Source organism: Strix aluco, chromosome 1 (genome assembly GCF_031877795.1).
Source record: "Strix aluco isolate bStrAlu1 chromosome 1, bStrAlu1.hap1, whole genome shotgun sequence".
NCBI lineage: Eukaryota > Metazoa > Chordata > Aves > Strigiformes > Strigidae > Strix > Strix aluco.
Genome location: NC_133931.1, coordinates 13014514 through 13302871, shown reverse-complemented (window position 1 = coordinate 13302871; position 288358 = coordinate 13014514). Strand labels below are relative to the sequence as shown.

Genomic DNA, 288358 nt, shown 5'->3' with positions numbered 1-288358 from the left:
ATATCTTAAGTCTGGGCATCAAAATACTGGACTAACATCACTATGGGATTTCAGGAAAAAAATCAGATCCAAATCTATGGGAGGTAAGGATTACCTCAGGCCTGGAGGGAAGGGGAAAATTCTTTATCTTAATGACAAAATGCTCTTCTAATCAGTAATGTTTACATGATATTAAGCTTGGGATATTTTTACCGTCTTTTGGAACGTCACATACAAAAAAAATCCCACAGATTTAAGAAAAACAGAACATTAAAGGCTCATGAGTACCATCAGGTCTGACTGAGTCATCCAGGTAATTGATATTTATACCCTTTGTTAAGGCTGTTAGTAAGCGCTTTGGGCCAAGGCCTCCTTTACTGCAAATAGGAAAGCATTGCAGTGGTCCAAGATGTCCCTGACTAATACATACGTGCCAGATATGCCTCAGCCAAGCTTCTTGCATACATGACTATAACTTTACAGCTGACTTATCCATTCAAAAAAAAAGGAAAATCTCTTTTCATGAACACCACTGAATATTTTACTGTTGATTTCTAAAAGGAATAAGGTACATAAATGTCTGAGAAAAAATACAGCTTTGAGGCTTATGCCCTTCAATTTGGAGTGGAGCTGCTAAATTCATAATTGAGCAGTAATGGATGTTACCAACACACTTCTCTATTCAACTTCATCTTGCTGCAACCCAGGTATTTTCAAGCAGGTCTGGAATTTCACAAAGATTTCTGCAAGGGTGTGAAGCAGTCATTAATATTTAACAAATTGTAATGAGGGGGAGGTGCCTGCAGCCTGCTTCAGAAGAGCTTCTTGGCCAACAGGACAGAGTAAGGGATCCACTTCCAAAATGTGGCTTTGTCGGAACCATGATTGTTTACACACCTACTGCAGAATTTCTCTTAGGCACAAATTGTGCACAGGTTACACCTTTCTCCTTTGGCTCTGAAAGAACATAGTGTTGGTTAGTTATTCTTAACTTCTTATTAACTATTCTTTGTACTATATTCCTTATTCATCTAGGTCAAGGCAATCTTGGGTTAACAAGTTTATAATTAAAATGTAACATCAGTATACATAATTAACATCAACCCAAGCATCTGACCCGGCTTTGAATCCATGACTCTGGCTGACAGCCTTCAAAAGGATTATTCCCTTTTCTTCAGGAGATGTCTCTCTTTTTTTTTCTTTAAAGCTGGGTTTTAGCAGGGCAGTTTTCCAGTCTGTGTGGCTTCCCTTCCAGACCTTTTTCAAAACAGCCCTTTAGTCCCTTGATCTGTGGTTTCTTTCACATTCGAGACAAGTGCTGTTCTAAAACCCGCATGTTAGAATTTGGGATTAAAAATAGCCACTGCAGACTGGTTAGCATGAAGCAGCCATTCATAGTGCACAATAGCCACTGCCACAGTCTGCGCCAAGTTCTCAGCCTGAGCGGAGCAGCACAGCCCCACTGATGGGCACGGTGATGTGCCAGTGCCTTTCCCAGACAGTCTCAGTCCTTTTGTCTCTTCCCATCCGACAGCCTTGCAAAGCTTGCGGAGTATGTCTGCTCTTCCAGAGGAATGCCACAGCACTCTCAGAAACCTCACCGAGGCTTGTGTTCAATAACCGCTAGCAAATTTCTAGGTTAAGCTCCCCGAGCCAGCATCAAACACTGACTTACAACAGGCATAATCCGATACCACAGCGTATTTCATAAGATCCCTGTGAAGCTCTGCAACATACAATCACATATGAATAGTTCCAGCAAATTTAGAGAAACGTCTATAATTACTAAGAGCTAATATGTAAAAGAACAAAAGTTCTTCTTCCAGATTGGCCATAAATATTAGTTTGAGGCTGCAAAGCCTTTAACATACTTTAAACCCTTCTATTTTTCTCACAGGATTGTTTCAGAGTAACAGTTTTTCGATTTATGCCCCATACACATCCCACCTCGTTATTGCTATGCCTCATCTATATACTTCTTACCCCTTCCCCTGGCCAAGGGTCACTCCCTCCACCTCATTACCTCTCCTACCTTACATGCCTCTTCTCCCTAATTCAAAAATCATTAACTCTTCAGTATATCCCAGTCCCCCAATCTGACATTGTGTTGCTATGATTTGCAGAGTTTAAAACAGGCATATCACTCTGCCCAGTTACAATAAAATAATTTTAGAGTCATTTTACACATGAGCCAAAGCAATAGCAAAAAAGTCCAGTTGGGCTAAAAATTGAAGCTGGAAAAGCCACCAGTCCTTCAGCTGGTAGGGCTTTACTGCTGGCTTCAGTAACTGCAAGATCAAATCTCAGGTCCTAAACAGGTCCCTAATCCAGCTTTCCCATCAAAGCACAGCTATCCCTAATGCTAGGTCAGGTGTGCTACAACTTCAAAATCTCCAGAGATGATGGTTCCCTGGGTCCAGGCTCCACTGTTGCACTGCTCTCCTGATGAAGTTTTTGCTCATACCCAATCTGAACTTCTCTTAAGGCAGTTTTGGGCACTGCCCACCATTATTCCTTCTGCTGTATCAAGGAGCAGTTTGACTCTGTCATCACTGTAACTCCTCGTTGAGCAGCTGTGAGCTGCTAGCTGATCACCCTGAAGCTACCTCTTCACCACAGCAAACAAGCTCAGCTCTCACAGGTCACAGCCTCTCCTCAAAGCTTCTGACCACCTTGGGAGCTCTGCTCTAGAGCCTTTCTAGTTCATCCACATCCACATCCCTCTTGAACTGGGGAGCCCACAGCTGGGTATCCAGTGCTAAGCAAAGGGGAGCATAGATTCCACTTGATCTGCTGACCACATTATATCTGATGGAGCTCAGTGGGCAGTTTGTTTTGTTTCCTGTATAAGTGCATTTTTGGCTAATATATTCAGCCTACTGTCCATCAGAGCCCTGGGTCCTTTTTTGCAGGATGGCTTTTCAGCCAGTCAGCTGGTGCCAGCTGGTGCAGGGGATTATCCTGCTCCATATGCAGCGCCTTGAATCCCTCTGTTGACCTTTGTGAGGTTTCTGTCAAGTCAAACCTGAAATCCTTCATATGCCTTTAGAATCAAATCTTTTCCATTTAGCATATCAATCCCTCCCTCTAATTTAATGTTATCTCCATAATTTCTAAGAGTGCACTCCATCTCCTCATGCAGAGCTGAAAACATGACCAGTGTCGGGGTCATTATGAATCTGCAAGCTACCTGTGTCAGCCCCTTCTTATTCACCAAACGGAGTTTGAGCCTGGTGGTCCACATTATTTTTGATCCACCTAACAGTCCGTTTTTCCAGCTGGAAACAGGTAGACTCTGTTTTCCCTTAGCCTCGTTCTCTCTGCAGATCTTCTTCCAGGCAGAGCAAAAGAGGGTTTTTCAGTAATATGATGCTATGCATTTTAAACAAAATTGCTAGTTTCCATAATCCCAGAATTGAAGAATTTTAAAGATAAGAGCATGGTGAAAATTGATGCCTTTGTCACTACATTAAGTTGCATCCACTGAGGTCATCCTGGAAGCTTTTACTAAAGCTAGGAAACATCTTTTACATTTTACATAGAGGAGAGAGTTGGCAATGCAGAGACTAAGAAGAGCCAACCTCCTGGCCCCTCAAGCTACACAGCAACAGTTTCATATGGCTAGAAGCCATCAGGCACAAACCACCATACACAACCTCGCAGAAGCCAGACCTCTGGGAGGAGGTCATAGGCAGGAGGCACCAGGACCCTATTGGAGACCTACCACTCTGTTACAGAGCAGGACTGGCTTCCAGCTGGCTTCCAGGGGGAGCTGGCAGTGTCTCCCCTCAGTTAAGCAATTTTCTGATTCCGTTGTTGAAATCTTTGTCCCTCATTTTTAACTAATAGCTCTGTTCACTTAACTTCACTTTTACAATGGGATAATAAACTTCTGGGGGGAAAGCCATGCATTTCAGTCTCTACTACACTAAACATAAAAATAAAATAACAGTGCGTGACTATTCTTTAGTGGCTTTTAAATTCTCAGGAAATGAGCTCTCCATGAGCAGGTAAGGTGGGGGGTTTTGATGACAATTTTTGAATCAGAACACACAAGAGAAGAAAAGGGAAAGAGAGAAAAATATCCTTGTAATCTGTTCTCAAACAGATTGTCAAAATGTGCTCCTAGTGAAGCCAAGTATTTTAAAATTTAAATGACTGGGCACAAATCTGGTTCCAGTGTGAAATGACAGCATGCGAACCTCTGCGAGTTGAAACACTGCGGACAGTACAAGGAACACAGCCTCCGACCAGGTGAGAACAAGACTCATCAAGAGGATGAGTCTTTGTACCTTCTTCTGCTCACACAAACAAGCTTCCAAAAAGCAAGTTCCAAAAAGGCAGTTAGTCATAGAAAACATTGGTTGCCAAAGCAAGAAGATCAAATTCACGATATTTGTCTTTCCCTGTAGTGCCAAGAGACATTGACCCCATGCTATGAGAGTAAGGTGGCCTTGACAGATCATAGATGCTAAAAAGAATATATCAATATCCAGGTATTGTAAACGAATTGGCCAAGAAAAATATTTAAGGGCCTGGCTGCTAACCTTCCACGTGAAAAAGAGAAATTTCCCAGGGGCAACACTGCTTTGCACAGGACTTGTGGATCCTGCAAGTGACTTCACTGACCTGGAGGACTGGGGAATGAGGAACCCTCACCCTTCTGCAGTCAGTGGCTGAGCATCCCCTGAGCTCATGCAGACCAGGACTCCCAAAGGCAGTGATTGTGGAGGGGCACAGGACCATCACAGAGTGCCTCAAAGCATCTCTGAGCCCAATCCTGTGGCTCCCCAAGCAACCTCCACCCTGTGCTGGACACCCACAAGATCCACAGGCTTCACCTCATTGCAAAATAATATCTGAACCAGCAAATGGCACCACATTAGCTCATGACCTACAGGTTGCAGCTCAATCGAAGCTGTCTTTACTGGTCAGCATTGCAATGCACACGACTGTATACAGCCGCAGAAGCTCACTGCTATGAAATACTAAAACTGAGAAAACATTCACTGCATGATTTCTCCTCAGAAACTTACCTAGGTACAACTGAAATGCATTCAGGGCTTGGTCGCACACTGGTTTCTCAGTCCACCAGAAGTTACTGAGAGTTTTTTCTGAATAAAGCCTACAGGACAGTGTTTTAATTCGCACCCCCTCCTCCTCTGGTATGTTACTACTGTCTGTTTTTCTGCAACCACTCATTCATTTCATTTTCATTCATGCCCATCTGTGAGCACAAAGATGCAGAGAACAGTTCATGAGAAAACATGAATACTAAAATCAGACTCAATTCCTTCATTATGGCTTCAGAAGTGAAAAAGTAAAGACTCCCTTTGGGAAATTGTCATGGTGATTATTGTTATAATAAACTATTAAGTGATGGAATAGTTACTTGATACGTTTGGAGACAGAATCCGTCTGTCAGATTGCCTGCTAAAATAGAGGATTTTTTCAAATATTAATGTGTCTTCAAGGGCACTGAGTTTCTAACATCCCTGAGGTACAATAACCATGTGATTTATGGCAGCACAGAGCTGCTAGCAGGGTAGACTTTGTTGACATTTGAGATCAGCTGTACAAAGAAAGGTTCTTCTAACATAGATTGAAATTAGCGTTAAAAAGAGATGCCAAAACTGACATAATGTACAATTCTTACAATCCTACCTGGTCTTCCACTGTGTAAAAGGGACCTTAATGATTATGACAAAAATTCTCATGAAAGAAACAATTTGATTTGTTCTGTAAATCAACTCACTTGATTCATAATCCCTCAGATATCTCTCAGATGAGGGACCTCCCAGAGGCAGCGCTGTGCTTTTGTTTGCCATTTGAACTGACAGCCTGGCTGAGAATTAGTGTTAAAATGGTAACAAGAATATCTTATTTCCACTCTAATGGAAAAGCATTTCACCATGTGATAAGAATAAAATAATAGAAATATTATAGGCTTGCTAAACCTTCTGTAGAAAGGCCTACTTTTAAAAATTATTCTGTAATTCCCTTAAACCCTTCTGCAATCCTGTAGTAGAGATACACTTATCTTTTAATATTTCCAGGGATTGAAATTCTCCAGAAAAGAACCACAGTCTGTTACATTCAAATCAGCTTTCCTTTTTCCTCACACCACTGACTTGTGTTTGGACATCTCTCTGCTGTTTGCTGAAGAGAAGGGCTGCATGAGAACAACATAAAGCTGATGCATTTATTGGCACACTCAGCACAAAATGAAGAGCAGAGTTTACCCTCTCAATGTTGAGGCTCGTATGAAAAATTACTTTTTTCTTTTTCAATTAAAATAATTTGACATCAGTCATCCAGTGCCAAGTCTGATAATACAGAGCAGGAAATAGCCTTCTCCAGCTGCCACTGGCATGCCACAGCTCTGCCTAAGAGGTGGCCCAGTCACTGCTGGTTGTTTCTTGTAGGAAAGTGTCAGTCAGTACAAATGTCTGTAGGACTATGCAAGAAATTACTCAAGATCAAAAAAAAAAAATGTTTGCATATAATAAAATCATAGAATTGTTTGGATTGGAAGTGACCTTAAAGATCATCTAGTTCCAGCCCCTCTACCATGGGCAGATCCACTAGATCTTGATGCTCAAAGCCCCATCCAATCTGGCCTTGAATACTTCCAGGGAGGGGGCATCCACAGCTTCTCTGAGCAACCTCTTCCAGTGTCTCAACACTCCCACAGTATGGAATTTCTTCCTTATATCTAATCTAATCTTCCCTCTTTTAGTTTAAAACCTTTACCCGTCATCCTATCCCTACACTCCCTGATATGGAGTCCCTCCCCACCTGAAGTACTGGAAGGTTGCTATAAGGTCTCCCTGGAGCCTTCTCTTCTCCAGGCTGAACAACCCCAACTCTCTCAGCCTGTCCGCATAAGGGAGGTGCTCCAGCCCCTGATCATCTTGAAGGCTCTCCTCTGGACCCACTTGAGCAGGTCCATGTACTTCATACCACATCATCACAGCTGAACTAGATGTCCCAAAGTTGTCAAATAGCAATCATTTCTTCTTTCTGTTTCTATCAGTATTGAAGATAGACAGGTAATTGGCTTAAACTGCATGGAAAACATGGTGAGATCCACTAGAAAGAGAAGCAGCATGATTTCCCTTTAAGTGACAATTAGAAATGCATTAGATTCAGAACACTGCATCCAGTTAGTGCTGCCTCTGGGCTATCTGCAGCCAGCTTTCAATGTGTATTACCCATATTTTAGTGCATGACCTCCCACCAGCTGCCTTTCCAGAGCCTTTGGTTATCTCACACAAGAGGCACTTGAGACCACCACCTGTGGTGAGATAAAGTAAAGGTTACACTGATTTCAGTCTTACACTGCTGCCTGGAAATGCTGTAATCAGTGGAGTGGATTAAATCTACTCCAGGGAGTACAGAAGATGCTCCGGGGTTGCTTGTTCACCCTTCTCCTCTAGGTAGTTTGGCCAAATTCTTTATATAATTGCCTTATGTTTGCCTCTGATGGACACCTGGTTCTTGCCTCTGATGGACACCTGGCTCTTGCCAGCACCAAGTGAGCTCACCCATTCCGGGTGAAGGAGAGGCAGCAGGAGCACTCATGTTTCTGGAGAGCTGAATATCAGCCAGGTCTCATTTTAACCTGTAAGCATGAAAAACCACCTGCCTGAGTCTCACCTAAATTTTCCTTCCAACTATTTGTAAGTATTATTAATTATCTGGAGAGGTCAGTGTTGAAACAAGACTTTTTGAAAGCTACACTTTTTTAAAAAGTCAGGTTTTTGCTGTGTATTCATCAATAATACCTTCCCTACCTTGTTTTTTTACAGGGAGGATAATCACTCCATATTGTTTGAAGCTTTTCCTGGCTTTATGCTGCCGGGTGCTGCATCTTTCACAAGCAAGCAGATAGATCTATTGTTGTGAGCTGTGTCAACAGTTTGCAGAAACACTCGCTGCGTGGGCTGTTCACTATTATCTGGTTGCCACAGCAAAACCATGCAAAGGTCTTCCCAGAGGGAGCTCCAAAAATCATACTGTGTGCAGCATGATTTGGGGCTGTTGTTGTGGGTTTCTTAAAATTTTATAAGGGAACAAAACCACATTGTGAAACACAGAGCCTTTCTTACTGAACCCCAACAAAGCCTTGTTTTTGGAATTGCTCCCAAAACTATCTCATCAGGTCTAGAAAGTAAAAGAAACAACTGTTAAACATAACAACTCAGAACTGCATAGCACTGATCGCTTTTCTACAAGCTGTATTTTCCAAGCACGTCATGAAACTGCAGGTGGATGTGATGGGCTCTCAATGAACTGCTAATCTGGATGCCATTAGTACACTCCATTCTGGGAACCGCTCTCTGTTGTGAGCTCCATAAGGTGCCAGTACACCCAGGCATTCTGTATTCATACCATTCTTAGCCTTTCTATTACAATTGTCTGAAAAAAAATTGGGACAGAGGTAAAATAATCTTTCCTGACATAGAAAAATTACTGCAAATTCATCTGGGAGATAAAAATAAGTAAAAATTTATCTGAGAGACTCAGCAAAGCCTAACTTGCAGCAAAAGGGAAGAGAATGAATTTTCTGAATTTCAAATAATTTTGTGTGGAAACTCCTATTCCAACAGGAGTTTTTGAAGAATCACAGACAGATTATTAGGACAAAAAGATCAGGAAGAAAGCTTATACCACAGAGGTAAAGCTAAGAAATCTGAACTGCAAACAACAAACATTTTGCTTTTTTTTTTAAATGAGGGAACAATACACTAGTGCTTTCCCCAATTTCAAAAAATTTCGGTATTTCAGACAAATTTTTATTCTCTATTGTTACTGAGGAAAGAATCCTACAGCTACTTTACCATTCAGATAGACTAGCTAGGATTGAGTTACTCACATGATAGGACAAAATTGGATACTGAATCTGAACCTCATCTGATTTAAAAATGCACATCTACTCACACTTTTAGGTGAAAACCAAAATGAATTAAGAAAGTACTGACATGTCTCCAGAAGCAGAAGTTCTTCAGGCATCTGAAATGTTGCTCTGCAGATTTGCTACCTACTTAAACAAGATTCCCCATAATTTGTATTTTCCAGGAAGTGCTAATCTGTTTGTTACCTGTAGGAACATAACATATCACATCTTCTAAACACTTTGTATAGCCTTAACAAGTGGGACATTCCCTACTTAAATTTGTTCTACCCTTTCTGACTATGCTTACTGCAAATTTTGTGTTCATAATATCTAGGTCCCTTTCAAGCAGAGAAAAAAAAAATTTCCCCTCTTTGACTCCTGTGATGTGATTTGCTCATAGCTTTTCCTTCTCCACAAGGTTTAATATGGATTCCTCCCTTCTGAATTGATAAAACACAGCTGGTCATGCTGTCAAACTGCAAATATCAATGCATGCCAGCTAACGGGTGAACTTTAAACTGAAAGAGGAAGACGCCCAGAGAAATGCATTTCAAAATGTGAATTATACCTGGACATTCTCTTCATATTCTTGGTTCAGAACCTCGGCTTTTATGCTTTTGTTCATTCCTATTTCCAGTGATCATAAACACACACATAAATTCTGTCTTCATGCAGCATATAGAAATACATATGCTTACTATTTCCATTAATACTTTATCTCCTTTTGGGACTATTCTCTTGTGTCTGCTGTTCCTTTCCCCTTGTCATATGCTTTCTACCATGCATTTTCTCCCACATCTAAGGGAATTGTGTAACCTTTCCTACTGCTGCCCTGAATCTCTTCCATTCCCCCTTCTGTCCAGCCGTCCTGGCTCTGCTCTTTCATCAAGGCAGAATTTCTTTTCCCTCAAGCAAAATCACACTGTACCTGGCTCTTCTTTTGGAAATTTGTGTTTTTTCATCATTTGCTGTTGGCCAATGTTACCTCCAGGAAACCAGTCTTCCTAATGGCTGTCTTCTGCTCCCTCTTCAAACATGCTATCTCACAAGCAATCTGGAGACCCAGCAGCTACTGTTCTTTCCACTTTCATTTTGTACCATTTCTTCCTTCTTTTTTCTATGGGCTCCTGGTTTTTCTTCCTAACTCTCCCCTTAGATGTTCCCTGTATTCTCTTCTGTGGTTTCACTAGGACAAAAAAATGAGTTACATGCGTTCAGGGTGCATGTTACTGACTGCGAAGATGACGTTATTGACAAAATTAATTGCACTTTCAATGTCTCACCCAGCTTCAGAGGCCTAAAAGGTAGCTGCCTCTTCTAAGGTGAGATGAATCCCACCCTGGCTGTGACAAACCTATGCCAGTAAGAGGAAAATTGTTCACAGCATTATGTTCCTTCCTCTGTTGTACAGGATAGATATAACTCAGGTCACAAGGATTGTGTCATTTGAAGGTATATTAATGAACCTCTTCCAGAAACTCTTGAAAAAACTTCTATGATCCCTAGCAGCTCTTGGTACAACTCAGGAGGTGTAATTGCTTAATGGGCTGTCCATATTGTGAAATAAGCTCTGCAAACACAGAAGACTCTCACATCCCTCACCAGGCTATACTCCATGCACAAGATTCCCTGACTTTGCCTTTCTTGTGTATAAAAGGAAAACATACATTTGAAAAACCAACAAAACATAAAAACCTGCCAAATGAATTATAAAATTAAGTTACTCCCTTTCACATTCTTTTTCCACGAGGAGGAAAAGCTAGTAAAACAACACTGCCATGGATATGTAGCACCCATATTCACTCATGGTGAGGGCACTCTGTAAGAGGCAGAAGCAAAATTAAGAGTAATCCTATGTTGGCAGGGTGTGTACAAGATGACATTTAATGTCAATGCATAATTAATTGTGAGTAGAGATTTATTGCTGTTAATGATGACCAGCAGCATTGCACCATATTGTGTCTTTTATTTTTGGAAAAAGGAAACATTATCCATCATTCTTTCTTGTATCACACAGTTTCAGTTATTAAATACACAGTTTTCAACTAAATTAGGCATAACTGTTGACATTGGCTTCAGAAATACCTCAAACTTATGAGAAAAAAACAGGAATTAATTGTATTCATTATCATTCTGATTGACTTGGCAGCTTTCAGAGATATAAAAAATAGTAAGTGTGTAAAAGATGCGCTCATCTTTCCTTATGTTTGGATTTTCAACTGACAAATAGTCCTTAAGCCAATCCTTTGTTATTGCAGGTAGCAGTATCATATAAACCATTTCAGAAACTTTCAGCTACATCTTAAAATCATTCAGGTTTTTTATGTCTTTAAAACATTCAGCACCTCTTGGGGTTAGGAATTCATTCCTATTTTCCAGGAAAAAAGTATTCATATTCACTTGACCCCCATTTACATGCCTCTAACTTTAAGAGCTGCTTTTTTTTCCCCTCTCTTTTACATATTTATGGATTGTCCTCTCCCAAGCTTTCTGTGTTTTAGGCTAAGTAGAACAATTTCTTTTAGCCTCTTTGCATAAGATGTCCCTTTTCTTAATTATCTTTAGCAGTCCTCCTCTACAGCTCATCTCTGAATGTCCATGGCCAGAAAGTGAACATAGCATGACACCTAAAGGTCTCTCCAGCATCTTCTGCTGTGATTCTAAGAAGTCAGTTGGAAATATTTCCTTTTAGAACAGCTTTTTTTTTTTTTTAATCTAGCAGATTAGCAGTACTTGAGCATCCCATGATTGATACATGAACCCACACAAGCAACAAATTCCCAGTTTATTAGCAGAAGTTTTAATTAGTCTGCAAGTGCAGAGGTTTGCGTTTTGTCCAGTTGAGTGTCACTTCTTTTGTAACTCTAGTCTGCCAGGGCACCCAGATCTTACTGGAAGATAATGTCACGCCCTACAACACCAGCCATACCTCTCAGCTTCAAGTGACTACAAAATATCAGCAGTACATACTTTTCATCCTGTGGTCATTAGTATAAATACACTGCACAGTGTCACTGCTTAGACATTGCCCTTTCCATAAGTGCTCCCTCCTGCCTTGCCTGAGCAGGTGCTCACCCACCCTGGAAACCTTCTGTTCATCCCTAAATCCTGCAGCATGACTGAGTTTCCCATATGGTTCAGCAAGAAACCTGAAGTCCAGGACATACTACATTTCTTCTTTTTAAGATAGGAGCCTATTCATTTACAAGCCACTACACACATTTGCCAAACCAGTGCTGCATTTTCTCTCATCCTCAGTTTATTCGAGCTGTAGTGCATTAGTAGTAAAACTTGCCTTATTTTCTTTGCCATTGGCTGTTATGACTTTACCTCATAGTCAGTATCATAACTGTTATTGAAAAATGAATTGAAGTATTAATTTAATTTTGGTGTCACATTTTATTATCCTTAACCCATATAAAATTCTCACTGCATAGCAGAGTCATTTCTCTTCCTATATGACTCAAGAACTTTCTGTTATTTAATATCCTTTGCTAGGTCTATCTCAGTTTGACATTTGGCAATTTGCACTTCATTCCACCCATTTTGACCTCTATGACTGCTGGTGGCTCTTTTTCCACTCTTTGAAATATCTCTCTCTTCTAATCTCCTTCTTAAAGCAGTTATTTATCTTACTGGACCTGGAAAGTTTCTCTGTAGGATTTTCCTCATGGCTGGAATACAGAATTCTGTCACTTCAGCAGAGAAATTTCTGGCCACTCACACCCTGGAATACCTGGGCCCTGCTGTCATCAGTACCTCTTGTCCTCCAGCCTATACCAGACAAGTTAGCGTATCTCATAATGCTTAACACAATCCCTAGTAGTCTGCATCTCCTTAACACTGTTATAGTATCTACCCGTACCTGTTGTTATCTCTGATACCCTTCTCTCACCCTTGAGATCCAACACAGCATCGCTATCCCAGGAAGTTATTTTACAAAATGTTTGTGATCAGAAGTAATTGTATATTATTCTATCTTTACCTTTATTTCTGGTTTTGTTGAACACTTTGGTTTCTTTAATACCCAGCCAGGAATGCTCTTCCACTTTAAATATCTTGCTAGCAATAATTTCATCAAATACTCAAATATTGTGTCTTCAATATTAATATCATCTCTTTGGAGCTAGTTTCTTTATCAATTGCATAATTTTGTTCAGCTGACAACCTTCCTTCTGTTTCTGTATCCTTCTCAGGAAGAGACATTGAAATTACACAAGTGTTCCCTAATCTAGCTTTTTAGAATCGTGTCTGGCTCACTGGTAAAGGGAGGCCATGTCCTTGATACTCAGGTAGACTCACTCCTTTAGAAAAATCAAGGGATGCATCTCAGTAGCAGAACAGTCCCATAACAGTCATCTAAAGGTCTCATTACTTTGCTATGCATTTTCTCTTCTTCCCTGGGTCTTGGCAGAATTTTGGTGAAGAGTTGCCATTGCTTAAAGCTCCTCACCCAGCTGAGCATGGCATCTTACTTCCTCTCCAGCACAGCCTTGTTCTCCTTTCCCTCAGCAGGTCTTTTGTTTGCTTGTTCGTTTATTTATTTGGTTGGCTGGTTTTTTCTCTTGTCCCCACGGGAACGTTTTTAGACTTGCATCCACATGTCATAGATTCACTCCAGGCACATACACACCTCTGGATCTGCTAACAAGGTCATTGATTTTTTGCAGTGAGACTTTCCCATTCCCAAAGATTTCCCTCTTCCTTGTGTTAGCATAAATTTGCAGGATGGTTTGTTCTCCCCTCTGTGACCACACACCCTCTTTGTGCTAAGGAAAAGGAAGACTAGATTAGATAAAACAGTATACCTGAACCTGGAAATCTGCTTTGTGATCATAAACAGCCAAAAGAAGCATATACTAGAAAAGGGTCTTGGCTACTGATCATCCAATATCCAGGAGATTAGACTTGATACAACATCCATTTTACCTATTAGATTCCCATTGAAAAATTACCAATTACTGTTTTGGGGTAAGGTCAGTAAGAGATCCCTGTTAATCATAATTGACATTTAGGAACCCTAAAGACAAGCTCCCTCCAAAGGCAGCATTTATTCTTCATTTGCCTTCACTCAAGCTTAGTATTTGCCACAGGACATCCCTCTTCTGACACTTTTTTTTCCTATGTTGTCTATATTTTCTATATTGTCTCTGCTGTTGTTTCACTTCCTTTCCCTATAGCCTTTCATGTGCTACTATAGTCTGTGAAACTTAATAACATTTAACATTTCTATAATGCTCAACACACCTACGTACTGCATTCACATGTACATGAACAGAATCCTAACAGGAAACACAGACTTTATTTTAAATGACCATATGCCAGGCTTTGTCATCATTTTTTCATTCCATGACATCATCCAAAGAAATAATAAGATGGTATTTTAATTCTGTAGCAAAGCAAATATAAAACATGTTTATTTCTCTGGGAAAACTGAAAAATCTTGTCATTGCAGAACACAAGCCAAAACTGATATTAGAAATGCAATTTTTATAATATACCAACTACTCTTCTCAAAACAAGAAACCCTTCCAATACACGACCTGCCACCATATTTTTACAAAACTCTCAACAAAGCAGCCTGATTCCAGAGAACTCTTGATAAGAACAATGGTTTCATCTTTCAATCTCCCTATAGCTGCAACTGAGCAAATAAGGAATTACAAAAAAATAGGAAGACTTTTGAGAATTACATCACATTTTTAAAGAGAAATAAACTGGGTCATATTCCCTGGATAAATTAACATAGAATAAGAACCTGCCCTCCTTCTTTCATTTCTCTTCACTTGACATTTCTTCACGATGCTGATTTCACCATCTGGCTGTGGTTTTTTAATCATGTTTTATGTTTACTAAAAAACACAAAGTAAAAATGCACAGGGAATGGGAGACACCAGTATAAAGAACTCTGATGGATTTCTCAAGCATCTACACTTTACTTTCTCATTACCTCCTATGGTTTTTTCCCTGTAGGAAAGATTTCTTATCTATACTGTAATATTTTCTGTACCCACACAGCTAACCCAGAAGTTAGAAGCATCATTTTGAAGTGTGCCCATTCCTCCAGAAGCTGCCTGTGCCTCCAGGCACTGTGTTTTCTGCTGCAGGACTCCCTCCTACCTCTCACACAGATTTGCTCATGCAGGAGCGAACCCCTACACCAACTACATGCAAGCCCTGCCCTTTACATCCCAAAGGACATGTTTCTCTGGTCAAGAAGTAACAACTTCTCAGCCTGCCTGGTTCTTCCTCCTTCTTCCTTGTGTTCCTGTAGAGCAAAGGTAAGTGCCCTTCATCTCCTCCAAGCCTAGAAGCAAATTTAAGCAAGACCAGAAGGCAAATTTAAAGGAATTGCATGAAAGCAATGAAGTACAGCTACTTTGATTCCTCTGAAAAGAATGAAAATATTTATTAATGTATTATTCTTACCACTGGGATAACAGCTCCAAGAATGGATCTGGAAAACTGTCTGAAGCACTGAAAAAATAATCTTCAGACACTTCTCATGTCCTAACTCAGACCTGAGTAAGAGAGAAAGATCACATGGCTCCCTGTTCCTGGCTAGCTTCGCTCTGCATGAGCACCATGAGCTCAGTCAGTGATTCCCAAAGACTTTGGACTTCCAGATGGCTCAGAAAGACCAATGGCTATTTTTAGAATGGTCATGAAATCTGAGTAGAGCTCGGTCAAGACCTGGATGTTTAAGGAATTTAGCAGGACTTACCCCTTTAAAGGCAGCTATGACATCGGTGCAGGGGTTCACTCCTGTTAGATCCCTTGCTTCTGTATGCATGCTGCAACTGCTCTAACTGACAATACCAGCAGAAATAAAAGCAGCCACAGAATGTTCCCATTTCTGTAAGATCTGCTGGTTACAGCATCTTAAGAAATCAATGAAAAGATCTTAAAAAACATATATTGAGCATGCAAGTTTGAAAAAAAAATTTAAAAGGAGATGAGTAGAACAAGCATTTGGTACAGAGTGGATATCATCTGAGTAGCACAGGAGACTTGCTCCATATAACCATATATCTAATGACAGATAATGTAGACATAGACTGAGACATCTACCCTGACAAGATGCAACTTTGAAGGTGTCCTGGGATCACATAGGATAGACCTTCAACTGTTCAGCTCATCAAAGTGATGATTTAACTGGGTTAGTAACTACCTCTATGAGGAACAAAAGCAGATGATGGAAAGCTCTGCAGATGTTTAACAAAGTTCTAATAGCTCAAAGTCTACTAGACCAGTTAGAAAATAGGCACAGATTTTTTCACAAGAATGGTGAATAGCTACTGAAAAACTAAACCCAGAATTTACAGCTTTTTTTTCTGGGAACATTTCCACCATGAATTTTCTTTTCTAAGAGAAAGTTTCAGATGAGAATGAATTCAGGGAGGTCCTGTGACATGTGTTACATAGGACATTGGTCTACATTAGCACTCCTGTCCCTTCCAACCTTATAACCTATGAATCTCAAGGAAAAAAGTAAAAAGGAAAAAATAACTCTCAACAGTCACTCTGACTTTCTGATGAAAATCACTGTCAACATTTCCAAGCAAATAGAGCCAGTTGCTCTTTTCTGCCCTGGAAAAGCTCATAAAGCTGTTATTTGTGCAATGAATAGCCCTAGTGACCTGAAGCACTAAGCTGTTTCGTTTTGCTGCATGGAGGTCCAGTGGAGATATCAGCAGTAGGAATGCCCCTCTCTTACCAATGCCAGAGAAAATATTACAGAAAAAGCACTGAGCTCATAATTCTCCCAAGGCCCTGGTTAGCTTACATCATGGGTGCTGTGTATCAAGGTGACTACAGTGGAGACGTGATAAGGAAAAGATGAGGGAATGAACCTGATGACAAAACTCCAAAAGTCTGTCCCCTTCAGTTACCTTTTCTTCTCCTCCAAACTGTCTACTTACAAAAACTTTTATAATCTTCCCCCTTTTCAGTATTTCCTTTTTATCTGGGACACACTATGGAGAAATATTTGTTGATACTTTCTATAGATGGCTTTGTGGTGGCACTTTACTAATGACCAAAGTGGCAGGGCTGCAACTTAGATGACTTAGGAAATTACACACAAACACAAAAAAAAAAAAAAATAATAATAAATTAGGTTGTAAGGGACATCTGGAGATCATTTAGTCCAAACTCCTGCTCAAAACAGCTAACTTCAAATTTGTATTCAGAGCCCTCTCCAGTCAAGTTCTGAGTATCTCCAGAGAATGGAAAACCCACAGTCTCTCTAGGCAGCCTACCTCTTCCAAAGCCACCACATATTTGCAGTCACCTCTCCTTCAGGAGGTACACACTTCCATCTGACTTACCACTCCTTGAGAATCCGTGTTGGCTCAGCATCATGCTTGTGATCCTCATTAAAATAGCTCCTCAGTCCTTGACCGTTTGGCCCACACTGCTGTCTGAGTTACTGGAAATCAGGAAGAAAAGCTTTGGAAATCAGGCACACACTTTCTAGATATACCAAAACCCCCGTTAACTCTGTTCATAAAGCAATTGCGGCAGCTCATAAAGTATTGAGTAGATTTGGATTGTCTGCTGAGTGGGGCAAAACAAGTTTTTAGTTTGTACTGCAGTCAGATTGAGTTCTTTTCACCCTGATGAAAAGTTATTATGATAGTTACAGGAAAATGTACAGCGCTTGGGCGGCTGAAAGAAGGATATGGAAAACTGAGCAGAAAGCTGGAGCTCCGAAAGCAACAGAGATTTCCTGATTTCCTTGTTGGAACAGAGTTGGAATGAAGCAATTCTAGGCCAAAATTTTAGCATGAGCTTAGCATCAGACTCGTGACACTGGCATCGAACCTCCCAGCTGGAATATGCCTACCTATTAGACTGTGTAAAATGAAATAACATTATGGCCAGGATTTTAAATATAGACACTCAGCACAGAAGTCTGCCTTCAGATCTACGCATGTAGGTAAAACAGTCTCTTCTTCTTAAGAACTGAGCACTCAAAACCATCAAGCCCAAACACAGCTGCTGGGAGCCATTGAGCATTTTTTCATACCTATTTATTTATTAGCCTAAATAAAAATGTCAGAGCCTAATAATAATCTCCTGATTATGGAAACTCTTGGCTTATGCCTGTTTCATTTCATTTCTATCCCAACAAAGATATAAATCAGTCTGACAATTCAAGTCTTTCTGATTATTACAGAACTGGGAGACTATCCAATAACAAGGGAAAAGAGTTTGAAAGGCAACCCACACACAGGATCACATGTAGGAAACCCTTGTTAGCTCCAGAAGAGGTGAAGTCTGTGCACATTCAGGTAGGGGAAATACAGCAGTCTTTTAATTTTCAAAGTGCAGGCAGTGAGGAATGTGAGACCACTTCCAAACTTCCACAAAACTTTGAAAAACATTTTGTTTGTTTGCAGGAGTCAGCTGAAGTGCAACTGATGCTAAAGGGAACCAGCTTTAAAAATCAGTAACGGCTTGATGCCTTACTCATATGCAACAGAGCTTGAGCAGAGAATCAGATGAGAGAGCGAATGCCAACTGGAAGCAGGAACTCATCCAAAACATTGCTGGAATTCATCCTCTGATCATTACAGCTCCGGCACCTCCACTAAACTGCCAAGTGTTCATTGTCTGAAATGGCCCAGACTGCACATGTCATTAGATGATGTTGCTTTTATAATATCTTCTTGGAAAAATCCAAAGCTCTGTACCAGATGCAGGAAAATATTTATCCTATTATAGAAGAGAAGGTAGCATATAATACAAGGAGAGAAGAAAGTAAAGAAAGAGTTACTTGTTCTCCTTATTTTATCTTTCCATCACCATATCCTTTCTGGTATTTCTACACCTATTTTTAGTAATAATGGCCTTAAGGTACTTAATTTCACCTACTCATATTCACTGATGTGCTAAGGAGCTTACTGCTTGTATTTCCACCCTAAATCTCAGCTCCATGTCCTTTTCTTCTGCAACAGCTCTTCAGGCAGAAGCAGTATTTATTGTGGGTGCTCTGGGGCCCCCCAGTCCATACCTGTCACTTTGCTGCCCAGGTACTTCCAAGTAGAAAAGACCATAACTGAGATCTCCTTTGATCCAGATAAAATCTGGATCAAATCAGCTCATGGCTTCAGGAATTACACAGACAGACAGTGTAATTACACAGCCTTTTCCTCTTTGGAAACCAAGTTAACAACTTACATGGAAGACTTTAAAAAACAAAAATAACCTAAGATCTCAAAAAAAGCTTATAGGATAATCAGACAGCCTGTAGCTAATTCTCAAATGGTGTGTGGAAGAAGACAATGCAAGGATCTGACATAAAGGAAACTGCATGCTGGACCTACAAAGACTTAGGTGATTTAGGAAATTTTCTGTAAGGTGGGCCTGGTGTGAGGAGGTTTTGGGATGCTATACCCAAAAGTTGTTTATGCTTCATCCATAACAGTAATCCTCTGTGAAGAGAAATGTAGATCATACTGCTTTCAGGTGCCTACAAGGTACTGGTTAGAGGTAATCCTGCTTGAACGCTGAACTCCATAGAATAAATTACTGGCAGCGCTGTCCTAGTGGATGATACATTCACTCCATAAAGCCAGGTATATCTGACTGGGAGCATCTTACAGAGTTCCTCTTTCCCCATCCCTCCCATGTTTACAACCGTACACCCTTCAGCAAGATTTGGCACATGAAAGGCCCAAACTTAACTCAGAGCATCAAGCAGGGGCCAGAAGGAACAATTTTCTTCCCTTTACAGAGCTACCCAAACAGCAAGCAAAACCACCTGGCCCCGTTCCAGTTCCTGCTCTTGGACAGGTCTCCAGGCTCTCTTTTCCTACTTCTTTCATGTGCACACAGTAGCCAGAATTTGTCACCTTGCAGGCATGTAATAGTTACCCATTCTCACAACACCTTCCTATGAATGTTTTTTATTTGTCCTTCTGCAATCCAATAGATCTATAAAATATGGTTGAAACTGGGAGGTTCTTCAGAGGTTTGCTCTGAAAAATGAAGAAAAAAAAATAATAAAGCAATGAGTTATGGTTATTAAAATAAGATGTAGTACTGCCTTGCAGACAATCTCTGGCTTTGTTATTTCAGGCACTCAGCCAACAGAGAGGCAAAGCAATGAGCAAACCTGCAGAGTGCAAAGTCTAATTTGAAGTATAATTATCATCATTATATTGCAAGACCACGTTCCCTCACTGGGACCTGCATGAGAAGTTTCAGTCTGACTAACTTTTGGCAGCAGACTCAGAATGTAAGGATCTGCAAGACTCTTGCAAAAGTTACCAATTGCAAAAGAGACATGGCAGTAGGAGGAAGATTTCTGGGTTTCAAATAGTGTGTGGAGGACACTGAGGGCCACCCTGTCTCAAAGGAGTCATCAGCATGAAAAATGAGAGCTGTCATTAGAGCAAGGCAGGAGCAGAGTGTGTTTATGGAGATCACGATAGTCCATATCCCACCTCCAGGTGAGTCTGGCAAAATTCTTACTAACATCAGTGTAAACCTGCAGCCTCATCCTGCTAAACCTCCCTCTGCTTTTCTGTTTGTAAAGGGGAAGATCTTCAAAACCAGTTAATCACTTCTGTGAGGGGTTCTGACCGCAGGTTGGACAAGCAGTCATATGCCACCACCCTCCATCCTGGGCAACACCACACTGTCAGAGGACAATCCCCAGAGTGATACCCAAAACCAATGCCAAGCACATAGGCAGCTCCTTTAGGGCTAGGGGATATCTAGGCACATCAGAGGGCATCCTCAAAAGCCTGAACACTTAACAGTGTAGAGAGCTGCCTGAAGTTAGTTGATAGGAGCTATTAAGTGTAGGGCGATGCGTGAATCCCTCCCTCCCACCCTTGTGAGAAGCAGTTAGGGGTCTGAGTCCTTTATAAGACCTTAAGCACTGTGGGCCTGATTTCCAAAGCTGTGTTATAAGTAGAAGTCAGTTGTGGGGTACATTTGGAAATCCTGTCTGCTGTAGGCACTCTCTGTGTTTAAGAACACAGCCCTAAGTGACAGAGACACTTGCAGCCAGCATGTTTGCAGAGTGCACTGAGTCCTGTTGTCCACATCACAGGATTCATTTAATTTGTATTTACTACCCTCAAAATAGGAATAACAGCTCTTGTGCACAAAGGGCTCCTGACATTTAAAGTCTGACAAAAGTAATGCCCAAAGAAAACAAGAGGGCTACCACACAATTCAATGCAGTATAACTCTGTACTGAGAAACTAAGCAATTCGTCTGTATCAACAGCTGATAGGAAAAGAAGATAATGTTGGCCACAGGCATCTGAAGTTACCAGAACCTACAAGAAAAGAACAATAATGGTAATCATTAGCTGTTAGTAGTAATGAAGATAATAATAATTTTTAAAATATATCTTTTAAATTACAAGAGCCACAGCAAGAGTGCAGTAAAATTCACATTTAAAACTGATCAGAAAAGATTCATGTTTTAAATACAAGCACTTCAGCAAGCCTCGTCAGAGGTGCCATGCTGAATCCAGCTCAGACGCACAGAGGGGAAGTGCTCGGTGAGTGGGTCGCTTTGGGAAGGCTTGAGTTTTGTAGAAGTGTCCATGAGCTTTGACATATCCTTGACACATGTCTACACATCCTCAAAGCACCTGGGAAGAGACAAACATATGGCTCTGAAATCTCACCATGACCTCATTATCCAAGGGTCACTGACTGGGACGGCTCTAGCAGCTCCCGTCTACCTAGGGAGGTTTTAACCCATGACTGCTCACATGGTCCGAAATGTTGAAGACAAAGGATTCCTCTCAGGCATTTAATTGAAAGCAGTTGAAGGCAGAAGCTTTGAGATTTTTGCTTGTTCTGAATGAAGTAGTATGAATGGGTGAAGCCAAAAAATTTGTATTATAGGTGTTCCACCACGAATGGTGGGAGAGTAAAACTTGCTGCACCACTGCCTGAGCAGTGGGCCAGTGGGAATCATGCATTTCACTCCTTATGGCCATTTAATCTTTGGCCTTAAATCTCGCAAAGCCATCCACGACCAGTGACTAAGAGAGGACAGAGCAACATGCTGATAAGAAACCACAAAATGCAGCAGCTCCTGGGAAAACAGTGTGTTTTGTGAAGCAGACTGCCTTCCGAAGTTGAAGAGGCAATGATTCACCTTGGGGAGCCAACAGCCAATAAACAGCAGGCAGGGAGAGAGGACAGAACCCCCCCCCATGCCCAACACTTCTGCTGACAGCTGCTGGCAGATTTCTTGGAGACAGGGACAGAAATAGCTGGATCCAGCTGCAGCAAAAGCTGCAAGACACTGAGGTTCATGTTAGCATGTCAATACTGAGGCAGAGAGCATACCAGCACAGCAGGCCAAACCACAGCTGTCAAGGTGACATCTGGCAGTCCCTGGCAACCTGCTTTAATAGAGAAACCTGTAGAAAGTCTGTATGAAACAAAAACCAAACCAAAGCCAGGAGTTACACTAAATCACATACTCTCGTTTCCCTTGGGTGGTAAAGGCGAGTTCTCACCTTCCAGTGAGCAGCAGAGCAGCCCGCTGGCCAGCTCTCATTTCCAGCATCCCATGTTCACTTCTTCTTCCCCATGGCAGCTATAGTATTTGATTACTTGCAAAACTAATATTAGGAATATATAAAAATCCAGAGAAAAATCACTGCAATGGTCCTCTTTATGGGCTTATCTAGCCTATTAATTTCAGTAGTTTCTCTAAAACTGGGCTTTACAGAGTAAGTCTCCTCTTTTCGAGCACTTCCACATCTGCAATTTGCGTGATGTCTTGCACTTTGACATTGTTTTCCCCCGAAATTCCCCCCATCTGTAAACTGAATGAAGTTGGGATTCATGGCAAAGAAATGCCTGTGGGAGAGTGAGGTTGCTCCAGACCATGCAGAGAGGTGGCCCCTGGCAGTTCGGGTAGGACAGCAGTTGACAGGGAAGGTCCTCCTCTAAAGCATGGTTCAGCAGTGGGTCTGAGCAGTGGGAAGGTGTAGTAAGAAGGGTTTACACGGGATCGAAAAGAGTTTGGAAATTCATTAACTAAAAGTCCATAAGAGCTATTAGCAACAAATATGCACTTCTGGCTCACAGGCTGCTGGAGTCGAGGAGAGTGTTCTGGGGGGAATTTGATACGTACTTTTTCTCCTCTTACAATTTTTCCTACACATTTGTCTTGACTATTAGTTCAAATCAGATACTGCACTAAGTGAATGTTTGGTTTGACCTCTCAAAACCTGTCCTTTGGCTTTTATAGGTTCCTGGAGAAACAGAGCAAACAAGGTTCTGTTAACACAGCATTCAAACACTCACCTGCATAATTTCTCTTGTTGAGAAACCCTGAAGAACTGTTGTACAAACCAGCTAGTTTGTTTAGAAACAATGAAGATAACTCCACACAGCACTGTGCCAGGGCAGGCCCAAGGAAAGAGGCAGAAATACAGGATGAGAAGGCTCTTGTAGGTATTAGCTAGAAGAAGCTGTGCTCTTCCTGTGGTCATTTTTATTAGCTCTCCCGACATACAACAACTGCTACCAAAGCCATAATATTTACAAAACAGTCTCCTTTGAACAGATCAAGCATAATACTGATACTGCATTATGGTGTGTAGATTCACCTAAAAGAGGTTTCCCCATCATGCCAAAGTAGCTGCACATGACCTGAGGACAATAACTTGAGAAGTGTTTTAAATGAAAAACAAGGGGCAAAGAAAGAAAAAACCCTAAAGCTATCAGTGTACCTAACTATATTCTGCATAATTTTCTTCTGTGCTTCTAGAAGGAAGAGTATAATGCTGAAGGGAATGAAGAATATCACTGTTACCATATCCTGGGCTGACAGTGGTGTCAGCCCAAGCAAGAAGACATAGTTAAGGTCTTCCAGAAAATTGTCCATTACTTTGTGTCTGGCATACCCTACAAGTGAATTCCTCTCTAAAGTTACAAAGAATTTTGCTATTAACCTCAGGCACACCAAGGTTTCACCCAATATTTTGATTATGAAGCTCGCCTTTATTTCACTCTTCTGAATATAACATTACTTTATCTTGGCTTCTGGGCCCCACAAAATCCTGTTATAATTAATCTTACTTCTACGATAACTCTGGCTCAAAGGATGCTGTCATAATGACCATGAATATAATTGCCTCACCATGCTGCAAGCTGTAGTAAATCATCAGCCACCACAGAAAAGATCAAAGTAGGCTAATTAAACTCTATCCTTAGCTGTCCGCTGCAGACATTTCAAACTGCTTTGGCTCCCAGCTGGAAATCAGTGTTTCACAAGAGCTAAAGCAACTCTGAACAAAGACCAAGAAAAATATATACTTGTGCTTAAACAGATATTTATTCTGTCAAACTGTAATAAAATGTTGAAAAGACAACTGGTAGACAATGAATAATGCAGTCAAAAGCATCTATAAGAAACATCAGACTAGAGAGAAACAGGCAAGAATGTACATAAGATATTGAATGGTCTTTTGACTTTAGTCATGTAGAAGCAGCACACCTTAATTTTCTTAATTAGAAAACTATAAAAAGTAGAAGTGCTTGGCAAGCCTCTCTGGGTTATCCACAAATACCCTCATTTTCCAATGAAGGAATGATACTGTTCTCTAAGGGCATTTATTAACTTTAGGACAACTAGAATGATATTAAGGAGCTGATACTTGATACCCTCCACCTGGAGTTAGAAGTCAGATTAACTTGAAAGAAACCATCCCTCCCTCCCAAAGACCTCCTAAATCAACAAAAATTTGCAGCGTGACACATGAATCAAGAACAGGTAAATTCATATTTTTAACTAATTCATGAAGAGACTTGGATTTAAAAAGTGAATTATCTGAGTCACATCATAAAATTTATTTCATGTCAATGTAAAATATCTGATGTTTCTGAGAAATTAAGATCAGGCACTAAGATGCTCTTTGGGCTTTTCCGTGTTGAGCTGAAGCCTGGCTGGCCATCACAAATCACCGTAGGTTGGTCCTGACCTGTTTCCTACAAAGTATTTACGTTTCTGAGCGGTATCAGTGACTGATGAGATAAAGATGCCTTGACTGACTCACCAGAGTTCAGCATAAATCTCATAAGGCCTGTGGGGTTTCAAGAACTGTTGTTATTCTGCATTTCTTTATAGAAAAATGAAGGCAGTTCACTCTTTCAGTATTGCAGAAAGAATCATTGCTGAGGTGTGATTGAAGTAATCTTTACACAGGCTCCTGCTCAGCCTCAGAAAGGGCTGGGTTGCTTTCCCGGTTATTAAGACTGTAAGACAAGCCTCTGTTACAAATGATGTCCTGAAAATGGAGCTAGGGAAAAAAGGGAAAAATGCATACTTCTGAGTTAGCAATTAAAAAAATTATATACTTTGGTGAAGAGTAAAATATTTTGTTTACAAAATCAGCCTTGATGCAGCTGAGGCTCCGTGTCCTATGAATTTCTTTTAATACCACATTTTCCTACATGCACAACAGTCTTCATCGCTCACAGTTCCTTCCCTCTCCTCTTTAGATTCAGAGAGGCAATGCCTTAGAGGACTTTGACCTTGCAGGGAGTGATGAGGAAAGAGAGAGCCCAGCAGGGGAGATCAGCTCACAAAGAATGGAAAAACTACACATTTCAGCTACAAAATCTGACAAGGCATCAAAGCAGCATTTCTAAATCAATGTATTTCTGGGTCTGGAGATAATCCAAAATTTTTTTTTTCCAGGAAGTGGAATTTATGAAAGAAGTTGTATTTAGAGAACACAATATTAAAAAACTGTGTCAAAAATATTTCCATTTCAAAGAGGTTGGCAAAAAAATTTTTCCTGAGCTGCACCTAAAAATATTTAGCTGCCAAAAATTCAACATAAACCTCATCTTCTCTTCAGGGTATGTGTTTACTCTAAAAATTCTAAAGGAAGGATTCTTCTGTTTCATTTCATAAGACATCAGCAAAACCAATTTTTGGCAAGTGGATATATTTTTCATTTTACTTATGTCACCAAAAGATTGCTTTTTGTGTTGAAAGTCAGCAGGATCCAAAATATGCCAAGGACTTCTTTACACTACACTTCTGTTTCCATGCCATAGACAGAATCAGAAAACCCAGGGCAAAGTTACTGTCACCAGCTGATCTCAACTCTCTCAAAAATCCTTCCAAAGCTTCACCCTCATCCCTCTGAGTCATGTGTTTGCACAGGCTCTTGTGCAACAAGTACAACATCTGCACACAAAGTAGGGTGAAAAGGAAGAATCAGGCACATCGCATGCAGATGGGTTTTGTAGGTGATCTCTGGTCCCCAACATGGCAATCTATAACAGGAGAAGCAAAAGCAGACAAAAAGTTGTTACCATTGTAACTACAACTATTTCCCACAGCAGTAGGAAAATTAATGTCTAAAGGCAAGTAATAGGTTGGTATTCTTTTTTTTTGTTGTTGTGTGATTAAGCCCACATGAATATCTCAGTGTGGTTCAGCCCAATTACTATTTTATTTTTATTAGGAGAAATGAAATTAGAAAAGTGAGCTTTGGATCAAACTGAAGAGTATTGCTCAGTCCAAAATAGATCATTGTTTACCAGTAAGGTTATTTCACTCTTTTTATTAACCCTTTTCTATACATGTTTATTGAAAAATTGAAATGCTGCCTAAAAATTGCAAGTTCAAAAATTAGATTTTCAAAACATGGAAAGGAACCTTGTTGCCATTTTCCATGACCACTTTCTCTTGCCTCTCCCCACTTCTGACAGAAACTCTTTGCCATATTCAACCCACACTGTTGGCTACAGTCCCTGGGGTAGGGATTTCTCTGGCCAAACCACAGCCACCCCTGAGACAGACATCTGCAACTCAGTAAGTCTCAACCCAGCAGAAAAGTGTGCATATCACATCGTAGAAGCACCTATTTCTCCCACTGACTAAAAAGGCCATCTAAGCAACTAGCTCAGCTAGCTTCTCCAACATGTCAATGATACAAGTTAGGTAAGTTAAATACCACCCCTTTAAACTGCTCTTTCTGCAGAATTTGCTCTTCAGCAGCAACAGAAGTTACCCAGCTGCACTGCAGCACCTTTGAGAGGTGGCTGGCATGTAGTCTTTGTGGTCTGGGTTATTTCAGATTTTTTTTCCACTCTAACCAAATAGACCTCTTTAGTTCGGCTCTAGTTATTCCAGTTTTGGCTACGAAACAAGAGTGTCCCTTAAGTGGCTCTTTGCTCTTTACACAGCATTAGTAATAAGAGCTGTGTTTATTAACTATTTCAAAGAAATATTCAAGGCTAAGATACCCAAGACTGAGTACAATATACAGGACTGCTATGTAGGAAGCACTTTCCCAGTTATTAGTTCAACAAAAATAATTCCTTTGTAACTGATTAAAGCAACATCTAAATGTTTGTCCAAGTAGAGTAAACTCAGAGAGTATCCTAGGAGTAAAAAGAAAAAAAAAAAAAAAGCGGTGTCTATACTTTAGTATGTTCTGTCCATCCTTTCTCACCTTTCTGTCCTTGTGTCCCTGTCTCTAAATTTTCAGGATGACATGTACAGTTGGACCTGGGAGGGTGAGGAGGAGAGGAAGCAGAATCCAGAGCCAGGTGGAAATGGAGGAGTAATGTCTGGGGCCATACAGTATCAGAGTACAAGAAATGTCCTTCTGGGTCCAGTGCTTTGCTTGCAACAGCAGTAATAGAGGATGCTGTTAGGAAAAGCCCTGGCCACTTTCTGCAGGCCACTGTCCTTGTACTCTACCAGTGTCATTGGATTAGGGACAGTGAGATATACAACCCTGTCCATTCCTTGTAACATCTGTTTTGTCCATGAACTCATCTAAGCCTTTTTTGCACTCACAGACACTACATGCCCTCCAACAGCAACATGTTCCAGAGGTTCATTACCCACCATTTAAAAGTTGCTTCCTTATATTTGTTCTAAATGATAGATGAGATTCATAAGACACCAGAAACATTTCTTTCTCCCCACTGACTTGAAAGGGCACTTATGTGCATCATTCAGATGAATATGGAAAGTGAGTCAGTATCCATTTCTTTAAAGAGATTGCTTAACTAATAATTAAATAATTAATGATTAATTGATTAATGATTGCATATGATAACATTCTTAATTGTTTCTCTTTGATTACTAGCTATAATTAAAAAGCAAAGATTCCTACACATGTATGTATAGGCCTGCATAGGGAGACAGGGTTACATAGAGCTGAGCTGATACTTAGCTGGCTCTGGCAGAGTGGTTCTACTTTCCCAGCCTGACTGCAAACTCCTGCCTGTCCTCTGCCACGGTCCTTCCCTAGCACTGCTCCAACCACAGGGTACAGCCAGCCAGCTGGCTGATCAACCATACAGCTGTCTGGGTCCCCAGAGTTGTCTGTGCTGGGAGCAGTGGGAGCTCACCACCAGAGCGAGGGGAACGGAGTAGAGCTGCACCTCCCAGTAACATCTTGCCATGAGAATCAATTCATGACAACACAACACCCCCTCCCAGGACACTCCTAGGAGGCACTCCTGCAGCAGACCCAAAGTATCCAAAGCAACACATCTGGATTTTTAGAGATCCTGTAGTGTTCACAAGCACATGAACTGTGAGAGCAATAGGAACTGGTATAGGAAAGGAGATAAACAGGCTGCAGAAGAGTACTCTAGAGGAAGATTGACATAACTGGGATACAAGAGTGAAGCAATTAGACCACCACTTTTACACACAGTTTTGCTTCATCTAATTTGTTGGCTGCCTTTTATCCAAATGGATTGCAGTGAGAGCAGTTTGGAAGAGGACCAGGAGGCTCCTTTGGACTGCCAGGAAATGAACCTGGCATCCAATGTTCACTGCTACAAATATTTCTGCTCGTTGTCAGATTTACCTCCAAAGTATCCAGCTGTCAATTATGGTGAGTTTAATGAGCTACTTTCACTGCCCGGAGCCTTGTGTTATACTTTGCTATGAACTGCTGATACTTTACTATTTTATGATACATAAGGGAAGAAAAAAAGTAGTATTAGATAGGAAAGAAGTGCCACCCTAACTATGACTGTGTACCCTGCAAGCCCTGAGTCCCTGTGGTGTGTACTTGGTGCATGCCTTTGGAGAGCTGTTGTGTCCAAAGCAAAGGAGTTTCCCTGAAGCAGTGGAGACAAGGTACAGTCACATCTACATCAAACCATTACAGATGGCTCTTGTACAGTCACTGATTTTCTCTTCAGCTGCAGGGAGGATGCATCAGCAGTCATACCTGCAGAAATCCTTCACGAGGAGACAAATTTGAGCACTTCCATCTTCTCCCCCGCACCTCCTAATACATTGGGGATGATGATGTAAGTGGATAAAGGGCCTGTCTCACATGAGGTAAATGCACTCTTCAGAGTAGCTGTGGAGAGGGACTCACCTTCAGCCATGTCAGAGAGGAGCTTCTCTGAAGATATCGTTACCAGCTTTGATAACCTCTGATAACCAGAGGTCCAGGACATTCCCCTCTGAAGTGATGCATTCATCAGAAAAACACATGCTGCCTTTGTCTTTAACATATGAAGCATTTAGGACCCACAGCTTAACTCCTAGCTGGTGCTGTTCTGGGTCACTGTGTCTTAAATATTTATGGATCGTCTGCATTGCAGTACACAGGCTTCCCAGGGAAAACTAAAGGACAACTTCCTCTCAATTTTATTACTCCTTTGACACAGTAAACCTTCCATCCTCTATTTCTCTGTGACATGTTTCCTCAAAAGAAGGCTCATGGAGACTGTTCAAGTCTTTCATGCCGATTCCTGGTCCTGATCTTGCCAATTTTCTATACCTTCACTTTTAAACATGTGACTGACTTGTCCTACACATTTTCCCCCTTTGTGTTTCTACCAGAGCTTACACAAGATGTGTGTTACACCTCCTTCTTCCTGCAACATCAGGGTCATTCACAAAAATCAGGTGCAGCCATAAGAATCTCTGTGTCCAGAAGATTTTTGTATATGACACTTCAATCCAACCTAATCATTCCCATTTCACAGTCCACAAATCTCAGTTAACTTTTCAGAACTTCTTATAGAGGTTGCTAGCACTAACCATAGAGAGTGCATGGGTGACTGTGGTGGTTTAACCTGGGCTGGCTGCCAGGTCCCCACCCAGCCACTCTCTCACTCGCTCTCCTCAGCAGGGCAGGGGGAAATTTTAAGATTAAAAGCTCATGGGTTGAGATAAGGACAGAGAGATCACTTACCAGTTACTGTCACAGGACGAACAGATTCAGTCTGGGGAAAAATAGTTTAATTCATTGCCAGTTAAAAAAATAGAGTAGGATAGTGAGAAACAAAAGCAAAACTAAAAACACCTTTTCCCTCACTCCCCTCTTTCCAGGCTCAACTTCACTCCTTCATTCCCAACACTTCTGCTTTCTCCTAAAAATGGCTCTACCAGCAGTCTTAGAAAGCACTTGACTATATTTCAGTTATTGTTTTTTGCATTTCAAATCCATAAATCTCATGTATTCCACTTCAAGACAGTTCTTGACACTTTCACTCATGCTGAATAGTACTTTATCTCAGCTACATTAACGGGCCTGCTTGGATAAGCTTTTTATGAGTGATGAGAATAGTGAGAGGAGATGTTCTGACTTTTAAACTTAGGCTTCAAGTCAGCAAAAAGCAATAAATACAGGTTTGAACTGTCCCACTCTTCTCCCCACCTTAAATAAATAAAACTCCAGCAGAAAAAAACACCAGATTCCTATTTTAAAGAGGAGATTCCCTTTAACCTCTTAATGGACTGCATCCTGAGGTCTGTCAGTAGCATCACGCACACATCCCCATTATCCACCACAAAAGATCAAGCGGAGAACAGGGGAGAGAATTGATTTCCTGTCCACAGAGTGGCAGCTTCAGCATAAGTCAATGTTATCTGTAGCACCAAAGTGGATCAGGGCACTTTAGGATAAAGGCTTAATGCTTTATCTGCTCACATAAATACTTTCAGATAAAAGAAATTGAATTTAAATAACATTCCAGCTGTGATACCAACTGACAGAAGTCAGGGAATGCCCAAGATAAGACCACATCCTTTACCTTCTGCAAAAAAAAGGAAAAGAGAGAAAAGGCCCTGTTCAAGTTAAGACTGATACACCAGCTTCATCTGTGAGTTATTTACCACCTGTGAGCTTTGTGTCCAGATCCACATGAACATGTGAAGTTAGGAGGCAGAGTCACTGAGAGTCATGTTTCAACACGGTGGCATTTTGTTGAGCATCAGCTCTTCCTTCAAAGGCATTGATTTAGTTACCAGTTCAGCAAGATACCTGAGCAAGCCCTTCAGATACTCTGCTGTGTGCAGACTTTGTAAAACCATGCTCACCACCTCTAGGTTTTGATTAGAGGTCAGGGTCTTCTTCTTCTTCAGGTTTGCCCTTTCAGGTGCCTCTCTGGCAGCATGGTTGCATTTCTCTGCCCTCTGCCTGTTTCACTCAGTCATCTCTGTGTGGGTCCAGATCCTGTTGGCAAAATTCCCAGCTGGCTTTACTTCAGTTTTTTCTCTTAAAACGAAGGAATGGATCCTCAGTTCTTACCTCTGCATCATCTGGCAAATGTCAAATTGTCATTTGCTGAGAATTTGCGCAAGGAAGGATTTTATTAAGCTGAAATAAGAAAAAGGAAGAACACATCAATTTGTTCCCAAAACTTGCCATGGATGTTGGCTGAGTGTTGTGAAATTCTGCCAGTCTTGACCTCATAGAACAAGAAAGGAAAACTCAAAGGATGTAGCAGGTAGGAGTAATTTTAAAAGCATGAGGGTAGAGAGGAGTCTGCTTATTTGAATGTGCTTTTATGAACAACTACCAAGGATGCAGACAGCCAGAGGTAGGATGTATTACCTTATATAGTGCAGTACATACATTCCAAAATAATTCCGTACAAGTAGGGATATGACTTAGCTATGATCATAAGTAATTTTCAGTAGTTCCCATAGGTTGTCCCTGACAGCTCTATAGGCAAAGACTGATTCAGAAGAACATCTGAGCACATGCATAATTCTTAGCAGGTATCTGGTCCTGTTGAAATGTATATTACTAAATTGCTTTAATGAATTGGAACTTCAGTAGCTGTGTGAAATCAATGGGCAACACTCAACCACTGAGCGCTACAGCAAATATACTATGAGAGTACCCAGAGAGTTTCTCAGAGTTCTCTTATTCTTGAAAGGTAACATTAAAGGCATAAACTTTATCGCTGCAAGATAAATGCTGCATTTCTAAGACTACATCCTGATCCTGTCAAAGTCAACATGAAAAATGAGCACAGACAAAAATTAAAACAGAAGGAGGGACTTGATATAAATTGCAATTGTATAATATCTCAACTCGGTACTTAGTGACTCAAAGTTACCACTGCTTCACAACTTTAACAAAGGTTCCACTCAAATATTTTTAAATTAAAGCATTCATGTTTTTTTCCTTTTATCAATGAGAAAAAAATTAGGTCAAATCACAAAGATAACATTCCTTTTAAATGTTAATTTTTTCCTGGAACAAGAAAAACAGCAAACCCTTGCACAACAGACATATTATGGACAGTCCAGCTTTTTACAGTGCCTAGAACTCTAAGCCCATGACCTTCTAGAAGTCAGAAGATATGCCTGAAATATAAATTTTAAATACTAGAATAAATAATATCAATACACTTGACTGTTAAGGTGTCAGCTGACTACGGTATGTTGATAAATGGCTTTCAGCCACTTTGGTATAGACGAAAATAAGTAAACTCGAGTTCGGAAAGGGATTAGACAAATTTATAGAAAACAGGTCTGTAAAGTGCTACTAAAGGGACTAACCAGGATATTAAAAGGGCTGCACTTATACACTCTCCCAATAAACCCTCTTCTCTGCTGCTGCTGGAGATTAAATACTAGACTAGAATGACCATTGCTCTAAACAGTACAGTGTTTCTTATGTTATCATTTATAAATATTCAGGGTTAATTAAACCTAGCAAAACAATTCCATGTGGCCAAAACCTCTGTCTTCAAAAGTTTGCATATTCCCTGGTAAGGAAAGGCAGCAGCATGCACACCGCCACACTGGGATGTCTAAAATTTCAATCCATGTTTTGTAAACACTTAATATGTGGAGCCCTTCTGAATCTCCAGTGTTGATGCAGACCCTATCAAAGTTTTATGTACCTGTGCAGCTTTCTGGCACACATATACCTGTTTTGCTACGTCATCTTTTGCAAACCTCTCAGGACCAATCTACAGATTTCCAGGTGTCCATGTGCTTCAGTTTGAAAAATAGCATATCTTGGCAGAATGAATCTCAAAATCTGACCCTCTGGGCAGGTTGCACACCAGGAATCTGAATACAGTTACTTACTTGTGAGACAGCAATCCCATTATAGTAATCAATTCAGTTGCCTAAACATTGGATTTTACTGCCTTCAAAGATGCCCATACCTGGACCTGTAATGGCTTGGAGAGTCAACACAAAATTTATAGTAGACCCATAGCCACTTGGAGCAACAGATGGAGGCCAGACAAAGGCAGAATGCCTGAGGGCATCTCAAACAATGCCTAAAACAACTGAGCAACATCTCTGGTCAATTTAGAGAACAGTTTAGTTTATCATTACAGAAACAGCTACTGGCTAGATAGCTGAATCATGCACTAAAGTTTAATGTCAGAATTGAGTCAGTTGGTGATTCAGTTGCCTAAGCAATAAAGTGTGGTGCCATTGCAGTTGCCCCAGGGTGTCTTGAGACATCCACACAGGGTTGATGAGCAGATCTGTGCCTATCCATAATACCAATCATACACCAAGGGTACCATGGACATCTCAGGTACCATATGAAGAAGGAGTTGACTCCTGCCCCTAGTCTCCTATAACAGGAGTTGGACCTGTTTTTCGCTTACGAATATACACCAAAGTCTTCATACCTTCATGTTGAGTAGAAACCTGCCTAAGAGGTCCTTCTTTGGTGGTGAATGTCCATCCAAAGAAACACTGTAACCGTGAACCACAGGTCTTTGATAATGAGTTCACCTCTGATGTTCCTAAATGTAACCTGTGTCTGCACAACATATTTTAAACATGCTCATTACAGACAATAAAGCACTGCCTCCATCTCACAAAGGCACATTACATTGGCAGCGTCAAACAGTAAATGAGATAGGGCACTGGAAGAGGACTTTGGGAAGGAGAGAACACCTACATGGGAGCAGATTTTCCATGCACATAGAAGAGTGTATGCATATTTATCAATAGTGTCTAATCAGTTTGGTTGATTGCCCTGAGTTAGCATGCTGTGTCTTTATTTTTCAGTCTGTGTTGCCACTACAGCAGTAAGTTGCCACTGCACAGCAGTTCCTATTTCAAGTTAAACAGAATTTAATTACAGCCAAATATTTCAGGATAATTTCAGGAGAAGATTTGTGCTGAATTCTATCATAGGAGCTCAAGCTTAAATCCACAATATATAATCCAAGGCCCAGCCTTTACCATATGAAGTATCATTCAGAGTATGGTCAGTTTATCAAAGATTGTTGCTCTTCAGGTCCTTGTCCTTATCTGTTGACTCCATTGACTACGGCTGCATAGCTGAAGGCTCAGATGTCCTGATTTTCTTTTGCACTTCTCTGCTTCCTGATTATCTGCAGCAGCTGATGAGCTGCTTCTCCACAGAGAAGCAACTTAGCATACCAGAGCAGTAGTTTTTGTTTTGTGTCTGTTTTCAGCTGAAGAAATATTGCCTATGGAAAACAAAGGACAGTTTTCTATCAAAGAGGATGAACATTGCATACTATGTTCCAGCATCTTTAAAATAGGTCACAATTTCCAATGGTGGCCATCTCTCCTCCTTCATGGCATTGTTCCACGGGAAGAGAAACAGAGAGAAGACTGATCTTGCTAGGCTCCAAATGCAAGAGTGTTTGTAGAAAAGGAGCAGTTGCTTATTATGACCTTCGCAATCTGTCGGAGAAGAGCACATGGTCAGAACAAGAGAAGTCTAGCCAGGCAGTAAATATGGAGTGAAAAAATACATTAACACACTCACCTACCTCACACAGTGTCACATAAATCATGTGGAATACCGTTCTCTCTGGCTGAACTGTAACCGAGTGTGGTGAGTTTAGCTTTCTAGTCATTAAGACTGTTTGCATGTCTAAGAGTCTGTTAAGAGCTGAGATGTGAAGCTGACCTCTTTTCTATACAGATCTCTGCTGAGGGCAGCAACAGCCATATTTTTACTCAGTACTGGGCAGAGAGTTGAGACAAGACACACATAAATGCTGATCTATCATTTGCACATCATACGCTTTTTTCTAGATCGGTTTCTTCCTATGTGATAATTTATGCAGGTTGAAAATAAGTATTTATTCTTTCTGTATATGGAAACTCAGCATCAAGACTCTGCAAACACTGCTTCTTTCTGACCTTAGAAGGAAGTAAGAGCCAGTGCGCTTAAGAAAGTAAGAAAGGTTCCCTTGCTGGTGCTTGATAGTGACGGCAACCACCAAGAAACATTGTGTAGACTCAGATGTCTACTACGCAATTTCATGGCATTGTCTTCTGACTCACCTTCCGATTATGGCTCCAGCCAAAATCTTTATTTCATCCACAATTACAATTATTTTCTGTTTCAAATTCTGCTTCTTTTTTTTTTTTACTAAACAAGTCAGCCCTCCCCTTCATTCTTTCTTTGAACAGAGAAAAGGATGGTTGAAGCTCCCTTTTTCCTGACCTCTCTACTACAGCTATATACCCTCCCTGTAAAACACACCCTCTGGTGCATCAACAGACACTTCCCATCTTATGGAGGAAAGCACCCTTAAAAAATAAAATCAGAAAACTCTTCCTACTCCTGTCAATACATCATGAGATCACTCTCAAAAACATATCAATGATATATGTGGGCTTTACAAATGACAAGTAATGCCCTGGAGATTCTGCTTGTTCTAAGAACATTAAATTTCCTTCCACTGTGGCTAAATCCTGCTAAGTCACCAACACCATCTGCCACATACAGTTTTGCTTCTGACTTCTCAAAGGGGAAATTTTTCCCCCTTTGGAAAAAGTCACCTGGAATTAAATAAGTTCTTTATTATATTCAATGCAAGTATAAAAGCCAAAGAGAACAATAGAATTACAAGTAAGATAAGATTAAATTTGGTTTAGTGACCTGTTTCCCTAGGGTGAAGGGAAGTTGAGAGGAAAAGGAACTCTGACAATTTATTTTGGCTTACACCCTGCTATATACTCTGGGAGCCCATTTTTATACATAACCTGAATTTCTAGAGGGCTACAGAAGTGTGCCGTTAAGAACACAAAAGATACACTCAAGAATAAAATGCATAGGCTGCCGTTTCCCACTGAGAATCATGCAGACTCTGATTTCCACTATTCTGCATCTCCAACCTGCACGGACGCAATCCCTATATGCATTCCCAAAGCATAATCCTACTCATTTTACACATAAGTTATACTGGGGTGAGTTATTATTACACAAATGAATGAGGTTTCCAGGAATATGTCATTAAAAAATCATAGTAACTATATTATGGTACATGTATAATACCATGCTATTTACTGATAAACCATAATCCTCATTCTGAATAATTATGGTCTATCATATCAATAGAGCTTTAAAGCTCTGGCAACAGAGAGACCACAGCGGTTTCCCTGGAGCCAGTCTGTAGTACTGCAAAATACAACTGTTACACGGAGATAACTTCAGGCCAGATATTCATAATTACTTAAATATTTCTTTTAAAGGAAATCACTGAAAAAATATAGTAAGCACTCTTGTGAAAGAATAACTGCCATATTTTTATATAAACACATCAATGCATTAGTCTACCTCATGAAATAATGGGATTTCAGACTCATAAAATCCAAGGGATATCTTACTGTAATTTTTTTCATAGGTATCCAAATTATGCTTGAATGCAGTTTCCCTTGCAAGTCAAAAACTTGGGTGCCAATTTTGATGTTTGGCAAGATTTCATGGAACAGCTTTATGAAGAGTTTTAAGTGCTTGCTTACTCTAAAATGTGAGGGTAGCCTTATATTTGCAAGACAAAACTGCCCCAGAATGTAATTATTGTAAAAGTGAGTTTGGTAATTTACATGTCACCTATACTTTAAAAACACAAATCCACTGATTAAATCTGATGACTGATCACTCTACCCAGATGTTTGGGTCAGTAAAATCAAATTCTAAACTCCATAGATTTTTCTCATGGAAGTCATGACAGCAGTACCTCATTGCAACAATACAGGAAAGAGTAACCTACAACTTTTTACCTTGTGCACAGAGCTACACGTGTGTTAATATATGCAACCCTGAAGCCTGAGGGCTTAAATTCACCTTGACCTTTGATCCATCAGTAACAGAACACACAGAATCTAAGACTTCTTTTTCCCTAGGAAAGTCATTGTTTTTATACTTCGACTGCTTATTAACCAAAAGTTGTGTGCCACTCCATCCTAGCACTTCAAGATTGCTGTTATCTCCTTATGATTTGTCCATATTCCTGGTGACTACAGCCTTTGTGATTGTGCCAGGAGCATGTCTTGTGGTGAGGCACCCTGGCTAGGCTTTATTTTGCAGAGAAATTTATTTCCTTATTTTACAGCCTTCTTCATTTTACAAGCAGGGCATAGAACCCCGTGAAGATGAGATGGGCATCTTAGGAGGCCCTCCAAATGAGCTAAGTTTGCAAATAAATAAATCACCCTGGAGCTCAGAGTTTTGCTTTACAGATACAAGTGCACACACACATGCTCACAGTTCCTCCTTCCATCTTAAGGCTTTCTTTGTTCTCCATCATTTCTCAGTGGATGCAATATATCTATATGGTTCCTACCCAGGCTTTCCCCCCACTTAAATCACTGGAAGTTGTTTTCTCTTGACCCTTGGGAACCTCACAAAAAGTGATTCCTTCCTTTTTTCTTGGTAGGTTTAGTGGGGTTTTTTACTGTTCACAACCAAAGACAAGAGCATATGGTAACAAAACAGAAATCAAAGGAGGGCAACATTTGTCATTAAAAAATGCAGCCTTTACTGTCATTACAAAACAAAACCTGTCAGTATGCTCATACTCAACATCTTAGTTTAAGCCCATCTTCCTAAACGTGGTCTTTCCATGTCTACATACTTTACCTAGAAAAATGGCAATGACCTCCCAGGTTCCCCAAAGGAAAGCCCCATGCACAGGTAGTCATTTCTTTTCACATGGTCTGCACAGCTGAGGCACAGACAGGACTAAATCCATCACAGCCCCATCCCCTGGCTGATATATTGAACTTGTCGCTTCCCCAACATGACAGAGGTGCTGAAGCCCTAGCTAGAGCATGACTGTCCCAAGTAAGGATCTATAATATCCAAAAGGAAGGAAATACTGCTTAATTCTCATAATGCACTTGGTTCAGGGTGCTGAGGAATCCAGCAAGCACCAGGTTTAAATAAACCTGAACACTTTTTACGTGGTGCACAAGTACAATGTGGGATTCCTTCCAAAGAGCATTGTGGAGCTTAAAAGCGTTAACTGGCTCCTCAAAAGAAACCCTTCAAACTTCATGGAGCTATCCATGATGTTAAAAACCATCCTCTCTTGGATGTGGGAAGCCCCAAACTGCTGGCCGTGAGAATTGGGGAGGATAAACTATGGAAAGAATCACATAAAAGAGCAGTCAGGGACTTACTTTTCTCTAGTGCAGCAGCTGCTTCTGTCATCAAAGGGTGGTGGGAGATACATGCTCCACATTATTTTAAATCCTTTCACTGCCAGCAAAATCCTAAAACTTTACAGTCAAGTTATGGTTGGTAAGTAGAGGTAAAGTTTCAGTTACTTAGCCTTTAAGTCTTTTAACAGAATATATTCTACCTTGGTTGTGAAATCTCTAAAAACCAAATAATAATCTTCAACAGAACAATTTATTATATCAACAGCATTATAAGAAGTTTTTTAATATATGCATATGTTTTTCTTCCAAAGATTTTAGAAACAAAATGTTCCTTTTCTTAGCTATTTTACTAAAAGAGTAATAGCTAATATTTCATTATGTTTATTAGACTAATAACTTATAAAGACCTCCGAGGGAAAAAAATAACAACAATAAGAACAAAAAGCCTGCAAACTTTTTCATCAGGAATCCTTTTCTTCCTGATTGTGCTTCTTGGTCCAATAAAGATTTTCACACTGGCTAACTTACCATAATTCCTGTCTTCATTTTCATGCTTTGGTTTGTTTAGTTATCATGTGCTTCCCATTTTCTGAAATATGATTAATGAGTGAAAAGTATTGCTTTCATACTCCAGCATACATCATTTGAACCACAAAAATATAAAAATATCGCTGACCAAGATCTCAGACAGATTCTACAGCTAATCAGCCTCTCCCTGCCCTGGAGGTGGGCCCAAACCAAAATCACAGCTTCAGACAATATGAGACTTTTGGAAACTTGCAATGCAGAGTTAAACACCAGCATTTAAACTCACTTCTAATTATAACAACCTGGACTTATAATGCAAATGTAGTGTTTATCCTGCATCTATGCTGTGTAGAGTCAATGGCAAAAATTCTCACAGACTCCAGCAGGAGCCAGGATCATCTTCAGAGTGGAATCAACAGAAATAATTACACATTTGTGCCTATTTTTATTTAAGTGAAAACCTGGTCTCCTTTAAAAAAAAAAGATGTGAATATTTCGACCGGTCTTACCCCTCACCATGCTGGGAAAAAAAAAAAAAAAAAAAAAAAAGCATTGTAAATCCTTTATTTGTTTTATTGCAAGGTAAGAGATTTTTAATATATAGTCAGTCCTGTAGTTCTTAATCCACAAATAGTAGCAATGCTAATAACCTGTAGCTTCCTTTTACCTTATTACCCTTTTCCTTCTATATTTCAATTTCTGCATGAGGCTTATTTCACTTTTTCTGAGCCCTTGAAGATCCCTTGGCATTTGTTATCATTATATTTATGTATAGATGCTTAAAACACCCCATAACAAGCTGCATGGGTATAATTATGCTTATAGGAATACAGTCATCACCACATTGATTTTGTTAGTCTGCTGTAGCTACATGGCTGTAGGAAAAGCAGAAAGTCTTCTGTGTTCAGGTAAAGCTTCAGATGCACTTAGCTACCTCTCAGTGCCCACATTTATTTCAGTCCATATCCCAATGTCTGCAACATGTGTCAATTGATCCATTGAATTCCCGTTCTCTTTCCTGGCTCTCAGTCTTTATGTTATCCCCAAAATAAGTAGATTTTACCCATTCTTCTAAGAAGCCCATAGTGTATATGGAAAATATACATCATTTTCCAGTATGAAAATGTCCCAGCACACAAGCCAAGAAATGTACATCTTGAAAGCTTAAAGGATTAAATCTGTTTTGGCAGTCACTGTAAGTACAAAGGAATTCCACAAAATTTATAACCACAGTGAAGTTTAACAAGCTTTCAGGTTAATATCATGTTCCCTTCTTTCAGTTCAGACTGTGTGATCCTTTCAAGAGGGTTAAATGATTTGCAAAAATTCTGTAGAAAGATTAAGATTGTTCGTAAACCAAGTGATAAGCATTGCATTACTAACTGTCTGTAATGCATCTTTAGTGTTCTTAGGTCCACATGTGCCTTGTCACACTTCCAAAGGTACAGGCTTTGTAAAGCAACTAAACTGCTCCTTTACAGCAACAAATACACTGCATGGGAAGAAAAAGTCTAAATCCATGAACACTGAGTTTGTAGCTGCCTGCTGGAAACTGGGTTGGAGGCTTTGTAGAATATCGATGAAAAGTTTTTTGTACTTGAGATTTAAAAGCCTTCATGAAATTATATCAACTTTGCTAATAATTTTCACATTCTGGATGCTGAGGTCAGGGAGAATATATTTAACCTAAAATTCACATGTATGAGTTCTGTAAGAAATTGCAGAAGGAAGAGGAGGGCTTGCCTGCAAACGTCACATGGAAAGTAGGGAGAAATTAGTAGAATAGTAATGATATCTTATACTATATCAGAGCTTTACAGTCTTGAGTAAGGAAATAACATCATACCATTAGGGAAACTGGGTTCCATGAAGGTGGAACACCTCCTGACACCATGGTTTAAAACTCACCTCCTGCAAACCCACCATGCATCCAGTGTTATATCAGTAACAGTGTTGCAAGAGTTCAAAATCAAAGGCACTGTAAGTGAGAGAAGAATGAGACTTAGTGATGATCAGACCAAATTAGTGGCTGATATTCCATAGGGAAAATCCATTTTGGCATGTGTTATTGGAATAGGCAGTCATGTCAACAGCGGATTTGTGGCAAATTTTAAAGATATCTAATATACTTGCCAACTATTGCAGCACAGGGTTTTCCAGCTAATTTCATCAGTTTTTGGCAAAAACAGTTGTAAAAATTTCTCAATCATTATAACAGTTTCTTTCAACATTTTCTAATTTTCTTCATTGTGGAATATTGTTTTAATTCCAGTAATAGCCTAAAATTTTTTCACAAGTTTTTGATAAAAGGAAAAAAGAGAAGTAAAGCGTTTGCCATACTCCATATATATGTTTTTTTAAAAAACTGAAAGGATGTGGGCACATCAATGACAATAAAAAAAATAATTGCTTTTCATAATCACCAGTCATAATTCTGTTAGTCATACATCTCTGTCAATAGCGAGATTATCACTTAGGGACTTAGTTCAGCCAAACTTGGATGTTAATACCTAACCAGAAGTAGCATTATACACACAGTCAAGAAATTTGCTTTAATAGAAAAATATTTAGAAATTTAAATTAGGTTTAGGAAATAGAGTTCCTTCAATATTTGAAAATATTGATAGAATCATCTATTGATTTTAGCAAAAGTACAGTCAAACTTAATCAATACAGGTTGGAAATATTCTGTTCCTTCCAGGTATATCACATAGGAGGGGAAAAAAATTTTTTAAAAACCACATCAGGCATTGCTTCAAATTAGAAGGAAAAAGGGAAACACTGCAAAGTCAGGAAATTGTAAGCTTTCAAGTTGAAAGCACAGCTTTAAATTTGCCTCCTAGTGCCTACATCTCATAAAATAGCTTTTGTTTTTAGAACAGTCTAAGTTCAACTTCAACTCATGCAGGATAGAATTTCTTTAAGAACTTTGCATACTGCACTTCTGGCAGGAAAAAAGATGTTGGTATTACTATAATTTGTTAATTTTTTTTCAAAAACACTAACAGATAACAATAACTTCTAATTCAGCTTAAAAGGTCAGACCAGCTGATTTATAATTATTTTTTTGCAACTGTGTCAATCAATAATTTTCCCAGGGTGATGTAGATTGCTCTGTTGAAATCAATGGAATTGCTTATCATAAGCAAAGGCTCCTGTGTGTCACTTTCATGATGAGATTTGGCCAGGTTTTGTGAATAGCTTTAATATGACATTTCTGTGGGGAACAGACAAGAAAAATGTTATTTGAGCATGAAAGGAACACTTCAAAACGGCTGAATCAATTCATTCAAAAGCTCCAAAAAGCATACCATTTGGTGGGCCTTTGCTGTGTAACCCCACTGCGACATCACGAGAAAGGCATAAGCTACTCAGGGTAGAATATGGCCTTGCCAAGATCCCTGGAAGGGGATGAAACTGCATCTTACTTTCCTTGGTTGTCTTTCTGGGTGCCTGAACTTCTGGTAAAGAAGAACAGAAAGGGCAAGGAGTTTGGGGCACAACTATCAGCCCTCTATCTTTTCCCCCTTGGGACCTCAAAGCTGCACAGATATCCCTCGGTCTTAACGCTCCTTTCAGGCAATGTTTTCTTTTTAACCTACTCTTTTGCACCCACTAGTCTAATGCCTGTAATAAAACCTGCTCTTCTGCATCATGTGGCTTATACCCATCTGGGGGCAATGGGAGGGGAAATTTAGTCCTCAGCCATGTCTTCCCTCTTTTCTCTTTTTTTTCCAGGTCCTGCTTGTTAGCCCCATTGAGGTCCCCTGGCCCTGAGATGCCTCATTGCTCACATTTGTGATTTTGTGCAGCAGCTCTGGAGGCATGGAGGTTATCCAAAGGTTATCTGTGGGTGAAGGTTATTTGATGACTTCTTTTCAATTGTGATCCCTTTAGAAGAGGGTGGATTATCTGAGGGCTGGGTCATCTGCAGTGTCTGATCCACACCCTGCTGAAATTAAGGAGTTGTGATTTCCTATCTGACAGTAGCAGCTCTCCAAAATACTTTTATCTGCCTCCCTGTTAGTTCAGTTTTTAGTTCACACCAATGCTGCATCTTTGCTGCTTTTATAGTGACTCTCCAGGTCGGAAAACAGAGGAGGGGGAAATTAAAGCCATGAGTGTACAAGAGAGATGGGCGTAGGAAAAACATGGTCCCTGCTCCACCTGCTTCCTCTCTTCCTTTTCAGAGCTAATGAAATCACACCACCGGATAGTCAGAGCGATGGTGGAGCAAGCAGCAACCCCTTGGTAAAGTCATGCACACCCAACACAATGAGCTGTCATTAAATGGAGGCTTAAAAAACTATACTGAGCTATTTGACATCTGCCAAGAACTATGCGAGCAACCCCGGTCACAGTTTGAGAAACAGCAGCCTCCCTCTACCAGTGGCCTAATTTAGCCTCTGGCTACTTTTAAAGTCACAAGAGGAGAAGGAGGAGTCCCCTTCTTGGAGGGAAGTGCTGCAGATACTGTAACTAAACAGCCTCTAAAATAATGTTGTTTCTTCTTTCTTGTGATGTCCGGCTCAGATGCCTGGTTGAGTTCTCTTCCCTTCAGCTTAGATTTCTAAAGAAAACAGGACAGTTCTCTTTGAACCAAGGGGGTACAGTTGTCACTTAATCAGTACCACTGGAGAGAGGCATTTCAACCATAGTTTAGATGCATAAATAAATACAAAGAGAGGGACAAAGAGAAAAAATAACTATACTGGCTGGTTCTGCCTGTATCTAGTCTCATCCTTGCCGACTGCCTCCACCAGCCTAAGGACGGGGGTACTTCATGCAGGGCTGCTGTATGATCTCTCAGTGAGCTTTCTCATGAGCACATACACAGCACTTGTCAGCTGTCTGGCAAACCATTTGCAAAGGAGAGCTCTCCCTCCCTCCACGTGTGCGCTCCAGGGACCTCCTGCTGTGTTGGAGCAACCCATCACTGGTCACCTCTATGCATTGTCTGAAGGCCTCTCACCATCTGGACCACCTAGGAGAAAATGTTTTCTTAAAGAGGGGAAGATTAAGGAACAGGGATTTACACCTCAGTCCCCAAGGTAATTACCAGATGGCAAATGGCTTGTTTTCACTTGATGAATCAGAGCAACTGAATCAGGCCTACCAAAGCAGCTTGGATTTTGTTTCCAACCAACCTTTTTGCTTTACAAGCTGAAGAGTTTGTTTCCCACCCTTTAGATAATGATTTTAAGGTAAAGCTAACATTAAAGCAAAAGTCTGGCATTAGGTGGGTGGATTTCAGTGTGCCAGACCCCAGCCATACCATTTCTCACACTGTCTTAACTCTTTACTGACTGATGGTGGGTCTTGCCAAGAGCTCACGGCAATAGTTTACTCACCTGAGTAAGCAAAGCAAAATGAGGCCATCTCTCCCAGGGCTTCAGAAAGAGACTATAAACTTGAGGACTGTCATCAGTCTTTCACTTTAAACTCTCTACTATGGTAAGAAAGATGAAATTAAAGCAGTTGCCTTTTGAGGATTTAAATCTTTGCATTTTTTTCTTTTTCAAAAATGGCAGTAGAAAGAATTTGTAGAAAGTATTTGGAGTGACTACTAGCAATACAAAAAGTAACAGAATAAACATATTCAATGGAAATTTATAGTCAGTGCTTTGTTTTGTTTCCTTTAAAAACAGAGAGCAAGAGATTTAATTAAACCTAAAATGAATGCTCTATTTAAGGCCTTGTAAATATAGGCTCCCAGCCCTAAATTAAAGTAATATGACATTCAAATGTCATCTTCCAAAATGCTAAAGCCAACTAAACTACAAATTTAATGTCTAACTTGGCACTCATAATGTTCCTAAATCTTCCAGCTGACTTTCTATATGTTAGCTGGAATAAACAGCAGGGTTTGTTTGGTTTGTTGGGGTTTTTTTTCTTAATTTCTATTCAAAGGGGTTTCTGAAATGAATAACAAATGCAGGCAATCAGCAAAGGGAATGCCAAGTAGGATTGGGAACCTCTCTAGTTTCACTTTGCAGAGTTTCATTATAAGCTAGCTGTAGCAATTGCCACAGCAGTTTACCCAATTGTCTTACGGCCTTTTCTCATTCACTGTGCTGCCTCATAGCTATGGAAAAATAGGATTATATTAGAGGTTTCTTCCTTTACTCTGCCTTACAGGGCTCATTTTCTCTCTTTGATGTATTTTGTTTCTATCATCAGTTTAGATGTTTCTGTTTTAATTCCAAGATTTCAGATTCCCTACTTCCATGTGCTGGAAGGTTCCTATCATCCTATCTTCTCCCCTGGAAGCTTATGCCCTGCCCAAAACAAAAAAATACTTTATGCTGAATGAAAATACTATCTTTTCTTTAATACCCACTTCAAAGCACAGCTCTGCCTATGGAATGATTGTTAATCAACTGCAGTCTCTAAATCCAAAAACTAATTGAGAAAGACCTTTTCTATTCTGGCCTCAAAACAAGCTTTTATTTCCATTGTATGGTCTACAACCCCACAGCTGTTTGTAGCAGAATAGAAGGCATGGGTCACCTTTAACAAGAAAATGTCAGTGGTCTCTCATGCCAGATAGCATCCAGCAGACTTTAAGTCCTTTGCTTGTAAAAGGTTTAGGGTTAGGTGGACCAGCAAAAGGACCTGGTCCACCTAAACCTAAGCCATGCAAGACTACCTGGAAGAAATGATAATTCACTGTAACAGGTGACTCCCTGCTGGGGGAGGCAAAGGCACCCATCTGTTGACCTGAGAAGTCATCTAGAGAGGTTTGCTGCCTGCCAGGACCCAGGATCTTGGATGTTGTGGAGGCACTGCAGGAGCTTATCCAGCTCTCTGACTACTGGCCCCTGCTGTTATTACATGTGGGCACAAATGATACCGCCAGGGGAAACCTGAACAGTATCAAAACTGACTACAGAGCTCCAGAGGCAGTAATGAAGGGCATGGGGGCCCAGATGGTGCTCTTGTCAATCCTGTTGGTGAGGGACAAGAGTGTGAGGAGAAGGACTCTAATAGGACAAGTCAGTAACTGGCTGCAGTACTGGTATTGGTGGCAGGGGTTTGGGTTCTATGACCACAGCACCCTGTTTGCAGATCAGCATCTGCTTGGGAGATATGGGATCTCCCTCACTAAGCAGGGCAAAGCTATTTTCACCAACAGGATGTCTGACCTCATAAGGAGACCTTTAAACTAGAAATCATGGAGGAGGGAAAGAGTAACCAGCAGTCCTGTGAGGGAGTGACAGACAGGATCACAGAGCAAGGACATTGGGATGATGTGACAGGAAGGGATCACAAAATCAACAAAATGGGGCTTAAGCAGGGTGACCTGCAGCACTTGTGCATAAGCAATTAAGTGCCTACAATGCACCATTATAAAGAAATACCCCAAATCGTTTCCAGGAACTCAGCATGCTAGGGTGCCTCTCTAAAGTGTCTGCATGCTAATGCATGCAGTATGGGAAATAAATATAATGAGTTAGAGATCTGTGTGCAGATTGTAGGGCTACAATCTTGTTGGGAACAGAGATGTGGTGGGACAGCTACCATGACTGGAGTGTCACAATGTAGGGACACAGGTTCTTTAGGAAGGACAGGATGGGAAGATGAGGAGGGGGAGTTGCCCTTTATGTGAGAGAGAAGCTGGAGTGCGTGAAGCTCTGGCTGGGGATGGATGAGGAGCCAAGTGAGAGCTTTTGGGTGAGGATGAAAGAGGACAGGTAAAGGTGATATTATAAAGGGTGTCTGCTATAAGTCACCTGACCAGGAAGATCAAGCCCTCTACAGACAGATAGGAGCAGCCTCACATTCACAGACCCTGGTCCTCATGGTGTTCTTCAACTAACCCAATATCTGTTGGAGTCACACAGCAGGACATAAGCAATCCAGGAGGTTCCTGGAGCACATTGATAATAGCTTCCTCCTCTAAGTGATAGAGAAGCCAAAAAGGAGAGGTGCTCTACTGGACCTCATACTCACCAATGATGAGGAAGTAATTGGGAATGTGAAGGTCAAAGGCAGCTTTGGCTGCAGTTACCATGAGATGGTGGAGTTCAGGATCCTGAGGGCAGTAAGGAGGGTGACAAGCAAGTTCACAGCCCTGGATGTCAGAAGAGTAGATTTTGGCCTCTTCAAAGATGTGCTTGGAACAGTCCCATGGGATAAGGTCTTGGAGGGAAGAGGGGCCTTAGAAAGCTACTTAATATTCAAGAGTCACCTCCTCCAAGCTCAAGAGAGTTCCATCTCAAGGAGCCAGAAGTGAGGCAAAAATGCCAGAAGGCCTGCGAGGATGAACAAGGAGCTCCTGGCCAAACTCAAACACAAAAAGGACACATACAGAAGGTGGAAGCAAGGACAAGTAATACAAATAATACCAAAGGAATACTGAAAAATTGTCCAAGCATCCAGGGATGATGTCAGGAAAGCTAAAGCCCAAACGGAATTGAATATGATGAAGGTTGTTAAAGAAAACAAGAAGTTTATAGGTGACAAAGGAAGACCAGGGAAAACATAGACCCATTGCTCAATGAGACAGTGGGCCTGGTTACAGAGGACATGGAACAATTGGAAGTACTGAATGCCTTCTTTGCCTTAGTCTTTGCTAGCAAGAATCCCAGGTCCCAGAAACCAGGGGGAAAGGCTGGAGCGAGGATGTACCCTTGGTGGAAGAGGATGAGGCCAGGGAATACTTAAGCAAACCGGACATACACAACACCATGGGACCTGATAGGATGCACCCATGAGTGCTGAAGCAGGTGGCAGACATCATTGTGAGGTCACTCTCAATAATCTTTGATGGATCATGATGACTGGGAGTGCCTGAAGACTGAAGGAAAGCAAATGTCACTCTTATCTTCAAGAAGAGAAAGAAGGAGGATCCAGGGAACTGCATACCAGTCAGCCTCACCTCCGTACCTGGAAAGATGATGGAGTAACCATTTCCAGGCACATTAAGGACAAGAAAATCCTCAGGAATAGTCAGCATGGCTTCACCAAGGGGAAGTCATGCTTGACCAACTTGATAAACTTCTACAATGAAATGACCTGCCTGGTAGATGAGGGGAGAGTGGTGGATATTGTCTACTTGGACTTCAGTAAGGCCTTTGACACTGTCTCCCATAAGATCCTCATAGAGAAGCTGCTGATGTATGGGCTGGATAAGCAGACAGTGAGGTGGATTGAAAACCAGCTGAATGGCCAGGCCCAGAGTGGTGATCAGTGGTACAAAGTCTAGTTGGAGGCCACTAACTGGAGGTATACTCCAGGGATCAATACTGGGTCCAGTTCTGTTAAAAATCTTCATTAATGATCTGGATGATGGGGCAGAGTGTAGCTTAGCAAGTTCGCTGATCACACAAAACTGGGAGGAGTGGCTGATACACCAGAGGGTCATGCTGTCATCTGGAGGGACCTCAACAGGTCGGAGAAATGGGCTGACAGAAACCTCATGAAGATTCAAAGAAGTTCAAAGCTGTGCAACCCGAGGTACATTTTTATTAAACACTTTGGTATGGCCTTGACTCAGCTTTGTTGAAACAAATTCTTGAGCTGTGAGAGAGTAAGTGAAAGCCATGCAATATCAGTAGAAACAAAGATGAAAAAGAAATATTTGGGATTGTGACAGAAATTCAAGAGAAAATTGTCAGGGAAAAAAGATATAAAGCACTGAGAAAAAAATCAAAGAGTTGCATGATAAATAATGCCTGGATAACTGCAACCCAAGAGCTGGTATCAGGGCAGAGAGCTGGGCTCAGCAGAGCATGATACATTCCTCCTGTCCCTGATACCTCTCTGAGGATGAGACTTTAGAGGTGCTTGCCAGACTAGAAAGTTGGACTGACCACCTACCATTTAGGTGACCGAATTTACATGAGATTAATTTTACCATATATGCAGATATACTGGAAATTATAGGTCTAACTAGCATCTTTATTATGCTGTGCCTTTTTACACTTACTAATCAAATGTTGGATTGATGCAAATCAGCATAATTCTCATGTTCCATTTACACCTAAGAGACTAATGTAAAAAGGTATTATGACACAGTGATAGTTTAATCTTAATCATCACAATTTAAGTGGGCAGCACACTACTGATTACGTAGATCCGTTGATAAAACATAGATCATATTCTATTGTTGATGGAGTTCTGCTTTAGGTGCAAGTTTGATTGCACCAGGCTGCTCATCACATATGGGAATCTCTTGGCAATAGAACTATCTCCAGGTTTGTTTGATGAAAAATGTGATGTTCCTAGTTTCAGTTAGTACCACATTACACTGTGATTAAGGCAGTCAAAAAAGAGTCTAGCCCATGCTCCACAGATTGCAACTGTCTGCTTCTTAGGCAACAAAATCTACATCTATCCATGTTAAAACAATGGACAAGGGCCGTTTTCTGGCATTGCGTGCAGTAGCACAACACAGTTTGCATCCGTATGGCTACTCTATTTTTCCCTAAAACAAAAGAGATAAATTAATCCGAATTTCCTATTAGAAACAGTCCCTGACCTGTTCCTGAACCATGCCAGGGGTCTGTCTGGGAGAATATTAGCTGGCATGGGCCAACACCATGCCAACAAGCATGCCAGCAATTATACAATAGAGGTTATTGTAGGACAGCGCTCACCCTATGCTCCAGTCTTGTTTAGTTTAGTTACTAGTATAGACAAAGCCAAAATAGCCAGAATATAAGGCAATGATTTTCCCTGAAATCAAAAGCTGAAAAATTCAACTCAGCCTCTGTTTGTAGACCACATTATGTGCAGGATCTTTAACATTACCTAGCAACAGACACTAGAAAGTCTCGTTGAAACTTAGAAATAATAGGAGCAGCACGTGCTGGCAGGGAGAAAGTAGGCAATGAATGTCTCTCCATCCTGGTCCTACTTGCCCAGAGCTGCCTAGACCTGGAGCCCAGTGAAGAAGCAGCCCTCCATAGCATGAGCTCTGGACAGGCACACCAGGCTTATCAGCCACTGAAGAGCACCCTTGGGGTTCCTCAGAGCCCACACAAAAGAGTGATTTTTTTTTTTTTTTTTTTGCATTTTATCCTTGTCAAACAAACATGTCCTTGCATATGAGCCAATACTGTGTAGCCAAGATCCCCCACCCCCCCCACCCCCGTAGGACACTGCAGGGGGTGGATGATGTGGAAATGTGCCCAACACTTAATGATGCTAATGGGAAAGTCACAGTCAAAAAGTGCCAGTGGGACAGCACCACAGACAATAGAAAGCTCCTCAGTTAAACAGAAAAAGATATGACAAGACCTCATGCTTGGCAGCCGATGGGACAAAGTCAGGACCAGTAGATATGATGTTAATACACACAGTGATAGTATAAAGGACACGCAAGTCCTTCCCTTTGTTTCCATGCTTTTAAGGAGAAGGGTGGGATGAGAATATCTCATATACTTTTAATTGTTTCTATGCCTTTTATGCATGCCTGTTATTATGCATACATTATTTATTTAGGTATGAAAATTAACTCTCCCAAACTCACTGGACCAAGGGAGAAGACTGAAAGACACTGGACCCCTGAAGGCAGTATCTTCATTTGGCAGTGGAAAACAGCAATATTCACTCTGCATTTGAAGAATGACCTCTAATGAGCATTATGTTTGCTAATGGTAAACACTTTGGATCTTTCAAGAGTCAGGGATTATTCTGCTATCCAAAACAAATAATCATAAACCACATTTTTTGAAAACAAAATTGATATAATAAACAGAGGGGAGTAATTTATGAAGTGCTACATACGTGGATGGTTCCCTTCCTTCAGCTCAGAGGAAAGTTGAAATTCAGGACTTGAAGGCTGTCGTCGTCTTAATGAAAATCTCTGTTATCTGCATTTGTGTCACAGTTCTTATTGGAAATCAAACCTTCACAAACCAGCTATCAGTTCATTGCAACATTGTTCATTGTACTTCATCTAATTTAGGCAATGACTATTTTAGACTGATTTATGCTATGGTATCACCATCTATTCTCCTTAATAACTCTTGATCCTAAAAGTTAAATTGCACAGAAGGGAAGAAATCTCAAAACCATTACATTCCTACAACATTCATTTGACTAGACAGCTGGGTCTATTGAAACAATTAATCTCCCACTATGGAAATGGTGGCATTACGAGCTTCAGCCTTGCTGAACATCAGAGAATCTACAACTGCACTTACCCTTAAAACACAAATCCTTGGGAAACGTAGGAAACGTAGTTATCATGCTACTACCATTCATGGCATTACTGTGCAGATTAGGGGATCTAGGCAAGTCAAGTTCAAAGGAAGATACTTACCCCTAACTAGATGAGGCAGTAATTTAGTGAGGTGGGTACTTACATGGAGAACTCACAATGGTATCATTTGACCCACTGCTATCAGATAATTACAGAGAGCAGCCTGCACTTAATATTACTGTGTCAGGTGGCATTAACAGTAGTTTGACTATGGAGCTTAGAGCAGAAGATGGGTATGAGACCTATCTTTTTTATAGTCCATTGCATAACAGACCATGTCCCCATCCCGTGAACTCCCTCTGACCATCTAGTCATCTCCTTAAAAAATCCCCCTTGGTGCCTATTGAACCTCAGTGTTCTTCACATGGTAGATGAGCAACTAAACAAGTAAAAACACAAAGGCAGCTGAATGAGATCTGCTTGATTCCCTGGCAGTCTAGACCTCTGCTGAGATGCTTGCATGATCCTTTCACAGCTGGATTTGTTTTCTCCCAAATCTGTAAGGACAAAACTGGTCTTCATTGCTTAGTTCCTTCCTTTCCAAAAAATAGCTTGATTGGGTTTTGCCTCCTTATAAAGTATTAACTCCAAGAAAAAAGTTCCAGTCATGTTTCAGTCATTCCTGTCTCAAATGGGACTTCTGTATTTAGGGACCTTACCTGTGGCTTCAGGATAGCACCCTATTGTAAGAAGTTCCTCTTAGAACAGCAGTTCCGTTCAGGCAGAAGGTTGCTGCTAATAGTTGCATCCAGCAATATCTAAAGGTGGCAAAGATCTTCTACTTATGAAGACTTTGGACGATGGTTCACCTCCATTAAACAAAGAACAGGCTGCCTACGGCACTGAGGTGCTATTGCATCTTATGATCATTTGAGCTTTTTTCAGATTGTGGGAATTAGTTGCTGGAGATAGAATAAATTGCCAGACACAGTACTGAAAACAATAAGATTTCCTATTGATTTCAACAGACGTTCACTGTTCATGAATCTAAAATAATCTTGCATTTCTGGAGCAAAATGTCCTCACACATCACTATCCATAGTGCACAGTAGCAAAACAGCTTACTAAAGACAGGAGATCAGGCCTTGTTGCAGACTACTTAACACTGCTGCCCCCAGCAAGAAACACTTCATGACTGGGATGCAGAAGTCAAAGGCAAAGATATATTTCAAGCTTTATTCCTATAGCTATTCCTTACAGAACCCACCTGTCTGGACCAACAATAAACCAAAGGTCTTGGGTAGACTTTGACTTTAAGCTTCATTATGGAAGTCAGAATGGCAGGAGAGAGACTTTGAATTCACAGAGGATTCAATCCCTGAGGAATCTAGCTATATATAATATACTCAAAGCACTCAGACTATTTTTGTTTGTGTTGTAAAAACACAGTGCAGCTTAAACCCTAATATACAATTTACAATCAAGTTTCCGTGACCTGAGTTTTGGTTATCTGAAATATCTTTTTTCCCAGAACTGGATTATGTTCTCTGTTGTCTATGAATAACTTTGAAAGTATCTCAGTTTTTTTTAAATACATAATTGTCTGAATTCGTATCAGCTTCTCTTAGAGATTTGGTTAATATGAATTGCACTACATACTAGTTATTATCAGTTCATATACTGAAAATGCAGAGCAGGCTAATGATGATAATGAATATCAGACAAGTTTTGTGTTTGCTGTTTCTTCTCCCCAGACGGCTCATCCAGCTCTAAACCTTACAAATACATAATACCATTCCTTAGAGTAAACATACTGTAACTCGATTTTCTTCCCCCAAGCAAGCAACCAGATGAATGGCCTTGGTGGATTATTCTGTAACAGAAACACTCATAAGGGGTCTGTGATAAGCAAGCCAATGGAAATGGAGTAGTGCACTGTTTAAAATCATCTAAACATTTTCTCTTAACACGAAACATTTGAAAATGTGTAGCTCAGTGTTTGATGAAACACAGTACCCTGTTGTCTGTAGCCCAGTCCTAGCCCCTTCTTTAAACGTAATCTTTTATCAAAGTCACATGTGTTTTCAATAAATTCACATGTGGATGCAGTTATACCAGGAAAACTGATTCACAAGTACTTTAGAGGCTCCTCTATCTTTCAGGCCCACCTAAAGTTTCTTTCCATTTTCTAAAATATTTTTTTAGTAAGCATATGAAGGGAAATAATCAGTTTTGCTTGCTTACAACACAACTGCCCTCGTCTGAATCATAAGTACAGCATTGTTCAAAGGAACAGCTGGTACCAACTCCAAAAGTTTAAGCCTTCCCCTCCAAACAGAAAACTCTGTTGAGGCTGTTAGTCATCCTCTCCCACAGGTATTGATTCAAGGCTACAGTTCTGCCTATTCCTGCCATGGCTAAAAAGATTAGTTGCAAGATTTTCGGAAAGGAGCATTTTCATGCACAAGGAAACATACAACTATTTCTTTCTTGTCTGTTAATCTCCATGATTATTGTACCTTTTTGAAACTTTTTTAACCACATACAGGGCAATCACACTTTAATAACAACAATGGAGCATGCACTTAGAAGTTATTTCCGAAGAACTGGATTTACAAAGATAGTTTTGCCCTCAGGAGCTTAAACTACTTCAACACACAACTTTGGTGTAAATCCAACTCAATTCTGTCAGCTTTTTCTACCAGGAAACACAAATTTAGGGGTAGGATCTGTTTAAAATATATTCTTAGGAACTGAACTCCTAATGCACCAGACTTTCAAAGCAAGCTTAATACAGGTCACCTCTTCATCTCCAGGAGTCTAATTTTATTGCTCCCTCCAAGCCATGCCAGAGATGGGAGCCCTAATAAGTACTTTCACTACTTTTGATACTGCACTTAGATTGTGCTTTCAGAGAATGTCTGCTAATGACCAAATGGTAAACTTTGAACTTCTTTCACAGTTTTCTAGGACATCTCCTTGACAGTCAGTTTTCAAACACAATTTGCATTCAGTTATGGCTCATATTGCCTTCATTCATGTTAGAGCCCATCTGTGATGGTGCAATTCCTCCTCCCCTTCCTGGGCCACTCAGTGATTAGTATGATTCCTCCCCCATCCTGGGTAACATACCAAGCTTGATAGGTAAGTACTGCTAATGGGAGTAAACAGAGCATTAAGGCGCCCTTTGACAAGCCTGGCTCTGCCCTCCTTATCACTTGGGAACAGCAATAACAGCCCATCACCTCCTAACAGCTGGGTACACTTGTACCTGGGATGTGGTCAAGGAAGAACAATAACAGAATTGCACACCCATCAAGTTCTTGGGCAACTGGCAGAAGACACCAGAATACTTCATTGTTTGAGCTGAGCCAGAGTAAAAAGTATCTGACAAAAGTCAATTATCTTGGATGCTATAAACAGCGACCCCAAGTGAGACCCTCTGAGCTCTCCTGGCCACAGTGGGCTTGTGACCAGCATCTCCCCTGAGCTGGGACTCCTCTCAGGTATCAACTCCTCGAGGTACCATCTGCCATTAGAGCTGATGGAAGGCCAGGGCAAGGTCAACTCACTTGAGTCTCAGTTATCACCCGTTGAGGAATGCCAATGCATTTTGAGTATTTACTCTAAACTCAGGAAGAGGGAAATTTTAACTTTGGGCTAGCTTCTCTTTCATCCACTCTCTCTCTGCTTACTGATGTGTTTGGGTATACACAGTTATTTTCACGAGTGTGGGTACATACTTATTCTACTGGATCCAAATATGTTGGTCTGTCTGTGTGCTTGTACATCTTGGTTTTGTGTATGCACATGTATATATGTATATAGATTTAAGGTACCATGTAGTAAGTTACTGTTAATCTTGTCATCTTCAAATCTGTAGTTAAGTCGCTATTTTAATTATAACATATTTTACTAAATTATTTTGTAAATATTTAAATTGGTTAATGATTAAGTGTTGCTAGTCATTAATAAATCTTGATTTGCTGCTAAATCATTACCGTGTTAATACTTTCATCCGTGACACCATCTTGTCCTGAGATATGCAGATATTTTCCAAGGCTCCTTTCAAGCAAATCAGTTTAAATACACATCCCTCCATAGCCTGTGGACCAGTGGTTTGAGCCTAGATACCAAAGTAATCAAACTCCTTCAGTTCAGCACAGGAACCTCCAACACTAGAGAGAAATCAAGCAGAAGGTGGGGATTTAGATGCCAGGCTTAACATGGCCTGGATTTGGTGTGACCAGAATACTTCATCTGTAGCTGAAAATCAGAAGCTGTAAGGGACAGGGAACTTTACGGAAAGATTTAAAGTTGCAGCCACCTTGTTGCAAATGGGATATTTCCTAGAGAAAGTGGAAGAAGAGTTATTGCTGGTAGATACAGGAAAGTTGGGGGTCCCTAAATCTTTTCAGTCAGAAATCTGTATTTGCAGACAATGTCTGGACTTGAAAAAAAGTATTCTTAGGTCACTGTCCCACCACCCTGCTATAAAATAACAAGCAAATAAATGGAAAGAGGTTTCAAATGTGCATTTGTCACATGTCAGTGTCAGGATCAACCAGACCTTTTCTCCTCAGTGAGGAGAATACTCCTTCATTACCATGAGATCCAATGCCAAGTCGAGTGCTGCCTCTCACACACTGTGGCACAAGGAGATTTACTGCCCAGACATGCCACTGGGCAGCTCTGCAGATGACAGCAGGACACCATGCCTTTCAACACCACAGCACTACAACATAGCTGGAGAAAGCTCAGCCCTGACCAGTACATTTTTCTGACTCCTCAGCAGCCTGTGCAAAACCCATACGTGGTCTCAAACACCATGCTGATCAGTGCAGTACAGGAGGAGGAATAAAGTGTGACTGTCCTTCCAGGGGACTGAGTTTCCAAAGTCCACACCATCGTCACTGACCTCTCCTCTGAGTGACTCATGCCAGAGGCTGAGGATCATCACAGCCTAAGTTACACCAACTATAAACATGGTGATTCACAAGTGACAGAAAATGGGTTCAGACTTTCAAAGTCTGAGCATTCCAGACTAGATCCAGGAAAAATGTTTAAACACATGTTTACATTTTATTCATGTGGAATCAATGGGACAAAAAGTGTTCTGTAAGTTAAAGCATGTACCTTATCAAGGGCAGAGTGTCTGTGCCTTGGAGGATCAGGATTTATATAGCAAAACCTTGCTCCCAAAGTTACAGATGTACCTTACAGTAAGAAACAAAGCAAACACAGCATGATGACAGGGTCACGGTCAAAAGCTGGGGACAATCCCTCCACAATAAGATCAAAGGACATGGAAACCATGATGCTGCCACAGGGTTGGGGCCAAAGAGGGCTGTCAGCCCATCATCTTCACCAGAAATAGTTTGTGTTGTCTTCTGAAAACACAACAACCAACCATCACTCCAGGCACTCACTTTCACAAAATTACACACAAAGGATGAGGATGTTTCAGAACACTCTTGGTACTAATAGAGACTAGTAATTAAAGCAAATGTAAAATTACTACAAACTAATACGCCTGACTCTACCACATACAAAAATTGGACTTAGATTGCTTATTCTGTTGTCCAAGGGTTTCCTCAGACTGTTGAGAAAATTAAAACCTTTTAAATTATAGGTGTTACCTTAAAATATGCCTAACCGAATTAGTCTGACTGAATCTGAATTTAGCTGAGTGCATTTATATGAAAAATAAATGTAAAACACTTTTATAATATTAACTGCAGTTCCTCTGGACATTTCAGAGAGGCTTAACCATTTGATCCAGATAATTTGATCTTTTGAGGAATGACAGTGCTAGAAACTCTCTGAATGTCCTCAACTGTCATTATGTGTATGTAACCTCTGCTTCCTCTTCCTCCATGAAGGTCCCACTCTGCTCAAAGGTAAAGTTTCTATACAACTGTATTTATGACATGAAATTCAGAAGACACAATTTTAACCTGCCTATTACAATCAAAGAATAATAAGCAAAATCTACCTAACAACAAACCTGAGATCTATTTGAAACCAACTTCCAAAGTTTGTGCCTTTAAATACCAGCATCAGAATATAAATTCATTTTACCTGAAATTTAAAAGATTTATAACCACTGCAGTTATTTGGTGCAGTAAATTTTCACAATAAATTTGTTTACAGCCATATTCAATTTATTGGCTATTCCAGTGCAAACCCAGAATACTTCCAGAGAATCACAAATATCATAGATGTGGATGGAGATAAAAAATGGTAGGGTTTCAGTGGAAGTGCTGTGGTTTTGTACTGAAATAACAAAGCAGAATCTGGTGTGGAGAACACAGTTCCCATGGAAATCTTTATGACAAATTCAGAAGGGGTATAGGTTACATGTTAAGTATAGGTTGATCAGAAATGGTATAAGTGCTGAAGTAGTGGTAAGCAGGATCTTGGACTAATTTATCCTCCAGTGACTGCAAAAAAAGGGGTAATGTACGTGTTGAGGAATACAAAGTAGAACATAAAATGAGAAATGAAGAGAAAGCAAGCCGTTCTGCTGTCTTGGCTGAAATTCCTCTTATTCTTTAGATGAGGAGCTATTGACTTCATTACAGAGACTGAGCCTTTTCTCATTCCACGCTATTTAGCAGCGATGGTGGTATATGAAGGGAAACTGCTGCCTAACACAGTAAAAACAGCATTACTCTCTGAGTGTCCTATTACTCTCCACTTACCAGAAGCAATCAGAGGGTAGAACTTTCTGGCAGGGATTTCAGCTGCAGGAACAACTCGTCCTCTGGGGAGAAAAAGTAAAGAATCTTATGTAAACCTTTATCAAGGGCCATACTTTCAAAAATGGGGGAGACTATCAAAATGTGAGCCTATCTACTTGTAAAGGGAGACCAGAAGGACGGAAAACTGGAATATTGTGTGGTCTCACCAGTAATTTATTTCTTAAGGGGAAAGTTGGGTGAACTCTCCCCCCTTCCCTTCTCAGACTCAACCATGTCTGGTTCTCTGGTTTAAAATTCAGTTCAGTACCTCCCAGACAGGGAATATGATTTCCTCCCTTCTTTATAGATTTCTCTGGTTTGCATTACCATTCAATAAATATATTACAAAATGTTATTTCCTCTGTCCACAGCTTTTGAGTTGTTGCAGTGATCTTAAAGATATCACAAATTAAATTACTGGATCCCACTCCGAACTCATCAGGGCACATTGGGGGAGAGAAAAATCGAGCAACCCCATTGCATCTGGTGCTCAGTGTTTATATGTTTCAGCAACACATGTTCCATTGTGCTAAAACCCTTCTGGAAAAGCATCAGTGAGGAAGAAACTGTCCAGTTAACTGCAAGGACCAGTGCTGTTCTTCTAGCCAGCCTGGCAGTGAACACTGTGCTTGAGGGATTTTAATGTACACAGAGATGTTTTTGATTTGGTGACCTTCATTTTTAGCAGGAACTTCTTCTGAAGTCAGTCAAGGTAAATGACCAGAATCTGGAATGAAATCTAAGAACTGTATGCATTACTTGTGTCCAAGATCAGTAGTGAATTCAAAGCAGGGTAGCTGGAAAAAAGGGATAGCCTTATATAGGACTGTATTTTTAAGGCTAAGCATACCCTGCAGAAGCAAATTTTGAAAAATCAATTTGGTACTTATTGTCAACAGGCACTTAGGAGCAGCATTGACTGCTCACAAACTGTGCAACTACTGAACCAATTCTACTGAGACACTTTGGGCATCAAATCACCCCCTAAATGACACCAAAAGAAAAGTGTCCCCTGTAGCAACATTCCCTTACTGAGTTTGTGTTTCCACCACAGTGCAGATACTCTGGGGCTAGGACCATGTGAGCCAGTGGAAATGTTCCTGACCAGGACAAGTGTGGGTCTGAATGCAGCACAAGAACATCAGAGGGGAACCCTGCCAAGTGGTGATGGCAGGGCTGTGGGCAGGCAGCAGTGCTCCTCAGCTCTCACACCCAGGCACTGTGTGCCCCTACACGAGGACTCACAGGGCCAAGGCAGCAAGCAGTATGCGAAGGTGTAGGCATCATCCTTTGGCATTGACCTTGTCTCAAGCTCTCGCGATGGGCAGTGGGTCTGACTGCATCTCCCCACAAAGAGCTCTCCTCCTGAATCCACCCAGTAAAGATGCTGACTGACATATCATCCTGTCTGACCATGGAAACACAAATCAGACATCAACACCCTTCCAGTGGCTTCTGAAACTTCCTGTTCCATGGGAAACATGTGCACTAGCAAATGGTGAAAACTGCTAAAAATAAATGGATATTAGAATAGGGTTGGAAGCAAACCGACTGCTATAACCATCTGTGCCTCTTCAGGGGAGTGCAGGCATCCATTTGGACTCTAACATTTCACCCCAATTTCCAGTGACCTGTCCCAGAGTTGGGATGGGAATGTGAAATATGAAAATTGTTATTGGAGAGACATCTGAAATATTTGAAAAATAAGAATTTTTCTTTGAATGGCCTTTCTTATTTTATCTGGTGAGATCTATGCATGTGGACTCATTGACTTTACAGAAGAACTGCTCAGGAGACTTAGGGACTGCATCAGTGATGCTTTTGGTTAGGGCTCAGGTTTAAGAGAGCAGGACCTTATTCCTGGTTCTCTGAGGAGACTCCATGCCTCATTGTATTCACTACAAAGTAGTCTAGTCAAGAAAAGAGATATATACCTCTTCCCTCCAGCATTTTTTGACCAGTTGCATAAGAGAACCATCTATTTTTAAAAGCCAGAAGAAAAAAAGAGATTCCATAAAAATAAATATTTTAACCTATTTTTTACCTATAACCAACAAGGCTCTTAATACCACATAGTGAAATCTCACATTGGAATACCATTCAAAATTACCTCTAATGATGGGAAATAATCTGTTGTCCAGACAGCCCATAAACATGACAATCCATCTGGGTTGCAGGAAAATGAAAAAGTTTTGCCAGCTGTGACAACTTTTTATGAGTTAAATGACAGTGAGCAGCATTGTGCAGCCAGAAATTGAACAGGAAGGGTTTGTGACCTCTCCAGAAAAAGGGGGCTACATAGGACAGGGAATCACAGCAACTGTGTCCTCTGCAGTGCCCACGTGTTAGCATCTTCCTGCATTGGCTCTTCTTTGCTTAGCAATACTAAAGAAAATTATGTCTTAGGAATTGACAGGAGTATGGGGAAACTGTGAGAAAAATGGAAACATCTGAGGGTGATAATTTGTTCTCTAATCTGCTAAAAAGATGCTTTAGAAAAACCAAGTGAACAAAAAACCCCCACCACCTCAGCCAATAGAGTGTAGGGTTCATCAGAGGTATCTCTGCCTGTTGATTTGGTGGCTTATTTTTGACAGGACATGTTGGCATCACTGAAGGGTTTTATTGGGGTCTGATATTTATCCTCAGATAACACCAGGATTCTTTTCCTAGGACTAGTACCAAAAACACAAGCTGCATAAATTAAAAGGAGGCCAGCAGGATTTTTTTCTGCTATATTCATCTACATTTCATTACTTCTGGGAGTCCATTCAAAACACAGCCAATAAGAGCATCTCCCTTCTTCATCCTATTGTTCTATTACAACTCTCCAGCCATATTCCTCCCTTGTTTCCTCATCAAACACAAGCTTTCTCTCTTTGCTTTGTCCTCCAAAACATTATCCAGTCCTACCATCAACCCAATCCGTTACTGCAAGGTCAACTAAAAGCTTGGTATGTTTAGATGTTCAGAACCACCGGCCTTAATGGTTCTGTTTCTATCCAAGGGCAATAAAAAGAACTTTGTGGTTACTTGGGCCATAAACTCCATACCTTGCATACTCTTCCACCCTGCCATCAACAAACAGGGAAAGTTTCCAATCAAAATGTCCTACCATCCACCCAGCATGCACACAGCAGTCTTTAACCTGGTAATCAGGTGTGCAGAGAGGTGTGGAAAAGAACTGTTATTAAAGGAGTGAGAGTTTTGTGCATCCCATTAGACTTACCTATCAATTTATGACCCAAACCCCAGGCTAGGTAACCTGCTTGATCCAAGTATTACAATTAAACTTTTACACTGGAAAGCCTCTGTGGATGTCATTTGACAGCACCAGCACAAATAGACCTGCTTGACTGAAATCTTAATGCACGATCAAAGTACAAAGGATCATAGATTTATAGGAGAATTCATGTTGGAAGGGAGCTTAGCAGGTCTCTAGCCCAACGTCCTGCTCAAAACAGGGACACTCATAAGACCAGACTAGGTTGTTCAGTGCTTTATCCAGTTGAGTCTTTAAAAAGCCTCCCAGGATGGAGATGGCACAACCCCTCTGGGCAAACTGCTCCCATGCCTGACTGTCCTCATGCTGAAAATATTTTTCCCTTATTCAAGTCAGAACCTCATTGTTTCAATTTCAGTGCAGACTTATCAAAATAAATATGGTATTGATATATAATTATTATTTGTAAGAATTAATATTATGTAACAATGCAGGGCTTTTCACTCAGCTTTGCCCTCAAAACTTAAGGGGTAGATAAATTTGTATGCCCATTTTAAAACTACACCAGCTGTTGTTTGTTTATGGTCTTGGGGAACAACTAATATACATTCAGAGCTATTCTATAACCAGATATGGTATCTTCCATTTCGATGTCCTTTACAGTAAAAAAGACCCCCCAAGCACTTAAACATATATCACATAACCCTGCATTAACTGGTGGTCGCTTCTTTGGTAAAGCCTGGCAGCTGTTTAACCACAAACAGAAAATAAGGGAAAAAATAGTTCAGGATAAGACATGGGAAGTACTGCAGGAATTTGGCTTGTCCTTCTGTGGTGATGTTTCACTGGGAAGAGCCATCGTCAGCATTTTTCTCAGAAAAGGTTGTCTAGAAAGAAACTTCTAATTCATTTTAATACACCTAAATAGCAAAGCTCAGCAGGTCCCAGTGATGTTACTAGAATCTCTTGATTTCTCAGTCTGATCAAGAAGCAGGAAAATTGCTTTTAGTTAATGAAATCTGGATTTTGAGACCTCATACAAAGCTCCTGTAATTCAAGACTTTCTTTTTCCATTTTCAGTCCTGCACACCATGGCACATGGATTCACTAAACAGGGGCTACACAGTAAAGCAAAATGACATGTTTCTTGAATTGGGGTCTGAACTGATGTCCCTTGCAATATGCCTCAGAATATCTTCATTGTCCAAGAGTGATGAAGAACACAGCCCTGTACCGCCTCAAAAGCACTCACACACCCTAAACGGGGTCAGAGCTAAGAGGTTTTCATCTGATAATGGCCCATCAGAAGCAAAGATTGTTCTTTGCTCATCTGCACAGCATTTTCAGATGCTTGTCTTGTAAATGCTGCTTTCCAGTGCTTGGTAAATTATTTGTCTCCACCTCTGTTAAAGGAAAAGAATGGGAACACCAAATGATAAACAAACCTCAAGCTCTGGTTCACCTCCACAGTATATTTGGATGAATAACAACAAAGATTATGTGGGGTTTTTTCTAGGATTGTCCAGTTCCATGGATTATAGTTCATATTTTTTGGCAAACTGTTCAACTGCAATTGAGCACTCTGTAAACAAAAACAGATGCTCTACAACTTGTCAGTACCTTTCTCTACTGTCCCTAGCCAGTGTGCTGGAAGAGGAAATCAGTGTAATGCATTTGGGTGGGGTTTTTTTCCTTTTAATGGACAATTTATTGCAAGGAGGAAGAGTGAGAAATAGAAAGAATCAACAACAGCTTTCATAATTAACACTGAGCATCAGCCTGGTGACAGGATTAGCCAAGACACTCCGATAATTTTGCTTTGACATTCCAGGTTATTTTCTCTCCAAGGGTGGAAGAGACACCCTTGGGTGAAGACAGGAAATTGGGTTTCCTGTCTTCACAACAATTTGCAGCACTCACAAAATTATACAATAACCTCAGTATGTTGCCAGTATCTTTCAGGAGTGAATACATGTTCCCCACCAAACCCATCAACACCACTGCACTGACTGTGAGAGATAATCTTCATCCACTGTCCATGACAGAAAAACTTCTCTGGCCAACCTTCAGAAGGTTGGGCCATTGATTAAGGCAACAGAGTGGAGGAAAATTCAGGTTCTCCCACAACTCTTGTGCCTGGGAGACAAGACCTACCCATGCTTGTTCAAGGTGCTTTGACCCTCTTGCCACCACTGAAATGGTGTGAAATGTTCTTCACAAAAATCTTTGCCAAAATTCTCGAAATTCCTAAAGGACAAAATCCACACGACATCTGTCAGAGACCCCAGCTCACTCTCATAAATAGCAGGAAAGAGAAAATTCCTCAGCCATTTGGTGGGGGTCTTTCCCTCATTGGACAAAGCAAAACTGCAAACAGGTTTTTGTGTCAAGATGGCAAATACAGGTTTTTGTGCCTAGGTGAAGACACAAAAGATAATAATAACAAACGGATATACTAAATTGAGCGCACAGGGGAAAGTGTTTCTTGCTGATAAGACTTATGCACCAATCCAGCAGTGACCTCCAGACATTGATTTCAGGGAAGTCCTGAACAGGTTTAGCTCCCCATCCCACCACATCCCAGACTTATGATCCTGAAAACAATCTGGAAACAGCTGAATCCATTGGCAAGGAGAGCATACAATGCCAGTAGCTTTTATAGGGGCATTTAGTGGTGGGTCCAAATATTCATTGCAGGGGTCAGAGATTTTTTTCAAAATGGATTTTCAGATAGTATAGAAATAGATCAGTCAGAGCATTTAAATAGCTTATTCGTCCCTTTTAAAAACATTGCAGCTCCTCCCTGTCTCACATAAGTGATTTTTTCCTCTCCTCTGCTTGATACAGATTAGTGTTTAACAAATAAGAGTTCCTTAGTGCCAAAGTTAAATCATATTATCAGAAACACAGAAGAGAGTTCAGTAGGCAAAAAGCTAATTCTGCTAATACCCCATGAATGAAATGTTAGATGTCAATTAAAGAAGAAATACTTCCTCTTCTTTTTAATGACAGAGAACAGAAATAACGCCACAGCTCAATTTCTATCATACAATGTAATAACACAATTACGAAGCTGAGAAAATTCGAAAACTTATTTTGCTTGGCCTCCAGCCTGACGATTTTCAGAACTGTGTGCAATGCACGGATATGTTTCCCATTAAAAATTTATTTGTTAAGCTCCATTCATTCAAGATGCAGGAAGAGACAATTCAATAGCTTATCAATTTCATCTGAACATCACTTGATTTTTCTTCTTGGCCTGCACTCACAGTTTCCTTAAGTAGTTGCAACAGCCCGTATTCAAATAGCATCTCGTACCAGACAACAATGAATTATAGGCCTGTCAAGTCTCTTGTGCCGAGCATGGGACTCTCACAGCCTCGCCTCCACAGCTGGTCTGTTTCCTTGGATGTTTTCTGTGCAGCATCAAACCAAGTTGGCCCAGTCTGTGTCCCACTAATCCACTTCATGTAACACAAATGGGGAGATTCATCTCCAAACTGAAACATCTAAAGATAAATGTCCCCATGTGACTACCTGTGCACTAGATATCTGAGTTTCAGTCAGTAATGATCTGGGGCTCAGTTTGGTGCCATTAAAAATGCCCTAGGAGATCCCACATGACCTTCAGGTACCAGTCCAGAACAGCCTGAGTCTCTTCTAGGACCATGTTTTGCAGATCCTTCCAAACATCTTGAGTACTCAGGAGGGTATCTCACATGTTAGGAAACTTAGCCCTGCTCTTCGCCTTGACTTAATCCCATCCAGAGGAGTGGAGGACCCGAGCTTTTCAGCTGGAGAAGGTATCCAACCTGCACGTGGCAGTGTCCATTTTCCTTGCAGCAAAGTGTTAAATTCATTAAACCTTATTGGATTGTATTCATGCACACACCAAAAAAGAAAAGAGAAAAAAAAAGGCCTATGCTGTAACCTAGTCGCATTCAGAAATGGCTTGAAATTTGGAACACTTCAAGATTAAGTATGTATGGATCTGGGATAACGCCTCCCTCCCCTGGAAAGATGGGGTCTTTTGAAAAACTAAAAATCAGGTGTAGATTCATAATACTGCTAAAATTGTGGAAATGTTGGAATGTAAGCATTGGATTAGGTCTGTTTCCCAGTATTAGAAAAATATTTGAAACAGAATTCATAAACAGAAAAATCTGTCCAGTGAAATGCATAGAAAATGAGTAATAATAAATCAGCTGCTGTATTTGAAATGGCTGAATTTTTTTTCAAAAGTTGCTCAGTTTATCTCCATTTTGGCTGTTGTGCGGCCCCATTGAGTGTGATTTGTGATTAAAGCTGCTTGTGATACTTGTCTTGAGGCCAATGTTTCTAGTGTGGCCATTTACAGTACAGTTTATTTTCATTGCCACATGGACCCCAACACTGGTTTAAAACAAGAAGACAGAGAGCATGCAAGAACTCATTATCAAAGACTTTAACTGGGGAAGCAGGGTAAATTGTGGGAAAAGTTGGGATCAGGCCACAGCTCCAGGCATCAGGCACCTCCGTGGGACCAAGGCCATGTTGGGATATCAGGCCACAGGTTGGGGTGAGGACCAGGACCAGTGAGGCAAGCCAGGGTCAGACATAGCTCTGGAATGGCTGGGCAGGGCCATAGGGATGGGAATGGGCTCCGTGGGCCCATGGCTGGGCAGGGCAGGGCTGTGGCAGACCTGGAAACCAGCATTCTACATCATTGCTGTGGGATGAGCCAGTATCTAGACCTCAGTTAAGCTGCCTACACACAGGGATCTTGCGGTAAGGGAGTTGCCATGGAACATGTGAGATATCTACAAATTGCTAGCAGATGTGATGTAGGACCAACAGTGGACAGGCAGATGGAGACTGGGAGCAACTCCCTGAAGTATCAGGTGCCTCTCAGGAGCTGTGTATGGGCCCTTGGACAGAGTTCCTGACAACATGCTTGGTTGAGCAATTCAGTTCACCAGACAGTGGGTGCCTAATTTAAGGTAAACTGAATCAGTTTTCATGGAGCATATTGGCACTTGAAGAAGGAATGTCCCCTGGAAAACAGAATGAGGTGACACCTGAGCTCACCTGGAGAAGCAGGGTGACAGGAAAAGGTGTTATCAAAAGAAAACAATACATGGCCATTCCATTTAAGGAGGCCTGGTCTATCACGGAGGTGGATGGAGGTCAGAAGAAAGAGCGTGTGAAGATAAGGCAGAAGTAGGACATGTTAAAACAGGTAGTCACAAGGCCCATGATGCTGGGCTGAGGGGGAAGAAACATCAGGGGATATCCAAAGAATTTTACAAGTGGCAGCCAGAAAACTCTGGAGCTGATATGAAAGAATAAAAGCCCTGGCACCAGAAGTTTAGGCTGCTCTTTCTTTTTCCCCCTCTCCACCACTCCCATGGATTTTGCTGAATAAATCATAGCTGGGGCTTGCTGACTGCTCAGTACACAGCCACAGTCACGAATGGTGTCTTGGTGTCTTTCATTAACTCTTTTAAGAGAGCAATGCTCTCCAAACATACTATCCAACCACAGACTGGTGGATGATCCTTACTAGCAGTTCTTTTTTTGTTTCCCTTCTGGTTTGCATTTATTTGGCCTAATTAATATTCAGTCTGAGGAGTTCACTTTCCACATACTCAGATAAATAAAGCAGAATTCAGAGCAAAGAGGGCCTTTTGGATGTAACCAATGATCAACCTTCAAGTGCGCATGTCCTGCTATCTCAAGTGAGAGATGTCTCATGTATCAGTAGTGAGGGGGTGAAGTACCAGCAATTCTGAGTCCATTGCAAGGTGCTGCATGGGTGTAGACCACAGACCATTTTTTGAAAAGAAGGATTCACTTTCCAAGTTCAGGCAAGGGAAAATCTGGAAATCTGACCTCAATTCCCAGCTCTCTTGCACAATGGTGGGGATTGAGCTGCAGTGGACAAGGGAAGAGCTACAGATGTCATCTATGTGAACTTCTGTAAGGCCTTTGACACAGTCTCCCACAGCATCCCTCTCTCTAAATTGGAGAGAGATGGACTTGATGGATGGACTGTTTTGTGGATGAGGAACTGGTTGGATGGTCGCATCCAGAGGATAATGGTCAACAGCTCAATGTCCAGAGGGAGATCAGTGACAAATGGTGTGCCTTGGGGGTCCGTACTGGGACCAGTACTGCTTAATATCTTCATCAATGACACAGTGGGACCAAGTGTACCCTCAGCAAGTTTGCAGATGACACTAAACTGAGCGGTGTGGTTGACATACCTGAGGGAAGGGATGTCATTCAGACGGAATTGGATAAGCTTGAGAAATGTGCCCATGTGAACCTAATGAGGTTCAACAAGGCCAAGTTCGGGGTCATATACCTGGATTGGGACAACAGCCAGTATCAATAGAGGCTGGGAGGTGAAGGGATTGTGACCAGTCCTGCAAAGGACTTGGGGGTACTGATGGATGAAAAGCTGGACATGATCCAGCAATGTGTGCTCACAGCCCAGAAAGCCAGCTGTATCCTGGGCTGCATCAAAAGAAACAGGTCGAGGGAGGCGATTCTCCCCCTCCATTCTGCTCCCACCTGGAGTACTACATCCAGCTCTGGAGCCCTCAGCACAGGAAAGACATGGACCTGTTGGAGCAGGTCCAGAAGAGGGCCACAAAAGTGATCAGAGGGCTGGAACACCTCTCCTATGAAGAAAGTCTGAGAAAGTTGGGTTTACTCAGCCTGGAGAAGAGAAGGTTCTGGGGAGTCCTTATTGCAGCCTTTCAGTACTTAAAGGGGCTTATAAGAAAGATAGGGACAGACTTTTTAAACTGAAAGAGGGTAGATTTAGACTAGATATAAGGAAGAAAATTTTTACAGTGAGGGTGATGAAACACTGGAACAGGTTGCCCAGAGAGGTGGTAGATGTCCCATTCCTGTAAACATTCAAGGTCAGGTTGGACAGGGCTTTGAGCAACCTGATTTAGTTGAAGATGTCCCTGCTTATTGCAGGGGGTTGGAGAAGATAACCTTTCAAGGTCCCTTCCAACCCAAACTATTCTATGAGTCCATGACTGCATATCACAACACCTAAGGATTAGGAAGCTGTCCCCAGCTGCGTGTCTCATATCACCAGAGCTGGGATCCAAACATCAGAGAGAATCAGACACCCCAAAAAGCAGTGCAGAAAGTCTGTACTTCAAGCAAGAATCTGCCCAGATTTGGGCATCAGGAAATGTTAGCCCTATCTAAACACTGCCCCTGATGTTTTAGTCCTTGCTTGATGCAGGGTCAGCAACATGGATGCTCTCTTGATCCATGGCACTGGCCCAAGCAGGCTTGCTGCCCTGACACCACAGATAACATCAGAAAGTGGCCCCAGTGCTCCCTTCTCCCTTTCTGGATCCCATCACCCTGGGATCAGGGAACTGAAGTTTTCAATTTTCTCAAGCAGCAGGAAGACCCAGGCGCCAGGATCCCATCTCCTGGTGAACAACCAGCCGGCTCTTACATCAACAGCAGGGCCACTTACCCTGCTGTGGAAAGCTCAGTTCAGTGTCACACAGGAGCTCAGAGGCTAGGCAAGAATCCAGCTCTTCATGGTGGTATTTGACTGAATTAAACATGAGACCACACTTTCTCTTTCTGAAATCCCTTTATTTGCTCCCTCCACACTTTCCAAATTTTCAGCTAATGAGACTGAGACCCTACAGACAATAGCCTTTGTTCCACACCATCTCAATTAACACGTAGCAAGGATTCTGCGAAAGAAATAATATATGATATGGTATAATCATTTTCTGCTAGCTATCTCTATCCAAGGATGGATTATTTCTCCTTTATTATGGATCCTTTGTCAACCAGCCCAGAGAACTATAGCTTTATTACTGTGAGTTTAAATAATTATGTATGTCTATCCTAATAAGAGAAAACATGGTTTGAATTTTGTAACAGATGATCTAGAGGACTTCAAGCCTGCTATGTCACTGCAGTTAGCCATAACTGTCAAACTGACTAGTTTGTTATAAATTTAAATTACGAAAATCTCATTAAGTTCTGAGCTTTCACTGTGACACATGTATCATACAGATCTTATTTACCTGTTATTCACACTTCTATGGTGCTAATCATCAGAATATCCTCCTGATGAAAGAACATGCCATCATTCTGGGTAGGAAAGCATTGCAATGCCATGAAAATCTTTAATAACCCAAACATACTTCCTAGGTTGGAGGAAAGAGAATGCCTCCTACATCAACCAAAGACTGGCAACATTCACACTGAGCTGGTACTTCCTCCAGATTTAAGAGGTCAGCTGTCACAAAGAGGTGGATTAAACTGTTCTTACACTACTGAAATATGGTAAATGCATCTGCCAATGTCTGGGTTGGAAGATTAGTACTTTTAAAGTGATTAATGACTACAGTTTAATCTATGGAAATTTCTGGACAAATAGGCAGTAGACATGTAATGCTGAGTCAATCAAAGTACACAGATCTAAACCTAACACATTGGGTTGAACCTACTGTTTTTAGCCTGACAGAGGGGAAAAGTAGTAGATGTGTGGATGTGAAAACCGGGATACTTTCAGAGCTTTGGAGGTACTTATGAGCTGAGTAGAGTCCTGAACTATTGTTGTTGAATCTCATTTCTCTTTCATACCTTGTAATTGGGTGATTGCAAAGGTTTACAATAACCAACATACTGTAGCACAATACAAGACTATAAAATTGCTTTATTTTCCTGCCAATTATGTGGTGAGAAATATATGGCTGACATGTCTTGCCACATAGGGGGAAAAAAATCATTTCCCAATTAGCTTTGTATATTTTTGGCTAAGAAGTTTTCTCATGAGTCACAAATCATTTTCTCATGGCATCAGTAGCCTTATTACATATGCAACTAATTTTGTTCCATAATCTAAAGCAGCAACAAAATGAAAATTTCTGATATCTCTCCTGGCATTCAGTTATGAGAAGCTGCAATAATTCTTTCTTGTCTACAAATAGCAGTAGGTACAAAGGATCTCAAGAACAGGAATACCATTGTGCTTTCAATTGGCAATAAGGAGTATAATGAATAGCATATACAATGATCCTGACCTCAGCACATCAGTCACCATTGACTGGTTTCTGTCAGAGCTCCAAAACAATGCCAGCTCGAAAAAACATTTTCATACCACTTTTCTTTTACTTATTTATGACATGGAATTAATATTGTCCCCACCCTATTCCAAGTGAGATCAAGAGAGAGTTCAAAACTGGTTTTAACAAAAGAGAAATTAAAGATTCCTTTTTCATTTGCTGACCCTTGAAAAAGACAGAATACTAGTAACCACATTAAATAAAAAACAATGTAAGTACTTGGCAATCGACAACATTATAAATAGAAAATATTTCATTTTGATGAATACTAGAAAAACTAAATGTAGTCATTCCTGCTTGCTTTCTTCTTCTGGGTTTGCCTACCTCCCCCAAGAAGTGGTCTTGCTGACCTCCATAAGAGACCATCCACTGTGAAAATGGTGGGGTTTACCATAGGATATACATTTTCTGAAAGATGGGCCACCTGACAATGGAGCTTGTATTACTAACTGGCTACTTGAATATTTAAGTCTTTGTCCTGAGAGTGTCTTGAGTTGCTCCTCTTTCCATGGTCCAATTTTTTTGAATCTTCCCTGCTGTAAAAAGATGTCTGATGAAGTCTAGATATTTTTTTAAAAAGCAGCCAAACTCCTGTCCATGACAAAAATGCTCCATCATGCCAAACCAATCACAGGTATGTTAAAGTTGGCATACTAAACTTCCAAAGATATATTATCTAGAGTTTTGAGACAAAGATAAATCATCCTACAAATCTTAGAAAACTTCCCACTGTGGCCTGCAAATGAAACAGCAGCATGACTATTTCACCACAGGCATGAAAATTACTCCAGAGATTTAAATCATAACATGGACCTAAGTAGGAATAACTCACCTCAAGCCTTCCAAGCCTCTAAACATCTCAATACACTCTGGTTTCAGCAGAAACATTTGAGTGGATGAGCAATAAATATTTTCAGCTCCCCTTTGAGATGCTACAGAAAGCTGGAGATATAATATCTCAGATATTATGTTCAGGCACCAGCAAAGTCAAAGAGAGCCCTGCCTTGTCAAATTACACTACATCGCATTAGAAGGCCACAACCTCAGCTTTCACCCTGTACATCCAGTGCCTCTGTCAGCCTCTAACTACATTTTCATGTATATGAACTGATCCATAGGTCACACCAAGCGAGTTCTTCAGACTGTCTTTCTTGCATGTCTGTCAGCTCTGTTTTAGCAAGGATCAGTGATGACTGAACAATGAATTAGGTGCAGACTCTTTCCATAATCCCACTTCGGTTTAGGTTGGCCCGGCAAGAGCACATATGCCAGGCTGGCTGTGTGCAATGAAGGCTCCTGCATGGCCATGGCTCTTGAGAAGCACTCTCTTCTTAACATTTTTTTTCTCTTTAAAAATGGAGGTTTTCTCCTCTTCCCTTTTGGAGACTGTTCTCCTTTGTACAGTATCTAAAGAGACTCTACAAACATAGGCAGTCACCAGCACTATCAGTTCCTCTGCTCTCTCTTGCCTGGGTTAGGCAAAGCTGGTAGCAGAGACCTACCAGCTGAGGACAGGAGCTGAGCCAGTCCAGTCGCAAGGGAAGTGTTTTGCTGTAAGATCAAGCAAGACCAGTCCTAGCACTTTAACTAGGACTATGCCAGTACCAAACTGTACCATACTGACTCCAATACCAAGCAGCTCTGCAGATCTGGGGAGTGTCATTAGGATTATGAGTTCTATCCCAAAGCCACTAATGACTTGCTAGTTTTTACTGGTGAAGAATCAGTCTGCCTGTATGTCCATGACTGCTGAGTGCAGTTTCTTCTGCAAACCAGCATACTTTCAGAAATAAAAAATGAAAAATTAAAAGAGACAGAAGCCAGTTTTAAGGCAGACACGCCTCAAAAGGAGAGTTCGCTCTTGTCACTCAAAGGTATTTCAGTTCTGCCAGTTTGCTGCAAAGCCCTAGCTGCATGGGATTCTTCAAGCCCACCTGGCTCTAGATACTGGTGAGCTTCAAGCAGGAATATGGTGAATTCAGGGGGTTTTCTTGTTGAGCACCCACCCAAGTCCACATCACGGCACTTACAGTCACTGATGGCTCAGTCCCAAGCAGTGACAAAGCTAAGGACCTGTTTCATCTTAACCAACTCACACTGACTAGCTTTAACTACTTCTTATAGATTGGCCTTACAGCTCTCCAACTGTACTTTTCCTGCCAAGATTGTTCATTTCAATGTTTTTCTTTCAAGTGTCTCAAGAGCATAGTTCATACAACTCCATATAAACCTCCAAATTTACAGCATGTCTAAGTTATACACAAGATGGTCAGGAAATTATGCCTAATAGAAAACTGTCATCAGCAGATTATGAGAGAATTGTGTGGAATAGGTAACGATAAGGCAGGAGAGAAATACAAAGACCTGCAGGAAAACAAAAGGAGCAGTGGGTCCGGGTACAGAGGACAGGTAACCAGTTGGCATTTTTGCCAGCTTAATCACATCAACTGCTGGTGTTATTTTTACAGCATTTCTCTATTGGCAAAAGCCTTAGCAATCTTACCAGCATAAAAATATTAGACCTTGCTCTGCTCCAGGAATTTAGGAAAACTGCACAAACCCCAAATATGCATTTTGTTGGCTGAGTCTGCCTCTAAATCCAAAGTTTATTAAGTCAGTCACCCCACCCGTCCTTCCCCAATGCAGGGATGGGATCTGGGTGTCAGCGCAGAAGAAGAGCAGGGGCTGTGTGAAGGCACTGCCCATCCTCTTTCCCTCAGAGGGCCTCATCACTCTTCAGTCTGTTTGTCCATGGGTGAGGACAACATGTCAGGTGAAAATGGGCATGGTGGACCCATGCCTGACCATAGGACAGATGTGCTTTAGACTCCCTCCCTCTCCACCTTTCCAAACGCTGTACATTTTGTCCCAGGGCCAGCACTCTCCTCCTCTTCAATTGTAGTTCCCATTGGAGTTGATTTCTCTGTTTTGCCAAGATGGACAGAAACAGCGGTTGGTTTTAATAACATGACAGACAGGAAGAACGGATCCCAGATGACCTATTTCTGGCAGTGTTTGACACCTTCTCCTTTTAACCTTGATAAGGGGTGGACGGAAGGGAAGTGAGCTGGGTTGTGAGGCTCTTGCTGGAATAGCACAGAAGGAAACCTGCCAGTGACAGCAGAGTGAGAAAGGGACACATATGAGCCTGGCAATTCACAAAAGCAAATCAAGAGTGACAAACCACCAGTGCCAATAGCTGGTGCTTAAAAGTCCAGCTGTCTGCTCCCCTCCCATCCTGCATGCTTGGATACCTGGCCACTAAGCCCAGCCATCCCAGAGTGTTTTGGTCCCAGCCTCCTTGGGTGAAACTAAGTCTGTTTCTGAGCAGGATTGTGTGCTAAGGGAAGACCCTGAACAGTTCTCCTGGACCAGGACAGATAGTCACAGCTTTTTACAGCCCAGGCAGCAGTAAATCTTTGTTCCTCTATTCTGTAGTTAGAAGACATTTAAGGCTTGGTTTTGGTAGAGCCAGTGGGTGCATATGGTTAAGACACACTCATATGTTTAGCTATTTCTTTTTCCAAGTGAGAAAAAAAGGGGAAAGCTTTTTAATAAAGGTGTGCTTTTTCCACTATGAAACTCAAAAAACATCAGCTACTGTCTTTTTCCCTTCAGCTTTTATTTTTCCTTTGCCTTTCTTTCCAAAGGGCTGGGATAGAAGATCCAGATCCCCATCCCTCTGAGCTTTTATTTCTAATGGGTTTCAAACACTCAGTGACAAGCAGTTACTTTTTTCCTCCCTTCCCTCAGTCAGTTGAAACAGAAACCACGTTCTGCCGTCATCTGGCAGAAAAGAGCAGTGTCAGGGAGCTACAGTAGAGAGGTCACTGGTAAAATGGACATAGAAAATGAAATATGCACTGCCCACAAAAAGACACACTCTGGCTAATGGTCAAGACTTGTCTTTGACTTGCAGCTATTTTAGCTATTAATATTTGAGAATCTCAAGCCTTGGAAACTGGTTCTGAAATAGGGATCCCAGGTCTTAGCTTGAAGTCTCCAATTATTTCCACTTCGAACTCAATGAATGGTGAATCATGTCCTTAATACAAACACTAAGAGGGAGAAAATACTGCCTTTCATTCAATGCTAACATCCTTGACCCCACACACACTTTTCCCCAGCTGATAAATTAGAGCTTTTATTTGCATTTGGGTCCCTCTAGTGGAAAAAGAAAGAAGCCCGAAAACCGCTGTAAAACTTGCGTGCGATGTGCTTCGTTACAGAACCACACAGTTTTCAACGGTGTTTCTGCACCTTTGTTTCACCATTTAACACCAGGTCACACGGCAGCTTGATACACGTTAAGCTGCTGTGGTGATAGAAGCCAAATATCAGCCCCTCACTCTCCTCCAAGCCCCCTGGTCACCCACATATCAGGATATTCCATACCTTTTGCATCATTCAGGTGTGCTGGCATGGAGTGGCCCCGTGCAGCTCTACAGACTGGAAACAGCTGGCTTGGGAGCAGCTTTGCAGAAAAGGGCCTGGGATCCTGGTGAACACCAAATGAACACAAGTCAGCAGTGCACCCTTCCCATCTTCATAGTAAGCTGTAGCAAGACTGAAGCCAGCAGGTCAAGGGAGAGATCCTTTCCCTCTCTTCAGCACTGGTGTAGCCACAGATGGAAAACTCTGGCCAGCTTTGGGCTTCCAAACACAATGCAGACATTGACAGACCAGATTAAGTCCCACAGAGGGCCACCAAGGTGGTTGGGGGCTAGAGCACATGATGTAGGAGGACAAGCTGAGCAAGACAGCCTTGTTCAGCCTGGAGAAGAAACGGCTCAGGGGAGACCTTACTGCTGTCTACAACTATCTAATGAGAGGATGCAAAGAAGGTGGAGTCCATCTCAGAGGTGGACAGTGAAGAAACACAAGGCAATAAACACAAGCCAGAACAAGGGAAATACTAAAGAGACACAAGGTAAAAATATTCCACTGTGAGTAAAGCTCAGCCTTGGAGAAAGTACCCAAAGAAGGTAGGGAATCTCCAGCACTGCAGATATTCAAGACTTGATCGAACAAGGCCCTGAGCAATATGCTCTGATTTCAAAATGAACTCTGCTTTGAGCATGAGGTTGAGCGTGGTAAAGTCTGGAGGTTTCTCCCAGTCTAAATTATTCTGTTTTGCATCTCTCAACCACTGAATAACTCATCTGGGCCCTGGCTTTGGCAAAGACAATTTTGAAAAGGAGTGGTGACTATATGAGAAATTAGCCAAATAGACCAATCCAACATCTGAGATTGTGGAATAGAGACAATATCTGAAGGACAACTGTTGGTCTGCATTCATCCCACCTAACCTCAGGTACCTGCATTAGGAGTCCATACTCCTACCGAGTCCCAACCTGTTCGGAATCACTCTCTACCTCTCCATCACTGAAGAAAGAAGCAAAAACGCAGAAGAAATCAGTGACACATTCTCATCAGCAATTCAGCAGCTCCAGAGGACAATCCTTCTGTACTTCAAATCAAGGCACACTGCTCTTTAGAGATTAAATAATAGGATTTGAGGTGGGGTGGAGGGAGGGAGTTAATGCTTTTTGCACTGCAGCCAGAGTGGCAAAATGGCTATATTCATTTGGAAAAAAAAAAAAAATACTCTTAAACCTGCTTGACACAAGGGTGGTTTCTGTGTTTATTTTTTTGCTAGTTATTTCTTCATTCTTCTGTATTTTATGACCACATGATGTTGTTAGGAATTACAGGCCTGGTTTTGCTCCCACTGAAATAAATGGAAAACTCACTGATTTGTCTACTGCCAAACTGAGATTTTTATGACCCGATACAGGCAGGCTTCCACAGCAGTCAGCCCAGCACATGGACAGCCTGGCCAAGAGAGTGGTCAGCCTTTCTCCAGGGTGAGGTGCTGACTGTCCTCAACAGATGGCTGTGTGGGTATTTCCTCTCTTAGGCAAGGGCTGAGCAAGGGACTGTTCTCTCACCTCATGTACAACTGAGCAGTCTCTGCTGAACCTTTCAAAAAATATTCAACCTGGAGCAGGAGGTCACAGTGAAAAGTTGTGTCTCCAAGGGTTAAAACCCAACTGAGCTGTGAGTCAAAAGAAATAACTGGTACCATTATAAGGTGCTCCATATTCTGCTGGGCAGGTTAGCACTGTCTTTCCAGGGCTGTGGGGTAAGGAAAGCATACGGTACTAGGAGCATTCTTTCTGGTTTCAAGTTGTTCAAATACCAGTTGACTGTCACACTGAAACAGGAAATCTCCAGGATTGTGCTTTGACACAAGAATCTGCTCATCTCCAGACAGAAAGAGGAAAATGTTATATCTCCCTCTGCAACCAAAACCACAGACCAGAAACTGAGCAAAGAATAAGGGAGCTGATGGGACAGCAGCTCCCCACCCAGGTCATCCTGAAGCAGTGAGTGAGCTGATGACATGACCTTGAAAGAGAAGGTTTTTGCCATGGAATAAAAAATGCCAGCATGAATCAGATTAACACCCCTCCTGTTTTGGGGTCTGGAAAATACCCATCTGACATTGTTGAGCAGCTGAGCACTTCTTTCCAGTGCATTTAACACACCAGACTCTAGCAGGTGAACTTCAGTTAAAATCATACAATTACTCAAAATATCACACTGGCCTGACAGCCAACTCCCTGAGCCATTATATTTGAGAATTCAAAACAGCGTGAAAAAGAACAAAATGTTTAGAGGAACCTCAGTTCCACAGGCTTCCTTACTTACATGATTAAGTGCCTTTAAAATTACAAATGTGTACCATAGCATGTGCAGAGTCCATACCTCATTAGAAGAGAGGACCCAGCTTCCTTCATCCACCCCAATAATGCCCTTGTGCAGTCAGGTCTTCCTGCACACAGGATCCAAGGGAAAAGGGAAGGTGTTTTGCACTGAGAGAACATGAAGGCATGGCTGAGGATGCAGTTGGGTTTAAGCCTCCAGGTCCAGTAATACACAGCAGCCTCATTGGACCTTTTCTGCCTCTCTCTGCATTGACTCAGGGAGTGACAAAGCAACAGGAGATCATGAAGACAGGAGAAATCATAGAAAGGACAAGAACAAAACACAGAAGACAAGTGTTAGGGGAATGGGTGCCAGATCTTTGCATAAGCAAATCTGTTGCCAATCACTTTACTGGATAGACAAGCTGGTGCACCTTGAGCATATTTTCTGCATCCAAAGAATATGGCTTTTAAGCTAATTCTTAAGCTAATTCTTTAAGCTAAAATCTTGCCATACGGCCCTGATCCCTTCAGCTCCATGACAAGGAGTGGAAGGCAGCACATGAACCTCACTTGGTAACCGCACAAGATACTAGTTTCAAACACTATTATGAGCCTCAGTTAAAGAGAGAGGCACAATTGCATGATGTCCATCTCTCTGATTTCTTGGCAGCTATATGTCCATGTGGTAGTTCTCCACAACTGAGTCCCAACATACCTATTCCACAGTGGCCATCTTCTAGCTTACCTCCTGCCCACAATTAACATACATCGGGTTCACACCGTAGACCCTTAGCTGATCAGAACAACTTTTCATCCTCATGGAAAGGTATCTTCCCTGACAGGACTTTCCCAGGTTTGCTGTCTGGCAGAAACTGGTCCGTCCCTCAACCTCTGCTACTGCTTGTCTCTGTGGGATGTACATGGTTGTTGCACTGCTTTTGCCCATGATGGTGAGTGATCCAGTAAGGCTCAGCAGCCTCTGCTCCTTTCAGGGGATGACTTCTCTCTTCCCTGTGTAGAAGAAAGCAGCCAGTCTGACTTGGGAGTGCCTCTGTCAAAAACCTCTCGGGCAAAGTAGCCAACTGGCATGTCAGAGCCATGCAATGAGTCACAGGGGTGCTCTCTGATAGGACAAAGTATGAAGGAAATCCATGTTTAACAGTGCCAAATTCTGCCAAAGGCAGTCTGAACCCAGGGGTCTGAGGCCGTGCTAAACACCCTGTTGCTTGCCCTGTGAGGGAGCTGCTCGCAGCTAATCTTTACTGACCAAAACACAGCCAGCAAAAACCAAAATGCAATAGTGGGGAGCTGTAGAGATGCTTACCTAGGCTGGAACTTCAACCATACCTGCCCATTAGCAGGGAGCTCTTCTCTTCCATGCAGAGCTGTATCTTACTCTGACAGTGGGTTTCAGAAATAATCACCAACAATAGAAGAGTTTCAGTCCTATTTTACACCAGGATCTACAACGGGTGTCCACAAGATTATAAAAAATCATGTCTCCCATTCCTCCAGGTCTGCTATTAGTAAAAGCTGAAAGGCTGGGCTCTGCAGAGCCCTAACAAGCTCAGAGGATTGGAAAAGCAGCAGATAATGAAATTAATAAAAAATATATATATATTTTAACCACATTTGGCCATAATTCTTAGGAACAAATGAAGACAAATCATGATGTTAAGATGACTTTACTGTGCAATTTTAGGTGCTTGCTCCCAATACTAGTAGTCAAGCTTCTCAGCAAAACAATTTTAAGAAAACTGTGATGTGAACAAAGCAATACTTCACCCCCAAATTCAGCCTGCAATTGGCTAAAATTTTCTTCCAAAAATCACAGTCCAAGGAAACAGGAGAACTGATGAATTTCAGCTGAAGCATTTTAAGCTTTAAGGAGTTTCAAGTGAGAAAAGCAGGTCTTAGAGTAGAAAAACATTTGGCAATACAGGCATAGCAATTGTTACCAGCTCCACCTGTAACATTTGAATTAGTGTATACTGCAACGTCCCTAGTAAAAAGTAGATTAGTGAGCCCAAGTGTTTCCACTATTATTTGCATTGATACTTGCCATGAGAATAGCAATGTTCAAGTCTAAGCCTTTCTGGCACTACATATAAAACTTCCCTTTTCTCCCACATGTTAGCATGGAAATTCACAGGCAACATGCCAAGGAGACCAGAGAAGCTAAATTCACTGTATAAATAATTCAGGATCAAAACCACTGGTGGTAAATCTGGAAAGTCACCATCTGACCTACCATATGTGGTTACTATGGAAATAGCTTTCTCCTTTAACTTAATGTACTCAGTAGTGGGAACCATTTCCTTATGATTCACATGATTCTCTGGCATGTGCTCCACTGCTAAGTGCCAGTGAAAAGCTGTTTGTTGCAGCGACATTATAATACCTTGACAGGACTACAGAACTGGAAACTGCCACAAACTGGGTCTGAGCTAGCCAGAGTGAAGTTAGAATACCTGTCAGCAAAAGCAAACCAGAAGAGGATGTGGCACCCTGTATTGCTATGTGGTCATGTAGAATGCCAGTAATATCAGTCCCAAGTCAATAATAAAACTGTGGCTCACAGTGAATAGGCACAGCTTGTTTCCAACCCAGAGATGAGGTTCATGGCCACCTGCTTATAAAATGTGTTCTTGTTTGGATTAAAAAGGGCAGGTTTGTGATTTGAAGGATTAAGTACAGTGTAAAAATTGGAGAACTCAGGACTTCTTACCCGTCCTGCTACCGCTACATTGTCTGTGGAAGTCACTTCATTTGCATATGCCTGTAAAAATTAAATACTTACATATTCCTGTGTATACATCATGGTGTTATAACAGATTGGATAACCTGCTAGTTATAGCATCAGTCAGGAAGAAAAGAAAAAAATCTTGGGATTAAATCTGTTGGAGGGATAGAGGAAAGGGAAGAAGGGTCAAGTACTGGTATAATACGCCAGTTTTAGCAAAAACAAAAACATCACACTAAGTGATGCTCAAAATCAATCCATTTTGAGCACTACTGGAAGCAGCGTGGGAAACTGAAAAGGAAAGGAAAGAACAGAACAGCCAGGTTATTGTTACATGAGTAGATATTCCGAAAACTTCACTTCATCTGTGAGGTAAACAGCATGTTTTGCTAAAGAGCAAAAAATATTTAAATTTGTGTAATGCCTCTACAATACCAAATCAAAATTCTGCATCACGCACTCTGGCTTTACAAGACCGATAAAATGAAGCCACTTCTGGGATGAAGTGCAGCAGTGGTTACACTTCTCATATTAACACTCTATCCAAGGGCAGCAGCAGAAGATACTGATTTATTGAATATTTTACAAACCAAAGCCATATACAACCCCTGGTTATTAATCAGTTCTCTGCAGAGCAGGCAGGGCAGCCTGTATCAAAGCCCACCTTTCCTTTGCATGGGGCAGCAGAGATTCCCGTCCTTTGCAAGGACTTAAAAATTCCTAGTCGCTTGCTATGTGACAAATAGGAGAACGATGCAAAGCTCTTTAATTTGAAAGGAAAATGCAGGAAAGCCCTACAGAACATGCTGTCCTTTAGGAGTGCTGAGATCCATCAGGCCTTGAAGAGCAGAGTGAGTCCCTAAAGAGCAGTCCATGGGGCAATGGGTAGGCACACTCAGGCCTTATCACCTCCTGTCTCCCTCTGTGGGTGATATAACTTTCCCAATCCTTGATGCAATCTACGAGTTTGCAGTCAGATGTGGCGAATATGGACTTTGTAGAATCACTGGGCATTTGGCACTTTAATAATTCCTGACTCACCTTGACTCCTTGTTTCCCCCCACATCCTTCCCTCTTTTTATGATGGAACAAGAAAAATGACTTTCAAATATGGCCAAAGTTAATCAAACAAAAAGTACAAAATAGAAGTCCTTTTTGACACCTTTGGAACAACAGTGAGTGCAACACTTTGGTGTAATTTAGGATACCACTTGTGATTCCAAATTGGTTATTTGATAACTACTGACATGGAAAAGTCATCATTTGTGTCATATTACAGACTGAGCCATTAAGATGATCTCATCCTTTTGTAGACAGAACTTAAAATTATATTTAGAAGTACTGATGTGACAGTGAAATGTAGTTGTCATTCAAGTACTCAACCATCCCACTGTTCAAGTGATACACATTTCAGTGCCTCTGGTATAGTTCATTAATGATTCACAGACCCTAGCACAGGCTCCCACCTCAGCTTCATGGGACAATGTGAAATGGTCAGCTGCACAGCTGCTATGTTCAGTTTTGGAATCCTCACCACAAGAAAGACGTTAAGGTGCTGGAGCATGTCCAAAGAAGGGCAACAAAGCTGGTGAAGGGTTTAGAGAACAAGTCCTATGAGGAGTGGCTGAGGGAACTGGGGTTGTTTAGCCTGGAGAAAAGGAGGCTCAGGGGAGACCTTATCACTCTCTACAACTACCTGAAAGGAGGCTGTAGTGAGGTGGGTGTCAGTCTCCTCCCAAGTAACAAGTGATAGGATGAGAGGAAATGGCCTCAAGTTGTGCCTGGGGAAGTTTAGATTGGATATTAGGAAAAATTTCTTCACTGAAAGGGTTGTCAAGCATTGGAACGGGCTGCCCAGGGAAGTAGTAGAGTCACCATCCCTGGAGGTATGTAAAAGATATGTAGATGTTGAGTTTAGGGACATGGTTTTGTGGTGGACTTGGCAGTGTTAGGTTTACAGTTGGACTCGATCTTATGGGCCTTTTCCAACCTAAATGATTCTATGACTCTATACAAGCAACAATATCCATCAAAAGTGCAAAGCGTGGTGCCACTGTGTGGCTCCCTAGAGATGCTTTTGTGTAAAACCTTCCTCATTGGTGCTCATGACTGAGATGTCATTTGGATCCACCAACATTTCATTTTCTATGTGCAAGGAGGAAAGGGCTAACAGCTGGGCATCCCTAACTCTTCCCAGCTTTTATTTTGAGTTGTTGTCATCTGATGATTAAAGCACAGCCCTGGGAAGCAAGCGGCTACAGTCCTCCATGTCCAGGCTCTTAGCTCTTCCTCATCTCTTGTTCTGGGTCTCTCCCTGCTGTGAGGAGCCCTGCTCCCAGTCAGCTGAAGTATAGAGGTCTGCTGTCAAAGAAATAGCAGGCAGTACTCAGGAAAGGGAGGCAGCTGGCAATGCTCTCCCCGTTCTCAAGAGGGCTAGGAACCTCAGGGTCAGGAACACACAACGGTTAAAAAAGCATACAATGGCTAGAAAAGCCATCCATTTGTAATATGTCTGTAGGAGAGAAAAGAGCATCCTTTTCTGGAGGTGGGGTTTTTTAACGCAACCAGTTGTGGGACCAGTTGTTTAACAGCTGGTGCACTGTCTAATTTAAGCAGATGACCAGACAAGTCCTTGAGATCTCACAAGAGGCTTCCACAGTTCCCAGGCTCCTTCAGAGAGGCCTTACCTGTCCCAGGTGTGGGTGCACATTTCTGATCTTTCCAGCAGCTGGTTGTAGAAACCCATGTTTTGCACATTGCAGTGGGCTAGGAGGGATTACTCTGAAGTGGACTGTCAACCTCCAGATGAGAAGGTGTGGGGGGCTGCAACTCTCAGGAATCATACAGACCTTGAATGACAGCAGCCCTTATTGTCCTTACTTTTAGTAACCACTGTTCACTATTATTTTATTTGTTCAGGTACCTCAGTTGTGGCCAAAATGAGGAGCAATACTATCTTTTACAGTTCTTGGGAGATATAAGCACTGTTCAAGATCCTTCATGTCTAGATATGATGAAGTATAACACACTTTTCCTGAATTCAAAGTCTTTTCCCCTGACAGACAGCTAATCATGATAGAGATTAAAAAGCTAGCAAATGGGCCACTAGTTCTTTCCAGAGCCTGCCCCAGCTCTGTAATACAGAGGCCATCACAGTCTATAGATTTACACCCCATTACCTGTGGCACAGATGTGTATTTTTCAAACTCAGGCAAATGGAGTTTGATCACATCTGTTAAAACAGTGTCAGCAAAACATGCATCAAGAAGTAACAAAAAGCTCTTCACTGTGGATAACATTGATGAGAAAGCTTTTGATTTCATCTCATCTCAGCATTGCCCTTTCCCAAAGTGCAACACATAGCACAATGTTTTCTGGAGGCAGCATGAAGATTTCCTGCATCTATCCTCACAACATTTATGAAGTGATAGCAAGGGTACTGTGTGCTATCAACATTTATTGGGCATTAGCCTGGTTGTAAGGGGCAGTACAGAGCTCACACTGTCAAGCAGGAAAGCTCAAGGCAGTGGACCCTGGAAAGGCACTTTGCTCTCCACTCCTGGAGTGGGTCGGCTGCTCTGCTCTCCCAGAGCAGCACAGGTAAAGGACAGTCCCAAAGTGCTGAAAATCTCCTAAGGTGAAGGGGCCCCTTGCACCTTCACACACAGAACAGCTACAGTAGGGTCAAGGCTAAGAGCTACACTCTCTGCAACTGTCTCAGTCTGGTCAGATGCATTAAACGGCTGTTCTGCTTAATCAGTCATTACAAAGATATATAATTAGTCGAGTGAGGTGTAAAAATCTGAAACTGAAGCTGCAAACTTGCTGTGTGTGTGCTAATATACAATCAGTCTATAGTCATAGAAACAAATTTTTTAATCTTCTAGGGCAGCTAATCACAGGAACTGTCTCAGGTATGTGGGGGTGATCTCAGCATTGGACACAGCCCCCAGCCTGAGCAGAGACTCACCTGGCACCTGTTAATTTAGGTGCACCTCCCTGAGCCAAGGCAGCCCAACTGTCCGTGCACCTCAGACCCTCAGGCTCTGTCTTCCTAATTCAGATGGTGCTGAGGTGCCTGTGTCTGGTCCTGCCTCATCCTCCAGATGCACTGGAGTGCACACAGTGCACACAGCGCTTTCAGGGCTCATCAGCTCTGGCTCTGCATGGGGCACCCACAGCTAATCCACTTCCCAGACTGACTCAAATCTGCAAACACCATCCCCATACTCATGCAGCTCTGCACTTAATATTAGTAAGCCCTGCCAGTCCCATGTCTCTGGTCTGGTTAACCACAAGACACCTGAGCTCTTCCTGAATGATAGAGGGGGAACGGCATCGTGCTCCCTGGGCCAGGCAATCTGTCTCAGCACTTCAGATGCCAAAGACCTTTCCCTACCAGTCAGGCAGTTCAACCTCTTGTAATTAAGTAATGAGTCTCAGCACCTTTCATTACCTCGCAATCACATACTATTATGCTGACTCTCCTTACCTTCCTTAACTTTCATGTGAGAACCGCTCGGATTCTTAATTCTGAAAATGATGGATGATCTCTAAATGGGCAAAGAATCTCAATTTCCTCACATATGATTAATATTATCTGGCCTAGGCAGACCTGTGCTGCATATCTGAGAGCTCTGCACATAAAACTCTCCTTTTCTACAGCCCACTGAAATTCAAAAGCCATCTCAACATGTCCAAAATGTAAAACACACAGCTGAGCATTTTTGTACCATGTTTTATGGTCTTTATGGCATCCAAATCAAATATTTTAGAAAAGGAGTTTGTCTGATTAACAATTATGTGTCAGGCAAAGTCTGAACTCACAGTTGTTGCTAGGGTATCTGTTTGTATGACCATGTCCACCCATTTCTGTAGGGCATGCATAAGAATTTGCATTATTAGGACAGCCAAAAGGTTGCACTCTCACAAATAGTCCAGTGAAAGATTATTTTGTTTTGCACAAAAAGTTTTGGGTTTCATCTGCTCAAAAAGGGAAATCTTTGGCTCTCAACCCAATTCACAAACAAAAATGTTTGGGCTTTAGTTATCATGAACCAAATAGAAATAATTATTCGCCTTTTACATTGGTTTGGTTGGTTGGTTAGTTGTTTCAACAAAACCAGGAATTTTTCACATCTATTTTTAATTTGACAACGAAGTGATTTTTTTTCAAGCAGTATTTCCAAAGGAATATTCCAACTGGCTTTAGCTGCTCACATTTTTGTCCAGTAAAGAAAGGGAAAATGTCAGTGCAAGAGACAAAAGCTGCAGAGTTATACAAGGATGAGCAATCATGAGGAGTACATTTTACTTGGCTATTTCCAAAAATCTGTTCCTCAGTAAATAATAATACTGAGTTCTTGTTCATCTACAGATCTCAAATAACATTTCTAAGAGAAGACCTTATCCTTAAAATAAAAATTCACTTTTTTCACATGCTTTTCAGAAAAGGGATGTACATACACTTCACATGCAAAATTATTTCTAGCCACCCACACTAGCTTCAGTAACCACATATTCCAATTTCCATAACCCATTTTCTTCCCCACACTTTCTCCTTGCTGAACTGTCAAATCCTTCGTTGCACTGTAATCTCCTTTTCCATACAATTTCCTTTCAAATACCTCATTTATTTTCAGGTGCTATCAAATAAATAATCGTTTTCTAAATTGATCACCAAAGCTAAAATCTGGGCTTGCTGCTACTGTCATTCTGCATGTAGTTCACAGTCACATACACACACATGCACAGACATGAAGAAAATTAAGAAAAGTCTGGCAATAAAATAAGAAACTCAAGGGATTTAAGGACCTATAGTCTTGGGTTTTATATACTCCTAAAGCTATGTTAGTGCTCGAAGCTATAGAGATTCACTCTGTTTCACAAAAAGAAGCAGTCAAGTTGCATGTTTCAATCTCACAATTTCAGCCTACCCAAAACACCGTATCTGACAGAGTCCTGATCATGTTCATCCAGGTAACTTGAATACACATTTTCCTGTGTCCTAGACTCATGCTGGCTTCTGATATGCAGTTTGAGGTACCTGGTACTAAAATCCATGTAAGAAGTTACATGGACTGGGCATCATATATCACATACAACATGAAAATAATAGTCACAGCATACTCTACTAGAAACCAAATTATTCATTTTCTTATTTAACTTTTCTATATCCATTCTTCAATATAAATGAAGTTGCTATAGAGTCCCTACTCCACTGCAGCCATATAAGTTGTTTCAGGAAGTTACAAGAGGGAATTACAAGGATGACAATTCCCAAAAACAAAAATGGAAAAGAAAGATCCAGCCTTCACAGTAGCTGAACCCCCTTTAAAAGAGTGGGGTTTTTCCAAAGTATCTTGGTCTGATGTAACTCTGCTACTGTTTGCTTGTTTTGACTTCAGGATCAGACTCTCCAGGTGTATTTGGCAAGCCTGTTCCAGATCTCACTGGACGTTCAGCCGAAGGGTACAGTTACAGTAGCAACTGGTTGACAAGGTTTTATTAAAGTTGGGGGCCAAAATGATCTGGTTTTGTCATAATTTATGCATTTTCAAAAATCTGCTCATTCAAATAGCATTTGCCCTAGAAAGAAATTGAATGACACGTTGTGAAGTTCATGTATCTTATTTTGTCCTTTTGGAGCAACAGTTTTGATTTTCTGTCTCCTGAAATGGGCTTTCAAAACAAAATCCAGTTACAAAAAATTACAAAAGATTGAAATTAAGACCAAACATTTTGTCTCACTTATCTGCTTTCCTGGAATTTCACTTACTTGGAAAGGGTAGTTTTCCCTTTCCAGTTGGGAATGGAAAATCATAGTTTCCTTGAAACAGAAGAACTAGTCTCCACCCATATTATTTGCCATCAAATGTGCTTATAAATGCTAGGAAAGGATTTTCAAATAATCAAAACCATATCAAAATTGCTCAAAGCTTCATTTGTGTTACATGGAAGAAATAGTGTTGTGATCAGGCCAAGTCCCACAGTGGAGCACGTGAATCCAAACGGTAGGTCTTCCCCAGTGCCTTACTTCATTAAAAGGTCCCCAGATCAACTAACATGTCAGAAAGTAACACCTAGCTTTCACAGAGCTAGGTACCAAAAGATTGATCACATCCAACAGTGACAGGAGGATATAAGAGCAACTTTTGCAAATTGTATCAGTGAGCTTTAATGAAAGTTTGAACCAGAACCTTAAAGAATCTTTCAAAGCAGAATGGCTGGATTGTCCCTGGATGAGGAGGCATTGGTCCACTTCTCCTTGTATGTAATGAAACTCTGACTTGTCTTGGAAGGACACACTTCCGAAACTAACTTTTACCAGAATCCTGAAAGTATAATTACTAGAGATATCACTTCTGAAAACAGATAGAAGGTTGGATCTGTTGCACAAATATGTCAATGAACTCACTGAGACCGACAGACTCCAGGTCACACAGTGCCAAAACTCTGCAGTCTCAGTCCTCCCTTTACTCAAACAGTAAGGGGTTGTCCTACTAGATGACCTATCCAGAATTTTTTTTTCCATTCCCAAATAATTACAAGGAAGATGGAAATTCTCCACTGGGAGAAGATTAATGACTGTATAAGTACACAGGGAATTGAGAGGGATGATACCACACCCAAAACAAATGAATCACAGGAGAACACTTTGAAGAACGTCACATTTTATGAAATAAGATTCCCGCATTATTCTGGAGTGGTTTAGGTCAAGGAAAAGGTACCTGTGACATCACCAGGTCTGTTGGGTACTTTCAATCTGGGCTTGTGCTGCCAAGTATTCCTGGAGTGGTGATTTAATTTTGGCTGTGTCACTACTGCTATGTCAGCTGTGCTGCTGCAAATGCAGCTCTTGTGTCATTCCAGCACAGCTCTCGTGTCATTCCAGCTAGGCTGTTGCTGTCTTTCAAAATCCTTGTCATGTGTGAAACTACAAATGGACAAGTCAGCAAGGTAGTAGTTGCAATAATAAATTCTAATTGTGTGTATGGGTAAGATCAATAATGCATTGCTATAGGTAGCAGTTGTTACGAGACCAAGTCTGGGACTAACAAAACTAAACAGCAGCCTGAATAAAATGAGCTTTTTGCAGACTCATGCTAACCAGGTGTGTAAATGTTTGCTGGCTCCCAACCTTGGCAGAGTGGCTTTATGAGGAAAGGCCATTGGTGGGTATTTTGCCTGGGAGAATGGGGCTTCTGTCCTGGTGTGGATCCGTCTAATCCAGAGAAAAGGTTATTTCTCTGCACTCCACTACAGCAATTAAAAAACAGACCAAACAGGACCTCTTGTCACATGATGTACACAGAAATACTAAAGTTTGCCAGCTCCTCATTTAAGCAGGAGCACAGTAGTTCTCCCTTGGTAGTTCCAGTAGATGGAGCCGCTCCTATCCCGGCCTGGGCTCCCCGGGGCTTTCTGCTGCAGCCTTCTCCCTAGCTCTGGACTTTTCCTCCTCCAGAGCTTCACAAGCACACTGTGACAGTGCCTCAGGCCTCCAACTGCATTTTAGAAGAAAAAGGAACAAACAGGTAGCATTCATTCTGAAAGACAAATATACATTGAGTCAAGCATAAAATTACAAATTAAGAAGTAGAACTAGCACTGGAGAGAAAGCAGTTTGCCAATGAAACCAAAGAGAAGCAGAGTGGATGGATGCACAGCAGTCCCATGAAAGAGTCCCCTTTCATCTACTTAATAGCTCTTTCGCTGCAGGGACACGTGGAAACTTAACCACTGGCCATGCAGTAAGCTGACACCCATTTTTTAGCTCACACAAGTCATCTGACATCATTCAGCTCCCTGGTGCATGAAATGGAGACAGGGTGCGAATCCCACAGAGACAGGACCCCAAGACCCATCCCAGCAGCTCACGTTGCAGCCTGTTATTGATACAGGGGACTGGACCAGCTAGACCAGCACTAAGCCAGGACCTGCTATCCCACCTCCATGCCACAATGCAGACATAGCCTCCTGGGGTCCCCTGGGGACAGATTTTCACCTTCCCAAGACTCCAGAATCCTGATCATTTAATGACAGATTGCATGATGCTATGCCCAGCTGAGCTGATCTAAGTGTCCACATGCCCAGTCCGCAGATAGTGAGTGTTGTGCACAGTTCAAGTTTGCTTTGCCTTCATTAATGTTTTCCAGCAGCACACAGATTCCCAAGCAGCAGAAAACTGCCATATCAAACACAGGTCTCTTCCAGTTTCTCACTCTTCTGGGGAAACTGGTGTCCAGAAAGAATGAACCAGAAGCAGCTGCCTCCAACTCATTCCTTCTTTCCAGTTCATGGAAGCAGGAGGCACATGATAAGTCAAGAGCAAGAAAATCAGTCATGCTATCCTGATGAGGTGGAAGAGCTCACTAGGAACAAAAATATCAAACGCATATCCACCAAAAGACGCTGAGAGTCAATCCTCCACTTATACACTGACCTTACACAAATAAAGCCAACGACTATTTCTTTATTGACTAAAATGTCAGTACAAATTCTTTCCAGCCTGAAGTGACCCATTTTCATGGCAATAGTATAGACAAATCTAAGACCATGAATTTCTCTATTGACGAAATGCAAAGACAGGAAAGCCATGCTGTAGCTGTCTTCTGATGACTACAGAGCACACATGTCAGTAGGACATATATTGGCCCATTTTGGGTGACACACATAACACATAACTGGGAAAGGTCTGAAAAGCATGCGAGTAAGAAACTAACCAGTTTAAAAAATTGTGATAGACCCATAATAAAATACAGGTAGCCAACAAGATGAGAATGAAAACATTACCATCCAATGTACAAGAGGCAAACCAGAATGAGTGCCATTGCAGTCAGACTGCTATATAACATGTTTTATTGACAGAATGGCTTGTTACTCCCTGTGTTTCCTAAGCAAATGAACTGGAAGGGCAAACCCATTCTTGAACTGAGGTTGGGGTCAAAGATGACAAAGTGAGGCAGGGTGTCCTGGTTCAAGATAAAAATGACTGTCAAATGATCAATATTAACAGAGGAAGAACCAATCCTGACATAGTCTAAAGCTTATTACTATCGCTGAGTCTTGGATCCTTCTTCTGCAGTCAGTGATTTCTCTGATTAGACTGGAGAGACAGTGATTTTCCGTCTGGCTAATTTCAAAAATATTTTCCCTGTCCCAGAATTTTAGTAGATTAAAATTCATGTACTTGGGGAGACTTCCAGAAGGTCTCTGGAGCTACATGACAAATTCCCTCACTACTGAAGTCTGCTTTTGAACTGATCCTGGATGATGCTCTTTGCAAGTGCTCAAGGAAGCTCTTTCACAGGTGTAAATCAGGGCAACTCACTGATTTCAGTTCCTGAGGAGAATTAGCTAGATCACCATTTTTAATCAGCCTGCAATTTTAGGGCAAAGAAAATTGTTTTAAATGAGTCAGAGCAAAATCCATCATCCCTTCTGCACTGTGCATAGTTCTCTCTACTCTGTAATTTCATCTTTGGAAATTCCAGCAATGTCAATCAGAGCAAACTGAGAGTCCCAAGGAATAATGAAATAAAACAAAATATTCAGTGTTGCATCCAACACAACTTAGGAATGATTTAAAAACTAAAGTGGAACTTCTACAAAACGCTGAGGAAGTTTTACATTTTGTAGTGTCAGTGAAGCAGGAATAACTATCCTTCCCTCCAAAGAAATTCACAAAGAGCTATAAACACCTACAATAAATCTAAGACTTGTGACGACTTCTTAAATTGAATGTGTTGGAGGGTTTTTGCTGCAAATCCCAAGGTACTGTCAGTATCATTATATTTTATTTTACTACTTAAATAAGCTTTAAAATTTATCTAGTGGACTAGGTATATTAACTTCCATAGTAGCTGTAATCCAGTAAAGAGTTTACAAAAGAAAAAAAATAGTAAAAATTTTTATATTGTTTTATATTTCAATATAAGAGTCAATATTGATTCTTTTAGCCTTAGCATTATGTGTAAGGTTAAAAAATCTGTGAAAACAATTCCCTGATTTTCTAGGATTTGTAAGAAAAAAGCTAGGCTCTTTTATGTGAACAGGTAGCTGAGACAATAGCGATCTCCATCCTAGACATGACACACACCATCACCCAAAAGAGAAGAACTTACAAAAGGCAAAAGGGATTTACTTGCTATTCTTCTGTGAACATGCATATTTTAAGCAGACAAACAAGGAGATCAAAGGAAACAGAAATGCAAAGGATACAACTCACAAAAACATAACCAGCATGACAAGGTAAAAGAGACAGCAGAAGTGCCAGGGAAAGGGCACGCCCAAGTTTTTGTCCAAGTCTTTCAAAAATCAGAAAAAATGGATTTTGTATGTTGCTTAAAAGTAAGCAACCCTGCCTGAGAAGGGGACTACATTCCTTCTTAAGTTTCTCCTCTTCACAAGACCCCAGCGCTGCCACCCAGCATGTACCTGGAGATCCCCATGTCCAGGCAGATCCCCATGAAGTCAGTGTGCCCCAGAGGCAGACGAATCTATAGGTAAAGCTCAGACCACGAGGTCAAAGCGTTTGCAGGCTCAGCACACAATTCCTGCCAGCTCCCAGGATGCTTAATGTTAAACAGTTCTGCTGAAATCAATGGGTTAGCTCATGTTTGTACTCTTATTCACAGCACCCCTAGATGTTCATGATCACGTCCTGATTTTAAAAGCCAAAAAAAAATAGTATCAGTATGGGGTTATGATTACAGAAGTGTAACATGAAGAAAGTGGTGTAAAAAGGGAGAACTAGAGGAGTATACTGAAGTGTTAGTACAAGCAAGCAGCTATTGAAAAAAATTAAGAAAACAGCGTACTACTATAAAACTTCAAGTCCAGTGGCAGTAAAATGAAAGCAAATGTAATGTTTAAGTCAATTATTATTCATTAAACATTGAGGCTGTGATAGGACTTAGAAACTGACTGTGTCAGCCTTCACTGGGTTATCAGTCTGGGGGCTCATAATACATGAATTCAAAGAAATATTGCAGTTCAAAAACTCTTTTGCAGACTGCACAGTCACTCTCCCAGAGAGGCCTTGGGAACCCAGGAGACACAACACTGAAGCAGAAGTAATCCTGCCTAAGAAGCCTCCCAGTTCATCTTTCTCTGACCTATTTGTGAAAATTCCCCAATGATGGAAGCTCCACAAGCTCCCCGGGCAGCCTGTTTCACTGTTCTTACAGGAATGTTCCATCCAAACCAATTGCCACAGCAGGTTTTGCAGCATCCCACATCAGCTGCAGTGTGCCATGATGCTGTTAAACATGGATTTTGGCTGGTGTATGAGGCTTTATTTTTAATGTTATAGAAGTTAGCATGAAAAAATTATCAGGTGAAACTGAGTAAATAGACTGGTTACATTAGTTTTATTCTCCACTCTCTTTTATTTAAGAAGTCATTGTTTATTGGCATATTAATGCCAGTATCTGTTAATTTAGAATTTTTGTCTGGAGAGTGAGTTAATTTACTAATTTGTTCTGTTACTTCCATCTCTCGGGTGTCTGTTTCATTGGAGTCACTGTGGTGTCTCTCCCTTAACCCATACCTTAATTCAAGGGGTCATTCAGATCATTGTTAGACCCTGTGAAAATTGCTGTGAATCAAATGCAGATGATATTGGTCTTTTCAGTCTGCCCTGTGCCAACCAAAGTGACAGACAGACTACACATAAGTCACATTTTTATATCAAGCTGTAATTGTGATATACAAGGGAGTTCAGTGGGCTGGTTAAAGATTGTCCTAGGGCTGCTGTCCTGGATAAAGCAGTAATCCATCTAGCTCGCTATCCTGGTTTTTTACCACCACAACTCCCATGTACTTCAGCAGAAACCTTTTAAAATATCATACAATAGTCAGATGCAAATTGAACTAAACTCTACATTAAATCTCAATGTTAAACTTAATTTTTAAAGACTGGATTATCCAAAAAAAGATTTAATAATAAACTGCTAAAATCTCAGAGAGAAAAAAAATGTTAAAATAGCTTTAATGTATAAACTAATTTAGTAGTGATGGATAAAGACAGTATTAGCGGTAGATAGGTAGGCTCCAGCTGTCATCCTTTTTGATCTCAGATCCAGATCCAAAGAAGCATTTGCATTACTATCTGCTCTGTAGATACAAAAATCTCAGTGAAATCAGCAGGATCGCAGCACCCAAATGGAAGCCAGGCATGGCCTTGCTCCTTCTACACCAGTTCACAGAATCCTTATGTTCTGCTTGGACTTGGATAAATCCTGATTCAGAAAAGATTCAGGCAGGCACCTAATTTTAAACCCCAGCTATACTGACCCCACTGCAGTTGGGCAGAGTACAGTTCTGTATAATCATGAGATCCCAGAATCACAGGATGACTGAGGCTGGAAGGGACCTCTGGGGGGGTCATCTGTCCAACTCTCTTGCTCAAGAGGGGCTACCTAGAGTATCGTCCTCTGTCGTCACTGAGACCACCTCCCAGGGACAAAGCTAACTACTCATGTATATCTTTGTGTGTAGGAGCCTCCAGCAGATCCTGAGGGAGGATTTCTGTTCTTACTGTAAGATGTTTAATTCCAAAACTTCACGTTAGAACAGACAAATAGACAAACTGTGGTAATTCAGAGGTTTTTGGAGAGTCACCACCCAAGAATCTCTCCTGTGGAGAGAGGATGCACAGGAGACATCTCTCCCATGGAAAGGATATGTCAGCAATGCTACGTTGTACTAAGCTCTACCAGCAAATAGACACTTTCTGAAGCAAGATCAATGAGAAGATTTCATTTATACCTGTCCCTGAATACTAACCATCTGTGACAAAGATTGGAAATTAGAGGTACCTAACTTTTTCAGAGAATTCAGCTCCAGATTCATAGGCAGAAACTTAGCTGTCCACATGTTCACTAGTAGTATAAACTGACATTGCAGTCAGCTCCAGCAGTTGATTTTGTTAAACAAATATAACTGTCTAATGTTGTTTGATGTGCTCCAGGGGAACCAGGAGATCTAGACACGGCTGCATGACATGGTGCTGAGATGTCCAGTTCCTCCCTGAGCAACATGAGATGTCAAGCATGATCTCCTAAGCTGATATTCCAGAACACCTTGGACCATGTTTATGCAGACTGTCCTGATTCGGTCACCTAACACAGGCATGTAGTGCCACCTGAGATGCCTGTCTCCACCTACAGTTTCGGAAGAGGAAAGGTCTTCTTTAGGTCCTACACCATATATGCCAGTCCTATGCAGGTGTGTCAAATGCACTACAGCATCTCAAATGGTATTTGATGCATACAGGTGGACAAGCGATATCCTTTTATAGTCACTGGATAGAAAATAGCAGCTCACACCAACTACTTTAGACAGGTTCTTTGCGATTACATGAATTGCATCATGGACACATCTATTGTTCTTTATTGAGTATAAAGAGCCTCTAGATGATAAGCTCAAATACAGACATTAATGCTGTACACATCTTCATCTGATCAGATGAGAAATGCTCCAAAGAGCACACTTTCTCATATTACAGGATTTTTCCTGGGGAATTTTATTCTTCCCGTATAAAACCAAAAATGGTAATTTTTTCATTGCTGATTTAAACTTTAATACACTTAATCATAAATAAGTCATGAATACGTTTCATTTGGCAGAATGCTTTCTTATCAGTAAAGAATACAGCAACTCATTTCAGGAGTGAAAATCTTCAAATTTTTCACAAAATATAGCATGAGAATTTACTAAATTAAGTTACAACCATGGGTGAAAGAGAGAATTATTAGGTCCCTTAAACTGCAGAAATAGATTAAGGGATGAACATAAATAGAATTACGTGTCTCCTCACAGCCTCTGCCAATGACTATTCTATCCAATCAAAGTGAATACCAGCTTGATAGCATCAAGCAAAAATGTTATGAGTGGGGTAGCTAATTATTGAATGGAAGGGTGGCAGTGGAACAAGTAATGACATCTCATCACTAGCTCATCAAAATGGGCATTTAAATGTTGAACTGAAATCTGTAAATAAATAATTTAAGACATTTTAACAAATTCTACGTTCCAGGAAGAGAATTCAACATAAGTACCTAACGCTTATTGCAAGACCTACTTTGGATGTTTTTGTGAGTGGGAGTTGTTTTAAGAGAAACAGTCCTTTGGTCATTAAGAGTATCACAAAACCAGCTCACACTATGCTTTCCTTGATTTACTTATGTAAGTTTGGCATGGGCCTTTATATACGACAGACATGTGTGTTTATGTACTCTTAAGGGAGAAGAGATAATTACCAAGGACAATGGCAAGTTAACCATTGTTTAAATGTAATGAATAACATTCATTTTACTGAGCAGAATAACAACAAAAAATATATAGAGAGATTCTTTTTAAATTTCTAAACCAGGAAGATGCAGACTTATCACACCAAATTAAGCCAAACACAGTTCCCTAAAAATTCCAAATCAAATAACACTTTTGCTTCCAGTTTTCGTATCAGATTGTAGTCCACAAATTTGACTAGTGTATGGGAGTAGCAAAAGGTTTGTCAATACATAGAAACTTACCACTTTTAGCCACGTTCCTGTAGAAAAAGGAGAACTAATTTGGTCCTTCCTAGAGGACTAGATTATCTAGTCCAACTTCCCTGCCATGGGGTTCTCTCTCAGAGTCCCAGCAGCACATGCACATGGTTGCCACAGTTTAGCTAAGAGTGGCAACTTCCATCTACTGATAATTCCATCATCAACTGGGCAGTGATGGGACACTGCTGAAAAAGACCCAAGAGTTATGGTGGACACCATCTGGCTATGAGCAAGCAATGCACTCTCACAGGAAAAAAGGTCAGGCTGCATTTTTAGTTATATTTGGAGCAGCAAGGCTCCAAATCAAGGGAAGTCATTATCCTTCTCTATTGGGTATTGGATTTCTGGGTGGTTTTTGGGTCCCCCAGTTGAAGAGACATGGAGCTTAGAGAACAAGACCTAGGAGGAGACACTGAGGGAGATGAGCTTGTTCAGTTTGATCAAAAGGAGTCTAAGGGATGATCTAACAGAGGTCAGCAGCTACCTAATGGGTAGTTACAAGGGTGACAGGCTTGGCAGGATCAGGTTGGACTGTGTTTCACAGTAGGCAGCATGGGACAATACTGTCCAGAGAGGTTGTGGCACCTCTGTCCTTGGAGATTTTAAAGACTCAGAGAAGCAAAGCCACAGCTGACCTGGACTAAATTTGTCCTGCTTTGAGAAGGAGCTTGGACTAGAGACCTCCAGAACTTCATGCCATCAACTTGTCTGTGACTCCTTGCTTTAATGGCCAGACTATCCTTCCAGCCTGATCCTCTGCCCAGCTCAGTGGTTGACTGGGGCCCAGAGGGATGGGAGCAGGGGCAGTAGTAACTCTGAAAGAAAAACCTCCCTGAATAGATCCAGGCTTCCCTCTGTACTGGGAAAGATGATAACAACTGTCTTTGCATCAACAGCTTTCCTAAACTAGCATACACAGAAATAAAAGCAACACCACTCTTCTTAAGTCATTTGTCTCATTGGTTGCAAATAATATGAGCTTGTAATATTTGTGTTTGGTTTTTTTCAGGAAGAAAAGGCAGGGGAAGGGCTGGCAATCAGAGAAACAGCTGTTCTGGCATCAGTGTGAAGGCACCATATAGCTTCAGTCTTTTCAGCAAATTGGCCTTCCTGGGAAAGTGTACCTAGTAACAGCTTGAAATTATGTCTTTGAAAGGGAAAAGTAACTTTAAGTATGTGACATGTAGACAAGAACAATTAAACACTGTTCTTGCCTCATTCACACCTGCAAAGCTCTCACAGAAATACATTTTACTCTTTCCCGTCCCTCATATGAAAAGTCTCCAGATGCATATTAAAAGCACAGCGTTCTCATGTGCCTGCTGCAAGACTCAGAGCAGAAAGCAAAGAGAGTTTCCAGTGTTCAGAAAACCTTGCACTTTGGGTATCTGTCTCTTCTGATTCAGTGCTCCCCTCATTGATGTGCAAAAGTCAATAGAAAGGGAGGGACATGGTACATGCAGAGCACCATTCAGAATTGTTCACAGTCTGCCCCACTTATTTTGTGGGTGCACAGATTTCAGACTTCAGGTGACAATAAAAACTATCCAATCCAGCTTGTAGCATTGCAGAAAATCAGGAATCTCCTTGCCGTTCCTGCAGCATATTGGCTAATAAGCCATGGTGGAGCTCTGAGATAGCCCCTGCTTCTTTTTAGTGTAGAAAGAGAAAGGATCAGTAATGCACGATTGCTAGAGAGTTGTAAGTGCTCTGTTCTTAATCTTCCCCACGTGTATGAGAAAGTAAACGAAAGCCAAGTATAGAAAATGGGACACACAGGACCATATTTTCAAAGTGCAGCTCTTAAGCTGTCACCCATTACAAGCCCCATGCACATTAGATCCATTTATGTCACATTTGCACTTGCAGATTGAAGGCCTCTGGTGTAATAACTGTTCATTTTACACCAGCAGAGCATTGACACCTGAGGCCAACGTGGCCCTGTCAGGAGCAGAAGAGGCAGCTCTGTGAAAGGTCGGTTTGATTTCACAAGAGTTAAACAAGACCCTGCTCTTTATCAGACAGGTTCCCCCTTGTTGTGTATGTTTGTCCATGAATCAGAAAAACAGTGCCTGCAGTTCTGGTGGGTTGGGTCTCTGCTGGGTCAGTAGGCTTTTCTCCTCCTGCACCTATAGCACATGCAGTGCAAAACAAGCAGCTGCCCTGGAGAGGTGAGGAAGAAGCAGGACCACCTCCCCTGGTGTCAAACCACAGTCCTAACACGGAGCTCCAGCAGCTGCCTCATAAGCTGTTGAGAATGAATTACCACCGTTTGCAACACAGGATATTACAGTAAAATGGCTTCAATTTCAGGAATCTTTAGTACATCAGGTTGTAATTCATGGCAGTTCAGCTGCTGTTGCATGGATGGCTGAGTGGTCTCTGCAAAAAGAGGTGGGAGTCATTCCAACTGTTTGAAAATAAGCTGGACACCAGAAAGGCCAGCTCTGCCCTATCCCAAAAAGCCATGGTGAAACATCTTCCTGCACAAATTCACATTTCAGACACAGAAAGTGACTGGGGGAAAAAAAAAAACCAGAGAATTATACTGACAAACAAAGGAAAATAAGTAACAACCATGATCAGAGTTACCAGGTCTGTACGAGTCCCAAATGGCAGAAGGCACAGTCTATCTGCGTTACAGGAAAAAGTGCTTGGAGTACAGATTATTTTAGCTGAAAATTTAGACTATGGAAAGAATAGCCTTGGCCATATTTTGACCATTAAGCTCAGTGAAGTGCTCTGGGATAAGGAAATGAGTGAGAGAATCCCTGGCCAGATTCCACCTTGGCTTCCCTCTACCGCAACCAACTTTGCAGCTAATTCTTCTGCACCCTTCACTCCATCAGAGCATTTACTAAATAACTTTAAGTACATAATTATCCCCCTCTCGTTTAGGTATTAAATACTCAAGTTTTGCTGGAGCAGAGCCCCTAGTGAGTAAGAATAATCATGGATATAACAGTAGCCAACAAAATGAATACGTAATTCTTTTCAGCAGAGTGAGACCAGTAGAGTTTGCTCAGACCTCAACAAGCTCTCAGGCACAATGGTGGGATTCAGTTCACCTAATGACAGATACTTCCAGTACAGGTGTTGACATTTGCTCATCACCTTCAACTCCCTTTATACGAAGTGGAAAGAAATAATGTATTCTTGAACTGCTCTTCATCTGATCTCTCAAGATGTCTGTCTGGGGTCTGGTCTATATCATCATACAACCCATTGCATAGTATTCAGGTGACTACATAGGGGCCAGCTCAGGATAGACACATTGCCTTTAGGGGATGAATTCTTCCACCTATCTGCAAAAGGCAGGGACTGTCTGTCCCCCAGGCTCTTACAGAGGAGCTGAGACCCAACCCAGCTGTGAGGGTCAATGAGGACCCTGGCCTGGCCCAATAAAACTGGGGCTGCCACATGGTTTTCTGGGGAGCAACCTGAGCAAAAATCCCTACCTCTCAATAAAAGCCACTCTGAAGCTCAAGAGAACCTGGTGAGCCCTCTCCCAAACGGGAGCTAATCCTGTCCCTGGATGTGCATGACAACTGCTCAGCAAGAGAGCCCCCAGGCAACAGCAGAGCCTGGGAGACACCTCTGCCCCCTTGTACTGCCCACCCAGCACTGAGATGGAGACCCCCCACCACCGCTTTTCCTCAGTCCTTGGCCCTGTGACAGTCCCAGAAACTGCCTCCCCTAGTCCCATCTGACAGAAACAGTAAGTGATGTCACCATGTGTCACAGCTCTGCATTTTGGTGTCCACATCCTGAGGAGGTGCTGGGCTGGCCTTGTATAACTAACTTCCCATGGAGGAGATAGGGAAAGGACGTCCCAAGAGCACTGCATCAGTAATGGTGAAATTAGTGACTTACTTGCAAGGATGCCCACACCTCAAACTAGCCCCTGAGAGAGGGTGACAAACCACCTACCAGCCCTATTCCTTAGTGGGGGTGCTGTGTCCAGTGCAATGCCAGTGCCCTGAGAGAGGATGCAAAAAACAGCCAAGGAAAGAAGTGTTTAGCCATGGTTTTCCTACAGCACAAGGATTGCCTCTGTGACTGCCAGGGCTCCAAGATGGAGACAAGTGAGCCAGGTGTGCATATCCACAGCTTGGGTAGCAGCTTGGCCGAAGGAAATGCCCCAATGGGAATTGCTTGACAGCCCTAAACAGATACATCTTCAACATTGCCAATGTTGTGATTTTAGTCCATCAAACTCCTTCTGAGTTCCTGCTTTCAGTGGAGTTTATTCTATTCTAAGTCTTGTGTTTACCTTTCTCTACTGAAGTTGGTTTACTCTAAGATGGTTTAACTTGCTTGCAGCTTCTGTCCCCAGATCTCTTTGGGTATGGTAACATGCCCATTATAAAAGTCAAAGTGCAAACAGCTAAGACAGAGAGCACTATTCCTCTCTTCTCTTATGGCTGGATAGCTGAGGTTCAAAGAAACCAGCTAGCCCACAAACATAACCTATTCTTTCTGAGCTTTATCCTTGCAGCATCCTAACTAGATCAAGGACTGCCACCCACCTGATTTCTACTCAGCTTGCAAGGTTTTGTGGTTGTTGGTGAAAGAGCTGAATCTCCTGGTGGGAGCTATGATGCCAGCTTGGCTGCATTGGAGTTACGGTGCTTTAATCAGATGTGGATGTGGCTATGCTGTGTCCACTAGAAACTGGTTTCCACTGTGTCCCAGCCTGGTTATAAGGTTTTTCATCAAGTCATGCTGAACACCCTCAGATTATTTAATAGCTACTGGGTTTAGATGTAATCTAGCTCATAGGCTGCAGAGATGCTGTCCGAGAAGTTCACAAAGCTTGTACAGGGAAGCATATACTCCATTTTCCTCAGGTCAGTGCAGAATTCAGTCCTCATCCCAAGCAGCTGCAAACAGAGGTGGTGAAAGTCTTCTGGAGAGCAAGTTCTCCACTGACAACTTCCAGGTATCTCCCCAGTGAGCAGGGAGGCCCATATCAAGCATCGAGAGCACATGTGAACAGCTGCCATGGAAGGAAACCACTCAAGTTATGAGGTTTGTTTTCAATTCTTTCCCCAAACTCAGCTCCATATGTTGCTACATTTTTCCAGCCTCTGCAAAGTGATTCATGTGGCATGTTGCCTAACATTGCACAAAGTGTGCCCATATGAGGCCTCGCAAGTGCGCAGGAAGAGCTCTACACTAAGGTAGGTCTCACCTCTGCAAGGGCAGGCAGGACTATTATCACTGCCCATAACGCTCCTGCCCTTCTTCAGCTAATCACGTTGCTCATGCATTTCTCAGTCCACAGTGCCTCAGGGCAAACCCTGTTTGAAGTTCCTGTTCTTTCTGCAGCTCCAGAGTTGTGCTGTTGCATCCAGTGGAGGGAAGACACTGTAACTCTGGCAGCAAACTCTGTCCTTGAGGCCATAAATGTCCTGCAAATAACCCTCTGGTGTCTTTGGCCCAGCACCATGCCTGATGCTCCCACATAGATCTCTTTGTCCAATATTTACAGAGCAACATGATGTAAACAGCATCTTCTATCCGGAAGCATAATTGCAAACTCTCAATTGATTTTGTGCCAAAAAGATATACCATAAAATTCAAGCAGGCTATTAATGAGAAAGACGTTAGCAATAAAAACCCGTATCAGTCTGCCCATAAACATGAGTGAGCATTATGAGAGTGGGAGATGGACATGCAAACCGTGCATGCTGTTTACTTGGGGTGATTTTGCTAACATTTGGAGCTGTGGTGTAATAACCCTTCACATAAATACTGCAAGACTCCGCTACATAATTATTCCATCTTGAATGTCATCATCTGTACTTTCTCCCAGAGTACAAGTGGTTTGGATAATTGGAGGGAATATTTGGGACTTGATTGCTCAGTACCAGGTTCAACTGCTTTTGTAGCCACATGAGCGTATGTTAAAGGTATGCCAACTCCAGGGGAGGCATGGAGACTGAACAAATCTAATCCCCACTAACACAACATCCTGGAGGGTGAAGGGAGTGCAGTGTAAAGCTGGCTGAACTTTCATCAAAGTTAAATCATGCCTGAGCTAGTAAAAATCTGCTTTCTGTGATGAGGTGGTTGGCATTATGGACAAGGAGAGGGCAGTGAATGTTGTACACCTTAACCTTTGCAAGGCTTTTGATGCAGTCTCCCGTACTGTCCTTATCATCAGATTGGTGCAACATGGGCTGGATAAGAGGACAATAAGATGGCTGGAAAATTAGCTGTGCTGCCAGGCTGAAGGAGGTGTGACCAGCAGTGCAAAGTCCAGCTGGCAGACAGGACCTGGCAGTGTACCTCAGACCAGCCCTGAGACCAGCACTCCTTGTCTCCCCTAATGGCCTGTGTGATGGGACTCAGTGCAGTTTCTGCAAGGCTGCAGACACCAAACCGGGGAGTGGGATATGCTGGGGGCAGGCTGCTGATCAGAGGGAGCTGGAGAGGCTGGAAATTGGGCTGACCAGCTGTGGGACTCACAGATGAGGGCCCTTTCCCAGATTGCAGATTCCCACATGATCTGCAAAGTGCTTCAACACCTCTCATCCAAAGTTTTAACTGTTTCATGTGCCAAAGCCCCAACACAAGCACAACATCACTAATAACGAACCACCCTTCATCTTTGGCATTGGGAGTCTAAATAATTTGAGGGTCTCAAGTTGCAATCCTTGGCCCTTTGGTTTCAAATGACATGAGTGCTGAATTTGGGGCAGCCCTCCATGGGGCAGCTGGAAGGATCAGGCCCTCATTGAACAGTGACAGAAAAAAGGAGTGAAAAAAAACACTGAGAAGAGGGAAACCAAGAGGCTGTTCTGCACCTGTAAGAAACCCTGAGCCTGGCTGTTTTCTTCCTCACTTGGGGAAATCATTTTAGGTATAAATATGTAAGAAATGAGAGCTTCTCGCTTTTAGTGACAATGTCTAACATTCAGGCATTCCTGGCACTCACTCATCCTTTGCCTCAGCTGAAGCATTCAGCCCCTAAATGGCCCCCAAGTGGGGATGTAGCTCCACAGGGGACTTTCAGACCAAAGTTTCCGCCACCTCTTGCATTTACGAGTGGTGTTTTGGCAGGAGATGAAATATCCTGTGCAGGCATGGAGCCATCCAGCTTCAGCAGGGAAACCAAGGCAACCACTGAGCATGCCCTGCAGCCCCACTGGTCGGTGCCTACCTTGGGGATGGTGTTGCAGCAGAGAGAAAAACCAAGGACCAGAGTCTTCATGTGCCAGAGAAGCACCCTGCACATGTCAGGAGAAAGGTCTGAGCCCTTCCCCACTCACAGCTAGGAGATACCAGAGGAAGAAGGCTTCCCACAAGAGCACAACATGACAACATGACAAACGTCTGGGCAGATGTCTACAAATCCCAGCCTCAGGCTCCCATCCCCACCATGAATTCCCAAATGGGAGGTGTGAGTTCACAAAACAGGAGGTCACCTTAAAAAGAAGGCTCGCAGGTACACAGTGATGCAGCATTTGAGTCATGGTGTTGAACCTGAAGATTTCTGTCTTGATGCATCCATCTGTAAAGGGAGACTATGGTATTCGCTCCCTCCATAAAGCTCCTGAGAGAAAATGGGGCTTGAGGTCAGGGAAAGCTGCCCACATCATCCCCATGTATGAGGCAGAATGTCCTGCTGAGGGAATCAGGGAATTCTAGGTGCAGAATAAAAATTAGGAGAAAAGAAAGTAAAGTCTCCCTCTTTGCCTTCTCCAAAACACAGCTTTTTTTTTTCCAGTGATGAATTCTCAAAGAAACTACTTGTTTAAGACAACAAGCTGAGGCATTTAATTACAGTGATGCCATTCATAACATGACAGTTAAGCATCTGTTGGCTTTTATAGTATAATCTTTATTCTATACCAAGAAAAAAAATTCTCTGGGCTAATCTGAGTGAAGAGCCCTGACCCCAGAGCCCAGAAGCAGCAAATCCCTCTCCTCAGTAACTCAAATTTGTCCTCTCTGCACCACATACGGTTTGCATGATCATCCACAACTTTGAGAGTCCTGAAGGGTAAGTCAAATGCAAAGTCCTCATTACATATTGCTTGGGTTTCCTCACATCTGGCAATTTAGGCCATATCCTAGTAACAGCCTAATCCAAGGTTTTCCAGACTTTCTATACTACTTGACATTCAAGTTGCTTCATTCAACCCCACCTATTGCTTGTACTGCCATGGGCTTTCTCACTTCAGCTTTTCTCAGCCTTTCAGTGGGACATGGTTAAAAGTGATGTGGTTCTGCACATTAGCTTGGTCTCCTTACACTGGTCTGATCAAAGGGATCCAGACACAGTTTAGGAACATTAAATGGGTGCCAAGAACAAACCAGATGGTCAACCACAGCTCAAATGTCCCCACATTTCCATGCTCTCCTGCCCCTGTTAAATACTTTCAGAAAGAAACTCTGGGAGGATAATAGTTGCAAGAGTCACACAACTTATTGCACTATGAGACTACATTGATAATGTTTTAATGAAGCATCAAAACCTGCTGAAATCAGCTGCTTCACGGTGCAGGTGAGACAAGTTGCAAACTAAGCAGAGATCTAGCAGACACCTCCACCAAGTGCCCTCGCCAGACATACCACATAGCCCTGTCCACCATTTACCAAGCTCTGCCTTGGAAACTATCTGCTAAATGTTCACAACCCCTCACTCCTCCAGATGGGTAGGACCTGTGTAACTCCTGGCTCCAGAACGGGTTGGCACAGAAGTTTCAGAAGCAGCAGTGGCAGTCCAGGATGGCATCCCCCTCATCTGCAGTCCCCACTTCACAGACAAGAAATTACGGTAGCAAAAGACCATGAGTGATTTTCAAAAAAAAAGTATGGGGTAATGTTATTTTCTGAGCCCAGTTCTCCAAGGTCCTACCCCAATGCTATATCTTCACCATTAAACTGCAAAGAAAACTAAAAAGTCACTAATGTCAACCAGCTCTATCCTTACACAACCACCTCTGTGTACATACTTGTAAAAACAGTATTTGTCCTTTACCAAGCATTTTTCCATACCCAATTAAAAATATCTATTTGTGAGATGCATCTTCAAAACCAGGTATTTTTAATTGCTTCCTGGAGGGATGTGCTCAAGCTATAGTGTGATCTGAAAGTTTATAGAGGTACAAACAAAAAAAGATGTAAGATTGACTCCTCAAAATCAAGCAGCAAAAGACAAGTGGGTTGGCCACTCCTCCCTGGGACTGTGCACCGCTCGCAGGGGCCAAAATCTCACTCTCAACAGCAGAACGGCTTAGTGAACACACATTCTGGGAAACATGCACTGAAAAGGCCAAGTCAAAGTTCAGCTATTTTGGAATTGTTAATGTGAAAAATAATACTTTATTATAGGAAAAATCCTAGGAGACTTCCTCACACACATTCATCACTCAGAGCAGCTACAAGGAGGTTATTCAAACTTTCCATCCTCACATTAATTGTAGCAGCACCTTGGAGTCCCAGCAAGAAAGCAAGCCAGACTGCAGCGGGCACTTTGCATACATGCAATAAAGGAGACAGTCTGTTCTCTAGGAGTTTACAATGAAGCAGATAACAGAAATAAATAGATTGACTTTGCAAGAGCAAGCAGAATGGAAAGCATCAGGCAAAATTATAACACTTTGAGTAAGCTGTGAATGCATGGAAATTGCTTTCTAATTGACATTTTTCTGAAACCCAAACTATACCATTTGCCTTCAAGTGGACGGAGCACTATCACAGAAACCCTCAGTACATTCAGTACAGGCTTGACAGCTACCAATTAGCCCAACCGTTAACTGAACTGTTCAGGGAAGAAAAAAGGGCCAGAGCATCATGATCCTCAATGTTACTGTGCTGATTAAAGTATCTCTGTAAATTAAGGCTGGGTTGCCTGAAACAGTCTTCATCCCTGATGTTTAAAGTTTCTTTGCTGTTTTTCAGTTCTAAGAGAAAAATCTTCTGATGATATTAGAATTTTTAAAAATAAATCTTCCTTCTTCAGTAGCACACAGGAGGCTCTCCAGCTCACACATAACAGCAAAACAAATCAGGTTTGGAGAACGGATGCCTGCTTTTATGCCATTTGCTCTACAGAGATGAGGCTTGCATTTGCTTTCTGAGGTCAATGAGAGCTCTCTGATGGGTCTCACGGCATGCAGCTTTATAAAGCAATAGTGTCCTCAGTCTTAGTTTTGAAAAATTTGTATTGCTGAGTCCTGGGTTCACTTTGTCACACTGATTTCCAGATCCACATGCAAAACCTCGCGTGCAAGTTCTCCAGCTCATGAACAGCAATTATGAAGACCTGGCAGCAGACTGCACTTGCACTTCCAGCAGGAGAAGTTATCGTAAGAAAGAAGAAGAGAGAGAAGATGAGGGAAGAATTCACATTATTTTATTTTGTAGAACTTCAGAAAACAGAGGAAGAGAAGAAACTTTAAAAGAAAAAGATCAATTTCAGAAGGTGAGGATATTTCTCAGAGAAAGAGTAGAGGTACTCAGAACAGCAGAAGGGAGTGAGAAGCAGGCATGCAGCACAGAGAACCAGGGTACATCTCCTCATCCGAATGCCCGTCCCACAACAGGTCTGCAAGGTGACACACAGTGCAACGCAGAGCATGTCCTGGGTGTTCCCCACGTGTACCAGCTGGGTCTCCTGAGAACAAGATCCAGGAGCATCCCAGCAGTAGGGTGTCCAGAGTCGACACATTTATTCTCAACACTCACTCTTTCCTACCCTGTAAATATATCCAGACATGCCAGAACAGAGGTCAGAGCCCCTCACCACTTCAAGTCCACAAGATAAATGTAACATGCTCCAGGACTGCTCATCAAGGTGGTGGATGCAATACTACTAGCTTGGTTCCTTGAGAAAATCCTATAAAACACAGGAGAGGAAAGTGATGTTGGAAGTTTATGGATTAGCATCCATGACCTTATTTCTAGAAGTGTTACACGTTTACCACCACCACCAGATTTCAAAGGGAACTCACTGCTCTAGATGCTTTCTGAAGAACACAGTATAGGATTTTAATATGCTTTTCCTGATTCAGAGTATGTGAAGATCTCTCATCATTATATGGATGTGGAAGAGATTGCTGGTCTTTTAATGTTTTGGCAGAAAAACAGAAACCTAGATTAAAAGATATAAATCAAGACTTTATTAGAAAATAAATTCTTCAGTACAAAACCCCCAAACTGAATCATTTTAGAGAAGTTGGTCACTAGGAAAGGGCATTGTTTTCTTTCTTTCTTTTTTTAAGCCCATTAAAAATGGATGAAAATGAGCACACAGCCCTCCAGCAGCTCCCAGCCTGCCCACCCTCTGGGGTTCAGTTGGAAAATTGTGCTTGGAAAACATCTACAAAAATGTTGGCAACAGTATATCAGCTTTTCCCCAAAAGACCTAGCGGGCTTTTATTATCCAAACAGATCAGATGGCTCGGAAAATCCACATCTGTACCGAGCTGCCGAATGGGAAATGAGATCAAAATGTGAAACTAAGAACTTCCGATAGCTTCTTTCTAAGTGACATTAAAACCAGACAGAGGAGAAGGAGGTTCGGCTTCTCTGTTCCCCCACATTCCCCCAGCTCCTGAAGCCCCAGCAGAAGGAGGCTGTTAGTGATGGAACAATTTCCCCACGGGGCCAGTGAGCTTCTTCCCAGCTGATTACACAGGGGAAGAGGGAAGAGCTTTGGTTTCAAGAAGCCAGCCCTTGTGATGGTCTCAGCTACCAACATTATGCTCGAACAAACAAATCAATCCTTGCAGCCCAGCAAGAAAGAAAAATATGAACAAAAGCACTTTCCACAGGTGTTTTTTAAACCAGAGACAATAATTTTAATATAAGTCCTGTTTTCACCAATTTAGATTCCTTTTTTAAATACACCAATGGGGTTTATTAGAAAGACTGTTAAGATTAAACTCAGCACACAAGTTTGTCTGCTCATAGTCTTTCCCCCTCCGGACAATACAAAAAAGATTGCACACTTTCTTTTTTGTTCTGGCAGTGACTGCTGTTGTTATTATTTTCCTCCCTCTCTGCTGATGCTGCCAGTTGAGCATGGAAAGACACCCAAATGGAGAAAATCAACAGGAGAAAAGGCTTTTGGAGTGAAGGTCACCTTACATCATTTGAAGTTGCTAGGATTAGCTCATTTGAACTCCTGTGGAGTTGGGAGATGTGGTGTCTGGAGGTAAACCCAGCCTTTTCTTCAGTGACATGGTTCATTCACTACAATAAAGTTTCCACCAGGAAGAATTTGAGTTTAGCTTTAGTCTTCCTAGTTTTTGCTGTTGTGTTACAGCACAGAGTGCTCTCTGCAAACCTGTACGTTTCCTCAGCACTCAAGAAGGCAGGTCTTAACTCAAATATAACCAGAGAGGCCATTTCTGGGTTACAAAAATGAATTAGACACATGCAGCCCAGGGCAATAAAAAATAAGGTGAAGTGGGAGGAGTTTTTCTGTCTGAAGAACTGACTATTCAGATGGAAAAGCCTCGTTAAAGGAATATAAAATGTATAACTAATCAGATCCACATAATTATTCAGATCTGCAAAAGCCAAGACAGTCCTGCGATAATCTTTCTATGTAGTTCTTTTCTGGTGTGTAGCTGTGATAAAGCACTTGGACTGAATCATCACTTTATTCCCAGAGCCAGATAACAGGACATGCCATTGCACAAATACTTATCTTCACCCATCTATCAGCAGCAAAGCCAATAAACTCTTGATGCATTCCTTGTCCCTCTCTCCTGGAGTTTGGGGTTTTTTAGGGAATGTTAGTAGCAACTGGCAGGCTTGTAGCCCAGCTATAGAAATGGTACAAATGTCATGCTTGTACCTCCTCCCAATGACAGGGGATGCTTTGGCAAAGAGGGAATATCTCATGGGTGTAAAATCTGCCCAGTAAAATCAAGGCAGAGAAATTCAAACCACATCATGGAGACATCAGACAATATTTAATCAGGCTGGACTTGAACCTGTATCCAGGCTGAGCTGCGCAAGGATCCCCAGCCTTATGCATCCCCTTGGTGATCTAAAGATAACCTGCATCAGCCTACAAATTGTACTCCCATGCTTTATACAGAAAATGTCGATTTCCCATGACCTCTGTGTTGTCTTAATGTGACTTCTGGGTGTGTAAGTTCAGAGTATAGCCAGTGCATAGGGCTTGTACGTCATTCTAACTGAGAATTAGCTCCTGTCCCACTGGAGTCCATGAGATATTTGCCATTTTGCCTCACTGGGACCAGGATATCAGGCAAAGTGCTTATGAAAGGCTTATGAAAGGTTGAAAGAGAGGAAAAAAGTGCCAGTTGTAAAGGCCAGATCCTACTTGTTTACTAGCAATAAGGGAGAGCTGTAGCTCTTGTGTTACAACCATAGATGAAATTACTAAGCTCTGTGGATAGAAACTGTATTGTCCTCCATCTCATGAAACTTCAAGGTTTCCCCCTTTCTCCCATGCCCCATTCAGGTGCTGCAGGTTTCATGTGGTGAGAAAACCACACACTACACTTTGCTGATATGGTCACCAGCCAGACCACTCTTCCAGCAGTCCTCAGCTGAAAATACCACTGGAGTTTCTGGTAGGACTCAGGTCATCAGTAACTAGAGTGGTCACACCCTTTACAACCATCCATGTGCATTTCCAGCACCCAGTGCACTCAGATCCACGTTCCCCAGATCTCCAAGGTGAGAGTCCAATAGCAGTGAGCAAGTCAGGACCAGGCAGGAGCACTGCCAGTGGCCCTCCTCAAACCTCTCGCACATATCCACGCTCAGAAAATATTTCTTCCAACCCTTGCACACATCACTATCACCTTCTCCAGTTAACTTGTCTCCAGCAATTAATTCACAAAAATCCACTTTGAAATCAGCTTCAACGTTTTAATTGTCCAAACTTTAGCTGAAATTCAGGAGCGCCTTCTCAGCCTGCAAGATCCACTGCTGCACTCTCAGCATTTTCCCTGTCCGTATTGTGTCGGATGAAGGACACCAAGAGTCTTACCACTGCCTGTCTTTCTTACCGGCTGGTTTGTTGGGTCTTTATTCTGTAGTCTCTGTAGTTGTGGTTTTTTTTCCTGTAGTCTTCTGTACTTTCTACAGTCTTTATGTTTGGGGTTGTTGCTTTTTTTTTCTGTAGAGTTTTTCATCATGCGTTGTTACCTCACATGCAGTCTCACACTAACATGGCTACACAGTTTTTGAACGATGGTGAACCTGTGTATGGCCAGCTTGGTCCCCAGGCAGAGACAGCTTGTATCTACCCCCAACCTGCTGAGTCAGCATTGTTGCATCCTGAAGAAGCCCCTCGCCAAACTCAGCTCTGATTTCAGCTTGGGCTTCTGGGCCTTCTTATAAGACAAATATTTCTCCATGCAAGATCTGCTGGGACCACAGATAAAGGGGGTTTGGCTGCATTAGGCATCTGTTTTCCATTGCAATCAAGCTGTTTTGAAATCACTTGTCTTTATTGCCGAAGCATTAGTGTTTTACCATCAGCTTCAATGGGAATCGCTATGCCAGAGAAGCAGATGAGGCAGTCCACCACCCTGCCCTCTTTTTTTTTTTTTTTAATTTTTCAGTACACACAAATATTAACATATCATCCTGATAAAGCTCTGTTTACTGGCACGGCGCCAACCCCTCTGCAGTGCCTCCTGCTCAGCAGCCTAATCTCCTGAAGTTTGAGGGATGCAGTCCAAATCTCTTAGCAACATTAAATCTCATTCAATTAACTTTGTTGGGGGACAAAGTTATTTTGTTACAGTCGTTTGCCAGTGTGCCGTACATAATATGCCATCCAGCAGCTAGGCCATTCAGCCTTTAGATATGGCAAGGAAACATAGCACGCTCCAGTGCAGGAGCTCTGGCTAGACTGGGTGTCCCGAGCTGCAAAATAACCCATTAGCCAAAAAACCCCACTGAGTCCTCAGAAAGGTCCACAGTGGCAACAGATCCAAGCCACTGCCTGGGTTTTGATGCCTTCTGTTGGTGCCGCTTGTGGTCTGCACCCAGCAGAGATGCCTGCTCCGAGGCATCATCGCTCCCTCTTTGGATTCACATGGTGTCCACAGCTTCAGAGCTGCCCGTGCAGCAACCACCAGAGAGATGTACCAACACAGCGTGGCCCTGAATCTGGGCCAGTCAGGTGACCTGCCCACGCTAAGTGTATGAATATACATCTCCATCTGGCACTGCTCTAGGAATAAAAGGCCATTATTGCCTCCAAGAGGATTTATTTTGTACCTGTAACAAAGCAGGGAAGTGTATGAGGATGTCTCCCAGGTCCCCAAAGAGGAAAAGGAAACTACTACTGAACTCAACTAGAAGATGCTGGGTGCTGTACCCTCTGGGAAATGGTGGGTTAACATCGTAGGTCTCTCCTATGTGTGATTTTACACAGTATTTATGCTTAGTTGCAACATGTGAATCTTTAATTACACATATAAGGCATTAAAAGGAAATTAGTTTTGTTCAAATTCATTTTCTTTCCAGAACTAGTCAAAAACAACCAAAGAAGCAGTAATTTGTTTTCACCACACAGCAGGTGGCATTATATCCTTCATTAAATCATACAGATATGACTAATATTAATCTTCATTTGTATCACTATCCATCAAATTCAGTATCCATCACATCATCCTTAGCATAGCATTTATTTTTAAATGTATTTCATTAACGTGTTAAGACATAAACAAAAGCAGTGAATAGGACCTGTACAGGGAGAAACCCTTCTCCCACCTCCCCTCCAGACAGTAGATCCCAGCACTTTTCTGAAAGATCTGCACCAATATTATAGCATTAAGGAAATAGTTAAGAAAATCTACACTTATTTTTCATTCTATTGCTGACTTCTAAAAACCATTGCAAATAAATTGAATGGGTTGGGGAGAGGGATCCCTTATCTTCATATTTTTAATATTGGAAAGAGTAGTTCTGAAACCAGGTGGTAATTTACAGGTCATAGCCAGGAAAATGCATGTCCATGCCTTTATAAAGGTATACACCTTTATCAGTCACCCTCTTGGTGTGTCTCCTCCCTGTCTTTCCCAAGTTTCCCCCTGTATTGCCACTCATCTACTGCAACTTCAACTCCCCTCCTGTCTGCTCAGTCCTGGATGAAACACAGTGGTTGGAAGAATGATGTTAAATTTAATTTGTGTCTTGTAATGTAAATGCACCCAGAGTTTAAAGCAACAGGCATATGGTTTTTATAAATCAAATTTTATATACAGTATCATTTTTTTCCCCCCAGACATTTTCAGAGTGCAGGAAAATCGGTATTTTACAGGCAGCACTTGAGTTTAACCATCTCTGTTGAAAAATGTCACCATAAATTTGTCACCAAACCAGGGTGACATTTAAGGTGGCCACTGTGACAAAATATTTTGCACTGAGAGAGCTGCCCTTCTGGGATTTTCAAGATTGGAAAAAAAAAAATCCTTCTAGTTGTAGTAAATACACATAGCCTAACCTGTAATTTAGCATGTTCTCTAGCAGCTAGCTTTGCAAATCCAGCTTTCTAAAACTTACAGGAGTTATTACTAGCATGGCCTTGCAGCAAAACAAAATCCTGAAGCTACCCCAGCATGCAGGGAAAAATCTATGTGCTGAGGACCTAAGGGCAGACTTCTTACAAAGATGATACGAGGTCCTGGCTGAGACCTGACAGGATAAAGACTCCAATTTGTTTCTGTGAGCACTGTGATACTGCTTTTATATCTGATAGTGGTTTGGTACACTTTCTGTGAAAGCAGGAAAATTCCTACTGCCACTGCTGAGATCCAGGCCAGTCTTATAAATATTTACAGCAATGGGTAGTGAGCTAAACTGAGCCTTCATACTGGTGTCAGCGATGGGGTGAATGATGAAGCGCATAGATAAGTCAACATGTTTAGACTCAGGGGATCTGGCTGTGCCATGGGTTCCTTGTGTGGAGTCACCAAAAGTCGCAAGAATCCCCGGCATTGGTATTGATTTTTCTGAACACTTGGCCACAGCCAAAGCTGCCAGAGAACTTGATCTCCAGTTTCCTCAAGCCCCAGTTTCCCACTGGTAAATGGTAATATGACCATGCTGTAAAGCTTGTGAAGTTAATCTTCTAAGCACCTTGAGACCCTGGTTCGGAGAGAGCTACAGAAGTATTTTTATTTTTGAGCATGCACAGCCAAAGACCAGTAAACTGGTTACATTCACCTTCAGGAAAGAGAAGATTTTGGTCTTCTCACATTAAACCTGCCCAGGGTAAACCTGCTTCTACCCTCCTGCTTTTAAAATATGTTGCCATAAATGTGTAGCGTAGCATTTGACCTGTTTCTCTTGAATCTTCCTAGATTACAGTCAAGCCATTTGCACTTTGATAGTTCGGGGACTGCGCTGCATTTTCTGGGGTTGGAAAGTAGCTGAGCTGTAAAAACTTGCTGGAGGCTGTAAAATGGCATAAAGAAGCTGAGCCAGGGAGTATTTTTAAAGACAGTTTTGGAGGGAGAAAATCATTATACTTGATTCCTTCCCACCCCCCCACCCCCCCTTTTTGGTTGTGAGTGTAAAAAATTGTGGTTCTTCAAGGTTGTCTCTCCAAAATGGCTTTAAAGACAGAGCTGCAGCAATCACTTGCCAGCTTTCTCACTCAACAGGTAAAGCAGAGAGTCATCAGTGCAAAATGAAATGGCCTGATCGGTAATATACTGGGGTTATATTGATTATGTATGTTCAAAAAAGGGACAGGGGAGGAACAGATGTGTGAGGACCGCCAGCTCCACCACAATGGATAGAGGAACCTACAGAGCTGAGCTGTGTGCTCTTGTATCACCATAGGGACGTTGGAACAACAGATCCACTGTGGTCCCCTAGACCCTACCATCATATAGAAGTTGCCACAGAATCTTAATACTTGAAAGTCTAATACTATGAAAGTCTAATACTTCTCCTCTCCACAGTGTGCCACTTGAGAAACTGCATCATTTTTCCCAGATTCTCTCCTCCCTGTCCCAAAACACCTTTCAGCTTTATTAACACATACCATTTAATAGGCACATATCATTTAAGTCCTCATAAACAGTACCATGTCTATTCAGCAACAAATAAATATCCCAACTAGGCTGCCTGTTACCTTTCCAGCTCCCCAGAGAGGTGGCAAATTGTACCACCAGTCCCTCTAGAATTGCCAAATATCCCTATCAATTCAGTTTGCACCACCAGTATAAAGATGCTATATTCTAATCTAAGGGACAGATAAAGACACATTCTGAAATACATACTAAAGTACAGATAAATATACAAGCTGTCTTGGTGAATTAGTTACATGTGCAAATAGCTTCCTGGAAGAGCAGGCTCAGTTTGATGGTTAAAATCTGATCCAAAATCCACAGGAATCACACACAAAAAAAAAAAAAAAAAAAATTAAAAAATCCCCTACTTCAAACCAGGGGCTCTGACGAGGTCTTTGGTTAATTGGAAATGGGTAACACTGGATATGACACCTGCTGGGTGGTCTTTGGTCACTAATCCATTCCAGTTGTCCACAAAGTCTTGCGACAGTTGTCACCTTTCATGCCAGGCTCAGTGGGGAGGTGAGAGATGAATGCCTCAGAAAGCCAAACCACTCACCCCCAGCCCTGTTATCTTTTGGATGGGGTCAGGGCAAAGCCATGGGGGAGCATAGGTGAAGCATGCATTGCCACCAGCCATGCAGTACCTGCCTCCAAACAGGAAAAAGAGAGTTTGGCCTCCATCACTTCCAATCTATGGATCCACGGGGCCAGGGGGGAGGCGGGGAGGGGGGGGGAGTTAAAATGTCTTTAAAATTCCAAGGATTTCTATTGAAATAGTACCATAAACTGGTGGAAAAGACTTCTCAAAGAAAGCAGCTTTCTCTAAGGAGAGACATACATTATTTCTCAAGTGGATACCCCTCCAGCCCTATCACTGAGGTCCTGTAAAAAGCTCTGAGGAGGGCTTTAGCCCGTCTGCTCCAGGACAAATCCCATCAGCTTGTAGCAGAGATCCCACTTTTGTTAATACAGAAGCTGCTTTTTATTCCTCCTGCCAAAGCAGCCTGGCCTGCCCAGTCCTGCAGTGAGGTCATAACTCAGGGTTGATCACATCACAGCACGTTGCCATGGCGATGCTTGAACTGTCACAAAGGATGTGCGCTGTGATTTCACAGCAGATGGGCTGTGAGGGAGGAAGCCCTCATTTAAATTTTAAAAATTGCTTTAGTAATTAGCAAGAGCAATAGAAAAAGACATTAAAAAGAAAAGAAAAATTCCCAAACCGCTACTCTCAGCAAAGGTTACGGGATTCACATGGGATCTGCCGGCCATCCGCAGGGGAGGATGGCTGAGCTGCTGCTCTGAGTTCACCCAGCTCTGGGGGTTGTTGATGGGTCCAAAAAAGGGTGGACCCTGTCCAGCTGCAGGAGGCCCAGAGCAGTGGTGGGTGAACGAAGCCCCCCTGCGCATCGGTGCATTTCAAAGCACAGCGGTGCTCAGCCAGCCACCCTTTGCAAGGGCCTGAGAGGAGCGGCAGAAGGCAGGCAGAGGGTGTCACAGGCTTTATTAAAACACAAACTGCCTGACGGAAGGGGAGGTGTAGTGCCCTGGCTTCAAAAGTTTCAGCTGGCTTAGGTACTTCTATGGCCCTTTTTAATACAGTACATGAGGACCCCAGAGTGACATGCATGTGCTTGCACTCACATCCTTTCAGGGACATGGTGAACTATTATTACCCCTCAAAGGTGAAAGTGAAACCCCTTGGCCCCCTAATTCTCACAGCCCAGCAGCACTGACCCACGCAGCAGCCTATATTGGCCTTGCCCTGCATCCTTAGCATCTCTTTCACAGAGCAATAACCCAGTCCCACCTATTGCCCCTGCGCTGGGGAACTGAGATCAGCAGCAAACAATGGAGGCAGAGCAGACAGCATCAAGCTTTCCAGAGAGCCATGGTGTAGCCCTGCTCCCCCCTCAGGCTTCTCCGTCCCCGGCAGAGGTGACCTTGAGGAAGCAGAGCCTCAGGTCCCCATCCCCGCAGCCACCACAGCTCATTGTGGAGATGCTGGCATCCCCCAGCTTGCCGCAGCAGCTCTCTTCCACATCGCAGCAGCTCAGCAACCTCAAGGCAGAACTAAATCTCTCTCCCCTCTGCCTGCAGCAGGCAACGCACGTGGTGTTTTGGGGACCTTGGGCTGAGTCCTCATATTTAACGGGGAGAACAGACTTCAATGCAGCATGTTCCTTGTTCGTTCAGTGACTAACTGTTGATCTCTCTAAGAATAAGCCAGATGGTTCCCGTGATAAGTGATCAGCTCTCCTGGAGTTTTTGAAACAGAAAAAGACAGATGCCTGCGTGCCTCTTGCCAGGACCCATCTTAAGCTCAGGCGATGAGTGCAAATGCTTAAGGAGGTTGTGTTCAGGGGATTCTCTCCATCCAGGCTTAGCAACTAATCTTCCCCATCAGCCCTGCATTCTGAGGGGAAGCATCTTGCCTTCTGACAGCTTCCCTCGGCTTAAGGGCACTACAAATCATAAGGTCAGCCCTTATAATTGGATCAGACCTTGATATTGCTTTGCTCTTCTGTGCATTTATATTAACATCTCATTTTGCAGACAGCGCATCTGATCGGTGCTCACTACCTCAGCTTGCATTTGCACACCTCAGCGATTGACAACACCGGTAGGACCGTCAAATCGTCTTAGCAAAGGAGAAAGCTTGATTTCAGGAGTTGTTTTACTAGGGTGAAAAAAACGAAACCACCCAGGTTGGGGAGTGAGTGGCAAACACAGGAGGCTGAAGAGCTTTGTTTCTCAGCCACTGGTCTGCATAACACACACTGACCACCCGCTAAGCCTCACTCCCACCCTCCTGCCCTCAGCACAGAGATCAAGTTCTCCACAAAAGAGGAAAAAAAAAACCGTAGCAGTGTTTATCTGCTGACTTCTTTTTAATTTGTTTTTGCCTTGATTTCTACTGCTGACTATATAGAAAGCCGAACTCCATTATTGAGCTGTCGTTAATAACACCAAGTCGGATCAGGGGAATCACAGTACCTGTGCAGGATAAGAAGAACGGGGTGGAAGAGGTGTTAGGAGCAAGGTGTAAAATTAGCAATTGAAGCTGAGCCTGGTTCTTCCTGAAACTAGCTCTAAGGCAGCAGCTTGGCCCACCAGCCTAGGGTTGGTTCACCTCACCTGGGACAAGCAAACACATCCTGAAGCTCACAGCCCACCCATCTGCTGCTGCACCCTATAGGCAAAACTCCACTTGATCTTACACTGTTCGGCAAGCATAAAAATGAGAAACATGTATCCACGCACTCAACAGAAAATGACTCTCCAGTTCTTTCATTTACATGGCTCTGTTTTGGCTCTTAAAGGATGCACATTCCCTTCGAGGATATTTATGCAGTGTCTTCAGAGCAAAATTCGGAGCTGCACCTCCAAGAGAGGGAATTAGATCTGTAATGCTGACTCAGCCTGCAATTTCACAGGATTAAACAGTCAGAAAGAAACCATTAAGCTGAAAAAGACTGAAACGTATGTGACAATACATATGTCAGACACTCATCTCCTCACCATAAAAAAAATATATATACATATCAGTACACAGTTCATTATCTCTGACCAAGGCATTATTTCACAGGCGAGCTTGCAACTTCATCTGAGGGCTTTATGGAGCAGATGTCACTTTAAATCTAGAGAAAGTGCACAGAGGAAATGGAGAGGGCACTAGATTTAAAGCAAGCCAGTGCTCTGCCCTCACTTTCCTGGGAAATTGTGCATGTATGTTCACTGTGCTTTGTAATCAGTGTGGCTTCTGTTGCGTTATTAATTGAAAAGAGAAGCCTTGTGCAAAAGAAATTTAAAATTACAAACTTCCTTTCTGCATCTTCTGTAAAAGCAATTTCCATTTTGTTATGTCACCCTGCATCATTTTAATATTAGGTTTCTACAAGTGAGTTACATACCTAGAGTTAGAAAGAGTATTCATGTTGCATTCATCACTGATACTTTTCAGGGGGTGCATGATTTCCCAAGGAATCAAGGCTTTTGAAATTATAAACTCTAATCATAAACACTGTTCTCTCATCGCTCAGTAAACTTTGGACCCTTTCAGTTAACTTCAATTAAATTTGACAGAGTCAGGGCTAACTGACTAACCACAAGTCTCCTAAAAGACAACATCTGGGCACAGATGCCACACAGCCGGTTGGTCCCACTGCTCAAGATTCAAAGAGAGGAGGAATTTGATGACCAAGTTGAAAAACTTTCACAGAACAGATCTCTGTGCACTGTATTTTGCACTTTGACGTGGGAAAATGCAGTCACACACGAGCAGGTATCCTTAGACTTACCTACATGGTCTGAGCAGCTTCTCTAACGGTAACATTGAACACACAGTCCCCAAAAGTTGGCCTTAGTTTGTTCATTTAGGACGGCAATAGCAACTGCTACAATTTTAAACCCACATCCTCCTCACTTTAAATACAGTGAATTATGCCCCATTTTTAATGACCTTTCAGCTCCTAATTTGTGTAACATCATCCAGGGTTTTGGGCAGATGAATCTCACTGGGGGCTCTACATGGATCACTTTGACCTCAGGTTAGAACTGTCTTTGTTACAACCCGGGCTTAAAGTCTGAAACCCCGGACTCAGCTCCCATTGACGGCCCTTTTTTGCACTTGAAAGGCAGCATTAGCCGCCATATCACCCAATCAATCAAAGAGCCTTTTGCATTTGGCAATGCAAAAAAAGTTAAAGAGGCCTTAAAGTAACTGTCAATTAGGACAAGAGCAAGCAGATGATTTTTCACCTGCTTTTCTATTGATCTGCCTTTTCAAGAATATTTTATATTCATGAGGATAGTAGTCTTATTAAAACACTTTGGCTTGTCTTTTTTTTTTCCAAATCACAGAAAAGGAATTTGAGACAGTAGGGGAAAAAGTGTATCCTGGGGGGAAATATTTTTGCCCCCTAAAATAGGTCTTTTTTTTTCCCCCCCAGGCATTCAAAAATCAGAAATATTTCCAGGGCTGAACAGCTACTGAAGTTAAACAAAATACATTTACTAGGATTTATAAGAAAAGAGAATTTCCGTTCAAAACAAAAAAAAAAAAAATCGAGGGAGGAAAACCGAAGTTCAGTGAGCACCAGCAAACTCTAATGGTCATCCTCCGTGCCCCCAGCAAGTGCGGAGAGGATGCCCGTGCTTGTCCCGTCCGAACAGCTTGGATCTAGAAAGAAGAGGAAAAGTTAGCGGAAATCTCAGAGCTGGTGGCAGGGAGGAAGGAATCCATTCTGTTATCAAATACTTGCAGAGACTGTACTCAATCAGGCAGTCAAAAACACGCCTACTCAGATAAGGGTATCCCTGCAAAGAAATCTCTTGACACTGCTTTGACATATTTACGTTCTTCCGCGATTATTCAGTTGCAATAACTTAGAGCTCCTCTTCTGACACTCTACTACAAGCCGGTCCCCAGTCCTACACGGGGAAGGGAAACAAAACGCTGCCCAGCGAAATCGCCCGGCTGGGTTAAGGACCGCAGCCTGGCGCCGACCCTGCGTGCCACCAGGCTGGTGATACGGGGCAGGGCGAGAGCCGGAGCGAGGGGAGGTTCAAAGCCCTTGGAGCTCTAAGTATACAATTAAAATATTAATTTAATGTGGTCGAATCAAAGATACCTCGTCGTAGATAGCACACCCCTGAAGTTACAGCGAGATTATGCTACTCGTAAATCCTATTAGCCTGGACTTGTTGGAAGATCCGCTATCTAGTAGCAAGATACAATCGGTAAATTCTTTCTTTTAATTACTTCATTGAAGTAAACAGAAAATAGTCTGGGTCCTATCTGTCTACATCTTTTTGGAAGAAAGGCAAAGAGGCACGAGAGTTCAACGACAGTTTTAAATGGGGGAAAGGATTCCTGCGATGCAGCAGAGGAGCAGAGATTGCAGCATCCCTTGGAAATACACACCACCTTCTGCAAAGCAACACGCAACCATCGCCTGAAGCCCACCCAAATTCCATCACAAGCCGAGGATGAAGAAATGCCTCCCACCTCCCCAGGTAACCCGTCCCGCTCCGGAGGGGCAGCCCCACGGGAGCGGCACAGCCTCCTCCAGCCCTTCATCGTCCCGTCGCCGTCCCTATAACGGGGGTCCAGCCCCCGCCGCCCCTATAGCGGGGGTCCAGCCCCCGCCGTCCTACACCAGGGGGGCCAGCCCCGCCATGCTGAGGTGGGGGTCCCGTCCCCACGTCCTCTGCCATCCCACACGGGGAGGTCCAGCCCACGCGACCCTGGACCGAGGGTCCTCACCCCCAGCCCCCAGACGGAGGGGCCGTACCCTCCCGGCGCCGACACCGCTCGCACCGCCCGGGGCCGGGGGGGGCCGCCCCCGCTGCGAGCCCTGGCTCCGCCCGGAGGATCAGCGGGGTCCGTGTGGTTCCGCCCGTGGAGTGGGACCGGGGCCGCGGCGGGGACCGGCGGAGCGCCCGGCGATGCCGCCGGCCGGGCCGGGCAGGGGCCGGCGGTGTCACCACACGGGCTGTGGAGCGCCCGGGGAGCCCACGCGCGCACCGCTCGGGGCGGGGGGGGGCGGGGGGGGTGCGTGGAAAATTCGCGGGGCTGAGCCGGAGGAGGAGCGGCCGGAGCCGGGAGGAGGGATGGGGGGGGCACGGCCCCGCTCGCAACTTTCCACCGCGCCGAGGGACCCCGGCGGCCGCGCCGGCGGTGGTATCGTATGCAAATACGCACGCTGACGTCAGAGATCATGTGGGTTTTGGCGTAGATCCCCACCGATCGAGGGCTCTTTTTTTTTTTTCCCTTTTTTTTTCTTTTTTTTTTCCCTTTTTTTTTTTTCTCCCTTTTTTTTTTCCGCGGCGGGGCCGGGGCGGCGTGAGCGTGCGTGCGCGCGTGGCGGTGCGCGCGTGTTTCCGCGCGGGCCGGCGCGGCGGGGGCGGGGGGCGCGGGGTCCCGCGGCCGCGGGCTGCCGCGGCGGCGCGCGGAGCGGCGCGGAGCGGCGCGCGGAGCCCCGGTGCCGCTCCGCCCGGGACAGTCGGTGCCGCCGCCCTGGGCGCAGGTAGGAAACTTCCCAGGCGGGCCCCCCCTCCCCCCGCCGGGCGGCGCGGCGCTCCCGGCCCCCTCCCTGCACACAGGCACTCGCCGGCGCTCCCGCCCCGGCCGCTCGCACCCAACTTTTCCTTGCCCGCAAAAACTGTCCGGTTCCCGGGACTCCGGCGGGGGCCGGGAGGAGGAGGGGGGGGGAGCGGGGGAGACCGGTGGGGGGTGGGAGCCGGGAGGGTTGTTCAGGGTGGGCTCTTAATTTTTTTAGATATATTTTTAATTTTTCGCCATTCAGCCTCTTCCCCCCCCCCCCCCCCCGCCCTCCTCCCCGCTCCCCACCGCCTCCCGATCGCAAGTTTGGGTGAAGGGGGGGAAGGCAGGAGGAAGGGGGGGGGGGGGGGGAGGGAAAAAACATGTCTACGTTTGTCTATGTCGACATCAGCAACACAAAATATGGCGTCCGCTTTCGACAGGGCGTTACGTAGAGGCGAGCAGGGCGATTTTGTCAGTGCGGGCTTTAAAAAGGAGCCGCTGGCTTCCCGGGAGGGGCGGGGGGGAAGAGCCGCCCCGGGGGTGCTGCAGGCGCAGGAGGGGCCCGGGCGCCGCTGCCACGCGTGGCTCCGCGGCCGGACTTGGCAGCGGTTTCTTCTGGTTTAATTTTTGATTTTTTTTTTTAATTTATTTTTTTCCCCTCTGGCCCCCCTCCCTGTCGGCTCCTCCGTGACGCCGTGGCGCGGGGGCTCGCTGCCTCCTGCCCCGCCGCTGCCGGTAGCGGCGGAGCGCGGCGGGGCGGAGCGGGCGGGCGGCGCCGAGCCGGGAGCGCGGCGGGGCAGAGCCGGGCGCCCCGCTCCATCCCTCCTTCAGCCTCGGCGAAGGTCTCTGCCTTCCGCCGGCGTTTTATTTTCCCCGGGATGGGGAGATTTGGGCAAACTCGGCCTTTGGCACGTTGCACCCACTTTTTTTTTTTTTTTTTAGGAGGGATGACTTTCCCTTTTGTTTTATCTGCTTTCCAAAGCCTACTTTTTTCTTTTCCCTTCTCTTTCTCCCTCTGGGATGAGGGAGACAGCAAAAGACAGTTTTTTCTCCCCTCTTTGCTAGGAACAAAACTTGGAAGTGGAGTTGGGATGTGCCAGCCTGACTTTGGGGGATCCCTCTGCCCTGCTCTTTCCTGAGCCTCTTTCCTGTTCACTTTGTGCCTGGGAATTCCTCCTTCAGGAGATAGCCTGGCGGGGGGGGCATGGCCCTGGTTTCCTCCCCCCTTGGGCTGCCCAGGCACCTCTTGGATGAAGGCTCCCCATCCTCTCCGGGCAGGTACTCTTTTTTAAACCCTGCGAGCTTGCGAGGGCCCTGCTGTGCAGAGGAGCTCTGCAAAAGTTTTAGGTTGGAAGGTGGAGAGCAGAAGGAGTAAAAGCAGCCAAAGAAGTAGGAATGGGAGGGAAGAGGAGGACTCTTGCTGGGTGGGAAGGTGACTTGATGATCAGGATTGCTGGGTGTCAGCGCCTCCTGCCAGCTGGGTCCCGAGGTGGGGCGGTGAGGAGCAGCAGGCGAGGGTGGCGGAGCGTGCGGTGCCTGGTGAAGCTGCATCTCTGGCACCGGGGATCACCCTCAGCAATGCCGGGGTCACAGTGTAAGGCCGTCAGCTACGCAAAACTGGTCTTTCCTATTTGATTTTTTCATCCCACAGGTGTCAAGGTCCCAGTTCAGGAAGGGATTTTAGCACATCCTTAGTGAAGCAATGGTAGTCATCCCAACAAAAAAACCCCAAAACATTTCCAAATTGGGGCTGAGACCTAAAATGACAAATGCCTCAACATAATTCTTTTACAGCAAATGATGGTAAATCTTTGCCCCTCTCTGCTTCATCATCCAGCTCACCCGCAAATAATCCACATGTAGTTAGTCAATGAGTTATCTTGTTTTTAAAAAGACCTACAGATTAAATTTTGCACAGGGTTTATCCCGCCTGACTGGGGCTGGGATAGTTGTGCAGGCAGAGGTGTGACTAGCAGGGGTCTGATGTCTCTAGCAGAAAGCTCTCATACGTAGCCTTACTGGGAAAGGGCATGTGAAGTAACACTGCTGTGTGCTGCGTGGAGTAATTTTGTTGTTTAAGATGTATCTGTGACCAAAGTGCTTTGCCAGTGTAATATATTCCTGTCCCGGTGAAACCTTTCTAATGTAGATGTGGCTTCAGTCTGTTGTATGAACTCAGCAGCTCTTTGAAACACAGAATTGCAAATTGATCCCCAGGTCAGGGAAAGCAAGGTACCGGCCAGCAATCGGGAAGAACATAAATGCTAAAAAGCCATACATTTTTAAAGTTGTTGGCTGGTCTGTATTTTACTTTGGCAGCCGTGTGCATGTTTATCCCCTTTCAGGCTTCTGCAGAAATGTATGGCCAAGAGCTCTTCTGTGTTTGTCCTCTCTTCTTGCACCTGTGATGAACTCAGTGCCGGAAAGCGCATATAGATGTGCATAGCTCAGTTATCAGCCAAAGCCTGTGTGATTACTCACCTTCATAAAATGACGTTTTTCCTGCCTGCCAACCCCAAAAGTTCTCCTGTCAGAGTTTCATCCCACGGGACATCTCTGTCATTGGTGTTTGAAAGGAGCATGCTCCTTCTAACCGCTTCCTCTCAAAATACCACTTCTTTTTCCCTATTTACCCTAGTTACAATCAGCAATTTCTAGACAGTGTCTGTAAAATCAAGAATCCATTGTATGAGACAGCCCAAGTTGGCAGGGTCACGTTTTGTTTCTTTTGTTAGGGGGAAGTAGTTTTCTTGTGTTTTTATTACAAGTCCAAAAAAGAAAGCTAACATTAAATATAGCAAAGTTACTTGCTTCCTTTTACATTTTCAAACCACTTTCAAACTGCTGCAGGCTGGAATGAGAACACAGCAGGTTTGGCTCATGCTCGTACAAGATGAAGATTTTAATGCCAGGCATGACATCACTGTATTTGCATGTGCGACATCTTTGGGTTTTATTCCTTTTAGTTTTGCTCTAACTCACATGATCCTCAGCAATATTATTTGGAGTCTCTTCTGGTTGGGATGTTTTGACCCATGTCTAAATTACTTTCCTGTGTGTCCACTTAAGGGTTGAAAACATCCACTGAAAAATAAATCAAAATAGTGTTTTGATTAGAATTTGTTTAGAAACGGACAGTGTCACAACTGAATTCCCCAAGATTTCAGCATGGCTGTCAGGTTGCAGTAAAGCAGCCTTTGCTTTTTGTGTGGAGAGAGTGTAAATATATTTTTGACTTTCTTTCAAGTGTGAGGATAATTCAGCAAGTGTGTTTTTGCCCTAAGAGTTACTGCAAACTGAAGGTTGTAACAATCACATCTGTGTGATGGTATCTGTTCATATTGAAAGTAAGTAATAAACAAAAGTAGGCATTAAAATAATCTGTAAAGTCTTTAACTTAAAACCATTAAAGTAATTGCTGGCCTTCTGTCAAGGTGTGTTTACATGTGTCACATCAGCTGGAACTAATTTGTGGTGTTAGTTTATTTTATCAATCCTTCAAAATAGGTAGGTCTGAAGTTTACTGAATGTCATGATATGGTTCAGTCCCAGGGTAGCAGTAAGTTTGTTTTTTTTCTGAAAAAGCCAAAAGAGTTGTTGATTTCCAGAATGTTACAAATACTTTTTGTACAGGGTAGTATTTGAGAGTTTGGTTTGCAAAAGTGTAGCAAAATGGAAAACCAAGGGAAGAGAGCTCAGTTCCAGCCTTGCTATCCGGAGGCAGTTCAGAAATCACCAGCCCAGCCCTCCCTCCCCAAAACCACCATGCCTTTGCAAGTCAAAAGGGTTGTTTGACTGATTGTTTTGTTTTAAAAAAGTTGCACTTGGGGTTGTTTCAAGAAACGCTGTGTGTTTGGATATAAGACGATGCACTTGGCAAGCATTTCTCAGAACAGTGAAACCCAAAACCTGTTTCTAAAGTGAAAATTGAATTTTACATAAGCTGAGTTTACATAAAATGGCCAGTATTGTGAGTCTGCTGGTGAAACTGGGAAATCCGGTCAAACTGAGGGAGATGTGTGAAATGATTTTGTGTATTTAGCACTGAAGAAGACTCAGATGGCTGGTTTTTGTTAGTGAGCAGAGGGAAAACGACACAGGCAAGCAGAGGTGGTTTTGGCATTGGTAACCAGGACGGGACTTAAAAAAAAGTCCTCCTGGGGCGGGGGGGTGGGGTATTCTGGTAGCTGAGAACATGGGTTATGGTGCAACATCCCCTTGAATTCGCATATGAGACGGCACATGCTGGAGCTGCCTCTGGCAGGCGATGCCCCGAGCAGGACTGGCAGTGGGAAGACTCGTGTTGACGCTTGGCAGAGGGGTGTGTTTGCCATCTGGAGGGCTGATGGAGAAGGGAGGAAGGGTTGGGAAGCAAATGGGGAAGAAGGTGATCTGTAATGCCTGCATGGTTAGAAATTGCACGTCAGGAGAGGAGGGGGGGCATTTCAATGAGTTTTCACAAGCGCGTCGGCCTGATGTGCAGGATTCGTGCTGGGTGATGAAAGCAGGGTGCATGCAAGGAATTCAGTGTCACTCCAGCAACGAGCCTCCCCAGCTACATCTACGGTTTATACCTTTTCCAGGTTGTGGACCCTGGGCAGACTTTCGAGTGAGAACCTGATCTAGCAAAGCAAAGCCTGCTCACCACTTGCTTGCCTCTCAGATTAACTTTTGCAGATATTTTGGAGGAATTTGCAGATCCCCTCTTGCCCCCATAGACTACAGGTTAAGCAGGGCTGTGGTTCAGGCTCACCCTAGTTGCCATCTACAACATTCACAAGCTCTGAAGTGATGTAGGTCTCCATCCGTCTTGTGCTGCCCTTCGTTTTGCAGCTGGGGGAAGCCCGCTGGCTGTGCACCCCAGGGCTCTGGCGTGAAGGATAGCCCCAGCATTCATAGGATCATAGAACCATAGAAGTGTTTGGGTTGAAAGGGACACCGTGCACTAGATCACGTTGCTCAAAGCCCCATCCAACCTGACCTTGAGCACTGCCAATGACAGAGCATCCACAACTTCATCGTAAAAAATTTCTTCCTTACGTCCGATCTAAACCTACGCTATTTTGGTGTAAAACCATTGCCCCTTGTCCCATCACTACAGGCCTTCCTAAAAAAGTAACCATTTATGTATTTCAGACTACTTAGTATCTCATTACACAGGGTACCCAGCACCTGGGAGTGCATGAGGGCTTTGATGAGTCAGCATCCCACAACTATGCCAACAACTTGCTCCTTGGGTGAATTTGCTGGTGGTGGGTTAATCCTCCCAACTCTGTGCAATGAGTTTGATAAGTGGCATTAGCAAAAAATGGCCCTTTGCTGGGGTAACAGCCTTTGTGCTCGCAGGTTTTGGAGCACAGCTACATCAATGACATGTCCTGCCCTGGGCTGATACAACCACCTGGTGAGCATTAGCGGTACAGACCTGACATGAGATGTTTCCATGCAGAGATGTCTGCTGTCGTGTGCTCGTTTAGCTCTTGATACCTGCACATCAGCACTCCTCTGTGGAAGACCCTTTTTACTACTTTAGTTACGCCCAAGTTAAGCCCCGTCCTCCCTGCAGGAGCAGGTGTTGAGGGCTCTGGGGCACAGGAGCAGGAGCATCCTGGCCCAAACACACAAGTGGTGGCTCTGTTGTGTATGTCACAAAGTTTCCTCCAGACCTGTGTTACCTCACCACAGCATAGTTCAGTTCACTTGGGAGACTCCTCCACAGCCTGAAATTGATCTTCTGTCCTGAAAAAATGTGGCAAAGCTGAAAAATGAAGTTATTTCCCTTGTGTTACTCCACTCGCTGTCCCCTTAGCCGTGGGTTTGCATGGAAACAATCTTGGTGAGAAGCAAACCTCTGCTTCACTCTCTCCTTTCTTAAGTGAGAGAGAGATGGGTTTTTAATATTATTTTTTAACCTGAAGCATTTCGGTGATGTGATTTACAGTGTGATTCCAGTTGGCACCAATGGAGGGGACAATTAACTTCATGCAAGCAGTGGGAGGGGTGGGACAGGAACTTCTCACACTGGTTTCTGTGCCCCATCATGGGCCTGAAATATCAGTTTTCCTTTCCTCTTTTTTTTCCCACTAGTCCTGTCCTGACCTTATTTCCCCTCTTAAATACTAAATATTTTTTTAAACCTGCAACCTCAAATTACCTGTGGATTGTCTGTTGTTCTCACCATTTTCTGGTGTTAAAACTGCATATTTTACTTGCTAGAGCTTAAAACAAAAAAACCACAAATGGAAAGAGATTTTCTTGCTTGTTTTGAGTCGGTGACAATAACTAAGGAAGCCTCAAGTTCAGGGTTATTTAACCTCTTGTCCAGTCTGATGAGTGGAGGAAGAAGCCCTGTGAGCAAAGCTGTGTAAGGAAAAATGTGGTTCCTTTATTTTTAAACAGTCTTCTTGTTTGTGTTGGTTTTGCTTTTTTTAAATAGCACCCAAAAAAAGCAGGTTCTGAGCTCCTGCTAAAGGCACTTTCAGAGGGATTTAATAAAATACCACTATTTCTCAAGAACTCGGTGCCCCTTCCCTTGCATCTGATGCATGTGTTCCTTTTTCTCACTCTGCAATTTAGACAATTTTTAAAAAATATTTTTAAACCTAATTTCATGCTTATTAGTTTCAGTTACTTTATGTTACGCTTTACTCAGATAGCAGAAGTGGGAAAATACTTGTTCTTTTTTTAAATCTTATTTGCAGGAAGAAAATCCCAGAGTAAACAGTTGGAGGTAGTAAGTTTTGTTGGATTTCAAAGAGTGCCAGGACAGAGGCCCTGGGAAGCGATGCGGGGAGGTTTTGCGTCCTCTCATGCTGGGGGAAGCCGGTACGAAGCAGACAGCGCCGGCATCTCGGAGCTTTGCTGCCGGGCTGGCAGAGCACTGCTGATTCACTCTCGCAGGCAATAAAGGAAAGTCCTGATGGTTCTGGCCTGAAGTGTTTTTGAGGAGATGCCTTTCCCACCCCTCTTCCTGCCTCCCACCTCTAAAGCAAATATGTTTTGTTGTGGCTTTTTTTTTCAGCATCCTCTTAAGCATGAACTGTCAGACACCGCAGGGAGTTTTTCCTTGTCTTTTGTCTCTCCAGAAACTGATTTATTTAAATGATATGCTGGGAGCACACTGCTGTTACAGGCTTCGGTGCTTGTCATCTGGGCTTCAGTACAGTTTCCTTGAAAATTGTGGAAGATGGGGTTATCCCAGAGGATCATGGTCCCCCCTGAAGCTGAGTTTTTTCTGCATTTTTCCAAAGACATTCCCCTTCCTGGTCTTCTGAGAAGAGTGGTGTTGAGTTGGACTTATTTATTTCCATGTGATTGAAAGGTGAGGAAGTTGTTTGAACGCTCGGCTCCCTTCTAGGGAGAGTGCTTGGTTGCCTGTGGGACCACTGCACCAGCACCCTCCTTTTGCTCAGCCAAAAGTGGTTACAGAGTCCTTTATCACTTACTTATTTCCTTGTCACTGGCATCCCCATGGTATCTCTTGCAGCCTGTCACAGTTATGATGCTGCTCTTCATTACTGTCATGTAATGCTCGGTACCGAGAGGAGTCGTGACCTTGTGGTTGCAGATTTTTGGGATCTATTCTTCGTCTCTCAGGACTGGGCAGCCAGGTTTTTTTGAGAGCTAAAAGCCCTTTTACCTGGGCTTTAACCTAAGGCACAGGTCTCCCCAACCTGTGCTGAAGTACAAGCATCTTGCCAGGAAGGCACCAGCTCCACTGTGTTACCGTTTTGAGTGTTAGGTTTAATTTTCTTTGAGAAGCGAGCAGTGATAAAATGCTGAAAAAACCTCATGTGGGGTTTTCAAACCAGGGAAAGTACCTGGGGATGCTGCACAGGAAAGTCGGCAAACGCAGCAGAGTCTGGTGAAGCCATGCCAGGCTGCTGGCCGCAGGGGCTGGTGGCTGCTGAGGACCTGCAGGATTTTGTCCAACTGCTGTGGGTAGGAGTTTTCCAGGTGCAAATGGTCATGACTAAATTCAGAGGAAACTGCTGCCTTAGGAGGCCTTTACTTCCCTCTGTCTGTCTGGGATCCTCCGGCATAAGGAAGGAATAGGCTCCACATGTGTTTTAAAGCAATTGGTGTGACAAGGAAGAACGATGTGTTTGGAGGGAACTGTTTTCTTAACTGCTCTCAACTTAGCATCTCGTCTTTCTTTAGAGTTAGAGCATCCTCACAATTTTGCTGTTGCTAAAACAGTTTTTACAGGATGCCTCTCCTCTGTGTATCTGCCGGCATCTTGTCTGTGTGCCTTGCGGTTATGTCGAGGGGATGAAGTGGTTTGGGAAATACTGCTCAAGGCGAACACAAGTTTCAAAATCCACAGTTAATCAGACACAAGAAAAAAGAATGTTAGCTCTCTAAAGTGTTTTGCTTCCAAGCCTAAATATACTTGAAGTGCCTTGAATTCTGTTTGCTTGTCCTGTTATCCTGGATCTTAGCCTTATCTATAAGTACCTTATTCTCATGTTTTACCTTATTTTTATGTGTTTACCCTCTGTATGAAGGTCCAGGTGAGCATGCAAACACTCTGTGCGTGACCAACCCAGGAGAGGAGTGTCACGATATTATTTATGCCAGAAAGAGCTCATACATAGGGATGATCTTAGCTCTGGCCCCATCTCTTCTCCAGCAGCAGATCAGAGCACCAAGTGGGTGGATTTAAAGTTAATCTTCTAAAATCTGAACTCCTTCTTGTTTGCTCTGCTATTGCTTCTTGGCAAGTGCTGGACAGTCTCGTTCTCCCTGCAAAGTGCTCGTGAGTGGGTGCTTTCAGCCTTGGGGTCTGCAGGTGTGGGGCATGGGGGATGACAGGGCATCAGCACACCCCTTGTCAGCTGGCTTCAGTTCCTTGCTGAGCACCTCTCCCACGAAATTTCTAGGGGACTTAAATATGTGGGGGTTTTTTTTAAAAAAAAAACCTCACAAACCCCTATCTGCACTCTGTGCCCAGTTTAGGAGGAAGCACGTTGTTGAGTGCGTGTTTTGCATTTCTAATTTCTTCCTGGTACACTCTTCCTTCCCCTCTTCCCCCACCTGCCTATTCCCACCCTGCCATCACATCCATCCGCATCCCGGCAGGGAGCCTGCTGCGCCAGGGTGCTTGCAGGGCAGGGAAGGCTCCTTTCCAGCCACAGGGAAAGAGCTTCTCTGGTTCTTGATGGAGTGAGGGACCTGCTTTGAAATGCGCTCTTAAATGGGAAGCACACCCTGAAAAGTGTCCAAGGTACTTCTCAAGAAGGATATTGGGTATTTAACATTAGCACTGCCACATCCCAAAATGGGTGGTGAAATAAACAGTATGCAGTACTGTATGACAAAGGATTTGTGGCTGTTTGCAGGCTGCTTTACCTAGAGAAGGTAGCAGGCAGCAAGAGGGGATGGAGATTACCACCCAGTCTCTGCCACACTTCTAACTTTTCTTTTAGATGTTTTGTGTGCAACAGTGTGACCTGTAGTTTGCTGCATTTTGGAAACAGTGTATTTGCACAGGAAAGGTTAGTTAGTACCTGACCTCCTCTCTATATCGATTTCTGCAGCCAAGGTTGGAATTTGGTCATATTTCTCAGTTAGCTGCCTTGGACTCGATGCATCCTTTGCTATTTGCCTCACACTGGCACAAGCAGTACCCTGCAGTAGGTGCAGCTCTCGCAGGACTGCTCAGACTGGCTTATGTTTTCATCTAACGTGCTGTTATTATTTTACTTTATTTTTTAATCTGCCTGTATTTTGTTCATGTCTGTGTAGATGGGGATTTCATTTGTTCCTTCTCACTCTCATCCTGACCTTTTTACTGAATCTCAGGGTGGAGGCTGCTACCGTGTGTCGTAAGGTCACTGTCACGTTGGGTTTGGTTTGCACATCTGGGCACTGCCATAGCATCTTTCAGGATTCCCACACTGAGCTTCTGGCACAGATCAGCTGGGAGACCCTTCTTCTGCTCACATTCATGATCGCTGATCTGCACAGCAGTGGAGAAGGACTGTGATTTGCCACCCCTTACTATTGGTCTTTTACAACCTACAGATACTCATCTTGAAACACTCCTCACCTTTCACTGTGGCCAGTTGGCTTGGTTGGGGTTGCACCTTGATTTTTTGGCTAGCGTGTGAATGGCCTTTGTCCCATTGCTGTGTTTTAAAATCAGTTAAAAACAAGTATTCAAAATGTTGGAAACAGTAAGTTTAGCACACACTTAGTACTGAAACTTTTACAGTGTAGCTAGAAGAGGAGGAAAAATATTAAGAATCTTACTACTCTGTTTTTTCTTCTTTTTTAAATGAAACAGGCAGCTAATAGGAAGCTGATTAAGAAACATTTGAAATTGGGTGTGTTTTTTTGGTCATTAAACTTTATTTTGACTTGTCTGTGGCTTTAAAATACCCATTCTTAAATTACGTAAAATAGATGGTATGAGGGTGAGGAACAGCACATCTGAGTTTGACAGGGTTCTTCATACGTGAAGCTTCATCCTTAATGTGATTTAAATAGTTCAAGGTATTAAAGTCTTTAAATCAAGTTTTATAATGACTTTAAGATGCTCCCCACTTAAAGCATGAAGGGATGTTACATGCTATGGGTTTTAAAAGGAAGCACTGTACCTTCATTGCTAATTATGTACTTTATTATTAAATCCAAGTACTAATTTTTTTTTTCCAAGGCACATTTGGCAAATGGTAGTTTTTAATCAAATTACAGAATAAAATAATTACTTGAAATTTAACATAATAAACTTATTTTATAGGTCTTAATACAGTGAGGTTCTATTAAGGTCACCTTTGATCTGCATTGAAAGTAGGCAGGCGGAGTCTTGTTTGAAGGCAAGCAAAGCCAAGGACCAGTTTTGTTAAAAACTAGAAATTGATTATCCCAGGAGGTGCTTGTTGGAAGCCCACTGTTTAGGTGAGAGTAGGGTGTTTACAGAGAAGTTTTTTGTCTCTTCAGTGAGTACCTGCAGACAGATTAAGCAAAGCGTAGTTATTTAAGAAAGGGCCCAATGCTGCACTTGCCTTTGACTCCTGTGCTATTTAACGTCTCTGGTTTTGGGGGTGAAATTAAGTCTATAACTGTGAAATTGAGCTTTTCCTTTCCTTCTTCACAATGAGTGCAAGGCTCTTGAATGCCAGCGCTGAGCATTAGCAGCCCGAACAGATGAAGTGCAAACTTTTGCACTCTATGCTAAGGACGCTTACGTAAAAGGGAGATACTCAGATTGCATCCAAACCCCAGTCAGTTCGTGAGCTTGCTGTTGAAGAAGATGGGCCTGTGCTGTCCCTATCCACCTGGGGGTCTTCAGGGAATCTCTCTGCTAACAATCCTTGCTTTTTTGTGCAGACCCCTATTAGTTGTTGAGCAGTAAAAGCTTCATCTGTGACAAACCAGATGTGACGTGAGCTGAAATCGAGGAAGCTGATTATTCCTGGGGCCAGTGGGACTGACGCAAACCACTTTCCAGCGTGTTTGACTTGTGAGATTGAATTCCTGCATGCAGTGGGAGAGGGGTCAGACTAACCCTTCTGCACTTCACGGCACTGGTGGTGGGGATCTCTTCTCCACACCCTGTCTGTTTTCATGAGACCAGTAGGAAGTTACTATCTTCAAGAATTTCACCTCTGTCAAATGCGACGGACGTTAGCCAGCAATTTAAAAAAAAATGTAGTGCTGGGATTGACAGACCCACATACACATGAATGTGGAGGCAGCTGGAAACCAGCCTCACAGATCCCTTAAAAATTGGTGATGCCAGCAGGGATAAAAAGAAGGAAATGGAGTTTGGCAATGTCCAAACTTTTACCCAGTTCTTCTTGCCATCTGACTTTCATTTTGCCCCTGTCTAGGCTATAGAGCTGGAGTTGCTCTTGACAGCCTGGCTGACAGGCAGCAGCTGCATGATGCCCTTCCTCGGTAAAGCTCCCAGCAAAGGAGTTACCAAAAGGTGACGTGCTTTCCTGGCTTCAAACATACAGACAAGACAGTGTCAGTTCAGAGGCATGAAAGAGTGAGTACAGCAAAAATACCTTTTCACTGAAGTCTTTGCTCCATGCAAGGCTGAAATCACAGGAGCTGTTCTTTGAAGTTGGCTGCCTAATTGTATTGTGAATTTGGCTTTCAAGGTGCAGCTTCGAACAAGTAGCTGAGACCTTTAAAAGGCCCAAGCCCCAGCTCTTTTTATTGGCATTTTTACATATGTATGACTACAGGGTGCACACATGCACCTGCCCACATGCATTGTGTGGTCCTACCTGGATAAGTGTTTGAGACATTGCACTTGTGTTTAAGACGCAGCACTGAGGCCTTTTCACTCCTGCAGATGTGCCCAGAGCATCAGGACAGTTGGTTCAGAGCCTTTGCAGCAGTCTCCATCCCTGCTGGGTGACAGCAGTGGAGAAGGGGGGTCGGGTGCGGTTCTGCCAGAGGTCCTGTGATCAGCTCCTGGGTCTTGCCGTGATGGGGAGGGTTTGATAAAAGGATCAAGCCGTTCCTTCACATTATCACATTGTAGTGAATGGGCAAACACTGCTGTTCTCATCTTGCCTTTACCTCTGAGATCATCAGCAGCTGCTTCATTAACTATTAATGGCCTGCTCATTAATGCTGTAAAAGGCTAGGACCAATCTTGCAAATTTTCTGGACTCTTCCCCTGAAATATTTATGACTTGCTCGCTGTGCAAAAGGGCAAGAGCAACAGCAGAGAACATGCCTCCAAGTTTTGAGCATTATTAAAGAGCTCATGAATATGAAGAAGGGGGCAGCTTCTCTTTAGTTTTGCTTTCCGAGCTTGCGCTGCACATCTGGCTGTAGGGGTCAAGCAGCCTGGTGGTTCGCTGAAGCATTAGTGGCTCAGTTGGTCCCTTGGTGAGCCATTACTCCAGGCAACTCCCTGTAACATGTCAGATTCATAACCAGACTAACCTAGTCTAGTGTCTGGTATTCAGCCTCTGAGCAGAGTCTTGGCTGCTCTACTGACAATCTGTAGCTCCTGTAGTGCTTTCCTTTGCATCATGTTCTACAAGCACCAAGGTGTAAATGATGCCTCCAGGGGAGGTTTTATTACTTTCATAATCGGGAAGCTGAGGCACAAAAGTTGAACAGTTTGCCTGGAGCTGAGCAGTGGGAAGCCAGCAGAAAATGGAAATGGTTTTGCCCAAAACTGTAATGCTACTTTTGATTAAAGTCTGGTTAGTGTGAAAGAGGGGGACACTCACCAAGCCTCATCTGAAGCCGTTGCTACAAGTCATTCTTGTCCCATCCCAAACAGAGCTCCTACATGATCACAGAGAGGCGCACTGAGTAGTGCTTTCCCTGGAAAGGTGTTAGTTGTTTTAGCTCCCTCTGGTACCAAAAAGCAGCAGGGAAGCTATTTTTCCCCTCCATCCAGATTTTGGAGATAAAATTGTGCTCTTCCCATCACTTACATCTACCAGCAATAAAGAGCCTGTCCGCTAAATCCCAACTGCAGCTCAGCTGGTGGTGCACCAGGCAGATTAGAATCTATATTTCTTGCCCACAGCCATCTGCAGAGCAAACACTAGTGTTAATACATGTTGGTGGCTTTTTTTGGTAAAGTAGGGAGATATGCTTTAAAGAGAACAGGTATGACTCCAGAAGTGAGGACTGGTCTGTACAGAGTTTAATGTCTTTTCCATATGCAGCTGGCCTTTAGAGTAAAAAGGCTCATCTGTGTTTGGAAGATGCAGGTTGTGTCAGAAATGACCAGACTTTAATACTGTTTGAGCTTCTGGGCTGGTGGGTAGTGCCGGAGTAGAGCCAGGCAGCAAAATAGACCTGTATCAGAAGCATTCCCTGGTAAAACTTTCTCATTATTATTTCTTACAGAGTGTGAATATTTTATCCCAGATTATATCAGATTACAGGGGATGCTTGGTTTCTCTCCTGGAGCCATTCCTTTTAGTTGATGGAGCAAAGTTACAGTGGACCCACAGTAGAATTTCAAAGTCCTGTCCTTCACCAAAGCAGTATTGTAAGGGCTTATCTTAACAGCTTAATTTCATACTGCTAGGACAAGGTAAAAAGCCCGCTCAAGGTAGCCTGGTGGTAGCCACAATTTAGTGGTCGTATTGCACCCTGTATGACTACAGCAGGCTCTGGTTGGACTCCATTGTCACATTGATCTCCAGGCAATCCCGTCAGTGTGCTGAATGCCATCTGGTTTTGCCCTCAAAACTAGCATAAGCGCCTCTGGGGAAAACTTCTGGGACTCAGCTGCTACAAGAATAACATCCAGATCTTGAGTGACCTTTGTCATTCTTTATTGAAGCAATTCCTCCAAAAACTAGAAAGTGGGTAAATGCAGGAATTGAGTCCCTGTACCTTGGCTAGTGCAACTCTTCCAGAGACAGCTGCAGTGGAGGCTGCAGAGCAGCTCATTATTTTTTTTGTTACCAATGGGGCAGTTACCTCTCCATCTGTAGAGCTGCTCTCTTCCTTGTGGAAGATCTGCCCCCTCAACCCAGCAAGGGCATGAAGCTCCACCTAAGTTTTGGGAGCCCTTTCATCGCTTCTTCCTTGATAGTTAGGAGGAGCCTGCCCAAAGCAGGCCCTGTTCCTTCTTTCTGAGTTTAGGGTTGAATCACAGGTGAGGAATGTTGCAAAATCTGTGTTCCTGAGCATAGGGGATGAGTGTAATTCAGAATGTTGGGGGCTGTGTCTTATCTCTGCCAAAGGCATCAATGATCAAGTATCAATGATGTGAGAAAATACAGTAATTAACATTTTCAGTAAGTAGAAACTTAACTGCATCCTACGAAATAACTGGAAGAGGGAGGGGTTCTGTGTGGAGAACAACCTTTGGTTCTTGGCGTCATAACATGACATAAAAGAGCTGCTGGCAGCAGAGAAATTCCAGATGTGTCTTCTGCATGCTGCTCAGCTGCGGGTTGTGTTTCCAAGGAAAAAGCGTGTCTGTTCGCACTCTTGGGCAGATTCCTGATTTCAACACTTTCAGACTGAGGACTGGACCGTGCTTTGGAGGATGCTGCAACTCATTACTCATTTTCCTTTTCTGCCAGTGTACTCATGTCTTGTCAAGATAAAAATCATTGCTCACATTTATGAATAGTGATTTCTGAAGTCTAGCCTTTAAAGTGATTTCTTGGCATCTAAGCGATCAATGGGGTACCAGTAGTTCACAGGGACTTGTGAGTCTCCAGCATTTTTGGTAGAAAACAGCTGTTCATTAGCTATATCCGTGTTTGCCTTGTGTCCTAGGAGGCAGTACCCAGATTTGGAAGTGTTAGTTTAAATTTTCATGTGCATTTAGATTGATGGGTACTCCAGCCAGCAACAGCTTTGGTTCATGGTAAATTCTGATTCAAGAAAATGTTATCTGAGCCTAAAATTAAGAGGAAGAAAGGGCAAAACCAGCCTTATAGTTCATGGGTAGAAATGGGGGAACCCAACTAAAATGGCTCCTGGTTGAGTCTGGGATGAAGGTGTCCTGCAAGACCTGCTAAACTAGGCCTTTTCAGAAGAGTTTAATTGCCCTTTGAGATGTGTTAGTTTCTCATTTTTGTCCCTGATGCTGTTTACATATTGTGCTTGCCTTGGCTTAAGGAGTACAAATTCACCTTGCTATTGTCGTGCTTACATAGTTGGGTGCATCTGCACTAATGTGACATGATAGGGCCCAAACCAGCACTCATCTAGAGTTTGCATATCAATGAAAACTGTCCTGTCGGGCTTTTTATACAACCATTTATTTTGTGGCATCAGCATCTTGACTTTTACTTGACAGCATCCAGTGGTCCCCACCTCCAGTGAATTGAGCAGCTCTGTGTGGAAAGGCACAAAGGCTGAACTTTTTATTACAGCACGGGTTGTAATGTAAGCTAGGAAGTTAGCTCATATCTCTCCTTCTTCTGAAAATAGCTTGGGGTTAATCCATGTCTACATGGATTCGACTTCTGCCAGCAAAGCTGTACTGCCCAAAAAGCATGGAGAGGTGTGATTCCTGAGTGACACGGCCATGCTGGCACAGCCCCAAGACATGGCGTGCGTGCACTGGGGAAGCCACCCTTTCTCCGGCCTGCGCGGGACTTATGCTAGGCTCTTGTAGAGCACCGCTTTGCTGCGATAGCCCTATCTGCCATGTAGTGTTTTGGCAAGGTGACATATGGGTGTTCGCCTGCTGTTGGAGTGCTTCTGGCATCTTAGTTCCTGTAAGTTTTTGAAGGGGTGTTTTCAGATTCCCCTCGGTAAAATGGAGGTGAAGGCACATTTTAATGTTGCATGTCCTCTCTCATTGTCCTTCTTTGTGGGGTGGTTCTGATGTTCCTGCCACCTTCTGGAGTGGGGCATGGCAGTTGTTATTCTATCTGTGTGCCATCTATTGCTGGATAATGTTGCAAGATTCAAAAATAAAAAGTGGAAAAATATGCAGACAGAGGATACAAGGCCCAGCTTTACCTCTTGAGCAGAGCAACCCTCTTCCCTCTTCCTAGCACAGCTTCACCCCCCAAGTCTCGAAAGACAGATAATTCTGTTGGGTTTTTACCACCTACTCTGTCTTTCCACACTGAGTTTTAATCCTTAGCTCCCTTCAAGACCTTAAGTTGTTACACTGTTACTACAGGCCCTTTGGTGAAATACTGCTCCCTTCTTCCTCCCCAGCCTTTTACAGTTACACATTTCTTTGCTTGAGAAAAACACCTCAAGGTCATCCTCAGCTTCATTGGAGAAGCAGAGAAGAGAGTGGTTTATTGGTGCTTATTTAATCCCACCTCTCTTAAAATACAAGCAGCTGGTATCTGCTTGCATATTTTCCATCCCAGTGTTTGTGATACAGAAAAGTTTTGTTACAAGAATTAGCACAAGGTCAGGCGGAGAGTTAGAACCTCCTCTCCCATAGCCTGGTTGGGACCATACTCTCTTGCCTCCCCTTTTCCTCTAATGCACCTGTGTCCCTGGGTTGTGAGTTGCTACCTGAATAGCTCGACTTTCAGTACGGTATAGGATGCACCAATTTCTGAACAGGTCCCTAAGGGTGTGCCAGCCAAGTGGCACAGATGGCAAAGGCCACATCAGACTTGCAAGTCTCTTATTTATCTGTTTGCTTGTATCTTTAAAGTTACTTACTGCCTTTGGCAAAACTAGTGCAATCATTCAGTCTATTGGAATTGCCCAGTTAAGTCTCAGATCAGATAAAAGTCTATTGAGATGTGATTATCAACAAGAAAGCATCAAGATTGCCAACTTGGCCTTTGTGAGGAATGTGGATTCTGACTTGAAACGCATACGTGGCAAGGCTGTGATTTCAGCTTGGTTTTCTCCCAAAATAAGAATGGGAAGTGTCTCATCTTTTTTAACAGTCTTTAGCATCCCCCCTCCCAGTGAAACTTGGCATTTTTTCTTCCTGCAGAGGGGACCCAGAAAACGATTTTGCTGGAGCAGGGTCCAGTCAAGATGCAAACATGCTATGGAGAAGCTGAGCCTGAAATGTTACAGCTCTCCAGCAAGTTTCCTATATATATATATGCCAGTTCTCTTCATAGCCATGGAGAGCAGGGCTGCCCAGCTTCCCAGGGCATGAAGCTCTCATGTTTATCCTGTTCCAATAGATCACAGGAGACAGGACTTCAGTGTAATGTCCTTAGTTGCATCTCCATTCCCCGTTCCCCCTCTTCCAGACTCTCCCTGCAGCTGGGAACTGACCCTTACTGTAGGAATTCACACCAGCGTCCCAACATTCAAAAGCACCACTTGCTATTTTTACCTGTTTATTGGGGTTTTTTATGGAAACGAAATGCTAAAGACAGACAAACAAGTCAATAAACAAAGCATTTAAATGAATCTGCAGTCATCATAACTGATATCAGGGCAAAGGAATGCAAACAGGCCAGTCTGTGGCTTGACGCCTTTAGCTCCTGTCCCTCTGTTTTGTTTTTAATTTTGAGCACAGGAAGGGGCTAGTATATGACCGTATGCTTACAAAGTGCTGATTACCCATGTCTTCCAAACAATGTTGTCATAGTAATGATATGTCATGTATGTGTCACATTTTGTTATGCTGGGAATGTACCTGTGTGACTCCAAACCTTACTGCGTTTCCTTCTCCTGTTCTTCGTCACCAGTAATAACAATTGTTTTCAGTCAGCTTCTCCATCCATTCTGAATAAATTGGAAATGTGATTTCACTTCATTCAGTGCCGGTGGGAAATTGATACCCTGGGAAATTCGCAAGGGTATTGCAGGGAAGATGTTAAGCATGTGCTTAAGCATCATTGATGTTGATCAAGTTAAGTGTGCTCTTAAGTCTTAGGAGCTATTGCTTCTTTCCAAGTGTTGGTCTTAATGCAGGGTTCTGAAAGAAGGGGAATTGATCTCCACTTGCAAGGCCCTAAAGATGGAATTGCACCTTGAGAGAAGGTATAATCGGCAGAAGTTGATGCTGATATTGCTGTGAACGTTATCTTGGTCATACCTTTTCATTTACCAATGATCCTTTCAGCATTTTCAAAACTTGGGTGATTTTTTTTTCTCCCTTTGTGATTTGTTTTCCCTTATTTTTCTTGTCATGTAATCGCCTTTGCAGTTTTAACAAGGTTTTGAAGTTAACACTACTTTGAGGGAGTGATATCTAGGCCAAAGAGGTTCACACCTCTTTGGTGTGAGCAAGTTCTTGTGATTTTTGGGGAGGGAGGTCTTGTGATGAGAATGTGGAGGAGCAGGGAATCAAGGCTTCTAGGTCCAGGTTCGATCTCTGTGGCTTTCCCTCCTGCGAGCCTTTGGCAAATGAGACATGAATGCAGACTCCATATAACCATCTTTAAAATAGATCTCCCCTGAGGCGAGTATGGATTAATTAACATTTCAGAGGCGCTTTGAGTTCCTTTGATAGGTGTTGCAGAAATGCGAAAGGGTTTTTTTTCCTTGCTAGACACAGGCCATGTAAAGGATGGATGTGAATGATGTTCGTTTAGCTCCTAAGAGCTCTTTTTCAAATGGAAGACTATTTAACTTCTTATGTATGTACCAATATGGTGTTTTACTGCCAATTCAAGCCAAATAAAATATACAGTGTCTGGACCAAGACTGGATTTGGTACCTTCACATCATGAAAGCTCGTGCTGATAATTTGCCAGTAGCCTCAGGGCTCTGATAGTAATTTGCCAGATGCTATACTGAACCTAATTTGCATCTGTATTTACATAAATGCTTTAATTAAAATTATATGCACCAACCTGAGATAGATGAGCAGCACTGCCTGCTATTTGTTTACATTCCCTGACAATAAAACTCTGCCTTGGCTGCTTCTTGCTGATTATATGACTTGACAAGGCTATTTGAGGTGTGGACTAGAAACTTGACAGATTTCTAGTTAGGCTCTGCTGCAAACTGAGGAGCAACCTTAAGCTTCCAGGGCCAAATTCTGCCCTTATTTTAACAGAAAAGGAGAGGTGAGCATGTTGATTCTAGGGGGTCAAATTTGGTCCACAGATGCTTTAGATTTAGGGTAGGTTTGTGCAGTCAGGGTTTATAGCTTCTTGCAGATGATGTCTGCTATGTCACACATGCAAAATGTGAAACCCCACTGAGGACAGTAGAAAAACATTTTAAATACCTTCCACCAAGAATAAAATTTCTGAGCACTGTTCATCTTTGAACAGAGAATTACAGAGCTCCTTGTAGGGCTAAGTGCCCTAAAGAAAAGGGATTTCAGGGCCCAAGTGGGTTATTTCACTGGGCCATGTAAGAGCTCATGGCTGAGTTTGGATGAAGGCAGTGGAGACTCTGGCTGAGGTTTTTGCTTAGACCACACATTAATCTGGAAAATGCAAGCATATAAATACAAATTAAATCCAAGCTGTGCAGTTTGCCTTTGGGCAGTTGAGGATGTTCTGGTTGATGTTGCTGTGCTGCTTCCCAGTTATTCGGAAGTTGTCATAAAGTGTCGCAAAGAAAAGAGAGTGACTGGCAAAGTTAAGACTGATTTCACAGACTGCTTTGAAGATACACAAAGGACAGGCTGAAGAGAGCCATAACTACCCTGCCTGGATTTGGAGGGTTGATGAGCTTTATTTAAAGGTGTTTACTTAACTTGCTTTGCACAAGACACTTCAAGGCCACTGTTTCCTTCGCTGAGAAGTTGTATATATGTTGGGGATTGGACTAGGTGACCTTTAAAGGTCCCTTCCGACCCAAACTATTCTGTGATTCTATATAAATCTGAGCATTACCAGTAGCTGTCTGCTGACCTGTGACTATATTTGCCCATAGACATTTCTGAATCCAGTTTGAGAGAGTCCATTCAGGTTCAGCATATTACATTACATTAACCTGTTTGCCTGATAGCTCTGTTGAAGAGAATAAACTGCCTCACTTACTACGACTCGTTGTGGGACGTGTGGCCAAAACCTGTTGATCAAAGTCCACATGCAAGAGCATAGGCACAAAAGCATCTTTGTTTGTTGCAAAGTGGCCTAAATATTTAAATTAGGAGGTGTTAGTAAGCAGGCTGAAATGCACATTCGAAGGCGTGGGGTGAGCAACAGTGGCCTGGTGGCAATGGGAGCCGAAGCCCACTCCACTCCCATGGGCATTGCAACGCCGCAGCCCTCAGACCAGTACAGAAATGGCAGACACTGGTGACTGCAGGGGTGATATGCTGCCAGGGGCACCATCCACCCAGCTGCTGGGGCCTGACGGGGTGTCATGGCCAGGCCATGCTTTGCACTGCTGGGACGTCTCAATCAAGTAATGGGCGCAACAAAGCCAGATCTGCAATCTTGTGAAGCCACAGCCTTAATTTCATAGAATCATGGAATCATAGAATGATAGAATGGTTTGGGTTAGAAGGGACCTTAAAGGTCATCTAGTTCCAACCCCCTGCCATGGGCAGGGACACCTTCCACTAGACCAGGTTGCTCAAAGCCCCGTCCAGCCTGGCCTCGAACACTGCCAGGGAGGGTACATCCACAACTTCTCTGGGCAACATGTTCCAGTGCGTCACCACCCTCGCAGTAAAGAATTTCTTCCTTGTCTCTAATCTGAATCTACCCTCTTTCAGTTTAAAACCGTTACCCCTCATCCTGTCACTACACTCCCTGATAAAGAGTCCCTCCCCAGCTTTCCTGTAGACCCCCTTTAAGTACTGGAAGGCCACCATAAGGTCTCTCCAGAGCCTTCTCTTCTCCAGGCTGAACACCCCCAACTCTCTCAGCCTGTCCTCATAAGGGAGGTGCTCCAGCCCCCTGATCATCTTCTGGGCCCTCCTCTGGACCCGCTTAAGCAGGTCCATGTCCTTCTTATGTTGGAGGTCACAGAGCTGAATACAGTACTCCAGGCAGGGTCTCACAAGAGTGAAGTAGAGGGGGAGAATCACCTCCCTCAACCTGCTGGCCATGCTTCTCTTGATGCAGCCCAGGATATGGTTGGCTTTCTTGACTGTGAGCACACATTGCTGTCTCATAGTCAGTTTTCCATTCACTAATACCCCCAAGTCCTTCTCCACAGGGCTACTCTCAATCCACTCATCACCCAGCCTGTATTTGTGCTTGGGATTGCCTCAATCCATGTGCAGGACCTTGCACTTGGCCTTGTTAAACTTCATGACATTTGCACAGGCCTACCTCTCAAGCCTGTCAAGGTGCCTGTGGATGGCATTCTTTCCCTCTTGCATGTTGACCACACCACACACCTTGGTGTCGTTGGCAAACTTGCTGAGGGTGCACTCAATCCCACAGTCCATGTCACCGACAAAGATGTTAAACAGCTTCAGTCACGACACCGACCCCTGAGGAACACCACTCATCACTGCTCTCCACTCAGACATTGAGCTGTCGACCACAACTCTTTGAGTGAGACCATCCAGCCAATTTCTTATCCACTGAGTGGTCCATCGGTCAAATCCATGTCTCAAATTTAGAGACAAGGATGTCGTGCGGGACAGTGTCAGATGCTTTGCACAAGTCCAGGTAGATTACGTCAGTTGCTCTACCTTTATCCACCAGCACTGTAACCCCATCATAGAAGGCCACCAAATTAATTAGACACGATTTGCCCTTAGTGAAGCCATGCTGGCTGTCACAAATCACCTCCTCATTTTCCGTGTGCTCTAGCATAGTTTCCAGGAGGATCTGCTCCATGATCTTGTTGGGCACAGAGGTGAGACTGACTGGCCTGCAGTTCCCTGGGTCTTCTTTTTTTCCCTTTTGAAAAACTGGGGTTATGTTACCCCTTTTCCAGTCAGTGGGAACTTCACCAGACTGCTACAACTTCTCAGATATGATGGATAATAGCTCAGCCACTTCATCCGCCAGTTTCCTGATGCATCTCATCAGGTCCCATGGACTTGTGCACCTTCACGTTCCTTAGATGGTCTCAAACTTGATCTTCTCCTACAGTGGGCAGTTCTTCATTCTCCCAGTCCCCACCTTTGCCTTCTGCGTCTTGGGCAGTGTGGCTGGAGCACCTGCCGATGAAGACTGAGGCAAAAAAGTCATTGAGTACCTCAGCCTTTTCCATGTCCTGGGTAACCAGGTCTCCTGTTTCCTTCCAGAGAAGGAACACAGTTTTCCTAGTCTTCCTTTTATCACCGATGTACCTATAGAAGCTTTTCTTGTTGCCCTTGACATCCCTGGACAGATTTAACTCTGTTGGGGCTTTAGCTTTCCTAACCTGATCCCTGGCTGCTCAGACAGTTTTTCTGTATTCCTCCCAGGCTGCCTGTCCTTGCTTCCACCCTCTGTAGGCTTCCTTTTTGTGTTTGAGTTTGTCCAGGATCTCCTTGTTCATCAGTGCAGTCTCCTGAAGTCCAGGGTAGCGAGCTTGCTGTGCACCCTCCTTGCTGTCCTGAGGATGTTGAACTCCACCGTTTAATGGTCTCTGCAGCCAAGGCTGCCCTTGAGCTTCACACTCTCCCCTTGTTAGTGAGAACAAGATCCAGCATAGAGCCTCTTCTTGTTGTCTCTTTAAACTGAGATAACATAAATAAATCCAAACTATCAGTCTAGCTTTACCTCATCCATAATAGGAGGATGAAAACACTTCCCATATTAAATACATTACAGTGGGGGGTGCTCCAATACTTAATAGGAGGGTGGGGAAGGCAACTGAAGGAAAGCAGCCCTCCTTTCCCCCTGTTATGTGGGAGAGGAGGGGAAGGTACTTGCTGGTTACTCAGTCCTGCTTTTTAGAGTCACTAACCAGAGCAAGGAGGGCAAGCAGAGCTTGGCTTCTCTCTACTAACGAAGGTTTTTCAACATGAGAGGAGCAGATGAAGGAGAGGGCCTGGGATGTGGTGCATAGGTTAAAAAACATGCCCCCAGGGAAAGTGTCCTGTTAGGGTGGGATATGTGTTTGTGTTAAAATCTGCTCTGCAGTTACCTCCTCCGGCAGAGAGGTCCATCGGTGAGTTGTCCCTGCTCAGTCCTCTGCCATCTGCACCACATCTCCCAGCAAGGCCAGCACCACAGCCCAGCCCCTGGGGAAGGAGCAGTATGGTGTCTGGTGGGCAGGAGCCACAGAAAGTTGGGGTTTGCAACCCCACTTCAACACTGAAACAGCCACTGGTTTGAATTTGAACCAACATCCAAGGTGTTGGTACCTCTGCTGGTACCAAGTTTGGTACCTCTGGCTTTCCCAAGGTGACCTCTTGGTGTGTTTTGAGGTGGGAGAGCAAGCCAGGGAGGGGATTCAGCAAGCAGTCCTGTGTTTGGAGAAAGTTTCTTTCAAAAATCATCATGTCTGATTTTAAAATTCACTGCTAATGCTTTAAGTGTAGTGAGTGCTGTATGCCAACCTTTAATCAGCCTGTGCGTATTTTAAGAATTGTGCCGTTACTGCCTTAGAGATACCTGGAGATTTGGTCTAGAGAAGCCTGGCCTAGTTTTTCGGAGTAGCTAGCAATACATTTTCATTTCCCTATTTAATCTGAGCCTCCCCAGTTTTATTCTTCAAGGCATTTTCTTAGAAAGGTTGCAAAGCTTCGAGCAACCAGTTAATGCATAGGGGAAGAGAGGAGTCAGGGTGTAATACAGCAATAATTCTTGCAGTTAGAAGTATATTAAGAACTGCACTTCAGCTGTGGATGGAGTACAGCATGGTGGGGTGCTGGAAGGAGGGTCACCCTTGGGCCCTTGGACCTCAGCCCTGCCATGGTGAGGGCAACTTGTCTGCAGCTCTTTGGTTATAGACTTGCAATGCTAGAGGCAGCATCCAGCACCTAGTGCAGGACCAGTGTGATGTCCCTAATGAAGACAAGGCATAATTGGGTAAAATTGTGGTGAGAAAATGCTGGTGTGTAATCATTTGCATATCAGAAATCGTTACGCTGTTAGGCTGGGGGTTTTGTTTGTGTTACACAACTGTGTGGTGTAAATGATTACTCATCTTTCCATCCCAGCTCTCCAGACTGGGAAAATGGAATATAAAAAGGCTGAGGAATCCATCCTGACAATCCTCTGGATCTTGAGCATGCCAAACGGACATCCCAGAGCCAGGAAAGAAATGCTTGGCTTAGTCAGACCTCTCTTGAGCTCTGACTTGGAAGCGCGTGTGCAAGTGGCCCTGCTTGCCATGTGCCCGGGTCCCTGCGAAACAAGGTCTTGCCAAAGCAGGCACCCACCTTCCAGCAGAAGCACACTTGCTACTCAGGCTCTTGGGCAATGTGGTATTATTCCCAGCATCACAGCACTACCAAAATATGCAAAAAGTCTCTCTCAGAAGTGAAAGGACTTCATCCTGGAAAAGCACATGAGAGCCAGTTCATTAGTTCTTTGTTTTCACCAAAAGTTAATTAAAATTGCCAACTACTTTATTATTTTTTTTCTGCTGTCATCTGGAGTTGCAAGCAAATTTTCTGAGTCACTCCTACTACAAACTGTCATCTGTTGGTAGGCATCCTCCTAGAAATGTCCTTTCTCCATTTCCCACCTCTGTGTACAGATGAAGTTGATATGAGACCTTCACTATGTCTGCAGCAAGTCACCTCCTCCTAAAACAGGATCTAGCCTTTTGTCACCCGAGGCCAGTTCTTACTTATTATTTCTATTTCAGAGTGCCTCAGGATACACATTGGGGTTGATGAAACGACATAAAGCAAAGCTAGAGGCTGTGCCAAATAGTTCATAACTATGGAAGAAAACTTGGCAGAGGGGCAGAGAAAGGGAGGGATGAATTAATGGTAAAACGTATGTGCGTGTTTTTAATGTGTTTGTCTCACGTTAGCTTTCCTAGGTGTTGTCAGCTGTCTAAGTTCTGTACACCTAACAGCAAAGACATTAAATGGGATTTAATAAAAGCAGAAGCAGTATGGAAAGAGGGCATTTACTGAATTTAGAAATCAATCCAGATGTTCTTTTACTGTTAGTTAGACTTTATTATTAAAAAAAAAAATCTACCTTTTTGATTTGGAGTCACCCAGCAAAACTAATCCTTGGCTCACATGGATGTTTGACTTAAGTTCTGATGTTCTCTTTTTCTTCTTTTTAAACTAAAAAAACCTTAGCTTTAAAAAAATGATATGGTATTTGCAGAATCAATAGAAAAGCTGACCCAGATAAAAGTGCGCAAAAATTGGTTTCATGCCCTAGAACTTTTCCTGCATGCTTTTTGATGCAGTGTATCTGATCCTTCAAAAAGGAGGTAACATACAGTGATCTCAGCAGCTTTGAAGAATTGTTCTGGAAGAATAACAAGGAGCACTGGAGAAAGGGGTGTGCACATGTACCTTTTTTTCCCCCTCATTAAATATATCGTGAGACGGAAGAAATTAATAACTTGTTGCTGGTTATGTGGAAGGTTAGGATAAATTTTGTATGAAATCTGGTTTTGTCTGATTTTTGAAGGGTGAAAGTGCATTTCTCCTGAACAGCTCTTCACGGTAGGATGTGAATTGCGCTTTATCTTCCTTGGTTCAAACCTGCTCCTACTGGAGTGAGTGGCAAAGGTGTATCCAAATAGTAGCAGGATTCGCTCTCAGAAATGTAATTATGCCCTGGATCCTGCATCAGGTAGAAAGCTGTAAAAAGCATCTGCTGCTACAGATGCATTCCAGTGTAGGTGGAATCCAAATCTTAATTTGATTCAAATACGGCACTTCGATCTACGGGAATCAGACATTCAGTGTCTGAACCTGTATTGCTTTAGCTTTCAAAAACATCCCAGGCTGTTTAGGGCTGTGGACCCGGAGGCATAACAGGTTGGCATTCAATGCAGGCATCGCCACAGTGAAGGTGATAAATTGATAGGACAGAGTTGTGGGACCACAAGACTGGCAGGCTGTAAGGAGAAAGTTTCGTTCCATCCCTTTGTATTCTCTGCCTTAAAAAAAATAAAAGTTAAAATCTAGCCAGAGGGGAAGGATGGGCCCAAAGTTACTGGTTCTTAATAAGCAGACACAGTGCCCAGGCTGTGCTGGCTATCCCCAGGAGAGGGAGAAAAGGCCACAAAAGCAACTGCTTCCTGGGGATTTCCACAAGCCTTTCCAGTCCTTGGGGTCAGATGCTGTTTTTCAGTGGTCGGTGTACGCTGACTTTCCCTTTTCAGCTGCATTTGTGTGAGCTGTCAGTGCTGGAGCGTGGCGATGCCGGTGCTGGGGCTGCGCAGCCGAGGAGCAAGTGCTCAGGTAGGCACGTGCCCCGGGACATGTTCGCCTCAAACGGGCTGCGCCGGGAGTTTGCAGTGAGGAGAGCAGCTGGAGCTCAGCACCGAACAGGACCAGTGTGTAGGGGACTCCAGGCAACCTCTCCTATGGTCTCTTTGTGGCTCTTTGATTACTTGTAGCTGAAAATAGGTCACCTGCCATGAATGGAGTGGCTGCTGACCCAGGTGCATCTCACTTAACTTTCCAGATACAGACGTGTGGATGCTCTTACTGAAAATAACAGACTCAGTAACACCTAATGGTGCTGGTCTTCACAAGTGAATGAAACACAAACACAATTATTTGAAAGGAGCAAAGTGATTTCTTGCTTTATATTTACACCCTGTGCTCATTTCGTTTCTTGTACCACTTTTGCACAGACGGCTGCTGTGTTTGGCAGGAATTTGCAAACACGTCCGTGCTTACAGCCAAAAGTAGGAATGGTCTAAACAGCCGGAAAAGGGAAACCCCTTCCTCTTGTATTTATTTTTATAACAGCAAAATGTAGTCGCTGGCTGGCCTTGATCAGTCTTTTTTTTTTTTTTTAAGTTGTTTTCTTTTTTCTTTTCAGCTTGGGAGTTGAGGGAAACAAAAGAGGGAATAAATTAAGAGCAGGAGAAAAGAGTGTCTGCTCTTGGACTGTGTCATGTGGTGAGGAAATCAGGCTCAAACTGGGAGAGACCAGGCCAAACCTAAGAGTGGTACTGGGAGGCTTTAAACTGTGTCACTCTGACAGCGGATCTAAGCAGTGAAAATAGCTAGTGATGTTTCTGGCTGCAGTCTGGGTTAAAGTGTTGTGCACACATGCAGTTGTACTGATGGGCTGCTGCTGCTCACATCTCTTGCCATACCTGCCTGCATGATGTCTCTTATAGGCAGTCTCGAATGTGATGACCCCAAACCTTTCCAAATTGGCACATATGTTTAGTCCGTGGGGACTGATGTGAGTTTGCATGTATTTGTATTGTGTTCACTTCAGTTCTCTCTCTCTCTGTTGGTCTTTTGCTCTATAGCACTGCTGTTATGAGCTTTGGTATTTGGCGGGGAGAGGAAGGAGCGTGTGATTCTTGGCTGTGTCCCCTGTGTACAATGTACACCACGTCTCTTCAGCAAACTTGTATGATGACACCTGGATGGATCTGAACACAGGGACTGCAATGCTACAGGCTTGGGGAAGAGTGGCTGGAAAGCTGCTCAGCAGAAAAGGACCTGGGGGTGTTGGTCAACAGCTGGCTGAATGTGAGCTGGCAGTGTGGCCAGGAAGGCCAATGGCATCCTGGCTTGTATCGAAAATGGTGTGGCCAGCAGGACTAGGGAAGTGAGTGTCCCTTTGTACTCACCACTGGTGAAGCTGCACCTCAAATACTGTGTCAAGTTTTGAAACCCTCACTACAAGAAAGACATTTTGATGCTGGAGCATGTCCAGAAAGGGGCAACGAAGCTGGTGAAGGGACTGGAGAACAAGTCTTATGAGGAGCAGCTGAGGGAACTGGGGTTGTTTAGTCTGCAGAAAAAGAGGCTCGGAGGAGACCTTATCACTTTCTACAACTACCTGAAAGGAGGTTGTAGCAAGGTGGGTGTCTTGTCTCTTCTCCCAAGTAACAAGAGATAGGTTAAGAGGAAATGGCCTCAAGTTGTGCCAGAGGAGGTTTAGATTGGATATTAGGAAAAATTTCTTCACTGAAAGGGTTGTCAGGCATTGGAGCACGCTGTCCAGGGAAGTGGTAGAGTCACCATCCCTGGAGTTATTTAAAAGACATGTAGATGTGGTGCTTAGGGACCTGGTTTAGCAGTGGGCTTGGCAGTGTTAGGTTCACAGTTAGACTTGATGATCTTAAAGGTTCTTTTCCAACCTAAATGATTCTATGATTCTATCACTGGACATCCCGTGGTGTTGAAAATGCAGATGAACAGTCTGCAGCTTGGTTGTTTAAAAATAAAATAAAAGTTACTGCTGTATGTGTGTTGGGCAGCAGAAGCATCCTACAACAGTGCTACTGGAGCAACCGCTGTGTTGGAAAACAATTATCAATCATGGTTCTGGCAGAGGAGGGTCTGACAACTGTTTTCCAACACATTTATTACTATGGGCAAGTAGGTAACTAACCAGAGGATGACAGTCTGAAATGCAAGGTTTAAGAGGAATAGTGTGAAGTAGTTTAACTCTACTAAAAGCCAAATAATTTAGTTATGAACGTGCTGTTGGCCAGAACCCTACAGGACATCGTGCTCTCTCTGGTTGAATTTTCTTATGCGATAAAACATTCTTCTTGCTTTAAGCCCTTGCTGCGAATTTAAAATAGTATACGAGACTGAGATTTCTCACCCTTCAAGAAAACACTTTGATTTGTTGAAGGAAGCTAGGAACAGTTAAGGAGATAGGAAAGAAAGTAATATACCTTTCACTATGCTGACATCCACAGCTGGGGAATGTGTTGAAAAGTAAATATAATCTGCTTTGAGCAGTGCTTTCCTATTCTCTTTCATTTTGCTTCAGTGCTCTGGTTCCCAGTGAAGTAGACTTAACAATGGACGGTGAGGTGCAGAAGGGCTGTACAGCCTCTGCAGAGATGTGGGGGATCATCCCCCTGCACTGGGACCATGGGGGTTAATGTTGTTGTTTGTTTGCATATTTTTTAAGAAAGTGCTGAGATGCGAAGTGACAGAGTCACTGTCCATCTGTCTGTCCAGTGCCAGGGAAGCCAGGCCAGGACCCTTGCCAGCCCCTGCCTCACCTTGCAGCCAACCAAGGTCAACCGCGGCTGCTACCAGCAGCTAAACGCGTCTTCTTACCAGCTTCAAGTAAAATTATGGACAGGCACATCTCAGCCCGGAGCAGTCTGCGGCTGAGGAGTCAGAGCAGTCCCCTGGGAGTGGCAGTTGGGTGAAGGTGGCCTCAGTGGCTGCCTGGCTCGGCTGTCTGCTGCCCCAGACTGTCACTCTCATGCTTCTCCCTGGCGAAGGGATATGAGATCAGTTTCATCCTGACAGAGAGGATGTTTTCTGAAGTATTCTAAAGCTCTGAGGGGGAATAGTTTCTGTGGCAGTGCTGCAGTAACAGTGAAAATCTGCCTAAACCTACGAAACTTTTTCCTTTAAATTTTTTTTTTTCAAGACAGCTTTTTTGCTTTTTGCTCTTATTTACTCTTATTTTGCTGTTATTTGCTCTTTGCTTATTTTTATGCTCCTGAATATTTCCAAAAGCATCAGGTAGCATTAAGAAGGTATTGCAAAGAGGGGTTTGGTCCATTCCTTTTTTTTATAGAAGTTTATATAAGTTTTCCTGGGGGAAGCAAAGGCTGGAGAGCTGCAGCATGCGGCTGGAAGAGCCTCTGCTCACATGTACCTGCAATGGTGCAGTGTGGATTAAGACCTCGTGCAAGTGGTTGTCACACTGCTGAGGTGGAGAAGACAACCCTTGGCAGGAGCCTCCTACTTTGTGTTTTCCAGGTCGGTGCCAGTGGTTTTCCCAGGGAGCGCCAGGGCTGCTGGCAGCAACAGCTGTGGGGTGGAAATGTCCATCTCTGTTTCAGCTTTGTTCCAAAGGTTGGAGAAAGGCAGCTGAGCTCTGAGTGGGGTAGGGGTAAGACCACTGAGGATGGAGAGGTGTGGGGGATATCCGCGGGCCTCTCTGAGCATCACCATCTGCACTGTGTGTGTGTGCTTACGCAGAGACCTCAGAGCACTTCGGGATTTTTTAATGGCTTTCTCACTGCATATTTAGGTATTTGATGGAAACTCTGGATTGTGTTTTATGCATTTGTCTTAGGGATGGGGACAGGGATGGGTTAATTTTATTAGCTTTATAAAAAGGTCTTGAAGTGAAGGATGCTCATGAGCACATTACTCCCTTGTGCTGAAGTCTGCGAGGTTTGGTGAATGTTTAATGAGGACCAGACCAGCAGCCGGGAGTGGTTGGGGCACTCGGGATGCGTCATGATAACTGGGATTTTCAGCATGTGGAGACAGACGACTTTCAGGAACATTTGTATCTGCTAATCATGCTGTAATAACAGTCTGCAATCTACAGGCTGCAAACCCCCCATTTCCGACACAGCTGTGCATATTTAATTCGATAGAAAGCATTTCTAGTCTAGTGTTAGTAGTAATTCAGATTGCTAAGCTGGTAATTTTGATCATGGTAGTTTTTAGGGAAATCTAGGTATAAGCTAGACTGAAAAGTTAATAAATGCCTAGTACGATAGAAATGCGGGGGGGTGAGGAGTGGGACATGACAGGCAGCTCTCAGTGCCCCAGCCTGCACCCCAGCCTCGTCGTATTCCTGCCTCACTGAGAGCCAGCAGCAGAAGAAAGCAGCGTTCCAGGACTCATTAGTTTGATGAAGAAAGTTTGCCCTGACCTATTGCCTGTGCCACCAAATTTTGGGTGTTGGGGCAGGCAGGCCATGGAGATGGGTCTTCAGCAGTGCCAGGGGGGAAGCACCAAAGCCTCGTGGGGCTGCAGAGGGTTGGCACGATCTGCTTCGCGGCAGTGCTTTTGTCTGGCCGCAGGGTTTAAACCACCAAGTTGAGATCTTTCAGGAAGAGAGGTTGTGAGGAGTTTGGGGTTTATTTTTCTTCATCTTGAGCGCAGCTGGGGAAAGCAAGTGCTTTCAGGGCTCCCAACTCCATTTCTCTCTGTAAAATGTTCTTTCGCAAAATTGATCATTTCTGTAGGTTGAGAGAGTCTCAAAGGAACTTTTCTGTCAAGCATCTAAAAAGTACCGTTATTTCTCTTCCCTGCCCTACCAGCAGCTCAAGGTTTTACATTTTAGCTCACTAAAGATATCTCGACAATCTGTTTTTTGTGAGAGATGTCATGGCAAACAAAGCAAACTAATCCCATTTTCAGGTCATGGTAGGTTGCAGAAACCGTGCAGACTGCTGGTGTTCATGAAGTTACATACTTTAAAAAAGTATTTTAAAAATCTTTTTGTTTATTTTGTTTTGTTTTGCCATGAGATGTTACTTTTTTTTGGAAAGCATCTAGAATAATGAAGCAGCTGGTGGCTGAGTCTCCCGCTCAGTGTGCAGAGAATGAGGATGACTGGGGTAGCTGGAGTTACCCTCTGCGTGCTGTGGGCTATGTACACACACAGGCAATTCCTGTGAACCGGGTGGTGTGTGGTAACTCATAAACCACCATCACCTGTTTCGTACATGTACTCACTGGGACACTGCGCTGGAGCCAGTCAATACAGATGTCCCTGGCTCTTGTCCGTGACTGTGCGGGTGTTTATGTGGCATGGCTCATATAGGTGAGGACATGACTGCATGGATGCCCTCCTGTGGAGTGGGAGATCTGGTCTGAATTCGCCTGATCCCAGAGTTGTGATGCATTTCAGGGAAGTGATGCTTTCATGACAAGGAGTTGCTTCCCCTGCCTTCATCTGGCCTGCAATAAACAGTAACCTGTTGCAAAAAATTTGATATTTCTGTATGAAATGTGGTTGCAAGTCCTTCATTTCTCTATTGCCTAACTTCAGGCTTTCAAAAGCGGTAGCAGATCTCCCACAACCATGAAATTGTTTAAAAGATCTGAAATATGCATGTATATATATGTATATACATACATTACCAACTTGTTTCTGAGCTTTTATGTTAAACCCAAATCATATTCTCATAGCCACAAGCAGTAGAAACTTTTTGCATACTTTCTGAAGAGGATTGTGTGGTACGAATACAACAGCAAGGGACTGGATTTAATAACCCTGGAGATTTATTCCTGTTTTATGTTTCCGAAAGCAGGGATCCTCACAGAAACTTCACCAGCTGGGTCTTTAGGAAAAGCACCAAAAATTGTGAGGCTCATTATACAGTCCTAAGAAGTGACAACACCATAAATATGTATTTATTTTAATTAACTTTCTAAGCAGAGGTTAGAGATCAGGGGAAAGACAGGACTGTGTTGCACTATAGGCAATTTTGTTGTTCTTTAAAAGTGCTTTATTCATAAGGGTGGTTTTGGTCCTGTTGGCAAGATGTAGGGTCACTTTTGCATGTTGGACACAGCACTGAAAAGGCAGGATTTCAGATAGTGGTTTCAGTATAAGATAACTGGACTAAGGCCATTAAATACAAAAACAGTTTGGCCCCAGACTTGCAGCCTACAATGGGAGAATGGAGGATTTGACCCAAAAGAGGGAGGAAGGGCAGCAGAAGGTGGCCTACTGAGTCCAAAAAGGGGTGGAGGTGTAAATAGCACAAAATCTGCAGCTATCCCGTATGTTTATTTCTCTTTTACAATTCAGTGAAACTAGCATTTTTTTGCTTTACTCTGAGACAGAGCAAAGCGGGAAGCAGCTTCCCTTTTATCTATGAATAAACATGCAGCTTTTTCTATTCTAAGCTCTTAAAAAATGGTTTTGGTTGTATAACAGCTCCTGGCCTCCCAGCGCATCCAGTAGCCATGATACTCTATCAGGAAATCAAGTCATACCTTCCTTTGAAAAGAGCCCCAAAAATACCTTCCTAAGCTGCTGGGAAGGAGCAAAAGACTCCGAGTGATTTCTTTAGGTTTGCCAGCTGACCTTCCTCTGGCCAGATAACAAGAGCCTGAAGTTTCAAACTCAAATACTTCAGCTTGAGCTGAAAATGCAGGTTGTGCTCTTGGTGCTGCTGAAGCAATTGATAAGCTTCTGCCTCTTTTCTTGAGGGACTAGCAGGGTGTTTTGCTGCGTGTATTTCTTTTACTTATAGCAGTCCCATGACCATTTATTTTCTCTTTACCTATTCTTTGCAGACCTGCAGGCACAGTGTCTCTCAGGTGTGTATACAGCCACTGCCAAAGGGGAAATTTTTTATATCAGTTCTGCTGTTGCAGCTACTGAAGCTAAACCTTCCTCTCCCATTTCTTTAGGGGAAAAAAAAAGGCAAAAATGAGGAAAGCCAACTTTAGCTTTGGGACACAGCAGGTGAGTCACTTTAAGGAGGAGAAAGGCAATTTTCATGGCATTTTGTCAAAGTTCCCAATACCAAACAGAGCTTGTTCTGGTATGTGTCTGCTGTAGCAGATGTTTTGTGGGTATTTCCAGTCCGAACCACAGCAGCAGTATCTTAGGACATCAGTGTGTGAGTGCTCTCCACTGTCTGCTTGGCCTAAGAAATCGGGATATTTTTTTTCCCCAAGAGTCTCCCAAGGTTCATCGTGTTACTGTAACAGGGCTGGAGGACCAAATCGTTCAAATTCTGTTTCTGTCAGTGGTGGTCAGTAGGAAAGGGAATTGCTGCAATTCCTGTCAGTCGGCATTCCCTGGTGCTGGCAAAAAAACTAAATTGCCAGTCAAAGTGGAAGGGTGGCTGCTATTGTGGCCTCTTCTTTTTTTTTTTCCCTGACTTACATAGCTTTTCCCTCTTCCGTAGGTATCAGAAGTTCTGCTCACCTTCAGAGAGGTATAAGTACTGAGGTTCCCAGGATGTAAGAAATACAGTCCTGTGAGTAGCTTTTTTTTTTTTCTCTTCTCTGTTTTCCTTTAAATGAGAAACCCAAGCTTGGTCAAACAGAAGGAAGACTTTTAAATTTTTTTTTTAAAAGACACTTTTAAGAAACGTTTACAACAAGCAAATCCAGTCTTTTGGAATCAGTTATGTGCCTTTGGCACCTCTTTGCCCACCCACAAAATAAAGTCAGCATTGTATTGCCACATAGGCTGAATAATTATCTCACTGCAGATATGAACCACATGAGTGCATTTAACTGAGAATATGGTCAGCAGAATGGACCATTAGCACCATCTGAAGCTTGTTTGTTTCCAAGCTTTACCAGTTATTGAAAGACAAAATCTTGCTGGAGAGTTGAGGGGAAGGCGTTCCTCAGGAAAAAAGCCTGTGTCTTCTGAAAGGGGAGAAGAGCACAGATTGGCCATGAGGTTGTTTTTGTGTGTGTACACAGCACACTATCCCTGTCATCAAAACAGAAATCTATCCCAATATTCAGCTTTTCCCTGATGTGATAAAATAACTTTGTTGGAACTTCTACACCATAGGAGATACCTCCATGTTTGACTCCCTCCCTTGCTCCAAAGCAGCTCAGCCAGAAGTTCTTTTACATATATATATACATATAAAAAGATATATATTTAAGGAGCAGCTGTACTACAGCCTTTTCCTGTGCATTGCTAAAGGGTCTGGGCTGGGATTTCCCAGCAGCTGTGGCTGGTTTACAGCTCTCCAGGTGGACCAGTCAGGGCTGCACTAGACTGACCTCTGCAAACCCTGCTTAGAGTTCTGGCTGTGTGCCTGCGTGGATTCCTGGGGCAGCTCCTCTAGCCTGGTGCAAGGCTGGATAGCAGGGCTAAAATTTGGATTGGGGGTTTGGATGCTGTTGCTCTGGGCTTCGCTGCTTTTCTGTAAGTAAATTTTCTTAGTAGAGGGGTTGAATAAGGGGTTTTTTTGAGGTTTTTAAAATCAGCCCAACTCCTGTCCCATTTTTACCCTGTTCTATGGTGATGGAAATCTGTGGTTACTTGGAAATCAGCAGAATTTTGTTTCCATTTTTATTTCAGTGGCTTACAGCCTGTTTTCTGCTACAGCAACACAAATCTATTTGGGCTAGAGCAGAATAAAACCCCAAATCGAAATCAGCCTGAAAAAAGGAAAGGCTATGTTTTGTTAACAGGAGAGGCTGAGTCCATTGGTGTTCTGTAAAGACATGGTAAAAATTCCTTAATAAATATCTAACAAGCATTCAGAAACTGGTAAGCAGAAATCTGTATAGGGAATCCAACTTTCAGCCTTTTGTGAAGGATGCTGGCAATGAGTGCAGTTACTGGGAGAAAAGGCATGTGAAATTATGATGATGTTTTGTATTGATCCTCCCTCACTAAGGTCTATAGTTCATATTCTCCCTTTGAATCACAGACATTTTCTCCTAACTCCTTGGTGTTTAAACTGTCACATGAGACCTGCTAATTGAGCTGTGGGGTTTATTTTTTGTCAGTCACTTACAAAGCATTGCACAGGATGGGTTCTGGCCTCTATTTTTACAGCTGTGTTGGCTCTGGAGTGATGGGAAGAGTAGATACTGATTTAAGTGAAGAAAATTCAGCAGAAAGATGCCACATGTACATACTGTGTCTCTCAAAGTATATGCACATGCTAGAAATGCTCTTTGCTCATCTCAAAAGAAAAGTTTGCTTGTTTTTCTGTTAAGTAGGCAGTGTTGAAATTTGGGGACCATTTCTGAGATCCTCATGAATCTGTGTCCTAATGCACCCCCGTGGTGGTTGCTTCCAGAAAAGGAATAAACAAGGAGACCCGCTCCTGTTCTTCAAAGGTTGACCGCTAGTCGCATGTAAATGTTGTCTGTGGTGTTAAGTCAAAGCAAAGCAGTGATGCTGAGGGCAGCATGCGGTCCGCGCGTGTCTCTGGTATATCATGGCTGTGTTAAGAGAGTGAGAGAGAAAACAAGAGCAGGCTGCTTGGAAGCTGCCCAGGTAGCTCGTGCACGGTCTCAGATGGCTCTGAAATTATTGCAGCGAGATGTAGTCGTTGCTCAGCAGTGAAAGGAGACTGTAAATTCCCATTTACCTGTCTCCTAGCACTCTGGCTGCATGACGGAAGGCTGAGTGAGGAACTGGGGAGCATGAGATGACTGCAGCATGGCGATGCGGACCAAGAAACTGTGTCCTGCTCAGAAGCTCAGGGAGAGACCAGAGCTGGAAGAGCTCAATTCCTGTACGTCTGCTCTCTGCATCCCCTTCCAGTATTGTCCTGCAAAATGTTTCAGGATCAGGTGTTTAGCAAGAGATTTGATGAAGAGAGAGGAAAGGAGGCTTTGCCATTTCCCTTTTTCTGTTTTCCTCCCAGCACCCAGAGGTGAAACTTGCCTGTGACTGCTCCCAGAGGTGCTGTCCCTTGTGAGAGGTGGCAGTGTGGGATGCAGCAGTAGTTTGGGGTGGCAGAGAAGCACTTTTTGTGTGTTGGAAAAACTTGAGGTAAAGTAACTTGGAAAAATTAACCAGTTTATGTCAAGGCTTCTGGATGTGTAACTATAAAGGAGATACTTGTTGCTGTGGACTGTTTTCTCCCAGATAAGATTTAGATGGATTTGGGGCCTTCAGGGTTTGGGTTTTTTAGTTTCTTGGAGCTTGAGCAGTGAATTTGCAAACATTTTCTGTCAAAGCAAAGAAAGACTTTGACAGCAGCGTGTCCTATGAGCACCAGCACTACATATGGTGATGGCTTTGCAAAACACAGCAGTGGTACTGCCTCCTTGCTCTTACTTGGGGTGAGAGATTGGACTCCAGCTGGGGCAGCCCTCAAAGGCTGAAACTATCACTTGTACATGTCACCAGAAAGGCCACCTCTCTAAACAGGGCACTCCTCGCAAAATCAGTGCACACTTTCCCTGTGCTCGGTCAGACGACTGTCCAAAAATGTTGGACAGATGGCATTTTATTTTTAAAAAGGGGGGGGATACTGCTATAACTGAAGAATAGAGATGGGGAGAAGTTGGTTGGAGAGCTGGAGAAACTTAGTCAGGAGAGATGAGGCTTAGCCAAAAGCCTCCATTTCTCCCTCTCAGACCTGGAAGCCAGGCTTGGGCTTTGGATCGTGCCGGTGGTTCCCATCTGGGAAGGGATGAGGAGATTTCTTCCGTGTGACTGCAAGCTCACAGTTCATCCTGCAGCTGAGAGGAGGGAAGAGGGCAGGTTTTCCCAAGTGCTCAGCACTGCCTGGGCTTTGGTGAGGACAGGGTTGCTGCTGCCTGGCTCTCCAGCTGCTCCAGCATGGCGGTCCTTCAGGACCTTACTCCATAGACAGGAGTTGATGGTTCTTGAAGAGGCGAAAGCAGGTTTTGTTCCATTCTTCTTATTTTTGGTAGTGTCTCTTCTTCCTTTTCTTTTCCATTAAGCATGATGTCACAAATGACATCAGTGCAATAACTGCTTGTGGTTGTCATAGTCACAGCCTGTGACACCCAAACAAAGCAGCAGGAAACCGAAGCTGGCATACAAATGCTGTAATATTCATCGCATTCCTTTTGGTTAATAATTACGTGGTTAAGTATTTATTTTCCATTGGAAAAAAAGAGGAACAGGGGTTAAAAGCACAAAATAGAGTCGATGAGGGGGAGGAAAGTTGTCCCCAGCTCCATTTGAGCAATGCAGCTGCACTTCTCCCTCCCAGTCCTTTTCCCCCAAGCCACCGTTGCTCTGGACCTCAAGCACTCAACTCCCTTCTGCAGCCATTCCCATTGTTGCAGACCACGTGGTGATGCCATGGCATGGACGAAGGCAATGGGAGAAGTCCCACTGCCTCTAACACAAGCTGTGTCCCCAGGGAAGAGCCTCCCAAGGGCTGGCAGCGAGTGCTAGCAGCAGCCATGGGTCAGCTGGATTTCACTGCTGTAGAGCTAAGGTTGCCATTCCATCCTCGCGGTGCATGGATACAGAGTGCAGAAGGGTTTTTTCAGCTTGGTTGGGGATGAGATGTGATGGGGGGGTTTGTTGGGATTTTTTTCCTGGTTTGTGGTTGTTTTTTTTTTTATTCTATAAAATAAGCTATTATGGGTGAGTGGCAGAGCTGGTTTACCCTTGCAAGGTTTAATCTCCACTCGTTTGGAGTTTTGCATGGTTGGCCTGATGGTAGGAAGGCACCTGCTGCAAGAAATAATTCCAATAATTTAAAAAAAAAAAATTTACAGAAATAGATCTGGTGAGAGCACTGCTTTTGTGAGACGAGCACTGGAGGTGGATGGTCAGGGCTTGCTGGAAAGGAGCCACCTAATCCCCTCACTGCCACGACAGGCATGTGGGGAGCTGTCATCCTCACGCCCCTTGCCAAAACCTCCCCTTGCCTGGCACCGCCGTCCCTCTTCGGGTCCCCACGGGGACATACTGACCCCCAGCGCTCCGGCATGGCTTCCCCAAAATATTTGGGCACGTGCTTCCTGGGCTGAGCCTGGATAACTACCCAGCGCTGCCTGAGCCAGGGGCAGGCAGCGAGTGTGCAGAGGGCAGAGTCCGGCAGCGAGTGCTGCCCGGCTCGGGGGCTGCGGGTTCTGGCATTCAGTGCTGTGGCTCCTGCGGGCGCTTGCAGGGGGTTGCTCATTATATAATAGCTGGTGGTTGATTAATATGCTGTGAGTCAGAAATGCCGGGGTATTTTAGCTTTCTCTAGTTGCTATGGCAACATTGTTTTAACAAATAGCTTTTTAATATTTAATTAAAACTCAGCTTTTGGCAAGCTGGAGTAAGAACTATTACAATTACTACTACAAAGGGTTAGCAGTGAAGTGTATTTCAGAGCCACGTTTTTTCAGTTGGGTTTTTTCCTCCCCCCTCCCTAATGGTCAGCTTCCAAAAAAAAATTTAAAAAGGAAGAGAAAAATCACTAGTTCATTAGTTGTGAGAAACGTATGCTTGTTCCCAAAGCAAATGTAATGCAAATCTGCAGTTACTCTTAGCAATTGAAGGTTGTCACTTCTTTAATGTATAATGCCAAGCCAGCACTGTAAGGACGGACTGGTATGATAGCATTTATTAATTGCTGCTTTGTCGCTGGCATTTCTCCTTCTACCTTTGCCTGCCGGATGAGATCATTCCCATTTTGTTTGCTTCATGTTCCCTCTGTGTCAGGTTGGATGCTTTTCCCTCACCAGCTTGTAGAGGAGGCTGGTGCTGTGTCCAGATCAGGCTCTGGACTGGTTCCTAGTCTTTTTTTAGGTGAGCTCCTCTGCTCCCTGATACCCAATGATACTGCAGCGGAGACAAATGAACAGAGAACCTGGTCTCCAGAGAAAAATAAATATTTAACAGCTCTCTCTGTAAATACCCTTTATTTATAGAACAGTTGCAGGTTCTATCGTGCTTGGTAAATGGGGATGCTTTTTATGCAAGAATTCTGCCTTGAGGGAGTCGGTGGATACTTAATGTCATCCGTGATATAATAATGAAATAAATGTGTTGCTCTCATGGGATTCCCTCCCAGCCCCTATTTTCTGTGATTAACTTTGTTATTGCACACTGTCTCTATCCACATCGGATTCTTTAATGCTGTACTGAAACCTTATTTGGAAGGTAACACCTTTATTTCCTGAGGGGAGGGGAAGGCTGTTGAGTGTTTTGACTTATGCAGAGGAGTCTGAGACTGTATGTACCTCCATCACGTATCGCCATGGTGTCTCACCAGGTCCCTGGGATTGATGCGCTTGGCCTCTCACTCTCCCAGAGGCTGGGATGGTGCTGTTATCCCATTTTATAAATGCAAGAGGGTAGACTTTGAGAGACGGACTAGCTGTGTTTCACCCCAGCTGTCTATAAGTTAAGCAGTTATTCTATAGTAGCAGTCTGACCACTTCTGGCTTCAGTTGAGAGACTACAACATTTGCAGTGATGTTTCACCCTGCTTTAGGACAAATGTTTGAGGTAAGTCGCAGACAATAACCCTCAGTGTTGTCCGTCTCTCCTCAGTCACTCTGAGATGTAAAATATACAAGGAAAATGAGGCAAGGGTAGTGCCATCCCGCACCAGAGATCTTCTATACCCCTTTCTATAGGTGGTCTGTAATGGTGTCCCAGGCTGGAGGATGTCCTCACTCATTACACTGTTTTGGTCACACAGTGTTGGGTCCCCCTTCCAAAGCAGCGCAGCTAATCTCCACCACACATTGCTCGTGGGTGGGCATCCAGGATTACGGAAGGAGATGCAAACGTAGTCCACAGGCATGTAAACTAAGGTGCAGAAGATTTGCCTAAGCTCTTTGAGTCAAGCCAGGAAGAGAACTAAGGCTTTCCTTCATACTTATGCTGAAGGTGTGCTGTTGCAGCCAGAATTATAGTGATAATATTATTGCTGCAGTAATATTGCAAACAGTATTGGTGTGTAAGGCAGTTGTTTAAAGCATCCTTCCCAGTTGCATCCCATAATTCTTGGTATGTTAAGTTTTTTGATCTCTGTTTAAAGTCCTCTGCTACCTGATGGCAACATCAAGGAGTCCAAAGGTGATCCCAGGATGTGGTGGGAGTTGTGATGGGAGAAGAGTCTCTGAGTGGATAGTGGCAACCACAGAGCAGCGCTTGCTCGCAGCCACCTGTCAGTTGCTGGTCCCGAGAGGTCTGGGAAGGAATCCTTTATTTCCTACCAGCAAGGAACAGAAAAATACTGCAAAAATCAAATTTGACTGATTTCATAGCAAATTACAGGTCTCCATGAGGCTTGCAAGGCAGCAGCCAGGACAGGCTTTGCAGATGGGTGGCAGGAGGTCCTGCCGCGCTGGAGGGGCAGTGTGGAGGGACAGGCGGTGACTGTCGTGGGGGAAGCTGACAAGCAGATGGATGAAGCTGGCATTGCTGGTGGTGTGGAGGAGGCAAGCGCTGCCACGTTAACAAACATGATCAGGGAACCACAGAGGGGCAAGGGGGGCTGAGAGGTTTGAATCAATCACCCAGACCAAGGGGACCCTGTGGAGCTGTTCCCTTGGAGGAGGTGGGAAGGGTATGGTGACAGTGACTAGCATGGGCAGGGGTCTGAGCAGCGATGCTTTTGAATATTGTAGAGTGGGGGGTTAAGTAGCTGAAATGGGAGTTGTAAGAAGGCAGAAATATAACATTTCTACCCAGAATTTTCATCATGCATCCAAATCTTGGAAAATAGAGAAAAATGCTGCAGTATAGCAATCCCACTTGGGCTATGTGCTGGGCTGTAAGAGAAATGCCCCCAGGTTACGGATGAGAGAGATGTGGCTGATAGCCAAAATACAGACAATAGAGCAGATGGGAGAGCAGGGAAGGTCAGGAGCACCGTTGTCCCTGAGTGGAGGTGGCATGGGGGCAGGCAGTGGCCTCCTGGGGAGGGATGGCTGTGCCAGAGGCCTGTGTGGTGGAGCAGACGCAGCGGTGAGCGATTTGGGGAATGCCTGATGAGTATTGCTCCTGAGTGCTGTGATGGGTGGCAGGTCTGGATGGTCAGATCTGTCTGGGAAAACAGTTCCTGAGGAGGGAAATCAGGTTAGTCAGGAGGGGAAAAAAGATGGTGAGAACCTGTATTTTGAGTAGATGTGCGCTGGAGTTGTACAGGAAAAGCTGAAATGTGATTTGCAAGAGGAAATAAAAGCTCCACTGTAAACATGGACTGGTGTAAAAGAATTTACCTGCTGGGTCCCTAGCTCAGCCTCAACTACTCAGCCTCTCCATATGGGTGTAATGTGCTATATAGATTTTCAATTTACAGTAATTTGGGACTGGCATGTTGTCTAGAGAGGCACAACATGCACTCTGGTGGGTCTGACTTTCCCACCCCGGAGGGTAAGGGTGGATCAAAGCTCGCAAAAAGCCCTGTGTGGGAGCGAAGGGCACATGTCTCCTAAGCAAGTGCTCAGAGATGCTGCAGTAACAAGGATGCCCCAAAATAAAGCCCAAGGGCCTTTTTTTTTTTTATGGTGATTGGGGATCCATGCACTCACCTTGTATTGCAAGTCAGTGATCTGGCTCAAATCCCCATGTAACCAAGCATAGGGTCCCTTCCCCTCACCTAAACCCTCACTCCCTCCATTTAAAGCTAACCCAGGCTTTGCTAGCTTTCCTCATCACTGGTCTCAGCCGATTTAAAACATACACTGCTACTTCCGTGTCTGCCTGGTAAGCAAGAAACATCAAGGGATTGAGTAGAGTTGTGTGAATTGAAAGGAGAGAAATTGGAAGTGATAAAAAATTGCAGTGAACTTTCCTGAAGCTTCCTGTCTCCACCTGTTCCAGACCTTTATTTTATCTCTGCTCTGGTTTTGGTAGTGTTGTCTTCTCAGGGGCTGCTTGCTCACTAGGGTGTCTGTTGGAAATCAGGAGGTTGATAATCCTGAAAGGAGGAGCACTTGAACCTGTGAGCCTGGTCCTGTATTGGAGGACGTGCTCCTGTCTCCTAACCCAGCAAATGCAATGGGGGCTGAGTATCACATGCTTTGCATCACTAATAGTTTCACCGTTATATTTGCATGGGTAATGTGTGCTTAGTCCCAGTTTTGCTGTTGGTGGAGTTAGGGTAGAGCATCACATACAAACTGAGCACAGCAGTGGTCCCTGAGTTGTCTAGGTTTTCACTGTCAACATTAGTCATGACTCAGGTATAAACAATCTGGCATGTTTCCTGTCTGCACTTCTCCAAGCACGGTCTTCTGCTTGCACGCCTCAAACCAGACTGTAACTGCGTTTGCCGCGCTCTGAAATCCAGCCAGGCTTGCTACAGATGAATCAAACCCCGCAGCACTCGGGGCGGCTACATTTCAGACACTGCCATGAGTGTGTGTAGGAAGAGCGAGAAGCGAGTGCGGTGTTCGGGATCTACTACAGGAGGAGACTCGAGCTCCAGTAGGATGGGGAATGGTCTTGTATTTATTGTTATAAAATATATTTTTATATAGTATTAATAAGAAATACATATTTTATAATTGTATCTAATATATATTGATTATTAAATACTATATAAATACAAAGAGGAACTGGGTTTTTTTGTTAGCTCTGTTGTAAAGCATTCAGTGAATCCCCATCGTGATGTGACCTTGCTCTCTGATGGTTTTCTCTTAAGTGAAAGAGCCCACTGAGTGACCATGGACAGGCCATCCCTCTGATACTGGAGGAGTGCAGAGAAGAAGCAGCAGCTTTCTTCTTTGATCTTGCTTCTGCTGTAGTCGGCAGCAAAATTTCAGAGGACTTCAATGAGCCAGGATCAGCCCCTCTAAAAATACTCCCAAGGCACTTAGAGAAAGCGCTTGTGAGTAGGTGAGAAGCAGCCCTTATGTGCCTGCAGGGGGAAAGGGAACGCATCCTTAATAGGTGTTGCTTCATTATGAACATGTTCCTTTTGGTGCATGTTATCAAAAGGAAAGAAACTTCTGCAGCAGTAACATAATATATAGTGCTGCCTGTTGCAGCAGTAAGTTTTGGTCTGTTACTATAGAAATTGTGCCACCTCTTATAAGGGAAGATCCAAAAGCACCTTACTTTGTTGTCTGTGAAAACCTGAAGGGTGCATTTCATGCGTGTCATGAGGATCTCTGAGTGTCTCTTTCTAGTCAAGTCTGGCTGAGTAGTTGTGTCATTTGGATGAACTCCTGATTGTGTACATTAGCCTCGCACTAGCCGTGACCACCAGAAGTGAGGTGAGATCAGAGGTATGCCTGTGTGTTAAAAGCAGTGTAAAGCTTCCAGAGCCTGCCATAACGTACATCACCTTTGGGGATCACGGAGAGGGTTTTTGTGTGTAGGAGGCAGACGGGTCAGGCTGGGGGTTGGGTTTGCGTCCCCCGCCATGTGGTGTGTGCCCATGGTGGTGGCACAGACAGGCACGAGGGGACAGTGGTGCACATCTCCCTTCTGAGCAGAGAACAGCTCCAATGTGTCCTTAAGCCTGAGGCCTACCAGGTGAAAAAAAAAATCCTGTGCTCAGCCCCCAAGGTGACCCCAGCACTGCTCTGCAGTCATGGTGTGTCTGGTCCATGCACAAGTGTGCACTCAGGGACATGGTAACTGGAGAGAAGGGAGATGGTGACTTCCAAACAGCTGCTGTGGTGGCAGCAGGGAAGGAGAAACTCTTTTAGCTGCTCTTGGTTTTGGTAGAGGGGTAGGTGACTCCAAAAGAGCATTTGAGTAACAAAGCAAGTAGCAAAGTATTTTGAGGGTTTCATCAGCTAGTTGCAAAAGGAATAAACGTGAAAAAATCTCATTTATAAGGGTGGGGAGTTTCTAGGCTACATCTCCAAGCAGCATCCCTGGGTTAGGAGCACTGTGTAGCACAGCGCTTACAGGCCGTGGAGCCCTGTGATCATTCCAGTGTGTTGGCTGGCTTCAGGCTCATGGAGGCTTGTCTCCATACCTTCCTGGCACCTCTTTCTGCTCATCCCTCCGTGCTCTCCTCACCCAGAGGTGCAGGGTCTGGTGCAGGAGGGGGCTTATTGTGCCTCTGTCAGTGGCTGGGGCTTCCTGCGTAGCAAATATTAAAAAACAAAAAAACAACTAGTAGGTTTAGCTGGTGAATTACCCCTGCAAATCACAGTCCCTGCTTCTGACACCTGGCTTCTGCAACGTGTCACTTGTCTCCCAGCGAATACATAGCCGTTCCCATCAGGTCTCTGGCCAGTCATATATATGTGTTGAAACTGTTGCTTCTCCTCCGAAAAACCTCAGTCGTCTTACTGTGCTCTGGGGTATGTCAGCAGGGCAGAGCACTGGGCTCAGGTGTCATGTCCTCTTTCGCAACTGCCTGAAACATATGCCTGTAAATTTAGTGGCGGTAACATCAACATAATGAGCTCTGAGTGATGTATGGCATCGATAGCATGACAGCTGCTGGAAAATTGCAGAGTCCTTTTCCAAGACCCCTTCCCAGCACCCTGAGCACTGAGGTGATGCCATGCCAGCCACCTGCTGGCTATTGAAAGCCTCCCTTCAAGTATGTTGCTTCTGTGCTGCTTTCAAACCCCAGAATTCTGCAATAAATGATGATTTCAAAACACACCAGCTCTTGTCTGCTGCAGTGCATGTCTGTGACCTCACCTGGTCCTGGTGTAGTGTCTGCTCAGGTAGAAGCTCCAGGGGCACGGTGAACGTTACAGCATGTTTGTGTTTTGTGTCATCGCCATGACTGTCCAGCAGCAGGTCTGTTTTGGGAGAGAAACCACCCTCTTTTGTGCAGCCACCTCACTTGCTATCAGTCAACTCACTTTGCTTTTCAGGAGGCTCTAGCAGGATTAATCTTGCTGTCACTGTCCAACACTGCTCTGGACCTCTGCCCTTTCTCAGTCAGCCTTGAGATCTCTAAAAGGAGGGACAATCCCCGGTGTCACCTCAGGGGAAACACTGATGTTCAAAGAGTTGACATAATTAGCTGTGCTTTCCTTTTTAGATACCACCTAATCTACTTGAGTGAAAGAGCCAGCTGTCCTGTTTGCTTCAGCAAGACAAGCTGGGGCATTATGTGAAGACCACAGTGTATGTCCTGGTGCTTTCTCTGGCTTTTCCCACTGGTGGGAGCATTGGCTGGGATGGCAGCACAGACCTGGCATATTTGCTGGGGATTAAGCACCAGTGCTGGGTTAAACACCTATATGAAATGCATAGGACTTAACATTTTTTTCCAGGACACCGAACTCCTGGGAGTCCCATTAAACTGTTTGGAGATTTGGGTATTGGACACATCTGAAAATTAGCCTGTGGCTGCTTTAAAAAGGCTAGATTTTATTCCAGGCAATTAGAAGCTTGGGGGGAGAGGGGACCTTTGTATTCCTGTGAGTGAATTTGGTGGATTTTTTTTCTTATTTGGTCAGAAGTTTGACTGATAGCATGGCTAGATCCATGCGCACTGCCAGCCTATGCATCCTTTCCCGTGTGAGTTACTGGAGGTGACTGGTATTCCTCTGCTGCTCCTTATCTGAGACCCACTTCAGCAGAGGCTGGGTGCCAAATTGCTCTGTGCCCCTTCAGCACAGCAGCAGCCAACCCAAGGTGAGCCATGTTTCAGAGAAAGTCCAAGAGGGTGGTCCCCCCTTCAGAAAGGCTGATGTCATTCTGGTGGACACCACTTGCTTTTTGCCCTCTGCAGGGTAGAAGCACACTCAGCTTTTTGCCTGAAGGGTTTAAACAAGGTTTGTCTGACTGCATGAGTTGAAATTTGTTCAGTTTAACTTTAAAACAGATTTGCCTGCAAGGGGCTATTGTCAGTAACGCTTGGTGTTGCGTCTTGTTCCTGAGCCACCGGTTGTAAAGCATCTAGCTTACTGCTCACAATTGCTATTTTTATCATTGTATAAATGGTTAGTAGAGAGTTTTGAAGAGTATGTATTGACTCATGGAGACAGCAATATTTAGCACTTAACTTTTTTTTTACCTTCAAAGCAATTTACAGCTAATAATCCTCCTAACTCCCCTCTGAGCAGGGAAATAGCATGTGAACTCTTTGAGACAGGGATTGGGGCATGTTTGGTTTGGTAGCACTGAAGTCATGATTGGGGAAAAACTGTTGATCTGGGAAAACTTTCTTGCTATAAAAATCCTGCCTAGTAATCATACAGAGAAACCACTTTACGTGAATAGCTCAAAAATGCTGGAGAAGGTATTGAGATTGGGATGTTTGTAGTGCTAACAGTTAAACCGTATCCTGCCTTTCTCAAATTTATGAAAAGCAGTTTTATCTGTCTCAGGAGGTTTTCTTTTGTTGTTTAAAGTTCCATAAATCTACATGGGAGATCTTAAAATTGGATGAGGACTATGTGACTGAGGCATTTCTGAGTTAAGTTGTAACTTGAAGCATAAGAAAATAAAGGTTCTCTTGGCTTGTTACATTAGTAGGATATATTTGAACCAGTGTGTTGCATGTCATTAAACATATGGTGAATCACATCTGACATACGTGCCAAAAAGAGTCTGAGATAATGGGACCAAAATGTCATGCAGTAACAATATTCACATAACGGAGTAATTTCCTGGAATATAATTCTCAGGGAATTTAAAATTAAATTTGAAAATGTATCCCCCTTTCTATCTTGCCTCTTGAAGAGTAAAACTGATGGAATTTGTTAACCCCTAGGTTGTTCTTGCAGCAGCTTGTGAATGTTAAGCTTCTTGTTTGGGTCTCAAGTGCCTTTTTCCTACCCCAACTTCACCTTCCTAAGGGCAAAGTAAATCCATGCACCATCCATCTGTAGCATCACTCACCCATGCTGCCTTTTGGTGGAGGTTCCCCGTAGATACATGGATATCTTCTGCTTTGTTCTTCATGTCTACCAGCTGCTCTTCAAGACTTCAGGCTTCCTGAAACAGTGACCATTTTGGGTAATACCACTGCTGTGTGTAAAGTAATGGGCAGAAAAAGAGTTTCTGGGCTTGTTTTGAGTTTATAGAATATATATAACTAAAAGGCATTGTGTGTAGTTAAGCATATTGCATGCAGTTAAGTGTATAGCAAATCAGTGCTGGTACAGTGCTGTTCTCCAGGGGTCTTTTACACTTTAAGAGAAAGTGTAATCTAGTCTAATTGTCGTAACCTATCCTAAAACTGCAGTAATTAAACTTAAAGAGATTGCTAAGGTTGTAAGGTAGGGTTTTCTGAAAGCTTAGCTTCCAAACCTGCTCCATCTGTCCCTAGTCTACGTTTTAAATGTTAGCTTCAGCTTCTAGCTAATCTTCTTTAACTTCCACTGTGTTAGACAAGCAGCTAATTCACTGGGAATTCTTACAGGCTCCAGTCTGTTTACACAGTCCTTACTGAATTAGATTGGAAAAGCACTGTGGAATTTGAAAGAAAAGCAGAATGTGGATTCGTGATCTTTTTTGTAGTCTTTTTGAGGGAGGAAGCCTGCGGTGTCTTCATCATGTGTAGATACAAATTGCTAGCAAAAGTAGAGCAGTAAGTGTGTTTTATCGTTGCTGCCTTGGCCAACGTGCTGAGTTGAGATGGGCATGCCCGTAGGTTGGGCTAAAAGTTGGGCAGGAGTGAGGAGACGTTGCAGCTCCTGTGTGTTTGGCATGGGAGAGAAAGCCTGGAGCCCCTGACCAGGGCTCTGCTGGTAAAGGGAAGGTGCCCTTGCTGGGCAGGGTTCAGCAGCAGCAAGGCTGGCCATTTCAGCTGAATTCAGGAGGACTGTAGGAGGCTGAGGTCAAACTTGTTTCTTATTTATCTTCCTCTTCCCTTGTCTCCAAGCTCTGTAGCCCTTTGCTGCTGCCTAATCCCTTCTCTTCCCCCTTCCCCTTGTCAGCAACCCAAAACCCAGTTGAAGTGCAACCCAACACCTGCAGTTTTCATCATCTGCCTACAGGTCACACTTCTTCCTCTCAGGAAAACTCTCGCTATCACGTGCGCGCGCACACATACACAAAAGAAACTTGCGGTCCCGCCAGGATAAATGCAGTATTAAAATCACACATGTAACATCATCAAAGGTCTGGTCTAACCAGGGCAGATGGAAAATGCCCTGCTGACCTAATGCCCGTTAAAAAAAAATGTATCTGTAGCTGGTGTCAATGGGCTGCTTTCTTCTTTTTCTTTCTTTCCTTTTCTTATCATTTCTGTGAATCTCTTCAGAACTTCAGTGCTGCATTAAAGAGATTACAGGTGCTTTTCATCTTTACCTTTTTTTCTCCCCCCAATTTTACTTCTTCCCAGCCAGCCTCAGGGTTTTTTTTGTTTTTTGTTTTTTTTATTTTTCTATTTTAAAGCGATTGATTTATAGCTCTCCTACCTGCTGGGAAAGATTGACCTGCTACTGAGCATCTTCAGACAGCCCTTCTTTTGAGTCAGTCGGGACTAGAAGCAAACAGAGGGCTGGATTGAAAGGTGTTTCTTTCCTGGTTTTATTTACACCCTAAGGAAACGGGGATGGCCTGTGCTGGTTTTGTATAGCTTGATATACATCATGTGTGTATGCACCCGCATCTCGAAATGCGGTTGTCCAAGAAGAAAAGCCTTTGTGTTTTTTTCACTAACACCCTCTTAATTTCTTACTCCAGATCTGAATGAAATCTCACTGCACTTTTTTTCCCACTCTTTCACTCATAGTATGCTTTTGATGGGTTTTTGGTATGATAGTTTGGTGTGATTGGTTCTTGGTGGTGATGGTGGTTTTGTTTTAGCAAGCCTCAGGCAGTGCTTTGGTTCCTCTGAAATGTGAGATGTGGATCCCGTCTGAAGCCCCTTTTGGTGGGTTAAATAATTTCTGGTTCTCCTCCCACTTTGCTGCCCCAGTGTCTCTCTGCATGTCTGGGGCAGGAGACATGGGGTGAGCAGCAGTGCTAAGCCACCATGTCAAGAAGTGAACAGGGAAGGATGCTTTTCACATCACTTCGGTTCACTGCAAGCTCAATGGATCACAGGGACTATCCCATTGTTCAGCATTTGAAGCCCTGAAAAGATTCTCGGAAGGGGTTTTTCTTTTTCAGTTCCTGCCATCTGATACCAACACTAAATTGTTTTGCCTTCAAAGGAACAAACTTGACGTGAGGGATGGCTGTTCTTCATCCTTTCTAAAGGATGAATCAGCCAGCACTGAATTTCCTTAGCCGGGTCTTCCGCTTTTATGCGTTGGTCTGAAAACACTGACCTCAGCAGTTAGACTGAGTTATACCACAAAAGGAGTAAAATCTGTCTATTCTTGTTCAAATTCAGTTTTGAAAGAATAAGATGTAGAATTAAAAGCAAGTGATGAGAAGAAAGCAGAGAGGCCTTGTTTTAACTTGCTTTCCTAGACCTAATATTAAGGCTTCTTTTCTCACTTGCTCATGCAACAGCTAAGACCAAGTCCTATGGATGTCACCCTTGAAGTCTTTTACTTAGTGCCACCTTTCATCATTAGAAAATGGCTAGAGAAGCTGCATTTGAACCTTGGCAAATGACAAGAGACCAGCGAAGATTTAGACACTGGCCCTGCTCTGAAGATGAATCAAACAGGGTGACCTGTCCTGTCTTGTGTCTCCTGTCCCTTCTTGCCCAGTGGTGGTTTGGATGCAGTTAACTGATGTGAACCACCAGTATTTGGAGAAGGGGGGGTTGGAAGCTGATTTCAGCAGCCGGATCCAATTTCTCAGCAGTGTTGTGTGCAATTGAGCTGTGTTTCATCATATTTGCTTTATTTTAATATGTGTTATGAGAGGACTGCTCAGTGACTGAGTGAGGATTTTCCATTACAGGCTCTGCAGCCTTTTCATGCTCCCTGGCTGTCTTTCCTCCTTTTGCAGTACCGCTCATGGGATAACTTTGCTTTAGAAATGAATTTTTTCAAAAGGAGAGCAGAGGCCCATGGCCTGCATGAGCAGGACAAGATTTTAAGGGTTTCTTGTTTGTTCCGTTTCTCTCCCTTCTGAATTTTACCCTTTAATTTACTGTTGTGAGACCACAGGAGATAGCAGAGGAATTGAGTACATTGGGTCATATCGAGCCCAGTTCCTCCCCAAGCCAGAAGCAGCCCTCCTCCACAGGGACTGCCTCTCAGGAGCATTTCTAGAGGCCACACAAATCAGGAGTTAAGTGAGCAGCTGTCTCGTTTCTTCTGCCCAAGCTTCCTTCACCCGCTGAATGTTTTTGTGAGGGTGAAGAAGGCAAAAGGCATTGGAGGAGAAGCAGATCAGCTCCATGAGACAAAGAAATCATGAAGAGAAGAGGAACTTTGGGGAGAAAAAACAAAATTAATTCAAGAATTAAATATTTTTTTCTCGGGCTCCTCTTTCAGGTGGGGAGCATGCAGTAACTCTTGATCTAGTTCCCTGAATATCACAAAAGTCTTGAGACAGGAGTTGCTTCAGGAGTGTTCGTGAGCGTTTCCCCATCAGAAGGCAGCTGATCTGCTGGAATTGAAGCTCTTCATATAAATGTGTGTTTTGCCAGTGCTTTTGCTGGGAAAGAGGTCTGAAGCCCAGGCTGGATTTGAGAGAGGTAATGACTGATGAATGCTCCTGTGAGATGTGGTTTCAGGTCTGTGCCATCTCCAACCATATTGATGGGACTACTGTTTCTCCCCTTCCCTCGTTCTTATTTGGATTTTGGGGTTAGGTAACTTCAAATAATAGCATCAGCTCTTTCTGTGGAATGTGGTTTTCCCTAAACCTCAGAAACTGTTGTGCAACTAAATTTTGACATAAAATCTCAGGAGAAATAACCCTGAACCACTCTGGTCTAGGTAATCATAGTGCTGAAGGCAGAGTGCTGCAGGTGATAAGACAGGAAGGGAATGATGCTGGGAAGGGGGGCCATGATGTGTAAATCCTTGGATTGTGTGTCAGCTTTGGATTCTAAGTAGTTACAGAAAGGGTTTGACTACATGGCTGAGTTGAAGAATAGCCAAAGACAAGATGTGCCTGGAGGTCTTAGGTCCCACATGTCTGGGAGATGCTGAATTTCTAAAGTATTAATCAAAGAGCATGGGGGGGAGCGTTCTAGAGGAAAACCTGTGGTTGCAGAGACAAGCTTGAGAACCTCGTCCTTGTTTAGTTGGTGCTGCAGCAGTGTCAGGTTGGTCCTAGCAGAACATCAGGTGCAACATCCAGTGGTGGCTATCGGAGGCAGCAAAGGAGCTCACAAGCACCCTGCCTGCCTGCCCTCCACACCAGCCAGGCTGCCTGCAGCAGCGGTGAGCCCAGCATGGTTGTCCTGCCAGTGCTTCTGCCAGTCTTCCAAAAGGAGATACCCCCAGCGAGCACCCTGCTGTTGCGTGTGGAGACCATCTGAGAGCATGGCCCCATTGCCTTAATTCCACTCCCTTCGGGTGCAGAGAATGATTTTGGGACTACAAAGGTTCCATGCTCTTTAGGAAACCAAATATATTGACTGTGCTTTACAAAGCAAGCAAACCAACTAACCTGCAAATGACCGAGCAGCTGGTTAACAGTTGGAGCAAGATGCATTTCAGCAGTGAGGCTGTAGAAGTGCTGTCTTTCCCCAACGTATTCGATTCCCCGGGGTGGCAGGATTGCCAGGCTGAAGTCAGCAGCCAGAGCTTTTCAGCAGGCTCTTTCCCTGCCCTCCTTCACTGTGCAGCAAAGTCTGTGCAGAAAAGCAGGCTTGGTGCTGGTGGGTTGCCATGGAAAGAGCTGCCACATTGCACTGAGTTCATGGTGGGGTGTTTGATGGTTGTTTCTTTTCAAGAGAGAAATTTTCACAAACATTATAAAACCGGGAGATGAACTAAATTAATGCAAGCTGGTCACGGAATCAGCGGCTCTTGAAATTATATCATTAAGGATCTTTTTTTTGTTTTTCCCCTCCTTCCCTTGGAAGGAGTGCACATGTGTTTTGGCAAACAAATACTGAATATTAGTGTCACGCTGGATTTCAGTGACTGGTTGGTTGGAGCCTGTTTTGCAGTGCAGAGGAGAGAGTAGGAAGGAGGAGGGTTTGCTGGAGCGGGTGGGAGCGAGCGTAAACTCTGGGTGCACTGCTGCAGACCTGGTCCTGGCCTCCCAGAAACAGGAGAAGAAACCCAGTTTTAAAAAAAAAAATTAAAAAAAGAAAAGAGGCAGTTTAGACAAATACTTTTTTCAGTGAGAAACAGTTTTAAGGAGCAGTTCTCCTCCTTTTCTGCATTTCTCAAGTATTACTCAAGCATAATTGTTACAGTTTGTTCATCTGGACGCCTATGAAGTAGCCCCAGGGGGAATCCAGGCACCAGGGAGACAAAGAGGCCGATGCCTGCCATGACTCTGGTCCCAAACAGGGAATAGTGAGTGCACCCGGATTAAAACGTGTGGGAGGAGACAGGAGGAGGCAACTGCCAAGCACACACTTTGTCATGCTTCAAGGTGTTCTGATGACAAACGCTTCTGCTGGTAAGAAATAAATGAATGGGAGGTTATGCCAGTTCTTGTTTGTTTGTTTTTTTGGTTTTTGTTTTCTTTGGCAGTTTACTCTTCAGCATAGTAATAATCTGTCTGGGTGAAACATGGTCCCTTTGTGGTTTGGGAGCATAAGGGGTGTTCCAGGCAGATGCCAAAGCATCCAAGTTTTGGATGGTTCAGATCAAACTCAGTTTTGGAAGTAGGAACTGGTTTGTTCTGCATCCCTTGATGTTTAAAATGAGAAGTGGAAGAAACAAAATGTGTCCGTCTTTGTGGCGCGCTCTGTGGCAAAAGTCTGCAAAGGTATGGATTGTGATAGTCTGATCATACTTATGTCAATTATTATTTTTTTCTTAATACATAATCAGGTTTTATGAAACTTCATTTACTTCCAAAAATCCTTTTCACTCTCTTCCACTGCATATTTTCAAAAGAAGCACTGCTTCTTTTGAACTGGTATATTAAATAATTTGTGACTGATCCAGTAATCATCTCCTCTTTATATTTCCTGGGTGAAATGAAAATGCAGAGACATTTGCATCCTGCTAAATCCCACTCTTTTCCAGCAGCATCCTGTCAGGGTGTGTTCACCCTCTGTCCCCATATTGGCATCCTTTCCCAGAGCTCCTGGGTGCTGGCAGTTCCTATCCTGGCCCAAAGACCCTCGTTGTGAGGGCCAGTTGAGGGAAAGGTGAGACAGGCTGGATTCAGAGCAGTGCCTCAGAGCTGCTGCACTGAAATATATATATATATATATATGCACACACAGAGGCTGGTAGATTAAACACAAATGGGGAAATGTGACACAAAGGATGTTTTTAGATTAGATCTATCTTCCAAGTTTCTAGCCTCTTGAGGACAAGAATATACCTGGAAATTGGGGAGCCTTATATTCAGGTGGTCTTGTAGTATCCAGGTAGCAAAAGTCCTGTGAAGAGACTGAGGGCAGAGCTTCGGCATTCTCTCAGACCCATCTTTGCTGCAAATCTGGTTAGAGTTTGCAGGAATTAATGCCCCCAAAAGCAGCGACTGCTCCTCTGTCTCCTCTGTCCTGCAGTATTTGATGTGGGAAGAAGGATCTGGTGTTGGGGAGGGGGACAGTGTTTGGGTTTGTGGGTTGCAGTCATGGAGTGTTTCTAACCCGGCTTGTTCTAACACAACTCTGTGTGACAAGGGGGAAGGATTGCATTGTGTGCCCAACTTCTGGCACGAACAAAGGTCCTTTGTGGCTGTGCCAAATTCTCCCAACAGCAAAGCTGTTACTGTGCACAGAGGGCAGCGGCTCTGCCCTGTGACAGGTCGCAGCAGCAGTGGGTGCTGCGGGGAGGAAGAGGAAGTTCATTCCGTCCAGTGATCCCCAGGGGCAAAATGCATTTGCTTGCCTGCCTAATAGGAGTAAATTGTACACACCCACCTGAAGTCTCAGCATACTGCATGGCAAGACAGGCCTTTTCCCCATAAGCAAGCACAGTTTTGAAAGGCTTTCTCTCTTTTTTTTTTCTTTAATTTAAAAATTATGTGTATAATCTATGATTTTCTTAAGATAGGTATTTGATAGGGAGTGTATCTGTTGGATGACAGAAGAAATTAGAACAGTGTTATCTTGTGGAGAACTTCAGCTCCAAACAACTATTAATTTTGAGGTTCATGTGGTGTAGACACCTGGAACATCAGTGGTGCTTCAGCTGACTTCTGGTTTCCAAAGACAGACAATAATTGGTGGCTTTTGGTCTTGATTAGATGCCTTAAATGCCCAGTAAGCTGGGGAAAGTGTTTTGTGACCTGCAGTGAAAGGAAAGCATGCAGATGTTTCAAAGGATCTTGCTGGACTTTCTATTTATTGTCTCTTTGCCTCTTCTGCTGAATGTGTGGTAGGTTCTCTGTCACACGGTTTATAGGATTATACTAAAGCGAAGTGTTTTGTATGGGTATGAGGTCTGGGCGCTTACTAAGAGAAGGAGAGATAATTAAATGTGCTTTGAAAACAAAGTGCTGAAGTAAAATTTGAAGCCAATAAGGGGAAAATGATGTGCAGGAGTTACCTATGTGGGAATTGCAGGAGATGAAGTACAGCAGATGTAATAAAACAATATCAGTGGGCACAGCATGTGATTAGGGTGATGGAAAACAGAGTAGCTAAGCATCTTTTAGAGGGTCACTTTTTCAGTATTTGACCTCAGAGCTGACCGAGGAACTGATGAAGGGATAATGTGATATTGCCAACAGCAGGAAAAAATATGCCCTTGACTGAAAGAGGCGTGGGTCAACTCTTCCAGGGCCACCAAAGAGAAGAGAATAAGTGTATTGATGGTGCCCACAGACTTTGGATGAGATGGCATTGTCATGGAAAGGTCTTCATCACATGTGAACCCTCCCTAAAATACTAGATTTTTTTTCCAGAATTTAGGCAAAAAAATTAGAAAGGGGAAGAATTCTTTAACTGTAGTGTTCAAGCAAAGGAAGACTGGGAGAAATCGGTGCGCTTTGCTAGTGATGTGTTTTGCTGCAGCTGCAGAGGAGGGTAGCTTTTAACTTGTGTAAGGACAGAGGGAGGTTTGACATCGTCAGAAGCAGACAGGCTTCTCTGCTATGTACGTGCACCTGGCCTGATGAGTGATTTCTGAGGGAAGGCAGATAGTTCAGACCTTTGATCTTCAGTTTTTTTGCTTCCTCCCATGAGCCTACTGGTGCAAGTTGTGGTGGCTTTGTGACTTTGGTGCTTGTTTGCTGGCACATAATCCAAGAGTATCAGCACCTATTTTCAGCTGGCAGGCTGGAAGGATAACCTGAATTTACTGGAGGATGGAGCAGTAGCCTGTAGCATGGAAAACGTGGATGTGGTTTCCAGCCCTGTTGAAGACCTTGGGTAAGGCATGATTTTTGCACTGTTACTACCTCATGTGTTTTGATGGCAGCAAGTTGTAAATTGACTTGGCCATTTAACAAAGCCTTGTTCACACTCTCTTCATGCCTTAATTGCCCACCTGAGCAATGGGGCTAATAGCAGTGTCTAAATTCACAGGCCAGCTGTGAGGATAGGTGTCTTAACAGCTGTAAAGCCTCTGAATACTGGGCCAGTGGGATCCTCTGATCACCACAGGTCATTAACTATTGAAGGCAAACTCATGTGTGAGGGGAAAGGATCCAGAAAAGATCGGTATTTAACATAGTTGGTGAAAGTCATGTCATTGCTTTTGGAGAAGAAAAGCCTCCAAATGTGAAACTATGCTTTTCATGATCTGATACAAGGCCACTTCTGAAGCAGTCTTTCCTTTAAGCAAGTAGAGCACAACAAAACTTAACATAAACTGTGACAAGATGAGAGTGAATGCTATTTACACCCAAGATACTTACAAAGCCCCTCAGCAGAACCAAATTTGCTCATCACCAGGGCCAGAGGGAGCCAAGGAGGTCAGGCTGATGCAAAGCACTGCATAGGCACATACTCTTCTGAGCATCTTGTTCCTCTTAACCAGCAGCAGCCACCTTTCCTGTGTGCTAGGACAGCAGAGATGTGGCCTGCTGACCTTATACACTTGCTTTTTGTCTCTGTCTTGGTTGGGAGAGTGGACAGCAGCTATAATTGGGAAGAAATTGTGTCAGATTTGAGGAAGAAGATGCAATACAAGAGTTCATGTGTATCACAGGAGTCTCCTAAATAGAGATCTAGGTTGGGAAACACATGTGCATCATCTATTAGCAGTTTAAGGTTATTCATCTGGATTTGGCTAGTGAGCGGGAGACCTGACTGGACACAGACAGCCTGGGTGTCTGCAATGTGCTCCCCCGAGCCAGCAGCAGTACATGCATGGGGGTCTGTTTGCACCCCCAGACAGAAATGTGGCATTTTGATGTGGGACGCCTGAAGTTTGCCTCCTTGGTTCATCAGGGTGTTACACTGTGTGAGTTAGGCCAACAGCTGACAGTTCATGTGCTTAAAATTAGAGCTGTTCTGAAGTGCCTTGGACATCAGATTTGTTCAGTATCCCCTGGCTGAGTTTGGAGGACACTGAGTGTTCAGGCTCTCTGAAAATCCGTCTGGCAGTTTCCAGGGATGGTTTGGTTTCAGAGGTGGTGTGTTGAAATTCCTGCTTCTGGAAATATTGGGGTGAATGTTTCTGTTACACTGGTGTACAAGTATTCAGTGTAGTGAGCTCCAAAATGCTGCTTTGTACCCCAGACCCAGCTTTTGAGCTTCCTTTGATAGAATCTGGCACCGTAGCCCAAGACTTTCATTCAGGAAGTGAGTATTTTTAGTTATTACAAGCTAGACCTAATGTTTAAAAGGGGAAATTATTGTGTACTGAAGCTTTTCCCGGTGGTGCGAAGGTTCAGACTGCATAAGCAGCGTCAATCTGGATGACTTGAAGCGATAGCCATTGAGTTCATCGGAGCATAGATGAGTAGAGAGGGAAATGGGGGCAGGAGGAAAGATAACAGTGTTTGGGGGGCACAGTTAAAATCATCCTGTGGGAGGGAGATGTTATGCTAGTCTGCTTGTAGTGTTTTATTCTCTCATCTGTACTCCTCATCAGAGAATGCGAAGATACACAGAGAAGCCCTTGGGGCGGGGAAAGGAAAGAGGTACAGTGACTCATCAGCTTTATAAATCACAAACCATCTGCGTTTTTCTAACACATAGTGAATGAGTCAAAGGGGGAGGTGTGCAGCTATAGACACACGCAGGTTACTAATGTTTTGTGTTAATTATTGAGCTCCTTCCTCTCTTTTGGGAACTCTAGATTCCTTTGGTGCTGCTGTTGTGTTGGATGAGGCTGATGCAAAGGCTGCTCCCCGTATTGGACAAACAGTGTTGGCCAGGCATCCCATAAGTCTGCACGTATTGCCTGTCTTCTTCAGACTTGACATCCTGGTGACATAGATTTCTTCTCCTTTCTCTTTCCCTCAAATCTAAACCCTTCTAAGAAGTGGTCGCCAAATTGTCTCCTGGCCTCAGCCCTCACTCCTTCCCCTCCGTCAGGTCCTCTGGGTGCTTTTCTTTCTGTTTCCTGCTGTGATGTGTGCCATGTGCTGCCTGAGCCAAGAAATGCAGGGCTTTATGGGCTACTTCTTGAGAACTGAGAAGGATTTTTTTGAGAAATTAGAGTTTATTTCTACCCTGCAGCCATGCAAGGGGATGCCCAGAATGTGCGTGTGATTTTTGTTTTCCCTTTTGCAGTTCTGCGGAAGAGTTCATGAGTGCCTTGATAATTTTACTTGGAAAAAAATTGACACTCGGCTGACTAAAGGCAGGGTGCTGTGGTTCCCAGAGCAGAAAAATTTGCCCAGGGAGATGAGGTGTGAGAAGTACTAAAGCAGAATAACTTCTGTACTGTTAAGTTTTGTAAGCACGTGGAGTAAAGAAATCAAATGTCTTGATTCTGTCATAGCCCATCTTCTTTCTGCTTTGGAGGCATTTAACTTATCATGTCCCTATAATAATAAATCTGAAGAGAGAGAATATGTAATAATATATAAGATACATAATACAGGAAAAGTACACAGCTGTACCCTGTCTAGGCAGCAGTGTCATGGAATGATGGATAACATGAAGGAGAAAGGGGACCAGACATTGCTGTTAAGATGTTTGATCTTAACAAATAGGAAATTATGACTAAAAGTTGTTTAAGCAAAGAATATTTCTTTTAGCACCCCTGCCTTTCCCAGAAAAAAAATTCCCTCTTTAAAAGCATACCTGAAAAGAAATTAAGCTGAACATTCAAACAGAATAAACTATCTTTCTCCTGCATAAAATCAAAGACAGATACACCCAGGCTTTACCCACGTAGCTGAAGATAGTGTCTACTGATAATTTTTGTTTTGTATCTGTGAGTCTCTTGTCCTCCCACCACATGGTGCTGGATAAAAACTCAACATGAATAATTACTTAAATCCAGTCACTTTAATCCAGTCCAGTGATGAGGATTCTGTGAGCTGCACAGACAAGTAATTAAACTAATTAGAATGAATGTTTTTATAGTGTTTCTATTTCTCTCCTAAGAAATCTGTTGGTCTTTATTTCTCTCTTATGAACATTCAAGTACCCACCCTAGGAGTAAATGCACCACTGATTAAAGGAGATAATTTTTGACAGAGGGTGTGACTAATCTTTGGAGCTCGATGCCCCTGGAAGCTGCTGGTGGAGGGTGTTGGACAGAGGTTCAGCCCCCCTGTGCATGTTGAGAACATCTGCTGATGTATCTGGCTGTGTCTTCCATGGGTGGTTCATACATCTTCTTGCTTGGAAGAGGTCAGTTCATGTTTTTCCTTCCTGAAGGAGAGAGCGAGGCCCCAGGAGTGCACCCACTAGCACCGTTTGGGTTTTGAGCATACACAGTCATAGATGGCCCTGGGATTTTGGGTCTCTTTCTGTCCCTGAGCATCTGTGACTCTGGTGGAGGGTACCAGCTAAGCCACATGTTCAGCAGGGCACCAAAGCAGGTACCTTGGCAGAAGTTCACACTACAAGGAGAAAAGCTTTTCCCAGGCTGTGCCAACCTCAGAAACCAGTGGGAGCTACAGCCCTTGCAAAGCCCCATTTCATGTGCAAGCTGTGGGTTGGCAGCCTTTTTTTTTTTTTGAGGAGAAAGCAGTGGCCAGAAAGCAAGGAAACCTGGATTTTTGTCCTCACTGTGGCACTCAAATGCTCACTCTCCTTCCCATTGCTTGCCCCATCCATCCTGGTGTACACCCACCTGGAGAGGGACCATCTTCTGCCTAGCCTAAGCTTAAGGCAGCTGTCTTGGGTGGCACAAGTGACCATTGCTACAATAGAAATACTGCTTCAGGGCATGAACCAGTCTGTAAGGTACTGGTTTTTATCTTGAGTAGATTATTCTATCACTTTTCGAGAGAGCAAAAAAGCTAAAATCAGGCCTATTCCAGTTTTTAGCAACTAAACTTAAGCCTACATTTAAAAAAGAAAAAAAAATACAAACCAGTGCTTGCAGATGAGTACTTATAATAGAAAATTCAGAGCACACAATGTTCAGCTTCCCCTTTTCTGGGAACGAGTTGGCCTCTTGCGTTTGTACAACATGCAGCACAGAAAACCCACCATTTTTCCCATGTCTTTGGCTTTGCAGCAGCATGAATGAGAACATTTTAGTTCAAAAGAATAGCCTGTGAGCGGTGTACTCTGAAATATGCCTATTGCACGGTACTGCCTGACACAACCTATTCTGGTAAAGCCTACGGAGGGGTTTTTTTTCCAGAATATCTGTGTTTTCCAGAATAAGTTTCTTTATCTCTACATAGTGGTCACATTGCAGCTGAGCTGTTAACGTAAAGAGGCAGCTTTCACATGGATTGGCTTAGGCACGCAGTTCTCCAGGGTTTTCTACTACCGATGGTGTCTTTTGAAACCCCATTTCATCCTACCCTCAGCCCATCTCCACCAAAAATCCTCTTTTTTGTTTTATCTATGTATTTTTATAGAGTCTCTCGGTGACCATGCTGTAGGGGTGCAAGGCAGAGGCGGGATGTGTGCTGGGTTTGCTTCTGCCCCCATTCACAGACGTGTTGACATCCACTTTCACAGGACACATTGCTGGGGGAGTCAAGAGTCCTGGAGGCAGTTTGGTTTGCTGATTGCCTTTGAAAAGTGTGAGCCTCTGGTCCTTAAAAGAAAGAAAAATTATCAATTGCTGCTTCACTGTAGACAAAAACTCATGGCCGCGGCACCCTGCTACAACTACGTGGGGTTTTTTCTAATTAGAAATGTCTACACTGACATAGGCAAATTAAAGATGTATAGCACTTTCAGATTTATTTTTTCACATCTGCAAAAATTATTGCTGTAATGTTCGGTATACCTCCCCATTAATTGTGTTTTATTCAGCTTACAAAGAACTGCAGAAGTGTTGGAGCTCTAGACTGCTCTGACTTAAATGCTGTTTTAAAAGCTCTGCTCTAGTTCACAAAACCTGCCTCCCTTTTTGTGGTTTTCTTTTGTAAATCGTTACAGTCGCGATCCATCATGCAGGAATTATTTGCCCTGCTTTGCTTCTGCTTATTCTCCTGCATGTAATTAAGCAATGTTTTTAAGTGTTTTATCACAGTGGAGAGCAACAGCATTTTTTTGCTGTGCTAGCTGATGTGCTTTTTGATATTACTGTAGCAGCTGCATGCTAAAAACAGTTGTAAGGAAGGAAAAACATCACCCTAGGCATGTTCCTTTTTTGCACCATGAAATGTGTATCTTGCCTCCCATCCTTGGATTTGTCTGAGTGTAATATTACCACAACATTAATGAATGTGAGTTCAGCACCTCTGATATGGGGCAGGATAGCTCTGCTCTGTGCTGCGTGTGTTTGTGTTGCTGCAGCCTTTGTGGGTGAAGAGTAGATGGTTGTGGGAGGGTTATGATGCTGTCATGTAGTATCAGTTAGTTTCTGCTCTGCTCTAAACTCTATGGGCATGACTTCTGGGCAGCCACGCAGGTTGAAGTCAAGTGTTAAAAGAGGAGATGCTCCCAGGGACATGTGCTTTTGAGTCCTGGAGAGGCCAGGGACCCGCAAGCTTGAGGGAGGGAGACAACTATCATTGAAGCTAGCCAGAAATTAAAAGACTCACTGAGGTCCATCAAGGTGTGGTTGGTCACACGTCCTGGAAGGGGTGGCAAATTCTTCAGCTCAGGAAAAAGTGGTGCCAGTAGTGTCTCTGCTCTAAAACCAACGTGGGGTGTTTGTGAGGTGGTGGTCAGCAGGGCCTGCCTGGCATCTAAGGGCAGAGTGTGGCATCCGTGTTGAGGTTTGCAGAAATCCACTTACTGCGTGACAAAGTAGGGTAGTAGCTCAAAAACCCCAGGGACTGAAAGACTTGCGTCCAGCAAGTCCTTGCTAGTGAGCGCTGGTTGGTGCTGTGCTGTGCACCTCCTCTGTTACTCCTGCTGCATCCCCAAGCTGGGGAAGGGGCATGGGAAAGCTGTAATGAGGAGTTTGTACCTTTGTGATATTAAACATCATGTTCAGACGTGGGGGAGGGTTGGAGGACGGGAGGGGGAGTTTAATTACAAGAGTGTAAATAGCTGTTGCTTATGCTGTGTAGTGGAGAAGATGCTGTTCATGGAGACTGAGCTCCTAAGCAATGAAGTAATAAAATGCTTCCACCCTCTTTAAACGTCAGCTGGCCCTTGCAGACGAAACCCCCTGTATTTCTGCACTTATTTGCAGGTATCCTCGTGGTGGTGGTCTTCCCACTGTTCATTTTCGGATGAGGCCAGGTGCTGGGACCTCTGCTAGCACAGGGCAGAGCAAATGATGCAGTGAGATGAAAGATAAGGAAGCTTTTATTGGCAAATCACACAAGTGTCACTAAAGCGTTTTTCTTCCTGTTTGGTTGGTTTGTTTGTTTGTTTGTTTTAAAAAAAAAAAAGCAATGTATATCTGTGAAAAGTAAAGATGCATTTGCATTGAGTGCAGGGTTCCACCTGTTTCAACCTCTGTTGTATTACTTTCTTCCAGCCCTCAGCTGGAAGAAAGATGCAGCATGAAGTGGTGGTATTTCTGGTGCTCTTTTCCCTTTCTGCCAAAGTTAAGGTTTTCCCTGCTTTTTAATTTTACATCCCTTCAAACATGGTTGTCTTTGGACAGCCTTTTTCAGACTTACTCATGTTCTGGGGTATGAGAGAACACAGACAGCACCTCACCCGATCTATCCACTGCTCTGACACTTTCCCGAGCCCCAGCTCGCAGGGTTTTGGCAGATGCTTTGTGTGACCGGGCTGTGTCCCAGCTGCCATGGAAAATTCCTGCTCTGCCACCACCTCAGAGGAGCCCATGTGGGAAGAGCACTGCAGGAAAGAAGTTCAGTCTCTACCCAAATATTTGCTTTTTTGGGGAGGGGCAGGGAATAAAACTAGCTATGGGCACAAGTGGAAGATGGGAGAGAGTAAAAAGATTTCAATGTTCAGCAAGAAAAAGCTTTTTGATTTATTTTTTCCATCCCTTTGCTTGAACTGTATGGTTATCTTTTGCTGCTGGAAGGTGACATTGCTACACAGGCAAACATGACTGGTACTGGAAAATGCCTAAAAGCATGATTTATTTTCCCTGTGTGGTTCTCCACAGTTTCCCCAGTCTGGGTCCAGGTGACCAGGTAGGAAATCTGGTGTTTCCTCAGTCATGTCCAGAGTCGCCAAATAAGTCTTACTTCGTTCTCGCATTGGATGCTCCAGAGCCATTTTAACAGGGGTTTGAAAGATCAGAGGACTGTGGCTGAGTTATTTCATTAATTAAACAAATCAAACAAATTTCAGAAATTAAAGAAAAAACAGACTAGGGCCTCACCCATAACTGCTGTAATGCACTTTTGAGGAGATAGGTTTAGAAGAACGCATTGCTTCTGACCTATACACTCTTGTCGCAGATGGCTTTGCCAAAGCAAAGCAAATCAAAAGCTCTTGTTCCTGCACACGAGCTCTCTGTGGTTTGGTTTGGACTTCGTTCATGACAGCAGCTGTCTGCTAAGAGCTGAGTGTTTTTGGTTTTCACCTGGTTGCCTTTTGCTGCTTTATGTGTTTGCTCATTTTAAAAAAAAAAAAAAAAAAAAAGATGGTTTTATTTTTTATTTATTTTTACTTGCCCCCACAGTACAGCAAGACAAGCAGGAGATGTGGCAGGTGAGCTGGAGGGGTGAGGACTGTCTTCCGTCCCCATGTCCAGGGGGACTGGCTGCTTGCAGGGCAGCTGATGGCAGCACCCCACGGCTGTGGGCACCCCATGGTGGCAGCAGCCCAAAAAGGAGGTCGGTTGTCCAGGATTCTGTCTGTAATGAAACATAGAGAGTGAACCAGGCCAGCTTTAGGGATAGAGGTTGACCTGTCCATGGTGTGCAGCCTTGTTCATCGAGCTTCAGATGTGAATTTTGCCCCTCAAAGTGATGTGTGGGCCATGGACACAGCTCGGGTGATGAAGTGTAGCTTGGGTTCCCATCAGGACATGCTGTTTGCTATGCCTTGGCTGTTGCTGAAGGGTATCTTCTCTCCTCCTCCCCCCCCCCCCCCCCCCCCCCCCCAAATTCTGGTAGTTATCACTAGTTGGAGGAACAGCCATATGCAGGTGAAATCTGGAGGTTTGGGGGTCAGGCTTGTGTTTTCCCCTGTGCACTGAGCTCCAGCAGAACAACAGCCTGGGAGAGCCACCTCGCTCCTGAATTGGAGGAGCTGAAGTGGCATCATTAACAGCTTTGTCAGGAGCAACACCATGTATTTAAAGTTGTTGTGTGGGGCTTTGATGTTCAGCAAGCAGCTCGTGTTTGAAAGCTGTGAGATGCTCCTGGTATTCTCTTCGATGTCCTCGGATGAGATGTGGCAGCCCCTGCAATGTACATGATGCAGCTCCCAGAGATGTGCCATGGAGGCGTCCATCTTCCTTAGCAACTGTGTATTGATTTATTCCAAATGACATCCTTACTGAGCAGGGACCATGGCTTGGAGGTACCAATAAACTCTCCTTCTTCATACAGGTGTTGGGCCTCGTTTCTTCCCCCTCTTTCAGGACACAGGTTGAAGGGACAAAGATGGTGTCTAGCTAGTCGTGAGCCCCCTCCAAACTGTGCATCTTGGACTGAAACTCGTTTGGTTTTGTTACTGACCTCCAAAAAGAAGCATTTGACTTGGTCTTTATTTTTACAGTGGATAGTGATTCTCATGTGGCAGAAAAATTATTCAAAGTGTAGAGTTAGCAAACCAGCAATTAGACATGCAGAAAACCACTCTGTGGAATAGAAGATGGAAGAGAAGCAACGATCTGTACAACTCTGTAGTAAAACTGTAGCAGACAGAATTTTTCATCCATCCACCCATTTATATATGTGTTGGAGGGACCTTGGCCATTCCTCTGTATCAGAGCATCCTTGCTTGGGGCTGATCCTCATGTCCTCATGAGAGGTGGGAGCTCAGTGCAGCAACTCAATGCAGCAGAGCTTGCTGAGCTTCCAGAGACTGGGTAATTCAAAACATTTAGGCCAACTTTTAAGAAACCTTTGATTGATTCAGAGTTTTAACCTAGATGTTTCTCGTTCTCCACTCTTTCTCTTCCATCCCATCCCTTTATCTTTTGTTCTTAGCTCTTTCTTCCTTTGTGGGGGCAGATATTCAGTGAAATATAAATAAGCTTTGCTCTCTCTTTGATGTCTTTTGAATTTTCTTCCTTTTGCTGATGTTGCCACATGAATTTTGCAGAAGGTCATACATCCGAAAAGGAGCAGACAGTTAGGTGCAGCTGTGTGGCCTGGGAGGGAAAGTGAGCTGTGGAGGAGCATCCCAGGAGCCATGGTTCCATCCTCATCTCCACCACCCTGTCCCAGGGTACTGCCTTGCGCCTCCCTTCCCTCATCTATGAAAGTCAGTGTCATGATCATGGTGGGATCTGCAGGGCAGAGTGAGGTGACATGATCACCTTCACCCTGTTTCCAGCAGCAGCCAGTCTTATAGAGGCCGGTCTGCCCCCTTCTCTCACCTTGTGGCCTGTTTCAACCAAGTTGGATACAAAAGAAGAAGTTTCAAAGCTAGTTCATTTTCTGCAAGCAGCATTAAAAATGGGTGGCCAGGAAGATGGGTGTTTGGACATTTGCGTGTTTGTCTCTAGCTTCTGATCCCATCTGCAGTGGGACGCAGCAAGCCACAGATCACAGCCAAAATACTCTGTGGGAGGATGATTGGGAGGGGAAGTAGAAGGGAATTTTGAAGGAATATGTGGAAATAATAGAGAATATTCAGCATAATGCAGTTTAAAGGTCAGTCAGCACAAATCTGTAGAAAATCAGGCATCATTTCTTCCACTGTTCATCTGCTTGTTTATTATTAAAAGGGAGAAGGGAAAAAGGAAACAGAAGAGGAGGTGTTTGCTAATGCTTTGGGGAATGATGGTGACTATGTTGGTGATCCCAAGTTAGAAGGAAATGACACTCTGTCATCCTGGCCGAGGCAGAGCTGTAAACCCACGGGCAGCCCCATCCCTGTTTCACAGAGCTGAGCAAAGATGCTCTGTTTCCCAGGGAAGCACCTGGAGCTTAAATGCACACTTGAAAGCCAACTGGATGCTTCAGTGCTTCACTGAATCAGAGCGGGTGTGCAGGAGCATCCCTGGTCTGTCAGGGCTGGAGGTGCAGGGGTGGTGGTGGCTATGAACGCAGAGCAGCATGCAGTTATGCTGGGGCATCTGTATTATAATGAATAGCATCTCTGCACAGCATCTTCTCTGTGGTGCACATTTAGCGTTTCACAGCTTGCGTTTTGCAAGACCCTTATCTGTGAAGGTGCTTCATGGGGAATTCGTGTATGAAGTGCTGTGTGTATGGAGAATTGCTTCATGCTGGGTTTTGAGTACATGGAGCTGGAAGCTGCCATCCCTGCTCTTATCCCCAGCTGGAGCTGCTTCCTCTGACAGTGTATTTTGAGTTTCCACATAAACAGGAGTGGTGTGATCTGTGATGGGCAGCATAGCAGAAATATGCTCTAGAAACCTGCAAAGTATTCATCAGCTGCAAACAGAACTGAGAAGTTAGTGGCTGCTTTTAGAACAACTCTTTCTGGCTCTCATGCTAATGCACAAGCGAGAGGAGCAGGTTCAGGGACAGCACTCACATGGTTATAAACTGTCTGCTGATGTTGGATGTGTCCAGATATAACTGCAGTGGGATTTTATCTCATTTGATCTTCATATCTGCTGGGTATTGGATGCTATTCACAATGAGAAAATCTGCATTTGGTTAGACACGACATCATAGAATCACAGAATGGTTTGGAAGAGGCTCTTAAAAACCGTCTAGTCCATCCCCCCTGCCATGGCTGGCACATCTTTCATTAGACCTCTAGTTCAGATTCTCCATTTAATACACTTCTACAAAAATCAGCACAGGTCTTGCTCACTCTGCAAATCTCCACTTTCCATACTCCTCCAGTTTGTGAACCACAGTGCCTCTTCACCCCATACCAAGGACTCCTTGATTGTAAAAGATGAGTTTTCTGTCAGGACTGGAAGTAGTATGAATCCAGAGCCCATCTGATCAGGAAGCTTAGCAAATTGAAGTCAAGGATTGATGAGGAAAAGCATCTTGTCGAATAAGAGAGCGACTTTATTTTTTTAACTTTTCAATTAATGAAACTGTTTTGACAACTACATTCTCCTCCTTCCCTCCACCTATTCCTGATGAGCATGGGTGGATCCTAAAAACAGCTGGTATAGTTTTTCTTTGTGATTGCTCTGACTGATGTTGACCTCAGATCCTTTTGAAAATATGTTTTAGAATTCTTGCATTTAGGAACTTCCAAAACCACTTCGACACATGAATCATGCTTAACAAAGGATTTTTTTAATTCTGTAGGGAGTGATGTGCACAAATTGAGGCTTGATGAGAATATCAGCAGGGTCACAGGAAGGGACCCTATTTAAAAGGTATCTAAGGGCTTCTGTGGCCTTTGCTAGCTATGTCTGTCAATATTGAGTGAAAAGTGGTGTTTTAAGGAAACACTTGTTTCAGAAGAGACTTGATAAGGCTCCATAGATCTGCTGCAGTTTCTTTGAACCCACCTCTCTGTAAGACAAAGACCTTTGAAAGTGTTGATTTGCATTAACTCTTCTTTCTGCCTTTACTTTTGCAACCAAGGCAGGCCCTATAGCTTTATTTAGAAATCACCCATCGTTAGTAACCACAGTCATTTAGTAGACATATTTACAAGGTAAGTGACAGTGGGAAGTAATTAAGTTTAATATAAATCACACTCAGTTTCAAATCTGTAGGCTTCAAAATAATAATTAATAGAAACTGCAGCTTCTATAAAAAGATGCAGTATTTATAGCAGTATCTTCTTTCTTTTCCAGCTAAATACATTGAGTCTAGTGGAGATTAAAATGCCCTGTCTGTTCATCTTACTTGTTTCAAAGCCATTTGCTCCCTGTGGCGCACTTCACTGCGAATTACCCACTGCTTTTATTCTTTGTGAGGAGATTTTTGACTCTTAAGTTGATGATGGTGGGGAGGAGGAGTTCAGCATTGTCCAAAATGGCCTTGTAAATGCACATATCTTGAGCTGTGGCTTTCTGCTAAATCTGTGTTTTATAGATCGGTGCCTAACAACGTATTCTTTGTTTCACAGGTGTCATGCAGCTCACAGGTCTACTGGCGGAGCTGAGGGTCACAGCCAGGGTGGAAACTCTTCATTAAAGAAAACAGAGTAAAATAATCAAGGAAGATTGGAGCTGTTTGCAAGATCTATTGAGTTGATTGCTCATCCTGTCAAAAAAAAGTCATCATTTGGGACGACAGCCTGCTGCCAGTGGCTGCCATGGCTAGCAAAAGAAAGTCAACAACTCCCTGTATGGTGCGAACTTCTGAAGTCATGGAGCAGGAAGGAGCTGAGGGCGTAGAGGCTCCTAAAGAGAAGGGGGCTGGTGCACCGCAGCAGGACTCTAAAAAAAATTGGCCTTCAGAAAGCTCAGTCAAAGACTGCGAAGTGGTTGAGGCAAAACCCTCAGCTGAAAATCAGTCTAAGAAACCCCAGGGTGGTTATGAGTGTAAATACTGCCCTTACTCAACACAAAACTTAAATGAATTTACAGAGCATGTTGACACTCAGCATCCAAATGTCATTCTCAACCCCCTGTATGTCTGTGCTGAATGCAACTTCACAACCAAAAAATACGATTCTTTATCTGACCACAACACAAAATACCACCCGGGAGAGACTAACTTTAAACTGAAATTAATTAAACGCAATAATCAGACTGTTTTAGAGCAGTCCATTGAGACCACTGCTAACGATGTCACTGTCACGAGCTCTGGGCTAGAAAATGCAGAGTGTGATGATTCACTTCATGGGGGAATTAGTGCAAGTAAAACGCCAGTGACAAAACTGGGAAAGCCTAAAGGGGAAACCAAGAAGGGTGCCAAAAAGCCGGAAGAGGGAGTTACGGAAAACCATGTGGATGGCACTCTCCCCCGCATCATAACTGAAGCCACTGAAGCTATTGCTTGCATAAATGGAGACCTTCTCCATGATGTGTTAGCCCATGTTATGCCCTCTGTACAGCTGCCACCAAATATTAACCTTGTCCCCAAGGTCCCGGTACCTCTGAACAGTACCAAATACAACTCTGCACTGGACACTAATGCAACCATGATCAACTCCTTTAATAAATTTCCTTACCCAACACAAGCAGAGTTGTCGTGGTTGACAGCAGCATCAAAACATCCGGAAGAACAAATCCGAATTTGGTTTGCTACGCAACGTTTGAAGCATGGTATAAGTTGGTCTCCTGAAGAAGTGGAGGAGGCAAGAAAGAAGATGTTCAATGGTACTATCCAGGCAGTTCCCCAAACCATCACCGTCCTGCCAGCTCCTTTGACAACTGCAAAAATGCCCCAGCCCATCATCCAGACAGCTTTGCCTTGTCAGATACTGGGCCAGACTGGTCTGGTTTTGACTCCTGTGTCAAATGGTTCAACCGTTTCCTGTTCACCAATTACGCTTGCTGTTGCCCCGAACCAGGGGCAAAAGAGGACAATACAGACCTTATCAAATGCCCCAGAGGCCAAGCGTCCTCATGTAGTTCAGGTGCCTGAGATTCCTGCCAAGTTGACTACTGTACCACTGACACCAGCCAGTGAGCGAAAAAAGACAAAGGAGCAGATAGCAGAGCTGAAGGCCAGTTTCATGGCAAGCCAGTTTCCTGATGATGCAGAAGTCTACCGGCTGATAGAGGCGACGGGTCTCTCCAGGAGCGAGATCAAGAAGTGGTTCAGTGACCACAGGTACAGAAGTCAAAGGGGTATCGTGCACATCCCTGGTGATGCTTTAGGGAGAGATCAAATAGCACCTTCAGCTGGTCGACACAGCCGTTCATTTCACCCATACACAGATTTTACTCCCCAGAGATTCAAAGAGAAAACCCAAGAGCAACTTAGGGCCCTTGAGGAGAGTTTCCTAAGGTGCTCTTTTCCTACCCAAGGAGAATTGGACAGGCTTCGAGTGGAGACTAAGCTGAGTAGGAGGGAGATAGATTCATGGTTCTCTGAGCGGAGAAAGATAAGGGACAGCATGGAGCAAGCTGTCTTGGACTCAATGGGATCATACAGAAAAATTAAAGAACAAGGAACCCCCAACGGTGCAATAAGCCAGGCAGAACTCTTGAGTAGCTCTCAGCTCCCTGGTGCTTTATCTGGGTCCTCCACCACATTTAAGAAAACCCAAGAGCAGATTCATCTACTGAAAAGCACATTTGCAAGAACCCAGTGGCCATCGCCCCAGGAGTATGACCAGTTAGCATCTCAGACTGGGCTCACAAGAACTGAAATAGTTCGCTGGTTCAAGGAAAACCGGTCTTCACTAAGAACAGGGTCACTTAAATGGATAGACCAGTACCAGCAACAGTACGCTGTTGATGGTCGTAATGAGCAAAGCCAGAAAAAGGGATCAAAACACATCGAGAGTCCAAAGAATGGTAATGAGGCGCCTCAGCAGCATTACCAGGAGCATAAAAAACTGAATGAAGAGAATGGGGGGAAACTAGTGGTGAGAGCAAAAAGAGACTGTGAACCACTGAAAGACTCTTTGTTGGGGAATCAAGCGGAGGGTACGGACAGGTTGGAGTGCAACAGCCACGATGGCCACGGCAGTGAGGAGAATGAGGAACCAGCGGAGGTCAACTGGGTGGAGGTGACAGTGGGTGAGGATGACGCTGCATCGGACTGTACGGACAGCTGGAGCCAAACGGCACCCGAAGGCCAGGCAGAGCTGGCGGACTTTGACTCTGAAAGTATATCTGGAGACAATTCCCACGTATAGACAGGTAATGCTGATGGTGCCCTGTTTGTCTGAGCCTGCCTCTGTCTGGGTGTGCTTCCAGAATCCTGTAGCCCTTCTTCAGTATAAATCCCTGGAGCCCATCCCTGCTGGATCTTTGTGCCTGCTGGATGCCTGAATAAAAGGGAGACCCATCCTGCTTGTAAATTAAAGCAACTGCATGGTAGGGCAGGGGTTAGTGCCCTTTGCCGTGTTTTTTGTCTCCATGTGGATCAAGTCCTGAATAAGGGAGACTTTTTTTTTTTACTTCTTTTTTTTTTTTTTTTGGCAATAAGTGATTAAGCCTTAAAGTTTTTGCCTTTAAATGACTTATATAACCTCAGCTACACTTGATGTAAAACATACCAGCTGAGCCATGCAACGAAGTAGTAAGTAACACTAGTTGCTAATACCCCCTTGCTAACAGATCATTGATCTCCCGTGAATAGAGGCTGTGCCTGTTTTTGCACCTCGGGTAGTTTCTTTGCAGCATCCTGCCCTGCTCAGAATAAAAGGTCACTGGGGGAAGGGCCCAAGCCAGAGATGCTTCTTTATGCAACAGCAAGCAAAAAAAAAAATGTTGTGGGGACTGAAGCGACTCATGCAAATGTGCTCTCTTCCTCTTGCAGGTGAGAACTGTCTCCAACCCGACTTTGTTCTGCTTGCTCAGAGGCTTAGGAAATGCCCCAGACTAAGCTGTGTGGGTGTTTTAGCAGCTCTTCTTCACAGGATCTTGAATTTAAAAGCAAGCTGCAGGGCTTTTCTTTAAGGGGGTTTTATACGATCTTTCACAATGTGAAAGAATGTGTTATTTTGGAGACCTGAAGCCTGTTTCTGATCACAATTGCACAGGTATAAATCTACAGTAAGCACTGTCAGCATTTCTTGACTTGCATGTTGAATTGAGTTCACTGGAGCCTGTAACATTTTGTGCTCAGTGTAACCAAGTCTGTGTCTCCCAAACTGGAGTCGTCTTAAGCTAAAACATCCCACAGAAGGCTTGTCACCCTGCATTAACAACCACAGTGAGAGAACACCTATTTTAGAAGGAGTTAGTAGTTTTTTAGTGTCTAATAAGTATAATACACTTTAGCATTTCTTTTTAAAAATACGTAATTTATTTTTTAAAAAAAAGGAAATACAAAAACCTGGACTGATAGAAGTTTAGAAGTCCCTCCACACTTGCACTGAAGACTTTTACTATTGCAGTTGGCAGTACTTGAATTGAACTACTATCTGTTGCAGAGATGCAGTTTTTTTCTTGGCAAGCCCTGCTGGCTAGCCTAGAGCCCTCCACTTTCTATTTGTGCAATACTTGTCCAGAAGTCTCCTGGACATTTTCTCTGAATTGAAAAGGGAAACCGTGCAGTGGTTTTATTTTGAACTACGAATTACGTCGGCTAATTTTGAGAAATGTTATCGCAGCATCTGTATCACTAAGTATCCTAAAGCTCCAGACTGCAGTGCAAGGCACTGTCCGGCTTGCAGAAGTTGGTAATTAGGGATGTGAGGAGCAGGTTGTGTTACCTGTGTGGCAAAGGCAGAGATTAAAGGTAGAAGGACATGGGAACATCTGCTGGAGGCACACTGGGGTGCCACTGTTGTGCAGCCACATAAGAAAGGAGAGCCAGGATCTGATCTACCTTTTAAAATCAAATGCACGATGAATAAATGCATTGTGGGATTTTGTTTTTTTCAGGGTAGTTATTCCAGATCACTTCCCCCTTCCAGCTATAAATGTTCGTACTGAGGGAGCAGACCAAGGGCTGGCGGAGGGAATGGGAAGGAGGGCAGGAGAGCAGGGGGTTGCCTGAAACCACTATTTCTTACAAACCTCTTGTACCATGAAACCAAGCTCTGCAACAGCCCCCTTCCAGAAGTGTGAGTTTGGTGCCTGCATTTTTGTGATTGCGAGGCAGTGTAGGGTACGTTGGGGTGAACCTCCGGCCTTTGTGCCCTGGCACAGATGCTGACCATAAAGCTCCAGGGCTGTAGAGGTACTCGAGTGTTACCAGAGAGGAATTTTAGTAAGAACTTTGATCTCAGTTAAACTTTCGCTAGGTTATCCTTTTGATGAGGAGCTTTCCTGTGGTTGGTTGTAAAATGCACCTACTGGGAAGAGATGCACTGGAGCAGGACTTCCACTGCGAAGACCATGCAGTAAGATCAGAGGACCATTTTGTCCTCTGCTCTTTGCCCGTTTCTCAGCATGCTGGCCTGGGGATTTGACAAAAGCCCAAAGTCTTTTTCATTTTCCTTTATTCTTCCTGTAAGTCTTAGCCCAGATACTAAGTGCCTGCTCTCTGGTGCCCACATGGAGGCATTGTCACAGGCATTGTGACTCAAAAGCTGGAAGCTTTATAACCCACACTGACAGGACCTGTGAAAAAATTCCAGCTACTGGCTCCTTTTTCCTTCAGGATAAACTTTCACTCTTACCTTTGTGAAGCCCATCTTACATAATTTTTAACTAAAACTTTGGTGTTAAATTAACAAGATGTTATCTTAGGTGACATCCAGGTTATGATACAGAAGCAAAGACTGCGTAAGACCTGATGGAGAGCTTGTTTCTGCCTGTTGTCATATGAAAGTCTGATTTTTCCTGACATCATACTCCTCGGTAGCTTAGAGGTCCTGTCCACACGTAAGAGGTGGACAGAAGAGCTGACAAGGGACTTCTCCTTCTCTTGACTCTCACACAGCCATAGTCATTAGGTGAAACCTTCACTGCTGAACCCTACATTGGACAGAAGCATGCTCCTTTGATATTCATGGTGTTGCTGTTTTCTCAGCTTGATGTACATAGTTTAAAGTTTTTCGGTGATTGATCTCCATACTCCTGTTGTTGGCTGAATTTGTGTGCAGCTTCTGTAAAACCTGAGCTCTTCCAGACCATCTCAGTCACTCTCTGCTCTTGGTGTGTAGCTTTAGGAGTTTCTGAAACTATTAGGGAGTATTTGTGTTACAGCCTAGACAGACTTTACACCTTAAAAAACTGAGTTTTTCAAAACTGATCGGTGTTTGGCAGATGCTGCTGCAGCTAGTGGGAGTTTCATGAACTCCTGGCCTCAGTGAGAGCAGGGTTCATGCCAGGCTCTGAAATACCATGCCTGGACTAAGAAAAAGCTCCATTACTAACTCCATATCTGAAGCTTTTGGCAAAATTGGGTTTATTCCATGGAACAGATCAGGTTTCCTGAACAGCGAGGCTGGGAAATCTGTCCCCGTAGGGTGCTGGAGCCTTCAAGATGTTGGGTGGGTCCTGTAGGGTGCACTAAAGCCATCACTGAAAATGCTCCAGATGCTGCACAATGAAGCCCCGTATCCCTCATGTAACAGGGCCCAACTGCTCTATCAAGAGAGTGCTTTAGCTTCATCAGTAGAGATATTCCTGCCTTCCCACAGCACAGGTCAAAATTAGGTCTGTTGTTCCCATTTGCGCAAGCCTGACAAACAGAAACTGGTCCTAAATTAGATACAGCAAATCGCAGCTCAGACATGAGAGCGGGACCAGAGCGTGCCAGAGTGGTTGGCAGCTACCGCTGGCTTTCTTCACAGCATTGTCTCCCCATGGGGTTTTCCCAAGATCAGTATTTCCTCAGCCCAGAGCTTTTGGTTTTTTTCTCAGAAGCATACTTTTTTTTCCCCACCACCACCTTCTCTACCGTAAACTTTCTTTTTTAGTTATCTCATGACCTCCATTTTAAGCCCAAATCCTGCAAGATGTAGGCACCAACATCTATGGCTCATGGTGGGAGCAAGGTAGGTGGACACCCCAAAAGATGCGTGCCCTGGCTCTCGATGGCTGTGACCACTGCTCTGTGGAGATGTGCCAAAGGAAAACCATGTCTGGGAGTTGCACACCAGAGGAAAAAAAAAAAAAAAAGTCTGAAGGAAGTCAACCCTTGCTTCTGCTGTATGCATCGTACTGGGCATCAGAGGTGATCTGGGTCTTCTTGGTGTCTCCAACCCCTTTTGCACCACTGCAGGAGCTGAGATCACTCAGTTGCTGGTGGCCCAGTGCATTCCTCGGTGTCTAGAACTGGTAAAAATGAACAGCACTGGGGTTTCCCTCCCTTTCTGTCTAAGTTCTCATTTTCCCTGTGGTTTAGGGTTTCATCCATAATGCTAAATATAATGCGCGTTACTGGTGTTGGGCTCCAAGGCTCCATCCTGAAGTCAGTGTAGGATTGATCAGTGGGTTTGCAGAACTCAGGTCACCCTAAAGCATTTCAGGGAGTAAGGCCAAAGCACAGAGGACTTGCCATTTCCCCCCAAACCAGTGAGGCATGTCAGAGAACCAACCTGTAATGCAATGAAGGACTTAAGAGCAGCAGTTAAAATCTTCCAGTGAGTTAGAAGGAGCAGGGGCCTGTCTGAGGGAAGGTCACAAGGATGGGGAGGACTTTTTCCTTTGGTGTTGCTGCAAGCCCATGGCCTTTTACTGGGCTTGACCACACTGCTTTCTGCATTGCAGATGCCAGACAGAGCTCACTGCTTTGGGGGAAAAAGCAGACCTAGTAGTAACATTCATAAAAGGTATGAAGTAACGGGTTAGCTCAGGTTTTGGTAAGCACTGCTGCAGTATGGGTGAGGAGGATGGTGCAGAAAATCTGCCTTGTGCTGCTGCGTGCAGCTCCAGCCTGAGTGGGTGCTTGCACTTCTTGCACACACACCTCAATAGGGAAAAATATGCTGAACATAATCCTTATCATAGAGCCCTTGCTCTGTGCTGGGAACTGGGGATATGTGTAGGCAGGTGAGTATTTGAAGGTTGTTTTTTGGGGGGTTATTTTTTAATCTCTGGTCCATGGTGCAGTCTTTATGTAGGTACAGGAGTTGCAGCAGAGCCAGGGAGCTGCTCTGCAGAGCACAGGCATGTGCAATTTTTTCTGTTGTCTTGCAGTTTGTATAATTATTTTCTAAAGTCATGCAAAAAAAAAGTATTTAATGAGAGGATTTACGGGGGGAGAGAGACCTGCAGTCGTCTTGTCTTTAGCACCACCTGTCCTGTGCCACAAAGTAGCTGCCCCCAACGCATGTGCACATGGTCTTTCAGCCAGTGTGAGGATCTGCCTGCGGTGTATAGTAGGGAGAGATCAGCAGAGTCGAGGCTGGGCTGTATGTCCCTGTTAGAAATCTGTAGGGAGTTATTAGCTGGGTGTTACATACAGCAAAAATCCGGTACGCTACCACAGCATCAGGCTGTGATAGGGATAGGCTTCAGGGTACGGTTAATACAAAATGCAGTGCTACTGCATGTGCAGGTGGACACAGTTGACAGTTCAAATAGTTGTTCATAGTGCCTTCGAAAATAATACGCTGCTTTTATAATTTTTGCAGGGGTACTCCTCAGCTGCACTGCCCTGATGTTGAAGGGGAAATGCTGTCTGAAAATAGAAGAAACCTCTATTTTCCTGCCTGGGGTGAGATAGCGTGTTGTGACTCCCAAGTCTCAAACTGCGCTTGCAGAGGCACAGCAAGAAATACTCTCGTGGAGCATCATCACAGGATCGTTTATAGTGCCAAAGTTCTACTACTGCATTAAAAAAGAAAGAAAGAAAGAAAGAAAGAAAGAAAAGGGTCCTTGTACATAGGTTTCTCCTTAGCTTCTCTCCCACCCACTTTCCTGCCCAGCCTCTTCCTCTACTGGAACAGATTTGTACAATGTGGAAATTTTGTTAACTTTTTGATAGGTGCAAGTTATTCTTGCATATAATGCCATTGCAAAATTTGGGGGTTGGTTTTGGGGAGGGAAGTGTCTTTTGTGGGGGAGGTAGAATTTTTTCTGAAGCATTTTAAGACAGATCTGCAGTCTTTTGGAGTCTTGTTGGTGCGGATCAACATCTGAGCCCAGATCCCCACCCTGGTTTACATTTCGGCCCACTTAAACACATTACGGGATTGGGGAGGGTTGTTCTGGAGTGGTTGGGGTTTGGTTTTTTCCTTGTTGTTTTGATTTTTTTGTTTTGTTTTATGGCCACCTGCTACCGGTTGAAGTATTTAAATCTCTGCTTTTCTGTGCTCCTACAAGACAAGTCTTCTCCAGCTCCTGTACTTTACTTTTCACAAGCCAGTCCCAGCTGTGCGTCTCTGAAGATTTGGCTAGAATGCCTTTTTTGTTTGGTTTCTTTTTTTAGCACTTTTTGTTTAAACATGCAGTACAACCCCCAGAGGGGTTAGAGTGAGGAAATTAAGATGCTTCATAATCCGAACTTGTGTTTCTTGGGCTGGTATAAGGATGGACACCATAACCAACAGTCTGCCCTCCAGCTTTAGATGTTGTAGCGCACAACAGAAATTTCTGATTAACCCTTGCCACTAAATTTTTAGATCAATCCTAGGTTCCCAGGTGCACTTTTTTCCAAATACTGCTAATTTGGATTTGTGTGGGGGTGTCTGTCCATGCACGTGTGAGGAGGAGGAAGGAGAGCGGGAGCGTGGGTGTGTAGGCGAGCGGGTGCAAGAGCCGTCCAGTGCATTCCTCTGACAAGCTGGGTTTGAAAAATTTACCCACCTTTCAGTACGCTGCACAGAGGATGCTAGGGAGTTTGAATAAATCCAACTTTTCTAACTTGTTGCTCATTTGTTGTAACTCAATAAAACAAAGGCTAAACATTTTGGTAACTTTTTTTGTGTCTCTTTTTTTTTTTATTCCATTTAAAACCCAAACTTGACCCCCACCAGCTCTCCCTGATGCACAAGAGCTCAGTGTCTTCCAAGCCCTGATTAGGGTTTTAAGTGGTTGTGCAGTAATCAGCTTGGCCAACACTAAACAGATTAAAGTGAACTTGGTGAACTACTGATGTTTATTTTCCTAGTGTTAGCTCTTCCCTGTGCATGGGGGTCAGATAGCCCTTGGGAACAGGGCTTTTGGTTACAGTCACAACCTGAATGAATGAAAGGGACTGTCCCCATAACCCAGCTGTATGGAGTTATTTTTAATAATCATCAGCACATTTAAGTGTTGAGGGAGGTTTCCAGTGGGTGGGGGCAAGGGCTCAGCAACTTTCAATAAAATTGTCTAATTCATTTCTGAAGAGGAGTGACTGGATGGGGCAGTGCTTGCTGTGTTTTCATGTCACAGGCCAATGCCAAGATGTGGGGAGGCAGCCTCTGCTCCTGCCTGACAATGTGCACATGTCCCATCACATGCAACACTGTGCATCGTACTCCTGCGTGCGTGGAGGCGGATGCCCATGCAGTCACGTCCATACACCCGTGTGGGTTGTCACATCGATGGATGCAAGTGCCAGGTGGCCAAAAAGAAAATGCCTCGGAGGACAGGACTCCAGAGTTGTAACTGAAACTAATTGCCACTTCTGTCTGTTTTGCTTACATGAAATGATGCTAATATTTTAATTGCCCTTGTGCACAGTTTTTAACAGCCACTTGGCAGCTTAATATTCCAGTTTGCATCTCTCCTTTCTGATGTGTGTGTATGCCTGTGTGTCTGGAGCGCTGACCTACTTTGCTTAACCAGCAGCACTCCCAGGGAGCTCAGCAGGAGGTTTAGGAAGAACAAGACCCACCTGGGTTTTCTGTATTTGTACAGCCCCAGACACAGTGGCGTTAGGGGCCAGGACTGGGGCAATTTAAGATCTCTGCAATTGAAATAAAACAATAGCAGCAGCCCTGGAGTCTGTCATTGCACAGATAATAAAGCTGAAGCTCTTCCACAGCAAACAAACAGGCTTGCAAAAGACTGGCACAGCCTTTGCCAGCATCGCCAGAACGACAGCACTGGGTAGCTTTGTGCAGGCAGGTTGGGGTGTGATATCAAACCTTCAGGCGCCAGGTTTTGTCAGGGAAAGCTGATCCGGTGGCCCCTTTTCTTTAGCTTAAAGCAACCCAGGTCCCCACAGGGATTGCTTCAGTGTGGCTGCCAGAACAGGTTCACAAACTGGGCATTGCAAGCAGGCTTTGTTTTTAATTAATACCGACGCAGTGACTGCATTTCTAGGAGAGAGCAAGTGGTGAGGCACAATCAGGACATTGTGCGTGGCAGCCATTAAGGATGGCCTTATCTGTGGGGTTTCATTGCACACGGATGAAAATAGGCTGCTGACACTGAGATTCCTCCCGCCCAGCCTTGCCTCCCTGGCACAGGAGCCTGGCATTTGCACCACGGTGCGTGGCTGAGAGCGGGACTGTGTGCTGGGAGCAGGGCCCGCAAAGCCCCGCAGGGAGGGGGTGTCTTGGGACAGCCTTTCTCAGGCAGGGTTCCCAGGAACAGCAGTCCCTGATGCTCACGTTTTGACTGACATCTTGCACAATGTGTTTCAACCTAAGTTTGCGTCCTGTGTGTGGCCACCGCCACACACACAAACCCAGCACCATCTCTTGAAATGTTCTAATCAGAAGAAATCCAGTTAACACAAAACCACAGAAAAACTAAAACAATCAGATTTTTGCATTTTTTTTTTTTTTTAAATGTGTCTTGTAGAAAACTCCATCGCTTAGAAGCCAGGAACAACTTGAATTAGGTGGCCTCTACGGTCTTAATTTAGTCTGCTTGCATGCTGACAAGAGGATGGGTGTCCATTATACACCCGCATTACTTCTCCTGCCTGGTCCATAAAATGCTGGAAAGGGTGCTGCTCAGTGAATGAGCTGCCATTAGCTCCTTATTGCTGCCAGGGCACTCCAAGTGAATAACAACACAGATACACAATTTAGGACAGGTCAGACAGAAACCTTATTAAATGTGGTCGCGGTGAAAGACCACTCGGACAGCAGAAAATAACAGCATCACGGAATGGTTTTGGTCAGAAGGAACCTTCAAAGATCATCTCATCCAATGCCATGGGCAGGGACATCTTTCTCTAGATCAGGTTGCTCAAAGCCCCATCCAACCTGACTGGGAAGTTTTGGGGCAGAAACTTCAGTGTTTATGAACCTCTCTGCAGCTGAAATGATTCATTTTTCACACACCCCCCCCCCCTTTTCTTAAAGAAAAAACCAAAACCGCTTCACTTTTCAACCACATTGCTGCAGTGGCACCATTTCTTACCTCAAATCTCTGATGTTGACCTTTAGGAATTTCATTTAATGCAACACTTTGAAAGTCAGCCAGTGAGTGGTGCAGGGAGTCTGCATCTGCAGGGTGAAGCCCAGCAGCTGCAGGGATGATTCTCAGAAGAAGGGGTGTCCCAGCACCACACAGACCATCACAGGCTGGAGGGGGAAGTGCTGGGTTATGCAAGAAATCTTTGTGACCATTTACCATAATGATAATTATGTGGTGATAACTTAAAATCTAGAGAAATACACAAGGAAAACAGCAACCAAGCTAAGTAATAATTACGCATTATATTCATCTTTAGCTGAAATCTAATCACTGAAACTTTCCCTATCTTCTTGTAGCCCTCAGCTATTGTTAGGTAGCAAAAAGACACATCCTGAAATCTTACTAGCTTACAGAAGGGGGAAAAAGAATTAATTACAAAGGCATATAAGGCAATATTTTAGGAAATCCATTTGACATCCTGATAGCAAGGAAAGAGCACCCAGTGATGGAAAGGAACTTTTAAAATCATCTCCTGAGGAAAAAGAGAGACCTGAGACCATTTAGATCAGCAAAAGTGAGGACTTCTGTACTCGTTTGATCAGTAACTAAGGGAAAGTGGTTATGACTCTTGAGCATAATTCTGAAAATATTCAGAGTACAGGAGGAAAAGTGAATGCATCAAGAGCAAGAGAATATGAGATACATGGCAAAGGAATGAAAAAGTAGCATAAAAAAACAAGGCAGGGTTTCTCGAGTGTTATGTAGTTGAACCATATCCCAATCAGATTATTGCAAGCTCTAGCGAGGATGGAGGTAAGAGCTGAGTGACCGGGTAATTGTCAGACCTAATCACACAGCACACATCTAGAGTGCAGTAAGCAAAAGCAGGGTTTTTCCATTGTTTTATTTCAATCAGACCTGATGCTCCAGAATGATAGTTCTAATTGTATTACAATTCTTACAATTTAAGTGTACTGTGAGAACCACACAGCCAGCAAACTGGCTCAGGCACAGTAAGTGGGACATCTATGAAGCTTCTTTGGTACACAAACTCATCCTCTCCCTAGTCTTTTATTTTTCTTTCTTAAAAGTCTAGATGATCCCAGTGCAATATATCATGTAAAATTTAGCGTGCAGCAATCTTAATCTAAAAAATCATTGGTTTTGCAACACATCTATGAGTTAGTTAAAGGAATAATACCACTAACCCGAGTTTATGGACAGAGAAACTGAGACACATACGTAGTTATTCACAAGACTGCAGAATAAACGTGCTAAAGGCAAGAGCTGGAGTTCAGCTTGGCCTTGTCTTGACTTCCAGCAAGGAAGCTTCATTTTAGATTTGCATCAAATCATTGCCGTTTCATCTGTGTTTCTTATTCTTTCACTCAAAGCCTTTCCCTTTCCAAGAGGCAAAGACACAAGGACAGAAATGAGTGAGCCAGGACTGGGGCTCCTCAGGGACCCACATCCTGCATGATCTCACCAGGACATCCCTCTTCCCCCCACCAGTTCTCCAGGAGCAGCTTTCATCTTCCTGCCTTAATTCCCTCCACTTTTAAGTCTCTCCCTAAACACCTTCCCTGTCTCCCATTTCCCACGACCCTTGTTTTGGGGGGGTGCCGCAGAAGGTGCTGAGTGCTCTCCCCAGCCTGGCTGGCATTTATGGCCACTGCTGCAGCTGCTCTTTTATTCCCACAGAGGGGGAATTTCTCCTCCCTTTAAAGCAGGAGCTCATAGCATGCCCCAGGGTGCTTTATAACACATTAGCATGCATGTGTGATTAAATCCCTCTCAGTATTAAGAGCATTGCTCTCTCCTCAGCTTGACAGCAACAGAGCCATTGAGCCTCTTTGGCCTCTCCAAACTGCTCACTTGAAGTCACTAATACCAAAAGGCATTTTACCACATGGTGGCATTTAACATACCTCTGTACCTAAATGTTCCAATCTGACATCTTTTGGGGTTTTGTCATCCTCTAACCCCAGCAGCCCCTCTCATCTCAGTGCTGGGGCCATCAGCTAATGCTGGTGAATGACCATGAGGTTCTCCAGCAAGGTGGAAATACTTCACTTTGCCTCCTGCCTCGACGCGCTCCCAAGACACAGCAGCATTATATCTTATCACCCGACTGATAAACCTCTTCATAAAGGGATCTTCCCCAGCGCCTATTCATTATAGCCAGGGTTTCACACAAATTCAGGCTTATTTGGCTGCTCTCTGATGGTCTGTTGCCTACAAGTCTGCTCCGGGTCCTCCCAAGGCACTTTGGAACATTTACCTTCACTTGGGTTGGCCATAGCTTCAATCATTGAGCCCCATCAGCTGCTGCCTCACCTGAAGGGCCATGTTACCCCCATGCTCTCCCCCAAAATTGTCCCCAGGTGAGGGGATGATGTTCAGCAGGGGAGCTGGCTCTGAAAAGCCAGGGCAGCTCCCTGCAGCCAGGAATTTAAATCCGCACTAAATTTGATCAACTGATGTTGTTGTTATTGCTTGTGACACATTTGGAGATAGAGGCACTGCTCATGCTAAGAATGAGGGACACATCTGGAGCAGCTGTGACAAATAGGATGCCAGTGGTTTTGGCATCATTAGCCCCATTATACAGAGGGAGAGCAGAAGTACCCCAGACAGGGAAGCACAGCTCCAAACCTTTTCTCCAGCCCTAATTCAGCTACCACCAGGTTTCAACCACAGCTAGGCAAACAGCAAACAGAGAGCACCTGGGTCAGGGAAGGGGGCTGGGGTTTGACCTGCTTTCCACGATGCCAACAGAGCCCAGGAGCACAACCCAAGCCCTATCCCTGTGTCTGAAGGGCAGCATGCTCTAAGGCTCCCTATTAGGGATTTAAACAAAAGGAATTTTAATCTTTTTTTTTTTTTTCTCTCTTTAATGCCAGTGTTTGAATGTGGGGGGATGGAAATTTTAAGCATGAAGCCACATGCTGAAGGTCATGGAAAGGCAAGGCAGACATTGTCTTCAGTAATACTAAAAGGAAGACCAGCCCTGCTGTGTCAGAGCAAAAAAATGAATACTTCTTTTGATTGGAAAGAAAGTTTCTCCATGCCTGGTTGCGGTGTAGCATTGCACAACAGAGACTGCTGCGGCTGGGAGCAAGAAGAATTAATTACTTTGCTTTTTGAAGCATGGGCTGCTCTGCTCTGCTGTGCCAGCTTCAAGAACGATAAGCGCTTATCCAAAGAGCGCAGTCTTGTCCTCCGGCACATGAGTTTTGCCCATCTAAATCACAGGAGGCTGCTGAGTTTTTGTTTTGTTTTCTTCATACTTGGCCTACGCTTGAACCTGGGCAGTGCCACTCTCTTTTCAGACTCACAGACACCAATTTTATGCCATCTGAGGGAAGGACACTGGACCGAGCATCAGTGTTGGCCATGAAGCGCCGCAGTGTAATTGCGTTAAGCGCCATCCCAGAGTGCTGGGTACCATTGTCACAGCACATTGCAGCCCCACGGCACAGACAAGGTTTTGCCAAATGCAAATTTATCTCCAAACCACCTCCTCTTGGGGGATTTTGCTTTCAAGGGCATTTCAGCATCTAAACAAAGATGAAGTACGCCTCTCTCTGAGCGAGCAGGCGGTGGGGAGGTGGCACTGAAGGATGTCTTTAGTGCTTTGTCCTCAGCTGGGCAGCAGCAAGTCATACTGCAGAACAGGCTTATTGATGATGTGTTTGGCCTTCCAGAGGGTTGAATTGTTTTCTTGAGTCTCTTACACACCCTTATTTGTTTAAAAGGAGATTTTTTTTTTTTTTTTTTCATACAAGTGACTTGGGAACTGAAGTCAAACAGGTTGCTAGAGCCTTCCTCCTGTGCTCACAAATAACTTCCAGGTGGCCCTTGGCAGGAGAGAAATGGTTTCACTCAGTGAAAGCACCACCCACCAATTCAGGATAGCTGCAGATGCTGCCACACTGACCTTCAACAAGCAAAATCCCACGGTGTTTAAATTTTCACCATAGTGTTGATGCCCCTTCTGAAAAAGAGCAATTCCCACCTCTCCCAGAGCCACTGTGTGTGGCCATCCGCAGCCTCATCCTGCCAGAGTCATAACTCCTAGCTCTCCTCCTAACCCCAACTTTCTGACAAAAGCTGCTGATTTACCTGAACAGTTGCAAAAGAACTGAAGGACACAGGCATGGGGCAGTTTTGACATGAACAGGTCCTGCTGGCCCGTTAACAGACTCTTCCAGTAATACTCAGCGAGCCTCATCCCAGTTCTCCGATGGTAGAGCCAAAACTGATGTCTCCTCAGCATCCTGTACATTGAAGTTAATTCATCTTCACAGCATCAATAACTTTTTTTAAAAAAATGTAACAAGCATGAGACTAAATATAAGTTACTCAGAGCTTATCAGGCTTTTACCATCCATTTCTTGATGCAAGGCTAGAACTGCCCTACTTCCCATGTCTTGCATAACTGATTTTAATTCGCTACTCCTGAATCACAGCCACCAGCACCTAAGCAAGCCAAGAAACAAACTCTTGGACAAGAAAGATCAGCACTTCTTTAGAATTATGTTCTTCCTGAATTATCATGTGCAGACAGCAATTTCTTAATTGACAGTTATGCTTGTTCAACACTAGATCAATGCTTCAAATATGACCCAGACTACCAGCTTCTTAAAGCCATCACTGTTCAGGCTGCAAGACAGATGTACAGGGGTGGGGAAAAAAAAAAATTATGCCCATATCCTATCTGTTGCAGCTGCTATTCAGACAGAGGGCTTGCAGAGCAGGACACCAATATACTTCTTTCTTCCAACCTTCTCCTTTCCCACCCGTGCTCACCAGCTCTTTACTGGGGTTGAAGTACCAGTCAGTGGCTGTTTTCTGGCAAACGTAGCAAAGCTGAAGCCTGACACACAGTGGCATACTCAGAAATGAATGCAAATCCACAGAATTGCCCCCCTTTGGGCAATGTATGGTTTACAATTGCTCTCTGCCCAGCAGGAACACCTAAAAGTAAGCTTACCTTTTAGCATTTACTTTAACACAGCTTGCAATTTTAAGGTATTCCTCTGAAAGGGGAAAAGATCAAAGCTTTACAGGCAAGTGATTTGGCCCACAGATTAAGTTACATCTTGGGTCAAAAAAACAGCAGAAATACAGTAAGATACGTATCCAGCATGAGCGATCTTGGCAGCAGCAACAGCGCTGAGTTAAAGATCACCAAATATAAAGGAGATGCCATGTGCTGTCCTGCTCCGCGCTCTGGCTGGCTGGAGACGCACAGCCCTGCCCTGCTGCTCCAGCCCCTGCAGATGGGCTCTTCCAGGGCAGGGTGCTCCTCCTGACCTCCTCTACTGCCCGGCCCTTTGCATTCCACCAAAGCCCCTCCAGAGAATGAGCAGGAACAAGCCCATATTCTCCACGAATTAAAAAACAAACCAACCCATACAAGTGGGATTGAATTCCCTCTTGCCTTTCAGCTACGGAGCCATCAAGACTAAACTACTCTTAGACACAGGGTCAGGGTGCTGCCTTCATGGTCACAGAGGTAGATACTTTCCTGCTTGCTACTCTTTCCCCTAGATTCCTCCAGCTTTCCCTCCCCTTCACTAACATGCCCACACATCTCTTTGGGTGTTTTTTTCTTTGAACAATGCAGCCAGGGGTCATGATTAATCACAGAGTTTTCCATACTCCATTTCCCTGCTCATTGTCCCGTGCCACTTGTTGAGAACCTTATCTTTATTAGCTGGCCTTATCACGACTCGATTACACATGAACAGAAACTCTCCTTACTCAGCAGGATTTCCTTAGGATTGCATTGCTTTCGGCTTCACAGAGCAGCTCTGTGGAGTGAGCCACTCCACTAGAGCCAGCCTAGGAAGTTATTGATCTCATTTAAGATGCACGAGGGGACACGAAAAGCTGTAGGATGACTTTGAGGAACTGGCAGGAGCAGATTTAGAGGACAAAGCATTTCTATAGGGGAGTGAATGCATTAGCTTATGTTGTTTGTATTGGCATTAAATTATACAGTAATTACTTGGTCTCGGTGAGCTGTGCTCTAATAGCAGCTACAGAGCTATCTGAGATCCTTCAGCACAGGGACTGCATCCAGCTAAAACGTTCCCCTATCCACTTAGCTACTCAACCAAATAATACAGCTGTAGGGCCTATTGTTATCTGCTTTAAAGAAATTAGACTGATACAGTTCTTAAGAGATTTACTAGACCTTCAAGTGCAATATCACCACACCACGTACATCTCTGATTGATAGAGGATTTTTTTCCTTCAATGATACTATCACCTTGCCCAGGAAGGTTAAATACCATCAACTTGTATCATTGCCCTTGATTTTTCTCCTTTCTTAAAAAATACATTATACAGCACAATTCATAATTTGAAAAGGACAGAGTGATGGGTGCAAGAGAGAGGGAAAATGCATTGTTAGAGATGAGAAAAGCTGTTTCTTAACAGGTGGCTGTATGAACCCCAAAAATCCATCTCTTGTGAAGGTAATGGTCTGTCCAAGGACTCCACCCTGGTGAGATCTCCCAGTGCCAGACAGTCCAGGTGAGAAGCAAGCCGAGCTCACCATTTGGTTAATGATAGCTTTCCCTCTGCTTGGGAAGAGTGGTATCTCTGCAGTGACATGCCATTGCTGTGGCCCTTCACACTCCCCTCTGCTCCCAAAACAGCCCATGTATGTCTTCATGGGGCGGCTCTGAAGAGCAGAAATGAGGATGTTTGGAGAATTCATTAGACACTCAATTAATACAGCTAGAAAAAAAATGGGTAAGACTGAAAGCACAAATGCTCTTCTTCTGAAATAGCAGCAGCAGGCTCCAAAAGCCAGTGTGGCATTTGAGGGCAATTACTCTGAGTTTAACTAGTTACATTCATCAGACCATCTGAGAGAACAAGTGGCTGCTATCTGGAAAACAGAGATGGATGTAAGCAAGGGAAGAGGTATTAAACTAGTTATCACCTACAGGGGATGAAAAAAAAAAAAAAAAAAGAGATTGGTAATTTACTGCCTCTATGACAGCCAACAGAGGAGGCAAAAAAAGATTATAAATTGCTATAAAACCAATATTGCTACTGGGCACATGATTTTAAGTATCAAGACTCAACTTCTGAAAATGGTTTGGAGCTCTTTGTACATGATGGGTGTCAAGGCAGGCAACGGATAGAGTCACTGTTACAGCCTGCTCAGGCTTTCTAAATTGATGAGGATTTACATTTTGCAGGTGCATCTGATGATTCCTGTAAGTCTTCCCTGCCTCTGCAGAACACAGGCAGCGGGTGCGGGTACAATGCAGTAGAGCTGAGAATACCCCTCTCTTCTTCCTCCTGTGCTATTGTGAAACATTAAATTTGGCCCTAATTCTTAGAGTGCAGTTTCAGACCAAAAAGAGGGAAGGGAGCTTTAAATGAAATAATACTGCTCCAACTGAAATATACAGGAAAACTAAAAATTGGATTGTAACTACCACAGTGAGAGCAGCAGACACGCTAGGAAGCTTTCACCAGGAATGCAGAAACTCTCCACCCAGAAGCTATAGGTTCTTCAACCTCTCGAGGTACTCCCTGCTCACAGAAAGCTGTTGACAATGATCCAAGTTAGGCCTTTTTCCAACATGCAAGTCCCATCTCAGGCAAGAGTCACAAATACCAATTTCTTTTAACTTGTTGCAGTAAAAAACCACCACAACATTTGTGGAAACAAAGGCTGCAGAAGTGATTTGCTCCAATCAAAACAGTAGGTTCCAATTTCAGCTTTTAAGGGTTGATTTGAGCTCTATAAGCAAACAGAAACCTATCATATATTCTAACCTAACTGAAAAGTCATTTTAGAAATAAAAACCTGAAACATTTCATCCTCACCAGCATCATCCAAATGAAATATTCTCATGTTGCAAGAACTCCCCCTACACACACACAATTTCTTTCTGATACTATTCCAGTGAAACTTCCACATGCTGCAAGCACACACAAGTCTGCTCTCTAGCTAGGAACCTTCCCTCTGCACACACCAAGGTTTTGCCCCTTTATTTGCAGATCAGGAGCTACTTTCCCCTCTACAGCCTACAGGAACAGCAGTTAACATCCCAAGAGGCTTCCCTGAAACTCCTTGGGAAAGGCTGTACCCAAGAGATGCCAAACCAGGGCCTCCTCAAAACTATTCGGCAACATCTTCATCCTTGTCTGTCCTACTCCCTTCTGGGTTGTGCAACCCTACCAGCTCAACACAGCCAACTAAGGAAAGTCAAAGAAAGCTGACTGTCAGGTCATGCCTGACAGTCTTCTCCTTCCTCTTGACTCAGTCGCCACAGATTATTTTTCTTGTGTTTAGGTGTGCTGGTCTCACTGGGAAGCCCCCGCCCCTAGCTACATGCACCTTGGACTACTGAAGCCAAACCAGATGTTGACATAGCTAGAGAGGAACCCATCTGTCCCTGTGAACAAGTGAAGACTGCGTTTAGGTTTGAAGTCAGAGCTGTAGAGTAGAAAAAAAAAAGTAAATATTGCTGTACTGCATCATCCAGAGCACTTCTAATTTCAGCAAAAGTTTGAACTCTTGCAAAATTTTTGCTCTCCTGATCATAGATCCTGACCAGGATCCTCTAAGATTATCAGTCTCTGCAAGATTTTCTGAATTTACACAACACAAAGGCTGAAATAACAGTAAAAGCTCTTTATGCCATCAGTTGCATAAAGCTTCAGGGCGTTCAAACTTCTTGATGCTGCCCCAGAATATTTGCATACTTTTTCAACATTAATTGGATTTTTACCTTAAATTACATACCTTGGGGAAGAAGGGCGAGACAGAACAGAGAACAGGACAAAACTAACTTTCCTATTCATCTCTACACTAAAAAACCCAAACTCTCTAGCATCTGGAATTTGAATCAGCTTTTAAGAAAATTAATCTGTACGTAAAAGCTCCTAAGTGAAAATACTGAAACATTAACATCAGTTACAGTTAACTCCTTAGCCTGAGCCCCTAAAACAAACAAGGCCAATACCCAAGGCACACACATTGCCATTTTCTTTTTGCAATTGCTTAAACTTGTAACAGCAATAAGCACGGGCAGTTGAGAGTCAGCGAACAGGTAAAGCAGTGTTACAGGCATGTGCTCAAGGCTTCCTTCTAGCAAAAGGCTTCTCCGCTGAGTCCAGTTACAGGTACAAATACTAACTAGTGTCTCATCTTGCCCCTCCACCCACTGTGGGGTTAAGGATTCAGTAGATGACGACAGAGACAGGTGTTGCTTTTCTTTGCAGCCTAAACAAAGAGACTGCCAATTTCTGAGCCTATATTTGGGAAAAAAAGCACTCTGAAAAACATTCTTTGATCAGACAATGAATACAAGCCTTGATAAATTTTTTTCTTCCTATTCTGAAGTACAGTTAAAAATCAACTTCTCGGCATCTTTAGATCCCTTCCTGAGTGATTTTAAGTATTTTTTTATTCAAAAAATCAGTACTTTAGGCTTCTCTACCTCATACATCCACCAACACCATACATAAATTGTATTTTCATAAAAAAAAAGAAGCAATGACATAACCCAAGTTGCATTCCTCTGTCACAGTATTTGCTCCCAACAGCCTGGGGCTATGAGCACACACCACTGTCCAAGCATCAGGCAACCTAAACAGTTTTGATTGCACTGATCAGAGACCCTCTCCTCTGTATAGGAACAGCACTATGCAGGAGGGGCACGACATGGACCACAAAAGAGGGCAATAGCCCCTCCGGTCTCATACAAGAGGAGAAGCACACCACCCCACTGCACAGGGAGGGATGGGCAATAGGAAGACCCTTCAGTCTTCTCTTGTGACTGTGAATAAACTTTGTACCTGATTGCCTGCTAGAGTTTTTACAGCACTAACACTGAGCAGTGCCAGTCAAGTAAGTCTTAATGAAGACAAGTGCAACAAAAAACCTTTCCAGTTAGGAGTAGGCATTCTGATTTTAAAACAGGCTGAGGGGTCTGTTAGGGTTAAGTACAGCTAACCAATACACTAACTTGAAAGCAAAGGGAAAGATTACTGAAAAGAAACTTTCTACATTTAACTAGCCACCGCAAAGTGACCTGAACTCTGTAGCATGAAGAGATTAACCAGACAGCTCAGCAAGCCTTGGCCCAGGCAGCATCCTCACACCTCCAGTTACAATGACAAGTCAATGAAATCATTAATACAGGCATCCACCCACTGTCTTTTAATCCATGGTGAGTCCAGGACTAAACACACATCTCTTTCAACAAATAAATGTAAACATTCAGATGCAAGAAGACTGCTTTGTGGTGGTTTTGATTTTAAACACTGACTCCCAGTTGCCATGGTCTTCATCACATGAGACTTATGGTTGGTCAGTAGTCTAGAGAAACTTGGCCTTAAGAACTGATTTGAGGTCTAATGGCATTTTGCTGGGGCTCTGTCTCTGGGGGGAGGGAACAAAACAAAACAAAAACCCAAACCACCTCCAGGCACCAGAATTAAGGTTTCATCATGACTTTTTCTCCCCTCCAACATCAACAAGATTCTGCAAAGGCCTTGCCAACATCCCACAGTTACAGCTTCTTTTATGCAACTTTTGCTCACAAGTGTTGTAATCACTCCTCCTAGATCATGTTCCAGATGATAAAAGGGTGAGCCACTGCTGCGAACAGAACTCCCTTCATCACCAAAAAAGTGTGCTTGAAAAATACAAGCAGTTGAAGTGTTGTCATCTTTTCAGTCCTAGGAAACAGTACATCACCTTTTAGACATAAGTACTTCTGCTTACTATGCACATATTACATATTTAACTTAATAAAATCATGACAATAGACTCAATTCTGAATTTCCAGTCACACTGTTACGATCATCCATAGCAAAATAAGAATCTAGCGATGCACAGAACAACAAAAGCCATTTACTACTGCAGGTGATGGCAATGCCAAGAACATCTTCACCAAAATTAGTGCTCTCCCATACTACAGCAAGTACAAATTGATCCATCATCCCAAGCCTTGCACAGACAGAGGAGAATATCAAGCACCTTCATTTTATGGATGCAAAACAGGATTACAAAGCCATTAGGTGACTTGTTATATCAGGAGCTTCAGACTGTAAATTAGTATCTCTCCAGTTCACTACCTTAACCATCAAGGCAAAGCAGTCTTCCTCCCTGATAAGGTACATAGTGATATATAAACAGAGAAAGAATCTTATGTAGTATTGCAAACAATACGCTATTCTGAAAATTAAAGCTTCTTCGTTTTCTTAATGCAACAATTAGATGACGGAATGAAGCAACAGGTCCAGTTTCTCATTAAGTCACTGGAAACACCACATTACTGAGTTGTGTTGAGGGAGGAGCTGTCACCAAGACAAAGCGATAGCAATGAAAGATGAAGCACTTTAGAAGCATTTGATTTCATATTCCTGGCTCTTCTGCTGACTCTTTACGCAGCTGCAGCAAAACTGAAAGGCAGACACTTGTCACGCTGTTCTATCTGGTGTACTTAGTATGGACCAAGCCTTCCCAGGTTCAATGACCACAACAAATTCACACAGTGCCTTATGAAGTCCGTGATCATGGCCTTATGAAGTCCATGATCTTCTCTGGTGCCTCTATCCTAACAAACAGGAAAAGTGCAGTCAGATGAACGATGAGGTCCAGAAGAGTCATTCCGAGGATGCTCAATGTGTTTCCAAATCAGTTGAGATAAAACCCTCAAACGGATTCTGGCAGCTGTGCACATTTGGCTGGACAGAGAGGGTATTGCAGAATACCAAGCCTACCTGTGGAAAAGTAAGTGATCTCTTATCAGTTCCACAAAGTTGGAGTGTGAGTAGAAGGATACTTCCTCCCAGAGGACAATAAAGGATGAATGATCAAGTATACAAAAAAAGCTGTAAAACGGTAATAGCCCAGGAAGGACACAGACTGTCAAAACTCATGGTGATAAACAGAGACAAAGAAAATGCCTTTACGATTTTGCAACTGATCAAAGAAGACAAGACTCCCACCCAAAAGCAGGTCATTTTCTTGAGTACTTTTATCAACAGCAGGAGGTGGTGTCACACTGCAGCTGTCAGACATTTCCTGGAGACGTGCAGATCACAAGGCTTGTCTTAAGCTGAAATATGATTTAGCGAAACAGAGACAGTAACAGAGATTAAAACTTTAATTTAAAACTTTGCCAACAAAAATTGATTACAAAAGGGAAATTATCTGTACAAAATAAGAAAGAAGGTACTCATTTAACAAGAGACTGCCATTGTCAGTGTACACTGGAGGACAAACAGTGCTTCAGGTCAAGTGACAAGTGAGAAACGAACAAACTGAGCTCGTAATATGGAATTCTGAAATGAATTTTCCATAAACCGAGGTAAATTGACCTGAAGCAGCTCAAAAGCTAATCAAGACTTATCAGAATTCTATTTTCCTTGCAAACCTTTTCCTCTTAATTTAGAGAAGGAGGATGTACTAGAAAGCAAGACCCAGCACAGTGCACTGAGCCAGGACAATGACTTTTGCCATGCTTCCTCCCACTCAAGCCTTCCTTCTGGCCTTCTTTACAAAGATGATCTGCAATTTGACTGTGCCAGAGTTTTAGCTGAGTCACAAACAATTGCATCTTCACTTAACAGTTAGGTCCTGACTCAAAATGAAGACGAATGCTTTGGAGACAGTGATATTACTATGACTAAAAAGACCAGCTGCATCATGACTCCTATAAAAATGATGGTTCTTGGACTTTTCAAGTTAGCATCAAATAACAGCTGTCGGTCAATGATAGATTAGTATTTACAGCACTGCAGTCCTCTTTTCTACCTACCATTTTATAAAAAGAATGAGACAAGAGCATCTTTAAAAGCCATCACTGAATTGACAAAAATGGCAGGTGATTTCTGAACTCCAAGTTCCTGTAAAACCTAAGCACACAATATGATCATTACCAGTTTTTCACACTTTCCCACAAGCCAAATCAACAAAATTGAGTTGCAGTGAAGAAATGGAGCATGCATTTTTTTCAAGCCAGCCGAAAACTTCCAGTCTGACTGCTTATTTTTCACTCAGTTTCACATCATGTACTATTTACAAGTTTTTAAACCTTCAGAACCCAGGTTTCGTGAAGAAACAAAGAAAAATGTTTTGGCCCAGATTCACTTCACCTACTTATAGATACCTGAGATACCTAAGTTGGGGCAGAACAGCTTTCTGTGCCCTACCTACCCAGTAAAAAGACAGACGAATGCTAAAGGGAAATTCAGTCAGAGACCTGAATCTCATCCTAGTGACGATGCTCTTCTTCCTCCAACTATAAAGCAAACAGTGAGCAACAACATTCCAACTCAGAAGTCTTGGTTAAGCTTAAGAGTAATTCTGTTCCTAGCCTAAGCATTGTCATTTATGTGAACCTAACCCTTACACTGCTCACTAGCAGCTCCCACCTAGGGGAGTGGGGGACAGCTACGTTTTAAGAATGCTATGAGAGATGCATGAGTCCTCCTTACAGCTGGGAAAACTGAAATAAGTAAGAAGTTTGCTCAAGTCCATGCGGTGAGTCAGTAACAAGCTAGCATTACAGCTTCCTGCATCTTAGCCCTGTGCTCTGCCCACGGGAACCCAGTACAAGGAAAAACTACTGTACAGAATCATTCCCTTTTCCACATCAAAAAGTTTTACCAAAAAGGTACAGATACTAAAACAGTGTACATAATTTCTTACTTGACAATGAAAGAGTCCTGTAGTAAAGCAATCTGTTCTATTGTGTCTTGACCCTGGAAAAGTTTATTTCCAGCTTTGATTCTTCGATGTCTTAAAGCTTTTAAGAGAAAGTTGAAGATTCAGTTAACAAACAGAATGCTGCAGTCAGTACCCTTTACATTAACCACAATGATATGTTTCATTTTCTAGTTTAAGTAGTATTTGTGCTACCCAATTTTGCAATCAAAATAGAAACCTTGAAGCCAAGAATTCACAGATCTCAGGGAAAAAAACAAGCCAGACAACTTCAGTTTAAACAGAGCAAGCCTTGTAACATGCCACAAAGAGTTCAGAGATTTCAATTCTGTGAATATCTGTTATTGCCATTTCAAATGAAAGCCCTCTTATCCTTAGCCTTGCCCAGCCCATGCTGTAGTAGGTAGGACAAATGCTGCACAGCAAGAAAAAACTCCCCTCAAACACAGCTTAATAATGGAAATCAAACATTTGCACTTTGCTTTATGAATGCATCAGAGATATCACTTAAATGTTTCCAAAGACCCTGGGACTTAAGCACAGCTATGGAAAAAGTCAGCTTCCTAAACTTGGGGTTAGTTTGATCCATCTGCCTCACAAAGAATTCCTACCTTACCACAGTCAACAAAGCTTTTAACGTACCAGGAGAGACAGAACACCATTAGCCTGTTCCATCACATCACGGAACAAGATGGCATAATGGATGCCTGTTGTGACAGACAGACAATACTGTATAAAGAAGGCTTTTTTTAATGGCAGAATCAAATTGGGACACTACTGGCTAACCTGGAGAAAGATCTACATTTTTCCCTTCTGGAGTTTTTAATTTTCTCTTGAACCACTCTTTCTAATCAGTTATATCCAACAGTACTACAGAGAGCTCAGTTCTTAAGCATTCTCTGCACCAGGAAGATCGGTTCTACATCCAATTAAAACCGAAGAGTTGCTGTTTTCCAAGGGCAGGAGTTCTTCACTGGTCACCTAGCCGGAAACCTTGGCCCCAGTTGTGTCTTCCACCACCCTGCTGATCTTCTGCAGCTCTTCTCATGCTAGCGGGTGGGACACCAAACCCTGACACTCCTCCTCTCCTATTTGGCAGCCAGCGATACCTAGGACAAGAAGGAGAGAGTTTGAGAAACAGCTGTACCTTTGGGGTAAATGCCAGACTACTTTTCCATGCAATTCCTTTTAGCTGCTAGACTTTGCATTAAAACTGGCTTTTCACAACAGTACTTCACAGAATTCTTTCCAAATCTAAACCCTCAGCACATTGTGAAATGGGAATTCAGGGGAACTTCCATCTCTGGGATACGATTAGATACAATAATCCAAACACAGGGAAAAAACCCACATAAGGGAGTCTCATTGTTGAGACAAAATGCTGCGATACAAACTTAATTCCCCTAGCTTCTCTCCCTTTTTTTCCAGGGGAAATAATAAAAAAATCCAAATCACTTCTGAGCATATCTCTCTCTCCAATAGTTGCAAAGCTCCTGTTACCACAGCATCTAATCATCTCGCTGCTCCCCAAGTGAACATTCCTGAGGAACTGAGGACCAAACAGACTAAGTGAAACAGAATCAAGCAACTGGCTTGTCTGAAACCAAAGCTCAAGTGACCTGGCCAGAGCAAATCAGAGCTGCAAGACTTTATCATCCAACTTAGGCTACCATGTAAGTAGAGTGTTCTAAAATACAGCCTTCTCATTTTGCAAGGGATGCCATCAATGCAGAGTCATTTCAGCTCTACAATATCACACACTCACAGAATCATCAAGGTTGGAGAAGACCCTGAAGATCATCTAGTCCAATCAAAAGGATTTACAACCCAAAAGGATGAGGGCAAGGGCAACTGAAGCTACAAACTTTGGCTTCTGATTGTAGTATTTCAGTGCCAAAACAATGAACAGATCAAAAGAAAAAGCACTTCAGAAAACAAGACCTGCAGTCGCAGTCAAGGTGACTGGTACAGACTGCAAAGCAGAATACATATTGTAGTCCTGAGCAAGTCTACAACTGACTCCTATTATTGCTACAGGTTGCTGAACTGGTAGTTAGTGTAATGATACATGGAAATACAGGTAAAAGATCATTTACAGGAGAAAACAATTTTTTTTATACCATATGATAATTGTTAGGGAGTTCTCTTTACCACAGCTCAATTCACTAGCAGAACTATGACTTCTACTCTGACTCTTAAGAATGGGCGAAGGACACAAGCCATCCATCAGCGTAACAAAGAACTCTCACATTGGCCATTTACAAGAAACTCAACATTTTTGACAACTCAGCAGCACAGTCAATATGATAGTCTGAAGCAGGTTGATTTAGCAAAGTATTTTACACCTTACAATCCCAGCAAATACATATCTGATGAACAATACAGAAAATTAGACCAAACAGTGAGTGAGCTAAAGAATAAAGTCAGCTTACAGGAATTGAGGAGTGGACAGAAAATTTCTTCCTCCCAAATCCATTGGATATTTAAACATTAAGAAGAAATACAGGTGTCCAACCAGATTTCCTATCAGCTCATTGATGACTCTGAAAGGCAAAAGAAAAAAAAAAATTGTTTCACTTGCTGTCTTCTCTGAAAATAAAGGAGTGACCATCTTCTGCCAGTTACTACTGTTCACCTGCCACAGGCATTGTTGGGGCTGTGAGCCACAGACAATTTTCCTTCCCTCAGCACTTTGCAACCACTTCTTTAGAAGGGCCAACCTTCAGTGCCAACACATCAACAGGTTGTTCCACCTTCCCTTCCAAGCCTTCTCTACAGTCTGTACTGAAAATGCAATTAAATACTTGTTTACATCAGGGAATTAGACCGTACAGCTCTTAGTGTCTAAAATAATAGTCTGCAGAGCTTGAGAAGTTACTGCTGTTTTCGCTGGACAACCTGTCTCCTGCTGTACTGAACTGTTTTGTTCCCAATTTTGCAAAAACACTGCTGAATGGAGGCCCCTGAGTATCTTCTGTCATGCATAGAAACAGCAGGTATCTAACAGCAAGCAGTTTTCTCAAGTGACGGATGAGTCAGTAGGAAGCACAGCCAGAAAAGGGAATTTGGTTTTGCTGTACTATCTCTGCCTTTTATAAATCAAGCACAGAACTTGTTATTGTCACTAATGGTGTTACAGCGGCACCAAGAGGCCCCAGCCAACGCAGGGCAGCAATGAGAAAGACCATGCACAGAGGGGATTTCTGCATTACAGAGTTTAATCAAAGAAACCCAAGACAGATCAACAAATTCAGCAGGTGCCCATATGGCACTCTGTGGGCTTGTTATTGCCATTTTCCCTTGTTCCACAAGATGAAAAAAAAAAAAAAGATCATGTAGGGCAAGACTGTGAGGGAAAGTAGTAACAGTACTATCAGAGTAAAGCTAAATTTGTTTCTAAAACCAGTAATGATGACTGGTCATACGGTATGACATCTTTCCTTACTCTGCATTACTCTTGGTAAGGAAAAGGTCTAATGCACAGATTTGCTAGAAGATAAACCAAATTCTTATTACTTTCCCCTCACCTACATTCTCTAGTTCTCACACGCACATCTCTTTGCTTTTATCTTAAATGACCACCATATGACACTGAGCATTACCAGTCAGATTATACGGCTTTAAGCCTCTTATTTTAATATTGCTTCTAAATTCAGCAGTAAATTAAACAGCCATAAAAGCTTTTATAACTTCAAATTGGCCATATAAGTAAATACATACGATCCACCAATGATGTAGTTGAATCCCAGAATAACCCATGGAAGGTAACAGGCCTGAAAAAGAACGCAATGAAGACAAAGAAGATGTAAGTGTAAGTTAAGGATATAAACCTGCTCAACTTCCCACTGCACTAATAAGCATGATTATAATCTCAATGTTTTAGGCATTACACAAATCCTGATATATTAACTTAAGCAGATTCTACCTAACGAAATAGGATACTCCAAACTGAGCCGCCACTAACATTTTTAGACAAATCACACTCATTTAAACGTTACAAGTACATGTGTCTTTTTTACTCTGTGTTCCACAGCAAGCTTAAATCTGAAACAAAGCCCTAGCATTTCTGATTTTGAAAAGGTCTGGAAACAACGATGAAAAGAGTTTTCACTACAAGATCTGGCAGAAACAGACAAGGTTGCAAGGAAAGAACAATTTAAAATACCATCATTTTGTCACTATGGTGTTACTACATTCAACTTTTATCCAGGTTAATGTTTATCAGGAATTTTTTTCCTCTTTTCAGATCAATGAATTTCAGTTGTAGGACATCTTTTCAGTAAAGACACACTGAGTGACATCACATAGAAGATCATGAAGAAATTTGTCTTTGCTGCATCTCAAGGAGTATATAGCTATGTGAAAGCATGGGACACCTTTAATAAGACAGAATATTTATATTTTTCCTCTCACTCCCTTCATGTGCATCTTCTGAGCAGAAACCTTTCCAATATCCCATCTGACATACCTTAAATCTTGTTCCAAACCAAAACGATACAATCATGTCTCTGTTCAGCTGGGCCCACACATAAAGTACTGACATGATGAGCGGAATCATCAGCAGCTGCAATGTTAAAAAAAAAAAAAAAAGGCAAAAAGTTACCGTCACTTTCACAGAAGCCCAAGAAACTTAAATAGGCAGCAGGAGCTATAAGCTTCAAAAATGACTTGTAAGCATGATACATCAGTAAAATCTTTAAAGACTGCCCCACAATCTTTGCCATCATGTGTCATGGAACTGTTCAAAAGCTATTGAGAAAGCTAAGCACAGAACCTACTTGGTCATTCTCTTTTTCAAGACCATACGAAAGCAAAGGGCTCCAACTTGCAACAAGTGAAAAGAGCAGCTGTGTGGCAAACTCCTCTGCTCCCAGCTGCTTGGTAGCACACCTACAGCAGAGTCAGCGACGTATTTGTGACACAATCATTTCCATTGAATAATCCAAATACACTCATCTGGGGCTAAACTAATATGCCAGGTGAAGCGTTACTACATGGAATTGCCAGGTACGTCCCCCTCAGAGCACCACAGAGTAAATCACTATTTCAGACTACCACAGCCAGCCTTGGCAAAGCCACCTTGGTAGAGCTCAGATTTTATCCCTGCTCCATGCCAGGAGATGAAACTGTTTCAAGTATCTCCTTACTGTGACTGTGTATTAGCTAATTGGACTATTCCTAGTGAAACAAATATAAAGCACTGTTTTAGCTATCTGCTGATTTCTGAACTGAAGACAGACTGTGCCAGCAACACTTCCATGAACTGGTTTAACACTATGAGCCAGCTCATGTTTGGAAGAGAGGTTAAAACTTATACCTTCAAGGGTGCCACTATTCAACAGGTTCCACGTTAAAGCTGGCACACCGGCATCAGTCCAGCCTTCCCCGAGCCCTACAGTGCACCAGCAGTCTGACTCGTCACACAAAAACCTTAGCATCTTTATTAAAATCATTTTTATTTTACTGGAAAAACAAAATAATATCTAATTTATGGAAGTATTTGACATGGGAATAGAGGCCCAGCTATCCTACTTTATCTTCTCACTTTCAAGCAAACCACTCAGCACAAGCAAAAAAACCTTATTTCTAAGAAAAACACAACTGTACATCAAACAAGTGATCTCTTTTAAGCAATACTTTGTATGCAGATATAAAACCATTTAAAGTACCTTTTTAAAAGGATACAGATCCACACAATCAGTCTAAAATTCATACAATGTATGGGTGATTTCAGCATGCTTTTGAAGAATTTTGTGGTGTCTTCACATCAAAAAACATTTAAGTACAAACTTATGGACAGCCCTTAACAGAACTTGGTCCTGACTGCAGATGCATTATCACTACTTTTGTCTACCAGGGGAGCCTGGTAGGTCATCTAATAAATGCTAAGACAATACTGTATGGAATATTAGAGATATTGGTGTAGACTTTGGGTGACAGGGACAGAGTATGATGAGAACTGCAGAGGCAGGCTGAAGACATGCAGTTATCTGGTACTCTGTTGCGTCCAAGAAACACTCCCCCATTCCCCCCCCTTAATATTTGGGGAAATAAGAACTACCTCATTGAAACTGGTTCTTTAGACCACTATTTTAATCATTCTTGTGAGGATTTTACACTTCACAGTTCTGATTTGAAGCTGAAGCTGCAGTTTTCACAAAAAGATCTTCTGCTGGCAAGTAAAAGGCACACTAAAATTGAGAAGACTAATGAACCCAAGAATCATTTTTAGATAAAAAGAATGCAGATCCACTTTCATTATAAGAAACAGTGCATAGGTGACATCTTGTGTCCAGTTTAATAAAGGCCTGAACACTTCCTGACTGCACGGAGAGCCAGTTTTCACTCCTTGACTCCTTAATTAGGTTAGGAGTGGCACAGTCAGATACAGGCTTGTGATGTTAGCTGAGGCTAACCCAAACTAAAAAAACTAACAATACACACACAGCAGTCCATTTTGAGATAAACTAAACCATCCTAGCCTAACTATGTTCTGCAGTTATGTTGATAAATGCTCTCTATAAAGTCATTAAGTAGTCAGTACGTTCCATAAAATTATTATTTAAGAAACTGCATCTCACTTACCTGCATGTCCATTGCCAAGCCAGTTATCTGTCATTGCACCACTAAGGAAAACACAGCAAAACCTGATAGACTTGAACAACAAAACGAAGCTGCACACACACTGAACGCACATGCAAAGGCCTTTAATGTTAAAAATTAAAACAGCGTTCCTGTGTAGCATTAAGTTAACCACTGGAAAAAATGAAAAATCTCCAATGATCTAGAGACTTACACACTTAGCTTCAATAACTGCTTTTCAGTAGCCTCTCAAGCTACCACCCCAAGACATTACCCCGAGGGCTGATGGATGCACTGGCCTCCCCTCCATGATGAAACTAACTACAAACTCAATCAGTCCTTGCATAAAAGCACGTTACAAGTTTAACAGCTGGATTCTTTCATTAGTTTTTAAGACTAAAATTTTGGTTTTCTCACTAAACAAATATCAGATCATAAAAAAAAAAATCAATATATTGCCATTGAGTCATAGAAAATAAATAATTTCTTGAAATGCATCAATACAGGCTTTTAATACTACTCTCCTACTTTGGAACCCAAAGAATCTACTCACTGTAGTAAATGCTAGGTAGAAACAATTGCTGAAGAATTTTGCTGTGATCAGAATGCTTTTCACAGTTCATGAATGTGTATAAAACGGCACCAAGCATTTTCCCAGATCATGCATCCAGGTTGTTCCTTACATCATATAGGGAACAAGCAACTGGAAGCTTTTAAATGACCAGTTTGAAAATCAAGTCACAATCAGATTCATCTAATAGCTCAGAGCCAACAGCTTGCAAACACAATGAATGGTTTTCTTAACAGCATCATTAAATCCAGGTTGTTTTCCCAGTTACTGCTGTGGCTCAACAGGACTAGCAGGAAAAGTAAATCCCTCCATGCAGTGGAATGCGACTAGAGGTAAGTTAATCTATTGATACAGGTGACAGCATTTCTACACACTAGCTTTCCTGGCTGTATCTGGTTCACACTGATGTCACTGCTCCCTTTTTTCCACATGCTGTGCCACTGCAAATTGCTAGGAGGGGGTAGCAACAGCCCAGACAGAATGGGAGCATCTCCAAGGACGAAGGTTCCACCACCTCTCTTGGCAACCTGTGCATGTTTGACTGCCCTTACAGTAAAGAATCTTTATTACATTTAAATGGAATTTTCTGTGCTTCATTTTGTGCCTGTTCTCTCTTGTCCCACTGAGAGAAGTCTGGCTCCATTTCCTTTACTCCCTCCCCCAGGTATTTATCCACACGTGTAAGACACCCCTGAGCCTCCTGTTCTGCAGGCTGCACAATCCCAGCTCTCTCAGCCTCTCCTCATGTGACAGATGCTCCAACCCTTTAATCATCATCATGACCCTTCACTGGATTCACTCCAGTATGTCCATGTCTCTCTCACACTTGGGACCCTGGAGCTAGATGCAGCCCCCATATGTCTCACAAGGGCTGAGCAGACAGGAGTAATCACCTCCGTCAACCTGCCGGCAGACGTGGCCACCTTTGCCACAAAGGCACATTGCTGGCTCATGGCCAATTTGGTGTCCAGCAGGACCCCCAAGCCCTTTGCTGAACTTCATGAGATTCCTGACCAGCCCATTTCTCCAGCCTCTCAAGATCCCTCTGAATGGTAGCACAACCATGTGGTCTATCAACAACTCCTCCAAGTTTTGTATCCAAGACCTAAAAGAAAATGCAGGCAGAACAGCACAGCTCATGGAAAAAACTGTTTCCCAACATTCTCAAACCAACAAGCCCAGCTTCCTCAGGAAGCTGGCTCAGTGCAGATATCGCAACACTGCTTTCACAGCAGTGAAAGTCAAGCTGACTTGTACCCAGCAGGTAAAGGATCTCTCCACGAGGTACCTGAATTTTCAAGTCAGGGAATGGCAGAGATCAGACCTATTTGCACACAGCATCTTAAACACACTAAATTCACTCTTAGCCCACGCAGCAATCCACAAAAGTGACTACGTGAAATAATACAGCAAACACCACAGCCACTCATGCAGCACGAGCTGAGCTTTATGTAAGCAGAACTCTAGTCCCCAGATTACATACTTGTATTAGCACATTTATTCTCCCTGCAAGCCACTCGCTACCTTTCCAGGAAGATTAAGAACTCACCTGTGAACATTTGCTGCATTTTAAAACTGTTTGTTACTAAAACCTGGTCTTTGAACATATTTCAGGCAGAAATAGAAGAACCAAAACATACTAAAAGTTTGATGATGAGAAGGATACGACAATGCAGATCCAGTTAAACAGGAGCATGAACATGTAATCTGCTGGCCTTCCATCAAAAGCCCCTGTAAATAAAAAGAATTATTAGGAAAGGTACTGAAATCTTCATAAGAAATTAAGATTATTTTTTTTTATTTTGGGGAGTCTAAAAAAAAGCTATTAACAGACGACTTACATGCAGTCTACTATTTATGATTTTTATTTTTTTAATTTTAAAAAGCTTTGTAACAGAACAACCTACAGACAGAAAAATAAGACATTCAGCCATTAAGGCATTAAGTGCACAAACTGCATCTCTACTTAAAAAAGAACACATTTTAACTCTGCAAATAAGTAGTTTTAACTTCATAAGACTTCAAAATGGAGTTGGACCCCATCCTTCATAAGAGGCTGTCAGTTAGAAGCACACAATAAGGAAACACACTTGCACAGCAAAAGCAGAGACACCAAGTTTAATGATCGAGTCATGTGAAAACCAGTCCTTACTTAGGCAAATTGCATCCTCTTTGCATCATCGAGTCAGACTCAAGAGATACAACAGTTTTTACACTCCAGAAAAATTAACATACATGACACACATGCACAGCGCATTCTGTTCCTTCTTCTAAGCTGAACTGCTTGCCTAATGTCCCATTTCAAATATGTGTCAAATTTTTAAAGGACAGTGGAAACAAAAAAAAGAGAGTAACATTCCCTGCAGGTCATACTAAATGAAATTATCTTTAGATGCCCAGTTAAGTTTGGGACCTGGCAGACAGAAGGGTTAAAAAACAAAACCCCAACAATTCCTTACAAACATAAAAATTGTGAGCTCTCGCTCTTGCAGACAGTGGCAAAAGGCTGGCACAGACCTCAGCACTTGAGCAAGACTCCTGTCAACTTTCATATAGCTCCATGCAGGCAAGGAAAGCCTGAGAACACTGCTGAAACAGACCCAAACCACACAGTGACAAACACAGCTCATCATGAACAAGCTCAATTACATGCTAATAACATCAAAATGCCTAGAAAGAAGGCCACTGCTTAATGTTAGCACTCTTTGGCTCCCTACAATTACTTCACATGTCCCCAGAAATTTAAAGAAAGAAAATCTACTTTTAAGCATTATCTTTCTAGAATAGCTAGAGTAACTCAGCCTATGTAAAACAAAATTGTATTTTAGTAATTTCAAGTTTATTATTTAAGTTCAGCCATGCAAGTTACATGACATGGAGGAAAAAAAAAAACAACTTTGAAAAATCTTTTGGAAAGGTTTAAAGTTGAAGAACTACATAAACTGGAGTTTTCTCCTTATTGCTGCCATACAAAAAATTAACACAAATAAAGAGGGGAAGCTGACCAACCCTGTAGAAACTCCAGCAAAGGAATTCCTCCAGAATAGGAAGAAAACAAAGCAGATATTACTCCCTTAAAGTTTTTCACTTCTCATTATCTAAGAGATTACTAACAATAATATTAGACAAATTAAGTTGACTTTCCACAAATATCTAAGAAAACTAAGCTACAGACTGCCAAAAAGCTCAGCACAGCATCGAGGTGAGCTCTAGCCCACAGTAGGGCACAGGGTATAATCCAGTCATCAGAGAAGAGCTGCAGACTCATAATCTCATGATTCGTACTGCTGGGGAGCGAACTCTGCATGTTCTGCTTTCTCTGTTGATATTTGTTGTGTTCTTCTCCAACATAAACAAAACAAAAACATATCAATCTCCTTTTCCTCAGGAAGCTAGAGGTCAGCTTGTGAGGAAAGCACAAACACAGTAAAAAACCATATGTATACTTTTGACAGCTAAATTTGAAGCTAGCATGTAACACCAGTGTATGCTCAAAAGCCATGTACAGCCCCCAAAATAGATGTTTCACTTCCTCAGTTTCACAGACAAAAGGAGGCCTAGACCTACACTGATTTCCACCTGTAAACATATCAGCAACTTCTACACCTCCCACTCGCAGCCTTTTTCATAGAGGAAGGACCAACCCAACCAAGAATTTCATTTGTAGCCAGAAAAATGACTGTAATATAAAAGAAATGCATTGATTCACACAACACAGCTAATCTCCCAGTTTCAAAATCCAGATGTGTGCACAGCAGGAATGTAAATTTACTGCCGAAACAATTGACTTTCTTGCATGAGACTTATGCCACCACATAGACAACTAGAGCATTTTGTAAGTATATGGTACAAGCAGTGATGTCTTATAATTTTCATATATTAATCAGGAACTCTTACTACACACAGCTTTGCACAGTAGAACACCATAACTGCTAGTACTCTCAGGTGTTCCTCATCTACTGCAGAAAGTCACAAAGAGAAGGAGGAATCATTCCTAGCTATTAAACTACTACTAAATTTCACTAAGAAAATAATCAAATACAATCTGGCACCACTACTCCCTTTCGCTGCTACTCTTCTTATGACTTAAAAGGGATTCCACAACACTTTCTGGATGACAGGTTTACCGGGGATCTCTTTGTCATGGGACTTCTCAAACATCACCTTGCAATGCATTTCCACTTATACCATCAGTTCTAAAACTCCATTAGGACTACACTGAAATTCTTGTTCACAAAGACTTTCAGGAGGAGCTTGGCTTTGCAAATACTTTAATTATTCATTTCAATTGAAAAAAATTTTGTCTAGCTTTAATGAACGGCGCAATGCAAAATGAAACCAGTTTTGAAGCTACCTTGTAACAACAATCTCTCTTCTGAGATAAATAATCCATTACCCAATCTCCTTTCTTCCACTCTTAATTTTCCCCCCCAACTGAAAATCCAACTAGTTCCTTAACTTTTTCACATTTCTATTTGACAGAGGGGTACACTTCATTTGTACAAGATAACTCTCAATTCAACATAACGGACAGAATAACAATGGTAAGCATCATTGTCTTTTAAAAAAAGGAAAAACTGACATTGTTATTTTCTGAAGGTGGATATACTCATTATTACATATGCTCTACCATCTTTCCCTGTAAAAGGACATCAGACACAAGAAAACAGATGTATCATCTTTCAGTCTCTATCACTCATTTTCTGAAATCCAACAACTAAAAGCACCAGGCCCTCCTACTGAAAGAAGTATCAAGTGCAGATCCAAAACGAAAAGGCTCCCTGCCAAAGGGAAGGAGCCAGTCACAGAAAACCCATTTCCAGAGCAGTCTCCCATTGACCAACATAAGCGGGCACAGAGATGAGGCATCTTTCTCATGATTCTGTCTGAAACGGCCAGAACCCCATTGCCACAAACATTCCTAACAGAAGCTCTATCTGACAATGCTTTGCCTCTATCAAGAGTTCACCATGTGCATACAATTTAGTGGATAACATACCTGTTTCTAATCGTGATGAATATTGATACAAGAAATACAAATTCACCAAGTAGAGAAATCCCGTTCCCGGTCCCACTGGGAAGAAGAAAGTTGCAGTTATCGGCCGCCAGATCTGCCCAAATCAAAAGAGAAAGGTATATTTATATACTGTAGAATGAACTCATATGCACAGGTTTTTTCTTTTCACTTGTTATCAATTACTTGGAAGATCAAGAAGGAGATTAAAAACAGCCCAAGGATCAGTTACTGCTGCTTCAGCAGCTTTTACAGTTGCTTTTTTTTTTTAAAAATCTGATAAGCAAAGCTGTTAGGATTACAAAAGAAATCACACACAACTTCCCAGATCATTTCCATCACATCTTCATAGTACTGAATCTTTAGTGCAGTGCAAAAGGAAAATGCTTGCAAGGATGCTACCCTATTTTAAAAGCATCCATACAGAATCCATTCTTACCTGTTGTACAGAGGCCAAGGAATTCACACAATGGCCTTTAGTGTGCCATTCCAGACAGCACATGCTATTCTGAGAATTCTGCACCTGCTTTAGAGTCTCCCAACTATCAATATTGGGCACAGCCAACTGCATGGCAGCATGTAGCAAGGACAGAAAATGTCTGGCCATTTATGAATGAGCTCTTTAACCAGCAACATTTCCAAACAGAGTATTTGGGTCCTGAACATCACAGTTCCAGAAGGAATAACAGAACTAGAGCAAAAAGCAGTTGTTTTAAGCTACTACATTTTGGGGACAATACATGAAACAAACTACAGATAGAGCTATCTTTTCCTTTTTTTGCACTCAGTCTTTTACACTGAAGATATAATGAGCACATAGAAATTGAAAAGTTGGGATCTCTTCTCTTCCTTCAGGTTCATTTTCAGTCCATCTCATGAGAGCTCTCCCCCTACACACCTGCATACCAAAACACTGAACCTGTAACCTCCCAGTGCAAGGAAAAAGACTATGTTCAGTTTGTGACCACTTTTGATATTGCTAATGCATCCAGCAACAGATACTGTACATCTGAAACCTCAGAACTTCAGTCGTTAAGTTTTATGTCAATCGTACCTAGGCACGGAAGTTGACAATCCCAAACACAAGCTTTTCCAAATTCCAAGCAAGAAGATGCAAAAGACACTCATCTTTAGCTCTGCCTTATTATCTCCAGAGTCACTTGCAGTTGAGGACAGTTGCACACCTGCCTGTAACCCCTGTTCCCAAATTCATGCCCACACAATCACACAACAGAAACCAGGCAAGTCACCTGAAGTCACTGCCACAGGTTTTATGATTACAGAGTGCCCTGGCACAACCACCAGTGCCAGACAGAACAATTCCCCCCAAAAACTGAGGCAAAAAAGGCACCAGAATGAGACACAAGACGAACTACAGGGCCTGTCAAGGGCCACGGCCCTCCTTGGCTCACCCAGGGGCCCCGTGTCACCTTGCTGAGGAGCCCGGGGCCTGCAGAAGCAGAGCACTAGCTAAACCCGGGCCCAAGCTCACAGGCCTTATCTAGGTTAAGTAGGAAGGTAGGCCCGGCTTCCCGGTGGACATGATCTGCGTTACTCCTCGGGGCTGCCTCGGTGCGCGATTCCCTCCCAGCGCGGCGGCGGAGGCCGGGGGAGGGAGCAGCCCCCACCCGCAGCCCGCAGCCCTCTGCCCCGCAGCCCGGCCAGCCGCTCACTACAACTCCCAGAATGCCAAGCGCACCCGGACCGGGCTCGCCCACGGCGCGGGCGCCGCAGGGCACGCCGGGACTGGTAGTGCGGCCCGTACCTGGAAGCGGTTGATAAAGGCGTCGGGCCAGAGGAAGAGGTAGACGGGGCTGACGAGGCCCAGCTTGCCGATAAGCGGCACCGCGATGGAGCCGGCGAACCAGTAGCGGGTGATCAGCGGGATGCTCCGGAACCAGTCTCCCAGGTCCGACATGTCGCCGCTGCCGCCCCCGGCCGCCGAGGCCTCGCTACGAACCGCCGACCGAGGGAGAGGCGAGAGTCCGGCCGCGCTCCACCCGCTGCTCCCGCCGCCGCCCTGGGCAGGGAGGGGAACCCCGAGCCAGACGTGGCGCCGCCGAATTCGGCCGAGTCGCCGCGACTTCCGGCCCCGCCCCCTCGGCTGCCGGGGCAACGGCAGCGCCGGAAGTCCCGCCTCCGCGGCGGGAAACGGGGCGCGACCCGCAGTTGCCGGGTGACGGTGCCGCCGTGCCCGCGGGCTGGGCCTGCAACGGCCCCTTTCCCGCGGCTGTGTTCAGTAACGCGAGGGCGTGGGTAACGAGATTGAACCGGCAATAAATCCTGCGCTTGCGAAAGCCTAAAAAAACTTGCTAAATGTCCCATTGCATTATGTTATAAAACTATGTGCCTCACAGGACGCGACGTTATATTATAAAAATATGCGGTTTTACCAGACGTGGCCTCCACTTTATTTATTACCGACTCTGGCCGCGCTCCGCTCCCCTCTTCCCTCCCTGCGGGAGGGAACTACAACTCCCGGCAGGCCGCGGGGCCCCGCGCGAGGCCGTTCCATTCCCCGCAGGCCGATATCGAGGGGGGGAAGGTCCTGCCCCGCCTCCCTGCTGCTCGCGCTTGGGGAAGCGGGAGCGGGCTGTACCATGGCTGCGGCGCCCCCCGCTACGGCGGCCGTTGGAGCAGCCCTCAGGGAAGAGGACGAGCGCGGGAGCGGCGGCGCGGGGCCGAGGATGGAGAGCTCCGACCTGGGCAGCCGCCAGCAGGGCCCCATCTGGCACCGCAAGCCCAGCCCGGCGGCGCGGCAGGGGTAACGGCCGCCGCGGGGCGGGGTCGATTCCGCGTAGCGCTGCTGCCTCAGCTCGCAGCTGGGACTCGGTGCCGGACCAGCGGCAGCCGTGGCTGTTCCCGGCGCTGCGCCGCGGAGGAGAGGCCGAGGGAGTGGGCAGCCCGAGAGAGTGGGCAGCCCGAGAGCACCGCGCTGCCCGCCGCGCCCGAGGGGAGGGGGTGGAGGGGGCAGGACTAGCCAGAGCCCACCTGAGCTTCTGCGGGCCCGGGGGTGCCCGGTTAGATAACGGGGAAAAACCTTCCTGTTGAAGGTGAAGCAGATCCCCAGGAAGGCTGTGAAACCTCCGTGCTCAGAGGTGCTCACAGCCTGGCTGGGCAAGGGCTAGGCACTTATCCCAGTTTAGGGTTTTGGGTTTTAAATGTGCTGAACAAAATCCCATGGGTGAATTCTCAGAGTTTAATTAGAACATGAAATACTATGAAAATACTGTCAGGCCCAAGCTGAAGAGCAGCAGTATGAATGCTGTTTTGGAGTACCTCTGTGGTGTTTGACCTGAGGAATCTGGATGCAGCTCCGTGAGCTCTGAATTACTCTCCTGGGTTAGTTTAGTGGCAAAGGAACTTTTGAAAGGCAGAGAGCAGTGTTGAGGAAGATGTTGTAACTACACTGATAAGTGCTTACATTTCAGGGTGTTCTTAGAATCAGAAGTCATACTTTGCTTGTGGGTTTTTTTGTGACATTAAAGACCTTAACATCACTAAATTTTAATTATAATTTAAAATAGCTTAACATTTTTCTAATTTCATTTTTATGGCCCTTCCCTTTTATTGCAGTAAAAATTGGGCTTAAGGTGCAGTTATTTTTGTCTCTAGTCTGTACCATGGCTGCATGGCCCTTCTTAAAATATTCACTCACACTTTGTAATGTACGCCAACAGTTGCATGCAAGTGCTGGGTTGCATATTCCATGCTCTTAGAAATTGGTGTCTCAGGTCAGCATCTCATATAACCATGGTCAGAGTATTCAGCAAGTGCCCTGCAGTCTTTAAAGAGCCTGCCAATATCCTGTACAGTTTTAGATATTTAGTTTGACTCTGAATTTACATCCAAGTGATGATAGAAAGTAATTAGTTTGCACAGTGTTAGCCAAAAAATCCAGGAGTAGCAGATCTCCCAAATCTGAATGCCCTCCTTCTGGGAAAAACCTTCTTCTTACAGCTTAGTGCATGGTCTGCACATGGTCTTTGGTTCTGCATCTGGCTCTACTTTCTGCTGACAGCATGGTACAAGGATAAAATGTGAAAAAACATCAACTTTGTTCCATAATATCTCAGATGAATAATGGTAACAATGGCTTTCTTCATGCTTTTGAACACTGGAAAGAAGTGGCATTAAAACTTATTTCCCTCCACATCTAATCCAAGTGGTTTCTTATAGTAATTCATAGCTTCTCACTTCCTTAGTGTGTTTCTTTACAGTGATAATGAAGAGCAGTTTCCTTGCTGAGTGCGGAATTAGGCTTTCAGATACATTAGTAGATGAGCCATCAGCATATACATTAGTGTTATTCATTAATAATATAAATGAAAATCAGGTAACAGAAGTCACATAAAAGGATGGTGAATGGTTGATCTCCCCTGTCTTCTTTACATGTCTCCAACATAGTGAACAAACTCCTTTGTTTAGTGTATTTCTTATATTAGAAATATGTGTCTTTCATGGAAGAAGGTTTTTCATAGAACACTATGAATAATTAGAATTGTAAAACCATAAGCTAGGAACATTTTAATCCTAGGTCTTGGAGAAATACATGTTGATAAAGCAATTCTAAGCACGGTTGTTTTGCTTGCTTTCTTCACAGAGTTATAGTAAACATAATTCATAGTGTCAAAGGATACCATTCAAAGACAATACGCTTTCTGAATGTGGCTTTTGACAGTTCTGGAGATTCTCTACTCGCTGGAGACCACCAAGGGAATATATATGTTTTTGACTTGAATGGAAACAGGTAAGAATATTTGTATCAAGGCATTTTAATTGTCTTGTCGTCTGTAACATTCAGGGATATGGAACTTGCCTGGACAGCATACCACAGGTCTGGTTTTAACCCTCCGTTTTCCATGAATGTGGAAATAGATGCTAGTTTGCTCAGAGCTGAAACTACAAGCTCTCATGTGTTCTCCCTAAATATTATTTTATTAGTTTAGCTGCTCCAAAAGATCAGAAGTTTGTAACTCAACTGAACAGACAACAATGTCATAGAACTTAAATACTACTACAGGAAGTTATTCTTTGGATGATAACCATCAATTAATATGAACCATGAATTACAATAAACTAGACGTTGTATTGTCATTTGCAGAAATAGATTAATCAGTCTTTTCAATTTCACACTACTGAATTTTAAAATATTAACACTGATTTTTGGTTTATTATTAGATATTATTTGCTCCCTCCTTTTGAGTTAATTTATTTTATTGTCTCAGTGAAATATATTGAAACTAATTAAGTTATTACTTCACTTGACATTATGACCAAAAGTTTCCTAACACAATGAGAATGTGTATTTTTAAATAGGTTCAACCTTGTTCAGCGAACAATGCAGGCTTGCACTGCTTTGGCATTTAATCTTCGCAGAAAGACAGAATTCCTGGTGGCTTTGGCAGATTACTCCGTTAAGTGCTTTGATACAGGTAAGGAGAATTGCTATCTGGATTGCTGTGAAAACCTATATATTTTTAATTTTGATCTCAAGTTTTTTGTAAGTTTTTTTGATGGAAATCTTACTGTGTATTTCATGCCAAAAAGAAAAGTTTGGGCCCGTCTGGGTTATAATCCTGTGAGTAAATGAACCCTTTCTTTTGTCAAAGTTTCTTGTTCCCACGGAGTCATACAGGTGTCTGCTTAACTGAAGTCTAGCATAGAATTGCAATTATGTGTGTTACCTTTTTTAAGCAATTCTGTTTATGTTTGCTTAGAATGAGGTACTCTATGTAAAATCAAACCAAAATCAGCTGACAGTATGTTAGTTTGAAACTGAACCACTTATTAACTATAGTTACAGTAAAATATTTGAACAAAGTGACAATATACACTAAAAGAACTGTCAACACTTTTGAGTATACAAGTAGATGTGTATCCTTGTTCAAAAGCCATATTTAATATTAAAGTCACAGGCCAGCTGTGTGTCTCTATGTTGATAAGTTAAATGGTGAAAGGCATTGTTAATTCATTCTTTGTAAATGAATCTTAACCTATCAAAAAGTGCAAGTTGTAGTGTCTCATAACATCTGGATTTAAATCTTTTTAAAAAGCCATGGAAATCACTCATCTGCAGTTTGAGGGTTTGAGTCTGATATTATCAGTGAAGATTTTGATGTAACACACTGTTTCCCAAAATAGAGGAAGAGTGAGAGTTAAGGTCTGAAATCCTCTATGCTTTTTCTCCTCCTGTCAACCACAGTAAAACCAAACTTAGATTTTGGATGCACTTAGAAAAATCTTCATTATTCCAGAGTCCTGCATATTTATATGGTGCTGTTTCCAGATACTGAAGAATGTTTAAAAATATAAATGTTGTTCACATAAGTCAGTATTTGGTGAACTATCCTTAGAGGTGTATTAGATAGTACTTAGTTGGCAGGTTGCATCCCCTTCTTTAGAAGTCATACTCTGTAATCCCATGTCATCCTCCCAGGTGACAATAGCTTTTAGCACTCAATTAACTCTTAAGTACAGCAGAAAGTTTGACTGTTAGGCTTTATAAGCTGCTTTATAGCCATTTCCCATCTTTGATGCCACCACAGCAGTAGGTCAGCTGGAACCACCCCATGGGCTGTCAGGCAAACTACCCAAGGTAAATAGTGTAATTGCCACAAATACAGTTTGGTTGCTGTGGGAAGATTAGTGGTCATGCCATCACAAGTGGGAGACAATGTAGTCAGAGGAACCATTTCCTTAGTATACACAGCATAAAAATGTTTTGGACTCTAAAAGAATTAATGAGGTGTTACTTTCTGACTGTGCCTTTCTATAGTCATAGCCTGTTCTCATTAAACCTTTCTTCCTTGCACCTGTAAATAGCTGCATAATCGTTCATACATACTGTCCACAAGTAGAAACAAGTGGAGAGTTCTAAGCAGAGCATTCAGTCTCAACTTCTAGAGATTACTGTGGGTGTTCACATCGGATAATCTGCCAGTGAGGCACGCTGAACTTAACCTGATCACTGTGTTCATTACTTTTTAAGATTGATTCTTAGGCTAAATTGAACAAGTCTGTGCAAGTTGGCTTTCTGTGTAGAACTGAGAATAACTTATGAAATCTGTTACTTGAAGATGAGGATATGGTTACGTTTCTCTAAGGTATAATAGCTGTATGAAGACTGGTACCTTTGTTCCGTGTTTGCTGGGCTGTGATGGTAAATGGTCATATACTAGGTATGCTTAAAAGTCTCTTTCACAGCATAGTGTTGGCAATAAAGAGTAAAGTAGTGGTTGTTTCACTTTGAATGACTTTCATATCCTCTTCATTTTTTTCATCAACTCCTGCAGAAACCAAGGAGCTAGTTAGTTGGATGAGGGGACATGATTCTTCAGTGTCTTCTATCTCTGTCCATGGCTCAGGCAGGTATGCCATCACTACATCCACTGATACAGCACAGCTGTGGGACTTGGACACCTTTCAAAGAAAAAGAAAGCTGAATGTTCGTCAGTCTGTGGGTATACAGAAGGTGAGTAAAGAGCAATTGCTAAAGGGTGAACAAGCATACCTCAGTAGGAGTAACACCGCATGTTAAAATCACAGTACTTGAAAATAGTTTTTAAAATACAACTGAATCTTTTCTATGTTCTCTGGGAATATCTCCTTAACTGTCATCCTATCACGTCACCCAGACCACTGGAATCATGACTGGATCATGACAGATCCCAGAGATCTGCTGGGAACTTTTAAGAAACCTCCGTCTTTAGAGATACTCAAAACTTGAGTTTTGGCTAACCCAAGGAAGTTGGAGCTGTGTTCTAGATTGACCCTGCTTTGACCTGAGGGTGGGCTTAGAGGACCTCTGGAGATTGATTACAACTTGAATGATACTGGGATTTAAGGGTGTTGCTAAAAAAACAGTTTTGGCATCATAACGGTAACTTCAGACAGTCGCCACCACCTGCCCCATTCAGCTGCTTATTCCAAAGCTGCTACTTCCTTCTATGCACATTAAGCACTGAATGTGGGAACAAACAAAGCTGAAAAGTAACTCAGTAAAAAGAAATTGCAGCTTTTCAGCCTAGTGGTTTCTTTGCTTCAATTTGCTGCACAGACACTTATGCTGGAACAACACAGGGGAGGAGAAGGATGGCCTGTTTGTGTCAGGGAGTGGTTTAAATAGGTCTTTCTTAGCGTTATGCTGCTTTAAACAGGTCTGCCTGCGCCACCAAATGTCAAACTTTGGCAAATACTACAGAAGGTACTGATGCAGTGCCTGAGCATTGCTTACACATGTGCTGCCCTGCAGTGAATAGTCTTACAAATACCACTTCAAACTGAAGTTCTCGTCAGGCTGGTCACTAAAATGCCATGCTGATTTTGCAGAGAGCAAGGCTATTCATTTAAGTGTCTTCATCGTGTTCTAGGTCAGGCAGAAATTTTGTCACATAGCAATTACTGTGGAAAATCATGCATAAATTTTTGTTTGTTTGTTTGTTTTATTAAAACTGTTGTGCAGTGCATGTTGCTAAAATAATTATCATGTCTTCTCTCCAAAGATGACTGCATTTCTTTAGTGGATGAGATTTTACTAGTGTTCAGTATCTTTTTTTTGTGTAGGCTCTGTGTAGAGGCTTCTTACTGATAAATGGCTCTTGGAATTTGGTAGGATCAGGATGTTACACTATGGAAGCAACATTTAAATGCAAACAGTAGTGAGTATGGTTGAATGAAAAAAATTACTGTTTGGGAATCAAACTTTGGTTTGGCTCTACCATTTCTGATAGGACGTTATGCAAATAATCCAATTTATCCAGAGTTCATTTTCCTGTCTTTAAAATAGAGATGATACTTACTCCCGTGCCGTGATTTAAGACATACAAAGTGCTTTGATAAAGAACAGATTTATTATTAGACCACAGCCCTGACACTCACTGTCCAAAGTTGGATTCTTGCTTGCTATCTGAGCCATCGTAGTAGCGTCACACCAATCTCTGCCATGTACTTCTTGGTGCCTCTTTACTTAAGCTCCGCTGCACTCCAACATACACTTTCTGTTAAGTTGCTATGGGGCAAAGTTCATTTAAAAAGACAGAGACTGAGCTGCACACTGTAAGAATAGCAGGTGAAAAAAAAATTAGAAAGAAGAGCTAAGAGAAGACATCTATAATGACTGTTTTCAAAGCATCACTGCTTATTCAGCAGTTGCTTGTGACTATCTTGTGGTAATTTTCTAGGGCAAAGCAGAAAATGAGGAATTGTTCAGTACTCCAGTTTACTAAAATTTAAACTTCATCCATCTGCATGATAGGCATCTGCTCTCAATTCATTGTCTAGACTTCCTCAGGGTCCCTGAAGGAGGACAGGCAGCTCAGTCTGTCTGAAGATAAATGACTGGTAGGTGAGGTGACTCTTTCCCCACATAACTTTTGCTCACTGTCAAGTGACGAATTTGGCCTGAATATCCAACTTTCAGTCACTAACATTCAGCAGGATGAATCCCATCCCACGTATCCAGATTTTCAGATTTTCAAGGCTGTGGGATACCATTCAGACCAAAACTCTGAACTTCGTAGTACTTACTATTGATCTCAGCCAGTGAGTACTCCAGGTAGTCCCTCAATGTTCAGATATCAGAAGACATTTTCAGTTTAACCTTCAAAATTATAGGTACAGGGAATTTGCTGGAGCTGCATGTGATACTGCCAAAATAGAACCTCTGATCTAAACCAATAATTTATCATTATGGAAGAATGTATCTGATGATATCCAAAAATATAAATAATCCAGGTTTTTTTCTTATCAAAAGACATTACACGTAAACAATAAACATGTTCAGAATAATTGAAAAATACATTTACAAGCTTTTTGGTTTTATCTTCGTTCATCCTCACAGTAAAATCTGCATTTCATTGTTGGAGAATACATTGCTAAACTTTCTACAGTATTTTTTACTTTTATTTTACATAAAACTAAGGAGTTTAAGTTTGAAGATGAGTGCTTCATAGAGTGCATTTGTAGGTTCTTGGTACTATTTGAATGCTGAAGCTAGTTTGTAGAAGATGTAACAAGCAGTTGCTCAGTGAGCAGTTTTGGCTCATGTCTCCCATCCCCTCTGGCTCCTGGGTTCATGTTTCTACCATTTATATTCCATCCTCTCTGTCGCTCATCAGAAACCTCCACAAGGCAATTTAACAGTTACAAGAATAACACAGATAAAGGTTTGTGTCATTTTGGTGAATTAATCTGGTTTAGCAAAAGGGTACAACAAGTTCTGAACCAGTGCAAGGGAGAGCAGGCCTGCCTAGGCTGTAAGAGGGGAAGGGGACCCGCTGCCTGTGGGAGCGAAGCCTTGCATTGCCGCTGCATTACGCTATTAGAGTAATAGCCATACTGTCATGCTTTCTTCCTGTATTTTATTTTGCGGTGCACTTTGGTCCCGTTTAAAGGGTACTTCCTTAACAACATATTCCATTTTTTTTCTTTTCCATGTTCTTGCAGGTTTTTTTTCTTCCATTGAGTAACACCATCCTCAGCTGTTTCAAAGATAATTCTGTTTTTGCATGGGAATTTGATACTCTTCACTGTAAATACCGGTTGCCAACTCCTGTAGAAGGTTCTGTATTACTTTATAAGGTCTTTGCAGTTACCAGGTAAATTTCTCTTTTAAACATTTTAAAGGCAGACTAAAAAATTGTCATATTTAAACAGGTTTTCTTTCCTTACTGGTAATGTTTTATGGAAGTATTGAGCTATATACTATGGTAAGCCTTTGAACTTGGCTGTGACTGATACTTTCAGCAAGAATCAATAGCAGTTTTTATTACAGTCCCATAGCAATTGAAATAAGGTAAGTTGATTTTTAATGACCACTAAAATAAGGTTTAAACTGTCCTTTACAAAAGCAAATTTTATTATTCAGGAGTTGTTTTGCTCTTTCAGGAGAGTATGACAGGAATAATTGCAGATTCAAAAGTGATTTGAGGGCATACAAGGAAATGTGTCATCTCTCTCTTTTCAGCTAATACTAACATAAATTATAGTATTCTGACAGAAACTTTACCACTTTACCTCATCTGTGATCCAGAGATGGCCGGATTTTTGTAGCTGGTGGAAAATCAAATCATCTTCACTTATGGTGTTTACAATCAAAGCAGTTGATAAGAATAATCCAGATGCCTGCAAAAGTACGAGCTGTCCGTCATCTAGAATTCCTCCCTGACAGTTTTGATGGGGGCTCCAATCAGGTCAGTTTCTTCACAAAACTTGAGACTGGAGTATTTGGTTAGTTGATTCAACACATAGACTTTGAGAACTGTTGGGGGACACCGGGGATATGGGCCCATACCATACAAAAGGAAAGTTACTGTGCTAAATGTTTGCTCAGTTGCTCTTTTAGCTTAATGGAATGTCATTGCTGAATTGAGTATTCTTCTCTGGTTTACATTGACAATATTAATTGATGAATCTTTTTAACTTACAGGTCCTTGGAGTGTTAAGTCAAGATAATATTATGAGATTTATCAATATAGAAACATGCAAACTTCTTTTTGACATTGGGAGTCATGAAGAGGGAATTAGTACAGCAGCGGTTAGCCCCAATGGACGGTATATTGCATCAGTAATGGAAAATGGTAGCCTTAATTTATACAGTGTCCAAGCTTTGGATCAAGAAGGAAATAAGGTAGAGTGTTTTACGTTTCTTAAAGTAGCAGTAAATCCCATAAAAGTTGATACTTGTCTACATAACTTTTGTATCAGCAGTAGTTTGCAGACATGTCTTAGAGTGCCATATTTAACACCACAAATAAAGAAAAAATGGTTTGTAGAGTCCCTTCATAGTTATTCTAGGCTGTCCGGTAGTACGATGTTTTTAAAGTATATATATCACTGTGTTTCTGGTCTTGGGAGGAGCGGGAGATAGTATTTCTTTCTACAGCAATTTGTACAGACCGATTTCTCTTTGTAACGACGTTTTGGGGAGATGGAAACAGCATAATTGTGCTCATTCCGTTCCGTTTCCTATAGGAAATGTTTTGCAACTAATGCTCTCTTAAACTGCGGGCGTGAATGGTGTTTTTGTTACTGTGATTTTGTTCTTCTTACTGTGTTACTGGGTACCAGCATCCATCATTATGGCACAATCATACTCCTAATCCTTCCTAAACAACAAACATTCTAAATACCAGTTCCTATTTTATTAAAGTAATTTATTAATGGGAGTCAGGTTTCTAAATCCAGAATTCCATATATCTTTAATCACCATGTCTTTGAAGTAAACAGTAACCAGCTTCGGATAATGATGGAGTTGGAGCTGAGGACGGATGTGTAAAGATGTCACACATGCATTCCATTTGCACTTTTGCTGCCGGTTTGACATGAACTGGGATATCCACTTTGTTACTTGCTTTCCCAATCTCCAACATTGAATTAATACCTCCCTGACACTGAAAACTAATTAAGACCTTTGTAAAGGTCTTTTGTATTGTTCTTAACTAGTGCTATAGAAATGCAAACTATTTTAGTGACATTGAGAAACACACTAAAGTAAATAACCTGAACAGTACATGATACACATTTATGCTATCCCAATTATACTTTAGTGTTTGCTAAGCAAGGAAATAACATGATGTTTGAGTTAGTTTGGAAGCTACATAAACCTTCTCACAGTCTTTCTAGTTTATTACAGCAGTTTTATTCACTGGCATACTTATTTGGGAGTATACAGTCCATATATATTTATTTATGGTATAAACATGTCTCTATTCTTGCTATGGCCATCAAGCTCAAAAATATGGCATATAAAATAGAGTAAACATCAAACTATAGTATTATTTAATTTGTCTTACAAAATTTTAACCGAGGATTTTTCACTTAATATTAGCCTCCACCACCCATGTTCAAAGTAGTAAAAGATTGGTCCAAGTGCACATCAGAGGCAAATAAACAGGCAATGAGAGTGACTTCAGGAAGGTCAGAGTGGCCTTGGAAATCCAAAGGAAGTAAAATTCAAACCAGATTGCTAAAACTGCAAGTGAACTCATCATTTGAAAACAAAGAGGTAGGAAGAAGTTGCAAGTATTTTGTTCTCCAGTCTGAAGCATTTAAATTTTGTTGCAAAAAAATATTTAGCCACTTATTCATTAAAGAATAAGTTGAGGCACTTATCACTTGGATGTTTGAGTAGAGAGGGTATTAAGGGAGTTTTAGTACAATTTCCTCTGTTTAGCCCATACTCCTCTATTATGTGACAGCCAGAGCTGCCTCCAGTCAGCTTGGGGTATCTCTGAAGTTGCTCAAGCAACTTGTGACACATGTGGATATTTGCTAGATCTGATCTACTTCCCTGCTAGCAAACTGGCACCTCTAAAATGTCTGCCTAGAAGCCATTTCATTTTTTATGAATTATTTAGAAGATGCATTACTGTTACATTTATTTCCCTTCTGTCATTACTGTGCCATCTTCTCTGTCTTTATGTTGCATCTCATATGTATATATATTCTCACATATATATACAGACACACACAGATGTGTATATATACATATCTGTACCTACATATATATTCCCCTGTGACATTCGTCACAATATGATCTATTCCTTATGTCAATATTCTTTATGGTTTGGCTATATCCATCATTTAATTATATATAGTTTAGTCAGTGAGGGTCTGATTTGCTTCTGAGTGAAATCAATGGCAGCTGTTCTTTGAGTTCAATTGGATGAATGATCTTTTGAATTATCTTTTTTGTTGTTGAAATACCTAGGATTATGTAAAAGATAGCAGTAAGCTTTTTTTTTTTAATAATGTGTTAGGAACTTCAGTATTTAGCTACTAACATCAATTAGAGTGCAAGGAAAGAGATTATGAAAGAGAAATACTTACATTTATTGTTGATCCTCTATTTTGTAGAACGAATTGCCAGGTGGATTAAACAAGAAACGTCTGCAGGCCTTACTGAAAGGATTTGGAGAATATCCAGCAAAGTACAGGTACGTTTGTGTGCATGTTCATGCTGGCACCAAATACAATTGCTTGTGCTTACTAGTCTATGAAAGAGAACTTGCTTGACTAAGTCCGCATTTTAATTGCAGGATGTTTGTTTGGCGTTCCTTATTACAACTTCCTGAAAACCACTTAGCATTCAGTAGCCTAATAGATAAGGGTACCCACAGTGCGTTTGTGAACATTCAAAATGCGTATCCCATCAAAAGTAGGAAACTGCTGAGAGTTTTACAGAGGTAAAATATATATTTATATTTATTTAAATATTTTAGATTTTTATTTTCATATAGGGATCTGAAATGTATCCAATAGCTGGAATCAGCTGTAAGGAAAATTCTAAAATGAAACAGTAGTGCCCTCATGCAGTTTTGTTTTTATAAGTCTCATAATCTTGCATCTGTTTTGAAGTTTACAATCTTTCTATGTTGTGGTTCTAAAATGCATATTATATTTTTGTTTGGCTTTGGATCAATGTTTCCTGCTCCTTTGTTTGCCTTTGCGTATAGGACCTTATCAGCTCTAGCTCACTGGTCTGCTATCTTTGCTGAGACACCTTATATTCCTTTGCTAGCATTCCCATTTGTAAAATTATTCCAGAACAACCAGCTGATCTGCTTTGAAGTTGTTGCCACAGTAGTAGGTAAGCAATGATTTTAAAAACTCAAATATGCTGCAACATGTTTAAGCCTTCCCATGCAAAAGAGCTTTTCCTGATGAAATAAATGAGATATTTCCCAAGAGGTCACCAGGCTCTCTTCTAAAGGTGTTGCCAGGAATTAATATGTAGCAACTGTATGCTTAAAACAAAAACCTGCTTGTAAATAAAACAAGATATTAGACTTCCTTTTGCAGTGTTTCTAGCAAAAAGTTAGCAGTTTAACAGTACTCATAAAGTCTAATCAGCAAAAACAAATGTATCTGGCATAATTGTATCTTAATAACAAAAATCTCTGAGATATGGGAAAAGTAGTCACACCCACCCACCCCCTCACCCACTCCCAGTCAAAGGAATGATCTCTTTTAAGGTTTTACTGTGTTTAGTTGTCCTAAGCATGTGGTAACTCGAAATTAGACATTTGGCTGAAAGCTGGCTATGGCTGTCTTCTGGAGAAACACTAAATTAAAGTGCTTTACACTTAAATTAGTTGTTGCAGCTGCTGCTAAGTCTACAGAAGATATGTGCTGCCAAGCATACATACCCACTTTGCAAACACATGCTGTTAGTGAATAAGTATCCAGGTTTATGGAAATTATTCTTAGTATGTTAAAAATTACTTGATACAGGCTGTAGTTTCATGAGGCAGAAATACCAGTTTAAGTATTCCCGTCTTTCTCCAACCACTTAGTCCCACAGCACACAGACTTTTTTTCATTTTATTTTTGAGCCAGGTTAGTTCCCCAGTCCGGTTCACAGTGTACTGACACGAACACTCATGCCAGTGCAGCTGGAGGAGCAGTGTACTGTGGGAATGGGTTAGGAATAAATGCTAGGAGAGATGGGAATATCTTAAATAGGTTTTGCTGCCTAAATCTACTTCTTAAATTCGCAGCCTTTATATCCAGACCTTAAGGTTGTCAAGAGTCTTTCACTCTGGATTACAGTGGATTTTGTTGGGTTTTTTTTTTTTCCTCTTTCAGTTAATTTTTGTCAGCACTGGTTTGAGTATTTTCCCAATCCTCCAGTTAATGTCCTTAGTATGATGGAAAACGTTTTGGCACATCATGACAAAGAACTACTTCAGCATTTAATAAAATACAGTGTGACTTCACAGGTAATATTCTAGCCAAGTTTTGTATATAAAACATCACTGCAGTGAATGATCATGCATTAATCTTTTATTTTGACATAATTCTTTTTTGAGGGAGTTTTCATTAAGTAACAGTGAATGATATGGGAGTGTGAAGAATGTATCATTGCTTTCCTGCAGCTTTTCCTTTTCCATGATCATAAATCTCACATGCTACTGTAGTTCTTAGAAGCCCTTTGCTTTCAAGTCCACATTGCTTGAAAATCTACTCATCAAATTATAAATGTACTTTTTTTTTTTTTTTGAAGTGGACATAGGTGTGATGAATTAATTTTGTAATCCCTAAGATTTAGAAGATTTAGACATCCAGTGAAATAAGAAATTTATTTATAATTACCCCTTATTAATTTTAAATGTTTACAGTGCGATAAAACTTATCTTCAAATATTCTGGTTTAGTTCCTGTTTCTTTCATAAATCAATAGATTCTTGGTATAAGGCAAGAAAATTTTCATATTATTTCTTTAAAAGGAATGGTAAAATTGTACTAATGGATTATTTTGTCAATTTTCCCAAATAATGTAGGTTTATGCATGGCCTCTTCTAGAAACGCTTTTCTCTGAGGTTCTAACAAGAGAAGAATGGCTGAAAGTCTTTGACAATATCTTCTCCAACCATCCTTCATACTTTCTAATGATTGCTGTTGCCTATATTATATGTTCCAGAGCTCCCTTGCTTCACTGTAATCAAACAGCAGACTTTGAGGTAAACATCTTCATATTTAATTCAGTCATATGAAAGTGTACCTACAGAGATGTATAAAACATTGTTTCTGTTGTTACAGAGGTTAGAAGGTGATGTTTCATTTCCACATTAATATATTACATGTTTCTGAACAACATTATCTAGTACCTGACAAATATACAATAAATGAGTAAAATACTGAGCACTTTCCTGCAGTTTCATGCAACAAGATGTTTAAAAGCTTTCATAAGCTCTAATGCCACTGAAAGCCATTTTGTAAACTTCAGTAGTTCATCAACCACAAAATAATTCTGCTTCTTTTTTGGGGATCTAATATGGACTTCTGCCTGTGGAGACAAGACACAGTCATTCTGTCATGTTTCATTATTCTGCTTTCAGATTTGCAAAATTAGGCAGTATTACTTCATGTGTTCTGAAGCTAAATGAAAAAGTTGCTTTAGGTTTAGCCTTCCATGGGAGGAGGAGGTTTTTTCATATGAAAACATCTCTGTAGGCAAACAAAGGGTTCCACCTCAAAAATGTGCTTGTGAGCAGTCAGTTTGACAGACACCAAACAGACAACATTATTACTACGTTTAATAATAACCAATTTAAAGATTTTCTTGATGAAGAAGATCTTTGACAGGAAGAATAGTCCTTCGAGAAGAGGAACTTCGAAGCTTCATGATTGAACACCAGAAGTCAAGGGAGGTTTATCCAGTGGTAGGAGTGTCTCTGTGGGCAGTTGGATGCTCTAAATTCACACCTAGCTTTCCAAATCCCTTATGCAACTGCATTTGAAGAGAAGGAAATGAACCAGAGCATAATTTTACAACTTGAAGAGTTTGGGCCAAGTCATTTGAGCTGGTGATATTTTACTAATCAGTAGGGCTAAGTTAATAATCCCTTTATAAATCAACTTCTGGAATATTGATCTTGCTAATTTACCTAATTATTCCCAAATAGGTATATTAAAAGCTTGCTTAATCTTTTGTAGAATGTAAATGGAAGCATGTCTCTTACAGTATTTCTTTCATCATCGTAACAACCTGGACATTAATGTTGTGATTAAGGAAGCTTATCATCTTATGGAGGCTACACCACTAGATATCCATCCACAGCGTATGCTTGATGACTTCATACCACTTACAAAAGGACAGTACCCTGTATTCAATAAATATCCCACGTTCATTGTGGATTATCAAACTCAGGAACGGGAGAGGATCAGACAGGATGAAATTGAATACTTACGAGAAAGGTATTAATGGGAAAGTTGAAGACAGTATCAGACTGGGAGGGACAGGTGGACACAGTTGCCTTTTTCTGTTGTAACGTGTGTGCTTGACAGGAGAGACAATTAAGAAAATTCAGGAAGATGACATTAAATAGCTGCTACAGGTTAAGAGTTACTTGGTTTAACACATTTTTTAAGTTAAATCAGTAGTATTATCTTAAAGAAAAAAATGTTTGTTAATTTGCAGAAAACATTGGGCCGCAAATCTTCAAACTTGAAAGCTTGTAAGTCAGAGTCTAAACCTCTGTTGACCTTGTAGAGTCCAACTTTGTGAAGGGCCAGGAGTTCTCAGCTTGCTATTGAAATCAGTGGGTACCGTGATGCAAAGGCACCTTTAGAAACTAGTTTTTGTTAAGAATATGTGGGAGAAAATATCTACGCCCATCTGAAATGCCCTGTTGCCTGTAACAGTCAGTATTGTAACCCTTCCTCATGTACTTTATCAGTACATAAAGGGGATGCCATACTCTTTCATGACATTGCATTTCAGCAGGTCTTTGCTACTACAGTCATCAATTTCTAAGTAATCAAGAAATTTCTTGATACTTGGCTTGAATTATTAACGTGTGCTCTCCTTCCATTTAGACAATTAGCACATGAATTAGAAGCTAAAGCACAGGAACGGAAAGCAGAAGATGAAGCCTGGTATCGAAAGCAGGAATTACTTCGAGAAGCTGAAGAACAGAGGCGAAAAATTCTACTGGAAGAAGAAAAGAAGCTGGCAGAACAGAAGCAGAGGTATTACAATATTAGAAGCATTAGGGGGCTGGCTACTGTATCCTGCTATTATGTTTTTAACCATGAGTAAAGGAGAAATAACCACTAATTTGTATCAATTGTAATGTGGGAGAACAGTGTGGTCTGGTGGGTCAGATTTTGGTGTGGGAATGAAGTGATCTGGGTTGTATTAGTGCCTTGCCTGAGGGAATACAGCAGATTAGAGGCCAAGTCACTTCATATTTTTGTCTCAGCTCCCAGCCTTTTGTCTGGTCTCTTCGGATTGCAAATGCTTTTAAGCAGTCAATTGCTATGTGTTTGCACACTGGGACTTCAGACTTGCACTGTGGGCAGACTCACACTGCAAATATAGGCATCACTTACAGCATCAGTGACTGTACACATTCTTGTAGTTCTAGTGGATTTAGAAAAAAGACTGCTTTATATATCAGTTGCTTAGCAAAGAGTTGTGATAGCACTGAAGCTGAACAGTTAGTTTGTACATTTTGCAGTTGCAAAGGTTTAAGATAATTTCAACATCTCCATAGTTTTTTTATATCAACTACAAGTAATCATAGAATCATTTAGGTTGGAATCATTAAGTTCACTACCAAGTCTACCACTAAATCACGTCCCTAAGCGCCACATCTACAGGTGCTTCTCTTAAACCTCTGTAACCTACTGAGCAAGTTGGGGTTTTTTAAAAAGGGCCATGGGCCTTCCTTTACAAACTAATTCCTGAGTTTGTGGTTTTGTTCCTTGAAAGAGTTTGATATTTTCCAAATAAATTTAGGACTAATTTTGTGCAGAAAGAGGTACCAGGACACAGGCAGTTATTCTAAGGAATAGTTTCCAGTTCTGGATCATTGCAAAAGTAGAACCGAATCAGAGCACAGGACTTCAAAGCTTAATTGGGGACGTTGCCATTAGAGGATTTCTGTGTGTCTGTGAATTTAATTTTGTCTTGTAAATGAAAACTGGACAATTTGCAAGAATGAAAGCAACAGTCCTAAGCTTTATAAATTAGAGATGAGCTCATAGTAACTAATGGATAACTGCAGTGCAGATTTGTGCTCTTTGGTACTGACCTCTTGTATATACAAGTTCCCTTGTTTCTTTGTTTTGGTTTTGAAGACTAGCTGCTGTGAAAAGAGAACTGAAGGTAAAGGAACTACAATTTCTAGATGCTTCGAGAAGGCGTTTTCTGAAATACCAGCAAGATCAGCGTCAAATGGAACTGAAACGTCTTGATGATGAAATTGCGAGAAAGGCTGAGTGTTGTTCAAGCAATTCTTTTCTCGAAGGTTTATTAGTAAAAATAAACAAGGAAAAAATGCGTAACTAAAATTTTGGTTGATATACTGTGATTTGTGAGCCCAGAGGTGTATTTAGCATGAGATGGACTGCTTTAAGTGTTAAATGCACAGTTTTATTTGGCACTTGCTATGGTCCACTGGCTTGCTTTAACTGGCAAAATTTCTGAGAAAAGCCAGATTCATTGGTATATTGGCAGTGTTGAAAAATGTAATGAGCTTCTTAAAGGACTAGTGAATTCTCAGCTGTCTGTGGGCTGTATGTCCAGATTGCAAATTAACTCTGCCATTGATTGAGAGGCTCCACAGTGGCCTCTGGCCAGGCCTGGCTCTGCTTCTGTGTTACTAGCTTGAGCACTGTGGCATGCAAATGCTAAGAATGGAAGCTTTTGAACCTCATCGGCATGAATTGAGTCTTTTCAGGGCCATTCCTCATGTCTCAGCACCACACTTTGCAGAGAACAGGGCAGCTGCATGTTTGTTTCCATGGTCAGGGCACTTTAAGATTTGTTAGCTCCAGCTTAGCACAGGTTTTGCCAGGTGCAAAGTGGGCACATCCCTATCTGTGTACTGTCCTCTGTAGCGTGCAGGGTTCAGAGACTCCTTATTTGATTCAGAGCTGTATCTGGGAGGTTATTAGCACTAGGTCAAGCCTGACATTTCCCTAACGTGCTTGGATGGATGCAAAACTACTCCTGTGCCTCTTCTCCACCTTGCCCTTTACTTTTGATACACAGTATTTTCTGTTACTCATGGCATGACAGAAAGTTAACTAGAACTTAGAAGTAGGGTGTGGCTTGGGGTTTTGGACATTCTTCTCGATCTTGGTTTTTTTAAGGGAGAAGAATTTCTCCTTTACTGTATTTTCATGTGTTTTCTCCTCAAGGCATCCATGAGAGAGCAGGAAACAGCAGCTACTGTTCAAGATGTTGAAGTACAACGGTTGGAATTTGAGTCACAAAGACAGCTTTTCGAACAGGTAATTATTAAGGAAGTATACAGATGTTTATATTTAATGGTTCTTCCTTTGCAGTTCTCAGATTCAGTTTTGTTCATTCAGCCAGACTTTGTGAGGAAAAAGGGGGCCTTTTTTTTTTCCCCTCTCTGATACCTTTTTTTAGAATAAATCCTCTGTTAATAAAAGCATTAGTAAAACTCACTGTTATCTGTTTTTCTGGGAGAAAATACCTGTATTGTACCCATTTTATTCTTTTCCTGTGCAGAGGTATCATTTGGTTGCTGCAGGGTTTAGCTGTGTGCTCAGCTGGTTGAAAGAAACAAGGAATGTGTAAATAAGAAATAAGTCTATAACAATATGTTCCTCATCTCAGAAACTCCCACCTTTTCATCTGTGATATCCAGATATATCTACGTCTTCTGGAGAGAACAGTATAGCAGATTGATGTAGTTGATGAAAAATGTCTAATTGCCAACATCATTAAGCAAAAAGGAATAGATGGTTAGTGGAGAATGTGCAGTTCCTTTCTCAAATGACTGACTTATAATTCAGAAAGATCACTGTTCAGTAATAAAGGGGTTTTATCAATAATACTGTTTAAAGTTAAACATGAGTTAATTATTATAAATAATTATTACAAATGACTGAAAAGCAAGGCTGCCAATGGAAGGCTTTAGTAATGTCCATTTTGGTTAGAAATAGTAAGTTAAGTGTTTAGAAATCACAGCTACATGTGCCCATCTTGCATATGTGTAGATCCGATGGAATGCAAGCAGAAGTGGACATCCAGATAGCTAACCCATATTTTGAAGCATGTGTCTGCTTATATTTGGCTTTTTAAAGCTTTTGGCCATAGACTTTTTATAACCCATGCTGAGTATAACTGGACTAAATTTCTTTTAGCATTTAGTTATTAGACAGCCAGCTGTTTTGTGGCTACGTAACGCAAACCAGGGTAGGCTCATTTGCGTTCCAGTACATGTAAAGTCAGCTGTTTAAGGGAACTAATTCTACGGTGATCATCCTCTTTAGCCTAGAAAGGTAGCAATTATTTAACTGAGGATATAGGTATGCCCACAAGAGTCTGTGTAGACAAGACTTTTCCTGCCATCCCCCAAACTGACTGTTTCACTGCCGTCATTGAGGGGCTATATTCAAGCTTAGGAAGCCGTCTGTGTTAACTTTGCTTCAGTACACTGCTGACACAGATTCCCACAGGCCTGGGAAGGAGTTATGCTTTCTCCAGGAAACTGTGTAGATGTGCCCTGATGAATGTGAAGAAAAGGTGGTGAGAGATAAAATTCTATTTCTAGATCTATTGCTGGTTTGTGCTACTTTGGCAAATCATCTCTGCGTTCAGGCTGCAGATGTGTGTATTGTAAGTCCCTGTGCCGTGAAACACAATTTATATTTGTGAAACATTTTGAGGTTTTGGCTAAAATGTGCCATAAAAGTGCAGAATATTTTTATGATAAATCTAATTAATTTAAGTGGGAATCCTGCTTTTATGCTCCACTGTGATACAGAGAATGGAATTACATCAGTATCAACCTGCAAGACCATTGTGATTACTCAGGCTTAGTGTAATTCCAAGTGGATAAAACTGCATGGACTATCACTTCCTTGGACAGTTATGTAGTGGGATGAGATGTGTGGATATATTCAAATATTAATTTAATGAAATTTTAATAAAAGTTAAAGAGACAGAATTACAAATGTAGGTTAGTAGCTTAGCAACAATATGTTTCTGTGTTTGGCAGCATCTAATCAAAGATCAAGAGGCAGTTACAAAGGAAATGAAAGAAGAGGTGGATGCCCATCGAAGAAAAGTGGATCTGGAAGATCATCTTGTTCAGAGATTGATGGAAATAGAGAGAGAAGAAAAACAGAAAGCTCAGATAGTAAGCTGATTGGATCTTAACATAGTTTGGGGAGTTAGTATGCTAAGTAGTAGAAGTAGTACTAGTTAATAGTATTTTAATTGCAATTAACTAGTTCAATTTAATATGATGATATTTTCTAAAGAAATCTCATTTCTAGATACCTATATTAATAGATTATGACGGTGTGTTTAAAGTTTTGAGGTTTTCAAAAATCTGACTGAAGTGTCCAAACAGCTATATAATATTGAAATTCTCTGGGCCTGACATGAATATTAACTTTTCTTCTCAGAATTCAGAAGGCATGTAAGACTCAAAAGTGCTTTTCAGAAGAAGTCATCCTCCTGTTAAGGAACGTGGTTTATTTGTAACCGTAATAAAACAAAAGTAAGCCTCAAAGGAACTTTCAGTTGGTAGTACTTGGCAGGAAATTCAGCTGTAGAAGCTGTCTTCTAGATCACAGTAATGAATGTGTGTAGCTTGACATTAGGAATTGTTCAGATTTTCAGATTGTCAAGCTCAGAACTTGTAACCGCACAGTTGGAAAAATAGTTGCAGCTAACCCACCGCCCATATGCTTGGCATCTGCATTTATATTTTGTCTAGAAATAAACATATGGGTCTGAATTTTTGTAAACAGCCTTCAATTTTTGGAAGCAGATGGATGTGGGTGGAAATATTGGCATCCAGGTATCAATCTTATGTTAATTGCACCTGTAAATCATATTAATCTATGCTAGGAAAGCAAAATCCCCAAAATTATGCAGAGAGTTGATGCCTCATTCCAAAAGATTAAAAAAAATGAAACACCACAAAACAAAACAAAGACCCTCAGTAAGAGAATAAGAAGGATGAAGAAGTAGAAGAAAGCCCTGATAGAGGAGACAGCCTGCTGTAACGAATGGAGGAGTGGCACTGCAGGTGCAGTCTCCCAGCAGGGACATCTAACAGTGATACTGTAGAACACTTCGTTTATCTTACCTTATCTATATGTAAGGCTGTGTACTTGAAATAGACTAAATGGTTTGCTGATAAGAAAGATGTTTTATTAGGTGGCTGAAGAAAATTTAACCAAAGCAGAGCAGAAACGCTTTGACACCGACTGGAGGTTGCAAGCATTGCATAAACTAAGGCGTGATGATCAGAACCGTGAGAAGCATTACGAAGAGATAGCCAAGATCCTGCATGACAACAGGGTGAAAGAAGCTGAACTGCTGAAGACCATGAGAGAAGCAGAAGAAAAAAAGGTATCTGCATTATTTCTAAGTGGGACTGGCACAAATCTAACTGTCTTTTGCTCATAACATGCTAGAGCATCAAACTGAAAGATATTGAAGAAATATTTTGTTAGGAATCACCTTTCCTGTTTTGACTGGAAGTTTCTGGAAGCACTAGAGCAAATTGGTGAGGATATTTTAGGCTTAAGAAAGCATATTCTTAATTCTGTAAGTTCCTCTCATTTTTTTTTAATCTGACCCAAGATTTTTACCTTTCTCCAGGTGTTTGAATGAGAAATTTTTCAAAAAGAAACATTCACTCAGCTTAATAACATATATTTTGATTTAAGGGTGAAGTGTAATCTGTAATAATTCGGATGGATTTACTTGTTGCGTTTTCCTTGCAACACATCTGTTGAAGATACATTTAATATCTCTGTTGTACAGTGGGAAGAGGTTATACAGAAAAAAGCTCAACTGGAGGAAGAGCAGAAGGCTGCTGCTGCTGCAGATGAACACAGGAAGCAGTTTTTAGAAGACAAAATAAATGATGCGTTAGAATTGGCTGAAAAGCTGCAAAGAGAAGATGGCTACTTTGGTGAGCGTATAGATAACGCAGTTCTCCTGTGTCATGTTGGCATGAAGCACTCAGCAACTGAATACAAACCAAGTGTCCAATATTAGGAATAAACTTAAGCTTAATTCTTCTACATAAGTACTTTTTGTCAGTATTCTTTCATGAAACCAATATATCAGGCCAGACTTGGAAAGGAATCTCAGTTTGGTATCTATCAGATGCAGCAATATAAATGAGACTTTTGGTAGGAGCACAGGTTTAGCTCAGCTTAAGCCAATGGTAAGATTGCACCCCTTAGAAATCCTCTGTCAGATAACCTTGTGCTGTGATGACAATACAGTATTATACCAACAAGTGACTTTGCCAAATGTTTGTTCACAGGAAAAAACACACATTTCCAGAATTGGCCAGTATATCCTTCTCAAATGCTGCATTTCTGGTTTTGCAGATATTTCTCCTGTTCACCCATCTCTGCACAGCTCACACAAGATTAGTGATTAGTATTAAGATTAGGTGATTAGTGTTGCTTTGGGCAAACTTTTTCAGACTTTGCCCTTATTTACATAATGTTTTTAATATGGAGCAATTTACAACTGCAAATTATTAAAATGGGCGTCTCCTTCTAAAACTGCAAGTACAAGTAGCCATATTCCGCATGATCTTAGTGGCCCATTTGTCAGAAGATTAATTATATAGGAAGAAACAGCACATGTGGAGCTGTAATTTCTTAAAATGAAATGCAATGATGCATAGCTTTGACCCATAGAGCAGAATGTTTCTGCTCTAATTCTGAGCAAATTGTACTTGTCATTAGCTGGAGTGAGTGATTGTTCCAGTTTTGCTTCCTGGAGGAAAACTGTTTCACCTCAAGCTAGAAAAATTCACTAGAAATTTAAACACACTTTAAAAAGAATCCTCCTCTCCATTTCCCTCAGAGAGACTGCGTGATTTAAAGGCCAGACGTACAGAGAGAGGGGTGGAACTCCAGCGGGTGCCAAGGTCTGGAAACATCTGTCTGAATGATTTATCTGCATCAGAATCATCATCACACAGTAAGTTTCTAAGTTAGGACCCAGCTCCCAGCTTTCTTTCACGTTTAATTTCAGAAGCATTACTGGAACACCTCATTGTGCGATTGAGTCATTATTAGTTGTGGAGGTGTTTAGTGGATAGTAAACCAGCTTATTGCCGTGTTCAGTTTCACACCTCAAAGAAATGTCTTTGCTACCAGGGGCAGCACAGGTAGGAAGTGCCTGGAGTGTGTCACATTACGAGAGTGATCCTATTAAACCTCAGCCTAGTTTAATCCCATTGTGACCTCACCATTTTACCCATGCTTTTTCTGTCTTCATTGTTACGTGTGATTTGGGGATGTTGAGAAGATGTAGAACTGCCTTTCATCAAAATCTTACTGAGAGTTACAGTCAGGAATTAGTCTGTAATCATTTCCTCTGGGCTGTCCTAGCCACTATGGCCAGTGAAAGCACAATTTAAAATCACAGGCACCTTATGTACAAAACTCTGCACGCAATGGGAGACACCTATTTATGGACCTGCCGTAGCAACCCAGCAGCATCTGATGTTTTTGTAACAAAACATAGGCACCACTTTCTAAGAACTTGCTTTACAGGTCTTAGGGCTGCCTCGTGTACAGCGGTACTAATAAAAAATAGCCTTTCTATGGCAGAGAGATCTGTTTTCCAATAAGCATTCATACTATTTGTGGAAAACCATTAGGTGCAATATTAAGTCTGAGTTTCTTGCACTCAAGTGTCTTTAGACAGAAGACGAGAAGAACTGGCATGCCAAGAACAGGAGCTGATGGCAGAAGTCAGACGGCTCAGACAAAAGCTTACCTCACAGGCTCAGACTAGACGTCCTCCAAGTCGTTTCCAAGCTACAAAGTGGACACCTTGAGATGGTTTGCTCTGGACTTCAGCTGTACTTTAAAATTATTAATCAGTGAAATGCTAAATATGGATAGTGTGATTAAGGACTGATCATAGATTCTTTATTATAAAGGCCTTTGGAAATATTTTTATATAAAAATGCTAGTTAGATGTGTGTTTGTAATCATCTAATTATTTTCTTAGTAACTATAATGCTATTTTCTAAAATAAACTCACTACTTGCAGTATTTGTATACTTTGTTTGTTCTGGTGGAAGAAACAAAGCACTGTTAAAACGTTGGTTTTGTCAGTGCTGTGTAAGCGGATTCTAGAAGTTGCAGCAGGGAACTTTCCATCGTTCCTTTTCAAAGGAAGAAAACTCCAACAGGCAAGGGTCATCTCTGGGAGGCAGAAGGAGTACATGAGAAAACTGCCTTTTTCTGGTGACTGCCTTGGAGTTTACATAGGATTATTTCTGTATTTAAAGGGGAAAAAATAAACCCACAACGTTTTTGGCTAGCACCTTGGGCCACTTGTGTACACATTTAGGGTTTGTAAAAACGATACAGCTGTAAACGTGCCCCGTCGTGCCGCTCGGGGCTGCGGGACCCCTCGGCCCACCGCGAGCGGCGCTGGCAGGCAGCTCGGCTGCAGAAAACTGAGGTTTTGAACGATGCACGTTGTGGAAATTATTTTCGTGAGCCCACAACATGGAGACGCAGGCCCTGGCCTGGCACTTCAGCTTCACAAATGACGACGGCCACGGCAAGGCCGAGGGGTTAGACAGCAGTTTTGCGCCGTTTTGTGGCAGCTAAAAGCGCGGCGGCGCAGCGCTGCGCGGGCCCCGGGGCTGCGCCGGCCCCGGCAGAAGAGGCTCCTCGCGCCACAGGAAGAAAAGATCAACCCGCCTTTGCCCCGTGTGAGGCTCGAACTCACGACCTTCAGATTATGAGACTGACGCGCTACCTACTGCGCTAACGAGGCGGCTGCGAGCACCTTCCCCGCGCTGGCTCTCGGCGTCGCCCGCGGCCCCGCCCCGGCGGCCTCTGCCCGCCAGAGCCGCTCAGGGCTCGGCCGCTGCCTCAGCCCGCGCCGCGGGTGGCCAAGGGGCGCGGGGGACGGCCTGGCCCTTCCTCCGAGTGCTAGAGCGGGCTCCGTGCCCGAGGGCCCTGCAGTGACCGGGTGGAGCCTCGGAGTGAATGTGTGGGACCCCACGGTGGCTGAGTGGGGCCCTGGGCAACGGGCTTTGGGGTGTCTGTGAAGCTCCAGGTGTGGGATCCTGTGGTGGCCGTGTGGGCCATGGGAGTGACCATGTGGGACCCCAGAGTGACAGCAGGGGTTCCCTGGGGTGACAGGGTGAAGCCCCATGGTGACAGCCTTGGGTGGCCTGTGTGGGGCCCTGCTGTGACCATGTGGGGACCAGGGTGACTGTGGGGGACGTTGGGGTGACCATGCGGGACGCTGGGTAACCATGTGGGACCGGCGGTGACAGCGCTGGCCCTGGCCGGGGAGGGGGGCCGGGGCTGGGCACGGGGAGGCCCTGATAGGTGTTGACAGGGTGCGATCTTGCATGTCAGGTTAATTAGGTGGCATCATTTTCAGCATAATTGCGCAGAACAGGTCAGTAGATAATTAGTGACTTTTGTCCGCGTCAGACAGCTGCGGGTGGATGTTGGGGGTGGGGGGAGGGACAGGATAATTTTTAAAATCACACCAGGAGCTCAGGGATGGGCCCCACCACCATCTCTACTCAGACCCTAGGTGGGTGTTTCCTGCCCTCCATCGCTCCGGGATTAAAATCTGAACTGCTTCATACCCTTTCCTCTTTTCATATAGATATATGTTTGTGTCATCATCATGTATAATTACTCTTTTTTTCCCCCATAAGGCATCTGACATAGACACAGACCCAGAATCTGGGAAGCTACCATGGAAAAACTGGGCCTGTGTCACACTCAGTGGCCCGGAAGACATCCGTGCTCCCGAGCATGCTGGTCAGAGCAGCAGGACATTTCCCCCAGTCAGACATGCCCTCAGCAGCCCATACCCCCGTGCAAGAGCCCAGACTGGCATGTCTCCTCGATCCTGTGCTCCCCTCAAGAGCCGTGGGACACCGGTGCACAGACACAGAGCTACACAGGGTGAGGGAAAACCCAACCTGCGTGAGAAAACTGTGTCACACGTGCCTCTGCATAAAAGCATGCACACAGGTATTTATGGCGTACCTCAGGCAGGGTGCCTTCCCACCCTGCCTCTCCTCGCCCCCGCGCAGTCATACCAGTCGGCCTGGCTCCCCAGAGGCACTGCACCTCTCACCCCGCTGCGAACCTGCGCCTCCGTCCTGCTAATGACACAGCAGCCGAGCTGCCACGGGACAACGTGACTCCAGAAGCTACTGCCTGCAAAAAAAAAAAAAGAAACCAACCAAACAGCCCTAAATGTGCACAATCAAGTGATGAGTGTTCGTATTTCTGATGCTTTGAGGCCAGCTCACAACCCTCCCTCCACATAATATTCAGGATGTTTGGGAAGGGGTATTTTTCTTTTAATAGGATGGCGTAGTCACAAAGCTTTAAGGAAATAAATGAGTGAATCGTCCATGGTAATAGCAACATACTACGAACGGGGCACAGTGACGAAGTTCAAGTCTATTTTTAAGCCTGCCTGGTAGCATGTAGGTGCAGACAAGAGTCTGCGACCCTTTCTGCTGTTCTGAAGCTATGGATATGGCTGATGTCTCTGTCCCAGTTCAACGTCAGAGTTGTTTTTGCTCCTCAACGAGTACTATGGGAAGACAGAGAAGCCTCAAGCTGTTTTGAAGATTGTGCAACGATGCTTGGAAGCCTACCTGCTTTTGCTTGAGTGCTTTCCTCACTCACATTTCACAGGATGCGACAGGAAGGGAAATACAACCGAATCGGACGGCCCTGGTAATTGGACTCAAATCCTTCATATGCCCTGGGGGTGAGGTGGGTGCCTCTCAGATAAGCAATCTAATCAGCTTTGCACTTGTGTCCCATCTGGAAACAGATTGTTGCCGAAGTACACCACCACCTGAGAAGCAAGCTTCAGGTTTTTTTTGAAGATAATTGTACCAACGAAATCAGGGAGTGTGAATTTGCCTGAGGTAATAAGATCTCTTTATTTTTATTCATAGTTAATTCATTCAGCCGAGGCGATTTCATGCCAGAATGCAGTCTCCAAACAAGAAGGACGATTGCACTCCCTGTGCCGCGCATATGCATGGTGCCTGCCTGGCAGATCGACTGCTGCGACAAAGAGCCATGAGCCACTCCAGACACATGGGCAAGATAAGGAAAAGGCTGGAAGAGATCAAGAACCAGTGCCCGAAGTTGACAAAAGCAGATTTCAGCCACAACGAAAGTATAAGGTTGGCCACCGATGCCTTCTTGGATGGTGGGACAGACTCCTACCTCGAAACTTTAAGCAAAGAGGGCGAGGTGGATTTCCTCTCCTCAGTGGAAGCTCAGTACATCAAGGATAATGCCAGGGAGTCTTATTATGCACAGGAGTCCGTGGCTGCCGACGGGGTGGCTGCACCAAAGCAGAACGATGCTGGGTCGCTCCCTTCAGGGACCTACTTCCCCACCATTTCTGACAGCAGTGAGCCAGCTCTGCTGCACACATGGATTACAGCAGAGAAGCCTTATTTAAAGGAAAAATCCACTGCCACTGTGTATTTCCAAACAGAGAAGAACAGCAACATTAGAGACATCATACGCCGGTACATCAACAAAACCACTCAGGTATGGGAAGAGAATTGCTGTTCCCTCTGCACTCTGTCTTTCTGCTCTTAAAAAGATCAGGTAAATGTAGTGTTTGATCTGAGCCAGGCTTGTGCCTTGCAGTGTAGCTTTTCTTTAGAAAGTGGCTGTAAAGATCCCATTGTTGAGCACAGGCAGTGCTTTTTTTTTTTTTCCTCACACCAACACCTTTTTATGTTGGTGACTTGAAAAAAGAAACATTCCCTCTTCTTTTAAACTCCCATTAACTCAGCGGAGCAAATGTGCCACAGAAAGGGCAGCTGGGCTCTGTTCCTTCTAGTGCATCACCAACAGGATGGTTTGCTCTGTTCAGACCATTTCACCAGTAATGAGAATTAAGCTAAAGTGAGCTCTGAGCCATTAGCGATTGTTTCAGGGGATTCATGGGAGATGTGTGTGAAGGGGAGCCCAGAGAAGGGCATGTGTGTCTGGTGTGCCAGCAGCCATCCCCAGAAGAAGGAAATTATTCAGAAAAAAGACCTTTCGTCCCTAATATGTTGTCAGTGTCACTAAAAATGCCATGTGGGCTCCATACGGAGACTCTGCAGTGTAACTTGGCACATGGGAAAGGTGCGGATGATGCCCCTGATAACAGACAAAGTGATGGGGGGGCTGCAGAGAGGTGCCAGCCACAAACCAGGCTGCCCACGTGCTGGGAAACCAGAAGCTGAGCAGCTGAAGGGGCACAAAAGCCTCTCTCATGTGTGTTCTGACAGCTCTCCTGTTTTCCTGGGAAAAAAACTATTTGACATTTCAGGGCTGTGTTTACCATCATCCAGGAGCTTTCCCCTTGTATAAACTCGAGACACCACCAGCAGTTTCACAGGGGCACGGTCAGGAGCAAAACCAGGCTGCGGTGCCTGCTGCCCTGCACAGGCCGCCGAGCCCACTGGCGCTGCCGACTTTGGCTTTATTATTCTGCAGGGACAAGTGCTGGGTCTGACAATGCTGAGTGTAATGGCAGGGGAGAAGAATCCCCGCTGGCAACTGCCCTGTTTACAGCACATCAGGGGAATTACAGATCAGTCATTTTAAGTTAGCGGCATCAGAAAGATACAGCAATAGAAGAAATGTCTCTGGAATAGCAAAATAAGCATCAGTGAAGTATCAACCTAGGCCAACTTTCTGTCTCAAGAGGAGAAAACTTGTAAGGTAAAAAGTGGGAAATGTAATATAAATCCATGGTTCACATGACCTTCTTAACCGTCTAATTTACATTACAAGAGGGTGCTGGGGCAACACTTACACACAGTATACATTTGACAGCTGCTTTTTGAGTACAGCTTTTCAATGGCAGCATTTATTATTTGGTATTTGATAAGGACCCATCCTGGATAACCTAGTATTTGATATATCCATTGTCAACTTAAACAACAGAGTAAAGACTATGTTTGTGGATGACATCAAACTGCAAAGGATTGGCGAGTAGTACTATAATCTTAACACATCTGCAGAATAGGCACAAATCATAAAATGAAATTTGGGCAAAAGAAGCGAGAAGTACTGCAAGTAAGAGAGTAAAGTCAGGTGCAGAAATACAAACCAGGAACAGCTGGTGAAAAAGCAGTACTAGAGAGAGTGGTCTGGAGCTACAGTGAGGCTGGATGCATATTGTGCCATTTGAAAAAGGCAAGGTGAGTTAACAGTAAGTGTGGATGTGAGATATTGGACATAATTGTGCCAGTTACCTAGCACTGGCAAGGCCCTTCCTGAAGCACCATGCTTTAGCAGCAGAAGGAAGGTGTGGGATCCTTGCTGCTCTGCAAATAATTTGGCTTGCCTGAACAGGATGCTGGCCACGCAGGATGTGCTTAGTCTTGTGGGATTTTCTCGTGGGGGCGAAGGGAATAAACTCACTGGCAAGTGTGGGAACAGGATTTGGAGTAAGATTCAGTGCAAGTTGGAAGCAATTAGTGAGACAGATCTGCAGAGATACTGTAAAGTTTGTTTTGGTTGAAGATGATATCCAGAGTGCAACTATCAGGGGTTCCTTCTCTAGTCAATGGAGAAACAGGCACCTTCTGAAGACAAGTCAGGTATTAGCTGGGCAGAATTGCCCTGGGGAGATGACCTTTTCCGTGAAAATAGCAGACATCAGTGAAGACCAGCGCCTTCAGGAGCCCGTGCCCAACACTGAGCGTAAGGGCTAGAGTACAGAAGTGGTTTTATATCACATTTACAGTTACATTGATCCACACTGGCTGGAGGCTGTGCATTTAAGTAGCTGTCTGGGCTTCTGTGCCCAGTCCTGAGACTTTTACACACTGTCCTGCCAGCTTTGAATGGAAAAGCATGGATGTATGGTTAAATTGAAACAGTTAAGTTTATAAATCAGTATTAAAAAAACCAAAACAGATGGAGCTGTTTCAGTCTGCCGCCCCACCACCACCAACAGAGTGAGAATTTAAAGCCAGGACCGTTCCAGGTGTAAGTCATAACAGAGAAAGCGTCATCCAGTGATTCTTGCTAAATGCATGTGACTTAAGAAAGTTAGTCAGCCATTTGGCAAGGGCTGCAGTCTCTTATTTTAGCTGCATCCTTATTATTCTCCGATTAGGACTTCAATGTACTTCCTAGTGCTGAAATCTCACCTACAAATTCGTGGGTCATCTTGTGTTTATTAAAAGAGCTTAACTGAAGTGCGTATGTTGCGTGTTATATTGGCTTTTTATGAGCAATAAAACAATGAAGCAACATGTCTCATTGATTCACTGATTCAGGAACTTAGGGAGAAAACCAGAGGAAATATCCACATGTATCTCTGAAGATTTGTGTTTGTTGGAATATTTTTTAAAAACAGATAAAATACATTTCAGTGGCCTCACAGGCAACCTTAAATCACGTAAACTGACTCTGCTAATGCCTATGCTTTTTTCCCCTAGGTGCTAGCTATTGTGATGGATGTGTTCACAGACACTGAGATTCTCTGTGACCTCCTGGAGGCAGCTAACAAGCGCATGGTGTTTGTCTACCTGTTGCTTGATCATGGCAATATAAATCTCTTCTCGGAGATGTGTGACAAGTTGCAAATTGCTGAGGATCTCTTCAAGGTACTGTGGCTCTGTGAAGCTCTTAGGCTCAGATTTGTCTGCCTAACTTCAGGCACTCCGAGCTAGAGGCATGGTTATGCTAGGGTCAGTCCACCTTGTAATTAAAAGGGAGCAAGAGATTTCCAGAGGAACATTAGTGCACGGAATTCCTCTCTGAAGATGCGTACATTTTCCCATGGATGTTATAGGAAATTAAGGCATTTCCATTAGGGCCTTAGATGAAATGAATCTGGGTCCTGAAGTCTTAAAAAAGAGCTTAAGTCACTTAGTAGAGTTATCTAACAGAAGCATTACAACTGCTTCTCTTTAGTAACTCTGCAGCAGCTGTGGTCTGGCAGCCACGGGTAGCAGGCACACAAAACTCTTCTGCATGGCAATACTTTGGTTGCACTAGGTGGTTTCTGATAGGTGGTTTCTGATGTTAAAGCTCTGTTTTAAAGATAATGGCTCAAATTTAGCGGGCTGTTAGCTTAGTCCACCTTCATCTCTGCTAGAGCAAACTGAGCTTAAAAATAACCTCCAAGGGACCATTTCAGTTGTTGTCTGAGATGCTGTAGGGCACCTGGAGCATCTTCGTGGGGATGGCTGATACTGTGGAGGCAACAGTCTTCTGGAACGGCAGCTGGAGGGCAGGCAGGAGACCTGAGGGCATCTTACGTGCACCAGACACCTGTGTTTCAACAGCTGAATTCCACCCCAAATGTACAAAGAAACTGAAATTAATAAAACATGCTTGTAACAGTGTTTGCATGTCTGTAAAGCCCCACTGCTTAGGAAGAACAAGCCCGTGCTGTTTATTTAAGTATGCTGCTACAATACACAGGCTTCAACAATGTGTGAGCCAAATCCTTGGTGCCACTCATTTACTGAGGTCTTGATTCTGCAAAGTGTGCGCACAGACAGCAGGGTCAGGTCTGGGTGCCTGGCCTGCCTGAAACACACTTGCTCAGGTACAGGGACAGTGCAGAGCATCGTGTGGGCCAAACTGACCCACTTCTCCACTCACACGTGTACTCACGTCCGATCCTGCAGGGCAGCGTTCGTCTGGGCAGCACCAGAAGAGCAGCGTGTATTCCTGGCAGGCCCAGATGGATTGGAAAAGCAAAGGTTTTGCCCTGCTGTATTGTGCCACAGCCAATGTAAAACAAGAAAGCAGGAGCAAATTGTTGCTGGGCTGTCAGTGGAAGTAACAGACTGCTCTCAGCTATGGACACATCTCGTACAACATTTTGGTTGGGGTAGCAGCACAGCTCCGTCTGCGTCAAGTTCCATGCAGGTTTATATCCCCACTGAAACAACCCTGCGGCAGGTGAGAGAGCTTGGCTAGGTTTCCTCTAGCCCCAGACCTTCAAATGTAACACTGGAGAGTCCATGAAGAAATCATAACAGATGCTGGGGAAGTGAAGAGCTAAAGGCAGTGGGAGGAAAGGGCCCTTCTGATTTTTAATTTTAGAAAAATGTCATTTACTCCTTTTTTTTTTCCTTTACAGAATATTTCAGTCCGCAGTGTTACTGGAGAGGTTTACTGTGCCAAATCAGGCAGGAAATTTTCAGGACAAATACAAGAAAAATTTCTTATCTGTGACTGGAGATATGTGCTCTCTGGATCTTACAGGTGAGATAAGCCATTGCAGTTCATGTCTAGGTGCTCTTTTGTGGTTTTTAATATTACTTCACAAAAAAGTGCCATGGAAATTTTTGTATGGGTGAGAAGGTTTTTTTGAACAAAAAACCCTCATGTTTTCAAATATGTGCCATTTTTCAATAATCCATTTAAACTTGTTTTAAAGCTGATGTTGGTCCTTTATGGAGCGTGGTGTTTAAATGTTCAGAAACTAATGTAAACAACTTTGCTGGTATAGCCCTGGAAAACTAGAAATGTGTATAGCTTAATATTATGCTTTCCTCATTGTTTGGGTCCTCAGATGCTGTGATCATGAGACATGATACATTTCCATCTCCCTCAGGATCCTTTAATGTAGCATATGTCACTCAGCTTATCTGAGGATTTGTTCTCCGTATGACAAGTTTAGTGATTAAAGGTAAAACAGAAACACTTCAGAGACTTACTGTTTTTTCTTGTGTTTCATTAACAGGTAGGCAGTATGTATCTATGCGACTGTTGTACCTTCCCTTTTTTTTTTTTTTTTTTTTTTTTTCTGTGAGCTGAGTCTGTTAACTCTCCACTTTTGTGCTGCTATAATTATTTCAGGTAGAGGATGTAGGATTTCAACAACTGGGTTTTTAATTAAGATCCAAGATCCTCCAGTCATGGAATTTCAGGAGACTCTGAGCTTGCATCAAATAAATGAAGTTCCTAAGCCTCATGGCTACATAGATAAGCTTCACAAATGACCAAGTGTATCCTAGAAATCCAGATGCAAAAAGACAAGAGGTGATTATTTAATTAAAATGATGAGATTGTTTTTCTTAATCCCAGTTTATGATTTGGAAGCTTAAATGCCTCTAGTCTGATAAAACTGTGTCATCAGGAAGATTACATAGCTATAGTAACGAAGGTAAAGGTGAATATGTAGGGTTAGCGTAGGCTACAGGGGCTCAGCTGTCCACAGAGGCAAGCATCCAGCTTTTGTTCAGTTTCCAAATCAACCATCAGACAAAAATGAGTGATCGATCAGTGGTTTTTTTTATTGGCTGCTCTGTGGTTTTCTTGATCTTTCAGGGTTTTTTTAATCCATCACCAAAGATGTGTAGAAATGCAACAGCAGATTTATATATAGAGTAGAAGTGAAGGATGTGTGGGAGAAGAGGGACAGAACAAGATCTATTTTCTCTAGCCAAGAAGCTTCCTTTTGGTTTCTCTTTTCAGTACTAAAAAGAATAAAAACCCTCAAAGTCTTGTGCAGAGTCACTTCGGTCATTCTCTACTGCTGTTGCAGTATCTTGTAACCTCAAGAGCCTTGTCAAACTGCATAATCCCCTACCCAGCAAGCAAGCGGGGAGGGTGGTGAGGAACAAATCTATACACTGCTTAACTTCAGCATGCTCAGCACCAGTTTGCAGATTCACATGGGTTATAGCTTGCTATCAGTGCACAGCATTTATGTAGGCTTGCTAGCTCTCACTTTATTAATCTGAAAGTTTTCTGTTATCTCTAAACCTTAACCACCAACCTCTGCGGGTATAAACAAGAATGATGTGTAAAACAGACTCAAACTCTTCTGCAATGCATTTATTGGAAATCAGGTTGGAATAGATCTTAAAACTAATACAGATCTTAAAACTAATACAAAAGATCTTAAAACTAATGCAACAGCAAATTCCATCTAAGTGCTGTGCTCTGCATGGCTTTGTAATAGCAGTGGGGGGAACAGGCTGAAGAAATAAAATAGCCCTTCAGGACATGCTGCTCTAAAAGGGACCCTGGCTCACTGTTTCTACCCGGAGTGTTTGGGGACACATTTGCCTAATGGACAATAAAGAGGACTGAAGCTGACAGCTGGTTAGAGGCAAAGGAACCGCCACCCAGACTGTGGCATCTTCTGCTCTGAAGTGGTTTTTAAAACCACGTTAAAGAACCATTGTTTGGGTCAGTGTGGGTAAGCATGGTCCTGCCGCACAGGGCAGACCAGACCCTGAAGGCTGTTCCAGCCATGTGTCTGCACAAGTGCAGGCATGAGTAAGTGTTTTAAGTTACAGTTTTCCTCTCAATTTTTATTGCCAATGTCTATGGTGTAGGGTTAGGATGCAGTATTTCTTTTTGCTGTCTCTGTGTTACGCTGCCCCATCCTGTGATAACTATGTTATTCCTTTTTTTTAAAATTAATTTGAAGTTAGCTAGTGCATGAACTCTGCTCCTAAAGAAGGCAAAATGAAAACAGCAGAGAGCATAGACCTTGATCCTCAGGGGCACCTGAGTACCTCCCCGGCTGCCACACTGAAAGCCACTGGCCTCTTCAGAGCCAGTATCTGGCACTGGAGTGCTTTGCCAAGAGCATCGGTTCGGGTGGGGCAGGCTTCTCATACAGAGGTTATCCCACCAGCAGGCAGCACTAACGTGTATGTTAATTCAAACCTGAGCTCAGCTGAAAAACCCAGTCCTTGGGTTTCAGATTAAATGTGTGTAATGCTGCGTGTTACTGTAGCGCTGTGAACACAAGGCATGAGAGCATCCCTAATGAACTGCAGCTGCAGTAATGCAGAGGGTAGGCTCAGAAAAACACAAGTCCAGGGCAAATGAGGACTGGACAGGAGAGGTGGTTTTCATTCAGACAATCATAAGTGAGACGATCCAGAACAGGACATAGGTTTTGGGACAAAGCCCTGGAAAGACAGCTGCGAAGTATCTTATTGTCTGAATTTGTGATACAGCTTTGGCCCCAAGCTAGGCAGTACTACTTTGTGCTTTCTCTTCCTTCTGATGTGCTTCACTCAAAGAGGCCTGGTAGAAAAATGATCCTTCTGGACAGATAGTGATGATAGCAGACTTCTCTGAGCCTTTCCCAAAAGAACACTTGGAATTGTAAACTAAGGAGCAAAACAGGGCCTAAAACCTAAACAATTCATTTCCTCTTAGAATGAAGCCAATGAAAACCTGTTAAGTCTTTATGTCAAGTTTTGCTTTGTTCTTCAGCAAAGTGCACAGAATGTAAATTGCTGTGACTCACTACATGAAGTCCACAAACGTTTCTCTAAAATCACACAGGTCTCACCTTGTTACTTTACAGCTGACCCATTTGCCATCAGTCCATGGAGAATCTTTGGGCTATTAATTGGATCCAACTTTCTGTGCTAACAAGGGTTACAGATAAGACCGAGGGTTACAGATAAGACCGCTGAGCCACAAATGAGTATCTGTCCATCAGGTACTCCAGGAAGTTACATGTTAAATTATCAGAATTGGGCACAAAAGTTTTTTGCTCTGATTTTGTTGGGTTTTAAAAAGCCATTTATAAGTGTAGTTGATTTTTATTTCTTTCTTTTATAAACTAGATGTATCTCTAGCACATAAAGTATAAACCTGCCACTCCACACCTCAGCCCTTTCATGAGTATGTAACCTTCAGCATAGATTTCCCAGACTAATTGCGTGTGTTTTTATATTTGTTCTTGGCTTATTATCTCCTTAACAGTTAGACGAAGGACATGCAAAGGTTTAGACAGTGCTTCTTACTGAATAAAGGCAATGTTGAGCTAGCAGAGCAGATGTTACCCCCACAGCAGGGAGTTTGCTTGCTGTGCTGTTTACCTCAGCTCCCAAAGTTTTGTCCATATTTAGAGAGATTTGAACAAAGTGGATGAGCAGTACCTCTGTTCTAGTAACTTACTGGGTATTTTCACATCCAATCATAAAATGTATGTTGTAGGGTTGTCCGGTGGGATTGAACTAGTGATTTCTTCACGCCTTCCCTTGCTCCTGAAGCAACAGTACAAAACCACTGTATGCCCCAAACCCAACCCTCTTTAAGAATGCTCTGGACGGGTAGATGTAAATCGTCTGTCTTTATTCCCTTAGCGTCAGCTCAGCTGTCAGTCCCACTGAGTTTCACAGGAGTTTTGTCAAAACATGACAAGAACAAGATTTAAAGTGCACACACCTACAGCCAAATCTGGCTCTCAGCAATCCTTGTGCAAATCCAGCGTAGCTAATAAAGTCACGCAGGAATAACCAGGGCAGAGTTTTGCCAACACAGAATAACATCGGGTTCAAATCCAATGCTGCCCTGTATCCTCTGCTGCACACCTCGAGCCCCGGTCAGCTCAGAGAGTAATTACATTTCATTCTCTCAGCCATGCTCGTTTTATTGGTGCTGCTGCTGCTCAGACAAGGCAGCCTGCACAGCACAATCAAGCTGGCTTGTGGTTTTGTAAAAGAGCACAGATCTATGTTTGCCAGGAGGATCAGGGAAGCACATAAAAGAAAAATCATTTAAAAGCTATGGGGTGTCCTAAGGTGTGTCTCTGGACTACCAGAATGAAAACTAGTGTGGTGTTTCTCCCTTACTTTATAGGAAACTAGGTGAGTTTTTTTTTTAAAGGCTGTAGGAAATATTTATAATTCCATTTTCTCTGTAGTGAATAAGCATTTGTCAGGTGTGGCAGTTTGTTTTGTGGGAATGGGATATGACAGGGAGGTTGGGTTTTTATGTGTTTCTCTTGACCAATGCAGAAGAAGTATGGCAAAATGAAAACAAAGGGTGGTTATTTTTCACTAGTCTTTTTAATGTCAGTTTTGAGAGTTAGCAGCTGGCACGGCATTCTGAGGGAAGGCACAGTTTGTGTGTGTGCAGACAAGACATGGTTAAGACCTGGATTTAGGCACTGCACATGGAAGAGAGGTACCCAAAAGAGGGCTCTAAACTCCTTCCCGTGGAACAGACGCACAAACCTTGGGTCTTGTACCTGACATGCAGTGCTGCAGTGGATGCTGATCGCCACTCCCTGTAGGAGGTTGTATAACTTTACAAGGTTTCTCTTGAAGGTTTTAGAGGCAGCTGCAATAACAAAGTTTGATCCAAGTCAAAGAGCACTGATGTGAACTGACCTGAAATTCAACTGCGACACCATCTTCATCCTGTGTTTAGACAAGAAGCTTCAGCAGTAAAACACATTTGCCTTTCGCACCACCCCTGCGGGGATCTCCAGTTCCTAAGGGCTGATGTTAACGCTAACCCTTACCTTGTCTCTCCTCCCAGCTTCACATGGTTATGTGGCCAGGTTCACCGCAACCTCCTCTCCAAGTTCACGGGTCAAGTTGTGGAGCTGTTTGATGAAGAGTTCCGACACCTTTACGCGCTGTCCAAGCCAGTGAGGGGACCGAAGTCTCCACCACGCACCATGCCCTTCCTCTTCAGCAAGAGCTGGGCCCCCCAGCGCAGCCTCCCCTACAGCGACGAGGGAAGCGCTAACACTCTTTCTGATCCCTTCAGCAGCCTCTCAGCTGGCAGCACCCACCAGGCCCAGCAAACCCCAAGAACTCTCATATTCAGCAGCAACTTCACCCCACAGTCACCTCTCCACAGAGTTAATTCCTTCCACAGCTATGTCTCATTCACACCCTCCCCACCACAGGCGGCCATCCAGGCTAACTACTACCAGCCACACTACGGGGCCGATAACTCCGCAGTTCTATATAACAACATGAACATTTACAGACCTATAAGACTTAGGCAAGAGGAACCAAACAGGACAGGGTTAAGCTCACCCTGGAGATGCCTCCACAAAGCTAACCTGTTTGCATAATAACCACCTTGTTTTGAATTGCATGTAGTGAGGACCTGTTTAGCAATCACTTGTGTACTGATGAATATAGAAATTCTGTATAATACAAAATGAGGATGATTTCAAGCCTCTTGTTTTGTTTTGCTGCTTATGGATGCTTCATTTCCCTAATTAAAAAGCCAAACCTGCTACCATGTAAACCTCGGGTGCTTCATGATCCCAGGAAGAACACATCTAAACAATGCTGCTCACAGTGCAGCACTGCTGCTGCCTGTCACCTGCCCTTGGCAGCATATCTGTGTAGCAGTAGATTTAGGTGGTTACTGTTTTTCGTACGGCAGGCACCTGAAAGTGGGGAAAACACAGTTTATTACTCTATGTTTTATGCACTCGCATAAGGAGACAGAAGGCCACTTTTTAAGTGCCAAACTGAGGCGACGTTGGCAGAAGCAGTCTATCTTTGTGCTGTTGTTGCACCTTAATCTTGGTTTCAGAGGACTCCTTTAGGGCTGACAGGGAAGCACAGTTTCTATCACTGCACTGCCGCTGAGCTGTCTGCTTAAATGCACAGCAAGGACGTCTGCTCGCAGGGTTTCTAGGAAGGGGCCTGCTAACTGTGACATGGACCGAGACCGACAGTTCCGGTTACAGAGGACATCTTGCAGCCACCGTATGCTCGCTTCCACTCATTAGCAACTCAGGTGCCTTCCAGCACACTTTGTTACAAACCTCCAATCCCACCGGCTCAGAGTAATTTTCCTTATTGCAGAGCAGCTCTGTAGATTCAGACTGGAAAATGAAGCTGAGTGAAGAAGCAGAGTCCTACTATTAACACACCAGGACTGAGTTCCAATTCATTTAATAGCATGTGGGTCTTAGAAATCCTCTGAGCAGTCATTTGATTAAACATTAAGTTAGAGGTAATGTTTTATTTCAGAGTTCTTCAAGGTTTCTAATTTTTAAAGAGAAACTGGGTGTCTGTAGTGCCCACCGAGTTACAGAGGGAGTTACAGAGGTTCATCAGCTTGAACCAAACCAGAAAAACTTTCTGCCAAATAATCCATGAAAATGAAGGAAGCTTCTGTAAGTGGAAAGCAAAAAATAGTAAGAAAACACATGAAACAAAGGATTTCCATCCAAATCCCAAAGTCACTAGATGCCTAACATGTTGATTTATCAGTACATTATTTTTTTACACCTGCTTTATATCATCTTTCATCTGACTCCAACAGCAAACCTAAAAACATTTGCACATCTGGCCCATTTTGCCTGACTTCTCACCTGCTCAAAAAGGAATATAATTTAATTATTTAGGCTGTCGATGATGAAAACTGTATGCAGCAGCAAGATCTTAAGTGAGGAAAGTTTCTCATCCTTGGAAATGCAATCATTTTGAAAGACTACTGGTAAAGTTTACAGAACATTATGAAAGGTACAGGATGGACACATCCTGCTCTAGCTTCAGTGTGGATGTTTTTACCTGTGATACCACATTTTGGAGTCCAGAATAACAATAAATTATTGCATATAATTGTAAATTCTGTACATAGCAACATTCTTCGGTTTTCTTGGGAAGAAGGGAAAGCTGATTTTCATTCCTGTGACAATTCTACTTAAATTATCTAAATATGGCAACCACTCAAATAAAAGAGATGAATTTCATTAAAATCCTTTTGAGAGTCATTTTGTTTCTTCATATTCTCTTGACTTGTGCACCTTACTCTCTTCTCTTCCAAAAGCTAAATGAGTTCCATAGTCAGAGCTCAGGTGAAAAGGAAACATTTTTTTTTCTTCTGAAATCAACAGGAACAGAAATAAACATATGTGTGTCCCCCAGCCTAATTAAGATTTTTCTTCTAAATTTGGTTCAGTTCCCTGATCGCGTTGTGCCCCAACTGGGGGTGGCACAGGGGGGGTTATGGGGAGAAGTCTGTAGACCACTACCTCTGAAGCCTTCGTTTCCTCAGGCCATGACCCATGAAATCCATGAAGAAGCTCTTCTCATCTCTGTGTGGCAAGATAGTTTGCCTACAGAAATTTTGGAAAACACAGCTAATGAAAGGGAGATAAGGCACAAGCTAGTAACCCACGAGTTAAGAAGAGCTGATTTCAGCCCTGGATCAGGGATACAGGTTGTGCTAGTTCAGATGACTGCTGCACTTGAACAGCAAATGAATGGAATTTCAGTTTTGACGGAAAACAAACAGTTTAAAATTTCAGCAATGAGTTATGCCAAAAATCCTAACAGCTTGATCACTCAGTGATGAGGGGAACGTGTGGTTACAGGCAGCTGCAGAAACTACCTGTCAGGAAGGTCACGGCAGGATGCTGACATACCTCGTCCATCTGCTGCAAGGGAAGGGCTTGAATAAACACTGCTACCATACAGTGCCCCCTCAGCAAGTCTGCGGGTGACACCAAGCTGAGTGGTGCCGTTGATTCACTGGGGGGAGGGATGCTGTCCAGAGGGACCTGGACAGGCTGGAATCACCCCATCATCCATTTCCTCCTTCTGGCGCTGCCAGGGAACACAAATCCTTGCCCTGCAGGCTCTGGCCCCTGGGGAAGAGCACCCGCCACATGGTGCCATCTGCTGCCCAGCACTGTGGCTTTCAGGTGGCCTCTTCTATAGCACCAACTGGAAAGACCAAGACTTGGTGCTTCCTGGCAGCACCTGCAGCCAGCTGCTGGAGCAGAGCGCCTGCTGGCAGCAGGCCCTGAAAGACCTGGAGAGGCAACCTGGGGCCCTGGAGATGGGAGAACCACCTCCTGAGAAAGAGAAGCTCTCCAGAAGCGTGCAAGGAGGCAGAGAGGTTCCAGCAGAAAAATGCTCAGCTAGCTGCCCTCACCAAGTGGCTGAAAGAAAGATGCAGGCAGCTGCAGGCGACCATCAGGCACCTGATGCACACTCCAGTGCCACTGCCCAGCCAAAGCTCCGCTGAGGAACCGGGCATGAAATCATTTCCTCAGCAGAGGGCTGGAGAAAGGAGAGAGTCTGCCGGAGCTTTGCTGGCACAGGACCAGCAGAATGAAGTCGTGCCAAAGGTGGCTGAGGAGCTCCAGGCCCAACTGGCTGCAGACGAGGGCTCATATTATGTGAGCAGTCTCAGCCAAAGGTGTGAGGAGCTAGAGGTGCAGCTTCTGGAGATGACGGATGAAAACACCAGACTGGCTGAAGAAAATTCTCACCTCTGTGGGTAGATGCTCTGGGCAGAAAAGGTTCAAGCTGAAAACACTGACCTGAACAGACGTGAGTGGCAGAGGAGGGAAATGCTGCCAACCGAGCCATCCGCCATCTGCAAGCCTGCTGGGAAGCTGCAGAGCACAGACTGAAAGCCCTGAGATGTGGCAGAAAGTGCTCAGAGAGAAGTAAAAAGGGACCATGGAGAAGCCAGGCAACTGTTTCGAGCCCAAGTGAGTGAACCAGAGAATTGGTTTCAAGGCCCCTCAGAGTCAGCTTGGGCAGAGGACAGTCCTGGGTCTTGCCTTCTTTCAGAGGAGGACCCCGTAAGTGAGACAGAAGAACCAGTAGCAGACAAACAGTCTGTCATCGTGCAGGCTCTGGGACAAGAACCAGGAAAGCTTCAAGCATTCATAGCTCAGTACAGCTACAATCCTTTTGATGGCTGCAGTGAGCAGCCTGAACTAGAGCTTCCTCTAACTGCTGGACAAGCTGTTTATGTCCTTGAGCAGGTGGATGAAGATGGTTGCTCTGTGGGAGAGCTGGTGGACAGCACAAGAGGATTCATCCCCTCTACTTTTGCTGAAGAAGATTCAGATGTCGACCTGCAAAACAAGAACTGGAATGATCCTCGTTATTACACGTTTGGTCTCTCGCCTATTTTGGAGGAAGACGAAGAGGATCAAGATGTGGGTGGTGGGGGCTAAAAAGCATAAATAAATGTAGCCCATATCAACCTCCAGAATATTTACAGAAGTGAATTTGTATTTAAAAGTGGTTTTTTTGTAGACTTCTAAATTTTGTGGAAGGGGGGACCTCTGGAGGGCAGCAGGGGCCTCCAGCGGGCCCCAGCAAAGCCCAGATGAGGCTCCGGGGCAGTCTGGAGGGTAACTAGGGCTGCAAAGCTCCCTGCTGAGCCCAGCTATTGTCCTGGGGCGCTCTGGAGGGTCATTTGGGCCCTGCACAGGCCCCTGCAGAGCCTGGGTAAGGCCCTGGGGTACTCTGGAGGGTAATTAGGGCCCCAAATGGGTCCCTGCAGAGCACAGCAAAGGCCCCGGGGCTTTCCAGGCAGCAGCTCTGCCATTAGAGCACCACTGCTGTTAGCAGCAGTGGGGACCCTCCTCTCAGGGCTGGTTGCTGTGCATGTCTTCACCGTGGGGAGCAGAAAGAAGCAAAACAGCAAGTGCCCAAGGGACCATCTGTAGGCATTGCTCACACACCAGGATGTGTTTGCAGGCACCTCGAACCCACTGCTGCCCCTGCGTTCGCACCCTGGAAGCAAGCTGAATGAATAGGCTGGGCTTGGCCAGGCTTTCCAGAGCGTCCCCATGTCCCTTCCCCAGCCCAAACCAGCCCTGCAGGTCTTTTGGCTCAGTGATGCTTCTGCTGCTGGCGTCCTGCGAGTGTTGCCCATTAAAGCACTTGACTGTGAAGCCTGATGCCTGGCCGTGTGCCTGCTACTGGAGCACACCGCATGTGCACAGGAGTGCGTGTGCAATTGCTGCCCACACAGAAAGCACCCAGAGGAGCATGGGCTCAAGGACGTCCCCTGTGCTTGCTGCTTGTGCTCCTTGGGAGTGTTTCACTGATTGCTTCTTCCACAGGCTGCTCCCAGTCACTAGGGACTTCACCTGACTGCCGTAACTTTTCAAATATCATGGAGAGTGGCTTGGCAACCACGTCAGCCAAGGATGTGCCAGGACTCTGGCACATATCTCGTCAGGTCCCACAGACTTATGTATGTTCAGGTTCCTCAGGTGGTCATGAACCTGATCTTCTCATACAGTGGGATGGACTTTGCTCCCCCAGCCCCTGACTTGAGAGGTGTGGGAAGAGAGGTTGCCAGTAAAGACCGAGGCAAAAAAGTTGAGTAGCTCAGCTTTCTCATCATCCATTGCTACCAGTTTGCTGTTTCTTCCACAGGCTACTTTCTTTTAAAAAAAAAAAAAAAAAAAAAAAAAAAAAAAAAAAAAAAGAGAGAACCCAGGTCTGCCCTTGTTGTTCCTCTTAGAAAATAAAGAGCACCCAGGCATTCCTCCTTCCTGGACCACTGCACAGCAGGTAGATTTAGATTGGAGATAAGGAAGAAATTTTTCACTGTGAGGGTGGTGAGGCTCTGGAACAGGTTGCCCAGAGAAGCTGTGGATGCCCCATCATTGGCAGTGTTCATCATTAGGTTGGACAGGGCTTTGACCAACCTGATCTAGTGCAAGATGTCCCTGCCCATGGCAGAGGGGTTGGACTAGATGATCTTTGAAGGTCCCTTCCAACCCAAACCATTCTACGATTCTGTGATGGAGAAAACTGTGTTAATGTTGCTAGTTACAGCACTAACACGTTCCCTCACCTCAAAGCCAGCTGTATTCAAACACTCGATACCAAGACACACAATTAGATCATGTTTGTACACAGCAATCATTTCAGAAGCATCAGAACCAGGGTCAGAGGGTCCTTCCCAAAGCGTCTGTAACATGAGCAAGTGTTAAAATAACAAAATCAAACCTCAGTAACTGTTAATGGATTCTCACTTGCAGTTTGCAATACTAAAATTTGCTATTTAACTCAGCATGGAGTACTGGTGCATGTGCTAATACCAATAATAATATCGTAAGAGCCGAAACATGAAGAAATCTATTACAGACAGATGTAGAATTGTGCAGAACATAGAAGCAACGATGTGGCATTCAAATGCAAGATGGAAATGCAAAACCCCTTGTGAAATATGATCAGAAACAGAAAATTGAAGTTAGAAGCACCATGCCAAAAAAGTGAGACGCAGGCCAAAAAAGGAGGAATTGAAGTAGCTGAGATGAGAGATAGCCAGGCACAAGTGGGACAAAGGAATATTTCATAGCCTCAGTGAAATAAACACTGGGTATTTGGAACAGTAACTATGCGACATGTTCAGAACAACATTCATGTTGTTTCCTCTGAGTAGTTAAAAACAACATTTTTGCTTTATTGTTATGTTTGAGAAAATACTGCCTGTTCTTAAGAACTGCAATTTGCCTTCCACTCCTGGAGCCAGTGGGGAGTTAACTGTTGTGCTTCCAGTCTAAGAGACAACCTCAAGTCAAACAATCTGCACACACGCCAAAGTCCCCAAATCACCTCGGCTAGCCGCTGTGTATTTTGGACATCTCAGTCACAAAATGACAACATTTGGCAAACATTTAATTCGCTGCTAAAACAGCTCCAAAGTTCTTTCTACCTTTTAAACTGTGGAGCCAAATCATCTGGCAAGTTCCCATGAAATACCTATGCAGGCCTGGTTCCACAGAACTGTGTTCTGGTGTCCTAACTACTGAACCTACTTGAGAGTTGTGGCAGAACAAATTACAGTTTTTGCGTGTGCCTACTCATGACTGTAAGTTTAAGGAGAAACCAGGAGAAGTCCCTGTTCCAGTTTTTTGCTGACATATTTGGCATTAAGCTTTCCACATTTGCTATGTCTTTGCTATAAGACATCCTACTGTTGATGCCAACATTGTAATTAATTTACAGCACATTGTGGACAGTCTCTACTGAAAACTTATGACACCAGTTAGTCTTAAAAGTATCCCCAGCCCTTCAGGCGGGTTTCACTGCCATCCGAATATAGTGCTCTACACACGTACACAAAAATTTCCACCTAGCAAAGCACACGCATGACTAAACCAAATATTCTAGTGCATTAATGCTTACCCAAGTATACTTGCCAAGTCATCATCTTTCGTAACAAGCTGACCAGGATGTGGTTTAATCGCATTAAGTCACCAAACGATCAAAGATAATTTGACATGGCTGAAGGCAATATTCCATTTTTCCGGAGAGGTTTCACAGTCAACTTAGCAGAGTGCTACACCACACCAAGGGTTAGTGACAGGTTCCCTAGCCAGTATCTTAAAGCTTTAAAATTCACCTAAAAGTTGCAGATACAAATGTAATTCACATATGGTGAAATACCATTCAATTGTGAGTTATTTAAAGTTTCAGCACTCTTTAGTACTTCAGAAAGAAAACACAGGAAAACATGAAGAAAAGTCACAGCAAATTATGTCTAAGAGATTCCTGGTTTTAAACGATATCCATTAAAGAACACTTTTACAAAAAGCTACAAAGAATTTAAGTCTCACAGTTTAAGAGAAGATGTGGGAAGAACACACCTTGTTTGCCTCAAATGCAAATTATTTCAAGCAAAAGAAACTGCAGGATAATATCTGCCTTCTTCTGTAGAAGCCCAAAGCTCAGAGCATCAATGCTTCAGAAAATAAAGCAAAGTGGTGTCATTATCAACTGAAAGCATAACATAAGGAGCTGTATGATGCAGAAACAGCACTGCCAGCTTTCACAGCAAAGATTTTCTTCCTTGCAGGGTTTTACAAAGGATGTGATCTGACTAAACACTCTTCAGTACATATAAACAGCCTTGACAGTTTTTCTCCAGTGCACTTAGCGAGGGAGCAGACAGGACTATAGCTAGTTCTATGCCTGAGAAAAACACTTACCTTTGAAGAAAGAAAATCTCCTTCCAGTTCTAAGTTAAATATTTACCACTGATATTTTTTTCCTAAAACATATGGAATTATTGACAATTTTCCAGGATAAATATATTTAAGATCTCTAACTATCCATCTCTGAACAGGAAATCACCATAACATCAATTAATCAAGAAATATTTTTAAAAATAATTTAAAAAACTGCTAATTCCACGGTTCTAAATGCAACAACGTAGAATTTGATACCAAGAAACTTTCAAACCGGACATCATAAAGGAAGCCTTCCATCCCACCAACATCGCACGCCTCAAAAAAATCACAGGCGCTTCAAGCACAACATGGTGAGGTTTATGATGGAAAGCTACCTCTGAAAGTTGTACTGAAAGCTCGATTTTATACTGGATTCATTATTATTTTAATACAAACAAATCAAAGAAAATTATGAGATGTTAAGAGTTTAAATGCAGACATTTATATATATTCTTAAAATACATACAATAAGAATTCTTTAAAAATGTAATATGAACTTTATTGCATATATAATTCCATAATCATTTGGAGATATGAGAATAAATACAACAAAACCTTTAAGTTGCCAAAGGTAGGAGATATATATCTGAACAGAATTGTCTATCCAAGTGACATAAATCATCTTGGAGATTACCAAACCATTTGATTTCAAATTCTGTGGCTGACGCAGTTACCAATGATGACAGCGCTGAAGGGCCTATGCATTTTACCTCGCCCTGAAATTCCTCTTTTAGTTTTTCTGGTATGAGATCCTGCCCCATAACCTGCAAACACAGTAAGAAAGATGAGAAACGAGAAAATAACTTGCAGAGAAAACAGCAAATATGACATTAATAACAGATTTTTACAAGAAAAGCCCTTGACACATGAACCACATGCCATCCAGGAGAAGTTTCCAAGTCACGATCAAGTTGCCTGCCTGTTGCACTCTTCAATAACCACAGAACACCGAGTGCCCAACCTTCAGAGCTGCACAACCCCGCCCAGCTTCTGGCTACGCTTGTGCAGGGGGATTTTTACTCTCTGAGTGCCAGCAGAACTCTCAACACCAAGTCTGCATTCAGTGCTCACCTTGCAAAGGCACCAACGCCGAACTCCTGGGGAGTGTCGGACCAAGGGAAGCAAGGAGAGAAGTTTCTTTTCCAAGCTTCCCAAAACCTGAGATAGTCTGCATGCTGCTGCCCTCTTACGGGTGAAATCCCACACGACTGCCCGCCGCCCTGGCAACGGCGTGGCGCTCACTAACTTAAAGCTGTAATACTGACAGCGGAAGTTAGAATCTTGCTAGCTTCCTTTTATTCCTTAAAATAAAAGTCAGAAACTCTATAAATAGCACTAAAAATGTTTAATCTCTATGAATCAAGTCATGCAATGTTACTCTCCTCTTTTGTATTTCTTTAAAAATAGAATCCAGTACATCAAACAGGACAAAGAAATCATGTAAAAGGACGTCTCTGGCTTCTTCTGAAAATGTTTAATACTTTTTCTGGAAGCGTTTTATACTGCTGTGGCCATCAAAGTAATCTCCACTTCCATTTCATACTTGTGATTCACTTTGTGGCATCTAAAATTCCTGAGATAAAAATCTGCATCCCAGGAAACGCACAGTGATGATGCATCTGCAAATACACGTCCAGTGAGAAACTTAACAACCCTGAACATTCCCGAAAGGAGAATCTCAGCAGAACAGAAATACACCTGCATGACACAGCCAGTGCTATATAGCTATCACGGTCAGTTCCAGATAATGCACTACCAGGGCAACTGGCCCCAGCTAATTTATCTTGTTTCCTGGCCCAGTTAATTAGCTGAGGGGAGTGTCACCCTTACAGACAGGACTTTGTGCCTGAACTGGCTCAGGTACCTCAACCAGCCTACGTATACCTGAGAACTTGCACACTGTGAAACATCCCCTTACCTTGGTCATCAACAGCAAGGAGTTTTCATTGAAACCAAGTCGTGCCACTTTGTCATCAATCTCTTTTTGACCTTCTATGTTATTTTCTAGCGCAAAGGACGACTGTTGTAATTGGGTAAGCTGAAGTAAAAGCCTGAAACAAAAAAGGTAGTTCAAAAAAGGCACAGCTGGCAAAAGAGTAAGTCAGCAAACCTAAAACCAACCAAAATGTAATACTTAAAACCAGCTTTTCTACCTGACTTTTGCCAACTGCAAAAACTGCAAAGAAGTGAATACATCTGTATCAATCTACTATGGGTATGGTATACCCATGCTACAGCAGAAGTACTGAGAAGTACTTTTGAAAAACAACGTGTCAAGTATCTCTGGTTGCTCTGTGCAAGCATTTTTCTCTCCATGTATTCATCACACAATTTAAAAGTGAAGCTTGGATCTGCTAGCATTAACTCCAGTACATCAGGTGTCCCACATCCTTATTAAGGCCTAACAAGACAGCAGTGCATTTTTGCTTATGGCAGTGATTGTAACCTGAAAAGCTACAAATTCTGGGGTTTTAGACAAATCTTAAACATCCTCCCCACAAAGGCCGACCCTGGAATATTTTCTAACAGCTCTCACCACAGTTTTATGTTCAAGGCAGTGCCCCAGAAGTCACCACCATGATTTGGTGAAGGTTAAGACACTGTGCTCACAACATGGCTTCATGTCACAGAAGGACCCCATCCCCAACTGCTCAACCAGAGAAGAGAGAGCAGTGGCAGTTTCCAGAATCCTCCTCACACAAGGACTGTAAAACACATCAGCAGAGGAAATATCTAAGTATATTCAACCAAGAGACCACTAGAACTTAGCAGTATCGTTACTGAAACTATGTTTAACTCAAGCTTTATGCATAAAGGACAACAAATTTTGTCACATTTACCAAAGTTAAATGAAGCAGGTGTTACAATAAAGGAGTGTATTTTTATGAAGAGAAGATCTTAGATTAAAGTTTTCATTTGAACATTATAAACATCAAAATTTATAAGTCTGAGCCAACAAACCATTTGTAAATTCAATGAAGTTTTGACTGGGAAATTCAAAGTAAAAATGGAAAGTATTTTTAATTTGTAAAGCATTTTTGTTTCAAAATTTGCATCAACATAATGTAAAAAAGAATGAAAATTAAACAAAACCATTTCTCCAATTTTTTTTTTGATTGACAAAACTAGAAGAGTTCATGATACTTTAACACAGAACCTTATTTCCTACAAAAAGCAATACCAACATCCCTTTTCCAGGTGCAATTTACCCTGTACATGTTTATGCAACATTCACATCTCACTTAAAAACCAACAGACCTGAAAATATTAGACAACCTATTTAATGCATAAGCCCTGAGCAGGGGAGAAGTTTACCCTGGACAAGCGTATCTGCAAATATAAACCACAATAACATTTTGTGAAACTGTGCAGCCAAGCAAGCAAATACCACAATTTTTAACTGTCTCAATGCTGAACTATACACACCGAAACAAGCAACACAGATTATTTTAATATGAATGTAGCTTTAATATTCAATATCAGTACTAAATTTATTAACTTCTCCGAAGTAGCAATTACAGCCACCATCTCTTAGCCTGAGTACAGTTAGAAGCTACTATATCTTTTTTTTACATTTCTTAAATCTTGCCCTAACAGGTGTTCTCTGTCAACATTTGTGGAAGTTCATAAAATGGCTTTAAATACGCTCAGTGACTAATACATTACTGAGAGGCAAGAGGGGGGAAAAAATCCAAGACTGTTTTAACAAAACCAGTTCCTAATTATCTCTTTGAAAGATTATGGTTTGGGGATTTTTGTTGTGTGCAAGAGTTTTAGGAAGAGAGGGAAGAAAAGGAAAGAGCATTTTAATGCAGCCCTGTCAATCAGCTGTCACAGAGTTCATTTTTCAACCTCATCCATTATGCAGATTGGGGTATTATTATAAAATACATTTTCGCTCAAGCATGAGGCTTCAAGCAAATAAGACAGGTGGCACTCGCAGAAGGAAGACTAGCTAGCCTTCCCTTTGGGGCACTTCTGCTGCTGCATCTTTAATACCAAACCAGGAAACAGCCATGCTCTAACAGAAGCATTTGTTGAAGAACAAGCCCTTTTGTATATAATTACTTGAAAAGATTCATATAATAAGGTCATTAAAAAATGCTTTACTTCTCAACAGCACGTGACACTGGTTTACTCTTTTCACTCAGATTGAGGTTGTTCACAGCTAGCATGCTGTGGATTTTGTTTTTTAGATCTGAAGCAATAGCAGAGTGCTTCTAAGTTAGCGTTGCTGATGCCAAAACAAACATTTAATTGAAAATGTAAACTGAAAATATTAAGGCTGGGAAGAATATGCTTTAAATTGTTCTCAATCGTGTGAAGTTAACATTATTCCAATAATACATTTAGTTACCTTGCTCTAATAAACGAGGCACATGCCTTTATCCCAACTTTCTTCAACATGTTCTGCTCCCAGGACTCAGAGGCTGTGTGTTTCCCTTTGTCTGTCCTTTCCAGTTCTTCTGAAGTGCAGAGGAATTCTTTTACAGCTTGGCTGCTGCTACAAGTCACTGTATTCTCGCTCTTGGTTTCTGTAGCAAGGACGGACCAAGGGCCTTCTTTCTGGCTGTCTGATCTGTGAGGCTGCAAATTAATCTCTCTTCCAGTTGATGTTTTGAAACTACCAGCCCTTACACTAACCTCTTCAGACTGATTTAGATTTGTTTCTGGAATAACTAATGGAGACAAGCTCTGTAAAAGGCTCATATAAACTTCAGCAAGTAACTTCCAGTACCAAGGGTTGAAAGGATGTAAGCAGATCAGTTGCTGCAGACATGTGATCTTTTTTTCTACATTTTCCAGACCCTGGTAAACGGCAAACTGCAGGTTGAGAACCGTCGTTAAGTGATCTGTGTTAGTAGCACTGTTTCTCTAGAAACAAAAGATAATAGATTAAAACCAGGAGTAGAACAGAATCATCCTTCAGAGCCTAAGAAAATGTCTCCCTGAATAATGACACACATATATCACTAAAGGTAATTGTTCAATTGTACAAAACTGTGCTCCTAATTTTAAATGATACAACATGATAGAGATCATGCACGATCAAGCTGACAGCATTCCCTCTAGCTGCCCTGTCCCAGTCTGAAAGGCAAGGCCCAAATGCTGTCATTTGTTTATTTGCCTTCAGAGTTTTATACAGCTACCCTTCTTTGTTGTATAAACACCTTTTATATAAAATAAACAGCAGCAGTAAAACTCTAGCAGACTTCAGAGCCTCTGGTCTTTTTCCTTTATGGGAAAAACTCAGTTTGTGGTTAGATGCTCTTCTTGGTGAGAGTTTGGCAGCGAGTATATGGAAATAAAAGGGAGTTTTGAACTGTCACTTTTATAGTGGAAAGATTTAAGCATTCATTTATCCCCTTTCTTATAATTCCTATTACATTACATTAATTCTGCCTGGCAGAGCATGATATTTAGTCCCTTCCAGGACTAGCAGCCTCCCTGCACAGGGAGCTCATTGTGGTACAGGGTGTTCTGATTTCTAAAGAGTGATTATATCTGCAGTGACAGTTACCCTCTGTTTACCAAATACTCTGAGCACTGAACATCCTGAAGGATTATACACATGAAGATTATTTTTCCAGAAAATGGTCCATATAAAAGAACTACTGGCAATATTTTCATGTTCAAAACCTAAAAGAAGGATTGCATTATTTACCATTTTTTCTGCAATATCCAGAGCCTCCTTGTGCCTTCCTAAGCGAGATAAACACCGGGCCTGGCCCTCTTGGACATCTCGTCTCATTGCAATGTTACTGGGAGGTAAGAGTAGTAAGCAGTTTGAGTATTCACACAGGGCTTTCTAGTAGTGTCGACAAAAAGAAAAGCCAAACAAAACAGTGAGAGATTTTCATTTAAAGGCAAGCCTGACAGTATGTTTTGTTTATGACTACAGTCACAAAGGGAATTCAGGAGCTGAAGTCCACATTTTCATTTCTCCAGACTCAGCTATCACCTATGCCAGCAACAGACGAGGGCCCGGGTACTACACAGCCAAATCTAGACAGTGATGAGCAACCTCAATCCTAACTCGTGTTTAAGCCTGGCAGGATTTACTACACACCAATCCACCTCTCCCTCACCAGGCCTGATCCAAAAGGGATCATCTACCGACCTGGGCAATATGTGACACAAGACATATTTCCCCCAGCCACCAACTCAATGATCAGAGCACTCAACCTAAATTTGGAAGACCTTGTTTCAAATCCATCACATTGTCCACAGGAAGGTTTGAACCTGCAGGTACCTCACCTCACGTTAATAATCAGCAAGTTGGAGAATACCGCAAGGAAGGTGAATCTCCATCATTCCTGTAGCATGGTTCTAATTTGCACGAAATAATTAAATATTAATTGGGTTAAGGAAAAAGACAGGAATGAGCAATACTTCTGCAGCTTAATGCTCAGGGCACTCACCAGGACTCCAATTAACATTTAAATACATTAAATTACATATTCAGTGAAGCTAAGACTGGAATCTTGGTTCCTCCCCCTCCATGTGAGTGCTCAGACCAGAAGACTAAAGAGCAGTGCTTATTCTCCCATCTCTCACAATGAATATTTAATTATTCCTTGCAAACTTGAATGGTTCTAACACAAAGAGCTTCCAGGCGACGTACCCTAAATACTTCCTAGCAAAATAGCTGAAATATTTTTCTTCCCTGGTGTTAAGCTTGCATTCCTTCTCGACCAAAAGAGAGAGCTCCCTTCTGCCCAGAGAGTGCAGCAGCCACTGGTGAAAATGGATCACAGGAGGATTGCAAGACACCCCTGTTTGCCTTGTTATGTGACAAAGTGATATAACCTGGCAAGAATCAGGCATTACGAATCCCAAGTAGATTCTACAGGAACCTGTATCTTAAAAATGGGCACAGCTTAGATCACTGCTGTCCCTGGCATTTCCTATCACGGGGCCTAGGCTGACATAAAAAAGTATTCACAACAAGTGAAGAGATTACTACCCCCATTTACTTATTTCCAGCCCCCTTTCTAAGGTCAGTGCTCTCAAATCTGTAATTTTATGTGCAATCTAGTTCTGGACCTGTCACAGTGGTCCAGGCTAGCAATAAGACTGAAGACTAGACATTTTTAACATGGATCATCATGACAGAAATGGGTTAGGAACCAACGGTCTGTTCCACTAGGAGATCTGAGGGGGTGTCATTCTCCCCTGAGAGGGCACCACAGCACACAGCAAGGAGCAATCTGCTCTTCCTGAGGGTCAGCAGCCATGTCTGACCACAGTCTGAGGCATCTTTCTTCTCAGCACACTTTAATGAATCCATTCAGGGTGTCTCAGCTGAGACTGATAAGCATCTGTCGTGTATGGACAAGGCAGCAGTAGCACTCGTATAACATTAAAAAGCAGAAGTCAGTGCCAGCTGAGACACAAAAAGATCCACAAATCCAACAGGCAAGGCAGAAGGAGTGGAGTCAGTAGTTCGCCTGAGGGCTTTGAAATCAGGGAGCCTGTAATGCAAACCATATAGCCTGGAACAAGAAGCTATTACAGTTGAAACAAGGGCAGAAGTGGCTGGTTTCCACTAGGAAACAAGGTAACAAAAGACTGGATCCTGCAACTAGGACTATAGAGGCAGGAGAGCATCGGTGATCAGAAATGAGGCTCAGGAAGTAGACAGTGAGGACAGGATCTAGGACTACATCAGGCAAGAGCAGAAACAGAAACGTAAACGCACCCCAAAGGCACAACCAGCCATCCAGAGCGAGGGGAGGCAACAGAGCGGTGGGGCAATTCATGAGGCGGCTCATAAGCCAATTGTCAGGAGCCTGACAACTACAGTCAGCTTTCACCTGACAGCAGGGGGAGCTCTGAGAAAGGTGAGCGGCAGCCAGGTGGTTGACAAGAGATACGACAGTCTTTGTGGGACATGGTATTATCCCCAGGAGCAGAGAAATCCACACGCTTACCTCTGGCTGACTATGACTTTCATGGCCACAAACACCAGCTCTGCTCACCACTGAACTGCTCAGATGGGCAAGCCTGATCTGGATCAGCTCCAGGTGCAGAACAGCATTTCTGGCCAGTTTACATTGACTTCACACTGACTCCTGGGAAGATGACATCTGGCTGGGGGAGCCTGCCAGAACACTGTTGCCCATCGTGGCCTGGCTGCAGCTCAGCCAGCAGGACAGCTCTTCACCAGGTCACCACACCTGCCTGTGGGCCAGTCATGCTTTCAGCACAAACGAGGAGCCATCAAGCTGGATGTAACCCTGCCACTGACTCTAGCACCTCCAGGCCATGGCTCAGCTGGGAGGCTTTTATATAAATAAACATACACATTTCCTCAGCACACCGGGGACTACAGGCTCAGCCCAGTTTATATCCCCACAGCTTCCACCCACCAGGGCCCAGGCTCGGCCCAGACCCCAGGCCGTGTGAGAGCCCTGGAAATACCTCAAACTCCTGCTGCCGGTAGGCCCAGTCCGCCCGGAACTTGCTGACCGTTAGCTCGCCGGCGCCTTCCCCGCCGTCCGCCTCGCTGCGAAACCACTGCGGGCACAGCACAAACCCGTCAGGGGGGGCTGAGGCCGCCCCCAGGCCGCCACTCCGGCCGCTCCCGCCAGGCCCGCCCGCCGCCCCCAGCTCCTCACAAGGGGCTCGCAGTGCTTGGCGCCGCAGGGCGGCTCGGCCCCGCCGCCCGGGCCGCGCTCCCGGCTCGGGCCGAAGAGGGACTCCTCGAACTGCCAGCCCAGCACCGGCTCCATCGCGGCGCTCCGCTCGGGCCGAAGCCCGCGCAGCGCGCCCCCTGCCGGGCCGCCGCGCCGGGAGGTCCGCCGAGGTCGGCGGCGCGGCCGAGTCGAGCCGCTGGGAAGCACCGAGTGAGGGGCGGCGCGGGCTAGAGCGGGCGTAGCGGCCATCTTAGGCAGCGCGGTGTGAGGGGCTGAGGCGCGCGGCCCGCCGGGAGCTGTAGTCCCGCCCGCCGTGCCCGGCTCCCTCCGGCCCCGCCCGCGGTGTGCCCGGGACAAGCGTCCCGAGGAGGCCTCGTGTCCTCCCCCGCCGCACGGGCTGGAGGTGAGAGCCGGCCGGGGCACTGGCTGGAAACGGGAGCGGTGGCAGCCCGGGCGCCGCCGGCCTTGCCAGGGGCGAGCCCGCCGAGCTAAGCAAGAGCAGAGGAAGGCCCGGCCTCAGGGCAGCGTGTGGCTGACTCCCGGTTTCTGGCGTTTGCCCGTTGGTGTTAGGAGGGGGGCGGTAAACGGGGGCAGTTTGCGCTCCTGGACAGGCAGCAGGGCCGTGGCACCTCCCCGGCACTGGCGAAGAGTTTGGTCACAAGTCACTGTAATGGAAATGTAAGATCTTGTAACAAATAGGTGAACCAAAGTGCTTTGATAAATTAATTGCATAATTGTAGAGTTGTTCTGTTAGTATCTTGGCCCAGGGCCTACGTGGGGGTGGGTGGGAGTGTATTTCGGTAACTTTTCCGTTTGATTTCAGTTCTGCCCCAAAGCAGAAGGGGGAACTTGTGAAATCTCAGGGGTTTTGAGACAGGGTTTCCCAAAGCCCCCTACAGTGCTATGGGAAATGGGGACACAACAAAGTGAAGACTGATCCTAGAGCTTCTTCAAGACAAAGATTCTCAGGCACACCATTTCTCATTAACAGCACCTAGGTGAAGTTGTAGCTACCTCAGGTGTCTGCCCTGCCTCACGATACTACCATGCACAGAGTGTGCTGTGTTTTAAGTGTACTGCAATGCTGTTTCCACCTTGCCAGGCTATCCATCCAGGAAGGTCCATTTTGTCCCATCTAATCACCATGCAGGTTTGGAGAGGGTGAGCTTGAAAAGTCATCCTTGTACTCCCTTAACCTGCAAAATGGACTAATGAAGTTGGCTATACCAGAACAGCTTTTGAGGCCAAAGCACTGCTTGTATGCATAATTTTAAAAGGTTTCCATTCTAGCAGACATGTAAAATACAGGTTCTGGGTTTGCTTTTTTGTTGTTCTAAGTGGATACATGCCCAAAATATCCTTCCATACCAGCATATCTATGACTGGATGTAGCACCAGCTGGCATAAATCCCTGGGTAGAAACTCAACTTTGGCAGGTAGATTTGATCAGAAAAATAAAAGGAGATTGAGGTTTCTTTTTCTTTTAAACTTGCTGTTTGGCAAACAAGTCCTCCTGAACATAGGAAATGGCTTAGCAAGTAAGTCTGGAGGGAATCAGGAGTTTGCTCAACATGCTTCAGTCTTTATTACAAGCATCAAGGTAGGCAAGCATGGTCAGAGCTGCTTGTATGAGCACACCAAAACCATTTAGCTTCCTCCTGTTCACAGACCTGTGCGATGAGCTGCTGCAGGACAGGCAGAGCGCACAGGAGTCAGCCTGCAGCGGTCAGCATTAGTGTCTAAACAGTTACAGTGTCTGCACGTCTCATGGACACTGGACACACACATTCCCTTCCCACTCCTCCAGGACTGCTGGTCACGCTGCAACACACCAGTCTAATAAGCAAAGCACGAAAATCCAGCAAGACAGTTAAGAGCAAATCAAAAAGAAGAAAAACCAAAAAAGAAACATGAGTAATCAAAGTGAAATGTGGCCCCAGCTCAAAGTAAAACACAAAGAGCAAGGCACTCCCAGGGGCAAATCCCAGAGCAGCTGGTTGGCTGCCAGCTTGGATTGCGGAGTCCTCCAGGGCTGGGGGTTTCAGCCATCGTGGCCTCTGAGGATACCAACGTGGTCTGCAGAGGCTCTGTGTTGCAATGCAGAGAATGCCTTTGTCTGGTAAATCAGCGATAGGAGAGCAGTGATTCCTGAGCACCACACAGGGGGCCTAGCAGCTGACCGTATGGTTTCAGTCATAAATCACGGGCATAAAATTGCTTCTCTTCCTCCTTCCTCCCTTGCCTGGCTCTCCCCCTGCCTCCCCTCAGACATTTAAAAGGCTCCTCATGTATTAGTTACAGAAATAAAAAAATGCAACTTTAGGAAATTCCTGTGCCTTGTCAGCACTGGAGATTTGCTCAATTTCTCCCCTAAGACCCGAGTCATCAGTGTAGCTGCCAGAATACAAATTCCCACTGTACTTAAGTAAAGCTGTTTGCCTGAGTCTGCACGGCATGATTTGCCACGGTGCTGTTAGCCCTGGCTTCACGCAGGAGAAAACATCTCTGGAAGAGGCAGCTTTGAGGGGGCTCAGAGATACAGGAGCCCTATGACAGCCTGCATGGCTGCAGCTGCTGTGTGTAGGCAGTTTCAGGGATAAAAAGAAGCCATAGATGAATCTCTTCCTAAAGGCAGCCAAGGTATTACTCCACCATCAGCCTAAACCACCCGCTCTGCACATGAACATCGGACCAAGAGAACAAATGGGCTCCAGTAAGTTGTGGTTGATGAGCAAGTTCCTGCGCATCAGCAAAGCTATTGTAGCTGTTCACACGAGCGTGCTTCGTTATGTTGGTGCTGAGGTGCTGTAACCCAGCTTCAACCTCGGTGAACTGGGGGCAGGCTAGCGTGCTTCATCTTGCACTCAGGGTGAGCCCAGAGCCCACAGCCTGGGCAGTGAAGACAACTCAAGCAATAGGCAGGAATTTGTCACGCTGCCCTATTGCCTGAGCCTTTTGGCCAAGAAAAGAAAATACAGCATGGCAGATGGAGCTTGTCTAGATCCCGACAGCCCTTCTTCTCTTTGTTTCCCAGTCTACTCTGAGGCAAAATTAATTCAGAATTCTCCCCCAGTGCTTCTTTAATTACTGATGTTCTTATTTTTGTATTGTGATAGCCTCCATGGGTCCTCACCACAGTCCAGCCACTCTTGTGCCAGGAGAATGTGCACCACAAAGTTTTTAGAGACCATCAAGCACAGTAGAAACAAGAAACCTCGGTCAGCAACTAGGGCCCTATCTTGGTAGGCATTACCCACACACATTGACCAAGGAATAATGCAGCTCTCACATGGTTTAGAGCTTTATTAAAATATGCTGGAAAGTAGCTGCTCTTGGAAGAAAGCAAAAGAGAGACTAGTTCCCTCCTCAAAGCAAGAGAGCCGTCTGCAGTGAAGAGGGCAGTAAGGCCCACAGGGAGCATTCCTCAAAGGATGGGTGTCTCCTGAATCTTAAGTGGATTCTTCCAGACACTGTGAAATATTCATACCTTGAGGGAAGATTAGTTTTCTTGACAGTCATAATACAGGCTTTTCCCTAAACATGTTCATGAAAAGAGGGGAGCAGCTCTTTATTTGCTGACATTGTCTCACTGTGTCCTTGTCTCTTGCTTTTTATTTAGATTGCAAGCTCTTTACAGCAGAGACCATCTTTCATCCTCTTAGCATAGTGTCACACATAAGGGGATATTGTCCATGACTAACTCGGGAGGGTAATACAAATAACATTTAATGGCTAGGGGCATACAGAGGTTACCACTACTACAAACTGCAAACAAAACTGCAGTTAAAGCTCTGACAAGCTCAGATGAGCTCTGGCATATCTTACTATGATGGTATGAGATGCAACTGCAGAGCTCAAGAGCAATCCTCCTAGAACAGTAAGTGGTCACACTGAGGGTGACAAAAGACTGACCCCCTGAGCCAAAGCTCCCAGAAGCTACTGACCCAAATTTCAGAAAAAGAATACTTGTCTCAAACTCAGTACATCTTTAAAGAAGTGCTGGTAGATCAGGATGAACATCCATCTCAAGCTAGCTGAGAAACCAGTTCAGCCAAATGTGAGCAAGAAGCTACATTTGCTAATCCAGATCTGTCCTTGAGGAAGGTAAAACAGGACTGAGCAAAGGCAAATGCAGAACTAAAATGACTCCTTACTCTTGAAGGGGAAAAGTGCTCTGGCACCCTCACACACTGTGGAAGGAGAAGAGTACATTGAAACTAGGGTAGTATTAACACGAGAGCACAGAGGCCAGGGGCTGAGCAGAAGAAGGGCATCAGACAAGAAACCAGGCAGAAAGAGGTGACCAGGGAGGTGAAGACAGCCAGCACTGCTCCAGAGAGGCACTGAGTTCACTGGGCAGGGAATGTCCTTTTGCTTTCTCATCTCTCCAGAAGAGCAGAGCCATGGAATCTGGTTTCTTTAGAAGTTATCAAGTCACCCCACAGTTCTAGTAAGACACAACGAAAATGAGTGGGGAGATGAAGGGTCATGGATCATGGAAATCAAAGAGCAAGAATTGTTTGTTGTTAACAGAAGCCAAAAGCTTTTTAGGGGTCCTTACGACAGACAGGAGAAGATACATCCCTCAAAAGATGATTCATTTGCCTTCTCTACCTTAAAACAGTGCAACCTTTCAAACCCCTGGCAAGCCATATTAACTAGGCCATAATCCTTCCCCCTCAGGCCTCACAAAACCCAGTAAAGTCATTATTGCCAAGAGGGTGCACTACGCACAGATGTGTTCAGCTATTAATGGGTTTTGCAACTATTTTCTGTCTAGCAAGACAAATGATGAACAAAATGAGCACACCCTTGGGTTTGACCAGAATGCTGTTGAAAAGAGAATAGGAAAAAAACTTTTTGGAGAGTCAGGAAGAAGGTGATCAGATGCCAGGGAGAATTCTAAAGCAATGATCTTCCCGTGCAAGCCTGCACATTTCCAGTACTGATGCGAGTCACGTGTCTGAACCTCTTCACTCAGCCATGCAGTACAAGCACCAAGGTTGTACCTTGATGGTCTGCAGATACAAGCTGGATGCAGAAGTCATGGCAAAGGGTGGTATCTCCAATCTACTGCTCTAACTGTAAAAAAACCCAACAGACTCACTGTTAGGCACAGTAAAGTTTGCATGCCTCCTTCTATGCCCTTTTTTCAGTTTTATCATTTTTTCTGAAAACTCATTAACTTCCCATGGCCACAGTTACGCCTGTTGCTTAATTGCTACTCATGATGAAACCAGGCTGTGGAAACCACAGTGGATTCGTTACCTCTCTAGGTTAAAACTTCACTGCTGTGGTTTTCAGGACTGGGCAGAACTAAGTAACACAGGTGGCAACTCCTATAGGACACCACTTAAGCAGCCTTGGCTGCTGTAGACCTCTACTGTAATAACATCCATTAAACTGAGCTGACTTACTACAATATTGCTGTCTTGCAGGAACAAAGTGAAAGAAATCTAAAGAGTTAGACAAAAATACGCTACGTTGAAGAAATATACCCACGGCTTCAGGACTGCCCTTGAGTGACCCGCACAACTTGTGGGCTTTTCCAGTCCTGCTCTCCTTTTCCATATGCTGGCTGGCAGGGGAGGCTGCCTCCACAAGGGAAACAACCAAACTGTTTGTTGATTCTCCGGTGCCTTGTTTCCCATGCAGCTTTTGCACTGTTGGAAGGGACCAGTGGAAACTGCTATTAAATTTAGCTTCTATGGCTTCATATTTGCCTTGTACAAGTATCAGTCCCGCAGAAACCGTGAGGCGAAGCAGAGGGGAAGCACTACTCAATGAGCAAATGCAAACAAAATGTAGAAATCAAGAATGGACTTTGCCCACA

General features: G+C 43.2%; 5 protein-coding genes and 1 non-coding gene across 17 annotated transcripts; 3 read left to right on the top strand and 3 right to left on the bottom strand.

The window, feature by feature from the left end:
* The first annotated feature begins 118991 nt into the window (after positions 1-118991).
* On the top strand, positions 118992-197628 carry ZHX2 (zinc fingers and homeoboxes 2). 4 transcript variants are annotated; one of them, XM_074847853.1, is made up of 4 exons: positions 118992-119333; positions 154327-154398; positions 188317-191008; positions 196345-197628. In XM_074847853.1, exon 3 carries the CDS (start codon positions 188506-188508, stop codon positions 191002-191004), a length of 2499 nt encoding a protein of 832 aa, XP_074703954.1. In that variant the 5' UTR covers positions 118992-119333; positions 154327-154398; positions 188317-188505; the 3' UTR covers positions 191005-191008; positions 196345-197628. The 4 variants fall into 4 exon arrangements, with proteins under 4 accessions (XP_074703954.1, XP_074704119.1, XP_074703887.1 ...); XM_074847786.1 differs by lacking the exon at positions 118992-119333 and adding an exon at positions 120235-120346; XM_074848018.1 differs by lacking the exons at positions 118992-119333; positions 154327-154398 and adding an exon at positions 120232-120346.
* A 12561-nt stretch (positions 197629-210189) lies between these two features.
* DERL1 (derlin 1) lies at positions 210190-228066 on the bottom strand. Of its 3 annotated transcripts, XR_012626042.1 has the most exons (10): positions 227661-228066; positions 225881-225992; positions 222548-222612; positions 220314-220340; positions 218197-218292; positions 217449-217501; positions 216161-216271; positions 213714-214837; positions 212009-212118; positions 210190-211780 (listed from the first exon to the last, which is right to left on the bottom strand). XR_012626042.1 is itself a non-coding variant. In XM_074847580.1 (8 exons), the coding sequence occupies exons 1-8, from the start codon at positions 227811-227813 to the stop codon at positions 214699-214701; spliced, it is 756 nt and encodes a 251-aa protein (XP_074703681.1). In that variant the 5' UTR covers positions 227814-228066; the 3' UTR covers positions 212152-214698. The 3 variants fall into 3 exon arrangements, 1 of the variants encoding a protein (XP_074703681.1); XR_012626028.1 differs by having other exon boundaries at positions 210190-212118; XM_074847580.1 differs by lacking the exons at positions 210190-211780; positions 212009-212118 and having other exon boundaries at positions 212152-214837.
* Positions 228067-228426: 360 nt separating this feature from the next.
* Positions 228427-252429, top strand: TBC1D31 (TBC1 domain family member 31). Of its 6 annotated transcripts, XM_074847108.1 has the most exons (22): positions 228427-228659; positions 230499-230645; positions 231215-231330; positions 233191-233369; positions 236342-236493; positions 236928-237087; positions 237324-237524; positions 238725-238901; positions 239753-239832; positions 239935-240081; positions 240352-240485; positions 241484-241617; positions 242178-242357; positions 243362-243594; positions 244216-244368; positions 245482-245617; positions 246547-246639; positions 248379-248519; positions 249551-249745; positions 250163-250313; positions 251228-251344; positions 252064-252429. In XM_074847108.1, exons 1-22 carry the CDS (start codon positions 228496-228498, stop codon positions 252207-252209), a joined length of 3336 nt encoding a protein of 1111 aa, XP_074703209.1. In that variant the 5' UTR covers positions 228427-228495; the 3' UTR covers positions 252210-252429. The 6 variants fall into 6 exon arrangements, 5 of the variants coding, with proteins under 5 accessions (XP_074703209.1, XP_074703428.1, XP_074703352.1 ...); XM_074847327.1 differs by lacking the exon at positions 238725-238901; XM_074847251.1 differs by lacking the exon at positions 239935-240081.
* A 663-nt stretch (positions 252430-253092) lies between these two features.
* Positions 253093-253165, bottom strand: TRNAM-CAU (transfer RNA methionine (anticodon CAU)). The gene has a single exon. It is a non-coding gene; the product is annotated as a tRNA-Met (tRNA).
* Positions 253166-255261: 2096 nt separating this feature from the next.
* On the top strand, positions 255262-267991 carry FAM83A (family with sequence similarity 83 member A). The gene is made up of 4 exons (XM_074846639.1): positions 255262-255948; positions 258849-259016; positions 260507-260631; positions 265672-267991. The coding sequence occupies exons 1-4, from the start codon at positions 255373-255375 to the stop codon at positions 266216-266218; spliced, it is 1416 nt and encodes a 471-aa protein (XP_074702740.1). The 5' UTR covers positions 255262-255372; the 3' UTR covers positions 266219-267991.
* A 6318-nt stretch (positions 267992-274309) lies between these two features.
* C1H8orf76 (chromosome 1 C8orf76 homolog) lies at positions 274310-282789 on the bottom strand. 2 transcript variants are annotated; one of them, XM_074846906.1, is made up of 6 exons: positions 282508-282789; positions 282311-282406; positions 279552-279695; positions 278244-278761; positions 275805-275937; positions 274310-274650 (listed from the first exon to the last, which is right to left on the bottom strand). In XM_074846906.1, exons 1-6 carry the CDS (start codon positions 282772-282774, stop codon positions 274444-274446), a joined length of 1365 nt encoding a protein of 454 aa, XP_074703007.1. In that variant the 5' UTR covers positions 282775-282789; the 3' UTR covers positions 274310-274443. The 2 variants fall into 2 exon arrangements, with proteins under 2 accessions (XP_074703007.1, XP_074703086.1); XM_074846985.1 differs by lacking the exon at positions 279552-279695.
* Between the last annotated feature and the right edge of the window lie 5569 nt (positions 282790-288358).

Excerpts from the sequence above, each read along its gene's own strand:
- TBC1D31 (XM_074847108.1), top strand. The coding sequence starts at position 228,496 with ATGGCTGCGGCGCCCCCCGCTACGGCGGCCGTTGGAGCAGCCCTCAGG. Across the intron at positions 245,618-246,546 it reads ATGATGAAATTGCGAGAAAG|GCATCCATGAGAGAGCAGGA; the intron begins GCTGAGTGTTGT and ends TTTCTCCTCAAG. Across the intron at positions 251,345-252,063 it reads ATCAGAATCATCATCACACA|TGTCTTTAGACAGAAGACGA; the intron begins GTAAGTTTCTAA and ends CTTGCACTCAAG.
- C1H8orf76 (XM_074846906.1), bottom strand. The coding sequence starts at position 282,774 with ATGGCCGCTACGCCCGCTCTAGCCCGCGCCGCCCCTCACTCGGTGCTT. Across the intron at positions 279,696-282,310 it reads ACCGGCAGCAGGAGTTTGAG|AAAGCCCTGTGTGAATACTC; the intron begins GTATTTCCAGGG and ends CGACACTACTAG. Across the intron at positions 275,938-278,243 it reads GCCTCGTTTATTAGAGCAAG|GCTTTTACTTCAGCTTACCC; the intron begins GTAACTAAATGT and ends TTTTTGTTTCAG.
- ZHX2 (XM_074847853.1), top strand. The coding sequence starts at position 188,506 with ATGGCTAGCAAAAGAAAGTCAACAACTCCCTGTATGGTGCGAACTTCT.
- FAM83A (XM_074846639.1), top strand. The coding sequence starts at position 255,373 with ATGCAGTCTCCAAACAAGAAGGACGATTGCACTCCCTGTGCCGCGCAT. Across the intron at positions 255,949-258,848 it reads ACATCAACAAAACCACTCAG|GTGCTAGCTATTGTGATGGA; the intron begins GTATGGGAAGAG and ends TTTTTCCCCTAG. Across the intron at positions 260,632-265,671 it reads GTGCTCTCTGGATCTTACAG|CTTCACATGGTTATGTGGCC; the intron begins GTGAGATAAGCC and ends CTCTCCTCCCAG.
- DERL1 (XM_074847580.1), bottom strand. The coding sequence starts at position 227,813 with ATGTCGGACCTGGGAGACTGGTTCCGGAGCATCCCGCTGATCACCCGC. Across the intron at positions 225,993-227,660 it reads CCTTTATCAACCGCTTCCAG|ATCTGGCGGCCGATAACTGC; the intron begins GTACGGGCCGCA and ends TGATTTGGGCAG. Across the intron at positions 222,613-225,880 it reads TTCATCACGATTAGAAACAG|GGGCTTTTGATGGAAGGCCA; the intron begins GTATGTTATCCA and ends TTTTATTTACAG.